The sequence below is a fragment of the Pleurodeles waltl genome, chromosome 2_1 (genome assembly GCF_031143425.1).
Source record: "Pleurodeles waltl isolate 20211129_DDA chromosome 2_1, aPleWal1.hap1.20221129, whole genome shotgun sequence".
Classification (NCBI taxonomy): domain Eukaryota; kingdom Metazoa; phylum Chordata; class Amphibia; order Caudata; family Salamandridae; genus Pleurodeles; species Pleurodeles waltl.
In genome coordinates this window covers 833,673,480-833,961,837 of record NC_090438.1, presented here as the reverse complement: position 1 = coordinate 833,961,837, position 288,358 = coordinate 833,673,480, and the positions used below count along the sequence as shown (strand labels likewise).

At 43.9% G+C, this 288,358-nt stretch overlaps 1 protein-coding gene across 1 annotated transcript; it reads right to left on the bottom strand.

Annotated features, from left to right (window-relative positions):
• Positions 1–144,030: 144,030 nt before the first annotated feature.
• Positions 144,031–278,561, bottom strand: MRS2 (magnesium transporter MRS2). The gene is made up of 11 exons (XM_069218775.1): positions 278,269–278,561; positions 257,116–257,189; positions 255,263–255,299; positions 252,079–252,191; positions 247,572–247,745; positions 245,504–245,634; positions 197,961–198,077; positions 186,809–186,961; positions 171,882–171,999; positions 152,603–152,716; positions 144,031–151,502 (listed from the first exon to the last, which is right to left on the bottom strand). Exons 1-11 carry the CDS (start codon positions 278,537–278,539, stop codon positions 151,392–151,394), a joined length of 1,413 nt encoding a protein of 470 aa, XP_069074876.1. The 5' UTR covers positions 278,540–278,561; the 3' UTR covers positions 144,031–151,391.
• Between the last annotated feature and the right edge of the window lie 9,797 nt (positions 278,562–288,358).

Below are 288,358 nucleotides of genomic sequence, written 5' to 3'. Positions count from 1 at the left end.
AGTTCTGGAATCTGAGAGGAGCCACAAATTTCCTTCCACTCAGCGTTCCCCCACGTCTCCCGATAAAAATGATACCTCACTTGTGTGGGTAGGCCTAGCGCCCGCGACAGGAAACGCCCCAAAGCGCAACGTGGACACAGCCACATTTTTGAAGGAAAACAGAGGTGTTTTTTGCAAAGTGCCTACCTGTAGATTTTGGCCTGTAGCTCAGCTGCCACCTAGAGAAACCTACCAAACCTGTGCATTTCTGAAAACTAGAGACCTAGGGGAATCCAAGATGGGGTGACTTGTGTGGTTCGGACCAGGTTCTGTTACCCAGAATCCTTCGCAAACCTCAGAATTTGGCTAAAAAAACACATGTTCCTCACATTTCTGTGGCAGAAAGTTCTGGAATCTGAGAGGAGCCACACATTTCCTTCCACCCAGCGTTCCCCCACGTCTCCCGATAAAAATGATACCTCACTTGTGTGGGTAGGCCTAGCGCCCGCGACAGGAAACGCCCCAAAGCGCAACGTGGACACAGCCAAATGTTTTAAGGAAAACAGAGGTGTTTTTTGCAAAGTGCCTACCTGTAGATTTTGGCCTGTAGCTCAGCCGCCACCTAAGGAAACCTACCAAACCTGTGCATTTCTGAAAACTAGAGACCTAGGGGAATCCAAGATGGGGTGACTTGTGTGGCTCGGACCAGGTTCTGTTACCCAGAATCCTTCGCAAACCTCAAAATTTGGCTAAAAAAACACATGTTCCTCACATTTCTGTGGCAGAAAGTTCTGGAATCTGAGAGGAGCCACAAATTTCCTTCCACCCAGCGTTCCCCCACGTCTCCCGATAAAAATGATACCTCACTTGTGTGGGTAGGCCTAGCGCCCGCGACAGGAAACGCCCCAAAGCGCAACGTGGACACAGCCAAATTTTTGAAGGAAAACAGAGGTGTTTTTTGCAAAGTGCCTACCTGTAGATTTTGGCCTGTAGCTCAGCTGCCACCTAGGGAAACCTACCAAACCTGTGCATTTCTGAAAACTAGAGACCTAGGGGAATCCAAGATGGGGTGACTTGTGTGGCTCGGACCAGGATCTGTTACCCAGAATCCTTTGCAAACCTCAAATTTTGGCTAAAAAAACACATGTTCCTCACATTTCTGTGGCAGAAAGTTCTGGAATCTGAGAGGAGCCACAAATTTCCTTCCACCCAGCGTTCCCCCACGTCTCCCGATAAAAATGATACCTCACTTGTGTGGGTAGGCCTAGCGCCCGCGACAGGAAACGCCCCAAAGCGCAACGTGGACACAGCCAAATTTTTGAAGGAAAACAGAGGTGTTTTTTGCAAAGTGCCTACCTGTAGATTTTGGCCTGTAGCTCAGCCGCCACCTAGGGAAACCTACCAAACCTGTGCATTTCTGAAAACTAGAGACCTAGGGGAATCCAAGATGGGGTGACTTGTGTGGCTCGGACCGGGTTCTGTTACCCAGAATCCTTTGCAAACCTCAAAATTTGGCTAAAAAAACACATGTTCCTCACATTTCTGTGGCAGAAAGTTCTGGAATCTGAGAGGAGCCACAAATTTCCTTCCACCCAGCGTTCCCCCACGTCTCCCGATAAAAATGATACCTCACTTGTGTGGGTAGGCCTAGCGCCCGCGACAGGAAACGCCCCAAAGCGCAACGTGGACACAGCCAAATTTTTGAAGGAAAACAGAGGTGTTTTTTGCAAAGTGCCTACCTGTAGATTTTGGCCTCTAGCTCAGCCTAGGGAAACCTACCAAACCTGTGCATTTCTGAAAACTAGAGACCTAGGGGAATCCAAGATGGGGTGACCTGTGTGGCTCGGACCAGGTTCTGTTACCCAGAATCCTTCGCAAACCTCAAAATTTGGCTAAAAAAACACATGTTCCTCACATTTCTGTGGCAGAAAGTTCTGGAATCTGAGAGGAACCACAAATTTCCTTCCACCCAGCGTTCCCCCACGTCTCCCGATAAAAATGATACCTCACTTGTGTGGGTAGGCCTAGCGCCCGCGACAGGAAACGCCCCAAAGCGCAACGTGGACACAGCCAAATTTTTGAAGGAAAACAGAGGTGTTTTTTGCAAAGTGCCTACCTGTAGATTTTGGCCTGTAGCTCAGCCGCCACCTAGGGAAACCTACCAAACCTGTGCATTTCTGAAAACTAGAGACCTAGGGGAATCCAAGATGGGGTGACTTGTGTGGCTCGGACCGGGTTCTGTTACCCAGAATCCTTTGCAAACCTCAAAATTTGGCTAAAAAAACACATGTTCCTCACATTTCTGTGGCAGAAAGTTCTGGAATCTGAGAGGAGCCACAAATGTCCTTCCACCCAGCGTTCCCCCACGTCTCCCGATAAAAATGATACCTCACTTGTGTGGGTAGGCCTAGCGCCCGCGACAGGAAACGCCCCAAAGCGCAACGTGGACACAGCCAAATTTTTGAAGGAAAACAGAGGTGTTTTTTGCAAAGTGCCTACCTGTAGATTTTGGCCTGTAGCTCAGCCGCCACCTAGGGAAACCTACCAAACCTGTGCATTTCTGAAAAATAGAGACCTAGGGGAATCCAAGATGGGGTGACCTGTGTGGCTCGGACCAGGTTCTGTTACCCAGAATCCTTTGCAAACCTAAAAATTTGGCTAAAAAAACACATGTTCCTCACATTTCTGTGACAGAAAGTTCTGGAATCTGAGAGGAGCCACTAATTTCCTTCCACCCAGCGTTCCCCCACGTCTCCCGATAAAAATGATACCTCACTTGTGTGGGTAGGCCTAGCGCCCGCGACAGGAAACGCCCCAAAGCGCAACGTGGACACAGCCAAATTTTTGAAGGAAAACAGAGGTGTTTTTTGCAAAGTGCCTACCTGTAGATTTTGGCCTGTAGCTCAGCCGCCACCTAGGGAAACCTACCAAACCTGTGCATTTCTGTAAACTAGAGACCTAGGGGAATCCAAGATAGGGTGACTTGTGTGGCTCGGACCAGGTTCTGTTACCCAGAATCCTTTGCAAACCTCAAAATTTGGCTAAAAAAACACATGTTCCTCACATTTCTGTGGCAGAAAGTTCTGGAATCTGAGAGGAGCCACAAATTTCCTTCCACTCAGCGTTCCCCCACGTCTCCCGATAAAAATGATACCTCACTTGTGTGGGTAGGCCTAGCGCCCGCGACAGGAAACGCCCCAAAGCGCAACGTGGACACAGCCACATTTTTGAAGGAAAACAGAGGTGTTTTTTGCAAAGTGCCTACCTGTAGATTTTGGCCTGTAGCTCAGCTGCCACCTAGAGAAACCTACCAAACCTGTGCATTTCTGAAAACTAGAGACCTAGGGGAATCCAAGATGGGGTGACTTGTGTGGTTCGGACCAGGTTCTGTTACCCAGAATCCTTCGCAAACCTCAGAATTTGGCTAAAAAAACACATGTTCCTCACATTTCTGTGGCAGAAAGTTCTGGAATCTGAGAGGAACCACAAATTTCCTTCCACCCAGCGTTCCCCCACGTCTCCCGATAAAAATGATACCTCACTTGTGTGGGTAGGCCTAGCGCCCGCGACAGGAAACGCCCCAAAGCGCAACCTGGACACAGCCAAATTTTTGAAGGAAAACAGAGGTCTTTTTTGCAAAGTGCCTACCTGTAGATTTTGTCCTGTAGCTCAGCCGCCACCTAGGGGATCCTACCAAACCTGTGCATTTCTGAAAACTAGAGACCTAGGGGAATCCAAGATGGGGTGACTTGTGTGGCTGGGACCAGGTTCTGTTACCCAGAATCCTTTGCAAACCTCAAAATTTGGCAAAAAAAACACATGTTCCTCACATTTCTGTGGCAGAAAGTTCTGGAATCTGAGAGGAGCCACAAATTTCCTTCCACCCAGCGTTCCCCCACGTCTCCCGATAAAAATGATACCTCACTTGTGTGGGTAGGCCTAGCGCCCGCGACAGGAAACGCCCCAAAGCGCAACGTGGACACAGCCAAATTTTTTAAGGAAAACAGAGGTGTTTTTTGCAAAGTGCCTACCTGTAGATTTTGGCCTGTAGCTCAGCCGCCACCTAAGGAAACCTACCAAACCTGTGCATTTCTGAAAACTAGAGACCTAGGGGAATCCAAGATGGGGTGACTTGTGTGGCTCGGACCAGGTTCTGTTACCCAGAATCCTTCGCAAACCTCAAAATTTGGCTAAAAAAACACATGTTCCTCACATTTCTGTGGCAGAAAGTTCTGGAATCTGAGAGGAGCCACAAATTTCCTTCCACCCAGCGTTCCCCCACGTCTCCCGATAAAAATGATACCTCACTTGTGTAGGTAGGCCTAGCGCCCGCGACAGGAAACGCCCCAAAGCGCAACGTGGACACAGCCAAATTTTTGAAGGAAAACAGAGGTGTTTTTTGCAAAGTGCCTACCTGTAGATTTTGGCCTGTAGCTCAGCTGCCACCTAGGGAAACCTACCAAACCTGTGCATTTCTGAAAACTAGAGACCTAGGGGAATCCAAGATGGGGTGACTTGTGTGGCTCGGACCAGGATCTGTTACCCAGAATCCTTTGCAAACCTCAAATTTTGGCTAAAAAAACACATGTTCCTCACATTTCTGTGGCAGAAAGTTCTGGAATCTGAGAGGAGCCACAAATTTCCTTCCACCCAGCGTTCCCCCACGTCTCCCGATAAAAATGATACCTCACTTGTGTGGGTAGGCCTAGCGCCCGCGACAGGAAACGCCCCAAAGCGCAACGTGGACACAGCCAAATTTTTGAAGGAAAACAGAGGTGTTTTTTGCAAAGTGCCTACCTGTAGATTTTGGCCTGTAGCTCAGCCGCCACCTAGGGAAACCTACCAAACCTGTGCATTTCTGAAAACTAGAGACCTAGGGGAATCCAAGATGGGGTGACTTGTGTGGCTCGGACCGGGTTCTGTTACCCAGAATCCTTTGCAAACCTCAAAATTTGGCTAAAAAAACACATGTTCCTCACATTTCTGTGGCAGAAAGTTCTGGAATCTGAGAGGAGCCACAAATTTCCTTCCACCCAGCGTTCCCCCACGTCTCCCGATAAAAATGATACCTCACTTGTGTGGGTAGGCCTAGCGCCCGCGACAGGAAACGCCCCAAAGCGCAACGTGGACACAGCCAAATTTTTGAAGGAAAACAGAGGTGTTTTTTGCAAAGTGCCTACCTGTAGATTTTGGCCTCTAGCTCAGCCGCCACCTAGGGAAACCTACCAAACCTGTGCATTTCTGAAAACTAGAGACCTAGGGGAATCCAAGATGGGGTGACCTGTGTGGCTCGGACCAGGTTCTGTTACCCAGAATCCTTCGCAAACCTCAAAATTTGGCTAAAAAAACACATGTTCCTCACATTTCTGTGGCAGAAAGTTCTGGAATCTGAGAGGAACCACAAATTTCCTTCCACCCAGCGTTCCCCCACGTCTCCCGATAAAAATGATACCTCACTTGTGTGGGTAGGCCTAGCGCCCGCGACAGGAAACGCCCCAAAGCGCAACGTGGACACAGCCAAATTTTTGAAGGAAAACAGAGGTGTTTTTTGCAAAGTGCCTACCTGTAGATTTTGGCCTGTAGCTCAGCCGCCACCTAGGGAAACCTACCAAACCTGTGCATTTCTGAAAACTAGAGACCTAGGGGAATCCAAGATGGGGTGACTTGTGTGGCTCGGACCGGGTTCTGTTACCCAGAATCCTTTGCAAACCTCAAAATTTGGCTAAAAAAACACATGTTCCTCACATTTCTGTGGCAGAAAGTTCTGGAATCTGAGAGGAGCCACAAATGTCCTTCCACCCAGCGTTCCCCCACGTCTCCCGATAAAAATGATACCTCACTTGTGTGGGTAGGCCTAGCGCCCGCGACAGGAAACGCCCCAAAGCGCAACGTGGACACAGCCAAATTTTTGAAGGAAAACAGAGGTGTTTTTTGCAAAGTGCCTACCTGTAGATTTTGGCCTGTAGCTCAGCCGCCACCTAGGGAAACCTACCAAACCTGTGCATTTCTGAAAACTAGAGACCTAGGGGAATCCAAGATGGGGTGACCTGTGTGGCTCGGACCAGGTTCTGTTACCCAGAATCCTTTGCAAACCTCAAAATTTGGCTAAAAAAACACATGTTCCTCACATTTCTGTGACAGAAAGTTCTGGAATCTGAGAGGAGCCACTAATTTCCTTCCACCCAGCGTTCCCCCACGTCTCCCGATAAAAATGATACCTCACTTGTGTGGGTAGGCCTAGCGCCCGCGACAGGAAACGCCCCAAAGCGCAACGTGGACACAGCCAAATTTTTGAAGGAAAACAGAGGTGTTTTTTGCAAAGTGCCTACCTGTAGATTTTGGCCTGTAGCTCAGCCGCCACCTAGGGAAACCTACCAAACCTGTGCATTTCTGTAAACTAGAGACCTAGGGGAATCCAAGATAGGGTGACTTGTGTGGCTCGGACCAGGTTCTGTTACCCAGAATCCTTTGCAAACCTCAAAATTTGGCTAAAAAAACACATGTTCCTCACATTTCTGTGGCAGAAAGTTCTGGAATCTGAGAGGAGCCACAAATTTCCTTCCACTCAGCGTTCCCCCACGTCTCCCGATAAAAATGATACCTCACTTGTGTGGGTAGGCCTAGCGCCCGCGACAGGAAACGCCCCAAAGCGCAACGTGGACACAGCCACATTTTTGAAGGAAAACAGCGGTGTTTTTTGCAAAGTGCCTACCTGTAGATTTTGGCCTGTAGCTCAGCTGCCACCTAGAGAAACCTACCAAACCTGTGCATTTCTGAAAACTAGAGACCTAGGGGAATCCAAGATGGGGTGACTTGTGTGGTTCGGACCAGGTTCTGTTACCCAGAATCCTTCGCAAACCTCAAAATTTGGCTAAAAAAACACATGTTCCTCACATTTCTGTGGCAGAAAGTTCTGGAATCTGAGAGGAACCACAAATTTCCTTCCACCCAGCGTTCCCCCACGTCTCCCGATAAAAATGATACCTCACTTGTGTGGGTAGGCCTAGCGCCCGCGACAGGAAACGCCCCAAAGCGCAACCTGGACACAGCCAAATTTTTGAAGGAAAACAGAGGTCTTTTTTGCAAAGTGCCTACCTGTAGATTTTGTCCTGTAGCTCAGCCGCCACCTAGGGGAACCTACCAAACCTGTGCATTTCTGAAAACTAGAGACCTAGGGGAATCCAAGATGGGGTGACTTGTGTGGCTGGGACCAGGTTCTGTTACCCAGAATCCTTTGCAAACCTCAAAATTTGGCAAAAAAAACACATGTTCCTCACATTTCTGTGGCAGAAAGTTCTGGAATCTGAGAGGAGCCACAAATTTCCTTCCACCCAGCGTTCCCCCACGTCTCCCGATAAAAATGATACCTCACTTGTGTGGGTAGGCCTAGCGCCCGCGACAGGAAACGCCCCAAAGCGCAACGTGGACACAGCCAAATTTTTTAAGGAAAACAGAGGTGTTTTTTGCAAAGTGCCTACCTGTAGATTTTGGCCTGTAGCTCAGCCGCCACCTAAGGAAACCTACCAAACCTGTGCATTTCTGAAAACTAGAGACCTAGGGGAATCCAAGATGGGGTGACTTGTGTGGCTCGGACCAGGTTCTGTTACCCAGAATCCTTCGCAAACCTCAAAATTTGGCTAAAAAAACACATGTTCCTCACATTTCTGTGGCAGAAAGTTCTGGAATCTGAGAGGAGCCACAAATTTCCTTCCACCCAGCGTTCCCCCACGTCTCCCGATAAAAATGATACCTCACTTGTGTGGGTAGGCCTAGCGCCCGCGACAGGAAACGCCCCAAAGCGCAACGTGGACACAGCCAAATTTTTGAAGGAAAACAGAGGTGTTTTTTGCAAAGTGCCTACCTGTAGATTTTGGCCTGTAGCTCAGCTGCCACCTAGGGAAACCTACCAAACCTGTGCATTTCTGAAAACTAGAGACCTAGGGGAATCCAAGATGGGGTGACTTGTGTGGCTCGGACCAGGATCTGTTACCCAGAATCCTTTGCAAACCTCAAATTTTGGCTAAAAAAACACATGTTCCTCACATTTCTGTGGCAGAAAGTTCTGGAATCTGAGAGGAGCCACAAATTTCCTTCCACCCAGCGTTCCCCCACGTCTCCCGATAAAAATGATACCTCACTTGTGTGGGTAGGCCTAGCGCCCGCGACAGGAAACGCCCCAAAGCGCAACGTGGACACAGCCAAATTTTTGATGGAAAACAGAGGTGTTTTTTGCAAAGTGCCTACCTGTAGATTTTGGCCTGTAGCTCAGCCGCCACCTAGGGAAACCTACCAAACCTGTGCATTTCTGAAAACTAGAGACCTAGGGGAATCCAAGATGGGGTGACTTGTGTGGCTCGGACCGGGTTCTGTTACCCAGAATCCTTTGCAAACCTCAAAATTTGGCTAAAAAAACACATGTTCCTCACATTTCTGTGGCAGAAAGTTCTGGAATCTGAGAGGAGCCACAAATTTCCTTCCACCCAGCGTTCCCCCACGTCTCCCGATAAAAATGATACCTCACTTGTGTGGGTAGGCCTAGCGCCCGCGACAGGAAACGCCCCAAAGCGCAACGTGGACACAGCCAAATTTTTGAAGGAAAACAGAGGTGTTTTTTGCAAAGTGCCTACCTGTAGATTTTGGCCTGTAGCTCAGCCGCCACCTAGGGAAACCTACCAAACCTGTGCATTTCTGAAAACTAGAGACCTAGGGGAATCCAAGATGGGGTGACCTGTGTGGCTCGGACCAGGTTCTGTTACCCAGAATCCTTTGCAAACCTAAAAATTTGGCTAAAAAAACACATGTTCCTCACATTTCTGTGACAGAAAGTTCTGGAATCTGAGAGGAGCCACTAATTTCCTTCCACCCAGCGTTCCCCCACGTCTCCCGATAAAAATGATACCTCACTTGTGTGGGTAGGCCTAGCGCCCGCGACAGGAAACGCCCCAAAGCGCAACGTGGACACAGCCAAATTTTTGAAGGAAAACAGAGGTGTTTTTTGCAAAGTGCCTACCTGTAGATTTTGGCCTGTAGCTCAGCCGCCACCTAGGGAAACCTACCAAACCTGTGCATTTCTGTAAACTAGAGACCTAGGGGAATCCAAGATAGGGTGACTTGTGTGGCTCGGACCAGGTTCTGTTACCCAGAATCCTTTGCAAACCTCAAAATTTGGCTAAAAAAACACATGTTCCTCACATTTCTGTGGCAGAAAGTTCTGGAATCTGAGAGGAGCCACAAATTTCCTTCCACTCAGCGTTCCCCCACGTCTCCCGATAAAAATGATACCTCACTTGTGTGGGTAGGCCTAGCGCCCGCGACAGGAAACGCCCCAAAGCGCAACGTGGACACAGCCACATTTTTGAAGGAAAACAGAGGTGTTTTTTGCAAAGTGCCTACCTGTAGATTTTGGCCTGTAGCTCAGCTGCCACCTAGAGAAACCTACCAAACCTGTGCATTTCTGAAAACTAGAGACCTAGGGGAATCCAAGATGGGGTGACTTGTGTGGTTCGGACCAGGTTCTGTTACCCAGAATCCTTCGCAAACCTCAAAATTTGGCTAAAAAAACACATGTTCCTCACATTTCTGTGGCAGAAAGTTCTGGAATCTGAGAGGAACCACAAATTTCCTTCCACCCAGCGTTCCCCCACGTCTCCCGATAAAAATGATACCTCACTTGTGTGGGTAGGCCTAGCGCCCGCGACAGGAAACGCCCCAAAGCGCAACCTGGACACAGCCAAATTTTTGAAGGAAAACAGAGGTCTTTTTTGCAAAGTGCCTACCTGTAGATTTTGTCCTGTAGCTCAGCCGCCACCTAGGGGAACCTACCAAACCTGTGCATTTCTGAAAACTAGAGACCTAGGGGAATCCAAGATGGGGTGACTTGTGTGGCTGGGACCAGGTTCTGTTACCCAGAATCCTTTGCAAACCTCAAAATTTGGCAAAAAAAACACATGTTCCTCACATTTCTGTGGCAGAAAGTTCTGGAATCTGAGAGGAGCCACAAATTTCCTTCCACCCAGCGTTCCCCCACGTCTCCCGATAAAAATGATACCTCACTTGTGTGGGTAGGCCTAGCGCCCGCGACAGGAAACGCCCCAAAGCGCAACGTGGACACAGCCAAATTTTTTAAGGAAAACAGAGGTGTTTTTTGCAAAGTGCCTACCTGTAGATTTTGGCCTGTAGCTCAGCCGCCACCTAGGGAAACCTACCAAACCTGTGCATTTCTGAAAACTAGAGACCTAGGGGAATCCAAGATGGGGAGACTTGTGTGGCTCGGACCAGGTTCTGTTACCCAGAATCCTTCGCAAACCTCAAAATTTGGCTAAAAAAACACATGTTCCTCACATTTCTGTGGCAGAAAGTTCTGGAATCTGAGAGGAGCCACAAATTTCCTTCCACCCAGCGTTCCCCCACGTCTCCCGATAAAAATGATACCTCACTTGTGTGGGTAGGCCTAGCGCCCGCGACAGGAAACGCCCCAAAGCGCAACGTGGACACAGCCAAATTTTTGAAGGAAAACAGAGGTGTTTTTTGCAAAGTGCCTACCTGTAGATTTTGGCCTGTAGCTCAGCTGCCACCTAGGGAAACCTACCAAACCTGTGCATTTCTGAAAACTAGAGACCTAGGGGAATCCAAGATGGGGTGACTTGTGTGGCTCGGACCAGGATCTGTTACCCAGAATCCTTTGCAATCCTCAAAATTTGGCTAAAAAAACACATGTTCCTCACATTTCTGTGGCAGAAAGTTCTGGAATCTGAGAGGAGCCACAAATTTCCTTCCACCCAGCGTTCCCCCACGTCTCCCGATAAAAATGATACCTCACTTGTGTGGGTAGGCCTAGCGCCCGCGACAGGAAACGCCCCAAAGCGCAACGTGGACACAGCCAAATTTTTGAAGGAATACAGAGGTGTTTTTTGCAAAGTGCCTACCTGTAGATTTTGGCCTGTAGCTCAGCCGCCACCTAGGGAAACCTACCAAACCTGTGCATTTCTGAAAACTAGAGACCTAGGGGAATCCAAGATGGGGTGACTTGTGTGGCTCGGACCAGGTTCTGTTACCCAGAATCCTTTGCAAACCTCAAAATTTGGCTAAAAAAACATATGTTCCTCACATTTCTGTGGCAGAAAGTTCTGGAATCTGAGAGGAGCCACAAATTTCCTTCCACCCAGCGTTCCCCCACGTCTCCCGATAAAAATGATACCTCACTTGTGTGGGTAGGCCTAGCGCCCGCGACAGGAAACGCCCCAGAGCGCATGGTGGACACAGCCAAATTTTTGAAGGAAAACAGAGGTGTTTTTTGCAAAGTGCCTACCTGTAGATTTTGGCCTGTAGCTCAGCCGCCACCTAGGGAAACCTACCAAACCTGTGCATTTCTGAAAACTAGAGACCTAGGGGAATCCAAGATGGGGTGACTTGTGTGGCTGGGACCAGGTTCTGTTACCCAGAATCCTTTGCAAACCTCAAAATTTGGCTAAAAAAATACATGTTCCTCACATTTCTGTGGCAGAAAGTTCTGGAATCTAAGAGGAGCCACAAATTTCCTTCCACCCAGCGTTCCCCCACGTCTCCCGATAAAAATGATACCTCACTTGTGTGGGTAGGCCTAGCGCCCGCGACAGGAAACGCCCCAAAGCGCAACGTGGACACAGCCAAATTTTTGAAGGAAAACAGAGGTGTTTTTTGCAAAGTGCCTACCGGTAGATTTTGGCCTGTAGCTCAGCCGCCACCTAGGGAAACCTACCAAACCTGTGCATTTCTGAAAACTAGAGACCTAGGGGAATCCAAGATGGGGTGACTTGTGTGGCTCGGACTAGGTTCTGTTACCCAGAATCCTTTGCAAACCTCAAAATTTGGCTAAAAAAACACATGTTCCTCACATTTCTGTGGCAGAAAGTTCTGGAATCTGAGAGGAGCCACAAATTTCCTTCCACCCAGCGTTCCCCCACGTCTCCCGATAAAAATGATACCTCACTTGTGTGGGTAGGCCTAGCGCCCGCGACAGGAAACGCCCCAAAGCGCAACGTGGACACAGCCAAATTTTTGAAGGAAAACAGAGGTGTTTTTTTGCAAAGTGCCTACCTGTAGATTTTGGCCTGTAGCTCAGCCGCCACCTAGGGAAACCTACCAAACCTGTGCATTTCTGAAAACTAGAGACCGAGGGGAATCCAAGATAGGGTGACTTGTGTGGCTCGGACCAGGTTCTGTTACCCAGAATCCTTTGCAAACCTCAAAATTTGGCTAAAAAAACACATGTTCCTCACATTTCTGTGGCAGAAAGTTCTGGAATCTGAGAGGAGCCACAAATTTCCTTCCACCCAGCGTTCCCCCACGTCTCCCGATAAAAATGATACCTCACTTGTGTGGGTAGGCCTAGCGCCCGCGACAGGAAACGCCCCAAAGCGCAACGTGGACACAGCCAAATTTTTGAAGGAAAACAGAGGTGTTTTTTTGCAAAGTGCCTACCTGTAGATTTTGACCTGTAGCTCAGCCGCCACCTAGGGAAACCTAGCAAACCAGCGCATTTTTGAAAACTAGAGACCTAGGGGAATCCAAGATAGGGTGACTTGTGTGGCTCGGACCAGGTTCTGTTACCCAGAATCCTTTGCAAACCTCAAAATTTGGCTAAAAAAACACATGTTCCTCACATTTCTGTGGCAGAAAGTTCTGGAATCTGAGAGGAGCCACAAATTTCCTTCCACCCAGCGTTCCCCCACGTCTCCCGATAAAAATGATACCTCACTTGTGTGGGTAGGCCTAGCGCCCGCGAAAGGAAACGCCCCAAAGCGCAACGTGGACACAGACAAATTTTTGAAGGAAAACAGAGGTGTTTTTTGCAAAGTGCCTACCGGTAGATTTTGGCCTGTAGCTCAGCCGCCACCTAGGGAAACCTACCAAACCTGTGCATTTCTGAAAACTAGAGACCTAGGGGAATCCAAGATGGGGTGACTTGTGTGGCTCGGACCAGGTTCTGTTACCCAGAATCCTTCGCAAACCTCAAAATTTGGCTAAAAAAACACATGTTCCTCACATTTCTGTGGCAGAAAGTTCTGGAATCTGAGAGGAGCCACAAATTTCCTTCCACCCAGCGTTCCCCACGTCTCCCGATAAAAATGATACCTCATTTGTGTGGGTAGGCCTAGCGCCCGCAACAGGAAACGCCCCAAAGCGCAATGTGGACACAGCCAAATTTTTGAAGGAAAACAGAGGTGTTTTTTGCAAAGTGCCTACCTGTAGATTTTGGCCTGTAGCTCAGCTGCCACCTAGGGAAACCTACCAAACCTGTGCATTTCTGAAAACTAGAGACCTAGGGGAATCCAAGATGGGGTGACTTGTGTGGCTCGGACCAGGATCTGTTACCCAGAATCCTTTGCAAACCTCAAAATTTGGCTAAAAAAACACATGTTCCTCACATTTCTGTGGCAGAAAGTTCTGGAATCTGAGAGGAGCCACAAATTTCCTTCCACCCAGCGTTCCTCCACGTCTCCCGATAAAAATGATACCTCACTTGTGTGGGTAGGCCTAGCGCCCGCGACAGGAAACGCCCCAAAGCGCAACGTGGACACAGCCAAATTTTTGAAGGAAAACAGAGGTGTTTTTTGCAAAGTGCCTACCTGTAGATTTTGGCCTGTAGCTCAGCCGCCACCTAGGGAAACCTACCAAACCTGTGCATTTCTGAAAACTAGAGACCTAGGGGAATCCAAGATGGGGTGACTTGTGTGGCTCGGACCAGGTTCTGTTACCCAGAATCCTTTGCAAACCTCAAAATTTGGCTAAAAAAACACATGTTTCTCACATTTCTGTGGCAGAAAGTTCTGGAATCTGAGAGGAGCCACAAATTTCCTTCCACCCAGCGTTCCCCCACGTCTCCCGATAAAAATGATACCTCACTTGTGTGGGTAGGCCTAGCGCCCGTAACAGGAAACGCCCCAAAGCGCAAGGTGGACACAGCCAAATTTTTTAAGGAAAACAGAGGTGTTTTTTGCAAAGTGCCTACCTGTAGATTTTGGCCTGTAGCTCAGCCGCCACCTAGGGAAACCTACCAAACCTTTGCATTTCTGAAAACTAGAGACCTAGGGGAATCCCAGATGGGGTGACTTGTGTGGCTGGGTCCAGGTTCTGTTACCCAGAATCCTTTGCAAACCTCAAAATTTGGCTAAAAAAACACATGTTCCTCACATTTCTGTGGCAGAAAGTTCTGGAATCTGAGAGGAGCCACAAATTTCCTTCCACCCAGCGTTCTCCCATGTCTCCCGATAAAAATGATACCTCACTTGTGTGGCTAGGCCTAGCGCCCGCGACAGGAAACGCCCCAAAGCGCAACGTGGACACAGCCAAATTTTTGAAGGAAAACAGAGGTGTTTTTTGCCAAGTGCCTACCTGTAGGTTTTGGCCTGTAGCTCAGCCGCCACCTAGGGAAACCTACCAAACCTGTGCATTTCTGAAAACTAGAGACCTAGGGGAATCCAAGATGGGGTGACTTGTGTGGCTCGGACCAGGTTCTGTTACCCAGAATCCTTCGCAAACCTCAAAATTTGGCTAAAAAAACACATGTTCCTCACATTTCTGTGGCAGAAAGTTCTGGAATCTGAGAGGAGCCACAAATTTCCTTCCACCCAGCGTTCCCCCGCGTCTCCCGATAAAAATGATACCTCACTTGTGTGAGTAGGCCTAGCGCCCGCGACAGGAATCACCCCAAAGCGCAACGTGGACACAGCCAAATTTTTGAAGGAAAACAGAGGTGTTTTTTGCAAAGTGCCTACCTGTAGATTTTGACCTGTAGCTCAGCCGCCATCTAGGGAAACCTACCAAATCTGTGCATTTCTGAAAACTAGAGACCGAGGGGAATCCAAGATGGGGTGACTTGTGTGGCTCGGACCAGGTTCTGTTACCCAGAATCCTTTGCAAACCTCAAAATTTGGCTAAAAAAACACATGTTCCTCACATTTCTGTGGCAGAAAGTTCTGGAATCTGAGAGGAGCCACAAATTTCCTTCCACCCAGCGTTCCCCCACGTCTCCCGATAAAAATGATACCTCACTTGTGTGGGTAGGCCTAGCGCCCGCGACAGGAAACGCCCCAAAGCGCAACGTGGACACAGCCAAATTTTTGAAGGAAAACAGAGGTGTTTTTTTGCAAAGTGCCTACCTGTAGATTTTGGCCTGTAGCTCAGCCGCCACCTAGGGAAACCTACCAAACCTGTGCATTTCTGAAAACTAGAGACCTAGGGGAATCCAAGATGGGGTGACTTGTGTGGCTCGGACCAGGTTCTGTTACCCAGAATCCTTCGCAAACCTCAAAATTTGGCTAAAAAAACACATGTTCCTCACATTTCTGTGGCAGAAAGTTCTGGAATCTGAGAGGAGCCACAAATTTCCTTCCACCCAGCGTTCCCCACGTCTCCCGATAAAAATGATACCTCATTTGTGTGGGTAGGCCTAGCGCCCGCAACAGGAAACGCCCCAAAGCGCAACGTGGACACAGCCAAATTTTTGAAGGAAAACAGAGGTGTTTTTTGCAAAGTGCCTACCTGTAGATTTTGGCCTGTAGCTCAGCTGCCACCTAGGGAAACCTACGAAACCTGTGCATTTCTGAAAACTAGAGACCTAGGGGAATCCAAGATGGGGAGACTTGTGTGGCTCGGACCAGGATCTGTTACCCAGAATCCTTTGCAAACCTCAAAATTTGGCTAAAAAAACACATGTTCCTCACATTTCTGTGGCAGAAAGTTCTGGAATCTGAGAGGAGCCACAAATTTCCTTCCACCCAGCGTTCCTCCACGTCTCCCGATAAAAATGATACCTCACTTGTGTGGGTAGGCCTAGCGCCCGCGACAGGAAACGCCCCAAAGCGCAACGTGGACACAGCCAAATTTTTGAAGGAAAACAGAGGTGTTTTTTGCAAAGTGCCTACCTGTAGATTTTGGCCTGTAGCTCAGCCGCCACCTAGGGAAACCTACCAAACCTGTGCATTTCTGAAAACTAGAGACCTAGGGGAATCCAAGATGGGGTGACTTGTGTGGCTCGGACCAGGTTCTGTTACCCAGAATCCTTTGCAAACCTCAAAATTTGGCTAAAAAAACACATGTTCCTCACATTTCTGTGGCAGAAAGTTCTGGAATCTGAGAGGAGCCACACATTTCCTTCCACCCAGCGTTCCCCCACGTCTCCCGATAAAAATGATACCTCACTTGTGTGGGTAGGCCTAGCGCCCGCGACAGGAAACGCCCCAAAGCGCAACGTGGACACAGCCAAATTTTTGAAGAAAAACAGAGGTGTTTTTTGCAAAGTGCCTACCTGTAGGTTTTGGCCTGTAGCTCAGCCGCCACCTAGGGAAACCTACCAAACCTGTGCATTTCTGAAAACTAGAGACCTAGGGGAATCCAAGATGGGGTGACTTGTGTGGCTCGGACTAGGTTCTGTTACCCAGAATCCTTCGCAAACCTCAAAATTTGGCTAAAAAAACACATGTTCCTCACATTTCTGTGGCAGAAAGTTCTGGAATCTGAGAGGAGCCACAAATTTCCTTCCACCCAGCGTTCCCCCACGTCTCCCGATAAAAATGATACCTCACTTGTGTGGGTAGGCCTAGCGCCCGCGAAAGGAAACGCCCCAAAGCGCAACGTGGACACAGACAAATTTTTGAAGGAAAACAGAGATGTGTTTTTTGCAAAGTGCCTACCGGTAGATTTTGGCCTGTAGCTCAGCCGCCACCTAGGGAAACCTACCAAACCTGTGCATTTCTGAAAACTAGAGACCTAGGGGAATCCAAGATGGGGTGACTTGTGTGGCTCGGACCAGGTTCTGTTACCCAGAATCCTTCGCAAACCTCAAAATTTGGCTAAAAAAACACATGTTCCTCACATTTCTGTGGCAGAAAGTTCTGGAATCTGAGAGGAGCCACAAATTTCCTTCCACCCAGCGTTCCCCACGTCTCCCGATAAAAATGATACCTCATTTGTGTGGGTAGGCCTAGCGCCCGCAACAGGAAACGCCCCAAAGCGCAATGTGGACACAGCCAAATTTTTGAAGGAAAACAGAGGTGTTTTTTGCAAAGTGCCTACCTGTAGATTTTGGCCTGTAGCTCAGCTGCCACCTAGGGAAACCTACCAAACCTGTGCATTTCTGAAAACTAGAGACCTAGGGGAATCCAAGATGGGGTGACTTGTGTGGCTCGGACCAGGATCTGTTACCCAGAATCCTTTGCAAACCTCAAAATTTGGCTAAAAAAACACATGTTCCTCACATTTCTGTGGCAGAAAGTTCTGGAATCTGAGAGGAGCCACAAATTTCCTTCCACCCAGCGTTCCTCCACGTCTCCCGATAAAAATGATACCTCACTTGTGTGGGTAGGCCTAGCGCCCGCGACAGGAAACGCCCCAAAGCGCAACGTGGACACAGCCAAATTTTTGAAGGAAAACAGAGGTGTTTTTTGCAAAGTGCCTACCTGTAGATTTTGGCCTGTAGCTCAGCCGCCACCTAGGGAAACCTACCAAACCTGTGCATTTCTGAAAACTAGAGACCTAGGGGAATCCAAGATGGGGTGACTTGTGTGGCTCGGACCAGGTTCTGTTACCCAGAATCCTTTGCAAACCTCAAAATTTGGCTAAAAAAACACATGTTCCTCACATTTCTGTGGCAGAAAGTTCTGGAATCTGAGAGGAGCCACAAATTTCCTTCCACCCAGCGTTCCCCCACGTCTCCCGATAAAAATGATACCTCACTTGTGTGGGTAGGCCTAGCGCCCGTAACAGGAAACGCCCCAAAGCGCAAGGTGGACACAGCCAAATTTTTGAAGGAAAACAGAGGTGTTTTTTGCAAAGTGCCTACCTGTAGATTTTGGCCTGTAGCTCAGCCGCCACCTAGGGAAACCTACCAAACCTGTGCATTTCTGAAAACTAGAGACCTAGGGGAATCCCAGATGGGGTGACTTGTGTGGCTGGGTCCAGGTTCTGTTACCCAGAATCCTTTGCAAACCTCAAAATTTGGCTAAAAAAACACATGTTCCTCACATTTCTGTGGCAGAAAGTTCTGGAATCTGAGAGGAGCCACAAATTTCCTTCCACCCAGCGTTCTCCCATGTCTCCCGATAAAAATGATACCTCACTTGTGTGGGTAGGCCTAGCGCCCGCGACAGGAAACGCCCCAAAGCGCAACGTGGACACAGCCAAATTTTTGAAGGAAAACAGAGGTGTTTTTTGCAAAGTGCCTACCTGTAGGTTTTGGCCTGTAGCTCAGCCGCCACCTAGGGAAACCTACCAAACCTGTGCATTTCTGAAAACTAGAGACCTAGGGGAATCCAAGATGGGGTGACTTGTGTGGCTCGGACCAGGTTCTGTTACCCAGAATCCTTCGCAAACCTCAAAATTTGGCTAAAAAAACACATGTTCCTCACATTTCTGTGGCAGAAAGTTCTGGAATCTGAGAGGAGCCACAAATTTCCTTCCACCCAGCGTTCCCCCGCGTCTCCCGATAAAAATGATACCTCACTTGTGTGGGTAGGCCTAGCGCCCGCAACAGGAATCACCCCAAAGCGCAACGTGGACACAGCCAAATTTTTGAAGGAAAACAGAGGTGTTTTTTGCAAAGTGCCTACCTGTAGATTTTGACCTGTAGCTCAGCCGCCATCTAGGGAAACCTACCAAATCTGTGCATTTCTGAAAACTAGAGACCGAGGGGAATCCAAGATGGGTTGACTTGTGTGGCTCGGACCAGGTTCTGTTACCCAGAATCCTTTGCAAACCTCAAAATTTGGCTAAAAAAACACATGTTCCTCACATTTCTGTGGCAGAAAGTTCTGGAATCTGAGAGGAGCCACAAATTTCCTTCCACCCAGCGTTCCCCCACGTCTCCCGATAAAAATGATACCTCACTTGTGTGGGTAGGCCTAGCGCCCGCGACAGGAAACGCCCCAAAGCGCAACGTGGACACAGCCAAATTTTTGAAGGAAAACAGAGGTGTTTTTTTGCAAAGTGCCTACCTGTAGATTTTGGCCTGTAGCTCAGCCGCCACCTAGGGAAACCTACCAAACCTGTGCATTTCTGAAAACTAGAGACCTAGGGGAATCCAAGATGGGGTGACTTGTGTGGCTCGGACCAGGTTCTGTTACCCAGAATCCTTCGCAAACCTCAAAATTTGGCTAAAAAAACACATGTTCCTCACATTTCTGTGGCAGAAAGTTCTGGAATCTGAGAGGAGCCACAAATTTCCTTCCACCCAGCGTTCCCCACGTCTCCCGATAAAAATGATACCTCATTTGTGTGGGTAGGCCTAGCGCCCGCAACAGGAAACGCCCCAAAGCGCAACGTGGACACAGCCAAATTTTTGAAGGAAAACAGAGGTGTTTTTTGCAAAGTGCCTACCTGTAGATTTTGGCCTGTAGCTCAGCTGCCACCTAGGGAAACCTACGAAACCTGTGCATTTCTGAAAACTAGAGACCTAGGGGAATCCAAGATGGGGTGACTTGTGTGGCTCGGACCAGGATCTGTTACCCAGAATCCTTTGCAAACCTCAAAATTTGGCTAAAAAAACACATGTTCCTCACATTTCTGTGGCAGAAAGTTCTGGAATCTGAGAGGAGCCACAAATTTCCTTCCACCCAGCGTTCCTCCACGTCTCCCGATAAAAATGATACCTCACTTGTGTGGGTAGGCCTAGCGCCCGCGACAGGAAACGCCCCAAAGCGCAACGTGGACACAGCCAAATTTTTGAAGGAAAACAGAGGTGTTTTTTGCAAAGTGCCTACCTGTAGATTTTGGCCTGTAGCTCAGCCGCCACCTAGGGAAACCTACCAAACCTGTGCATTTCTGAAAACTAGAGACCTAGGGGAATCCAAGATGGGGTGACTTGTGTGGCTCGGACCAGGTTCTGTTACCCAGAATCCTTTGCAAACCTCAAAATTTGGCTAAAAAAACACATGTTCCTCACATTTCTGTGGCAGAAAGTTCTGGAATCTGAGAGGAGCCACACATTTCCTTCCACCCAGCGTTCCCCCACGTCTCCCGATAAAAATGATACCTCACTTGTGTGGGTAGGCCTAGCGCCCGCGACAGGAAACGCCCCAAAGCGCAACGTGGACACAGCCAAATTTTTGAAGAAAAACAGAGGTGTTTTTTGCAAAGTGCCTACCTGTAGGTTTTGGCCTGTAGCTCAGCCGCCACCTAGGGAAACCTACCAAACCTGTGCATTTCTGAAAACTAGAGACCTAGGGGAATCCAAGATGGGGTGACTTGTGTGGCTCGGACTAGGTTCTGTTACCCAGAATCCTTCGCAAACCTCAAAATTTGGCTAAAAAAATACATGTTCCTCACATTTCTGTGGCAGAAAGTTCTGGAATCTGAGAGGAGCCACAAATTTCCTTCCACCCAGCGTTCCCCCACGTCTCCCGATAAAAATGATACCTCACTTGTGTGGGTAGGCCTAGCGCCCGCAACAGGAATCACCCCAAAGCGCAACGTGGACACAGCCAAATTTTTGAAGGAAAACAGAGGTGTTTTTTGCAAAGTGCCTACCTGTAGATTTTGACCTGTAGCTCAGCCGCCATCTAGGGAAACCTACCAAATCTGTGCATTTCTGAAAACTAGAGACCGAGGGGAATCCAAGATGGGGTGACTTGTGTGGCTCGGACCAGGTTCTGTTACCCGGAATCCTTTGCAAACCTCAAAATTTGGCTAAAAAAACACATGTTCCTCACATTTCTGTGGCAGAAAGTTCTGGAATCTGAGAGGAGCCACAAATTTCCTTCCACCCAGCGTTCCCCCACGTCTCCCGATAAAAATGATACCTCACTTGTGTGGGTAGGCCTAGCGCCTGCGACAGGAAACGCCCCAAAGCGCAACGTGGACACAGCCAAATTTTTGAAGGAAAACAGAGGTGTTTTTTTGCAAAGTGCCTACCGGTAGATTTTGGCCTGTAGCTCAGCCGCCACCTAGGGAAACCTACCAAACCTGTGCATTTCTGAAAACTAGAGACCTAGGGGAATCCAAGATGGGGTGACTTGTGTGGCTCGGACCAGGTTCTGTTACCCAGAATCCTTTGCAAACCTCAAAATTTGGCTAAAAAAACACATGTTCCTCACATTTCTGTGGCAGAAAGTTCTGGAATCTGAGAGGAGCCACAAATTTCCTTCCACCCAGCGTTCCCCCACGTCTCCCGATAAATATGATACCTCACTTGTGTGGGTAGGCCTAGCGCCCGCGACAGGAAACGCCCCAAAACGCAACGTGGACACAGCCAAATTTTTGAAGGAAAACAGAGGTGTTTTTTTGCAAAGTGCCTACCTGTAGATTTTGGCCTGTAGCTCAGCCGCCACCTAGGGAAACCTACCAAACCTGTGCATTTCTGAAAACTAGAGACCTAGGGGAATCCAAGATGGGGTGACTTGTGTGGCTCGGACCAGGTTCTGTTACCCAGAATCCTTCGCAAACCTCAAAATTTGGCTAAAAAAACACATGTTCCTCACATTTCTGTGGCAGAAAGTTCTGGAATCTGAGAGGAGCCACAAATTTCCTTCCACCCAGTGTTCCCCACGTCTCCCTATAAAAATGATACCTCATTTGTGTGGGTAGGCCTAGCGCCCGCAACAGGAAACGCCCCAAAGCGCAACGTGGACACAGCCAAATTTTTGAAGGAAAACAGAGGTGTTTTTTGCAAAGTGCCTACCTGTAGATTTTGGCCTGTAGCTCAGCTGCCACCTAGGGAAACCTACCAAACCTGTGCATTTCTGAAAACTAGAGACCTAGGGGAATCCAAGATGGGGTGACTTGTGTGGCTCGGACCAGGATCTGTTACCCAGAATCCTTTGCAAACCTCAAAATTTGGCTAAAAAAACACATGTTACTCACATTTCTGTGGCAGAAAGTTCTGGAATCTGAGAGGAGCCACAAATTTCCTTCCACCCAGCGTTCCTCCACGTCTCCCGATAAAAATGATACCTCATTTGTGTGGGTAGGCCTAGCGCCCGCAACAGGAAACGCCCCAAAGCGCAATGTGGCCACAGCCAAATTTTTGAAGGAAAACAGAGGTGTTTTTTGCAAAGTGCCTACCTGTAGATTTTGGCCTGTAGCTCAGCTGCCACCTAGGGAAACCTACCAAACCTGTGCATTTCTGAAAACTAGAGACCTAGGGGAATCCAAGATGGGGTGACTTGTGTGGCTCGGACCAGGATCTGTTACCCAGAATCCTTTGCAAACCTCAAAATTTGGCTAAAAAAACACATGTTCCTCACATTTCTGTGGCAGAAAGTTCTGGAATCTGAGAGGAGCCACAAATTTCCTTCCACCCAGCGTTCCTCCACGTCTCCCGATAAAAATGATACCTCACTTGTGTGGGTAGGCCTAGCGCCCGCGACAGGAAACGCCCCAAAGCGCAACGTGGACACAGCCAAATTTTTGAAGGAAAACAGAGGTGTTTTTTGCAAAGTGCCTACCTGTAGATTTTGGCCTGTAGCTCAGCCGCCACCTAGGGAAACCTACCAAACCTGTGCATTTCTGAAAACTAGAGACCTAGGGGAATCCAAGATGGGGTGACTTGTGTGGCTCGGACCAGGTTCTGTTACCCAGAATCCTTTGCAAACCTCAAAATTTGGCTAAAAAAACACATGTTCCTCACATTTCTGTGGCAGAAAGTTCTGGAATCTGAGAGGAGCCACAAATTTCCTTCCACCCAGCGTTCCCCCACGTCTCCCGATAAAAATGATACCTCACTTGTGTGGGTAGGCCTAGCGCCCGTAACAGGAAACGCCCCAAAGCGCAAGGTGGACACAGCCAAATTTTTGAAGGAAAACAGAGGTGTTTTTTGCAAAGTGCCTACCTGTAGATTTTGGCCTGTAGCTCAGCCGCCACCTAGGGAAACCTACCAAACCTGTGCATTTCTGAAAACTAGAGACCTAGGGGAATCCCAGATGGGGTGACTTGTGTGGCTGGGTCCAGGTTCTGTTACCCAGAATCCTTTGCAAACCTCAAAATTTGGCTAAAAAAACACATGTTCCTCACATTTCTGTGGCAGAAAGTTCTGGAATCTGAGAGGAGCCACAAATGTCCTTCCACCCAGCGTTCTCCCATGTCTCCCGATAAAAATGATACCTCACTTGTGTGGGTAGGCCTAGCGCCCGCGACAGGAAACGCCCCAAAGCGCAACGTGGACACAGCCAAATTTTTGAAGGAAAACAGAGGTGTTTTTTACAAAGTGCCCACCTGTAGGTTTTGGCCTGTAGCTCAGCTGCCACCTAGGGAAACCTACCAAACCTGTGCATTTCTGAAAACTAGAGACCTAGGGGAATCCAAGATGGGGTGACTTGTGTGGCTCGGACCAGGTTCTGTTACCCAGAATCCTTCGTAAACCTCAAAATTTGGCTAAAAAAACACATGTTCCTCACATTTCTGTGGCAGAAAGTTCTGGAATCTGAGAGGAGCCACAAATTTCCTTCCACCCAGCGTTCCCCCGCGTCTCCCGATAAAAATGATACCTCACTTGTGTGGGTAGGCCTAGCGCCCGCGACAGGAATCGCCCCAAAGCGCAACGTGGACACAGCCAAATTTTTGAAGGAAAACAGAGGTGTTTTTTGCAAAGTGCCTACCTGTAGATTTTGACCTGTAGCTCAGCCGCCATCTAGGGAAACCTACCAAATCTGTGCATTTCTGAAAACTAGAGACCGAGGGGAATCCAAGATGGGGTGACTTGTGTGGCTCGGACCAGGTTCTGTTACCCAGAATCCTTTGCAAACCTCAAAATTTGGCTAAAAAAACACATGTTCCTCACATTTCTGTGGCAGAAAGTTCTGGAATCTGAGAGGAGCCACAAATTTCCTTCCACCCAGCGTTCCCCCACGTCTCCCGATAAAAATGATACCTCACTTGTGTGGGTAGGCCTAGCGCCCGCGACAGGAAACGCCCCAAAGCGCAACGTGGACACAGCCAAATTTTTGAAGGAAAACAGAGGTGTTTTTTTGCAAAGTGCCTACCTGTAGATTTTGGCCTGTAGCTCAGCCGCCACCTAGGGAAACCTACCAAACCTGTGCATTTCTGAAAACTAGAGACCTAGGGGAATCCAAGATGGGGTGACTTGTGTGGCTCGGACCAGGTTCTGTTACCCAGAATCCTTCGCAAACCTCAAAATTTGGCTAAAAAAACACATGTTCCTCACATTTCTGTGGCAGAAAGTTCTGGAATCTGAGAGGAGCCACAAATTTCCTTCCACCCAGCGTTCCCCACGTCTCCCGATAAAAATGATACCTCATTTGTGTGGGTAGGCCTAGCGCCCGCAACAGGAAACGCCCCAAAGCGCAACGTGGACACAGCCAAATTTTTGAAGGAAAACAGAGGTGTTTTTTGCAAAGTGCCTACCTGTAGATTTTGGCCTGTAGCTCAGCTGCCACCTAGGGAAACCTACGAAACCTGTGCATTTCTGAAAACTAGAGACCTAGGGGAATCCAAGATGGGGTGACTTGTGTGGCTCGGACCAGGATCTGTTACCCAGAATCCTTTGCAAACCTCAAAATTTGGCTAAAAAAACACATGTTCCTCACATTTCTGTGGCAGAAAGTTCTGGAATCTGAGAGGAGCCACAAATTTCCTTCCACCCAGCGTTCCCCACGTCTCCCTATAAAAATGATACCTCATTTGTGTGGGTAGGCCTAGCGCCCGCAACAGGAAACGCCCCAAAGCGCAACGTGGACACAGCCAAATTTTTGAAGGAAAACAGAGGTGTTTTTTGCAAAGTGCCTACCTGTAGATTTTGGCCTGTAGCTCAGCTGCCACCTAGGGAAACCTACCAAACCTGTGCATTTCTGAAAACTAGAGACCTAGGGGAATCCAAGATGGGGTGACTTGTGTGGCTCGGACCAGGATCTGTTACCCAGAATCCTTTGCAAACCTCAAAATTTGGCTAAAAAAACACATGTTCCTCACATTTCTGTGGCAGAAAGTTCTGGAATCTGAGAGGAGCCACAAATTTCCTTCCACCCAGCGTTCCTCCACGTCTCCCGATAAAAATGATACCTCACTTGTGTGGGTAGGCCTAGCGCCCGCGACAGGAAACGCCCCAAAGCGCAACGTGGACACAGCCAAATTTTTGAAGGAAAACAGAGGTGTTTTTTGCAAAGTGCCTACCTGTAGATTTTGGCCTGTAGCTCAGCCGCCACCTAGGGAAACCTACCAAACCTGTGCATTTCTGAAAACTAGAGACCTAGGGGAATCCAAGATGGGGTGACTTGTGTGGCTCGGACCAGGTTCTGTTACCCAGAATCCTTTGCAAACCTCAAAATTTGGCTAAAAAAACACATGTTCCTCACATTTCTGTGGCAGAAAGTTCTGGAATCTGAGAGGAGCCACAAATTTCCTTCCACCCAGCGTTCCCCCACGTCTCCCGATAAAAATGATACCTCACTTGTGTGGGTAGGCCTAGCGCCCGTAACAGGAAACGCCCCAAAGCGCAAGGTGGACACAGCCAAATTTTTGAAGGAAAACAGAGGTGTTTTTTGCAAAGTGCCTACCTGTAGATTTTGGCCTGTAGCTCAGCCGCCACCTAGGGAAACCTACCAAACCTGTGCATTTCTGAAAACTAGAGACCTAGGGGAATCCAAGATGGGGTGACTTGTGTGGCTCGGACCAGGTTCTGTTACCCAGAATCCTTCGCAAACCTCAAAATTTGGCTAAAAAAACACATGTTCCTCACATTTCTGTGGCAGAAAGTTCTGGAATCTGAGAGGAGCCACAAATTTCCTTCCACCCAGCGTTCCCCCACGTCTCCCGATAAAAATGATACCTCACTTGTGTGGGTAGGCCTAGCGCCCGCGACAGGAATCGCCCCAAAGCGCAACGTGGACACAGACAAATTTTTGAAGGAAAACAGAGGTGTTTTTTGCAAAGTGCCTACCTGTAGATTTTGACCTGTAGCTCAGCCGCCATCTAGGGAATCCTACCAAATCTGTGCATTTCTGAAAACTAGAGACCGAGGGGAATCCAAGATGGGGTGACTTGTGTGGCTCGGACCAGGTTCTGTTACCCAGAATCCTTTGCAAACCTCAAAATTTGGCTAAAAAAACACATGTTCCTCACATTTCTGTGGCAGAAAGTTCTGGAATCTGAGAGGAGCCACAAATTTCCTTCCACCCAGCGTTCCCCCACGTCTCCCGATAAAAATGATACCTCACTTGTGTGGGTAGGCCTAGCGCCTGCGACAGGAAACGCCCCAAAGCGCAACGTGGACACAGCCAAATTTTTGAAGGAAAACAGAGGTGTTTTTTGCAAAGTGCCTACCTGTAGATTTGGCCTGTAGCTCAGCCGCCACCTAGGGAAACCTACCAAACCTGTGCATTTCTGAAAACTAGAGACCTAGGGGAATCCAAGATGGGGTGACTTGTGTGGCTCGGACCAGGTTCTGTTACCCAGAATCCTTTGCAAACCTCAAAATTTGGCTAAAAAAACACATGTTCCTCACATTTCTGTGGCAGAAAGTTCTGGAATCTGAGAGGAGCCACAAATTTCCTTCCACCCAGCATTCCCCCACGTCTCCCGATAAAAATGATACCTCACTTGTGTGGGTAGGCCTAGCGCTCGCGACAGGAAATGGCCCAAAACACAACATGTTTCATCACATTTTTTCATAGAAAACAGTGCCTACCTGTGGATTTTGGCCTCTAGCTCAGCCGGCACCTGGGGAAACCTAGCAAACCAGCGCATTTTTGAAAACTAGAGACCTAGGGGAATCCAAGATGGGGTGATTTGCGGGGCTCTGACCAGGTTCTGTTACCCAGAATCCTTTGCAAACATCAAAATTTGGCCAAAAAACACTTTTTCCTCTCATTTCGGTGACAGAAAGTTCTGGAATCTGGGAGGAGCCACAAATTTCCTTCCACCCAGCGTTCCCCTAAGTCTCTCCATAAAAATGGTACCTCACTTGTGTGGGTAGGCCTAGCGCCCACGAAAGGAAATGGCCCAAAACACAACGTGGACACAACATATTTTTTCACAGAAAACAGAGGTGTTTTTGCCTACCTGTGGATTTTGGCCTCTAGCTCAGCCGGCCCCAGGGGGGGGGGAAATGCCCTAAAATAAATTAGACCCCCCCCACCCCCACCAAACCCCCCCTGCCCAGGAGCGACCCTTGCCTACGGGGTTGCTCCCCCTGCGTGACATTGGCGCCAAAAAACAAATCCCCGGTGTCTAGTGGTTTCTGCCCCCTTGGGGCAGATTGACCTAAAATCGACCAATCTGCCCCCAAGGGGGGCAGAAATGGTCTAAATACAGTTTGCCCCCCCCCCAGGGGAGCGACCCTTGCCTGATGGGTCGCTTTCCATCTCTAAAACAACAAACATACAAAAAAAAAAAACACACACAAAAATGTTGCCCTGGCGCCTAGAGGTTTCTGCCCCCCCTGGTGGCAGATCAGCCTAATAATAGGCCGATCTGCCCCTAGGGGGGGCAGAAATGGCCTAAAATAAATTTGCATCCCCAACCCCCACCCCCCCACCAGGAGCGACCCTTGCCTACGGGATCGCTCCCCCTGCGTGACATTGGCGCCAAAAAACAAATCCCCAGTGCCTAGTGGTTTCTGCCCCCTTGGGGGCAGATTGACCTAAAATCGACCAATCTGCCCCCAAGGGGGGCAGAAATGCTCTAAATACAGTTTGACCCCCAGGGGAGCGACCCTTGTCTGATGGGTCTCTCCCCATCTCTGAAAAAACAAACAAACAAACAAAAAAAAACACACAAAAAAAATCTGCCCTGGCGCCTACAGGTTTCAGCCCCCAGGGGGGGCAGAAATGGCCTAAAATAAATTTGCCCCCCGAACCCCCACCCCCCCGGGAGCGACCCTTGCCTACGGGGTCGCTCCCCCTGCGTGACATTGGCGCCAAAAAACAAATCCCCGGTGCCTAGTGGTTTCTGCCCCCTTGGGGCAGATTGACCTAAAATCGACCAATCTGCCCCCAAGGGGGGCAGAAATGGTCTAAATACAGATTTCCCCCCAGGGGAGCGACCCTTGCCTGATGGGTCGCGCCCCATCTCTAAAAAAACAAACATACAAAAAAAAAAAACAAAAAAAAATTTGCCCTGGCGCCTAGAGGTTTCTGCCCCCCCTGGTGGCAGATCGGCCTAATAATAGGCCGATCTGCCCCCAGGGGGGGCAGAAATGGCCTAAAATAAATTTGCATCCCCAACCCCCACCCCCCCACCAGGAGCGACCCTCGCCTATGGGGTCGCTCCCCCTGCGTGACATTGGCGCCAAAAAAACAAATCACCGGTGCCTAGTGGTTTCTGCCCCCTTGGAGGCAGATTGACCTAAAATCGACCAATCTGCCCCCAAGGGGGGCAGAAATGGTCTAAATACAGGTTTGCCCCCCAGGGGAGCAACCCTTGCCTGATGGGTCGCTCCCCATCTCTAAAAAACAAACATACAAAAAAAAAAACACAAAAAAAAATTGCCCTGGCGCCTAGAGGTTTCTGCCCCCCCCTGGTGGCAGATCGGCCTAATAATAGGCCGATCTGCCCCCAAAGCGGGCAGAAATGGCCTAAATACATTTTGCCCCTCCAGGGGAGCGACCCTTGTCCAAGGGGTCGCTCCCCATCTGTAAAACAAAAAAACAAAAAAATCCCTGGTGCCTAGTGGTTTCTGCTGAATCAAAATAGGCTGATCTACCCCCCAGGGGGGCAGAAATGGCCTAAAATAACCCCCCCCCCCCCCCCAGGGAGCGACCCTTGCCTAAGGGGTCGCTCCCCTTGCGTGAAATTCACGCAAAAAAAAAAACTCCCTGGCGTCTAATGGTTTCTGCCCCCCTCATCAAAATAGGCCAATCTGCCCCCAAGGGGGGCAGAAATGGCCTAAATATAATTTGCCCCCTAGGGGAGCGACCCTTGCCTAAGGGGTTGCTCCCCACCTAAAAAAAAAGAAATGATCCCTGGTGCCTAGAGGTTTCTGCCCCCCCTGGGGGCAGATCGGCCTAATAATAGGCCGATCTGCCCCCAGGGGGGCAGAAAAGGCCTTCCCAAAAAAATGCCACCCCTGGGCACGACCCTTGCCCAAGGGGTCGCTCCCGTTGCGTAAAATTTGCGGGAAAAAAAAACTCCCTGGTGTCTAATGGTTTCTGCCCCCCTTGGGGGCAGATTGGCCTCATCAAAATAGGCCAATCTGCCCCCAAGGGGGGCAGAAATGGCCTAAATATATATTGCCCCCTAGGGGAGCGACCCTTGCCTAAGGGGTCGCTCCCCACCTAAAAAAAAAGAAAACATCACAAAAAAAAAAGAAAAAAAAAAAAAAGCTCCCTGGTGCCTAGAGGTTTCTGCCCCCCCTGGGGGCAGATCGGCCTAATAATAGGCCAATCTGCCCCCAGGGGGGGGCAGAAAAGGCCTTCCTAAAAAAATGCCCCCCCTGGGAGCCACCCTTGCCCAAGGGGTCGCTCCCTTTTGACAGTTTCATAAAAAATAAAAAAAATCCCTGGTGTCTAGTGGGGTTTCAAAAGCCGGATTGCAAGCAATCCGGCTTTTGAAACCCTGTGAGAGACTTCAAAGGGAAGGAAATACATTTCCTTCCCTTTGAAGCCTCTCGGGGCCTCCCCCATGGGATTGAAAGAGAAATGCAAAAGCATTTCTCTTTCAGCTTCCAGCGCAATGGGGGAGACCCTGTGACTAATCAGCGCGCGCTGACGTCACATGGGGGGTTCGGGGGGTCGGGGTGGGAGGGGAAGGGCTTCCCCTTCCATCCCTGACTTTGTGGGGGTGGGGGGAAGCACACAGAGGGAGCGAGAGCTCTCCCTCTAGGCTGTGTGCCGAGGACGTAGTGGTTACGTCCTCGGCACAGCAGCACTGTGCCGCAGGACGTAACCACTACGTCCGCGGCACAGAAGGGGTTAATAAGACAGAACTCTCTCTTTAATATCCTTCCCCCAATAAATTCTTAGCACAGCTCCATAGCAAACCCCTACAACCAGTAGGTCAGAAGTCCGCAGCACATTCTAGGAGGGGCATACTAGCTACAAAATGAACCGCAGCAGGTTTGGTTTAGTATACAGATTGAAAAGCATACCCAAGACTGTATTACCATTTTTTATTTTTACCAGAGCCTAGACCAACTTACTAATCCTTTCAAGACACTACCTTATTTTATTTACCAGGACATTGATAGCATCCAAACAAAATGTTTTTTAAGCCTGGAGCACACCTCCATTTTAATTTCCTTCTATTTTCAAAACTGCCTCATTCAGCCCCAGCCTTCTCCTGTATGCTACTGCTTCTCCACTTCAAAATATATAGAATGTGAATTGTGGGCCACAGCTATGTCTTTTGGGCCAAGGAGGCTGCTAGAAAGAGTGGTATTGGCAGAGACTTAGATTTGGCCAGTGTGGACATTAACTGGATTGGCCAGAAAGGGTTAAAGTGGCGTATATTGCTCCCTTTGGTTCAAAACATTGTGTATTCCCATCCCCCTACCGCAGGATTGTGCAAAGTGTTGGAAACGACCTAGGCACACTGACTGGAGTAGGACTGGAAACCCTTATGAAGTATACCTTTGCACAAATTATGTCACTTTTCCCTCACACTTTCTTGGTGTGCATTCCTCAGAGACCATAACATGGGCAGTATCTACAACAACAACCCGCGCATTGACATGGATGGCATCTAGAGAAGTGACAGTGTGCACTTCACAGACGAAGTGGTTTCTTTCCAAGCTGAAACTATGCATCTGGTCTTACATGTAGCTATCACGTACTCACAATGAACACAAAGGCTCCTCTCAAGGCCACCCGATTGCCCAAAAGTTTTGATAATTTTCTTCATTAAAATATATTTTTTTAAATGTTTGCGACATAGTCGCTACTACATACAAGAAAACCAGACATTCAATAGACACCGGCCCATTCAAAATTCATAACTATATATATATATATATATATATATATATATATATATATATATATATATATATTTATATGTACATGTATATATATATGAAATTTTCCACATCATGCTATGGAAATCACTTTCTAAATTTTTCTATAAACACATCTATGACTCTCTGAATGTGTCTGTGACTGTGTATATGAGAGTTAGAGTGGGTCAGTGAGTGAGTGCGTGAGTGTCTAAGTGGGTGTGTGAGTGGCTGCGTAAGAGTCTATGTGGGTCTGTGAGTGGGTGCATGAGTCTCTGAGAGGGTCTATGAGTGGGTGCGTGAGTCTCTGAGTGGGTATGTGAGAGGGTACCTGAGTCTCTGAGTGGGTCTGTGAGTAGGTGCATGACCATTTGAGTGGGTCTGTGAGTAGGTCTATGAGTTTCTGCGTGGGTCTGTGAGTGAGTGCATGAGTGTCCAAGTGGGTCCGTGAGTGGGTTCATGAGGATCTGAGTGTGTCTGTGAGTGAATGCATGAGGGTCTGAGTGGGTCTGTTAGTGGGTGTGTCTGTTTCTGAGTGAGTCTGTGAGTGGGTGCATCAGTGTCTGAGTGGATCCGTGAGTAGGTGTATGAGTCTCTGAGTGGGTCAGTGAGTGGGTGCACCAGTGTCTCAGTGGCTATATGAGTGGGTGTGTCAGTGTTTAAATAGGTCTGTGAGTGGGTGCATGAGGGTCTGAGTGGGTCTGTGAGTGGGTGTGTAAGGATCTGAGTGGATATAGGAGTGGGTGTGTGTTTCTCTGAATGGGTCTGTGAGTGGGTGCATGATGGTCTGAGTGGGTCTGTGAGTGGGTGCATGAGGGGCTGAGTGATTCAGTGGGTGAGTCAGTGTCTGAGGGGGGTTGTAAGTGGGTGTGTCAGTTTCTGAGTGGTTGCATGAGTCTCTGAGTGAGTCTGTGAGTGGGTGTGTCAGTGTCTCAGTGGTCCTGTCAGTGGATACATAAGGGTATGAGTGGATCTGTGAGCGGGTGTGTCAGTGTCCCAGTGGGTCTGTGAGTGGGTGTATAAGTGTCTGAGTGGGTCTGTGAGTGGGTGCATGAGCATCCAAGTGGGTCTGGGAGCATGAGGGTCTGAGTGGGTCTGTGAGAAGATGCATGAGGGTCTGAGTGGGTCTGTGAGTGGATGTGTCAGTGTCTGAGTGGGTCTGTAAGTGGGTGCGTGAGGGTCTGGGCGGGTCTCTGAGTGGCTGCGTAAGTGTCCGGGTGGGTGTGTGAGTGGATGCTTAAGTGTCTGAGTGGGTCTGTGAGTGGGTACATAACTGTCTGAGTTGGTCTGTGAGTGTGTGTATGAGGGTCTGAGTGGATTTGTGAGTGGGTGCATGAGGTTCTGAGTGAATCTGTGACTTGGTGCATGAGTGTCTGAGTAGGTGCATGAGTGTCTAGTGGGTCTGAAAGTGGATGTATGACTGAGTGGGTCTGTGAGCGGGTGCATGAGTGCCTGATTACTTCTATGAGTGAATGAGTTAGTGTATGAATTAATCTGTGAATGTTTTTTTCCAGCGGACAGGCCCTAAGGCCAACCATTTATAAGCACCCAACCTTGCACCGTGCATGGCTTTCGCCCGTGAGCAGCAGGGATTGCCCGCAAGGCCTGGCCTGCAGACACTCCCTGCGCCAACCCCCCTAACCACTCAACCCTATTCTTCACACGGCCCTTTGGCCATGCATGGCAGGAGTTAGCCGCAGCCTATCTCTCACACAGAATAGGTGTGAGAGGGTGTATCTGGCAGTGAAAGTGGCTGTGAGAGTTTCTGTGTGTGAGTGCATGCATCAGGGTCTTAGTGGGTGTGTCAATGTCTGCGTAGGTCTGTGAGTGGGTGCATGAGGGTGTCAGTGGGTCTGTGAAGGGGTGTGGCAGAGTCCGAGTGGGTCTGTGAGTGGTTGCGTGAGTGTCTGAGTGGGTCTGTGAGTGGGTTTGTGAGGGTCTGAATGGTGCTGTGAGTGGGTGCATGAGGGTCTCAGTGGTTTTGTGAGTGGGTGCCTGAGTGTCTGAGTGGGTCTGTGAGCGGGTGTGTAAGGGTCTGAGTATGTCTGTGAGTGGGAGAAAGAGATTGAAAGAGAGAGAGAGAGAAAGAGTGGGAGGGACAGAGATAGAGATTTTTGGACAAATTGAAATGAAAAATGCATTTGTTAATTAAAAAGTGTGATATCACCTTTAAGTATGAGCCTTAAACATTTGAAGTTTACAAAAAAGTAAAGAAGGGAAATGATCATGTACACGCCTGAAGTAAAACCCTCAACCTCCCTGAGGCCAATGTGTTTTTTTTTGTTAATCATTTGTTGCCCTTTATGGGTTATCTGGGATCGCGGGAGGAAACCTCAAGGCCACCTCTGTGGTCCCAGCTGGCTCCTGGCTCCTGTGTGAACTGACATTGCTCCAGCAACCAAGGAGCTGCTTTTAATAGCAGTTCCCTGTTTGCTGGAGCAATGTCTTCATCTGTCTTCCTTGCACGCATATCTGTGTGCAGGGAAGACAGATGAAAACTCTACATTCTGGCAGAGGGACCTGTTTGACAGGTCCGCTGTCAAAAAGTGGAGTTATGTTTGCTTTTGCTTGGTTGAAGCAGTCAGCTCTCACCAAGCAAAAGCAAACAGCTATGTTGATGGGATAGGCACCCCGTGACATAGCTGGAGCTGGCCCTGGGGGGGTGGCAGTCCTCAGGGCCATCAGTGGTTCCTCGAGGGGAGCCGTGTGCCCCCCTTCCTAGGAAGAATGCCCCCAGGTAGGTGGTGGACCCCAGGGCTACAGTGGTCCCAAAGGAATCACCTATTATTATTTTTATTATAGCCCGGGAGGTGATGGTCCCTGGGGCTGTGGCGGTGGGCCCAGATTAATGTTGATTATAGTCCCGGGGAGGTGGCATCCCCTGGGGATGTTGTGAAGGCTGACTTGCCTCCCCGACACAAATAAAACATTTAGGCCCAGAGAGGTGGTGGTCCTTGGGGCGCGGTGGGCCGCATAGTGCCCTGCACATATTTTCTGCATCGCCTGGGGAGGTTGGTATCCCCGTGACTATGGAAGGGGGCATAAATTCAAAAAGAAAAATCCTTTTTAGACCTGAGGGGTCACTCTGGGACCCACCACCTGAGCTAAGGGGTTTACATTTGTGGCTGCCAACATTTCCTTGTTGAAGTGTTGACAGCCAATCAGATGTCACCATGAGAACGGGAGAGGTTACAAATCCTTAGCGTCTCTATATATACAAATTTGGATTTTCGTTAATTTTTCAAAAACTACTGAATGGATTTACACTAAATAACAAAAAAGGCTTCTTTCTGGACCAAGAGCTACTTTTCTACCAAATGTGTTGTAATGTGTCATTATAGTGCCCTACGTTTATATTTTTTTTAAAAAGGAAATGAGTCCAGCTAGACTCGAACCCCCAAAGCTCAGTGTCAAGGTCGCTATAGGGATTGTGTTTTTTTAAGCCCATTATGGGCTATCTGGGACTGCGAGGGAGCTCTCAAGGGCTCCCCTGCGGTCCCTATTTATATATTTATGTATTTTCTTTTTTATAAAATATTTTTAATTTTAAGAAATGGCCTTTATGAGCTACCTGATACTGCAGGGGAAGCCTTAAAGCTTCCCTTGCAGTGCCATTGCTTCAGCAACTAGATAGCTGCTTTGACAGTTCTGTGCTTGCTAAAGCATTTGATCTCTCTCTCCTGCACACATGCAGGGGACAGAGATGAAACTTCTGATTTTAACAGCTGGCCTGCTTTAAAGCAAATTTAGGGCAATCCAAATTTGTATATCTTTCGCCATGGCAAATTTGTGAATAATTCACCAAATTTGTTATTTTTGTGTGCATTTTTCACAAATGCTTATGTGAAAGTTAACACTGTAATTGGCTGACCTCAACCTGAGTAGAAACTGCAGCTGCCATTTAATTTCACGGGATAAGGTCCCCAGGGGGTGATAATCCTTTAAAAAGTGGCATGAGGAGTCCGGATGCAGGCACTCTGACCTCAGGGCTGTGATATAGGTGTGTTGTTTTGGGGCAAATGATGGGTTTCAAATAATTTTGCGTTTCCCTGCATGGTGCGAATTTTTGCAGATTATTTGCAAAGTATAGGCAAATATGAAAAAAATTGAAAGAAACATCACAGTCTCATTCAGACAGTAACTCATTCACTCATACATGCACTTAGAGACTCATGCGCCCACTCAGACACTCATTCACCCACTCAGATCCACTCATAGACTCACACACCCACTTTCAGACCCACCCACAGATCCACTGACAGAGGTAGGCCCTGTGGCTAAACTGCGCTGTGTATGGCCAAAGGCCATGCATGGCGTGGGGCTGGGTGGTCGTAAGAGCTTGACTGCAAGGCATGGCAGCAGGCCAGGCCTTGGGATCAACCCCCGCCACGCATGGCCAAAAGGCACGAGTTATAGTTACTTGAAGAAACTCTAACTATAACTGCTGAATTTCAATAGTTTTGTACGAGTAAATTCAGAACCTAACTATAACGTCCCTGTAACCTTTGTTTTTTTCTGTGATATATGTATATCTACTGACTGTGGCCAGTAGGTAATGATAATTAGGACCTAGTTTCCATAGGAAAAGCATTTTTTTGTTTTGCCAATAACTTTGGCTCCATTTGACAAATCTTCACAACATTTTCAAATCTAGCGCTCCACTCACTTCAGTTACTTTCTTGAAAGTTTTGGGGTGATTCATCTATCAGGCAGAGAAAACAGGGGGTCTCAAAACCCATTTTCCCCATGCAATTTCCTATAGGGATTTTAGACACGACACCCCGAACCGCTTGACAGAATTACACAACATTTGATAGAAAGCTAGCTCTTGGTCCAGAAAGATCCCTTTTTGTGACTTGATGTAAACCTGTTCAGTAGTTTTTGAGTGAATGCAGAAAAAATTAAATTGAATATCTAGGGAAGTGGATCCTCTGCAGATCCTACAGATCTCATGCCAAGATCTGATTGGCTGCCAACACTTCAACCATGTAGTGTTGACAGACATTTTTTCCGACTCAGACTCAGCTGAGTCCCCCATAAACAAGTAAAAAAATAAGCAAAGGGGGCAAGGGTAGGAATACCATGGCCACCTACGCCTAGTGGTGGTAGGGTTCCCCAGGGACCTGACCTGGGCCAACAAGCATTTTAAAAATATTTTTGCAGGGAAACCACAGAGGATTCCCAGATCCCAGCAAAAACAAAAAGTAAATAAGCACGGTCCCTCGCATTTGTATAAACTTTGGCCCCCGGTGGGCCCGGTCCTGGGGTCAAAAAGTACTGTTTATATTGGAAGGGGGGTGCGTGCACCCCCACCATGGCGGATCTGAGCTCCGGGGAGTGCCACCTCCCCAGGGCATGACAAATACATTTGAGGGGGAGGGGGCTGCAAGGCCCTCCTCCCAGGGCTGTTTATGGCCCTGGGGACCACCACCACCCTCAGGCTTCGCCTATATATAAGAGGGGGCCACACTGCCACCACCTCCCCAGGGCCAATATTATTTTTTGAAACGGTGACAGCAGATATGTGCCCCCCTTTCTGGGCCATTTACAGTCCCGGGCTTGGCCATAATTACAATCAGGAGAGGGACCTCACGTTCATCTCCTGGGCCATATTTGGACCCAGGAACTGCCACCTCCCTGGAGAAAGCCCTGTAAATAGAGAGGAAAGCCCCCCCTCCTCCTGGAGCCATTAATGGCCCTAAGGCCACAACCCCTCAGGGCCGGCTCCCTATGTCCCAAGTGGCCCACCCACGGGACACTGTTGTTTGCTGTAGTTTGGCAGAAACTTTGACCGCTCCCACCAAGCAAGGACAAACAGTAAGTCTGCTCCCAGAGTGTGGGAGCAGGAAAATTGCTCTCATTCACTGGCAGTGGACTTTAAATTAGGAAAACAGATAAAACAATTATCATGCAGGGAGCAGCATTTCTTGCATCTCCCTGCATGCGGCAACAATGCGGGCTTGCGCTTGAGGCGGGGAGCTGGTTGGGACCACAGACGCTTTGAGGCCCGCCGCAGTCTCAAAAAGTTAACAAATGGCCAGTTCCCAGGGGATGGCATAACCAGGGTCAAAATTAGTCCGGGGAAAGGGACTACATGGCCCCTCCCCTTCAACTAAATGGCCAAGTCTCAAGGAGTTGGGTCCCTGGGGTCAAAATTGGTCTGGGGAGGGGGGGGGGCACATGGCCCCCTTCCCCTTCTACTAATTCATCAGGGGTTAGGGTCCTTGGTCTAAAATCAGCCCAGGGAGGGGGGCGCTAGGCCCTTCCCCTTTTAGTAATTGGGTGGCCCGGGAGGATGGGGTCTCTGGGGCCATAATAGGCCAATGGAAGGGGGCTCTCTGCCCCTCTCCCGTGATGCCTAAATATGGGGGTGACTCTATGGTTGACCCTCCAGCAAGCACAGGTGAAGGCTGGGGGTGCCTGCAGGGGGTTGGCCACAGGCCAGGCCCTGCAGCCTACTCCCTCAACGCATGGCTAAAGACTGTGCTTTGCATTGTGTTGGGTGTCTATAGGGGGTTGACCGCAGGCCCTGCGGCCAACTCCTGTCACGCAAGGCCAAAAGCTATGCGTGGCGCAGGATTGGGTGTCTATGGTGAGGGTTGGCCAAAGGCTGTGCGTGGTGGGGGTTGGATTAACGTAAGGTAATTAAATATTACATATCATTAAAAAACAGAAATTCACTGAAAAAAACAAAGGTTACAGGGGCATTATAGTTAGGAAAAAGAATTTAAAAAACCTTAAAAGTTATAGTTACCTTAGGGCTCGAGTTATCGTTTCTTGAGATAAGTGTAACTGTAACTTTTGATGTTATATGGTTTTTTGCGTGTAAAATTTGAACCTAACTATAACATCCATGGAACTTTTGTAATTTTCAGTGATTTGTTAAGGTTTTTTAAATTCTATTTCCTAACTATAATGTCTCTGTAACCCTTGATTTTTCCAGTGAAAATATATACATATATATATATATATATATATATTACCTATTGGTGGTCGACAGAAGCTAGTTATAATTAGGTCCGCTTTTCCATAGACAGGGCTAGAGCTTGGTCTACAGAATGTGCTTTTTGTGAATTGGTGTAAATCAGTTCAGCAGTTATTGAGAAATTAGGGGCAAAAATAATTGCATATTTTGACAGTTGGGCTCACAAGAGTCCTGTGGGCCTATAGCGAGAGAGCGCAAATTAAAAGATGGAGCCTTGTGATTAGTTGAGAGGGATGTTTTTGCTGTGATCCTTCATGCTCTTGTGGCTGCGAGAGGCTCATGTGAGTCTTGCAAGTCTGGCTATTGGAATGTTAGAAATTAAATGGTGGCCATGACTGTTCACAGTGAAAAATTGGAGGTGTTGTGGAAATAAAGTAAGAAAGCTATATCTGGGGTCAGCAGAAAGGCATGCTCTCCCCTTTGATTGAGAGAGGACGAGTCTAAGGAATAACTACTGTGATAAAAATAAATGTATATAATTTTTAACTAATTTTTATGATCTCACAGGACTCTCGCAGGATTATGAATAGTATAAAGAGGTAGAAGAGTTTTGAATACACTCCAATAATAGGAATGTATATTGTGGTCATTGTTTTATACAGGAAGTGTGTAACAGATAAGTATTGTGATAAGGAGATGGTTGATTCATATTTTCCAAAAAGTTTTGATCTTTGCAAAACTCTTGTGGGATCGTGAACAGTAGAAAGAAAGAAATACTACTGGAGATGTTGTTTGTCAGGGTGTACTTTTTACACTCATCGGTTTTGTAAGAGTTGTGATTAGGGTATAGTCTCTTCCCACACCCTACAATGTACATCTAGTATCAGAGAGAGGGCTGTTAGCAGGGAGGACAGTTCCTGGACAGAGCATAATATGCACACCTGTCATCCAAGAGAGAGGTCTCAATGCATAGGCCAGTCTCTCCCTACCATTCATACTCTGCATCCCCATCACCTGAGTCAGAGTTGTGACAGAAGAGGGTAGTCCGTATGCATGCCCTTTAATGCAAAGCCATCATCTGGACAGAGGTCTGACAGAAGAGGTATTCCATGTATGCACCCTACTAACCACACTCATCTTCTGAGACAGGGTCTCACTGGAGAGGCCAGTCTTAGTCCATTTAGCCTACTATGCACACCCATCATCTGAGAGAGAGGTCTGGAAAGAGAGGGTAGACCATGTACACATCTTACTATACACAGCCATCCATCTCAGAGTGAGGCTGAATAAAAAGGCCAGTCCATGTATACACCCTAATACATACACCAATCATTTGAGAGAGAGGACTTAGTGGAGAGGCAGTCTCTCTCCATATACCCTACTATGCAAACTAGTCATCTGAGAGAGAGGCCTGAAAGGCGAGGCCAGTCCATGTACACACCTTACTATACATTCCTGTTATCTGAGAAAAAGGTGTGGAAAGAGAGGGCAGTCCATGCAGACATCCTGCTATGCACACCTTTCATGTACGAGAGAGGTCTGGGGGAAGAGGCCAGTCTCTCTTCACACCATACTACACACACCCATCATCTAAGTCTCACTGGAGAGGCCAGCCCCTCCATACTCACTTCTACATACATGTGCCATCAGAGACAGGTCTACGTGGAGAGGCCAGTCTCCCCTCACACACTACTACTCACAACTGTTATGTAAGAAATAGGTCTCAGTGGAGAAGATACTCCACCCTACATACTACTATGACCCTACAATTTTATTACGATTCCGCAAGAGTAGCTCACAAGCTTCAAAGTAGCAAAGTTTGCTGAATGGACATGTGTGCCTCGCAAGAGACTTGCAAGACCAGAGGGGAAATTACTGGGCCTGCCATGAGTTGTTTTACAATCCTGCAAGAGTCTCACAAGATCATATGGGGGCAAGTAAAAAAAAGAGCCAAGAGCAATAGGTTCCATACTTATTGCATGGTTGAAGAAATGCTGTGAGGTGACTGGGTGCAGAACCAGGGATAGCTGAGATTGGTCTTGGTGATTTATAGGAGAAGGAAGCCTGTTGGAGTTGTGCTCAACAGAAGTGACTGAATTTGGAACTGAGACAGACCGTTCTCCACTCTCCATAAGAAACTGCTCTAAGTTCAGGTATTTTGAAATATACTTTATGAACTTTGTTGAAAAGTGTGAATAAGTACACTACTGTTGGAAAGTTTATTCTATACAAGGTTCAGTGATTGAAATGCTGTTTGTAGAGGTTCATGTTTATTAATATAGATTTGAGAGGTAGACTTTTAGAATGTGGAGAGATATCACCAAGTTTTGGATGTTGTATCAACAAATGAAATGTTCAGTTTGTATGTAGATGTAATTAAAAAAGGCAGTGTTTCTGAAATTATAAAACAAAACATCTGCAATCTGTTAACATAAGGCCTAAGGCTTTTAGGAACCTTACTCTCCACATATTTTACCAATATGATGTGTGTGAGTGAAGATAATGCCATTTCTAGAATAAAGCAATATGCTCACTGTTAGAAAAGGTGTGTAAATCGAAATGTGCTACTTTATAAATTGTCATGGAACCATGTTATAAATAAATTGTGGATAGGAAATGCAGTGTTTCAGGGCATGTATTTTTTAACAGAAAATAACATGAAGCTAGTTGTGTAGTACCTATCAATATGTGATTGTGGGTGAACAATGTAGAAATCATCAGAGAATGTAGTATCATTGTTATCAACTACTGATCAGTATGTAACTATATATTTTTCATTATTTTGTCTTGTTTTAGTGAGAAAATGGAAAACAGAAGCTCTGGAAAACAGAAGTGCCATGTTCAGAATATATGGAGCAGTAAAACAACAATTGTTTACTTTGAAAGAGATGGAACAGTAACTGGTTGGAAAGTCAGGAAAAAATGTAATTGCATAACTATTGTTGTTCTTACTGCCTACTGTGACATTTATACTATTGGAGAATCTCGTTCTGTCTAGCTCTACTCTACTTGTTTTTGATGACAAAATGATCTGCTTACTTAAGAAGCAAAAAGTGCTTTATTTATTTGAGGAGGGTTGTTAGCTGCTTGAGCATTGAGTACCTGGGCAGGCACAGTGTCACCAAGTTGATGCCCATGAGGAGTTTAAAAGCTCTGTAGCATGGGTTAACTCAGCCCGGGCAAGGTGTTGAGGGTGCATAGCCCTCAAATGTCACCATATCCCAGTGTTAAGCATGTATTGGTTGTTCTTACTGCCATTGCTGAAATCCTTTTTGAATCTTTTACAGATCAGCAAAGATAAATAATAATTTGTGACGTTTGTTGGTTTTAGTGTGGTTGTAGTTTATTAATGTTGTTATAATTTATGTTGTTGAACCTTTTTTTCAAATATAATGGTTGAAGTTACTACTGACTTCTTACCTTAATGATTTGAAAATGAATACAGTCTTCTAATGTACACTTAAAAAAGGCAGTTCTTTCTTCAAGAATGGTAACTGTTCTCCTGTATATATATATATATATATATATATATATATATATATATATATATATTATATATATATATATATATATATATATGTTTCAGGTATTATAGAGAGGTTACAGCTTCTTCCTACTGTAGAATAAAGATTTTTATACAAGAGGCAAGTTTTGGTACAGAGGTGAATGCATTCTCAAAGTATACTATGCACTAGTGTCTGACGGTGGGGAAAGAGGTTCTTTTGCACATCTTATTATATATGCTTCTAACTCTGGAGAGAAGTTTCAGCACAGAGCGCTGTCTTTGTGTACCCTTTACCGCACATGCCTGTCCCCATAAGGAGATTCTGAAAGAGAGGTGAATGTGTCCTTACATTTAAATGTGCACATCAGGTGTGCAAGGCACAATTTTCAACAGAGAAGATACTCCATTTTGCACACTAATTACATTCATTATCATGAAGATAAGTATGAGCAGAGACTGCAGTTGCTACACACAGCGTATTTTGCACTTGTTACTCTGGAGAGATGTCTCAGTTGTGAGGGTAGTGTGTTTTCATATCATAGTCATATCAGGTGTCATGCAAAATATACTTATGAGCATAAAGGTAATTTCAACTCCATACTTGTACTTCTTTCATAATGATCAGAGGTGTGACCACAAAGGTAAACCATTTTTCACACCCTAACTTGTACAAGCATTATCCAACAGACACATTACAGGAGAGAGGCAGAGTTTTCATGCAAGAGACTTGCCTCAGGAAACAGGGCAATTCTCCCCACAGCCTACTATGCATACCTATCACCATGAGAAGAGGTACAAGTAGAGAGATACATTCCCTTTAAACCCTACTAGAGACACCTCTTATCCAGGTAAGATGTGTTAGCAGAGAGATGACTTCTTTCCAAGACAGCACTACATATTGCTGTTGCTCTAAGGAGAGGTATGGGGACAAATGCCACTGGTTCACTACACCATACTGTATATCTAATTTGTCCTGTAGATCGGTGTGCAGAAGTCAAAGATTTCCTGCATACTACTATATATATGTTTCAGGTTTGGGAGAGCTGTGAGTGGACAGGGAAACCCATTCCTACTCACTATTGAATATGGTTACTTTCCTGTGGAGAGATGTCAGTGGGAAGCCTAGTACTTGTTATACTTAGTATGGAACAGCGAGGTCTTACATGTGAAGTGAGTACCATTCCCCTCTCTTCTAAGAATACTATTGAGCCTGGGGAAGGCGTGAATAGAGAGGCAGTATCTCTTTACACTCTACTCTACACACCAGTTGTCGTCATGCAAGGTCTTAGTGGAGAGGCCATTCTTTCCACATAGGCTAGTAGTGGGGATTATAAGGGAGAACTTTGGTAATGAAGGCAAATGTAAAATGTTCCTCTGAAGGGTTTTTACGATCTCACAAGAGCCTCACAGGATCGCACAAACAAAACATGGTGGGGTAACGAAAATCTGGTGCATATATATTATGCCTATTACAACAGGATATGTTCAGTAAAAATGCAAATTCCATTATAAAAGTACACACCTGCGAGATGCTTGTGAACACAAACCAGCAAACACTGCTCTCTCACAGTGGACCTGACTCTCAACACAGGTTCACAAGAATCACCCATGCAGTGAATTGGAGCATCATAAGCCTTCCTTCGGATGTCTTTCCTCTCCAAGTTGTCTCATCGGTGTCTTGTGAGAGGCCCGCAAGATCATGAAAAACAGAGAACGTTTCCTAATATTTCAACTGAAACTATACAGCAACTGTTTTTGTACTTTAAACAACAATGCCCTGGTCTTACTTTCTTCAAAACAACAAAAATACACTGTTATAAACTGATATCCACATGTACAAGCTTGTGAGTGGATCGTGATAGCTGGACAGGAAGTACAGCCTGCAGTTGCAAATCGGAACAACGCAGGCATTTACCACGCCTGTCTTAACAGTGCTGTCCAAACCATGAATGCGCTTCTACAATGCATTCCTTTACCACACAAGTCATTACAAAGACTTGCCTTGGGAAAAGGGCTGGACTTTGGAATAGTATAATTTACTATTCCAACTCCAGTCTGTGCCACAGTAGGGAAAGTGTTGGACCTAAAGTCCAACATCAGTCCAAAAATGCTTTCCCTAAGGCAAGTCGCTGTAATTACTTGCGTGGTTAAGGAATGCGTTGTAAAGATGCATTCATGGTTCGGGCTGCGTTGTGAATGTACAGCGTGGTTCAAGCCGCGTTAAGGCTGTTTCCCACAGCCCCCTTGTAGTCCATGCAGGGGATTGTGTGTTCGGCCCCTAAAAATAATCAATCCAATATATATACATACTATACTGACTTTATTTTTAAAGATTAGTATTCAGTAATAACTGACAAGACGAAGAAGAACTCTGTACAACTACTTAGAACAAAAAGTTTAATTCTACAATGTTGCAAGTCTCCCACGAGCCACCTGCAAGAGCAATCATGGTTTTTTTAAATGGATGTACATAGCGAAAATACGTAGTTTACAGTATAGGATGTCTTTTTGAGATATCAATATCATGTTTATGTAAAGATAGGTACAAAGGCTATGAAAAGTATGCTGGGAATATTTCTAACTATGTTAGTTACAATAACATAGAAGTTGAAAATTCTCAGTACAAACATTGTTGTAGTAGTTAGTTTCTAAGTATTTATAAATATATTTAATTTTTTTTTTAAATATAGAAATTAACTGAAGCAACCAAAGGTTAAAGTAACATTATAGTTAGGTGTAATCAAAATATCTATTTTCATTTAAACAAACATTAGAAATTCACTAAAAAAAAACAAAGGTTAAAGTAAAGTTATAGTTAGGTGAGTATCACAATGACAACATTAATGTTTGGAACTAAAAGAAAACACAGAAATTTACAAGCTATAGTTAGCAGCACAAACTATAACTTGCACCCCACAGTGTGCTGCATATGACCTCACATGAGGCATCACTCATGACATGTTTTATGACATCATTTATGACATCACTGATGACATCTCATATGACATTGATGACATCACTTGTGAAATCACTCGTGACATCATCCAAGCCTCGTCTACCCTGCATATTGCTGTATAAATTGCTATGGCTTTACACATACTATAGTTCATATTCAAAATAAACCGTCATGGAGTACGGTGTCCAATCTGTATTCAACTCTTCAGAGAAAGCCAAAATAGTGATTCCAAAACAAATGCCTTTTGACGGACAGCTTTTATCTGTATCAAACCTCTGACACACTCTGACCTTACATTAAGAAATAAAGTTGATATCAGTAGTGAACTGAGTACTGTAAACAGTGTTTTTCTCCATGGAGAGTGTTCTCTCTATACCACACGGTTTGCAAACAGTGAAACTCTCATAAGAAAAATAGACCACAGACTATTGAAAGTAATCTACTACGAATAGTGTACAACAGTTGTCAAAAAACACTATTTGCTAAGAATAACCAAGATATGAAATTGCTTAAAATCATACTACCTGCAGCCTTTATACTCTGGGAACAACTTTACAGATGTCCCTTCTTCTGAAGCAAAACAAGCACACTACATCGGTTAGTAGCTGGTGCACACACTCTTCCATGTTAACTATAAATTGTCATGGTGACATGATTCTCTCTAATAACTCAAGGCTGCTTACAACAGTTAGTATGTACTACGTAGACTCTTTCCCCTATTGTGAACTTTTTTTGCAGAAACCAAAGCTTGTGTGGAGCATAATCAGTACAAGTCAACTGTCACTTGCACATGTAGTTACTCTTAAATATAAACATTTATAATGTGTTTACTACCTCTACATAGCTATGGTGCATTAGAAGCACATGCATTTTGTAAACATTTACACCCATTTGTTTAACCCAGGCTGAACAAAATTAAGTAGACAAGTAATATGGTATTTACCCACCACTATGTAAACTATAAAACAAACTTGCACACTCATTGGATGGTGTCATCAGTGATGTCATCAATTATTTCAATTGAGATGTTGTCAGTGATGTTATAAATTATGTCATAGAACATGCCATGAGTGAGGTAATATGTGAGGTCATAAGCCCCATGAGGGGGTGCAAGGCATAGATAGCACTGCTAACTATAATTGGTGACTTTCTGTGTGTTTTTTTAGTTCAAAATGTTCACAATGTCAATGGGAAATTCACCTAACTATAATGTTACTGTAACCTTTGTTTTTTTCGGTGAATATATATATATATATATATATATATATATATATATATATATATATATATATATATAGAAAGAGAGAGAGAGAGAGAGAGAGAGAGAGAGAGAGAGACTATGGGGGTCATTCTGACCCTGGCGGTCGGCGGTGAAGCGGCGGTAAGACCGCCAACAGGCTGGCGGTCTCTTTTCATGTATTCTGACCATGGCGGTTACCGCCATGGTCAGCCGCCGCTTCACCGTTCCGACTGCCACGGCGGTAACGACCGCCGGGCTGGAGACCTGGGTCTCCAGCCCGGCGGTCGTCACATACCGCCGGCGGTATTCCAACCCGCCTGACCCCGGCTTACCACCATGGATTTCATGCGGTTGGGGACCGCCATGCAATCCATGGCGGTAAGTACTATCAGTGCCAGGGAATCCCTTCCCTGGCACTGATAGGGGTCTCCCCCACCCCCAACCCCCACCCTGACTCCCTCCCCTACCCCCCCACCACCCCTGCCACCCCCAAAAGGTTGCAGGACCCCCGTCCCCCACCCCGATCCCCAACATATACACACACATACACACATACAGGCACACATTCATGCACATACACCCCCCCGCATTCATGCACGCATTCATGCACATACACACACACCCCCGCATTCATGCACATACACACACCCCCCAGCATTCATGCACGCATTCATGCACATACACACACACCCCCGCATTCATGCACGCATTCACACGCCCCCTCAATATACACACACGCACACCCCCATGCACGCACACAACTCACAACACCCCCCCACCCCCCTTCCCTAGCGGACGATCACCTTACCTGTTCCTGGTGATCCTCCGGGAGGGAACGGGCAGCTCCGCCGACACCGCCACGCCAACAGAACACCGCCACAGCGAATCACAGGTCGTGATTCGCTGGGCGGTGTTCTGTTGGCGTGGCGGTGGTGGTGGAGCTACCTCCACTTCCCCGCCTGCCGCCAGTATGGCTGTTGGCGGCACTTCGTCCGGAAACGGGCGGAGCGCTGCCAACAGTCAGAATGGCCCATGCGGAAGACCGCCAGCACTGGCGGTCTTCCGTACGGCGGTCCCTCTGCGGTCTATTGAAAAGACCGCCGAGGTCGGAATGACCCCCTATATATATTTTTAAATATATATATATATATATATATATATATATATATATATACATATATATATGTATATACCCAAACATACGCACATACTTACCTTAAATACACTTGCATTGTAAAGGAATGCGTGGTAAAGGTATATGCATGGTAAAGGCATTGTATTGTTAAGGCAATGCATGGTAAATGATGTGCGGTACAGATATTGTACGGTGATACCTGTGTTGTAAAGGCTGTTTCCATGATCTGATGGATGTCAATCTTGGAACTGCATTACGTTCACTAAAAGGTAATAGCAAATTTTGGAAAACATTACCAATTTCCATTTTGTATAGCAGTGTAAAAATGATAATGCTGCCCAGATTGCTTTACTATTTTATGAATATACCTGTAAGGATCAGAGAGCTAGGGCTACTGGCCACGAACTTTCTTACATATGGTAAGGTTAAAGATGTAGTGCAGGAGCTTGGGGTTTCAGAGTGGAGGAACCATGAAGCTCTTCAACTCTTCTTCACCATAGCTAAAGCAAATAGAGGCATATCTTGAATTTACATATCATTCATTTGCATGACTAAGATCGACATGCATCAGGTGAGGGCTAAATGAGAAAGTTACAACTCTAGAAAATTAACAGAGAGAGAAAGTAGGAGGCCACACTGGAATACACTCATATATCCAATTTAACTACCTTCATGCTACGTACTTGACACCAAGGCACCTGAATTGTCTGCTAGGTGTAGACAATTTAGAATGTCTGAGATGTGGTGGTGGTGCTGATTTTATGCAAATGGTATGGAGTTCTGAGGTTAAATAAAATTTCTGGGACTGGATAGTGGGTGTACTAAATGGAGTTCTTCACAGGGATCTCTGTTGTATATTTGAGACGTGTCTTCTATGACACTTCTCTAAACTCAAGGTGAAAAGAGCCTGCAATAGGTTCCTTGACATTGCCTTTAGAAAAACTGTGTTGCCATGCACTGGAATGCAGATAGAACATTAGCATTATATCTTTGATCAAATTCAAAAGATGTTAGTAGTTGGGAGAAAAGTAAGTATTTAGGCCGATTTTAATGGGGAATTGGCATATGGCCGCACAGTAAGTCTTCGTGCTGTGCTCAGTGGCCCAACGAAACATGAGGGCCCGCCCCCCCCGCCCCCCCACACAGTACATGGAGGATCCCCCTCCAGACTCACTCAGGAGTTCTCAGCCAAGAGGACGTGCTGAGGGGACCCCCTGGAGCTCAGGCCCCCCACACCGTGGGGACTGTAGGGGCCTTTGTTATGTCACTGGCCGTACCCCAATGTGAAAGGGCAGGAATGCACTGTATTTATAAAATACAGTGCATTCCTGTCCCTTTCCCCTGTGCTGGTGCACAATTGGTGCCTAGCACCAATACAGGTGCACTTGCACCATGGCACAAGGGTGCCTGCGGTGCATGCAGGATTGTTTTTGTACAGCAAGGAACAAAAAAAACAATACACACAAAACAATCCCAAGAGGCGTTTTCCACTTTCTATGTGTGGAATGAGAAAAAAATGAGGAGAAATAGAAATATTTCTCCTCGTTACGCCTGCTCTGGAGAGAACCTACTACAACTCCCCTGGAATGCCTCCCTGGTGCATAGTAATGCAACGCAGCCACTTGTGCTGCTTTGTCTTACTGCATATCTATGAGGCCACACAAAGTGGCTTTGCGTGGCCTCATAGATATGGATGGGAGGCTTGTGCTGCCGGAGTGTCAAATAAAGTGACCCTCGGAAGCCAGCCCAAGCCTCTCATAAATATGCCACTAGGTGTTGAGGAAGGACTCATATATATGTGTCAGAAACATCCCGTTACAGATAGATGGAGAGAGTTCCTGATCTATTTTGAGCACCCCATGAGGACACGGATAATGCAAAGTACCAATGAATGCAATGGCACAAACGAGCTGCATATAACACACTTGGGGTAATCAAGCCATACTGATTGGAGAAGCACACTACGGAGAATGTGCGGGAACGTGCGAGAGGGGAGGGAAGCATTAGCCAGGGATCAACATTTGTTATTGTTACTGGTCTAGGGTTTTTTGTACTAGGCTAATTTAATATGTTATGACCAACTGGCCAGTCCCACTAACTTGTTTTTATAAACGACGACAATGTAGTAGGGTGTACTTGGCCACACTTAACACAATGACCAGAGCTTAAACTTGGTATGTTTTACTGTGAAACTACAGTGATTCTCAGAGTATATAATTGTATGTATGCTGCAAGTAAATGAAAGCCTTAAATAAAAATGGTTTTACAAAAGAATCATTATTTTTGACATACTCCTTTGTTCTGGTTCTCAATTGCAAAGCCCTTTTATCAAGAAAGGCAGCAGCTAACCTTAACGAAACTGCCTGCTTTCAGAGTACCATAAAAATAGCATCTTATACAAATGTGAATGTGTTAGTTGTGAATTACACCCAAAATGTCAAGCGTCTGATTTACAGTAGAAATATCAGACAGGAGCACTCCAAGGTAGTTATTGGCCAGGGGTGGAGTAGGACGCTTGAGTTGACTTCTGGTCATTTGAATCGACCCCTGGTGACTCACTGTCTGGTGTGCCCTCCCCTGAATAATATTGCTTAATGATTGCTCCCCACCAGCCAAGGGAGCTCTCACAATTTCAGTGCTCTAATATTTGATGGGCTTAATCATGCCAGATCTTTTGTGCAAATATAGTTCTTGGACAACACCCAAATGGCCAGACACAGTTTCATAACACTAAATTAGACTTGGACGTTATCCATTGCTCATGAGATTGTTTTATCAAGCCAGGCAATAACTCCAAAGAATGAAGGAGTGTGGAGCTACATATGTTGCAGGCACACACCTGTAACAAACGATTAATTAGGCTGGAGCTGGCATTAAACAATGTAATGTGATTTCATTTTTTTGTTTATGTGACTACAATTGTATCCAAACAAACTTGTGTTTAGCAACACTACATTACACTACAAATCAACCATTTTCTTCTAAAACGTCAACATTATCTGTTTTCCCCACCATTGGTTCCACGGGCCCACATTTCAATCTAGTTCTCTGCTTCTAAATCCCTCTTTCATTCAAAGATATTATAAGCCACACTGCACACAGTCTCATACAGATATTGCAGCGTCAGCCTCTCATTTAATGCAAAAACTTTATGGCATCTATTTACAACCGAATTTCTATAACCTCTATCTCACATTTTAGGCGTGGCATTAGGAAGGACTTTTGATTTTAAAATAATTATACATATAACATGAGGCTTTCAGTCTGCCCTCTCTATCCATTGGTCATTTGTTGTGTCATTCACATTCTTCTTCTGCCTCTCACAGCACACAGCACCGGGCAATGGTTCAGTCTACTTTGGCCATTGGTTAACTTTACTGTGAGAGAGGGCACACTGCTCTTTCACCAGGAGCACATCCCAACACAAAGTAATTTCCTTTGGTACCAGAGACTACTATGGCAACGTGTCCTTTTTAAAACCAAAACAAAATTATGCTTTTGCCAATTTATTTTTAAATTCATGAGTACCGAGCAGCCCCCTAACAATAAAGTGTTTCAAAAATCCTGACAAAACAAGAATTAACCAAGCCCAGAGGCTGGAAAGAAGCGCCAGACCAATTGGCTTTGCCAATGTATGCTGTAACTTCTTTCTAAGCATACTTTTACCTACAAGCCCATAAATGACCTGTATAGGTTTTAAACAATGTACCCCTTCTAAACTATGCACGTTTGATATCCTTACGTTCATTTAGTGCTTCCCAGTCCGTTGGCTTTAATGTAAATTTATTTTCTGTGTGACTAAGACATGCTTTGTAATTCAGTAGATGTAACACTTGAAAAACTAGTTTTTAATGTCCTCTAAAGAAAGGCCAGTGTGGCTTTGAAAGTTAGTCTGCGGTTACACTGTTTTTTTTTTTCAATTAGACCATAACAAGATATCAAAACTTGAAGGCCCATAGTTAATAGTTATACTTTTTTAGAGCCGCATTTGCGCCGCATTTTGACGCAAAAACGGCTCAAACTTTTGTATTTTGTAAGTTTGCGCCGTTTTTGCGTCAAAATGCGGCGCAAATGCGGCTCTAAAAAAGTATAAATATGGGCCGAAGTGTTTATATTTTTTGACGACATTAACACACCATTCAAAGTTTCTTTACATGACTTTTCGAATTTGCGAGATATAATGAAATCTTTCAATTCTGAAATAAAATGAGCCTATTATTAATGAGCATGTGGGTTTTAAAACCCGCAACAAAGTATATTCTATTATTCCTTTAAAGGACTGTTAACACCTTTACAAACAATTCTAAAATATAGACATGTACTTAAATGCACACGTTTATTTAAGGAAATCCAGTCAATGTGCTAAAAGACACCTTCATTTAATCATGAGACAACACATTCCCTGATTTGGGACATTTCACAAATTACAAAAATGTTTACTTTACTAATAATATTTTTCTTGTGTCTAGTTTGCTGCAGGGAAAGATATGCCTGCTTCATTTAAGCAACAGAAGAAACTAAAGCTGTTTCCAGCATTAAAATGTATAATACTCAGCATTTGGGGACGTGATAACAGTTATCTCCGAGAACGAAAATATGGTGCCTGGGAGAGCACTGTTTAGGACTGTAGCTTCGAATGTACTGCAAAAAGGTTTCAAAAGTAAAGTCTTTAAACAATATGCGGTATATGGTTTTATTAATGCAATATTCCCTTGCTGCTTCGTGTGGGGTAATTGTTAATGTGGTTGACATGTCTTTACTTGTTTGAGGAACGTGAATAATGCAAGATTTTCTTAATGCCAACTGGGTGCAAAATAATATTGTTACTTTGTAGACTTCTCTTGAGAAAAAGAATATTTTCAAATTAGGAATATTATCATGATGGGCTGTAGACTACCGTGGAATTCCAGCAGTGTCCGTGGGAAAAGCAAAATGGCAAATATTCAAATTCACATTAAAATTGAGCACATTTCTTGAACTAGAGGTGATGTCTGCAATCCCAATGTAGAGTATTACAGTCATTTATCTCCGATTTGTTCAATTCGGTTCACTAGTGAGATCGTTGGAAAAAATGTATAAAATCATGAACTTATTGTATTGTATTTTAAATTATGCAGTGCTTCTTATCCCAGTGCGAGGCGCTAAAACGCATGATCAGACAGGGAGCATGCTACAGTGAATGGAAGGGCGTTATGCTTGCAAATGAGAGCTATGTGGAAAACACTTTGATGTAGTGACCAGATTCGAGCTCTTATGCTCTATTGGGCTACAGCACTTAAACATCTGATGGATAAGACATGGGGGAATGATAGAGCACATGCAATGAACATTAGATGGCTCCTAAGAGTTACTCTGTAGGTCCCATATGGAGATGTTGGTGATTACTGGGCCTTCAACCCACATTCTGTGCTGGATATAAGTGAAGATGGCCCCTTTGTATGATGTGGGTCCAGGGAGAAGAGAGTACAGAGATGGTTTGTGTTACAGTCATCCTTAAGGAAGCTGTAGTGGTGCTGAAGCAAATTATATTGCTTGAGACTGTCCAGCCATGGAGGGCGAGATGGTGGACACACATGTCAGAGACCCTGATTACGAGTCCTCAGTTTTAGGTACGATATTTATCGTAACTGATAATTAGCCATACTGTACGGTACATTATTTATCAGGTGTGATAAACAGCACCTATTATGATGTTGTCCCTTACAATGAGGCATAATATACAGTTATATATGTCCTGATATTTTCCCAAGCTTTTCTCCTTTCAAATTCCTGCAGCTTTGATCTAAGGAATTTCCAAACTTCACATCCCAGCGATGTGGAAGAAGGCAGATATAAGATTCACTCAGGAGACAATCATGTGAAAGCAAGCAAATAAGGACCTATTTATAGTGCTCACACACAGCAGTGTATGGTGTGAGTGTCACATTGCTCTATAATTCAAAGTGAGTACACAACACGTGAAAACGTCAATGTTGTTTTAAGGCTTTTCTCTTTTGTATAGATTTATGGTTGCTGAACATCACTATGTCCCATTTGAAAATTTGTGTTATATATGTCAGTAACTGGTGAAAAAATGCTAGTGGGAGTGTGTCTGAGTTAGAAATGGGATTCTGAGTTGGCTGAGGTATCCAGCCGGGCCAGGCAAAACTCTAGCAAGGGTAAGCTAAGTAAACACTAAAAGATAACCTGTGCTTACCCTCTGGTAGCTTGGCATAGAACAGTCAGCCTTATCCAAAGAGGCAATTTGTAAGGTATTTGTGCAACACACACGCACAATAACAAATACACCACAAAAAGACTACACACAGGTTAATAGAAATAGATTATAAGCTTATAAACAAAACTAGACCGAAAAGACAAAAATCCAATTTATTGAAGTTGAAATATTGAATTTTAAAGGAATAAATACAGTAAAGCGCTCAGAAGCAAGTAAAGCTAAAAAAGTTACTTAGGTCATGCTGGACCAGGGCAAAGTCAAAGTTCAGACTGATCTCAATGGAGCACTGGCTGGCTACAGGATACACGCAGGCCCCAGTGAACAAAGTACCTTTCCTGCAACAGCGAGATGCATGGTGAGATGCGTTGATTGGGTCCTTGCAGAGATGGCCATGCGTTGATCTGTCCCTTGTAGTGATGCCGATGCATCGGATCCAAAGACAAGTGCTGGAGCTGTGATGTGCTGGTTCTGAAGAGCAAAGCTCCAGGTTTCCCCACACAGTCAAGGGATGCGTCGATCTCGGTAGACTGCTGGGACGGTTAAGCGCAGTTCCAATGTATCAGGTTCTCAAGGCAGTGGCCCACGCTGGTGAGTGAATACACTCTGCTCTGCCTGCAGGCTCAGCATATTCGTTCATATTGCCCATTCTTGTTCCAGCTCTGCCCTCAATTTTTCATCCAGCTCTCCGGTCTCTCCAGCTCCACAGCCTCCTCAGGAGCTGCGGGTTAGCATCCGGCAAAAGGGAGACTCTGCTGGTCCCAGTGTTGATGCCAGTGCACCAGCGTACTTGCGCCCTCCGTCCTCAATCACCCCTCAGCCTCAGCAGTCCTCGGTAGACCTCAGCAGTCCTTAGTCCCAGCAAGCAGCTGTAAGAAGTAGCAACAGCAGTAGTCAGCAAAGCCATCAGGCCCAAAATAAGACTGCCAAGCAACAAAACGGGATTTGGATTTAGACATTGTTAAAATGCTCCCAGTTACAAGCTCATGCCCCTCCCTTGCGCCCCTCCACAACCCATCCACACCAGGACATTAATTGTGAGGAGAGGTGGTGCAGACAAGCAGATGTTTAGACCAACAACTCTACTAAACTTTCTAACGGAGGTGTAGGCAAGCAGTCATCCAGGCAAGCAGCTGCAGTAAACTCTCCAGTGTTGATTTAAGCTCCTAACTGCGTGCTTCTGCCTCTCCATTGTACAAATAGTAAATAAACAGGACGTGTGGTGGCGCAGATAAGTATCAGGGTAAATATACAGGCCTGGATAGAACCACCCAGAAAGGCTACCCAACAGAACAATGCCAAAACGAAAGCAAGCAGAAACAGACTGGGAGATAGTTAGCACTGAAATCCAAACATGGGGGGCACGCTCTCCTTCAGCCCAGAATGCATTTGCGGCCACCGACCAGAAGGAGATATGTCGGATATATGGCCTTTCGCTGCCTCTGGAGTCTCCCCTAGCATCAAACCCAATAAGGCAGTTCCTACGAAAAAACAAGGAACTGGCAATAGAGAGTGCACAAGAAGGGCCCCATGAGGTGGGGGCTCAGAAAGATGATGTCTGTTTAGGAGCTCTCTTAATGATACTATGGTCTCCGCAACTGACATGAAAACCAAAGGGGATCTCAGAGTGCAAAGATCTTTCTCCTGTCCTAACCTAACTGAAAGCGATCTTTTACCAGACATAACCAGCGAGCCAATTATACAATTGCACATGCCAACTTCAGCTTACACCAATGATGACAGCACAACTGCAGATAACACCAGCATGCATCCCATTCCATCCTCTCTTATCAGTCCCTAATCAGGCTGAAACCAAGAACAGGTCAGATGGTGATTGCTGCTCAACTCATTCGAGAACTGGAGTGGTCCCCAGAGCAGGTGCCTTCGCCACCCCCATACAGCACACACAGCAAACTAATGGCCCAAATGGCCCCACACTAGAGGTAACACCTATTCTTACCAACTCGAGAAGGGCGAGCTTTACAGATCAGGAACTGGGGATTTTGTCAGAAAGTTTTCTTAACAATATAGAAGCACAGATCAACGAAACACTCAGCCACACCCCGTTAGTGGAAACTGAAGGAAAAGGGGCCGGTTCAGTACCTAGGAGGTCATCTACATCTGTCCCATAGGAGGTGGCAGCAATCAGGGCCTTGCAGGATACCACAGTAAGGGCTCTCCTTTGGCAGTCAAATAAAATGGAGCTGCAGCTGAACCTGATACATTCACTGGCCACCCACCTAGTCAAACTTGGGTCTAAATTAAACCTTTTGGGGGTCCACTTTAAAGTATCTGAGAAGGCCAAACAGAACCCATGTTCTCCAATTATTGAAAAGATAAGCTCCTTACCAGAGATGTTGGGAGTTTTAGTTGGAGCAGTCAAGACATCTACAAAGAGATCTGAGACTCTGGCGGTGACAGATACCTCTCCCTCCTAGTGGCCTACAGCCCTATCCTTATAGGTACAGGTTACGTAACAGATAGTCTGCCCCATACTTCCCTTGAGGCCCATAGCTCAATTGTATCAAGTGCCAATCACTCAGCAGATGCGCGATCACAGGCAATCTGGCCCAGGCAAGTACATCCCCAAGGTACATGGGGCAATAGTAGCCTGCCTTTCATAATATTGAGAGAATGGAACGCTGTCCCCACGGAGAGAGGGCATCAATCACCCTCTTGAGAGTCGCCAGAAATAGATGGCGCAAAGGCAGAACCTGGCAACATGCCATCTAAGGCTTCTCAGGCTCCAATAAAACCCAATGAAGAAGGGATAAAAGAGGCTAAAAAAGCAGTCCTAGAAGCAGCGACTTTTAAGCAGAACCACAACAAAGCATACAATGATGAATTCTCTGGAAGAACAGGAAGGCACTGATCTAGTCAAGCCTTTTCTAATCTTCCTGCCTCTGCCATTGCTAAAAACCCAGCCCAAGATGGTAATGCAGTACCAACTTCAGTCTCCCTAACGGGGACAACAGCACGTCAAGCAGCAGGTCAAGTTCCCCAATCCACCACAGTCAGCACGTGAAGCAACAACTACATTGGGGTGCTTTAGAACTCCAAGAGTATTTCTGTACAAAGGAGCACAATTTGACTGGAATTTCGTGGAAATGAAACTGCAGATATCAGCAGCTGCCTCTCTAAGTGGCAGGTGCACAACTGAGCATACAAGTCCACGCAGCGTAAGAACAGCACAGCCTACTGAAACACAAAAGCAGCATCTGCCAGTAATAGGGAGTTGCCTAATATACCAACAATGAGGTTAGAATATAGAGGCCCCACTTGGTCGGATGCCCCAACACAGGTTGGCCCACTAACCAGAGGCTCCCCCACCACTCAGATGATGGCCCAGCAGACTTTCAGGCAGTTACCAAGGGAAGTAGTGAGGCAGGCCTACCCCAAACTATTTTCCATCCCACAATATACACATAAAGGCCCAGTGGCTACCCTAAATAGAGGGAACCTACTCTGGTTTTTTAGCCATGCCCCAACATTAAGGCACATAACCTTAGAGGATTTAGAGTGGGTAAGGTTTGAGCCGCCTCTCCTAAATTCAACTGGGGAGGTTACTAAATGAATCTGGAAGAGAGGAGGATAGAGAAAGGCAGTATGTGCAGAAAGAGAGGCCTTTGTGGAGTGGGGTCTCGACCTGCACATACCTCCACCAGCAAAATACCCACATATCCTTTTAACCTCATGCCCTAGGGAAACCCCCATGGGTGTGTTAAAGGGTACAAGTGGGGGCACTCGTGGTTGGGCTTCAAATCTAGAAGGCTCATAGGCACTAACCATTGTTTGCACGCACAACCAGAGAGAGGTGCGTTCAGCCAAGCAAAAAGCCACACACATCTGGTGGGGAGCCGGTACTTGACATTCCAGATGATCTGAGGTACAGGTCCTAGCCTCAGGGGAGGTCACGTCCTCCAGCCCCTGATGTCAATTAAATAATTATCAATACTCTTGTACAACGTGGCAGGTCTCAGGAGTATCAGAATGTGTGGGGAAACCCGGACCTACATAGACATAAACAACGTTCTCTACTTCCAGGAAACCTGGGAGCTTGCACCCTCTTTGTTGCCAGGTTTCTACAAGACTTTTTTGCCAGCAACAAGTCCAAGCATCTTTGGTTGTCCGTCCGGTCGTCTATCCATTTTTATCAAGCACTTCGCTTACTTGGTGGCCTCCAATCTTTCTATTGATAGCAGAGTGGCCCAAGCAAGCTCCATCAGATGCTTGAAACTTAATCATAAAAACGTGGATCTGATACTGGTTAACTGCTACATAAACGCTGCAAAAAATTAAAGTTGGCTACTATCTAGGGCTTGCTGGATATATTAGAATTGCTAATCCTTGACCATCCCGGCTATGAAATCATAATGCTGGGTGATTTCAATGTCAGTGGCTTAGGTGGACCACTGGACATTGTCTCCCAGGACAGAGACAAATTGGTATCCGCTCAACAGGAGACGCTGGTAGATGAGAATGATCCCTCATTCCACCCCACCTTCGAAGGAGGCTCAACCATTGGTTGGTGTTTCTTACAGAGCACTTGGCCTGGCGGTTGGTGCACTTTGAAATCACAGAGAGGCCGGAAAGTGATCACATTCCTTTGACGTGTGTCATAGATCTTCATGTACAGCTCTCTGTAAAGAGCACTTATGTGTGCTCTTCTATAAGCATTTAGAAAGAACATTTAGACAGAAGAATAAAATGGGGGTCAGAATACTCAGCATGCTTAGCAACTTGGCTAAACAAGCACACTCTCACAATAAACTTGAGGCAGCAGGACTTGATCATTAACTGCTGGGAGAAGACTGTTGAGGGCCTTTTATTACACCTAAAAGGGGAAACTCTCCACCTTCATTCAATTAAACCTGGGGTAGACAGCAGAACAACACCACAACATGATATGTCCATCATCAAAGCAAGAATGGCACTTTGTTGTGCATAGCAAGCACATAAACAAAAACCCACAATCAAGACCGCGACTGAGATCAAACATAAAAGACATATTCTCAAGAAAATAAACTGGGAGCACAAGGTGGCAAAAGACCAAAAAGAATGGGAAATCCTATTTCAATTGCTGAAGGATCCTAACCATGCACGTTTCTGGGAGCATGTGAAAAAACTCAAGAGCCCCAACGAATCAAAGGAGAACGGTGTCTCAGAGGTTGCCTGGATTAGCCATGTTACAAATTTATACATGGCCAATCTGGCACTCTCAGCAACAACCAGGCAGTGGAGTAGACTGACACTAATCCCACGTAACCCTACAAAGTGCCCTTTGGGAAAGCAAAAGAAGGGACAAAGATCAGAGCATCCACTGGACCTGAATTGCCATTTATATCTGACAAACCGGTACACACAGGTTCTGAACATATTACCCCCACGATAGTCGAAAAAATTATTAAACACAAAAGGAAACGGTCTGCCTGTGTCACTCTTCAAATGTATTCCGGCAGCCTGGGCAAGGATGTTGAATCTGTTTTACATCTGTGCGTTCCAAATGGCTACAGTGCCAGACTTGTCGTAAAGCTCAATCCTCTGCCCAATTTATAAAAAGGGGGATTGCTCAGTCCCCTCAAATTATCATTTCATAGGTGCTGAGGCTAAAATGTATGTCCGGATTTTGCTGGAGTAACTGGAGGCATGTGCTCATGATCAACAGATTCTTCCGTTCTTTCAGTTGGGCCACATAGCCGGTGAATCCACTGTAGACAGCATCCTAGCACTAATATTTTTGAGACATCAAGCTGCCAAACACAACTGCCTCCTGCTATTTTGTTCTTTTGTGGACCATAGTATGACAGGGTTGACAAAGCAGTTCTATAGAGGAAGGTGGATACATGGGGAATTCCCGCAAAGCTTCTAAGTGCCATAATTTCACTGTACTCAGACACATCGATCCGAGTGACAACAGGTCCCTGCTCGACCACCCGGTGAATTGAAACTAATAGGGGCTTAAAGCAGGGGTGTGTCCTGGCCCCTTTACTGTTTAACCTTCACACAGCTGACTTAGGGAAAAGTCTGGAGACCAGTGGTCTGGCCTCACCAAGGATTGGTTCCACTAAGCTTCAAATAATTCAATACACCAACGACATTGTGATCATGGACCACACAAGAGTTGGCTTACAGTGGGTGATAAACGCTCGGAACGCATTTAACACCACCAATCAGCCTCAAGTAAACCAAGAGAAAACAAAAGTCCTTATATTTGAAAGGTGTGAAAATAAAAATACCTTCACCTGGGGACTTAGTAGCAAAAATATTAGCACAGCCTGGAAGTACAACTACCTCAGCGTGTGGTTAAATGAAATAGCATGGCAGTGGTGCAGGCAATTGCAATCAAAAACAAGGGTGCTGCAATCGCATATGGGATTGCACAACTGAACAGACAACTAAGAAGTGCATCGGCAGCCCCTTTAGTAAGGGTAATGAAGGTGACTTTCCTTCCCGCCATGTAATACGGCCTCTTTTCATACCCTGGAACCCTAGACACAACTTTGGAACAAGCCCATTGCAGGACATACAAGAAAATCCTACAGCAACCAAGCTGCGTCCGACACTTCAGGTTAAGGCAGGAGTTGGGCCTGGTAACTCATTCTTTAGACTACCAAGCGGCTATGCTGAAGTACCTTATCCCCCACCCCTTTTTCCACCCTATCTTGAGTCCTTTTTAACCCCCTTACGAGCATTAGCCTCCTCACGTTCACATGATGTTGTTCCCCACAGGATACACCTCCTCACCCATTTCCCCCTTCCTTAAACCCCACGGGCCCAACTCCTTCTCCATACCTCCCCCTAACCACCTCTCCCCCTCTGCACTGAAAACCTTTAAACGCAAACTTACCAGGCAACATCCGGAGCTACTTCTTGTGGACACTTACTTCAATGCCCATAAAGGCCCTAAAAAGACAGATCTTATCTTCTTCACTAAACGCCCGGCTAAATGGAACACCCTCCTCACTACTCACCTCCACCCCTCCAATACTACTAATATCCCTCACGGTTGCAAACTCTCTATCTCCAGTTCCCCGGCTTTCCAGGGAAACGTCATCATCTCCATCTTCAGAAATGGAACCATCATGATTCAAGCTAACGACTCCAACCTCCGTGCCTTCGAATCCTTATTCCCCTCCCTTAAGTCAGCACTCCCTCTCCCCCTACCCACCCTCAGCCCATTGACACCCACCCCCATTTTCCCCCCCAACACCACCCCCTGCCCCCCCCCAGTTCCCAGTGTCGACAACCCCATCCTGTCTGACCCACTCATCCCCATTTTCCCGTCTCACCCTAACCATGCCCCTTACTTCCTCAACCCCAAAACTCCCTATCACAACTCCTGCTCTGTCTCCTCATCCCAAACTTCCTTGATTTTCCCCCATAACACCTCTCCTTTCCCCGAACCCCCCTTCGACTCCCCTTCCTCCTTCGCCCCTCCCACCCCCCTTCTCCCCCGCCCCTCCCCTAGACCTAACTTGTTGAACTGTAGAGATACTCTTATCAAGCCTGCCCCACCATCACCTCTAAACCTTACCCTGATTCTAACCCCTCTCACCCCACAACAGCCTCCTTTAACCTTCTGCCCAGTGATCCTATATCCCATCTGAATCAGTCACCCCAGCCCCTACCTAAGAGGAACTTTATCTCCCACTCCTTCACCCCTAAATCCTCTCCCTCCACAAATATCAATGAACGGCTCTCCAACCTTGAATCACAACTAGAACTCATCATTCAAGGCATCAACAAGATAGTGAGAAGCCTCTACTCACTGATACTCCCAGTGCCGACCCAGACACTCACGCCTCTGTCGGTCAACAACTCCTCACAGAGTATCCACTGGCCCTCTAGACCCTTTCTTCGCAACACCTCGAGACCAAGAAGAACAATCCCTCCTTTATCTCACAAGGAAGCCACCAAACTCGCTCTCTCCTATAATCCGTCCCTTCCTACCCCGACCCCCCCCCTTCTAACATACAAGTCATCACTGGCCTCAGGAGACAACATATACAGCCTCCCTCTCCCAGACCCCCTGCCCACCTCGTTAATATCCCCCCATTCCCTTCCAAGCCTGAACCTAAGATCCATCCTCGCACCAACTGCATGCTCATAAACTGCATATCAGCAGTCAAACACGCTACGGATCTTGCTGACGCTATCCTCAACCATAACACTGACATTGCCTTCATCACAGAGACCTGGCTAACCAAACTCTCGCAACCGATCATGGACACCCTTGTCCCTCCTGGCTACTCTATCTACAACAAAGAGAGAAAGAACCGACCTGGGGGAGGTATTGCCATCATCCACAAAAATACCATAGAAATAGATTTCAAAGAAGCTCTCATTTTCAATTCCTGTGAACACTTGAACGCCTCCATTAGGACCAGCGACAACTCTAAGGTGACCTTCCACCTTCTCTACCACCCAACCTTTTGCGGACCACCTAGCTGACCTATTAACGCACTGCTCCCTCCCTGACCCCAACTTCATTATCTTGGGCGATCTCAACCTTCGCTGGAATGATGCGAACAATGCACTCATCCAAACCCTAAATTACCTTCTTCACTGCAACAACCTTTCCCAACACTGCAAGGGCCAAACCCACATCTAAGGCGCTACACTAGATGCGATTATAGCGCATAAAGATTCCCTCAAGGTCGACGATATCCTTCCTGTCGACTGGTCAGATCATCGCATCATCCTTTTCCATCTCAACTATATCCCCCAACTCACTCCTCATCCCCAAAAATCTTTTAGTTGGAAAATAAATGTCAGCCAAATCCCCGTATCTACCCTAGAAGAACAATTCACCTCCCTTCTTCCCCCCCTTCGACAATCCTCTCCACGACGGATTTAACCACACACTACAACTCAACTATAACTACCATACTTGATCAGCTTGCCCCTCTAAAACTGAAAAGGCTGCGAAACATCCCATCTAGAGCTTGGTTCAACAATTACCTCAATTCAGAGAGAAGACAACTCAGAGCCACTGAAAGACTTTGGAGATCCGACCCCTCCTCTACCCACTTGGATCAGCCCAGAAGTGCACGGAGAAGTTACAAAAACCACATATATAATGAAAAAAGATCCTTCTTCCAGAATACCCTTGACAGAGCCATAAACCGCCCGAAAGAGCTCTTTAACATCATTAAACAACAAACTACCAAACCTGCTCCCAACCCCTTACCCACTACCACGGTCACCTCTGTTAACTTTGCCAATTTCTTCAACAATAAAGTCACTGAGATTGAACTTTCCTTAGCACTGGACTCCCCCCCAACATTGTGCCACGCCTCCCTTCCATTATCAATTTTATCCCTGCTCCATACCTCTCTGACAACCCGTCCCCCTTAACTGAAATCACTCTCCCCATCCAGACGCAGCTGCCGGCCCCCGCTAGCTGGAGTTCTTTCCAACCCCTCCTGGTATCGGACATCTCCAAACTCATGTCCTCCTCCAAAACCTCCTCCCACCTAGCTGACCCCCTCCCTTCCTCCTTGGCAAAAAAACTCCACCAGTCCCTCTCCCCTACATGGACTATGATCATCAATAGCTCCCTCCAGACGGGCGTATTCCCAGACTGCCTAAAACTAGGCCAAATCACGCCAATTTTAAAGAAACCAGGGGCAGACCCGAACAACCTCCACAACTACAGACCTGTCTCCAACCTTCCCTTCCTAGCCAAAGTTCTTGAAAAATGTGCTCTCCAACAATTAACCCAACATATCGATTCCAACAACCTCCTCAACCCTCTTCAATCTGGCTTCCAGAAAGTCTGCAGCACTGAGTCAGCCATCCTTAACATTGTGGATGACCTCCACATCTCTCTTGACTCTGATAGACCCTGCCTACTGATTCTCCTTGATCTTACAGCGGACTTTGACACTGTCGACCACAAACTCCTTCTCGACTCCCTCCAAAAGAGAGTAGGCATTGAAGGTATGTCCTCTGCTGGTTTTTCTCCTTCTTACAAAACCGAACGCAACAAGTAAAACTTCTCAACTCGACGTCACGCACCTCCCTAATTACCAGAGGGGTCCCCCAGGGTTCTGTCCTCTCTCCAACTCTCTTCAACATCTACATGGACCCTGTTACCACTATCCTCACTCGAGCCAATATCCCCTTCCACCTCTATGCTGATGACACGCAACTCTATATTGAACTATCCACCTTAGACGACATCCACCGTCTGAACAATACCCTTAAAGAAGCCCTATGTTGGCTCTCACATAACCATCTCAAACTCAATCACGACAAGACGGAAATACTCCTCCTCTCGAAATCTAACCAGCTTTCTCAGCTGCAAGAATGGCTAAAATCTATTGACGCACTCAAATGCACTCTCTCCCCGTCTACCACAGTCACAAGCAAAAAACTCGGTCATGCTCCTTCTCAAACAACGCTCCGAGAATATGGAACTCCTTACCCATTCACGTCAGATCTAACCCTTCCCATATGAGCTTCAAGAAGCTACTGAAAGAATTCCTCCTAAAACAACCCTCACATCAATAAGGGTCTCTCACTCACTACCCCTCCATCCTCGAATCACCACCCTTCTATTCATGAGAACCCCTATGTATCTTCATTCTGCAATGTGACTCTTGACTCATATGTGTTTCTTCTGTTTATTTTCTATTCTGTTGTAAAGTGCTCTGTTACCCTCTCGGTCTTGCTAGCGCTATAGAAAACTCTTAAAATAAAATAAATAAAATAAAAAATACCACATTAGGGTCAGGATGGCATATGCACTATCCTTAAAATGGCACTTAAAATGTATCTTTGAAAGCCCAGGTTACCCTTGGCATTCAAAAGTAAATAAGGTATTGAAGTAATTTGAGATGGAAGACTCTCCCCACCTGGTAGGAAGTGTCCCATATACTACCTGGCAAAAAATGATTAACAGACAACTGAAGGTAATTTCAAGAGATCGAGACTCACTGACCCTTAATAATTCGCCAGTGGCATAGGCATTAAACACCTCCTACCTGGTTGGGGCTTCACAGCCATATTTACTGGAGGCCATAAATGCAGAATCCATCGGCAGATTTTCTACATGCGCCTGCTAGCTCTGCCAATTAAAGACTTTAACCCATTTGGGCTTCTCAGAGAGATAAAAGAGTTTGTAGGATTTGTTCCTCTCGTAACGAATCATTGCTTCATCTTTTTTGCTGCTACCTCACCCTGGATCATCATAGGAGACAGTTAATTAAACAAGTAGCCTTGGGGGTGAGAACATGCCTGGAAGTTTCCAACATCTGCTTTTCACACTCAGCCGTAAGGGATCTGGCAAGATGTGCAAAATTAGACAATATACTCAGGCAGCTCCTCTCTATGAGCACATTGATGGACAGTACAGAGGGTCTCTGTTCGACAAATCAGACGCAGTGGTAGTATTGCCTGAGTGGTAGCAGGGGCCTTTTGGAAAGCACTGAATTGTTCAAATAAAGTAAAACTCAAATCTATGTGATTCTATTTTTTTAAATTATTGCCCTAAAGACCTATCTGTCCCTCAACTTATTAAGACTTCCTCAGATGATGGCAAACACCTTCTAATATATTGATTGCCCATAAACTTTCTTAATTGCACATGTTTTTAGAAAGAAGTTTTCAGCTTTACATAATTGTCTTAACTGTTGATTTTACTAATTGTAATGGTTTTAATTACCTAAACAATAAAGCTTACATCAACAACTACCCTTTGAAGTGTATGTGTGATCCCTTTCCTCCCATCCCCCCCAGGAAAGGCCAACAGAATGCAGATGTACGTAGATGGGTACTAAGCCACACCTAGCCTTTCTATGTTGGTAGCTGTCTGGAGGGAATCCACAAAGTGTAACTGTCACTCAACCCAGATATATGTTGGAGACAGGCTGTAAGGCACACAGAGAAATGCCCACTTTCTAAAAATTGCATTACTAAATGGGTAATGTCAAATCCAAATTTATCAGTAAAGACGATTTGTCGTTACCAATCCAGATATGAAACATGAAAAAGCTACTCCTCTCTGATCAGAAATTACAGATTAAAAGTATATTAAGGAATTCTCTCTGATAGCCTATGAGAGGAGTAGGCCTCACAGTAGTGAAAAACTAAATAGGCTGTTTGTCACTACCAGGGCAAGTAAAACAAAAGAATACTTATCGTACTGTTTACTTATATAGCACCCTGCCCTTCAGGTTACTTAGGGCCTGTTTAAGGGGTGATATATTTAATAAAAGGGGAGTTTAAGTCTTGGCAAATACTTTTAAATGCCACGTCGAAGTGGCAGTGAACTGCACACACAGGCCCTGCACTGGCAGGCCTTAGACAAGTTTGAAAGGCTACTTATGTGGGTGGCACAATCAGTGCTGCAGGACCACTATTAACATTTGAAGTAGAGGCCCTGGGTATATGGTATACCACTTTACAAGAGTCTTAGTAGTAAATCAATTATACCAATCAGGTACACACCAAAGTCAGCATGTTTAGGGGAGAAGAACATGCACTTTAGCACTAGTTGGCAGTGGTAAAGTGCTCAGAGTCCTAAGTTACCAAAGACACAGCAAAAACAGGAGGTAAAACGCAAACAGTTTGGGGGAAGACCACCCTAAAGATGCCAGGTCTAACAGGCCTCTTCGAGTCAGTGCTTCTATTTCACTTTTTAAGTTGGAGAATGTAGTTCATTCAAGTCCCTAGTGTTCCAAGCTAAGCATGTTCATGGGGGAGATCTCTATGAGAGGAGCCTGTACCTTTCATCGAAGGCCCTGATCACTAGTTATGCAGAACAAAAATAACTTCCATTGCCTTATTTCACAATGAATAAGTACAAGTTTATCACGTCCGATTTTTCTGCGGGAAATCTGCATGTGAAAAAATCACCATCTTTAATTATGAAAAGCAATTCCTTGTGAGTAATTACTGCACAAAATCTAATCCTGCCTAGAGCAGGTGGTAATTGTGATAAATTTAGAAGAAAAATATTTCACCGACTTATGATATCAAATCGTTCAAAAATCATTTATTTCTTAAAAACCATTCAAACTTGTACAATGCCATCATTAAAGAAATATTTTCTCACCCACAAAAAGCAATAAACATAATACGAGCGATCCAAATGTAAATAGACCTGATTAAAAAAATACTGATTATGCTGTTCAAAAATATTTTCATTTGTATTTTTGTCACTTAGCATAAAAGGTATTATTTCTTATTCTACACTTATATTAATACTAATAATGTAAAATTATACAAAAGCCTCAGTCCAGGTCCCATTTCCCTGAAACTAACATTACCTTTTCCTAATTCCACTAATGGATGTAATACCCTATTCTGCAACCCGATTAAAGAAGCTAATAAAACAGCAAATACAATGCAAAGAAAAAAATTTATAATCAAAATGTTATTTTTGTGAAAAAATATAATTATAAAATAGGGTGCACTTCTTTGGTAGGCGAGGGTGCTGGGTCATGGACATAAACTGTACAGGCAGACCACTGTTGAAACCTGATGGCATAAACATGTTGTGATACGTGAGAAGGTGAAGCGGTAGAAGGGAGTAGTGAATGACTGGAGCTACTAGTTGCTGGTGGTTGTACTTGTGTGCTGGACATTTGACGTGTCTTTCCAACGTGTAGGGCACAGGTAAGTGCTTCAAGAGAGTCTACCGTTCTAGTAAACTTCCTCATTGCATTGGTTGTGTGTCATAATTCCTTTCAGTTTGCTCTCTCTTCAGCTAAATCAACCATGCACTGCATTTGGATGTGATGACGCATGGCTGAGCAATATTCTCTTTGTTGGGCTGTAATTAGATTTTGCAGCTGATCTGAGACACCTACAATGGTCTCTGTTGATCCCATTGAATTTGTAAGTAACTGCGCATGTCCAGCTTCATGGCATAGATTTTGGGCCTCGTTAGCTCTAATGTTTGTTCACTGGGTTGCTTCTGCTACCCTCGCTTGTTTGTGATACTGTGGTTGGTGGTACTGTGTCATTCTCTCTAAGAAGATTAGTATGAGAAATGTTAACACTGTACATCAGCCATTGTTATATTCCATTATTCCTCCTCTTGAAGTTCTTCTATTGCTATTTCTGCAGAAGATTGTGGGTGGGGAGCTGAAACCACTAGCAATGACAGGGCCATATTAACCTTGGTTGTATGTCCACTTTCTGGGTGGGCCTGTTGGGAAATGGAAGCTTGGTGACAACAGCGGAAGTGGTGAGAATAGACATTGTGGGTGCAGTGGCAGAGCTGTCAGTAAGAACCACAGTAGTTGTAACTGGTAACTCAGAAGTGACAGGGTTATTTCTAACGACCTGCTAGCTGATTTTCCAGCAAGTAGTGGTGCACAGCTTGTGAGAGGCTCCTCTGTGTCCTCGTGTGCTGTGCCACTTGACATTTTAAGACTTTTTTTTTAATGAGGGATTACATTTAAATATAAGTATCAAAAGATGTACATTGGTTTCACTAAGGTGTGTAGTGAATATCTAAAATCCGTTTACGTTTAAGTCAATAATGATTAGGTAACAAAAATGTATGACGTTTGATCCACGGTCATAGGACGAATTACAAGTTGGACAGTAATGGCGGTGTGGTACATTAAAAGCCGGTAGGGATTGATAAAACCTTTCTAGTACCGTTATTTAATGATGTTAACCTTATGGAATGCTAAATAATAGTGACAACAAAGGCTTACAGTCAGAAATCCAGACGGTGGCCCCTTTTTAGTTTGAAATATTGCCAGCTTTGGAGCCTGCTCTGAGCAGGTGGGAAATATGAGCATAGGGACTGCTGCAGGAGCTGGGGACAGAGGATTTTTAGGGATGGTTGTGATGTGCAGGAAAACAGAAGCCTTGCGAGGGGGAGGAGGGAGAGGTAGGGGAGGGGAATATGTTTAAAGTCTATTATTCATTACCTTATGGCCATCACATTATAGGTCTGACAAAACCATGTGTAACTATACCATGTTTCTCGTCTCCAACAGCTTTTGCACTACTTCGGTTCCTTCAATACCTATAATGTTGATGATGCTCCAGATTTGCTCTACCCAGGTGCTAAGTTGTATCTAAACATCCTTGTCACTGTTTAGAGATCAAAGGGCATATTTATAAGTCCCTAGCGCCACCTTGCGTCACATTAGTGTCATTTTTTTACGCTAATGTGGCCCAATGAGGCCAAAATCCTAGCGCTATATTTACAAAGTGGCGCAATGCTTGCATTGCGCCACTTTGTAACTCTTTGTGCTACATTATGCCTGCGACAGGCATAATGTATGCAAAGGGGGCATTCCCCCATTAGGGTGGTGAAACAATGGAGAAAGGAAATCTAAGAGATTTCCCTGCGTCATTTTGTGTTGCACTTTTAACGCCTGCTTAGTTAGAGCAGGCGTTAAAAGTGGGCTTACAATATTAATAATGGGCCTTTATGTACTCTGCAGGAGTAGCGCCAATAATTTGGCGCTACTCCTGCAGAGTACATCAATAGCGTCATGAAAAATGACGCTATTACCCCTTACCCTGCGCCATGGTGCACCGTATTTCAAATACGGCGCACACATGGTGGCGGTAGGGGGGTGCTAAGGTGTGCAGGGACAGTGGCGCTGCACTTAATGCAGCGCCACTTTCCATAAATCTGCCTCTAAATCTCTCACTCGATGTTTAGGGGCTTGAACCCTCTTTTTACAGCCCTCCACTTTCCAGGTGTGAGAAGAAACTGCATTACATTTGTTGGTAATCCGATGCCAAATTTCGCATGTCACCTTGGCTCCGGTTATTTGCAGTGAATACCCAATCAGTCTGGCCTCTTCCTTCACTACTTTTAGCACATGAGGTTCTGTTTGACCGAATTTTTCTTTTTTCAATGTCTCAGTGACCTAGATGAATAGATACATTCTCTTCAGTGGAAGGTTCCTAGTTTGTGAGAATTCATTTGGATTGTGAACACAAAACTGGCAGCCAAAAAGGAGCAGCTTAAAGACATGTTGCACATAAAAATGTGTCCCTCAAGGGAAGCACACAAAAGGTTCTGCTCTAGTGCAAACTCAGCAAAGGAGGTAACTAATGATACATAATTGGTGTTTTAAGTCATTTCCTGTCAAGAGGCATTTTCTGCGCATGTGCGGTTTTTCCGATGGAAATATTAACTTGTATTATCACACAGAAAAATCACGTGTAAACATTACATGAGGAATTTACCAATGGTAAACCCGATACTGCGGTCTGAGAAAAAAACTCGTAATGAACGGATCCTCGGTCGGCTTTACCGATACCTAACGGTATCTCCTGGTGCGGAATTACCTCACCTGGTTTCTGTGCAACTCTTATTCAAGGCCTAAGACTCTCAGAAAGGGGGGTGCCATATGTTTGCTGACGAAAAATAAGAAGGTTGTTCTAATTTGTGTAGCATCTGTTGTAGTATGCAAAATCTAATGTAGTGGATGGGATAACATCATACATATATAAATCTGTTATGTTAAGGAGAAGTTGTCCTGTCCTAATGTACACTCCTTACAGGGGCACACTGAAAACATCTATCGTTTGACCACACACACAGGACAAGATTTGTCTCTAAACTGTGATGTATGCAAATATACTTTATTCTGACAGCCATAGTAAAAAACAAAACAGTCCAATTCCATGGTCTCAATAAGGTCAGTATTTTGAATTCGCTCCCAAAGTAAGACCGTTTCCTATTGCAGCGCATGCGTGATTGCTCAGTCCACTAATGCCTCCCCTCCAAGAATGCATCTTTGGCCTCGTGGTTGCAGATTCGAATCTTGATGGATGCACTTAGCCTTACAACCTTCCGAGGTCGATTAATAAACACCTTTAAGTTGAATAAAACCAACCTTATGTTATTCAGTGCCAAGAAATCCCCAGGGTAAAGGTGGGCTTTACAAATACAAAATAACAAAAATCACAAAAGGTTAGGTGGCTGTGGAGTACTTTTAAACATCAGTGTTGTTAGTACATATCACCGGTTCACTTGTAACAAATAATTTTGTATGGAAAGGGGTGGCAGAAAGAAAGACCACTCTTTTGGAAGAGAAAGCCTCACTCGCTTAATGTGACATGCTTCATCATAGGCATCTCTCCCCACCCTGGTAGGGCAATACCACCAGGGTGGACTCAGCCTCCTAGTGAACCCAATGGAGGGAGTTCTTAGATAGGGTATTTTCTTGGTTGAGACAGTGGGATCCAGATTAAATTAAAAGTACCAAGAGGTGACCGGGTTTTCACCATTAATGATAGTAACCTCTGGTGCATCTAAAAACAACTATATGATGGGATAAGAGCACAATGGCTCAGACCATCACCCTTATGACAACTTGTTTCTGCCCTACATTAATCACTTCTGCGTGCCTGCTGCGGGGTGAGGGAAGAGTATACGTATCTCTGCCTGATGTACCTCTTGATGACTGTGTGACTACACAGGACATGAAACATTGTCCCTCCCCGGACTCGATGGTGGGTAGCTCCTTTGTGAGTTAACTAAAAGAGAGACCAGGTAGGAATCACTCTGGTCTTTCTAGTGCATGGCTTGTGTTAGGTGTAAGGCCAGGCCCATAGGGATTCACGGTCCTGATGAATGCCCTCGACCTGTACAGGTGATTAATTTAGGTCAGAAACATGGCATAAGGATGATGGTCTGAGCCATTGTTCTCATAACTTATTGTATAGTTGTTTTTAGATGCACCAGAAGTTACCATCATTAAAGGTGAAAACCTGATCACCACTAAGTACTTTTAATTTAATTGTATCTGGATGCCACTGTCTTGTCCAGGAACATACTGTTGTGTAGCCATTTTAGTTATAGCTTCTTATTTTAACATACTAGGCCTGTCGCTGTGCACTTTAACCTAGATATATTTTATTCAGCTTTGCTTCATTATTGTTACAGTAGCCACTTTTACGGTCTTGTTTTATTTTCTCTCTATCTGACTGTTTTTGCCCAGGCCAACACTCTGTTCTCAAACAAGACATTCTAGCCCACTCTGTGCTTCTTCCAAGGCTGCAGTAAAATATGTTGCCGGTGAACGTGGTATAAGTTTAGTCTCTGACATTCATAGAAAATACACATCCTTATGTAGAGACATTTTCTCAGAACATCAGCTGTTTTATTATAAAACACTGCCCTGTCTCTTACACGTTAGAGGGAGATTCCAGCTAAAGAACCACAACTGTATGCTGATTGCCAAATGCTTCTCTACAGCTGTTTTGCAGACTTCAGACCTTTGCTCATGTATGGGGGATGTTGTCTTCCCAGGGGAACCTGAAGGGCAGAATTAGAGCTTAACACGCTGTGCTCTATCATAGTCTAGGTAGGAATTATTTTGTTTACTCTAGTGACAATATGGTAGCATTATTTTTATGTTTCACTTTTCTTGTCACAATTTTAACCTTGTCATGCTTATTGCAGTCCACGCTTTGCTATCTAAGATGCACTCGCTTTATTAAAGCATTATTGAAATATATACTGCCTCTGTTTGTCATTGTGTATGTGAGACTAATGTAACTGAGAGAAACAGATAAGACCTGAGTGACCACGTCTTCCCTGAGAAACCAGTTATGTCATGCGCTCTGCTGCCCAATCACCCCTGCCCTTGGGTAGAGATGAGGTGCTGCTAGTTAGCCGGAGCAGAACCCGGATCGGAGAGACAGGTGTCAGCTGTAGTGGGTCAGACTCAGTCTCCCACACCGCAGGTGATTCTGCCACTCAAAATCTAGTAGTCTCATTAGAATAATGAGATCCTATGCGAACATTGTCCCTCCCCAGACTCGATGGTGGTTAGCTCCTTTGTGAGTTAACTAAAAGAGAGACGAGGGAGGAATCACTCCGGTCTTTCTAGTGCATGGCTTGTGTTAGGTGTTAGGCCAGGCCCATAGAGATTCACGGTCCTGATGAATGCCCTTACCCTGTACAGGTGATTAATTTAGGTCAGAAACATGACATAAGGATGATGGTCTGAGCCATTGTTCTCATGACCCATTGTATAGTTGTTTTTAGATGCACCAGAAGTTACCATCGTTAAAGGTGAAAACCTGATCACCACTAGGTACTTTTAATTTAATTTTATCTGGATGCCACCGTCTTGTCCAGGAACATACCTTATATAAAAACTCCCTCCATCGGGTCCACTATGTTGGAAAATATTGATGAACTATGTCACATTACATGTGTGAGGCTTCCTCTTCCAAAAGATTGGTTTTTCTTCCGCCAACCCTTTCCATCCCAGAATCTTGGTAACATGTGAACCAGTAATAGCACTAACAGTGATGTATAAAGGTGCTCCAGTGCCACCTTACCTTTTGTGTATTTGGGTTTATTACCTTAGGAGTATGTGTGGTGACATTAATCCTTCTCTCTATTCTAGTGATTTGAGTGCTTTACAAATATACACAGCATGTTTCACTGTAATTCATTTGGCACAGAGAATGCTACTACAGCCTTAGAAATAAATTACAACTAGCTGAAGTTTGATTTATATAATTAATTATTGATTTGTTCAGATGGACTTAATGTTTGCCTGCTATACTAGGTATGCCCTCCTAGCGTATACCTGACACCTGACCTTAGACCACAAGGGGGACTTTTAGCCAATTCTGTTTTTAAAGCAACATCGCAAACTATGATTTACTTGAAGTCTCATACTTATGATCAGCGGCAGCTGGCATGTAGGCAGAGTGGGAGAGGGGGGAAATGTGATTGTGCGAGCGTGCATGCATGAGAGGTGAGTGGTGTGTGTAAAATAGAAAGAAAAAAACACTTACCTTGCTTGCTGCATGACGTCTGACGTCCTCCTCGTTCCGGTCTCCTCTCAGGCTCCAGCAAATTCCCTGATGCAATCCTGGTGCTGCTTTCATACTGGCAACCAGAGTGAAAGAAGCGTCAGGCTGGACGGAGCGGCCTCTCTCAGCGCTCTTAAAAGCAAATTCCCTGAAGTAATCCAGGAGCTGCTTTCATGCTAGCAGCCAGCGTGAAAGAACTGTCAGGATTGGAGGGAGCAGCCTCTCTCAGTGCTCTTAAGAGCACTGGAGGCCTATGGGTTAGAGAAATTTAGGGGCATATTTATACTCTGTTTGCGCTGGATTTGCGTCGGTTTTTTTTACGCAAATCCGACGCAAAGCTAACTCCATATTTATACTTTGGCGTTAGACCCGTCTAGCGCCAAAGATCTTGGAGTTTGCGTCATTTTTTAGCGTGGACACCTACCTTGCGTTAATGATATGCAAGGTAGGCGTTCCCTTCTAAAAAATGACTCTAAGGCATGTGTGCCTTATTTAAACTCCCGTGCAAAAATGACGCACGGGAGTGGGCGGGCCTTAAAAAATGACGTCCAGCCGCTTTTGCGTCATTTTTTAACGCCTGGTCAGGGCAGGCGTTAAGGGACCTGTGGGCTCGGAAGGAGCCCAGAGGTGCCCTCCCATGCCCCCAGGGACACCCCCTGCCACCCTTGCCCACGCCAGGAGGACGCCCAAGGATGGAGGGACCCATCCCAGGGAACTTAAGGTAAGTTCAGGTAAGTATTTTTTGTGGGGTTTTTTTGTGGCATAGGGGGGCCTGATTTGTGCCCCCCTACATTCCACTATGCCCAATGACCATGCCCAGGGGACATAAGTCCCCCTGGGCATGGCCATTGGGCAAGGGGGCATGACTCCTGTCTGTGCTAAAACAGGAGTCATTTCAATGGGGGTTGGGAGTCAAACAAAATGGCGCTAATCGGGTTGAGGCCAATATTTTGCCTCAGACCTGACTTGCCCCATTTTTTGACGCCCAAGCTCCATTTTTCCCTACGCCGGCTCTGCCTGGTGTGGGTCATTTTTTTTTACGCACACCAGTCAGCTGCCCCGGCTAACGTCATTCAATAAATAAGGCGCCCGCATGGCGCTTTGAAATGGCGTTAGCCGGCGTTAAAATTTTTGACGCACAACTGCGTTGGCGCAGTTGTGCGTTAAAAAGTATAAATATGGCCCTTAAAGTGCACATGTCTGGCTGGCGGTCACAAGACAGCCGGCCAAAAAGACATGCGCACTTTAAACTGTGCTCAGCTCACTGCTGCCCCTCGGCAGCAGTCCCCCCACCCCGTCCTGAAACTATGTTCAGGAGAGGAGGATGGAAAATAAATTGGTAATAAATTAACTTTATTACCATTTCATTTTTCATCCCTGGTGAGGATTTTAGGCAGAGGGGAGGTGCTCTTCTGTCCTAAAGGAAGAACCGCTGCTGCTTACGATGGATAAGGATTAAACTGTAGGTCCCAGCAATCTTATTACTGCTGGCTGGGAAAACAGGACTTTCTGAACGACACCCATATAACACAGGTCCTAAAGACCGGTATTGGAAAAAAGGCTTGCCATAATAGTACAAACAGAATTATAGTCTAGGTCAGTGGTTCCCAGCCTTCAGTAATATAAACAGATTAGGTCCCCAGCATTCAGTAATGGCTCAGTGGGGGGTCTCCGGATTACAGTAATGATTCAGCGAGGGTTCCCGAGTTCCAGTAATGATAAAGTGGAGGTTCTCAGAAGTCAAAACGTTGGGAACCCACTGCTTTAGGCTACAAATGTAAAGCACAGTAGCAGCTATCAGGTTCTGTGTGCGGCAGGCACCAGAAATTTCAGCTGAATAGGACGAGAATGATACGAGGCAATTAGATTTCGGTTCTTAACCTAGTGTTGTGTAAACGAAAAACAAAATCAATTGCATAATTTGCGAGCAGATTACGAAACTGTAGTTTGTGGAATAGTGGGAATTCGAAACCGTTGGTCCATTTCACAGCGGTTTTTGTTATTAATGCGCCACCTACTGGCCGTATTACAATCTGCATAGAACTGGTGCCGTTAACTATTTCTCCGAAAGTGTTAAAATGCTGCCAATCCTCTCAAGTGTGAATGCCCACTGAGATGTCCATATTCATGTGTTTACTATCACATTGTACCACTTGTAATGACTTTCACGCGTCGTTTTACAATGTAGACTACCTTCCCACTCACCTGCATGCTGGAGCAGCTACATCAATAGCCCGGATGGATGGTGCATGCAAAGTTCAATTGAACGCCCCTTTATTGTTGGAAGAGGGCTCCACTTTGTTCCACGTCTGCTTAACCGCTACATAAAGGCATTGTTCATGATTTTGTCTGTCCAGAAGAATGGCAAGCAAGATATGGTGGAAAGAAAAGGCCGCTAGCTTGTCTAAATGGGGGCCAAACTTTGAGAGAGTGATGGCTTGTTTTACCGCGGCCATGCCACTATTTAAAATGATCTGGGATTCTGGGACATATTCTCAAAAGCAGTATCACATATAATCTAGTGTTTTTCCTGGTACATTTGGAGTACGTTTCTGACTATAATTTCCAGAGCTGGCAGGAGTTTTAAGGGCCAGCTCCTGGGTGCCAGCCACCATCACAAAAAATCAGTACTAAGGGCCTGTTTTGCAATTTGGCAGCCTGGTACTCCCTCACAAACATGAGGTATATCCTGCCACCTGATTACAAGTGCATTATATCCTAGTTAAACTAAGCGGGTCCATCACACATAATTCCTCAATTCGTATTGTCTCTTATAATAAAGAGGCATGCGATTAGCCATCTGGTTTAGATACAATTATTTTGTATTCCAGTACCAGTTTCCCTTATTATTCCAAATACTTCCGTTTGGAAAATGCTTTTTTATACCAACTGCCACGTGTCTACACGTATTTCATGCTTTTAACTCTTGTTTCATCAGCGTACCCACACAGTGGTGTAAGGTAAAATAATGCCCCCCCCGCCATGCAGAATGCGATGAGGGACTCTGGCATCTCCCACATCGCACAGATATTCATGGGTCTGCACTACAGGGCCCGCTCAGGAAAGCAGCGTGGCTTACCGAAGCGTTTAACTATTTCTTTTCTCATGCCAATGCGTGAATCGTGCAAGGCATGCAATGACATGGATTAGAGGATGAGGGTGCGCCCTCCAAAACAAGGAACCCGGGGACCCCCCCCCCCCCACGCCCCCCCGCACCGTGGGAGGCTCTGTTACACCCCTGTACCCACAATAACATAACGTTGTCCTTCATTAATATTGGTTTAAGCCATTTTTCATTAACTCTCACCATGGAAATGGATGTCGTCCTGCTATTGACAGAAATAAACCTCTAACAATTTTTAGTGTGATAATGGCCTAGAAAATGCCCCCGAATAACCACAAAGTCAGAAAATTGCCCGTGTGAACAATATTTCCTGGGTGCTCCTGTCCTGAAGTGTCCACTCCTGACGTGGGAGCAGATTTACTCCCTCATCGTATTTAATCATGCCGGTGAAATATTACCTGTGAGTACATAGATTTACAATTGGAAATATGCATTTTGTTTTCACAAAAAGTGGACTTGCACAAGCAAATCAAGGCATTTGTGCTTGTAATTAAATTTACACGATGTAAATGGTTTTTTAATTGGACCCAATCATTCTTGCTGGCACAAAAATGAACTGCCCGCCTCAAAAAAGAAGTAGAGCGAAATATAACACAAGTACAGTGCTAAACAGAAACAAATCAGCCCCTTTTATTTGGATAACTGCTTAGTGTTACGTGAAGCTTTCACCAAACCAATGAATGTCAGGATAACAGTGTGGTAACTTTAATCAGAATGACAGCAATACTGTGTTTTGAATACCACAAATTTGCTGTTACAAGCATTGTAATTAACTACCCTATGTGACAGATGTAGAGTCATGTGTTTTAATCCTTTAAATAAGGATCAACCCACGTGCATGCTTTTCAATGGGTAGGCATTATCAACAGGACCAGAGAAGCAGCTAGCTGCACTTCGTAAAGGTATAAGAATGAGAAATTACCACTGGGACCAGAGAAGCAGCTGCAGCACTGTCTAGAGGACTTAGAATGAGGAATTACCAAAGGGACCAGAAAAGGAGCTACAGCATTGTCTACAGAGGTAAGAATGAGGAATTACCACTGGGACCAGAGAAGCAGCTAGGAGTACTGCCTAGAGGACTTTAAATGAGGGGTTACTGACATGACCAGAGAAGCAGCTTGCAGCATTGCCTGGAGGACTTAGAATGAGGAATTACCAATGGGACCAGAGAAGCAGCTACCAACACTTTCTAGAGGACTACGAATGGGGAATTACCACTAGGACCAGGGAAGTGACTGCAGCACTGTGTAGAGGACTTTTGAAAATGGGGTCTCTAGCTTGCACCCATGTCCAAGTAGGAACCACAATCCTAGTCAGGGTAAGATACACACAATCCAAATTATCCTGTGCCCACCCTCTGGAAGCTTGGCACTGAGCAGTCAGACTTAACTTAGAAGGCAATGTGTAAAGTAGTTGTGTAATAAATCATGCAATAGCACAGTAAAACACCACAAAAATACACCACACAGGTTTAGAAAAATATAAGATCTGTTTAAATTATGGTTGAAACATTCAAGGTTTGGAAATCACAAGTTGAAGTATAACTTTTGCAATGTTAACAAGAGCCTTAAGTCTTTAAAAATCAACAATTGTCTCTTTGGTGCACAAAGTACCTGGTTTGCATCAAAATTACACACACAGAGTCTTTAGACGAGGAGATGCGTGGAAAAAGGAAGGTGTATGTAAGATTTCCTGACACAGCATAGAGGATGTGTTGTTTCTTCCCACGTTGCAAGGGCTTTGCATCAATTTCCGGCACACAGTCTTGGATCCCCACTGCGATGCGGGGTCTTTTGACACCCAGGGACGAGGTGTGGAAAATCGTAGGTGTGAGGGACAAAGTCACAGGCGCTGCGTGGATCCGATGGGCAATGTGTCACAGTTTCTGTTGCACGGCAGGCTGTGCGTCGATTCTTCACTCAGGAAGTCGGGCTGTGTCATTCCGGTTCGGCTATGTGTCGATCCAGTATGGCGGTGCAATGAAGTTCAGGTTACAATGCAGGCGCTGCGTTGATTTCCACTCGGGAAGCTGGGCTGCGTCATTGTGGTTCAGCTATACAACAATTTTCTCGTTGCTGGGCAGGCTGTGCATCGTTTCGGGCAGGCTGTGCGTCAATGTTTGCCGCAGAAGGAGTTTCCTTGAAGGGAGGAAGTCTTTTTGGCCCTGAGACTTCAGGAACAGGAAGCAAGCCATTGGGGAGCACTTCTCAGCAGAGTCAGAGGCCAGCAAGGCAGCAGGGCAACAGCAATGCAGCAGTCCTTCACAGAAGAGCAATCCAGGTGAGTCCTTTGGGCAGCCAGGCAGCTCCTCTTGACAGGTTGCAGGAAATGGTCCAAAGGTGTCTGATTTGGTGGGGTCAGGGACTCAGGTTATATACCCAAAAATGCGTCTTAAGTGGGTGAGACTTTAAAGAGCACAAGGTCCCCTTTCAGTACAGGTCTTTTTGCCAGGATCCCAGTAGGGGGTTTGGCAGTCCATTGTGTGGGGGCAGGCTACTAGCCGTTGATATGTAAGTGTCAGGCCCCTCCACCCTTCTAGACCAGGAATACCCATTCAGTATGCGGATGAGTGCAGGTGTGACTGAGTATCCTGTGTTTGTAGTTGTCTGGGTGAAATGCACAAGGGAGCTGTCAACCAGTCCAACCCAGATGTGGAGTGGAGAAAGGCTGTAAGGCACAAATGGATTTTAAGTTCAGAGAAATGCTCCCTTTCTAAAAGTGGCATTTCTAAAATAGTAATATAAAATCCAACCTTACCAATAAGCAGGATTTTCTATTACCATTCTGGCCATAATAAACCTGACCTGTTTACTCCTTTCTGATCGGAATCTGCCACTCAAACAGTATATGAGGGTAGCCCTAATGTTAGCTTGTAAAAGGAGCAGGCATCACAGTGGAGGAAAAGAAATGTAGGAGTTTTCCAGTACCAGGACACATATAAAACACACAGGTACATGTCCTGCCTTTTACCTACACAGCACCCTGCCCACTGGGTTACTGAGGGCATACCTTAGGGGTGACTTATATGTAGAAAAAGGGGAGTTTACGACTTGGAGAGTACCTTTAAATGCCAAGTCGAAGTGGCAGTGAAACTGCACAAACAGGCCTTGCAATGTCAGGCCTGAGACATGGTTAAGGAGCTACGTATGTGGGTGGCACAACCAGTGCTGCAGGCCCACTAGTAGTATTCAATCTACATACCCTGGGTACATGTAGTGCACTTTACTAGGGACTTATAAGTAGATCAAATATGCCAGTTGGGTATGAACCAATGTTACCATGTTTGAGGGAGAGAGCATCTGCACTTTAGCACTGATTCGCAGTGGTAAAGTGTGCAGAGTCCTAAAGCCAGCAAAAACAGTGTCACAAAAGTGGAGGGAGGCAGCCAAAATGTTGGGGGATGACCAACCTAAGGCTGTCAGGTCTAACAAGGACTTAGAATGATGAAATACCACTGGGATCAGAGAAGCAGCTGAAGCACTATTCAGAGGAATTAGAATGAAGGGGAATTACCACTGGGACCAGAGACGCAGCTGCATTACTGTTTGCAAGACTAAGAGTAAGAAATTATCACTGGGACTAGAGAACCAGCTAGCAGAACTGTCTTGAGGACTTAGAATGAGGAATTATTACTGGGACAAGAGAAGCAGCTAGCAGCACTGCCTAGAGGACTTAGAAGTAGGAATTACAGACGGGACCAGAGAAAAAGCTGCATCATTGTCCACAGGACTGAGAGTGAGGAGTTTCCACTTGGACCAGAGAAGCAGCTGCAGCACTGTTTAGAGGACTTAGAATGAGTAATTGACACTGGGACAAGAGAAGCAGCTAACAGCACTGTCTAGAGGACTTAGAATGAGGATTTACCTACAGGACCAGAGAAGCAGTTTACAGCATTGTCTACAGGACTAAGAATGAGGAATTAGCAGTGGGACCAGAGAAGCAGCTAACAGCACTGTCTAGAGGACTTAAAATGAGGAATTACTACTGGGGCCAGATAAGCAGTTAGAAGCACTGCCTATGGGATAAATAATGAGGATTTACCACTGGGACCAGAGAAGCAGCTGCAGCACTGTCTAGAGGACATAGAATGAGGAATTACCACTGACACCTGGGAAGAAGCTGTGGCATTGTCTACAGGACTAAGAATGAGGAATTACCACTGGCACAAGAGAAGCAGTTAGCAGCACTGTCTAGAAGACTTAGAATGAGGAATTACCACTGGGACCAGAGAATCAGCTTGCAGCATTGTCTAGAAGACTTAGATTGAGGAATTATTAACAGCACAACAAAAGTAGCTAGCAGCACTTTCTAGAGGACTAAGAATGAGGAATTACCACTGGGCCCAGAGAAGCAGCTGCAGCACTGTCTAGAGGACTTAGAATCAGGAATTACCATTGGAACCAGAGAAGCAGCTGCAGCATTCTCTACAGGAGTAATAATGAGGAATTACCACTGGGACCACAGAAGCCGCTAGCAGCACTGTCTAGAGGAGTCAGAATAAGGAATTACCTCGGGGAGCAGAGAAGCAGCTAGCAGCACTTCCTGGAGGACTTAGAATGGGGATTTAGAGACTGTACCAGAGAAGCAGCTTGCAGCATTGTATAGAGGATTTTGAATGCCGGAGGCTGGAAAACACGCACACAGCGCCAATTATTTCTGAAACACCAGTGGAGGGAAAAGTAATTTGGAAAACATCAAGAGTGAGGAGGGGCCATCAAACGCTGTAACAGGAGGAAGCGGAAATGCGTGTGAATATAGTGTAATGGCCAACAAAAATGTTCTCCTAGTGAAATCCCCTGCACCAATAAAAAGGAAGCATTTAAGCCAAGCACAACAAAGAACGAATGGCAATAGTGGGCATGGTTAGAGCCCATAGACTTGCAGACAGGGCACGAGCGCTGCTTAGGCTCGACCTAAAAAAGGGCACAAGCTGCACTGTAAATGGCTGCTTCTGTTCTTTTTTCAGATCTAACATCAGGTGATAAGGAGGAAGCTGGAGGATTGAGCACGTATTCTGGGTTCATGTTCCAAACCAGAGGCCGCTCCTTTGGTATTACGTCCATTTCCGGAGACATTACCTAGAGTGCTGTGTTTACATTTTGGAACCACGTATATTGCAAAGCCGCAAAGGACACCAGTGGCAACCCTAGTGGGATTTACCTGGATTGATCTGTGCAGTCCAGGAGAAGCGTCTCCAGAGGTTATATTTATGAATATCTAAAGCATTGGTGTGATGAAAAACCACCTTAAGGCCAATTCACAATGGCTTGCAAGAGTATGTAAATGTACTCCTGTAGTTCTCTTTTTTGTATTCTTACATGTAATTTTTTAATTTACCGAAAACCTCTAAAAGTGGAATAAAATGGAAAGAAGGAATATTCAAATACACTAGCAGAAATTGAAAAGACTGTTTCCTCATTGCACTTTTACTAATGAGGAGATGGAAGATTTGGGGCTTACTGACAAAGACAATTAACATTATGTAAAAAGGTACTCCTGTAGCAGCACTTACTGTAATCATAAATACTTTTATGAATGGGCACATGTGAGATTAGAAATGAGCATGTTATAAATTGTGGTATATTTTGCAGTAAATTCATGAATCATAATATCATGATAACATGGGGTCTGCCAAGGACATGAAATATGGGAACTCTAATTGCTATCCATTCTTACATTGAAAGTGCAATTGGGCTTAACAGGGTGGATGCTGAAACATATTGTTCTCTTTTTTATAAGCTAATTATTCTTGGTACTCACAGGAAAATGGACAAACTTTTGCCCATATTTATGGGCTTTGTGGCGCAGGGCAGCAAGTCACTTTGCTGCACTGCCGTGCATCATAGGGAAAGGGCAGGAATATGTAGTATTTATCCAATACAGGCCATTCCTGTCTTTTACCCCTGCACTGGCACTCTTTTGGCAGCCTAGCGCTGAAAGCGGTAAGGGGAGGAGGGCCTCGCAGCCCCTCTCCCCTGTTTGTGTCTGGCTAAGCCCAGGGGTTGGCATTCCCTCGGGCCGAAAGCTTAAAAGGGTTTTGTGTTGATATTTATTGATTGATTGGTTGATTGATATATATATATATGTATATATATATTGAATTATGCCACATTCGGTGGGGGAAGTTTTTACTTTGCCTGCGTAGGCAGGCAAAAACAAAAAAGTTTGCACTTTATGAAAATACACAGTGTTCCCACTTTGCTGATTTGTGGGCCAAAATTAAACTTGCTCCCTGGACCTGCACCCACTTTAGCAGCCATTCCTGTCTAAACATCTGAGGTCACCTGCCGGTGGGAAATCATCATTCGGACTATTTACTGCTCCAGAACATCTCAAAAAATTGTCACTGTGGTGATTACAATTAATTATATTTTTGGGTTGCTGTCCAAGTGCCAAGAAACCACTGGGAGAATGGTGAATTGATAAGTACTATATAAATCGAACCACATGTCAGTTTTCTAACATTCATATATAAGTAATTGCACAAATTTTGCACATTCCATGCAGCCATGTGCTACCTGTCTGGAAAATAGACCTGCACCTCTGCAGGGGCAGTGAGGGCTACACAAATGACTATACTAAACCCTACCGTGCTCATTACTCATGCAGGTTGACACTAGTATTTGGAGTAGTCACCAATGTTCAGGAGGCAGAAACAGTACTTTGAATGCTGCAGCTAGCTACAAATGCAAGGAGGGAGACCTGCAAGGAAAAACCTATTTCCATTTATTCATTTGCATTGTCAAAGTACCGGTCTTGCAGCTGCTGTCACTTAAAGCGATAGTGGTTGCAAAGGCAAACAAAGTAGCACAATACAAAAATGGTGGGGCCACGGCTGTCATTTATGCAATGGAAACTGTCCCTCATGTGCAGCTTCCAATCTGAGGAAATAGTTACTAACTGACAAGGCCAGACTTGGTCAGGGAACCATTATAATATTTTTATTGCTGTCCCTATTTTATGTTTCAATAATCTATAATGCTCTATCTCCCTTTTTGGAATGTATGCATTTTTGGTTGTACACTGTGGAGGAATGGAAATATCCATATCATTTTCAAACTGCAAGATTATGCACAGTCTAGGTTTCAAAGGGCCATATTTATGGCCTGTTTTACGTTGCTCTTGCACCACGCAAGAGAGACACATGCCTTAAGTGAGATTTATGAAGCTACCAATAGTCACCTTGCTTGGCCCTGCATGGCTTCATCAATCTTGAGTAATGTAATGCAAATTGCAAATTATACTGCCCCAGGGAGGTGTTTCCATGGGTGTTGCATGGGCTTTCCCATACAACATCAATGGATTTTGTTGTATTTCCAGATTTACAAGAACTTGTAAACTTTGGAATGCGCCAACAAGATACGCCTCCCCAGGAGAGGCGTAACAAGGAGAAATATGTTTATCTGTCCTTGTTTTTTCCTATTTCTCTGGCCCTGGGACGGGGGTCTTCATGCCCCCGACCCGAACCATGTTAACTGCCTTTGAGTCAGTTGGCAATAGGGCCTGGCCAGAGGCCAGCCCTGTGGCCAACAATCCGCTGTGCACGGCGTGGGTTGGCTGCATGCAAGGGGTTGGCCGCAGCCGACCCCCACAGTGCACTCCTGAAGGCCGTGCAGAGCATTGGGTTGGCTGCATGTGGGGGATTGGCCGCAGGGCCGTGCGCGGCAGAGGTTGGATTAATGTCTGGAAATTAAATATTACTTTACATTAAAAAAGAATAGAAATTCACTGAAAAAAACAAAGGTTACAGTGCCATAATAGTTAGGAAATAACTTTCAAAAACCTTAGAAATTCATTTAAAAGACCAAGGTTACAGGGACATTATAGTTAAATCACATTTTACTCACAGAAAACCATACAAATTCAGCAGCTATAGTTGGAGTTATCTCAAGTAACTATAACTCGCACTCTGAGGTAACCATAACTCGTGCCTTCACCATGCACTGTTAATTCCTCACATATGACATCACTAATGGCATCTTCTATGACATCATTGATAATATTAGTGCATCAATTGCTGTAAAATTATTAATGAGCAAGTTGTGCATGGCGGGGGCGTGAGTCATAGTTACCTTGGGGCACGAGTTATAGTTACTTGATATAACCCTAACATGATTGCTGAATTTGTATGGTTTTATGTGTGTAAAATGTGAACCCAACTATAATGTCTCTGTAACCTTCAGTTTTTTTGGTGAAAATATATATATGTACGTATGTGTATATGGACTCAAGGATGTTTTAGATTAAAAGCTGTAATTTAGGAGGCCTCTCGACCTCTGCCATATTAAAGTCAAGAGACTTACAACAACAAACACACAAGGCAGTGAGTGCACTGCAGCCTTCTCTTGCCATTGAACTGTGAATACCGTAACCAAGGAGATACAGTGCGAGAAAAGGTTACCATAAATTGGTTGTCCTACATGTTGTTTTGCAAACTAATGTGCTCTTGTGGATCAGATTATGATAAGAGCACAGCAACTAAAGTAAATAGCATGCTTCAGAAAAAACAAAACAGAATTTGTATGCCTTTGACCGCCAACGGTCTACAAATGGCTCTTCACTAAGAGGCACTCTGTGGACGTGGCCTTATACTGTTAACGTACAGGCTTTTATTGTATGTCTCTTACAGATCTGGTGTCTCTTTGTGATAATCCTGACTCACTGAGAAGGTGTCTCCATTTGACAATGGGTTTCTATGTGTGTTATGTCTGCATCAATCCGCCTCCGCGTCCATTTTTGATTGCTTCTCATCTCGCATGCAATTACTAAGCAAAATAGGTTGATTTCCTTCTCAATGTTGCTAGTGCAGGTGGGTGCCCAGGTGCGCGAGAGCTCAGGTGTATGTCCGAATGCGGGAACTGTGGATCTTTCTCTCCTTCTCTGCATTGGGGAGAAGTGGTGGTCCTATGCCCTTGCAGGATACCTGCTGGTAGCTTCAGTATAAACTCCTTAAGAAAGAAGCGAGAAAGAGAGAGACATTTCCTGCATCCTGCCCTACCACTGCAGCTAAGGAACATTTAGTAGGTGATTGACCAACAGGGAGGGATGATGTGGAGGAACTCGGTGGAGCAATGTTGGTTGCTCCCCACTGCTTTCTGTTTCAGTTCTGGCCTGCTACACAGGGAGCCTTTCCTCCCATCCATGAATATATAACTAACTCTCCTACATATTTCCATAATTGGGTGTGGGTGTGTTTGGAAGGGATGGGGAGTTCCTCCTGCTTCTCTCACAGGGAATCCATGGTCTCGACATACCATGGCATCTCTAGAGTTTGTACAGTCCTTTCCCAGCTATTCACTGCCACTTAGGTAGCACATTCTAGTTTGTCTGCTGGAGGCTGACTCCATCTGCTTTGGGTTTTTAATATTAAGATTATAGAAGGCGTGGCTGGAGGTCAGATGTTTTCACATCAAAATGATTAATTTCACCAGCACGTTTGATCACCAGAGCTCTGCTGCTGCATAAATATGCCTGTATCTCACAAAGACAGTGAGTTTTTAAGTCATTTTGGAGACTTCAGGTGAAGGCCTGAGGTAATTATTTATCTGTGTCACTTGCTTTCCACTTCATAAGCCTCTACCCAAACATAAACTTTCACAGAGATGTTTCTATTTGACTTTTAACTACTTGCCCTTGATGTCATTCTACAAATGTAATTTCCTCTGCAATGGGGATATTTATTACCTTCTGACAGCCAGCTGAACTTTTGACCTCTCTCTTCAAACAAATTTAGCTGAGGTTTTCAACTTTCAGCATTCACTGGCAGATCTTGTTATCAAGGAGCTCTTTCAAATTGCTCTTCTTAACATGGTAAATGCTTTCCTTTGATGGAGGGGATTTTTTTCTCTTCAGAAGGTTCCCTTAAAACTAGTCAACAATTGTTTGACTCTGTTCAGTAACATGCTTCCCTCTTGTGGTATTCTGCCATGCCTGCTCTGAGAGAATAATTTAGGATTTCTATTTATTTATTTATTTATAATGATATTTTGCTCTGTTGTTGGATACTTCTATAATTTCATCATCACCTCACATTGCTGGCTTCCTATTACCAAATTGCTGCTGGCTTTTATGGGGAGAACACACAATTCTCAGATCAGTAGCCAGTCATCCTCTTCCTCCAAGTCTAATAATCCTCTTCAAGTGATGCGACACATATAATTAAATCTTCTCTACATCAGCTTTAACAATGGATAGGACAACATTGGGATTATAGGTGTTCATCTGGGCTACTTATTATCAAAACTCTAAATCATCTACTACAGATTTTTGTCAGTGAGGAGGAGCTGAAATTTTGATTTGCAAGGCGTGTCATCTAATGTGACATGTTTATTGTCGGAGCATTATCTTACTCTTTCTTCTTCGTTTCTCCTCCTGATTTTTCTACTGGATCTGTTTTCATTCCTTTCTGTTTTAAAAACCTTTTTTTTTATTAATTCACTGCTCAAATTTAAAAATGTTCCCCGAGTGTTTAGGTAAGAGTGTAATAACTAAAGAAGGAAAGCATAATTAAATTAATATATAAGTAAATATATAGTTCTGTCACTTGTTAATTCCCTAGGTTTTTTAAAACTTTATATGCGTCCATCTAGTTTCATCTAGGCTATCTAGCCTATGCACTTTCTTCCTGGTCTATCTGTGATTTGTGTGCATGAAAACTATATGTGTCTTTTATCCCTCCTTTTATGTTTGAAGAGACTCTAATCAACAACTCTTAACTGCCAAGCTGCAGTATAACTTCGACAGTCACATGCATGTTTCTCTGTTACAACATTTCCTTGTGCCAGCTTATCCCTCTCTCCCACAGAACACTATGCAATGACCTAGTTGTTAGGTGAAAATAAACACAACACTATAAAATGGCCATTTAAAAAAAAAACTAAGATTTCTGCTATGCATCTGTGTCAAAACCGGTCAGAATGATCTTTAAACATGTTCCAAAATATATTTATAAAAGCAAATGTGTGACTTTATTTGTCTCACTCATAAGCAATGGTACAGTGTACTAGACTACATATTATATGAAAGTTTCTTGCATTCCATTTTATAATTCCCAAGGAGATGAGTTGTTTGTCCTCATGGAGCAGACATAGGCCCTTGTCTTCCGACAGGGTGAGAAGATATGCACCTGGTTGAAGGCTACTTCTTTTCATGATAGGCCTACCTAGGTTTTGGTCCTGGTCCATCACTGGCACACAGTAGAACCAATTGTACGAATATGTTTTTGGCCCGGAATCCCAGGTTAGCAGCCAGGTTTCTTGCAGGAAATTAGATGTGAGACTTAGAAAGCAGGAAGGCACTTCCTATGCTATTTCGTCTCCAGTTTATCAAAGAAATTAAAGAATGGTGACCTGGATTGGGGTTTTAATTTCTTTAGGTGAATTGGAAGACTTTAAATCCTACTGAAGCAAGTTAGCAGACTCTGAGCCACATGAATGGACCTTCTTTCTGGTGAAAGCCCATTTATGATAAGAGTTTCATTCTTGCAGAGCCTCTCCTGCGTTAACGATTACTTCTCGAGCAGGAATGTATGTTCCCTTAGCCAGCCATAAACTTTTGATAATCCAGCCTGTAGTTTTTTGAACTTATTCTTCAAAGGTGTTTGTCAAAGTACCTCAAAACAATGGAGCCTGAACAACGTTCTGCATCTCCGGGCTTCTTTGCTGATGTCACCTGGGATTCACTCCCTCTTGGGTGACTGAGCTTTATGATTTATCAACAAGGCAAAACATCCATTGCGCAAAAGATTAGACACACTCATCTCCTGATCTGTCTGTTAAGTCTGATCCTGGCTATTCACATAACAACCTAAAGAAGTATTTTCAAATAAAAATTACTTTTTATAGTGGCCCAACTTTATAAACAGTAAATTTATTTTTGTCTTGATTATTCCTATTTTTGCCCGAATGCTTACTACTCATAGATATCATGCACCTTACAAAGGCAATGATTGATTGACTGATTTGTAATTGCTTTCTAATTAATACATGTTTATGATGTTTACATCTGGTTTTGTTTGGTCCGTATGTTGTTCTTATTTTATCTAGTTGGTGTTATACCCATCTTTTTCTTGAATCCCCAAACATTTTTGCAGAGTTAAGCCATCAGTTTGCCCATGACAGCAAATGGAGTGTTAAGGGATTGCTCAGAGAGCCACTAGCTACCTTCCATATGTGAAATATGGAACCAGAGCTTTGTTAATGCTTTGCTAGAGTGTATCTAGCCCCTAGATGTGTGTCCACCTATATCCTTCCAGTGATTTCTTAAAACCTGTCAGCAGCTTCTCTCCTCTTGGCAGATGTGAGCCCGCATCCCACTTCACCAAAATCTTTGGAGTCATATGTATTCCAGAGACATAAATAGTAACATCTGTCCCAATTACGAGTTAAGCAGAGCAGAATTCCTATGATGAATTCCACTTTGCTCAATCATTAGTGGACCGTTGTGCCCACATCCACATTTACAAGGGGTGGGAAAATCAGACCTCATTTTACCAGTCAGAAAACTTGTCTTGGGAAAGGGCTAGAGTGCACCCTGGACCTGTTCTCTGGCCCTGTCTCACCATCAGACAAGGCACGGGGTGAGCATGTAATGCCCCCCACTGTGAGCTACAATTCTCTCCTTCACTCCCCCGCCCTCATCATCTAGCACTCCGCCCCTCACTTCATACTTTCCCCCAACACATTTACCACCTGTTCAAATCTTGTCGCAAGTGTGTGTAATACGCCCCAAGGGAAAAGACCACCAGGTAAATGCAGGTGGAACCAGACATTCCCCATTCTATTAGGTTTACTCCAAACAACCATTGGTTGCGGGTGTGGAGTTTGCACCCCACAAGTACCCTTCACCCCATAATCGAAACCTTAGTGATGAAAGAAAACTGAAATCACACATGTTCTAACTCTGGAGTATCTTGCTCCAGCCAACAAACTCACTGAAACAACTAAGTATGTCGTTATCTAAGGGGTTTGATGCTCTACAGGTTCCTCATTCATTAAATAATTCATGCATTTCAAATAAATATAATAAATACAACCACTCATTTTCTTGCATATGAACTACTGAGGCAAAAAGGTAGTTGGTGGGTGGGTACGAGGTAGTAAATAGGTAGTAGGAAGATGGTCTGGATTGGACCACCATTCATTTTACTAGAAAGGTACAGATCCTGTAGATTGCACTGGTGCCTGCAAATTTTCATCCGGTCACAGGCAATTTTGCTCTGTTCCTGAGTAACACTTGCAAAAATAACCTGCACAAATATTAACATTTTGGAACAAGCGCTTAGTGGAGGCTGAACGCATGCGTCTAATTTAAGTTCAAGACTGTTGCAAACAAGGCCAACACTGATGCACTTTACAAACTTGGAGGACTATTTACGAGCCGGTTTGTGTCGCTCTTGCTCCACAGACAGAGGTGAAAGAGCGACACAAGCTTTACATTTGAATTATGAAGCAACGCAAGGCCACTTTGCATGGCCCTGGGTGGCTCCACAAATTTGGGGTAACACAACCCAGCATGAATCGCTCTATTGCCTTACTCTGCCTCCGCACGCAACTCCCATGGTTTTTGACACATTTTCAGTTTTCCAGACTGCTAGACTTGGGAATGTGCCAAAAAGATACACCTTCTCAGGTGAGACGTGACGAGAAGTATCTTTATTTCTCCATGTTACTTCCTGTTTCTGTGTGTGCTGCATTTTGCAGTATATGTAGAAAGAGGAATATGCCTCTCATGGTTTTTTTGTGCAGTAAGGTGTCCATTCCTGCTAAAACAATTCTATGTCAGGACCGGAGGCTCCGATTATGCTGTCTCTTCCTTTACTGACCTTTCACAGCAGCCAATAGTACAACAGTAAACAAAAAAACTTAATATCCCATGAAACCCATGGGCACATATCACATGTACCAATCACATAACGTGACCTGAGAGTATAACAGTCCTGACCCACAACGTCACATCCTCTTTCTTTGCTGCTTCGCAGCAGATAAGTGACTTACTATCTTTTCTCCCATGTATTGTGATGTTTTAACTCAATTGTTTGCTATTTTCATTTAAAAAATCAGCGTCGCTTTGTTTGTTATATTGAATTTGTTATTTTAATGTGCCGGATATTTTGTGTAGAAATTGTGGAGTGGGAGCAGGAGCGCTAACGCGCGCAGTGCGTAGTCTGTCTTCTGTTTTTATAACAGACTTTGTTCACGCGCGCGCTTTTTACGAGCCGATCTCTTCCCCAAGGGTTTCACTGGAGATCGGCTCATTGATTCTGTCGCGTGTGGCCAATTGTGGGTTGAACTGGAGGACAGACTCCAAAAGCGTATCCCTGACGCCCAGATTATTCCCTGGGTTGTAAAATTTGAATAAGGCTCTGCCTAGAGTGTTTACCAGGCAGCTCCTTCCACCCATTATTGAGGGCCTTTTGTCTGTCCTCAGCCTGAGTGCCTGTAAGGGTTTTTTCACTCCCCCTTTATTATTTTGATTCAAATATTCAATACACTGTATTGTACAATGGCTCAATGGAGCGACCAAGATGCAGGGTATTACCCTGATGATATAGACAACCAATTGGAAGTTAATTTGGTGGAGGCACTTGACTCTAGAGGGCAACAGTCTGTGAATGATGCCTTGGTGAGAGCGCTGGGTCCATTTTCGGGACAATTATTGGAATATGCCCACTCTTAAGGCTGGATGTCAGATAAGACACCTATTGTCCCTGAAGGAAGTAATCCGCAAGTAACCTCAAAATCCAAGTCTAAAACTAAGAATTTAGTAAACGAGGGCCCTTCTGAGGATGTACATGCTGAGGTGTTCGAAAAACTACGCAAGAAGCGTATTGAGGAGCATAATTATAGCAATTTGAATCATTCTTCCGCTTCAGGTGACTCCTCTGATCAGGATTCGGATGACCTGACTTCTCCAGGCCCCAGTAAAAAGATGAAAAAGAATTCTCACTTCTCACTTACTTGACTTTGATCCCTCAGAGATAGTTCACCCCAGATCCTCCAATTGGCTCCCTTCTGCAGAAGTTGCGCAATATGTACATGCTAATCTGAGAAAGAGTTATGATAAGGAAGTGCGCACTAGCCTTAAGGCGGAATGTCCTAGACATGATTTAGAGAACAATGTAGCTGATACACCAGAGATTGATCTAACTATGGTTACCTTCCTGATTTTTTTTTCTAAAGATCCTAAAAAAGGTTTAGATAGATCCTGGCGTTCTTGTCAGGATAAACTTCTAGACACGTCGGGTCCCCTGACAAACATTTTGGATTTGGCAGCAGTTTCTAAAGAATCAGGCATTCCTGTTGATACTGACGTTTTATTGGGTTGAGCCCAACGCGCTTTATGCCAACTAGGCAACACTAACTGTGCTATTTCAGCTCAAAATTCATTCTCATGCGCATGGACCCTAAACTTGTAGATTTAGCCTCATCGGAAGCGGGTCCATCTGCAGAGGGTCTTCTATTTGGTTCATCCTTTATTAAGGAGTTAGCTAAATTTTGTTCTACCTTTTCCACCCTTGATAAAGCACAATTGTCCCTCAAAAAAGTCTTTAGACGAGGCCTTTTTGTCAGGGCCGGACATTATAGCGGACGAATGCCCGGCCGAGGTTCCTTTTCAAGTCCCCAAAACTATTACCCTAGAGGAAGGGGTAACTGGACAGGTGATCAATCCGATGCCACTTTCTACCCCTCTCGTCCCAGAGGTGGTAGACCTAGATTTCGCAGAGGACATCGTAGAGGTCAACAATGTGCGATTCAGGACGCCTCCTACGCTGGTAAGACTTATTCACCCTGCTCAGGTTACTCTTGGGGGAAGAGTGGGCTTGTGTGTGGAGAATTGGAGAAAGATTTCCAGAGATCCGTGGATCCTTCAGACGGTTCTCAGGCTTTCATCTGGAGTTTTTCAGCACTCCTTACCGATTGAATCCTCCTCTTCAAATTTTTTTTTCCCTCGAAAGTCATAGGTTCATAGATGCAGAAGTGCAAATGTTATTAGACAAAGGCGCTGTAGTTTTTTCTACCCGTCACCCAGCCGGGTTTTGCAGTCCCATTTTTGTAGTAGACAAAAAAGGAGGAGGTCATCGGCTGGTTTTGAACTTAAAAGACTTCAATTCTTGGATTGTGTACAGACACTTCAAGATGGAAGGGATCCATATGCTAAGAGATATCTTGATAGAGAGAGACTGGATTGTAAGATTAGATCTAAAAGATGCTTACCTCTCGATCCCAATATTTCCCCTTCACAGGAGATTCCTCCAATTCCAATGGAAAGGTAAATTTTTGGAATTCACGGCTCTCCCATTCGGCCTATCCTCAGCACCATGGTGCTTCACGAAGTTGTTGAGACCTGTAGTGGAAAATCTGAGAACCAAAGGGGTTCGCTTAATCATTTATCTGGACAACATCTTAGTGATGGCCCAAGACCCATTGACTTTACAGCTCCATTTGAACTGGACAATCAGTCTGTTGCAGGATTTATGCACCGAAGTCATTGTTGAATCCAACTCAAGTGATAGAGTTTTTGGGTTTCAAGATCGACTCGCTTCAGGCTCAATTGATTCTTCCCACCTTGAAGATTCGCAATATAAAGAGGGAATTAAGGTCAGCACTATCCAGTCCGACTATTTCTTTAAGGAACATTGCGCGATTGGTGGGCCTTTTGGCATCTTCCATTCAGGCAATCTTCCCGGCTCCCCTTCACTATCGAGCTCTGCAGAGGTTGAAAATCAAATATCTGAGACAAGGATTGAGTTAATCAGCACTGATTCCGTTATCCACGGAGGTCAGAGAGGAGATCCAATGGTGGCTTCACCATATGGAGGCGTGGAACGGCAGGGCCATCCTCGGAGCCCATCCAGAGGTAGGGATAGAATCAGATGCTAGCCAGTGGGGATGGGGAGCCCGTTGCGGATCTGTGGTGTCTGGAGGCCGTTGGTCCGCGACGGAACAATCTCTCCACATCAATTGCCTAGAACTCCTAGCAGGATCTTTTGCGATAAAGAGTTTATCTCCTCTCAAGACAGACTGCTGCATCCTTCTCAGGATGGACAATATCTCAGCAGTGAGGTATGTCAACAAGTTAGGTGGAACAAAATCCAGAGTCCTAGCGGAGATAGCCAAGGAGTTTTGGCATTATTGCTTGAACCACAGGTTAGTTATTGTCGCAGAATACTTACCAGGAGCCCAGAACGAGGTGGCGGACTGGTACTCCAGATACCTGATGGATGTCAGCGATTGGAGACTGGATCCGATTATCTTTCAACAGATAATGCAGGAGTGGGGACCTTGCGAGGTAGATCTTTTTGCGTCTCAACTCAATTGCCAGATTCCGAGGTTTTTCAGTTAGAGGCCAGACCCTCTGGCCTCAGCGACAGATGCTTTTCTGCAGAATTGGTCCCCTTTTCGGGGATATGCGTTTCCTCCATTTCTTTTGATTCCCAGGGTTCTGTCCCAGATTTGGAGACAGAAATCAGATCTAGTATTGATAACCCCAGTTTGGAGGTCTCAACCCTGGTTCCCAATGGCACTCCAGTTAGCCTGTGCTCCCCCATTGCTCATTCCTCCTCGTCAGGATCTATTGTTGAGTCCGGAGGGCCATCAACATCCTCTGATTTTGTCGGGGAATCTTTTGTTGATGGCATGGCTGGTTTCAGGACAAATTGGGAAATCCCACGAATTTATCAAGCAGGCCTGGGCTTCTAGTACCCACAAAGATATGACTCTGCATGGCGCAGATGGTCTAGTTGGTGTAATGGAAGGAGTATCAATCCCTTGGAGTCAAGTATTGATTTGATTCTTAATTTTTTAGCAGAATTAGCTTCATCAGGCTTGGCCTATAGGACTGTTAATAATTTTAGAGCAGCTATTTCAGCTGGTCACAAACCTATTGATGGCAAACCTGTGGGCGAGCACCCGCTTATCTGTAAGTTATTGAGAGGGATTCGATTTTCTAATCCTCGTCAGGCCAAATATAAGATGTTATGGGACGTGAATATTGTGTTCAAATTCATAGATTCCTGGCCTAGCAATACATTTTTATCACGCAAACAACTTTCAGCGAAGTTGATGATGTTGCTGTGTTTAATTTCCTGCAAGCGAGTTTCGAATGTCAAGGCTTTGGACTTGTCTGGTAGAGTATACTCTCCTGAGGGTGTTACATTTTCTATTACCAGAAGAACCAAGACTAATTGCAGGACAGTAACTTACTCTAGCTATCCGGATAATTCAAAATTATGTGTGGCACAATGTTTACAGTATTATGAATTGGCAACTGAAGAGTTCAGACAGAACATGAATGGTCAATTGTTAATTTCCTTACAGAAATCCTTTAAACCAGTTGCATCAGCCACTCTCTCTAGGTGGATTAAATGGTTAATGACAGAAGCGGGTATTAATACCGATCTTGTTGGAGCCCATTCTGTTAGAGGGGCTATGGCCTCAAAAGTTTTTGCCTTAGGCTCCAGTTTACAAGACATTATGAAGACGGCTGATTGGTCTTCGGAATGTACTTTTCGTAAATTTTATTTTAAACCTGTTGTTGATGTTGCATCCATTGTTATTAATCAGCTTTGAACTAGCATAATCGGAGCTTCCGGTCCTGACATAGAATAAAAACATTTCTAGCTTACGCGTCAAGAATTTTCAATTCTATTAAGGACACGGAGGCGAGGATTATCCCACCCATTATTGTTATTGTAAGTGATATTCAAATGAGTATATTAAATAATTGTTTTAGACCCTCCCTTGTTTATAGCTGGAGATATATTTTAAAGCTTTTCTTGTTGAAAGATTTGTTAGTAGGAGGTATTATTATTTATTTTATTTCTCCTAGGATCTGATCAGAAGAATTCTTGATTATTTATCTTGATATCGGTGGGGAAAACGACAGTGATACTTCATCGTTTCGTAGGATATTTGGTTTGGCCAGTTGCCTAAGTGAAGGGATTCTTCAGAATCTGGAAGGTTGGAGAAAATTTCGGATCCATCACGTACAGAAGAAGTTCAAGAATGTGGTTTATTTGTTATCTGTTGGACAAAGAAAGACGATGTGACGTTGTGGGTCAGGACTGTTATACTCTCAGGTCACGTTATGTGATTGGTACATGTGATACGTGCCCCTGGGTTTCATGGGATATGAAGTTTTTTTATTTACTGTTGTACTATTGGCTGCTGTGAAAGGTCAGTAAAGGAAGAGACAACATAATCCTCGCCTCCGTGTCCTTAACAGAATTGAAAATTCTTTACGCGTAAGCTAGAATTTTTTTTATCCTGCATGCAATGCAGGCACCCTTACACCATGGTGCAAGGGTGCCTGTGTTGGTGTTAGTCTGGCAAAAGGAAGCCAGTGCAGGCGAAAACGCAGGAATGCACCCTATTGCCTTAAATAGGGCACATGCCTGCCCTTTCCCAGGCACGCAGCGCAGCGCAACAGGGGGAGTTGCTGCGCAGCGTCTCATTCTCAAAAATAGGCCCTGTGATTTGTTGCTCTATGGCCTTTATGTTAGGAATGTTAAAACTGAAGTCTGAAACCACAAAATGCAAAAATAAAAACTAACAGTTGTGCGTGCTGGGCATAGACGCTATTGACGCCGTTTCAAAATGTACGCACTAGCTTGGAAGCTGACGTCGTGTAAAAATGGCAGGTGACGTAAAACAGACACTGTTTCATCAGTGCACGTGTAACCAGCCTTTGTTTAAGGGTAAGTCTACAACATTCGATGTTGTTGTTGCACTGTTACTAAGGCGTTCGTGGGGAAACCCGAACCATAACCCGGGGGCACCAAAAAGCAACGAACAGCAAACCTTTGAAATCAGGTGACTCATACACTGGGCATCCTGCAAGAGAACTAGGACGCTGCAGCTAAAAAGGGAAATCTGCTTCAAGGAGCAACTAAACAATAAAGGATCGGGCGTAACTGGGTGGGGTGGCTTTTCAAAGAATTGTGTCAATCAGATGTTACTGGGCACATGTCTGGGCAAAAACTGGGGATTAGTAAGGGGTTGGTTATGTAACTGTACAATACCAGGAAGAGCAACCAAGACCAGCAAAATGATCACAGTGGAAAACCTGAATGTTAGGCGCATTTAAAACATGCTAGAGCAGATTATGTCTGTAGATGGCAACACTCGGACGATTCACAGAAGTATTTTTGTATATGGCCAGCAGTACTACAGGAATACTCTCATACATACTCTTACATACCTTTGTGAATCGGTCTCGAAACATCAGACTGCTATTGTGCAAAGAGGGCTTAGCCCTTTCTGTTTGTACTATTTGTATATGAATAGTCCTTCAATATTCCCATTTTACTCTCATTTAAATGTTTAGGGCAGATTCACAAAGGAATTTAAGAGTATATAAAATAGTATTACATGAGGACTAATTAACATACTGCAAAATACCTGTTTAAATAGATCGCTCAGTATTTTTGGCCTTGAGTTGATATTCTGTTCCACTGATTGTACTCTGGCTGCGTGATATGACCAGTTAAGTTATAGCACTATGACTAATTAATCAGGAAAAATGTACTGTAATGCCACAAAAGTATCATATGGCAAAACCACTCTTGTGTTGCTTGTGCTCTGGTTCAGAGAGACCCTGGTTCTTCAGTTCAGGTTGGAGTGTTCTTATTGAAGCAGCATCAAAACTTATTTGCATATGGCTGTGTCTAATATAATGTGGCATGCTGGAAAAAACACAATGGACTAGGTTGTGGCCCTATTAATTACCAGTGGCTGAGATTAAGTCAAGCTTCCCACCCATCACCTTTTTGTTTACTTCAATGCTACACCTTAAATGCACCAGGTATGTCCAGATGTGGGTCAATTTCTACGTATGCTTGCCACTGGAACCAAGCTGCACCCTAGTAAAATGCCCCAACTAGAGTGAAACTGGTGATGAGTTGCTTGTGTTCCACTTCGGAGAGGACCTGCCTAGGCAGTTTGGGCTGGTCCGTTCCTATTAGAGTAGGATCAAGGCTAAATTCCATATGGCTGGGTGTAATCTGAGGTGGCATGGTGGACAAAAAAAAAATGGACTTGGAGGTGGCCCTGAGTAATTACCAGTGGCAGAGATTAATTCAAGCTTCCCACTCACCACTTTTTTGTTTACTTAAGTGCGACACCCCCAGTGTGACAGGTATGCCCAGAAGTGGGTCCCATGCTCACAGTGCCAGTGGAATCAAGCTGCACCCTACTGAAGAGCACCAACTAGGGTGAAACCGGTCTTTGGTTGCTTGTGTTCCAGTTCAGAGAGGACCAGGCTTGACAGTTTGGGTTGGATTGTTCCTACTGGAGAAGGACCCAAGCTGATTTGCTTATGGCTGGGTCTAAGCTAAGTTGGAAACGCAGCAAAAAAGTTGGGTTGGGATGCAGCCCTTATTAATTATCATTGGATGAGGTTAAATCAAGCATACCACCTATCACTTTCTGTTTACTTCAGTGTGACACCCTGCGTGCAATGGGTTTACTGAGACGTGGGTCCTGTGCTCACACTGCTTGCCACTAGAACCAAACTGCACCCTACTGAAGAGCCCTAACTAGAGTGAAGCTGCTCATGGGTTGTTTGTGCTCAGTTTCAGAAAGGAACTGGCCTGATAGTTCGGGCTGGCTTGTTCCTATCTCAGTGGGATAAAGACTGAGGGGCATATTTATACTCTGTTTGCGCCGGAATTGCGTCGTTTTTTTTTACGCAATTCCGACGCAAAACTAACTCCATATTTATACTTTGGCGTTAGACGCGTCTAGCGCCAAAGTCCATGGAGTTTGCGTAATTTTTTTGCGTGGACACCTACTTTGCGTTAATGATATGCAAGGTAGGCGTTCCCATCTAAAAAATTGACTCCGAGGCATGTGCGCCGTATTTACACTCCCGGGCAAAATTCACGCCCGGGAGTGGGCGGGTCAAAAAAAATGACGTCCAGCTGCTTTTGCGCCGTTTTTTAGCGCCTGGTCAGGGCAGGCGTTAAGGGACCTGTGGGCTCGGAAGGAGCCCAGAGGTGCCCTCCCATGCCCCCAGGGACCCCCCCTGTCACCCTTGCCCATCCCAGGAGGACGCCCAAGGCTGGAGGGACCCATCCCAGGGACATTAAGGTAAGTATTTTTTTTTTTTTTTTTTTGTGGCATAGGGGGGCCTGATTTGTGCCCCCCTACATGCCACTATGCCCAATGACCATGCCCAGGGGACAAAAGTCCCCTGGGCATGGCCATTGGGCAAGGGGGCATGACTCCTGTCTTTGCTAAGACAGGAGTCATTTCAATGGGGGTTGGGAGTCGAAAAAAATGGCGCAAATCGGGTTGAGGCGAAAAATTTGCCTCAGCCTGACTTGCCCCATTTTTTGGCGCCCAAGCTCCATATTCCCCTACGCCGGCGCTGCCTGGTGTACGTAATTTTTTTTCACGCACACCAGGCAGCGCCGGCGGCTAACGCCGGCTAACGTCATTGAATAAATACGGCGCCCGCATGGTGCTTCAGAATGGCGTTAGCCGGCGCTAATTTTTTTGACGCAAAACTGCGTTAGCGCAGTTTTGCGTCAAAAAGTATAAATATGGCCCTGATTTCTATAGTGCAGGATCTAATCTGCGGTGGCGTGGTGGAGAAAAAAACAATTGACTGGGACGCTGCCTAAGTAATTACCACTTGATGATATTAATTCAATCATGTCATCAATAACTTTTTTGTGTACTTCAGTGCAACACCCGTAGCGCGACAGGTATGCCCAGATATGGGTCCTGTGCTCACTATGCCATGGGTGTGCTACACAAGACTGAAGGGCTCCAACTAAGGTGAAACTAGTCTTGGGTTCCTTTTGTTTCAGTTTAGAGAGTACCTGGCTTACAGTTTGAGATGGACTGTTACTATTGGAGCAGAACCAATTCCGATTTTTATATGGATGGGGCAAATCCTAGGGTGAAAATATATCTGTCAATGTTGCAAAAAAAAGGTTGATTTTGAATATCCTGAATAGATGTACATTTTGAAAGCTTTTTGTATTTTTTCATATATCGAACAACTGTGCAGAGGAGCAATAAGAAAGCTCTGACAGCATAAAGATAACAGATCAGTGTAAATATTTTATGAAAGACAACAAGTGCCATGTGCTAAATAAACACCATCCCCACAAAACCTCCCTGCTAGGGTGCAGGGAAAAGATAAGACATCAACCTGTTTAAAACGTTCTGTTTCACTATATCACAATATGACTTTGTAAACCAGCAAAGGTGCATATTTTGTACCATATGCTGCCCCCAGAACATCTCATATATGGTTGCTTTCATGAGGGAGGTACTTCAGAGAGGTATCCATTCCTTATGATAGAAAAAGTGCAGCTCTTTTAGTGCATCAGTTTTTATGCTGCGTGAAAAGAGAGTGAACCCAGATATGCAACTCCATCTTCCCATCTCCTTTTGTGTGTTTGATGTACTGCCTTAAGTGGCAGGGATATGCCCATATGTGTGTACTTGTTTACTGTGTCATTGGAACCAAGCTACACCTGACTGAAGAGCCCTAATCAGGGCAAAACCAGTCTTGGGTTGCTTACGTTCTAATTCAGGGAGGACCTGGCCTAGCAGCTCAGGTTGGGCTGCTCCTATTGGAGCAGGGTCAAGACTGATTTGTATATGGCTGGGTTCAAACCGAGGTGACATGGTGGGTGAAAGAATTATGGGTTGGAATGCTTCCTTGCATGAGAACTAGTGGTTCGACGTATTGCAATCATTCCTCCCATCTCCTTTTGTGTGTTTGAAAGGAATGGCGGCACACACTGCAGATGTCCATTACATTACCTGAGCCATGCCAGAGCGAGTTCAAATAAGAAAGTCGGACACCTTGAGCAGTAACAACTTCCACAACCAACTAATTTTTCAACCAGAAGAATATACAGCAATTAAGGAAACCTCTGGCACACCCGACTCACTTAAAAAAGGTGATACAGGCCCCGATGAAGGTCTTCCTCCTTAGAGCTCCAGAAGCCCAAGGCTTTCAGACTCCCCTCCAATCACAAATGCTGCTATCTACAGCATGACAGCCGCACCGTGATTAGTCTGAGCGCCCTGCTTGGCGCTCAGGCAGGGAGAAGGGCCCTGTACACTTTTTCCTCCCAGCTGTTAAATACAGCCAGGTGGAGAAATGCAAAGTGCCCATGACTGTTTGGCTGGCCCAATTTGGCTGGCCAAAGCATCATGCACGCTTATGTGCACATAGCCCTCCTCCATCCCAGCTCCGCCCCGCCCTAACTCTGCTGCAGAGGAAAACATAAAATGATAATAACACTATGTTATTATCATTTGATTTTTCCCTTTCGTCCACTGCATAAAGCAGTAGGGCAATGTCCCTCCGCCTTTTCAGAGGAGTTGCCACTGCTGTGAGATCGAAACTATTTTGGCACTGCAGTGGAATGCTCTGGAGCCGAAAGAAAACACATAGCGCATATAAGGAAACTGAAAACTCCCAAGCAGAGGGACACACTGTAATGGACTATGTTTTGTAAAGTGCCTTAGTGTTGGGAATAAGACTCACTGCACTTGAATCCTGTTCTCCCTTCTTCCTATGTTTTGTTTAAAAAAATGTGGAATCACTTGTTAAATGCGTTCACTAGTTTATTGTCTTGTACATGTTAATGTTATATGCTAAAACCTTTTCTTGTGGTAGCAAAAAACCTGGCCTACATAAGTTTGAAAACGTTTGTGATTAAATTAGTGAAATGTGACATGATGAAAGAAATCTCCATGTTTCTAAATACATTTAATAATAATCCACGGTCAATGAGGGTTCTTTTATTGCATGGCTCTTGTACCTGACCCTGTTTTTTTATGACACGCTCGAAGGTTCTGCCCTGTTTGTCATGCTGTATGTCTTGTTATTTCTGATGGATGCTCCTCTTTTCTTGCTTTACTATAGCAAATAGCATGAATTCCACCTCGTGGCCTCATCTGGCAGCTCACTCGGGAGATATGTGACAATGTGAAGAGGCGTTACTGCCAACCTAGTACAGTTAACATCCCTCCCCAGTCCAGGATATAAAACCAGAACATACTTGATAGTAAATAAGCCATCTCAACAGGGCCTGAAAAATGATCCTTGACATATCTGCAGGGACTAAAATGTCAGCGTGCAGAAGGCCTGTCTAGATGCCTGCTGCACAGGACAAGCAATGCATGCTGGGAGTCACAACCAGGGACTGACACAGCACGTGTAATGGATCTGTCACTGCGGTGGGTGTGCAGTAAAACAGCAGCTGTTTCTAGCTTGGTTACAGTAACAAATCATAGCGCTAAAGATTGTACAATGGTCACAGTGGAAACAACACAAACGTTCTAACAAACCATTTTTCTTAAGCTTCCCACTTTTCAGTTGTTTTATTTTTAATCAATGTGATATGCGGACATACACCAGAAATAAGCAGGGAACCTGTTCGCAGTAAAATTGAAAGATGTCATATACTGAGATGTTTATATAAAACCTCATGTACTGAGATGTTTAATCGCAAACAACTACACCTCTGAATAGACTAAATTCTTCATACTTCTTGTCCTCAGTATTGTTTTTAGTAAGAGAGTAAGGCCCATATTTTTGAAAAATTACGCACAACTGCGCTAACGCAGTTGTGCGTCATTTTTATTAACGCTGCATAACGCCATTCTTTAAAGCCATCCGTGCTCCATATTTATGTAATGACGCATGATGGCATTAAGGAATGGCTAGCGTAAAAAAAGACGCTAGCGGGGGGTGGTGTTAGAGGGAATGGTACTAGTGGTTCAGAAATGACGTTAAACTGGTAGTGGGAAAAATCAGTCTAGCGCCATTTACCGGGTGCACAAGCAGCCAAAAAATGACTCCTGTCAAAGTTTAGACCGGAGTCATGCCCACCACCCCAATGCCCACCAAAGGGGACCAGTGTCACCTGGGGAAGCCCAAAATAACCAGTGGCAGGCAGGGGGCCCCATGTAAGAGGCCCCCAATAGCACACCACACACATACACAAACACTTACCTGCAACTTACCTGGGAGGGGCTCCCACCTCCTGTAGTGTCCCTGTGGTGTGGGTGGTGGTGTTGCTGGGGTTGGAGGTGGGCATCTTTGAGCCCATTCCATGGTGTTTCACTATGGAAATGGCCTTAAATGCACTCTAACGCCTGGTCTGACTGAGGCATTAAATAATGGCGGTAAGCATGCTTGGTGCCATTATTTAGGTCCGCCTCACACCTACGTGTCGTTTCTGCACCGGGAGTTAAATAAGGAGCTCGGGGGCTAGCGTCATGTTTAGGACGGGAACGCCTACCTTGCATCTCATTGACGCAAGGTGGGTTCGCGCATCCTAAACCTGACCCGAACTCCAATATTTTGACGCTAGACAGGTCTAGCATCAGAATATAAATATGGAGTTGGGTTAGCGTCGCTTTAGCACCAAAATAAAGGGTGCTAAGATGATGCTAAGCTTCCATAAATATGGGCTTAAATATGTTAGTGGGGTAAGAGGTGTAAAAAACATGTGAAGGGGAAGGCTTGGCTAGTGTCTTATAAACTGAATAAGTGCTTTAGGTTAGCTCCCATATTTTCCTTGCCAGATAATTCCTATAGAGGAAGACAAAAGGGCCCACTGAAGTATTGTTTGCTCCACCTTTTACTAACATTGACCTATCTCATGACTTACCTTCGGGTAGGTGATTAGGGATATAAGGCATCGGTATTTCTGAAAACAATGCAGATAAGCAAATAAAGAGCTGAAGGATCTAAACCAGGGGTTTCTAAAAATGGAGAAAATGTTAAAATAAGAATCTTTCAAATTAAAATTAAATGGAGAAAAAAAGGGATACAAATGAAGAAAATTAATTCTATAGATTTCAATGAGGCCAATAGTTATAATGGAATCCAAAAGGACTCATTGCAAGTCTATAGAAAACATTACATTTGGGAAAAGCTCCTTTCTGTCATTGCTGGCCTTTTTAGTGGGATAAAGATGAACAGACTATGGCCCATATTTATGAAAAATGGCGCATCAGGTATGATGCACCACTTTTTCTGCACCCCCACCCTACCGGCACCCAACAACACCATATTTGTGCCGTATTTATAATAGGGTGCACCATGGCGGTTGTAAGTACAATAGTGTCAAAATTGTTGATTCTATTGTAGTGCTTTACTACACTAACCTCAAAAATGTTGACGCCAGTGTAGCAAAGTGTAATGAGGCCCATAGTTTTCTATGTGTGCATGATTTTAATGCCTGCTCTGAGCAGGCGTTAGAAACAATGCCAAAAATGACACAGTGAAATCTTTTAAATTTCACGGTATCATTTATACGGGCCTCCTAGTGCTGGGACGCCCCCCTTGCACATATAATGCCTGGCGCAGGCATAACTTGGTGCACAGGTTTACAAAGTGCTGCAATGCAGGCATTGCGCCACTTTGTGAATAGGGTGCAGCAGAAAAGACATTTTAGCACTGCCTTAGTGTAAAAAAAAATGACGCTATGGTGGTGCTAAGGTGGCGCTAGGGGCTCTTAAATATGCCACTATGTGTGGACTTGGCTAGCTTGGCATTCAGAAGAAAGGAAAGCGCAATAGTGAAATGAACGTTAACACATAACTGTTTTTCAGGAGCTCAAAACCTTCCAGTGGTATTCTGGTAAAAATTCTGCAGAGCTGGAATCCACAAATGGAATTGTGAAACCTGGATTCAGCAAACACAGGCAAAAAGACTAGATGGTCCAACACGTAATACTACATGGGAATTATTGCTTTTCTACCACGTTGACAGCACAAAAGAGTTGTACTGAAGTTTGGATTGGTACAGGGCTGCAAGATTCCAGCTTCCCTATTACAATAGCTTCAGCTACTGGTTCTCCTAACTCCTTTTCTCCTCCTGTCCCGCAGACCTATCAGACATAGCACTTTTGATCTGAGGCACAAAGAGATCCAAACAGCTAATTCATCAACAGCAGGCAAGATCCCAACTGGGGCCTGATTTATGAAAAGTTAGTGCTGCCTTAGCATCATTTTTGACGCAAAAGCGGAGCAAACTTACAAAATATAATTATAAAACATAAATCAGGCCCTTGGAGCCTCATAATGCAAAATAATTTTGGTGTTGCACTACATGAACATGTGATGCAAAAATGTTTTGCATGCAAAAGTTGACAAGTGCTACTATGTGTACCCTGCAAGCACCTGTGCATATGTATAGTTCGTGGACTGGACTACTGCCTCTCCCAGCCCTGCTGGGCAGGTACATTACAGATAAAACTCTTACCAAGGGAGAACAACGCCTCAGCTTTTTTTCCAGGTAGTCAGGTATTTATCTTGAAAATCTAATACATGATTCGCTGATAAATCTGAGCAGTTTGCTAGTGGTCCCTCCTAAGCTGATAGTTGCAGCTTTCAAGCCTTTCTGCTATTCATCTCTGCACCTCTCTGAGCTGACCAATTGCTCATTAGTGTGACATTCCGAAAACCCAGTTGAGATGGTTTGAATTTGTTCTGGCTCTCATACCGACTCTAATTATTTAGTAGTTCATTCCCTCAGTAATAGTCAATACACTCTGGGCCTTCTGCGCCAGAAGACCGTACCGCGGTCAAAAGACCGCGGCGGTCATTCTGGGTTTCCCACTGGGCTGGCGGGCGACCGCCGAAAGTCCGCCCGCCAGCCCAGCGGGAAACACCCTTCCCACGAGGAAGCCGGCTCAGAATGGAGCCGGCGGAGTGGGAAGGTGCGACGGGTGCAGTTGCACCCGTCGCAAATTTCAGTGTCTGCAAAGTAGACACTGAAATTCTTTGTGGGGCCCTCTTACGGGGGCCCCACGACACCCCATACCGCCATCCTGTTCCTGGCGGGAGAACCGCCAGGAACAGGATGGCGGTATGGGGTGTCAGAATCCCCATGGCGGCGCAGCAAGCTGCGCCGCCATGGCGGATTCCCATGGGCAGCGGAAAGTCGGCGGTAAACCGCCGGCTTCCCGCCTCTGGCCGCGGCTGTACCGCCGCGGTCAGAATGCCCGGCGGAGCACCGCCAGCCTGTTGGCGGTGCTACCGCCAACCTTCGCCATGGCGGTATTTACCGCCAGGGTCAGAATGACCCCCACTGTCTCTTGGTTGATCAGATCAAAACGGTAGATTAATCTGGGATTTAAAGGAAGGGGTGGGATCGCTCAGTGGTTTATAGCCAAAGTACAGAATAATCTGTCATTCTTAAAATGTATATAATCTGTGTACACTTTTAAAAGACTACAAGTCCTAGTCACCACTAAGAGGGCGCACCTCTTTTACTAGCATGAATGTACATGGGAAGAAAGTGTACTCATTAAAGACAAACACACAAAGAATGAGGTAGAAGAAATGTCAGGCCTCTTACCTCAATGGAGGTCAATATCAGGGTACAGTTCAGCTAAATACCTTGGGCGGTGGGGTACACGTGCAGATAGAGCTCCTCTTAGGTGGGTGCATCGTTTTTAGCAGAGATATTTGGAATGGTAGACACATAGGGCCTTATTTACAAGGCCCTGACAGCACACTTTTCATCATATTTTGGATGTTCCTGTGGTGAAGCGTGCCAGCCCATATTTACAAGTCCACTCAATGCCCCCTTGAGTGGCTTTTCATCACTTTGTAAATATGGACCCCTTTCATGCATAACACGGCATGAAAGGGGCATTCCTTGGGTGTTGCCTGGGGTGTTACATGCAACACCCATGACACCCAAAGGAATCTGACCGTTCCCAGAATTACAAATCTGCATCAGAGTGGCGTAAGAATGATGCAACAGGGAGAAATGTTTTTATTTCTCCCCATTTTTAACTCTTTCTATGTGTGTTGTGTTCTGCAGCACACATAAAAAGGGGAAAACACCTCTTGTGATTGTTTTTGTGCAGGAAGGTCTCCCTTCCTGCACAAAAACAATCATCCCTGCCATGCAGGCATCCTTGCACCATGGTGCAAGGTTGACTGGGTTGGCGCTAGGGAGAAATTTGTGAACCAGCGCGCTTGCTGCGCCACCCTGTGCCATGGGCCTCATAAACAAGGCTCATAATTGTTTTGATCTTGATATTTGTAGACAGGAAGTTATCTTTGACTTTCCTCTTTTGTATAAGATTAATAATGAGTTGTTCTTTTTAATTTTGTAATTAATCATCACTAGATATCTACATAATTCTTAACACACAGAAAAATCTTCAACTTAATGGACTTTGTATTCTCTGTCTACCAGACAAACTAAGAAGACACTGTCTAGAAAACTGTTAATGCCAGGTTCCAAAACAGTTTTGACTGGCGCTGTTAAGGTAGTGCTTTCTCTAACCACCTTATCCCATTGTATTATGAAAACAGAATTCTGGAGTTCAAAATATGTGACAAGAACGTTTATTCATATTTGCTGTGGGGCATTTTGTTGTGCTAGTAATAAGGTCTTTTGTTTTTTATGCCGCTTTCTTTTTGTGCTTTAAAATTGCTATGTAGTTTTCGTTTGCTGGACCGCAGTTTAAGAGCCAGATAACGAGTCTGGCAGTCTCAAGACTGCCAGTGGCAGTGGGACTGCTGTGGCTGTGGTGATCCAACCGCCACATTACAAGACTGGCGGTTGGACTGCTAAAAGACCGCTATCTCTCCCAGGACCTCTAATCAGCCAAGGCAGTGCTAGAGTCAGCACTGCCCTGCTGATTACAACCATGCTCTCCGCCAGCCTTTTTATGGTGGTTCAACCGCCATGAAAAGGCTGGTCGAGAACCAGTGCTGGGGGGCCACAGGAGGGCCCCTGCACTGCCCATGGCAGTGCAGGGGTCCCTCTCCCCAGCACTGTCAGAATGCACACTGCCTACTCAGCAGACAGTGTGCATTCCGAGGGTGCTAGGGAGGCCCCCTGTGGGAAGGCATTGGACTCGGCTGAGCTGAGTCCAGCGCTGGTGCATGTTTTCCACTGGGCTGATAGGCGAAAAATGTGGTTTCCGCCGGTCAGCCCAGTGGAAAACCCCTAACAGGGCAGGTGGGGAGACTGCCAGCTACAGGGGGGTCTCCTCACCAAGAGTGTGGCGGTCAGGTTTTACGACCGCCAAACTCACAATCAGGCTCTATGTATTGCATTATGTTTTGACTGTTTAGCTGTGATGTGCCATGTTGTGTTTTAATAGCAATATTATGTTGCTTTGTGTATGGTAATATATTATGTTTAGCTGTTTACTTTAGATCAGTCAAGAAACGTTGCTATATTTCCAGCCAAAAGCAGAACTTGCCTTGAAAGTTCATGTGACAAGCAACAATTCACAACTTTCTTAGATGTCAAAAAACACTGCTACAGTTCTTCAACCACTTAAGACACCATTCAGCCCAAAACTGTGGTCACCGTTAGACCTCACCTTATGTGAAACAGACCCTATGGTTCAGAATGTCAAAGAAGAAGCCCTAATCCATAGGATATTGGCGAGTGTGTCGGTACCATAAATGATACCAATAAATATAACATTAGATAAGGAAGTAACTATACCTTTAAATGTTTTTAGGTCTGCCAGAAATACATGTAGCTATCCCACAAAGCTACTGTCACCTATGCAGCAAAGGTTTTTTTTCTTTATAATTTTAGGCCATTTAAATTATTGATCAGCCATTGGTGTATTGTAACTGTAATTCTCAAAATATGAAATTTTTCATTGCACAATTATCATACAGAAGGTTGCTATTAAGTAGTACAGCCATGAGATACATTTATATAGGATGAGAGTGTCCCTTTTCACTGTATTTTGCAGTTGTTTTATGTGTTTTGTGGTAGAGTTGAGAAAACATTGTCTGCAATCCACCTTTTTTTGGACTGAACAATACAGATAAAGGTGCTGTATAAATCTGGGATTTGTTTCTTTATGAAATTACCACAGAAGACATAAAGCTCATTTTAAAGTAACTATATGCGGATTTAAATCTAGGACACCTATAATTATCCTTATATACTTTCACAATATTTGGTACTCAATATTTGGGCTATGATATCTTTGCATAATATTGTGCCCACGATATTAAGGTAGAATACCCTTCAGAATGCAACCCCCACCCTTTATGGTGCTGTTACTTTTTATTTGTGTACAATGAAAAATTGCCCAACATAATTCACTAAAATGTATCCCATTTATGTGACTTCAAGCTTACCTACCAAAATTTACTGTAACCGGACAGGTAAAAGCAGCATATGCATCCTCACACTTACAGAACATGAACAGCATGTGCAGCAGTGGAGCCACTGTCTGTGTTTGTGAAATACACTTCAGGTACTGCTACCAAAGGATGAGACAAGGACCCATAAATGCCATTTTTGTGTTGTCTTTGTAACATCCCTGATGAGAGTTCCATGGGAGTTTTGCCACACTTTAGAATGCATCTTTGTTCTGCAGCCCTTTCCCTCACCCCGCTGAGCCTACCAGGTAGATTTCCTATGCACACTAATTGATACGCAATTTAGGAAATAATCTAGGCTATTGAATTTCTTTTCTGTGATTTGTCTCAGCTCTCTTTAAAACAAGTAATTGGGGAATAATATGAACCGAGAATTGGAAAGTATTGAATGGTCTAGCTTTGGCTGCCAGCTTTTTGGCTTTTGCAAATACGTATTCTGTTTTGCTTTTGTAAAACATTATTGGGAGAGAGTTATCGTGCCAATATGAAGAAAAAAATCATTTGCTATAAGTAAAAATATTTTTGGTCTCAAAATGTATACATTGCCATAGTAGTTCCTGTCTCTGAAGAGAACTACTTTGCATGTGGATATGCTCCTTTTAAAAGAACAGAATGGTGGCATCCACAGTGAGGAAAATGTTGCAACACCAGCAATGTAAGAAAGCTCAGCTGGACTTGAGAAAGTGGCAGAAATGTCATCCCAGAGCAGTGCAGCAAGGCCCTTCCAATGTATAAACAAGGACACACAAACCAGTGATATGTGGGTAAGGGTCCCAGAAGGGAAACAGCCTTTACCATGCAGACTTTACCACGGAATTCCTTTCCCATGCAAACTTTAACATGCATATGTCTTTACAAAGTATGCCTTTACCACACATAGGTCTTTACCATGCATGCCTCTACCACACATGCCTTCACCAAGCAAGCCTGTCCTATGCATAACAGTAGGCATAGGTAAGTATGATTTTTTTGAGTAAATTATAAGAGGCATGTTTAATTTATTAAATTTAGTACTACTTTTTAAGTGATTTTATAAATAGTATAACATTGAAATTATTTAAACAGGTAAGCATATGTTTTTGAAATACGCAATAAAAAAATTTGGGAGTTAGATGTAGGGGATATGGGGGAGTGGGTGGGGAAATGTATTAATACTCAGGTATTAATCATATCAAATATTTAAATGTAATTATAGTTAAATTAAAATGTAATGTATATGCACAATATGCACTAACGCCCTTTAGGGGTGGAATGTAAAGGATATAGGGGCAGTGGGTGGGGGAGTGTACTAATACTGAAGTACTAATTAAGTAGATGTGTATTGAACATTATAATTAAATTAATATTAATGTTAAATAATGCTATTGTGCATATTAATTAAAAATATACCCAAAATATTTTAGGGAAGGGATGTAAAGGATTTAGGGGTAATTGGTCAGGAAGTGCATCATTACTTAGGCATAATGTAAAACAACTGAGTATTAATTATTGGATGTAATGGAATATTAAGAAAATAAAATGTTAAAAACACAACAATATTTGAATATTCAAAATACTTTTATTAACAGTAATTTAAAAAAGAAAAAAGATTTTTATAATTGGTTAAAAAAAAGTATGTACACATCAGGCCGGTTCATATTTTTTTAATAACTTTAAAAAAAAAAGAATTATCACATTTTAAACGCTTCTTTTTAAACCTAGAGTAATAAAAACATTAATTTAAAAAAAAATTCCCCTTGTGTTTTTTAAAGTGTTCTATTTTTAAAAAATAATACAGTGAGGTAGAAGAAAGAAGATAGTATCTTTGGATTGAATTTCTCTTTTTTATTTTTTGGAATAGTTGTTTTTTTCATTTTATACTTTTTCTGGATCTTGGGCCATTACTTTGAGACATTTTTAGGAAAGTGAATCAGGTATCGTACAAACTGAATTGTCGTTTATATATTTTTTTCAGGTTTTGGACAGTAATTACATCTAAACAACTGTTGGATTACCTGAGAATCGTTGAGAGTGGTTTTGTGAGAAATCATCAAGAGTTGAAGAAAGAAAACAATTCCAGGTTGGAGATAAAAATATTAATTCATAAAAATAATTTAAAAAATGTCAATTTACTTTAAGATGTTTGTCAAAAAGTAGAGTAATGCATTTTAATGTTTAAAGCAATTAGTAGTGTAAAATGTGCACAATATTTTCAAGGTAGTCTGAAACTCTCAAAATAGCAAACTGTTGGAAATTGGCCAATAGCCTTTCCGACATTTTCTTAGAATCTCGAGGATTCAGACTACTTGTTAATTATTGTGTCTGTCTCATTTCCTTTAAACATTGTTTCATTTTTTGAAATTTCCAGAAAATAATGCAGCTTGAGGTGATGTTTACAGAAAGAACTGTCAAAAGAGGTATGCCAACCGTCAACAGCATTGTTTGTCTTTGCAACTCCCTGCAAGCAGGTCGAGTAGCAGTTCCACCATTCAGTTAGAAAGCATGGTTTCCTCTTGTGACCCACCCTGCTCAGAAGGCCATTCTATGTATCTTCAAAATAATTTAAAAGTTGTGCCTGTTTTTTTTCCTTTTTTGTGAACTAATCAAATTGTATATTTTATATGTAAGACTTCTACACAAGTAGGAGGTACAAAACACAAAGCTGTGAGTTTGCTAAGTTCAAATTGTAGTTTATTGTTTGGCATGCAGTCCTCCGCCAATTATGCTTTTTTTAAACTTTTTTTCCAACATGCCTGGGAAAAATGAAAAACAAAATCCTTGAATTGGGATGTTTGGATACATTTTAACAATACTGTTTATCATTTGTAACTTAAAGTAATTTATTTTCCCAGGACTTTGGTTTATAATTTTAGATTTTATAACTGATAAAAAGCAGTATATTTTGATGATTGTTTGCAAAAGAGTAAACCATGAATATGTGGGATGGTAGTGTTATTTATGTTATCACGTATAGTGTAAATTTGGGCAAAAGGATGAGGGGTTGATTTAAAGGTGTCACCCATCATCCAAAGTTCACTATCTTCAAGGGTTACAGTGTTATGTAGGGTAGCAAATATTAATACACACTTTTGAGGGTGTTTGTTATTATACAGAAGGAAAGATTCACTGTTAATATATTCTCAATAGTAAGCCAAAGAGTTCATTGGAGGTCGCACCATACAAATTTATTGTGCTGGACATTTTCTTTCACTTCCACCCCGAGTGGTTATGCTCAGTAGTCTTAGTAGTCTCCTCAACAATATCACCAGCAGTTCTGTCTTTTAAACGGGTTGGGAAGCAGTACACACACCTCCAATGACTTGTTTAGTCAGTAAATCTCTCCTTTCTTTTGAGGTCAGAGTTGTTTGGTTGGTCTAGTTTGTTCGGGTCTTGCTTTTTGAAAGTTGGGGTGTTTAGCTTTGAAACTGAAAAAAATGTGAAAGTTTACTAAAAGGTTGCACATATTGTTTGTTTTTTATTTCTATTCTGTTGAGATATTCTAAATGTAATGTTTTATGCACCTGTTTTTTCAAAGTGTAAAATGATAAATATTGTAGAAAATAAATTATTGTTTGTTAATTCTCTGTTAGTGTTTAAAAGCAGGGTTATTTCATTGTTGCCCTAGATTTGTATTAATAGTTACCTTTCAGATGAGAGTTTGGAGGCTTTAAATCAATGTTAATGTTTTTAACATGCCGTAATCCATTAAAAAACCTAGAGCAGTGGTCTTCAAACTTTTTAATGCCGCGCCCCCCCAGTTGAAAAAAAAAATCATTGGGCCCCCTTCAGAATTTTTCACAATTATTTTAGAAAGATGGCAATGTTTAAACAGGTCTAGACCTATTTAAACATTGCAGTTAAGTACTGTTACCTTTTTAATATTTCTTTTGGCCAGAGTTTGGCGCCCCCCCTGGGATCACTTGAGGCCCCCCAAGGGGGGCCCGCCCCCCAGTTTGAAGACCTCTGACCTAGAGGAATAAAATTACAAATTTATAGTGATTTTAATTTTTATTTTCATGATCTATTTTTTATAGAATGGATATAAGTGTTTTAAAGTTTATTATTTTTTAAACTTGTCTATGTGCTCTAGCATTGTCCTACACCTTCCCCAAGTTGGCCGTCACTGGTGTTAGAATAATAATTCTGCCTCCCCATCTCAGTATCCAGCACCTTCCCTGTGTTGGCCATGACTGAAGTTAGAACAGTAAAACAGTAAATTCCCCTCTTTGGTGTCCAGCACCATTTCCGAGGTGGTTCTGAATTGTGTCTGATTGTTTTCCATTTGAAAGAAATAAAAATAGTTAAAGATACATTTTTATTTAACTTACTTTTTAGAATTTTTTATGTGAAAAGAATTAACTGCAAGTCAGCATGAGACATACAAATTTCTTTTCAGATGTGGGGCATTTAATTGTAGGTAGCTAATACTTCAAGAGTCTATTTCATTGCATACATACACTCTCTGAATCTGACCCTCCTCCCATCAGCAGTGCATGTGGTCACCTCACAGGGCAGTGTACCACTGAACAGAAAACGTAGGACAGCCTTTTTTATATGTTTCTATTTAAAATAAAGTAACTGCTGTAATCTTTGTTTTGAATTGAAAAATATAGGACTAAACATTTATTTTGAAATAATGTTTTTTTTCATTGTTTTTGATCTTCTTCAGTGTGTGGGTGTCCTCCATCTTGGTTGTGGAAGAGAAGAATAGGGTTATTATTTTCTTTAGTTATGTCACACAAGCCTGTGAAAATTGTTTCATTGTATTGCACTTTATGTTTTTTTTTACGTTGCCATTAACTTGCATTGCACTGCAAAATGCAATTTAAAGAGTTTGCTTTTTAATGTGTTGTTTTATGCAATTCAGGTACAATGTAGTGGTTTTATACTCTTGAAATTATTATAAATCAGTATTTTGTTTGTGTATTTTATGTGTTTAATTATTGTAGTGCTTTACAATTTTTTGCATAATTTAAATAACTGATTGTTTGGGGAGCCGCGGTGGGGCCGCAATTACATCCCCCAGTATCCAAAGCAGCAGGAGCTCAATCGCTGTGGTAAACGTGCCAGAAGGCACATAAAGCACAGAAGGCGACCCGCAGCTCACTGACTGTTTGAGGAGCCAGGGGGTTGCAACTACATCCCATGGTATCCCAAGCGGCAGGAGACACCATGCTGCCCTAAACGCACCAGGAGGCACATAAAGCACAAATGGTGACCCGCTGTGCCCTGTGACTATTTGAACGGAGCCACAACTACATCCCCCAGTGTACAAAGCTGCAGGAGCTGCAACGCTGTCGTAAGCACACCAGGAGGTGCATAAAGCACAGAGGGCAACCCGCTGCGCACTGTGAATGTTTCAGGAGCCCAGAGGGTGCAACTACATCCCCCAGTATCCAAAGTGGTAGGAGCCACCATGGGCCCTAAATGCACCAGGAGGCATATAAAGCACAGAGGGTGACCCGCTGTGCACTGTGACTGTTTGAGGAGCTGGGGGCTGCAACTACACTCCCAAGTATCCAAAGCGGCAGGAACCACCATGCTGCCCTAATCCGGCTAGGAGGCACAAAAAGCACATAGGGCAACCCGCTGCGCTTGACGCAAAACCCAGGCCAAAGGCAGGCCCATCTGCGTCCATCCGCAGCCGGACAAGGCTGGGCCACCTCTTTGTCATCTGCCATTTGGCAGTGCCTGTAAAAGTTACCTGTTAAAGAACTACTGGGTAAGTTATTCCAAAATTGACAAATGGAAGGCTACGGGAATGTTGCACAACCCCATAAACCAACAGGCATCAATACAATGCAAGAAAGGGCTAATGGTGTTGTGTCTACTGAGTTAGCTCTAACAGAGTAGAGATTATCACTGGGTCGTGGCATCAGTTTTGAGGAAACTAGTCAGAGGCCCGATACACTTGTATCCCTGAGTGGCTGCTCAGTAACAAACACTGCAGGGGGGGGGTGGACAAGGACTTTTTTGAGGGTACAACTCAGGGTTGGACTCCCCCAATATTGAGCCCATACAAGATGCTTATTGCAGCCTAATGGACTCTGGAAATGTGGTAAGATCTAACCCCTTCTCTGAACTAAGCGCACAAAGGAAAAAAATATATAAACCTAGACGTGTCAGACATGCACTAAATTGAAACAGCTATTGAGTGGACAGAGGGAGTAGTGTCCAGCATTGGCGAATGAGGGGGTCACACATGTGGAAGAAATATGTGCCAAATTTTCAGATATATTTGAAGATATCTTGGGTAAGCATTTCAAATTGCTGTTGAATCGTTTGACCATTAAAGAAAGCCACTTGGCAACTCTGACTGTCTCCCATGGCCTGCCAAGCAACACACTAGGGCATACATATCCTCTTGTGGAACCTATTCCTGACTAGGGCCATACAGTGCATATATTGGGGCAGATAATTCAGGAGCAACCAACAGACAGTAGCTGTAACACTGTGAAAGAATCTGTAACCAATGCTAAAGCAAGGAATGCTGCTTCCTACAGACCAAATTTTGAAGTACTGATCAGCCACAGTAACTTGCAGAACAATACAGCTCGTAATAAAGTCCTCCATTGGCTCAGTAGGCATAAAAACTTCAGCACAAAATCTTAATGACACGTCAAGTAAGCTGTGTGGGCCCTCTGCGGAAAGATATTGATGGAGACTGTTTGTCCCCAGGCACCGTGGCAAAACTATTAGGTGCAAACACTGTGAGAGGGTGGGAGGGTTCTACTATTGTTTTATTACCATTGCAGTACTTTTACAGACCCCCCTCGGTGACTCAAGGTGTACCCTGCAACAACAGGTTTGCAGTGCCAGCTAACTGCAACAACATTGATTGACTTGATGTGCCTAGCGCATCAATGGATATTTGTGAATCAGAATGTCTCAGGGTTAAAAGTGGTTCTCAAAGTACACCACAGCGGCCCACCACCCATGCTGAACTCACTTTTGTGCAGGAAAAAGTGTAACAATAGTGGATCCCTCAGTAATGGGAAATCAAGTGACTGACGGCCCTACCACAGATAAGCCTCACTTTCTTCAAATAATGAGTTGGGATGTTGTAGGATATTTAGAAAGATGTGCCTTCCAGATTGGTTTAAGTTTATAAAACCTTATGATCTCCTATTTTTTTCAGGAAACCTGGAACGTTAATCCTGTAATGTCATAAGATTTTGAGTGCTTTTGTGTTTCAGCTATTCCGTTCGCTCAGGTCACGCATCCAGTGGCCTATCGATATGGGTTAGTCTGTTAATTGGCTGTCAGGCAGAGGCAGTGACCATTGATTGAAGTGATTGTCAGGTTGTCCTGATTAACTTTACAACAATGATTTTATTAATGTACCCAATCGATGCCTCATGGGTTTGTCTGATTGTATCTCCACAATTGCGGCGAGGAGGACGCTTAAAGGTCAACAAACTAACTTATGCCTTGATGGAGATTTTACTGCAAAACTGCACAATGCCTGTATGGGGAATGAACTTAACAGAAACATAGGCATTGACACTAGGGTAAAGAAGCTGAAACTCATGCTTGCTACTTATGATCTAACTAATGCACTCGATAGTGTCGGTACCAATGTCCTGGGGCTGCCCACCTTTAGGGGAAGAAATTGTAATTCAACAATTGACTACATAGTTGTATCCCATAATTTATTTAACATGCTGCATTATGGAATGGTTATTAGTATAGATTTCCGGAACCACAATCCTTTAGAAATAGCTAATGATGTCCCATTTACATAAGTTTTCAATCCCTTGTAGGACTTGATAATTTATCTCCAAAAACGTATAAACTTAGGTTCCGTTAAAAATTAACTAATCCAAAAAACTCTTTAAGCAGTATAATGTCTGAGAATATTGAAATAGTTATGGGCTGCCTGAAAGAGGAGACAGATGGTAGGAAGGAAATGGTTGATCCTTTTGTAGTTTTTCTGGTCTAGAATTCACCAGTCCCTCTCTAAACCCACTAGATCTATGCAACCAATTCAGCGCTGGTTTGTCCAGAAATGCACCCAGTCAAATCGTCTTTTACATAAGGCCTTCAGTGAAACACAAAGAGACCATGCCATTGTAGCTGCAAGGCGGAAGCAATATAAAATAGTAATAGCTAGGAGGCGTGATTAAATTATTTCCAACCATAGGGATTATATGTTACAGTGAGAGTGTTCAAAGGGGGAGTACATCTTTTTGGACCAGACCACCAGGCCCCCGCCCCCTATCCTGTGATACCATCGCCGACACTATCAGTTCCCACGCCCTCGCCTCCCCGGACTACCTGCTCCTCGGCGACCTAAATTTCCACCTGGAGAACGCCAGCGATTGCAGCTCCACTGCCCTGCTGGACAACCTCGCGAACCGCGGCCTCAAGCAACTGGTCACCTCGCCCACCCACTTAGCTGGACACACGCTTGACACCATATTCTCCTCCAGCAGCCACATCACCTTCACCCACACCACCGAACTCCATTGGACTGACCACCACTGCGTTCACTTCTCCTTCCTGAAGTCCACCACCCACCACCAACAACATCCAATCCCTCACCGAAAGTGGAAGAAGATCTCCAAGGAACAGCTGATCTCCATTCTCGCCAAATCTACACCCCCCAAAACCAACGACCCCAAACACCGCCCCCCTCAACCTCAAACGATGGCTCGACGACTGCGCAAACACCCTGGCTCCACTCAAAATAATCAACAAGAAAGCTTCCTGGTTCACCGCAGAACTCCAGGCCTCCAAACGAGAATGCCAGAAAACTGAGAAAGCCTGGCGCCAAGAACAATCAATGAGCAACTACACCGCCCTCAAATCAGCCATGCGCAATCACCAACAGCTCATCCGGACCACCAAAAGATCCTTCTACAAAGAGCGGCTAGACAGCAACGCACAAAACAGCAAGGAACTACTCAACATCATCAAGGAACTCACTAAAACCAAATCCAGCGCCATCGACCTCTCCCCACTCACAAGACCTCTGCAACTCCCTCTCCAGCTACTTCCACTGCAAGATCGCAGACATAAATGAAAGCTTTGCAACGCCGTCCCCCACCACCACCACTGACCCGGTCAACACCACCACACCCTACCACACCAACGTACTGAGCACCTGGACCCCACCAACGATGAAGAAACCACCAAAACCATGAGCACCATCCACTCAGGCTCTCCAACAGACCCCTGCCCCCACCATGTCTTCAACAAGGCCAGCCAAATCATCACTTCCACAGATCTGGTCCATCATCAACAGCTCCTTCGAGACCGCCACTTTCCTGGATATCTGAAAATACTCTGAAGTCAACGCCTTGCTCAAAAAACCCAAAGCCAACCCCGAAGGCCTCACAAACTACCAACCTATCTCTCTACTCCCCTTCCCCGCGAAGGTCATAAAGAAGATAGTCAACAACCAACTTTCCCGCTTCCTGGAGGACAACAACATACTTGACGTCTCCCAGTCTGGACTCCGCAAAAACCAAAGCACCGAGACCGCCCTCATTGCCTGCACCAACGACATCAGGACCAGGCTTGACGAGGGTGAAACCGTTGCCCTCATCCTTCACGAACTCTCCGCAGCCTTTGACACCGTATGCCACCAAACTCTTCGCACACGCCTCTTCAATGCCAGAATTTGCCACAAAGCCCTGGACTGGCTCACCTCCTTCCTCTCTGAAAGAACCCAAGGAGTTTGCTTCCCCCCCCCATTCCAGTCTAAAGCCACCAAGACCATATGCGGAGTCCCCCAGGGATCCTCACTCAGCCCCACCCTCTTCAATATCTACATGGCTCCGCTTGCCAGCATCATCCAACCCCATGGCCCCACCATTATTTCTTATGCCGACGACACCCAGCTCATCCTCTCCCTCACGAGGAACCCCTCAACCACCAAGAACAACCTCCACACCGGACTTCTCACCATCGCTAACTGAATGACAGCAAGCCACCTCAAGTTGAACTCGGGAAAAACCGAGATCATCATCTTTGGACCCAACAAGTCTACATGGAACGACTCATGGCGGCCGGCCACCCTGGGCCCACCCCCAACACCCACCACCCACACACGCAACCTCTGCTTCATACTAGACTCTTATCTCTCCATGACCCAGCAAGTCAACGCCATATCATCCTCTTGCTTCAACACCCTCCGTATCATCCGCAAGACCTTCAGGTGGATTCCCTTAGAAACCAGAAGAACGGTCACCCACGCCCTCGTCAGCAGCAGACTAGACTATGGAAACACCCTCTACGTGGGAACTGCATCCAAGCTCCAGAGAAAACTCCAGCGCATCCAGAACGCCTCAGCACGTCTCATCCTCAACCTCCCTCGCCACGAACACATCTCCGCCCACCTCAGAACCCTACACAGGCTACCCATCAACAAAAAGATCATCTGCAAAATACTAATCCACACTCACCCAGCCCTCCACGACACCGGACTACCTTAACGACCGACTCAACTTCCACATCCCGACACGCCAGCTCTGCTCCGCCGACCTCGCCCTCGCAACAGTCCCTCACATCCAACGCATCAAGTCCGACGGCAGATCCTTCTCCCACCTCGCAGCCAAAACCTGGAACTCCCCCCCCACCAACCTACGCAAGACCCGGGACCTCCTGTCCTTCAGAAAACGCCTCAAGACATGGCTCTTCGAGCAGTAGCACACCCCCCCTAAACCCCCTGCTCCTCCCCAGTGCCTTTAGACCCTACCGGGTGAGTAGCGCACTCAACAAATTTATTGATTGATTGATTGATTGGAGAGCTGTGTCATGTATACGCTCTTTATATAAAACTTATAACGCCATAGGTTGTAACTCCCTGAGTCATCTTGCATGGAGCCATTAGCACCAGATCCTTATTTTGTCATACAGATGTCAGTACAGGAGATAATCATTGCTATACAGCAGAGTAATGGAGGTAAAGTACCAGGGCCGGCTGGTCCCCATTGACTTAATCAAATGTGAAGAAGACCGCTAGGCACCTCTGCTGTCTAATGTTTTTATTACCTTAAGTCATCATATTATACCGGCCTCCTGGAGGAGCTTAGTGATTATTCCCATTATTAAAATGGACGATCGCTCTAAACCTCAGTGTTATTGCCCAATTTCATTAATAGACATTCCAGCAAAGATCTTGGGCAGCGTAGTCTATAATAGGATCCTAGATTGGGCTCAAGAGAATAAAATCTTAGATACTTGCCAGTATGGGTTCTGTTCTGGGTCTGCAACCTAAACCTAAACGTACTCATCGGCAAGTACACAGTGGCAAAGCAGTCACCCATTTACTTAGCCTTCACAGACCTGTCAATGGACTTTGACTGTGTTAATCGCTCTAGATTATGGAAAGTACTTCTTGAGCTGGGGTTGGATCACAGTATAGTGCACTTATTGAGATCACTGCACACAAACACTTATTCCAGGGTCAGGTGCAGTCAGAATGGTGAAGTATCAAATTGGTATTTATTTTGTATATCAATAATCCTGCCCATGGGTTAATAGCAAGTACCAGTGATATGCCCAAAATAAAAGGTGTCTCACTACCAGTCCTGCTATATGCAGGCAATGCTCATTGCTTGTGCTCCTAAAGCATTGTGCCAGTTAGTGGATTTGTTTGTAAAGTTTATTAATAATCTTGAATTAACTACAAACTATTATATATCCTGTATTATGTCCTGAGGCCCCAAGGGCATTAAATTAGCAAGTGTTGAGGTAGGTAGTCATCATCTAACTAGTACTGACAGTTTCTCTGAGTCTTTCTTGACTACGAGATTTTATGTTTCGATAGCTCAATAAAACAGTAAATAAAACAGTAACGACAGTTTCTCCCATCTGGGTGTGACCTTTAGCTCTTCGGAATTGTGGGCCCCACATGTAGCATCCTGCAGAATTAAACTGGCTGGAGCAATGGGATCCCTTCTCAGTCTCCCCTGTTCATCAGGTGGAAGGGCACTAATTCCAGTGTTGCAGATTTATGCTGTACAGTGTCTTCCAGTAGCAACATATGGGGCAGAAATCTGGGTTATAAAGGAATATGAAACCCTACAGAAGGAAGAAAATAGTTTCCTCAGAAAAATCTTGGGGGTCCCTCTCTCAACGCCACACTATGTCTGTCACAAGGAACTTGGGGCCTGATTTATGAAGTTAGCTCCGCCTTTAAGCCATTTTTTTTACACAAAAGCAGTGTAAACTAACAAAATATAGCTATATTTTGTAAGTTTGAGCCGCTTATGCATCAAAATATTACATAAAGGCTGCGTTAACTTTTGATAATTCAGGCCCCAAGTGTCAGCTATATAAGTAATTATATATGGTTTAAACCATTGTTACTGTGACTTTCTATTTGGAAAAAAGAAAAGACTGCTTTAACCAGGGACATAATTGCTGACTGTCATGTGATAGGGGCCTTTTGATCCCCTTGAGGGCTTACATTAAAAAGAAAACTTTGATGAGATTGACTTGCAATGTCTTTTTAATGCTAAGGCACATTGCATGGCATTTTCCATGAGGCAGGTACAGGACTCACTGTTGGCCCATTTGAAAGAGGGGAGGGAAACTGTTGAATGATTAAAACAAACAGTCGCGAGTTACATGCCTCTGGGCCCTGAAATATCACCCACTAGTCATTTATGGAATACACAGGGTAATTGGATTCGTGCACTGTTGTTTAGGTTTAGAGCAGGACGAATAAATACTTGCTCTGCCTTCCCTTTGGTTACCAGCAAAATCTATAAAGCAAAGCTTGTCCGTGTAATCATTTTTTTGTATCCCAGTTTATGATACACTTTTTATTTTTCTGTGATTAGTACAAGATTTACACCAGACAGTAGTTGAGCCCCTTTCTGAAGCCCAGGAATTTAAGACATTTTAATGAGGCCTACTACTATCTGCAAAAACTCCCATAAGAAGAGACTTGTCTTTGTGTGAGCTTGTTCTTGCGCTCAGCTGTGCGTTCACGAGGCTTAATGCATTCTGAGTAATATGAACTGATTTTTATACATCAGTTTTTTTAATGGTCTTTTTAATATCTTGTTCAGGGTCCTGGTTTTATACATATATATGTATTGTGATCGTTTGACAATTGTATGTAGTTGTACTGTAATGGATGCTTATTTGTATCAGGGGATTGTAAATGTATACATGTTAAGATATTAATCTTTTACTTTGTGCTTGATTGTATACACTTTTATGGCACATGTATGAGCCGAACAAAGTTTTTATTGATTGATTGATTGAAATTACTTAGTTATAACATAAAATTGCGTGCTAAAGGCATGCTTGGTAAAAATAGTTTTAATGTTATCAAATGTATGGTAAATGCTTGGATGGTAAAGACATATATGTCGTAAAGGCATCCATAGTAAACACTGTATGATAAAGGCATGCGTGGTAAAGGCGTGTGTTGTAATGTCATACAACCCAGCAGAAAGGCAACTATTTTATTAACTCAAATAGGTCACTAGCATGTAACCAAAAATGCTACAGTTAACTAGGGAACACATATTCAGTTCTATTTAGTTTCACACATGTGGGACACTACGGTGGCATTAGCTGAGTGTTTACTTAGCACAAAGACTTGAAATGGAAGCTATCTTAGCAAGTGTCAGGAGGCCCATTAAGAACGTGTTCATTGCTGTGGGCAAAGTACTAAACACTCTTTCACATTTCACCTTTAACAGCCACAACATCCTTGCAGCTGGGGCACCTTTGTGCTTTCCACCGTGATGGGACAATAGCCCATTTAAATTGTATAGCCCCATGACAAAAGGAAGCAGTTCACACACATTTTCCTTTCTTTACAGGAACCAAAGGGCAATGCACAGCCAGAGAAGCATGGAAAGCAAGTCCCTGCTCTGTGTTTTCGCAATATTTATTTACCACGAAGTGACCTCCTTCCATATGGCAGTTATTTCTCAATAACACCGAGGAGGACACATTGACAGGCATATTATGATTCACAATGTAAAAACAAGAATACACTCAGTTATGATTACACGGGCTTTAAATATAAATTTATAAAAGTACTGTAGATACAAGCATTTAATGTACACATTAATTAGGTACCAGTTTATCGGAGCAACAGAGACATTTATGCAGTTTCATGTAGTTCAGATTTGGCCCAAGGGCATCAAATGATGCTAAACCAAGGCTGGTATCCGAAGCTGGTTCCCGAGTTTCAAGGGCGGGCACTATAGCTGCTAGGCCGCACCCCCTGTCCTGTGTACAGTATTCACACATGTTAAAAATTGTATAGTTTTCACAGGAAGCTTTGCGAGAGAATAAAATACAACATTAATTTATTAGGGACACAGTTCTAACAGGATACAGTCATTTTGTCTCAGTTTGATGTCAACTTTCAAGATCTAGATGTGAACTTGCATATCAGCAAGCATTCTCAATTCTTGACTGTTCTAATATGGTCATCCTATTTAGGCATCAGAATAATTCATAAGAGAATGGGACTAAGTTACACATTATTTTGGATCACAGGGAGATGGGGTGATTTTCCCCTAATCACAGGATTTTAACCCTTGGCTAGAATTCGTGCCTGGTTCTAAACGTCAAAGATCAGTCATTGTAGTTGCTAGGCCGCATCTCCTCCCTTGTAGACAACATAAAAAATGCTAAAGTGGTACTGTTTTAACAGGAAACTGTGCAAGGGAGCTAAATACATTATTAATTTAGCAGCAATACATCTCTAACTGGATAGCGTATCTTTGTCCCAGGTTGATGTTGGCATTCAGGAAGTAAATGTGAGCTATCACATTGGCATACTTCCTTATTTCTTCAGTGTTTCAAGATAACTGTATTTAAGCTCAGTCAGTGATCTTTGAATGGTTTACCAATATTTTATCATTAGTATACCATCCAAAGGTAACCAAAGGTAGCAGACAGGTTCTGAAACAACCCATCGGCCCCATCTTGGAATGGGAAAAAAATAAAGTAATAGTGAGACGATCAAGAGATGGCTTTCAATGAAAGCGTTAGCTGTTAGTATTAAAATTAACTATTAGCCAGACCTTCTCATTATAAGATCTGAGCATGAACAAAGAAATAAAATACTGCATCCTCTCTAACATAATACATCATAGAGATGTTGGGGTTGACTACATGCAACAGGTTGGCTGATGGTCCAATCTACATTATGGAAAAAAGAGCAGAAACCAACTGAAAAAATAAAGATTAAAGTGATGTTATGGTTGGGCTGGATTCTAAGACCTTGGCTTGCATTAAAAAATTGTACTCAGCAGATACTGACTGGTGCAATTAACTAATGGCTAAGTAGGATGATGACAGTGCTGCATTAGACCTTTGTCTCTGTGCAGCTGTGTTGGTGAGATACATTTACTGTAATGAAATATCACCAGCATTTTCTCTTTACATTACAACATATATATTACACTCTAGTTACCCAGAATGTTCAGGCATACTGCTGCTCGACAAATAAGTTAGAAGGATCAGATCAGGTTCATAGGTTTGTATAATGCCCTTGTTTAGAGAACACTTGGCCTGAAGTGATACGTTTTTAGGGAACAGATAGAATCAATTCTTACAGTTAGCTGTACAAGCTGTAAAGTGTATTGTCAATGTGGAATTGTTTGCTGGTGTAAACTGTTTTCAACATTTAGTGATGTAGGCCACTATGTGGTGGAAAATGTTTTATCCAGATAAGGAAATATACAACTTTGCCTTATGTTAGGTTGTTTCTAAGGGTGTCCGAAGGGTAACAAAGCTCGAGTTGATAATAGCCATTACAAAAATTAAAGAAAGCTAGAATATGGGAAATATTCAGTTTATTTTGTCACTTCAGCTAGGATGAGGTGTAGAGAAAACACTCAGAATGTGTGGGGTTCTGGTTACTTCTTTCAGATGCATGCATGAGATACATACAATGCACGTAGATTCCACTGGATAATTTAGTGCCTAGTTTATCTTCAACTTAAACATATTCCTTCTTGGCCTGATCATTGAACTAGCTTCTGATATGAGAGGAAGGACTAAGCCACACCAGAGCTGACACCAACACTCTACTTCATCAATCATTTGAGTTGAATCGGCAAGGCCACCATGTCATATGAAGTGAACAGGAAGATAAAATACTGGTTGATTTGCATTGTTAATGCTAGTTTAATGCTTATGAATTCCTGGTGATATTTGTGAGCACAGACAATATTGGTCCTGAGGGGCTTGCACCCAGTTCCTAGTTATCTGTTTTAAAATAAGTTGTTGGCTGACACGTTTTTGCTGCTGCTTTCTGAATTCTCAAATCAGGATTTTGCATGAGGAAGTCAGTTTTGTGTTTAGCCAGATTGGGCAAGAATTTGGAAATCAGTGAAGAGCTTATTTAGCAGTGCAGTGACATTCACCTATTTTAGCCAGTACAGACGTGAGCCCTGCAGAAGAGATGCATTTATTAGATATTGCTGCTTCTGTGAGTGTGAGAAGTGCTTAAGCCTGAGCCTCAAGAGTACCACATAAACACTGAGGGCCAGATTAATGCTAGCCTTGAGCCGTTCCAACGCCACATTTAAGTCATTTTTTGTACCCCAATGTGGTGTTGGAATGGTAAAAACGCTTCACCATATTTCCAAAGTGGCACAATGCTTGCATTGCACCACTTTGTAACCCGTGCGCCACATTATGCCTGCACCAGGCATAATGTATGCAAGGGGGGCGTTCTGGTGCTTAGGGGGCTGTAAAAATGGCGTAAAGGAATCAATGAGATTCCTTTGCACCATTTTTATCGGCATTTTTTAACGCCTGCTAACTGCAGGCGTTAAAAAGAGGCTCCCATTAATTACAATGTGCCTCTGGGTGCTTTGCAGGATTAGCGTAATCATTTTTTACGCTAATCCTGCAAAGTGCCGGACTAGCGTAAAAAATTATGAAGGTAGTCACTGTAACTACCGCCATGGTGTGCCGTTTTTTAAATACGGCGCTACCATGGTGGCGTTAGGGAGGCACTAAGGGGCGCAGGAAAAGTGGTGCTGCACTAGGTGCAGTGCCGCTTTTCATAAATCTGCCCCTGAATGTGACATTTCTTGAGACCAGTGTAACACAGCAGATCCTGTCTCCTAGTGACCACGTTAACTGATAACAAATTTGCTTGTCTCTCAAGTGTGACAATTATTCTGCTGAGTAAGTTTAGCAAATCCTCTAATAAGGGATATACAAGCTATACGCTGGTAAAAGGCTTTACGTGCACAACCATTAAGAGAGTAGACTGAAAAGGTCCTGGAAAAAAAGATAGAAAAATGCATCAGCCATTTTGTAAAGTGGGTGAAATCATGGGTACAGTATAAAAAAAATGTGCAATAGATATTTTATTCATATGAATATGAAGTTACTAATATTTTCGTTAGTAGGCATATATTTGAACATCTATTGCCAATATGTGCCTTGATAATTTAGGGCCAGATGTACAAAGCCATTTAATGGTCTCAAAGTCGGCAATTCTCAAAGTAGGCAATTTACTGAATCACAGGTTTATGACCACCAAATAGTTTGTACAAATTTATTGAGCCCATTTTGCGATTTGTTTACTGGTTACAGAATCATAAAATGGTTTAGAAATGCATTATGAATCACAATTTGAAGGGAGGGAGGAGTTTAGGGAATTTATTCAAAATTCTGATTCGCAATGTTTTGCCGTTGCAATTTTGGTCACTGCACTATTCTACAATCGACAGATTACTGATTACATCCTGTACCACTTGGTGCACGCCTTTACAGTTTGTTGTATGTAAGCTTATAGTTCGCAGAATTCCGTGTAATGTGTAGTCAGCCTTGCAAGCTATCATGCAAACTAATTTTCTGCCTCATATAATGCACTGTGCTCTAAATACAGCTGTCTTATCCTGCTATCTGGACTTGTCATATTTCAATGGATTGATGTAAAGTGGTATAAGTGAAAGTAGCACAGTGCTACTTGCAGCCTAACCCCATGTGTTCATGGAACATGACAACCCTGCAGGGGTGCCAGTTCTGACCAGACTAAATTGCAAGAAACCACCTTAAACAGGCCTCATCTGACCACCCTTCTCATGCTTACAGCTGACAGTGCACTGCATGTGTTATCTTTGGTTGGATCTTCACACCCTTGTGTTACATTCATGCAGAGCTTATTATAGAGCACTTTTGGTAGAGCAGACATTTGGCATACTAAAGTTAGGGATGACATGCTTGAACAAATCAGTTGGTGTTCCAGGAACCTACAGCAAGTTATATATATATATATGTTCGATGGCATATACCAGGGACCCGGTGTGGGACCAGCATATAGAGGTTGAACATGAAGAGTGGGATGAGGATAACAATTCACCCGAGAAACACATTTAGGATTAGGACAGCAGCACAAGCCGAGGAACAGGCAGGAAAAATGAAGCTGCACAAAATCAGCATTCAGAATGGAACATGACATAATTAACACAAATATGTGCATGCAGTAATAAAGGTTTGAAGGATACCTCAGGGAGTGTACAGACAAAATATTGTTTTAAAAATATTGAGCTGCTGAAATATTGAGTTTTAAAGATCGTGACACCGAAATATCGTGAGCAAAAATATTGTTGTCAAAAATATTAAAGTTTTTTTATGTGTTTAAATAATATTTTAATTGTCTATGTTTCATATTGTTTGTATAACTGTTAATGTCTTTAAATATAATATGTAATTTTAGGTTATTAATAATTTTAATGTAGTTGTAACATAGTAATTTATAGTGTTGTTGTGGGTTGTGAGGTTTGTAGGGGTACAGGATGGGAAGTTAATTAAGTATAATTAATTCATATTTTTTAAATTAATATTTATTTGATTATTAAGTATGTAAATTGTGCAAATAATATTCACGTTACATTTTAGGCATGAGTTATTTGGGGTATAGGGTTGGAAGTTAATTAAGTGATTGATTATAAATTATGTATTTATAATTAACTGTTAATTATGTAAATTTTGTAATTATTATAATTTTTTAATTTAGATATATGTTTAATGTGCTACAATAGTGTGAGAATTTAATGAAATAATTAAATACATTTTTTTCTTATATTAGTTGTTAAAAAAATGATAATTTTAATTGTTTTTTAATGTATATATATGTATATATATCTATAAATATGTGTATATATATATATGTGTGTATGTACATATATAAATATATATATATATGTGTGCACACAAGTTATGTTAATAGTTTTATAATTGATTAAATTAATACTTGTATTAAAATAAGTTAAGTGTTTGAAGTGAAGTACTTTTCCTCCTGTTGGCACAGACTGGAGTGGGAATAGTAAATTTAACCCCTCCTGAGTCCAATGCCTTTCCTATTGTTGCACCGAATGAAGTGTGAATAGTAAATTTTACTCCTCCTGAGTACAATGCCTTCCCTACTGTTGCACAGACTGGAGTGGGAATAGTAAATGTTACTCCTGAGTGGGAACAGTAAATTTTACCCCTCCAGAGTCCAACACTTCCCTTATTGTTGCATAGACTGGAGTGGGAATAGTAAATTTTACCCCTCCTGAGTTCAATGCTTTCTCTACTGTTGCACCAACTGCAGTGGGAATAGTAAATTTTACCCCACTTAAGTCCAACGCTTTCCCTACTGTTGTACAGAATGGAGTGGAAATAGTACATTTTACCCCTCCTGAGTCAAACACTTTCCCTACTGTTGCACCGACTGGAGTGGGAATAGCAAATTTTACCCTTCCTGAGTCCAGCGCTTTCCCCATTGCCAAGTGCATTGGCAGTGCAGGGCACCCCCTGTAGCACCCTGCACCTGTTTTCCGCCTGCCTTTTCATGGCGGTGAAAAGGCTGGCGGATGATCAGGTCGTAATCAGCTAGGTAGCGCTGTATGCAGTGCCACCCTGGCTGATTGTGACCTGGTCATCTGCCGTCAACCTGTCGGGATCTGCGATCCCGGCAGAGACAGCGGTACCCTGGCGATCTGACCTCCGGTGCCATAATGTGGCAGCCAGACTGCATCAGCAGCAGTGGTCCTGACCGCTATCCTTGAGTCTGGTGGTCTATTGACCGCCAGACTCGTAATCAGGCCCATAATGTGTACCTTGGTTGGTTTACTTGAAAGTGCAGTTTCCTGGCAGGGAGTTAGCAGTCGGACTGATAGGTTGGCTGGTTGCAGGTTGTGATGGTGGAACTGGCAGTCTGATGGTGTAGTCCCCAGGCAGCACGTTGGGTCAGATGACATTATTGATCAACCGATGAATTCAGGGCATAGGGCATTCCCCTGCCACTATTTCACGCATGGTCCTATGTGTGTGTGTGTGTTGCAATCTGGTGCATGCAAAGGCATGGGGAAAAGTCTGCTTTCAGCTAGTTTCTTTGTACGATATTATTAGCTACCTGGTGCAAAAGCAGAAGATAGCTGCTTTTTTGGTCACCTGCATTGGGTAGTTGGCATTAGGAGCTGATTCTCGGTAAAACACGTATGGCCTGATTACGACTTTGGCAGTCAGACCACCAGACCGCCAAATCAGCAGTCCGAAAAAGACCACCAGGTTGACAGTCTCCCACCCGCCGTATTACAATGTTACCGCTGGACAAGTAGCGTGTGCTTGACGCCGGTGGTCAGCAACACAAGGTATAATTTTACGTTTGTGTTAGTGCAGGTGTGTACATTTTGAACAAAAGGTACACATATGCATGATACGAGTAAAAAGAAGTTGTGCATGTACCATTTCATTGCTGGTGACTTGGCCATATATGTCCAGTCAAGTCAATGGCAGGAAAATGCAAAATTTATTTAACTGTATTTTTTCTTTTTTTCTCCAGGGGTGCAGATGCTGCTGTGAAGGGGGGTAGGGCTGAACGAAGGGGCCCACATTGGAGACTGAAGGGAAAAGCAGGAAATGGGAGAGCTAGCATCCCATTTCCTTTGATTCTGCCATCTCACAGCAGGTGGTCTCTCCCGCCACGGTCAGCTCAGCAGAAATGTGCACGGCGGTACCCTTGCCTATACAGCCCTGTGACGGGTGCATTACCCATCCCCCATCAAGGTGGTCAGCGGATGGTTGGTGGTGTATGCGGGACTCTGGTGGTCTCTAGTTCAGAACACCACTAACATCGTAATATGGTGGTTGGACCACGCCGCCATGGCACTCCCCGGACCACCAAACTCGTAATCAGGCACTTAATCAATAAAAAAAATAATCTTTGGGGCTGAATCTTTGCAGAATTTGTTAACCAGTTCTGTGACAAACAATTTCTATCCTTTACCTCAATTTTCAGCATGTAAATAAGGATTAGTTTATCACGCAGTTAGGAAAGGATTAGATTGTGTAAGAGGGCTTCTGTACGTTTCTAGCAAAATAACAAAACCATGATTTATGTGATGTAAAATGAGAAAACTGTACTTTATGGAACTACCATGTAGCCGGGCAGGGCCTAGGATTTTTTTACATTTTCCTAAAATGTGTAACACAATCCTGCATCAGGCTTAGTTGAAAGTGACCAGCTGAGCCAGAAACCAGACATTTTTGGCTGGGCTTCCAACTACTACAGCAGCTGTGAATTCAGCAAACAGCTCTATTTTATGACTGGCAAAGTTTAGGGAGCAGATGTGAAAATCATCACATTGAGAGTACACAAACACAAAACATGAACTGGAAATCAATCTGCAAGAAAGCTTTGATAGAAAATGTGTTGGAATGCCTTACGGCATAACAAGCTTTGATTTTTTTATGTATAGAAACCCTGTGATGAATTTGTCATTTTAATTTGGCAAACACCGTTGAATTGAAAATTAAACCTTCGGAGTGATGTCCTACTTAGGTAATGTTTGTCTGCTTTTTCTATCATTATAGGGTGTATAGACCTCATTTTTTCTTACCTTCAAACATGATTACTAGCATGTACATACTTTTTTTGTATTGTTTGGTCTCGTCTGGGAGAGCCCATGCGCGGTCACTTATGAGATCTTTTGTTTACAACAAAAAAAAAACACTACAAAGGGGATAGAGCCTTCCCATTGGTTGGCCTAATCATTGGTCAGCTCATGCCAATTTCACTTTATTCTTCATGTTTGTTCCCTTGATGAAGACTGGTCCAAGTACCGATTAATTGCTGTATTAGTGTCATTCCACTGATTGCATTGGATTTATGAACTTTTTTTCTTATGGCTTGCCCCATCTTCGTTGCTTCCTTCCTTGTTGTTACTTGGCCGTTGCTTGCATGGACCCACTCCCATCATTGTTTGCCAATCACCCCTCCCTCCCTCCCATAGGCAAACAGATAAGAGCCTCATGTTATTGGGAGCTGACTACTTTCAGCAGCTTCACAAAAAGGCTCTCTCAGAGCCCCACAGGGCTGCCAGCTGTGTCTCGGCGCAAAACAAACACACCTTCTGGAGGGTGTCGCTAATGATCTTAATAGGGAGGGGATGTGGTGTTACAGCCAGAGCTGCTGATTTTGAAACTGGGAACCATGCCCCGCATCAATTCAACGTAAGATGCTGTGATTCTGTGAAAATCACTTAGGGCCTAATTCTGACTTTGGCACTCTGGGGACCACCATGGCAGTGGTCTGACCACCTTATTACGATGTTGGCGGTTTGATAAACTAGAGACCACGTGCCGACACCGCCAGCCATCTGCCAACCGTCTTGAGGGCAGCTGGGGAAAAGCAGTCTGCCACAGGGCGGTATAAACAAGGGTACCACCTTACACATTATGATGTGCTGTTCTGATTGGCAGACGGTGGCGGAAGAGACAGCCTGCTTCGAGATGGCAGAATTGAAGGAAATGGGGTGCGAGCTCCATCATTTCCTTCTTTTCCCTTCACTCCCCTTTGTTCAGGCCTCTGCCTTTACAGCAGCAACTTCACTTCTGGGGGGTGGGGGGGGGGGGGCTAATAATACAGGTATGAAAATGTATAAGTTTTTGCCATTGCCTGGACTGGTCATATATGGTCCAGTCTCCTGCAATGAACTGGTACATGCACAAAGGGGCATATTTATACTCTGTTTGCGCCGGAATTGCGTTGTTTTTTTTTGACGCAATTCCGACGCAAAACTAACTCCATATTTATACTTTGGCGTTAGACGCGTCTAGCGCCAAAGTCCATGGAGTTTGCGTCATTTTTTAGCGTGGACACCTACTTTGCGTTAATGATATGCAAGGTAGGCGTGCCCGTCTAAAAAATTGACTCCGAGGCATGTGCGCCGTATTTACACTCCCGGGCAAAATTCACGCCCGGGAGTGGGCGGGTCAAAAAAAATGACGTCCAGCCGCTTTTGCGCCGTTTTTTAGCGCCTGGTCAGGGCAGGCGTTAAGGGACCTGTGGGCTCGGAAGGAGCCCAGAGGTGCCCTCCCATGCCCCTAGGGACACCCCCTGTCACCCTTGCCCACCCCAGGAGGACGCCCAAGGCTGGAGGGACCCATCCCAGGGATATTAAGGTAAGTTCAGGTAAGTATTTTTATTTTTATTTTTTTGTGGCATAGGGGGGCCTGATTTGTGCCCCCCTACATGCCACTATGCCCAATGACCATGCCCAGGGGACAGAAGTCCCCTGGGCATGGCCATTGGGCAAGGGGGCATGACTCCTGTCTTTGCTAAGACAGGAGTCATTTCAATGGGGGTTGGGAGTCGAAAAAAATGGCGCAAATCGGGTTGAGGTGAAAAATTTGCCTCAGCCTGACTTGCCCCATTTTTTGGCGCCCAAGCTCCATATTCCCCTACGCCAGCGCTGCCTGGTGTACGTCATTTTTTTTCACGCACACCAGGCAGCGCCTGCGGCTAACGCCGGCTAACGTCATTGAATAAATACGGCGCCCACATGGCGCTTCAGAATGGCGTTAGCCGGCGCTAATTTTTTTGACGCAAAACTGCATTAGCGCATTTTTGCGTCAAAAAGTATAAATATGGCCCAAAGTATTTTTACACATCATATATTTGTGTACCTTTTGGTCAAAATGTACATACCTGCATTGAAACAAATGTAAAAATATACCTTATATCGATGACCGCGTCCCACACCATCAAGTACACCGCCGCTGGTTCAGTGGTCACATTGTAAGACGGCAGGTGAGAGACTGTCAACTCAGCAGTCTTTTTGGGACCATCGCCTTGGCAGTTCGACCACCAAAGTTGTAATCAGGCCCTTAATCTCCCTGTGGCAAAAACAACATGAAAGTAACCTTGTGTAATGTAATTGGTGCTCATGTACAGGACTCCAATACCTTCAGGTCGAGTTTGTGCTATATAAAACTGAAAATAAACCCAAAACTCTTATTTCAAATTTTGCTGTCACTGTTTCTCTCATTTCCTTTTTGATAAACTAAAATTTTAACAACTGGGCATTATTAGTGGAAGCTTTTAAAAAGGTAAGGAATCTTTTGAAGTGTCTCTCTCCTAACACAGCCAAGTTGGAACTCTCTTATCCAGGTATATGGAGAACCTTGTTGAGTTAAACCAAAGAAAGAGGTGAACCGATCGGTTCAGAGGAATTGTGAAAAAGATAAATCCTGACAGCTTTTAAGACACAGCCAGATGTAGTGCTGCCCACTCTGAAAGTCATCCAGGTTGTTAACCACTCGTCAGCATGCCCCAAATTTCTCATCCAGCTGGGTTAAACATTGCGGTGCTCCACACATTATGTTAACACATATGCTTGACCTTCTCTGAGATCCTGAAGTCTAGTTTCTGTCTTTTGCAATGGGTGGTATTGGTTAAAGAAGTATAAACTGAAGATTTAATATTTTACCTACATCATCAGAAAACTAAAGTTCGAACAGCTTACAAACGTGCATAATTTAAGTGTGACCATGGAGAAAAATCACATAAATAGGAGTCGAGTAGTCGCACACAAATGTGGTCGCTTTTAAATTCAGAAGGGTGGAGAAAAATATTTACAAAATCTTACCTCACCCTAGCAGTTCAGTGTGCTTATATTTGCAGGCTGTTTTCTGGGGCCTGTACGTGGTACGGACTTTTGAACATTACATTAGTACAGTTCCTAAACAGTCGAAGTTGCAAATACATTGGTGCTGGAAAGAAGTTCAGATTGGAGGCACTGGAGAGCGACACCACCTCACTAAAGTCAGGGGAGTTATGAGCGAATGTATTGGCACCATGCAAGCTGGTGTAGAAACACCCAGACTCTTTGCGGAGGAGGGTGGTGATGCTCCTGTGGCCCTTCATTGACATTTTTGAAAAATGTAACATATTATGCCTTTGAAAGCGCATTTTACCCAAGACATGTGAAAAAAGTGGTTTGGTAGCCTCCTTTATAGGAAGCACAGTCTCATGTGAGTGGCGACTTGCTGTTGTGAAATTAGCACGCAATCACTGACAACCAATCCAGTCTTACCAAGTTAATATTCAGATTTTAATTACGGTTTACAATTTAGAGAACAGAATGGCTAACTCCTTCAAGTATTAACATAAAAGTGAGTAAGTTATCATGAGAGGCAAGATCACGGCGAGCCCGTCTAAAAACAAGGATACTTAAGAAATATAGTTCTTATACTAACAAGCATGGTTAATAACTCTATTAATCAGAATACGCAGTCTTTCAACAATAAACGTTTGACATAGACAGATTCACATGAAGGTCACTCCTGACAGGACCCCAAACTCAAATGCGGGACTCCCAATGATAACATCTAGAATCACTCACCCATATTTATATGTTTGATAGTGCTTAGAATCTTCCCGATGTTTGCTCTTGGCAGTTCACAAATTGTATGTTCGATTTATACAATGTTAAACTTAATGTTGCCTTGAGGTTTGCTTTTATATTTAAACAACTTAGAATTCTTTTGTGACGCTGAATTTTGAATTTTATGGAAGAACAAAGCTGTGCAGTAACAAGTGGTGCAATTCACCTACTCCCGCAGGGGACAGACCTTCATTCTATAAAAATATGACAAATACAAAGAAAGTGGAAAGGAGCAAGAGAGTTCTGAATTACAATAATTGTAGCTTATCTACTTTTTTTTTTTTAAGATCCAGGTGCCAACAGCACCCTTTGTTTATACTGTAACGGAACCAATTGATGTAGCAAATCATAGGGGAATCCTTACTTAGATTTTTGTGATGTGTCTCCCTCAACAGTTCAGAGACTGCAGACCACTTTTGAGGCCCACTAGGCATTTTCTGCCAGACACTTGCTTTTTTAAGGAGCTAATGAAAAGGGCTTGTGGCTAGAGTAGTAAATCATTGACTAAAGACATGGTGCCACTAGGGAGGGTGGCAGTTAGCTTGTGAAACTCAATTAAAAGTCACAATTCCTCACTTCAGTCTGCTCTCTGTTCCTCCAATACCCGAGCCAAAGAAAGACAATATAATTCTAAAATTAATGCTGTACAGTTTGGTGATATCACAGGAAAGTGACAGTGCTATGGTTGTAAAAAAAATATACTCAATAATGACAGCAGATTGAGGATATTGAGTAGCAGTGGGTTACTATAAAAGTCCTAGACATAAATTCACCTATTTGTTTACCCACGATAAATGCATTAAGGATGACTTCTGGCCACATATCAAGTGCGTTTCTCTTTTTTTTCTAAGAGGTACACTGACGTAAACAATGCTTGTGAGTCAAGACAAACATTTTAAAGACATTCATATCTGCCTCTGGGATCCAGTACACTGTTAAGTAATTTCCACAATGGCTGAAATTGTACACTACTTTGTTCGGTAAACAACCCAGAAACAAATTTTGTGTGCGTAGAAAAATTCCAACTCCTAAAATGACTCGGCTGGCCGAGGGCTCACTATTAATAGGACTCAGGGAACTAGGAAGGGCAATTGTACTAAGTCCACTAGAATTTCTATTTTGAGCTCACAACATTGGGCTGTGTATCTAAGGAACGGGTGGTGGAATTTTTGCTTCTGCAATAATAATAAAATATGTTATTTTAAGTCACACAGCATTGCATACATTATTGCGTCTAAGACGGATATAAAAATGTTTCAATGTGTATTTCCGGCATATATGGTCCAACTCAAACTAATGGAGAGTTCTGGAAATATACGGCTTCCAGGCTGATGCATTGTACAAATGTTATTCTCTCTGAGAGGTGAAATCCAAACCTACTATACATAGGAATTACAAAGTCAAAGGTTTCTAACATTAGGCAGAAAGCATTTAAGAAAGCTCTCTCTCGCGATGGTCCTATGGATTCTTGCAGATTGCACATACCCGATATTGAGGAATGTGCATTTTATTATGAGTGTAAAACCTCACTGTAAAAGACTATTCTCATCAGAAACAATTTAGACCAGAGGTAGTTAAATACTGAATTAGGAGTCGTTCTGATTTCAGATTATGGACTGGGATTTTTATGTTTGCTATGTAGAAATGTAGGTTCTGGAAGATGGAGGGTTAACATTTCATAAGTAAAAGTGTATTCAGCTGTTGTAAATTTTGAGGTAAATATTGAACAATTAAAGGCATACCGTGCTAAGCTTCTAAACATTAAATTTTAATTTAACTGAGAGCACGTATGGTTTTGTGCCCAAGACAAACCGTAGACATTAGAAGGGTCAAAATATTTCTGGTAAAATATCGGCTGATTATCCCCCCCAAAAAAAAAGACTTTTGCAAATTGATGACAATGATAAGATTTGTCTTTTGGATTCTGGATTTTTAAAGCTTTTTACAAATTTCTGCATTCTCATGAAAAAAAAAACATTTGTTTGATTTAAATAATTATTTCCCCATCAATTTAAAAGTACTAATAAAGTCCTGAAGAATTAAACATTTTTGTAGCCAAGGATATTTTAAGAAGGGTGAGACATCAGCTTTTGCTGTGCTTCTCATATTTTAGATGATTGCTCTGAAAAACCTACATTGTAAAATATTTGCTTAATTATTGGTGTTACAGTAAGATTTCTGAAACCTACTATCTAGTGTTGTTAGTGGTCAGTTAATTTAAGATACCTAGGATACTTCATAATATTATGCTTATGTGTTGTATGAGTAAATTGTCAAGTTGCTGTCTGCTCTTTGAGTACTGAAAGCTTCTGTTTGGATTTTATGACTTAGGGCCTGATTACAAGTTTGGCAGCCGGACAAGCTGAGCACCAAACTCACGGGGATGATGCCACGTCATACCGGTGGCATCCCCCTCAAGCGTATTACAATGTTCCAGTGGAACATTGTATTACGCGTTCCCGCCAGACTGACAGGCGGGAATAGTGCTAGGATATTGGTCTCGGCTCCTTTAAAACCAAGGCCAATATCATAGCACAATCAGAACCAACACAGGCAGTGCGCATTCTGATGGTGCTGGGCAGAGGGCCCCCCAGCACTGGCTTTCCACCAGCCTTTCCATGGCAGGGTGACCGCCATGAAAAGGCTGGCAGAAAGTTGAGTTATAATCAGCCAGGCGGTCCTAAGTTGAGCACCGCCGTGGCTGGGCACAACTCAGACCTCAGTCAGCCCATTGGGAAGCGTGTTCCTGGTGGGGACAGCGGTCTCCTGGTGACCCACCACCAAGGTTGTAATGTGACAATCCCACCGCCTAGAGTGCGACGGTCCTCCAACCATCACACTCATAGTCAGGCCCTAAATCTTTAGAGGCATAGGGCTGGTCTTAAACTATTTAAAATGATTTATTGCATTGCTCTTGAAGAGCCCCAAATTTTGTTAATTATTCTTATTTCTCTAAATAAATCAGAGTCGTCCTCTGTTATGCGTCTTGTCCTTGGAACACTTTCTCAGAAAGCTATGGCAAAATACGTCCATTACAGGTTTGAGAAATGCTGAAAAAAATAACATTTTCATTTATGCCGGGGTTTTTGCTTCATGCTTTAACTCCAGCTTGTACAGTGCCAGAATATGTCTAATGAAATTCATATGTTTTCAAATGTTTCAGGATAAGAACTGAATACTGATAAGTTTGAAGTGTTACCTGTAAAAAGGTTTTGTCATAAATGCTTTTTTTTTTTTTTTTACTCTCATGGACAACTAAGGAACAGATCTCGAAACACATATCTGATTTACAAAATCTATTAAGGCCACATTGCATTTAAATCTGGATGCCGTAAAACAAACACTAGAGCGTCTAATAGATAGAAAATATACTTCATTCGTATCCTGGTTGGGCAGACTAAAACAATTGTTAGAAAGTTAAAATGCATGATCTATATTTCTGAACTAGGAAAGTGGAAGAATTCACTGAGGTCTGATTTGGTTACAACCAAAAGTAGGGTTAATTTTCTGTTTGAGACTGGTCTGGGGTGGCTATGGTCCCTTTTAGAGGCCTCCTCGTCTAGTGGATAGGGACAGACTGTTCGAATGAGGGGCAGTGTCAGTACTGACTTGAAAAAGGTGGGAGTTTATCTAGAGAGGCATGGTGGGTCAAAAGCAATGGCCTCAATGTGGCCTGAACAGCTCCCAGCAGCTAAGATCAATTCAAGCTTTCCCTTCATCACCTTGTTGTTGCTTTTGTTTGAGAGAGGCATGATTATGATTGTCAGATTATAACTCATGACACAAACTCATCGGTTGATCATAGATACATATGGCTAAATATATATAAATTGAACACATCCCTTTTAATTTTTATTCAGAAGCCAAGCTTTACAATGCCCAGTGGTAAGAATACATATAATTTGCGTCAATGTATTTACTTAAGGACAAAGGACCTTTCTGAAAGACAACAATTTATGTATTACAAAATGTGGTGCAACAATAGTGTCAAGTTTAATAACGAGGCAATTCATTAGATAAATGGAGGTTTAACAGCTTACCAAATGATCAGTGATGGGGCCATTCTTCCTTTTGTTCAACTGAAGCTTAAGACCAGTCTTCCAGGGGCCAGATTTATGTCCATTTAATTTTGCGAGCCTCTAATTGCGACTTTTTGCGTGTTGCAGTTAGAGGCTCGCAAAATGATATGAACAAATGTGCCTAAGACACATATAGCGATTCCCAATAAGGTCACAAAGACCTACCCCATCAATATTCATGAGGTAGATCGGAATTTTCGACCCCATTGGGAATGGCCGCACTCACAGGATGGTGGCCAGCTGAGGACGGCGGACCACCATGTCTGTGACTGCCTTTAAATAAAGCAATTTTTTTTTGTTTGTTTTTTTAAAATACAGCTTTTTTTCCTTAGAGGAAAATGGGATGCATTTCAAACAAAAAAAATGAAACGTTTTCTTTTCATTTTCTCAGAATAGGCAGTGGGACTACTACCTTCTCTGAAAATATATTTACCCTTCCATTCACAAAGGGGAAGGAGTCATCAGGGACCTCTTCTAAGTTTGCGAATGGGTCACCACCAACTTGAAGTTAGTGGTAACTGCAAATGTTTTGCGACTGCATTCTCTGTCAGAAAACATTCTTACATGCCAGTGTGATTCGGTATTCGGAAGGGACACCCTTAACACGCCCCTTCTTAATATTGAATCGCAAAAGTAAAAAGCAATTCAGTAAACAAGTTACTAAGTCGCATTTTGCTTTGGTACACAGAAAAAAACATTTTTCCAGTCGCAAATGGCCCAATGCTTCGTACATGTGGCCCCAAATTCTTTAGAAGGTCAGTGTAATAAACATTTTGCAGTAATTGATTCAGTTTTTGATACTGAGGGGAATTTGGAAATATGGGATGATAATGCTAACAGTTTTTACACAATGGAAGGTAGTACCACCTAGCTTTCAAATAAGTAGAGCAAGTTTGTAAGTGGAATTGTTCTGGGAAGAAAGCTTAAAATTATTTGGTCAAACGTCTGTCCGCATTAAGAGGCATTAGCCAGGCACTTTTATATGTAACAGATTTAATTTTACACCAACTGCTTTAAAATTAATACACTGAATATTAGTAACTTCTGGTCTTGCTCAATGCAGACAGGACCTTTGGTAGATGTTGCACTATATTTCTGAACATAAGTTCTGGATTAAGGATTGGTCCAAAATTAATAAGAACCTTAATATTACAATTACTAAATCAATGTTCCAATACATTCTTAGGTATTTTGGATGGATGGTGGTGTTCACAAATCAAACCAAGCCTGTGTATTTATTGTTAGCTGCAGTTTTGTAACTTATCATTTCCAACTGGAAAATTTGACTGATTTAGCCATTGCCTGATGAAAATGAATCCATGACCGATACAGACAGGCTACAGCAAATCTATCTTGTTTACAGTTAACCATTAACCGACACATCATTATTACTGTCACATTTCACATTCGATTTCCCAGCTTTATATTACACTAGATTTCAGAAGGTGATATATGTGTAAGGAGAAAGAAGTTAGTTAACCTCCTTAAGAGGTTTGTTCTATGTGGGCTTCCGTTCTCACTAATTGTTACTTTCAGACCTTCCAAGATTTTGCAATTAAATAAATAAATAAGACACGAAATAAGCAGTTTTGTAAAAGGGCTGCACATTTTACAAAAGTGCCTGTAAAATTTAAAGGAATGCGGATTACAAGTACAATTACAGGTTTAGGGCTCGCTTCGTGCCCTATGTGCAGCAGGGGCCTGGAGGGGCATTTACTTTTTTTTTTTATATATTTTTTTAATGTTTTCGGCCCGCCGCACATGGAACACACAGCGGGCCCAGGGTGATATTTAAAAAATATATATAGTGAGGGCCCGCCGCGTGCCCAGTCTGTGGCAGGACCACGGGCGCATTCAATTTTTTTAATGTTCTGGGCCCGCTACACGAGGGACACAAAGGGGGATGGGGGGGGGAAGGGGGATGCAACTTTGGCATTTAAAAAAATATATATATATGTTGAGGGCCCACCGCGTGCCCCATATTGCTGGGCCCACAGGGGCATTTAAATTTTTAAATTATTTTTAGCCCACCGCAAACGAGGCACGCGGCGGGCCCAGGGTGGTATTTGTTTTAAATGTTTTGGGCCCACGGAGTGCCCCGTGTGCAGCAGGCCTAGGTGGGCATTTAATGATTTTTTGTTTTGGGCCCTCTGCAAACAGGGCTTGGGGCGGGCCCAGGGGGGCATTCCTTTTTTAAAAATGTTTTGGGCCCGCTGCGTGCCTCGTGTGCGGCGGACCCAGGGTGGCATTCATTTTTTTGCCATGTTTGGGTCCGCTGCACATGGGGCACACAGCAGGCCAAAGGGGCGTTAATTTAGTTTAAATGTTTGTTTTGGGCCCACCCTACATGGGGCATGCGGCGGGCCCAGAATGCAATTTAAAAAAAAATTAAATCTAGGGCCCGTCCCCCATGGGACATGCGGAAGGCCCATGGGTAATTATTTTATGCAGAATAGCAAAATAAAGTGCTGCAAAAATGTCACAAAATGTCCTAATTTGTTCAGCTAAATTTCCAAATATGTGCTGCAGAATTTGCTATTTCATGCTGCAATAGCCTGGAGGGGTTTGGTTTTCATATCCACATTGCCTTGAATGTGCTTACATCTTCATCATATGCAGTCTTTATCACCAAGTTGCTATTTTGTTGATTTTATGAACATTTCTTTGATTCAATTTCCTCCCACTGCCCTCTTTTTATTGTATTTAGAACTTAATACTTTTACGTATTTGGCTTCTAAAATTATGGCTAATGATTGTTGCTCTATTTTAATTTTAAATATTTTCACTGTGACCTAGGGTTTCATTAAGAGTTTGGAGGTCGGCCCAGCTGACCACCAAACTCGTGAGGATGATGCCACCCGCATGGCAATGGCATCCCCCCAAGCATATTACAATGATACAGAGGGGCGGACTAGCGGGAACATTGTATTATGCCGTTCCCGGTAGGCTGACCGGCGGGAACAGTGCTACAGAATTAGCCAATACCGTAGCACACAAGCACCATCGGAAGGCGCACTGTCTGCAAACAGTGCGCTTTCCGATGGTACTGGGCAGGTGGGGCCCTGCACTGTTCATGCCATAGGCATGGAAAGTGCAGGGACCCCACTGTGGCCCCTGGCACTGGCTTTCTGCCAGCCTGAAAGGCTGGTGGAAAGCGGAGTTGAAATTAGCACAGCGGAGCTGAGTTCAGGGCTGCCGTGGTACAATTCAGACCGCTGTCAGCCCATCTGGAACAATGTTCCTGGCGGTGACATCGGTCCCCTGGCGGGTCCGCCCACCAGGTTTGTAATGTGGCGGTTGGGCCGTTGGGAGTGCAGCAGTCCAACCGTCACCACAAATGTGGCTGTTCTCAGACTGCCACACTCATAATGAGGCCCTAATTGTTGCATGTCAGCTTGATATAAATAAATCAGTCAATAATATTTTCTAAAAGTACTTAATTGTAACCCATTGCATCAAACTGCGTTTCATGAAGCTTTTTAAACATAAAAATATTAAAGCCGTGCTACATAACCTTTTGAATAAATGCGAGTACTCCCAGTGATTGCCAATGATGAAAAAGGAATCTCTCTAACTGTACAGGTGTGTCTGGTTTCCTCGACCTTATCTGGTCTGCTGCAGCACTAATGGAATCTGGTTTGTGGTACCCAACCTGGCATGCTAGTGGAGAGGTTTGAGCTCCATGCTACTTTTCCAGGCTGACAACTGCTTAAGGGAGTAACTTGTTCATTCATTTCATCCGATCTTTCATATTTAATTTTAGAATAGGAACCAATGTTATGGCTATCTGAAGCTTCTCCTTAAAGTCACAAAGCAATCATTGGTCTTCTAAAGATGTCACTGGCAGGCGGGTTAGCCTTCTGTTCAGGCAAGAATGGAAGTAGGTTGTGTTTTCTGACCTTCTTACGAGACCTCCTTATCCCAACATCCTTTAGTCGCTTGATGAATGCCTTTTTCCTAGTGCCCAAAAAATATCCATTTGGCAACTTGCTATTACCTTCCTTCTGTCCCATATCATGAGGCATAGGTAAATATGTTGTAATGGTGGTGAAGACTGTGGCGCTGCTGTGGCGACAGTGAAGGTGTTTATAATGGAACCACAAAATTTAGCTATGGCTGTAGGTAATATCTGAAATGGAAAACATCTATCACCTGCAAAAGGGCTTAGTACACCTAGCCCTACATCTTTTTTTCCTTGCAAGGTTCATATTCCGCTTTAAAGATCTGTCAGAAGGATGGCATCACTTAACATATTCAAAGCTTACAACGATTTCACATTCTATCTGAGGTATTCTTGTAAATTTCTAGGATGTTTACCTAGCCTTATATAAGTCTATTAACATCCAGATCGGATGCGCAACTGAGGCAATAATCTTCAGCCAAGAAAGATGAATAAATTATTCCTGAAATGGCCAGTGCCCTTGGAGGTTAGTCAGTGCATTTTCATATTCCCTTAAGATCATGGCTTGTTTTGAATATTGAGACTTTGTAAAAGCAGGTCTATTCTGGAACAAATATCCTGCATTCAACTTATGTAGCAGCCTACAGAGCAATGCGAGTGGAAGATGGGAGACTCTATTCCAGCTGAGAGGCTGTTCTTGCATACTCTGTTGTAGGAAAATAAGTTCCCTTGCAACAATAAAATGGTATAACCATCATTGGGTATATAATTCTATTTTTGGTCTTCTAAAGGAGAGTTGCATTTAATGTTTGTAGATCCACACTATCTAGTTTCTTCTGGTGGTGTTTTAATTAAAAATGGTGTCTTTCACTCTCCCGGCTCACTTAAAATCTATTTAGAAATTCCTGGAGTCCTACTTAAGGTATTCAAAAATATGTGCCAATACATTTATAGTTTCCAACAGGATGCCTCTTGAGCAGGTGAACTGGGTGTCCCGTAATGCTCGGCTGAAACGTACCCAATTCAATTATCTCCTCCACACATACCTTATGCCCCACCCACTACACAAGATGATCCCAGGAATGGCTGTGACATGCCCTCGCTGTGGCCTCCATGATGCGACCTTCCTTCATATGGTGTGGGATTGCCCACTGCTAGCACGGGTGTAGGTGCAGGTTATGGAACACATATCAGCATTAATAGAGGTAACCTTACTGTCACATCACCTGTTTTGCTTGCTCGGGGTCACTAAGCGCTTGAAACATACCAAATCTCCCCTGAAATTTGCTGATCTGGCAATAGCCCTCATCAAGCACCTGATAGCCAGGTCCTGGAAAGCAGTGCAGCTGCCAGCGATTGGCTGCTGTCTCATACTTCGGCACACAGGCAGAAAGGGGGGGGGGGGGGAGGGGGGCTGGGATATTGCCACATTGTGGGACACGTGCTCAAGTTACAGAACAAATACGTTGCCTCTAACTGATCCCTGACTACTACTGGGACCCTTGGTGTGTCTGGCTGCTGCAGCCAACAGGGGATCTGCAAATTCACTGGCTTGCGATCCCGCCTTAAGTGGGACCTTCCAGCTCACACCTCCAACGGACAGGCAACCCGCTGGATGATACAGAGGAGACACACTAACCCTAAACCCACTGGGGTACACACTCATAGATTAACCCTCCCCCCCACATGCACAGACTGTTCACCTCCATTTGCAGGACACCATGAGACCCCCCCCAGACTCCTGGGTTGTTATAGACATGCTTATTTTTGATTTACTGCAGATGATCACTGCACTAGCATGGCTTTATGATGTTTTGGTTTTCCTTTTTGAAGACTATAATGACCTGCAACCCACAGCTCACACGGAGGCTTCCACTAGTTGAAGGAGACCTGGTTTGCATATGCTTGTTACGATTCCCCATGTAGCCCTACACATCAGTTACAGTACTGTGAACTAATATTGATTACTGATTTGTATATTGCTGTAATGGTTGTTATGTACATTTGTGTTTCGATCACTGATGTAACAATGTGTAAATACCAATAAAGAAATATTTTTGATAAAAAAAAAGTTTCCAATAGGATCCTCTTCTTTTGTCAGGTATGAAGGAAACCACTTTTAGCTTTTTATATAAAAAAATAATAATAATCTTGAAGGCCAGTAGAGTTATTAGCCGTCTAGGGAATTTAGCGCTTGAAGATTTGTGGAACCATATTCACTTTTTTTGGAGCTAAAGACACTGAAGATAAGCCTAAATGTAGGGATATTATACATTTTCCTTCTTGTGTTTTGTTAAGCCAACATTCTGCTCTAAAATAACCCAAGCCCTGACTATATTTGTGTTAGACCAGTTCTTCATGAATTATGCATGTCATGAAAAACTGAGCAACCCTTGTGACAAGTAATGCCTTTGTTAGTGGAAGCACAAGAACCAGGTACTAATGAAAGCTCAATGAAATGCCAATAACTTCTCCCTTCAGCTTCGACTTTCAGCAGGTAGGAAGGTCAGACAATCAAAAACATTTCTTGGAGGGTGAGGTAAATTAGGATGCTTAGTTCAACTAATGCACAGATCACTTACAATAAATTTAATGTCCAAGCAGTGTTTCTCTTCTGAGAAAAACAAATACATTTTTCATTTATTTTAAGAAAGTATACTTAACTAGGAAGCCTTATAGCATAAGGAAAAATGTTACTTAAAGAGTAATCATCTGTTTGTGGCAAGTGGTGCTGTAGATACACATGCTCTGCATACTTCAGCCATCTAGTGTTGGGTTCAGAAGGTTATAAGTTGTTTTTATTTAAAAAAAAAAAAAGTATTTCGAGTCACGAGGTGTAGTGACTCCTCCTCTTGCTGGTAATGCACATGGTCCTAGACTCCATCTTCAGATTGTTTTGCCGCAGGCAGTTGTGAATGTAGTGTACTGTAAATATGTGCAATATATGCTGACCATGCATGTTAAACTTATATTAGATTACTGCAATGACCACAGGTCTCCGGGGAGGCAAGTGGGGGCATGTGAATCTACAGCACTAGATGCCCCAAAGAGATGCTTACTGGGTAAGTAACATGTTCTGTTTGATGGCATGTGTGGCTGTAGATACACATGCTCTGCATAGATTATAAAGTAGTGCCTCCCCATAAGCAGTGGCGAACGTGTGGGTGTTCCAGTGTTTTGAAAAAAAAAGTATGTAGTACCTCCTGACCTAAATTAGCTTGTTGGCATGCTAAAACATCCACACAGTAGTGTTTGGTGAATGTGTGAGGTGTTGACCATGTATCTGGTTTGCAGAAGTCACCTCTGGGTATGTTACCTAGAAAAGCCATAGATGCATCTTTTTTTATGTGTTGAGTGGGCTCTAAGGGCAATAGGTAGTGGTCTCTTAGCTTTTGCATTACAGGTTTGTATACATTTTACAATCCATCGCGCTACACTTGATTTAGTAACAGGGTTGCTTTGTAAGGTGGAGAGAAAGCAACAAATAGTTGTTTTGCCTTTCTAAATATTTTAGTTCTATCAATATAGAACATGAATGCTCTCTTCACGTCTAAGGTGTGAAGGGCTCTTTCAGCAACAGATTCAGGTTGTGAAAGAAAACTGGCAATTGAATAGCCTGATTGGGATGAAATTGAGTCATTACTTTTGGTAAAATTTTGAATATTTATTTGGAAAAATGGTTCCTGTAATGTTAATGCCTGGAACTCACTTACACATCTCAGTGAAGTGATTGCAACTAGAAAAGCCACTTTCCAAGAAATAAATTGTAAAGGACACAAATACAATGGTTCAAAAGGTGGTCCCAAAAGCCTAGTGAGTATCACGTTAAGATTCCAGGAAGGCAATGAAGGCGAGCTTGGTGGTATCACCCTTTTAAGCCCTTCCATGAAAGCTTTTATGACAGGGATTCTGAAAAGAGAAGACCTTTGTGTGTTCGAGAAATGCAGTGATAGCTGCTAGATGCAACCTTACAGAAGTATATAGCAAGTTTGCTGTTTGCAAATGTAGAAGATACAAAATAATATTTTGCACGGACACCTACAAAGGGTCTTACTTTTTAGAGATGCAAAAGTGAGCAAAGTGTTTCCCCTTTGCCGCATAGCATGCTCTTAAGGTTGTTCTGCGTGCTTCTTTAAGGATGTTCATACATTCTTGAGGTAGAATCAGATATTGGAATTCTATGACTTCAGAGGTCAAACTGCAAGATTCAACTCCTTGTAGTATGGGTGCCTGACTTGCCCCTGGTTCTGAGTGAGAAGGTCCAGGCGGAGGGGAATCTACTTGCGAGGTACTACTGATATATCCTGTAGAGTGGTGAACCATGGTTGTCTTGCCCATGTGGGTGCCATTAAAATCAGTGTGGGCAAAGTATGTCCAAGTTCTCGAACGACATACGGAAGGAGAGGGAAAGGTGGAAAAGAATAGGCAAATATTCCTGACCAGTTCATCCATAGAGCATTGCCCTGGGAATGAGGGTGTGGGAACCTGTAGGTGAAGTTTGGACATTTTGCGGTTTCCTTTGTTGCAAATAGGTCTACATCTGGAAACCCCCATCTTTGAAAGTAAGTCATCAGGACTCTGGCGTGGAGTTCCCACGCACGGACTTGTTGTCGCATCCTGCTGAGGAGGTCAGCAAAGTTGTTGTGTGAACCCGGAATGTGTTTCTCTAGCAGGTGGATCTTGCGCTGAAAAGCCCAATGCCAAATTATCTGTGGAAAGAGAGACAGCTGCAACAAGTGTGCCCCGCCCCATTTTTGTAGGCAGAACATGGTTGTCATCTTGTCTGTATGAATAAGAACTACTCTGTTGACCAGATGCATCACAAAAGCTTTGAGTGCTAGATGAACAGCTAGCAATTCTAGACAGTTGATCTGCATAATTATGTGTGTCTGATCTAAAAGACCCTGTATTGTGAGGTCTTGGAAATGAGCACTCCATCCCATTTGGGAAGCATTCGTTGTGAGAATGGCTTGTGGAACAGGGTCCAGGAATGGCTGCCCTTTCGAAAGGTTGGTTTTGTTCCACCATTGCAGAGAGCAAAAAGTGCAGTTGTCTACCAACACTAGATGATCCAAGTGAACCTGTGCCTGAGACCATTGGCGTAATAGACGTTCCTGCAATGTGTGCATATGAAGGTGTGCATGTGGCACTATTGTAATGCAAGAGGCCATCATTCCCAGAAGTTTCATTATTAGCTTCACTGGAACCCATATATTTAGGCAAAAGTGAAGGCTGTGTACTTGAAAATTCTGAACTCTTTGTGGATTTGGATAAGCTATGCTAAGTTGAGTATTGATTACAACAGACCCAAGAAAGGGCTGTATCTGAAGTGGGGAAATTGGTTGTGAACCCTAACCAGTAAAGCAATTCTATTATGACTTGAATATGATTGAGACACTGATTGTGAGAGCTGGCTTCGATAAGCCAGTCATCAAGGTAAGGGTAGACTTGGATCTTTTGTCTGCAGAGCTGGGCTGCTACCACCGCAAGAAACTTTGTGAACACTCTTGGTACTGTGGTGATCCCCAAATGGCAGCACTTAAAATTTGTTGGTGCTGGCCTTGTATGACAAATCTGGGAAATTTGCAATGAGCTGGGTGAATAGGAATATGAAAGAAGGAGTCCGTTAGATCTAGTGTTGATAGGAAATAGCCTCTCTAAAGCAGGGGTAACACATTTGAAGAGTGGCCATGCGCACATGTTCTGATATTATGTAAATATTTAAGGGTCTGTGATCCAGAATGGGTTCTAGGGGGCCTTCTTTCGTGGGACAAGAAAATAAAGGGAATCTACTCCTGTTCCTTGATGCTGAATAGGAACTGGCTCTATTGCTCCTTTCGCAAGCAGTGATTGAATCTCCTGTTTGAGGAGGGTGATGTAATCTTATGAGATAATGTGAGTGTGAGGTAGAATATTTGGAGGTGTGGAACTGAGCTTCAAACAATAACCATGTTGGCTAATATCAAACACCCATTGATCTGTTGTGACGTGCTGCCAGTTTTGATAAAAGAACTGAAGGTGTTCTCCTACAGGTGTCTGGTGCTGGGAGGCAGTGGTAGATGCTCGAGGGGAAGTTGTTTTGCCTCTAGCATTGTTTCCTCTATAGGAGCCTCTAAAGAAACATCTGTGTGAGGATGTATGTGTCTGACCTCTAGTGTATGTGGAGGATGACTCAGCTGAGGAAGGTTTAGAAGCTGTTTTGTACTGCGGCCTACGTAAACTCCCTCGTGAACTGGGAAGTTGAAGCGCACCCATAGATTTTGCCACCTCATTATCCTTTTTCATTTTCTCCAGGGCCTGATCTCCTTGTTGCCCGAATAGGTGGGGTTTGTCAAAAAGGACATTTAAAATTGTTTGCTGCACTTCTTGTTTAAAACCAGAGATATGTAGCCATGCATGCGTAGCAGAACAACACAGTGTTGATACCTCTGGCTGCGGTATCTAATGCAAAGCGTACGGAGATATTCAATATGAGCTGCCCCTCATTAACAATTTCTTGCCCCCCCCCTCTTTCAATGTCCCTCTGGGAGGTATTGAAGCAATTGCTTCATTTCATCCCAGTGGGCCCTATTGTACCTTGCTTGGAGTCCCTGTGCATTAGCAATTCTCCAGTGGTTTGATGCTTGAGCAGCCACGCACTTGCCTGATGCCTCAAGGAGTTTAGACTCCTTGTCAGGAGGAGGTGCGGCTTGTGAGCTGTCTCTTATCCTAGCATTGGTTACTACTATAGAATCTGCTGCAATCGGACTCCTAATATACACAGGGTCTAATGGGGCGGGTTGTATTTCTTCTTCATCCTCGGAGTAAAAACATAAGCCCTAGCTAGATCTTGGAAAATGTTGGCTTCATTACTAAGCATTCCCTTAAGCATTGGGAGATACGGAGTATTCTTATGAGATGATGTAAGTGTCTCAAAAAGGAAATCTTCCTCTATAGGGTCATTATGCAGGGGGTATCTGATGGTACGCTGCAACACTCCCCAGTAGTTCCTGAAAATAAGTGGTTTCATCAGGTGGTGAAGGCCTAGCAGGGTATGCCTCAACATCTATATTTATATATGTTTCAGCATCATATTGACACCAGGGATCTGTGTCTGTGTGTAACTGCTCTAAGTCATCTCTAGTTCCCTGTGTAATGTGTGGGAAATGAGGTGATCCTTGAGGTGAAAAATCCAAGGGATCAATATGCAATTGTTGCAGAGACTGAGAACGTGGTGGAGGCTTCGTGGTTGGTGGCTGATGGTTCATAGCCTCCTCAAATGAAAGCTGTCTTTTAGAAGGGGTAGAAATAGCAGCTTTTAGCAACACCCTTCCTGTTTTAGGCTGGATATGCAGCTCAGATCGCTTGCCTGGGAGCTGCTGCTTCATTTTATGGAGGATGGGCTCCGGTAGCAAAGATCCAAGCTATCTTTGGACTCAAGTATTTTCGGTTCCGAAGCAGATAATTTCAGTGCCGAAGTCGTTGGCGCTGAGGCCAGCGGTCTTTTCACTGCCGAAAGTGCCAGAGCCTAATGGGAGGTGGAAGGTTTCTGTGCTGAGAGGGATGGTGTTCGGCTCAGCGTGAAGCAACAGTTTTTTGGTTTTGGTGCTGAGCCCGATGGCGGGCATCTGAAAAGGTCTTCCAATGTGCCATGGCTGGAATGCAGTGGTGGCTCAAGAGTTTTAGCTTCCATGGTGGTTTGTTTTTTTGGTCGGAGAAGGGTGTGGTTTACTCACGATCTGTCGACCCGGGGCAACTTCTTGAATCCCCAGTGTGACTTCGGTTTTGGAATCTGAATCTTGTATGGAGAATGTCGTCTCCTCTGCACCTGAGGCCTCCTGGATTTTCTGACTCTGCAACGTGTCTGGCATGGAACACCGAAAATTTTGGGCGTCTGTGTTATCCCCTGCCTCTGCACCTCTCTTCGACAAGCTCTTCTGTCGCATAGAGTCTTTTTTGACCTAAAGGATTGGCAGGCCTCACAATCCTCAACTCAGTGCTCTGGCAACAAACAGGTTTCAGACCTGGTTTTGGTCAGTCCGAGGAAATTTGGAAAGGCACTTTGGACAGAAACAGAAGGGCATCAATTCCATCAGTCTTTCATTCTCCCAAGATGCGAGTGAAGAAAATTGCTGCCCAAAGGGCCTAAGTTGAAGATTCGAATCCCACGAAAATGTCTTTTAAGTCCTGGATCAAAATGGATTAAAAAAATAATGCAATCAGAAACAATACAGACAGGGTTAAATAAGGTTTCTTTGAAGGGAAGAGACGTATTAGGGTCTCGAACCAGAACGTTGAAGAAACACGACCGGACCAGATAGCGGAAGAAAACAATCTGAAGATGGAGTCCAGGACTATGCGCATTACCAGCACGAGCAGGAGTCACTACACTTTGTGACTCAAAATACTTTTTCAAACAGAAACCACTTCTAACTTTCCGGGCCCAACACTTGATGGCAGAAATATGCAGAGCATGTGTATCTACAGCCACACATGCCACTACACATTGCATTTTTGTGTCCTGTAGGGAGTCTGTAATTAAGTCTGTATTTTACACTTATGTGCAATGGAATTTATGATACATCAGCAGAAAGGGATGCAGCCTAGAGGGTACATCCAGAGTGCAGTGTTAGCTCAAATGTAATATAGCCAACAACATCTTGTCATATTTCCTGTGCAGTACAGAAGCTGCGATTGCTGTTCAGAATTCAAACATATGGAACAGCAGCGATGAGGTCTGAAGCCAGGCATGTTGTTGCTGGCAGAGAGTCCAAGAGTTACTGCAACATCAGGCTCAGGTAGATGGACATTCTTGTCTGCAGTCAAAGTAGATCAGATGCTCTCAGGTGAACAACACGCGCAGCAGCACAGAGACCTAGCATGAAGAACAGAAAAGTTGCAGTGACAAGAAGGGCCAACAGTTGCAGCAGTGACACACATGCCCTCACATCAAGGGTCATGGTTCCAAAATCTGCCTAAAAGTTATTCAGGCTGTTATGTGTAATGCCAGAATCATTGCTCATATGTGTAAAGACGACAGACCATGTCATCATAACCTATTGTTAAACTACAATGACATCTGACAATTATTTTTTGAAAATAAAAAAAAGAGAAAAAAAGTAAAGTTTAATACAATATTAACATCGTAATCCATTCTAAAATTACATTGTATATTTATTATCATTCTATGAAGCCTTATAAAGGACAAGGTAACAAATGCATTACAAATAATCAAGCCCATTGCTTTGTAGAAACCTCTACCAGGCAACCACATTTTAAAGATACACATACAACCAAAGAGGTATCTGAAAATAAACCTGAATAGGTCCCTATTTACAATTATATGTAACAGGTTCTCATAGTCTAAAAAGACTAAACAAAAGTAGCAGCGTTTTAGTAAATAAACATGTTAGAAGTGTCAATATGATTTGTTTTACGGGTACTAAAGCTTGAAAAGTAACATTCCAGGGTTGGCAGCATTTCTCTTTTAAACGGGGAAAATAGAATTGTTTGAAAAATACAAAATCGAAACTTTAAGAGGGACAACAGTTTTTTAACAAAATTATGAAACGAATTTCTGATATTCCACAAAGGAGCTCACAAAAAAATAGGAATAAAAATCAGTTGGTGAAAGACTCTTGCTTCTCACAGCCGGACATCGGATTTAAATGGTGGCTGTACGGTAAACAAATTAGTGAATAGGAAGAACATATGTACACATTATATTTTTTAAAAGCCGTAATTTAGGGCAACATCTTGCGGTTGACAAGGGAATCGCATACGACTGCAACAGCGAGACCCAAGAAAGCCATTATGTTTAAAATGACATATGAACTTCATTGGTGTCAACATAATAATATTGGTCAAATAAATAAACCTGAAATAATGAGTCAAAAATAACAGAATTATAAGCAGAACTTGTGAGTGATCTTTTCAGTATAAAAGTGAACCTATCGGTTTGTCAGACTACTTTTGTTGGATACAGAGATATCCGTTTTAACTCCATTCCTCATTTCTGGCCTCCTGCTTCCTGGGTTATTTCTCTTCAGCAAGGATGGGACCTAAAGAAACGAGAGAACGGCAGAGACACTGTAAACAGACTGCACAACGTAATCCACCTTGAAAATATACACTCTGTACAATGCTCTGCAGGATACTTCCTTTACTCCTAAATAAAGCGTGCAATTAACAAAATCAAACCACCTCAAAAGTAATGCCAATAATATCACGAGTTTTAAACAGTTGAAGCATTTGGCAAATCATTTGTTTCAATGCCACAGGTAATATTCCATTAATCGAGGCAAGCACCTTCAAATCAGAAATGTAATATTAGCCTAAGGGCAAGACGGTATGAAGACAAATGGGTCTTACTAGAGAGAGCGGATCTAAAGTTTTTGATGTACAAGGAATGACTGATCGTTGATGAGAGATAGTCAGTATTCAACTACTAAACAACAAGTGAGGTCTCTGGCATAGCTTGGCGCAGCAAGCCTCTGACCTTTAGTAAAATATTACAGAAGAACCACAGATCTTAAGCTTACAACATTGTCAACTTCAAACTAAGTCCTTGTGAAGAGCCTAAGCAACTCTCCAAGCAAGCACCTAAATTCATGGAGATGGACTTCATTAAGGTCTTGACGTCACGTTGTTTTTGCAGCTTCTGGAGTTATACTTAATAAATCTAGAGGGAGACACTTATAAACGTATTATATGTAGCTGGAATCTCGCTAACATATATGCTGAGGTAACAGCAATCTGCATTTCCAGGCAGCCTGAAACCTTAGCATGAAAAGAGCTAGATAGGAACTGAAGTGGATAAGGTCCAGCTCGGTCATGTGTGTTAAAGGCATGATAACACTGTCCTAGACCATTTGAAACCTAAACATCAGTCCAACTAAATTTGAAATACAGATATGAATGTAGATAATCTGCAAAGGCACGACTTGTCTGTTTAATAAGGAAGAACATTACACAAATACATGTGGAAATATGTAATCCTAGCTACATTAAAAAAGTCACTATAAAGTAACTGCCTATTGTAAATTTAACCTGTAGTAACATGTAATCTAAGAATGGTTGTGCGATATCTGATGCCAGCTTAGAATATTTTGAGGCAGTGTGCAAGTACATAGAATGGAAGTACTCAGCCTTCTTAACATACCGGTGGAGGCAACGAAGGCTCCAGATGACGTCCAAGGAATGAAAGTAAACGTCTCCAGATAAGTCCACTTCCCAAGAACATAATTCCTGTCACAAGCCAAAACACTTGCGGATCCTAAAACAAAAACGAAAATTCTACGATCAAGCTATTTTACACCAAAACTCCTACAAAATAAACATTTGTCTACTTATGCATCTGTTTAAACAGTATCCATAATGATTTCGAGACAAGCATATATTTCAAGTGAGACATGCATTTTTTGGTGCTGTAAAATTTATATTGCATTTATTTATAAAGCTCACACATGGCCGAAGGCATCTTCGTGCTAGAGTGAGTCAGGAATGCTCACTTCTCAAACTCCAGCAAAAAAGGAAGCTTTCAGCACCTTGTTAAGTCCCGAACCACTGTCATAACATTTAATAAAGATGGTAAGAACATTCCATAACGACAAGAACAAATACTGAAAAAGCTCATGTATCAGTCTCTCTTTATAGCCAGCAAGAAGCAGACGATGTTTTCAACCAATTAGAAATTACTTTCCTTGTACCTACAATGAAAGCGGACTGTTCAGTTTAAGGCCTGAATTCCTTATCACGTCCGCAGGACAGACTTCCAAGTGACAAGAGATCGATTAAGGTGCCCCACGGTTCCTTTTTACTTCAAACAGTTTGACCTCTTCAAAAAGTGTGCACTCTTCTAAACCCAGAGTGCTAATAGAAAGTACAGAAACTGACTGAGTCAAGATCACCCAGTCCAGCCAGAGTGTAATAATTTGGGGGCATATGCATCTGTATAAAACTGAAATCCAATTGCAAAAATCATAACAAGCAGCTAGCTGAACAAATACAATGAAATCCAAGTGCGACACCCTGTTCCTCAAGTAACAGTAGCTCTACAAAGTAATTTCAGGGAAGGAAAGGCACCGTTAGGGAGTTTGTGGTAATCCCCCTACACAGGAAAAAGTTGTAAAGTAGTCCTCTCAAATTTTATCTCAAGACCGGAGGCTCTATTATGCATTCTTTTCTTACTTTATTTTAAATAGCAGCTTTCAAGAACTACAGCTCCCAGATGGACTAGCAACAGGCTAGCCAATGGGAGTTAAAAGGAGTCAAACCTAGGACCAATAAGGGAACACCATGAACCATAGAGTCCACCCTTGACTGCAAGCAGCCCTCTTTTTTTGCTGCTCGCAGTCAAGATAAGTACTTTTTCATGGTCTCTCCGTTTCTGTGTTAATGAATAGATTTGTACATTGCTTTAATGTTTTAATCTTTATTGTTTAAAGTTAATAGTTTAATACTGCTCTGTTTTACAGTATTTCGTGTTTTTCTTGACCCCCCCGCCTCCCTCCATTTCAGGCCACTTCGAGCGTGCTTACTGTTTTGTAACCGACATGCGTTTCGAATTCTGGCTGCCGAGTTATTTCTTGTCAGTGCGCTTCCCTTCATTCTGCGTCTGACTTCGGGAGGTCCATTCTTCTTCACCCAACACTCCAATCTCCCGGCCTGTCAACGCGTGTCCATTTATTCACGTCTGACCCGGTGGGAGGTCCGCTCTCTTCACAGGCGACACCCCTCATTGCCGGCTCCTTGTCAACTGCTCGGCACGTGGTTTCCACTGCGGTCCGAGCACAAAATTGGAGGGCCCGGCTCACTGCTGCTCCACTTCTTGCTTCTGCTCCGCCCTCGGGGAGTGTTTTTTCATCGGAGACTCTACTTTTCAGTTCTTTAACCCTTACCATCCCAGGATTTTGTTAAAAAGTTCACAGCTTTGTTCTCTGTGGGTTATAGCACTCTGTTACACGCTTATTGATTTTAAAAGTGCTTTTATTTCTTCAGTGGATTCTGACAATTCCCCAGTCATGCCGGATATTAACGAGGATGAGGACGTTTTCAAACAGGATTTAAATATATTCATCCAATCCTCAGTGAAACATGCCTTACAGGCTTCCATGGAGAAAATGTCTAAACACACAGAAAACACAGTAAAGTCCATGGTGTCCAATTCTCTGGCCCATTCTGCGGGGGAAGGCAGAAAACATAAGCAGGCTTCGGTCAAACCTGCTAAAGGTGCTCAATTGGACAGTGAGGTTGCCTCACACCAGACTGAGGACTCGATTCCTCCCAGGCCTTCTGTGAAGGAGGGGAATATTGCAAAGAATTTTTCTTCTTTGAAGTTAAAACGCAAAGTTAAATCAAAACATATTGATGCGTCAAAAAAAGAATGTTGTTTCAAAAATTTTGGACACTGATGATGAGGATATGGACGATTTGTCCTGATCTGACAATCCTGATGACATTTTTCCTCCATCCTCGCCTCCCTCTAAAAGCCCTAAACGTTCTCAGAGTAATTCTTTGCCCAACATGGTTGATTCAGAGGGCGTTTCTATGTTTGACCCCGCTCTGATACAACATCCTAACTCTACAGAATGGCTTCCCTCTGACCACGTAGGACAGTGGTTCCCAACCTTGTGACCCCCACTTTATCATTAATCGAACCCAGGGACCCCCACTGAATCATCATTGGAATCCAGGGACCCCCACTGAGTCATTACTGGAAGCATGGGACCTAATTTGTCATTATTTGTTAATATTTTTTAAATTTTCTAAGCAGTCGCAGACCCCCTGAGAATGCTTCGTGGACCCCCAGGGGTCCCCGGACCACAGGTTGGGAACCACTGACGTAGGAGATTACATTTCATCCTCACTGCGTTTCCCTCTGGATAAACAAACACAGGCGAAATTGAAATCAGAATGCCCTAGGCCCTCCTTGGAATCCAACATAACCGCCACTCCTACTATCGATCAGTCCCTCATTACCTTTTTTACAAAATTTGGCAAGGACCCTCGCAAGGGGGTCGACAAAGCCTGGACGACTTGCCAGGACAAACTCCTGGACGTGGTGGGTCCCCTGGCTCGCATTTTTGATTTAGCGGAAGCAGCTAGACTGGAGGATACTCCAATTGATCCGTCGGATCTCTCTCTTTGGACCCAAAGAGCTTTCTGCCTTTTAGGTAACGCCAATTCAGCGATTATCCACGAGAGACGTAAGGGTCTTCTGCTAAAAATGGATCCCAAACTGGCTAACATGGCCACTTTGGATCTCTGTATCCAGGCAGACGGCAAGCTATTTGGTGACACTTTTATCAAAGATCTCAGCCGCTATGTATCCACCTTTTCATCTTTAGATAAGGCCCAACAATCCATAAAAAAGGTTTTTAATCAGCGTGTTTTTGCACGGGCCGGTAGAGGCAGGAGCCGCTTTACCGGCCGTGCATTCCGAAACCAGGGCGCAAGAGGCTCCTTCAATTCCTACAATTATTACGCACAGGAGTTTAAGCCACAGTTCTATCCGCAACGATCAAGAGGCTTCCGTAACCGTGGACAACGCTACGTCAAACCAGCCAATACACAAGGTAAGCCTAATTTCTGGCCTTCCCGTAGGCGTCAGGTTACGTTATTTCCTTCCAAAATGGAAGTTAATTTCATCAGACCCGTGGGTTTTAAGCACAGTGCAAGGTTATTACATCGAACTGTTCTCCCCTCCTTCTCAGTCCCATCTTCCCCCTCCTCCAAGATTCTCTCTTGCAATGTCCTCTCTCATTTCTTCAGAGATTCAATTGCTCTTGGACAAAAACGCGATCCAGCCTTGCCTTCCCAATTCCTCCGGTTTCATCAGTTCCCTTTTTCTCGTTCACAAGAAGAACAAAAAACTCAGACCGGTTATCAATCTCAAATCTTTCAATCAATACGTGGTGTACCGGCACTTCACGATGGAAACTATTCTCCATCTCAGGGATATTCTTCTTCAATACGACTGGATGGTCAGATTAGATCTCCAGGACGCTTACATCACCATCCCTATTCATCCTGCTCACAGGAAATTCTTGCAGTTCCAATGGAGGTCAAAAACGTATCAGTTTTCCTCTCTTCCTTTTAGCCTTTCTTCAGCACCTTGGTGTTTCACAAAATAGTTGAAACCCGTTGTTGCGTATCTCAGGTCCCTAGGTATCAGACTTATAATTTATCTCGACGACATTCTTATTATGCATCAGAATGCATCTACCCTTCTCTCTCACCTCCAAACGACTTCTCTCTTCACCGACCTAGGTTTCCTTAAAAACCAAGAAAAATCGATGGTCGTACCTTCCCAACAAATAGAATTTCTTGGGTTCCAAACAGACTCTGTCTCAGCCACCCTTCTCCTTCCTCCTGCCAAGGTTTCCGCAATCAGAAGAGAACTTTCTCTCACGCTTCAAAAAGACCAAATCTCTCTCAGGTCTTTAGCAAGGGTCGTAGGTCTTCTCTCCTCTTCAATTCAGGCCATTTTTCCAGGCCCGCTCCATTACCGCACTCTACAATGACTGAAAATCCTTCATCTTCGCAGAGGTTTGCCTTTTTCCGACCTCGTGTCGCTAAACGACGAATCTCGGATGGAAATTCAGTGGTGGATATCCCATTTAGAGGCCTGGAACGGCAGGTCCATCTTCCCATCTGTGCCCGATCTTGTGTTAGAATCAGATGCAAGTCTCACGGGCTGGGGCGCCCGTTGTGGTTCGATCTCGACTGTCGGTATATGGTCCATAGGGGAGTCAAAATTGCATATAAACTGTTTAGAGCTTCTTGCAGGCTCCTTTGCAATCAAAAGTTTTACAAAAAAGGGCCCGCTGCTCCATTCTTCTCCGCATGGACAACATATCCGCTGTACGATACATTAACCATCTGGGGGGCACCAGATCCAGACCCCTTGCTCTTCTAGCCAAGAGCCTTTGGGAATTTTGTCTGTCCCACAAATTTTCCTTTCTGGCCGAATACCTCCCAGGCGCTTTGAATTCCACAGCAGATTGGCATTCCCCGTCATCTCAAGGATACAAGCGATTGGAAGCTGCATCCGTCAGTTTTCCAACAGCTCGTGGACAAATGGGGTCCCTTTCACATCGATCTCTTTGCGTCACGGCTCAATTCGCAACTTCCACTTTTCTTCAGCTGGCGCCCTGATCCCTTGGCCACCGCTACGGACGCTTTCCTCCAAGATTGGTCTCAATCTCTCAATTACGCCTTCCCTCCTTTCATCTTAATCAACAGGGTGCTCACCCAGGTCAGACGTCAAAAGGCATTTCTGGTCCTTGTAGTGCCCTTCTGGCAATCTCAGGTCTGGTTTCCTCCCCTCCTCGAACTAACTATGGACTTCCCCATTCTCCTTCCAGTGTTCCCCTCTCTCCTCCTAGACCCATTCGGATCGCCCCACAATCTAGTCCTCAACGATTCATTAACCCTTTCAGCTTGGAAGATCTCCGGTTGCCCCAACATATTTTCCCTATTTCTGCAGAGGCTTCAGAACTCATTTGCAATGCCTAGGCTCCAGGCACAAGACGAGCCTACAGATCAGCATGGGCTTTTTGGTCAGGCTGGTGTGTGGGAAAGTGTGCCGATCCCTTTTCAGCGGATCTAGATCTAATTATTAATTTTTTTGCCACGCAAGCTAGTGCAGGTAAGTCTTATCGTCTTATTGAACCATAAACCTCTATAGATGTGCCATTTCTATGCACCACTGTTATTTCGACGGTAGACCAGTTGGAGAACATCCTTTAATCTGTCGACTCTTAAAGGGAGTCAAATTGTCCAAACCTCCGTCCTCCAAGTATTCTCATACTTGGGATGTTTCTTTAGTGTTGAATTTGTTCTTTAATTGGTCGGACAATTCAGTCCTTTCTCCAAAAATGCTTTCTGCCAAACTCACTATGTTGTTGTGCGTGATTTCCATAAAACGAGTTTCCGATGTTAAGTCTCTGGACGGGTCTTCCCGCCAGTTTATGTCTACAGGTGTGCTATTTCATGTTTCCAAACGTAATAAAACCAATCTTCATTCTGTTTTCTATCCTTTTTTCCCTGACAAGCCAAGACTCTGTGTGGGTCTTTGTTTAAAGGAGTATGAAAAAGGAACCTATAACCTAAGAATGTCCTCGTCCAATCAATTGTTAATCTCCTTCCGTAAGCCCCATAAACCAGTTTCTTCAGCCACCTTGGCCCGTTGGGTTAAATGGGCTATGTCCCTAGCGGGTATTGATGTTTCCACTTTCGGGGCCCATTCCACTAGGGGAGCCATGGCTTCTAAGGCCTTCTCACTGGGTTCCAGTTTGGAGGACATTATCAGGTCGGCCGATTGGTCTAACAATACTGTTTTTAGGACTTTTTACTGTAAACCTGTTAGAACTGCAACTTCCTTGGTTATTGACATGCTTTAAACTTGCCTAATACAGCCTCCGGTCTTGACATAAAATGTAGATTTTCCTAGTAATGACGGAAAGTCTTAATTTTATTAAAGACACGGAGGCGAATATTATCCCACCGCTGTTTTCTACTAACATGTATTTTTTCTTTCCCTCCCAGCGACTCCTGCATTACCTCAGTCATTGGGATAATTCAAGTTACTCCAATTCTACTCTTGTCAGAACAGGACTTCAGGATTCATCTATCCGGGATCGTCATGACCCCCATATTACTCTGTCATTTTCTGGGATGGTTGCCCGCGTTCAGGACTTCTTCTCCGTATTTCTCGCCTTGGCAATTTTAGGACTTATTTACCCTTTGTTTCATGACTCTTTAATCTGCTCGCTCAAGAAAAGAGGGCTGCTTGCAGTCAAGGGTGGACTCTATGGTTCATGGTGTTCCCTTATTGGTCCTACGTTTGACTCCTTTTAACTCCCATTGGCTAGCCTGTTGCTAGTCCATCTGGGAGTTGTAGTTCTTGACTGCTGCTATTTAAAATAAAGTAAGAAAAGAATGCATAATATTCGCCTCTGTGTCTTTAATATAATTAAGACTTTCCGTCATAAATTACTAGGAAAATCTACATTTTGCTTATTTGAGGTATCAGACTAGTATGCTATAATCCACAGTACTAAAGGCAAGGAAGAGATGCAAAAGGATCAAAATTGCAACGGTCCATGTCCAACAGCAGACTGTGTTACATCACTTAAGACTGCTGCCAGCACTGATTCAGTCTGCTGATATAGATGAAAAGCTTCACTGGACTCATTATGGTCACTGAACTATCTTGTAAAACTGTTGTGCATATTGGGCTTCAGTGGTTAGAGAAGAAACAGGCCTAAATTATGCTTGATCAAATGTGCTATATGTTGTACTGCAAAACATCACATCAAACGTGCTGTGGAAGTGCCTGAAGAATAGCGCTTCAGATTTCCACTTTTTTCCACTTGGTTAGGCTTAACATTAAATCCTGCACCCTTTTTGAGAACCAGTTACTTAATGCATTTCCAACTTGAGGTTTTCAATTTTCAAGAGACCTTTCCCAACATTTCTAATCTTTTTGCAATCATAAGTCTAATTCTTTCTCCCTAATCTACAGCACATCTCCAATCTCACCACATCCTATCCAATGTTTAAGGCCCCTTAAACACACTGCACCTTAAGTGACATAATAGACATAGTGAACTCCCCTTTCCTTGAGCACATCATCCTTCAGAACCACATTCATTAACTGTTCCTAGTACCCATTTCAAATGCCCTCTTGCCCCACACCTCCATACGGCCAGGTCATATTTTCTCCTCCCAGGTCACATTCAATTCTACTGTCCTTGCAGGTAAATGTCCTAACTCCACTCAACCATTTTAAGGACCCATGTTTGAAAACCTGAACCACAACTTTGGGCTACTGACCAAATCCCCACTCTCTCATCCAACCATAATGCCTGAAGCCCACTTGGCTTCCCACCTTGTGCCCTGCTCCATTTCCACTCATTCCACTATCTTCCTTCATTCTCTGAAGCACAGTCAACTCCATCCTTTTCAAAGCCATGTGGCTGATCATCTGACATACTGTGCCAAGTCATCTGACTCCCCCTCAACACCTTGACTACTCTCGTTATCAATCTCGTTAATGCACAACAATTTGAACTCTCAGTGCCTCTTATAACAATGGACAATGTCTGACCTTTTACCAACATTTCCACCGAAAGTCTGATTTCAAGCCCACTCCAGCTTCAGTAAGCAGCTCTAAATCAAAATCTCATCCTGAATCCCCTTCCCCAAAGCACAAGCAAGGTCCCCAAATGTCAGCTTATTACAGAGGTGCGCTGGAGAAACTGTGGAACAAGGGACCATTATTCTTGGGCTCTGACGTTTCCCATGAGCCTCCTTGAGGAGCTGACCCAGTCCACGTTTTTTCTTTTCATTCTGGTACTTATAATCCAGAACTGCAGCTCATGGACCCAGAAACACAGAGAGCTCTGCTATTCCACAGGAGGGCTTCTAGCTGGAGAAAGTGTGTTCATTACCATGATAAAAATGGTGTCAAATTAAAGTGCAGCGCTGAGCCATAACTCGATCACTGCAAGTCTACTCTCTATCCGCCTAGTTGGTATACACTAAAGTGTGATCCCTTTTCAGACAAGTGGTACAAGTCTAAGCACTTATTAACCTTTTAAAGCGTACCTGAACAAGCCCTCTTGATCATCCGTTATTAGAAGGTGCACTGGTATTTAAACCCCTCCCCCCTCTCTCCTCTCAAACTCTTGTGAAAGCTCCACGTTTCACCTTAATTCAGATGTTTAACACAAGTTCTGTGGAGCAAAGGACCATTGACAGATAATTCAGAGCTCACGTATCTCCCATATCCATTCATGAGTACAGCAAACAGGATGGAAAGATAAAACCTGGACTGGGGTAAGCCTATCATGAGTTTGTAATGGGATAAATGCAAATACCATCAATGCTACATAGGATTAACTACTCACACATGGACAAGTGTAGCTAGATTTCTGTCACTGTGCCCCTCACAACAGATAGTATTTGAAAGTCCCACTTGAAACAGTGACGTAAATGAAAAGTACCTAGGAATGGTGTTTGAAAAAGTCTGTGCTTCTGCTAGAAGGGCACCCAGAAGGTTATTGCTGTAACAACTTCCATGTTCATGTGCTAGCCTATGGTCTTGGCTGCCTTTATATGTAAATGGCCGCTTCATTATCTTATAGAGAATCAAAGGAGCAAATTGTATCCAATAGACGTTTCACCGTGCAAACTCAGCAATGTAGGCACTCAACAGGAAAGTGAAGTTATTTCATTCACGTCCGTTCAGTTCTTGAAGTACTCCACTTAAATGACTTTCCTCTAGTAACTCCAAAATTGCGGCACAAATTGGTGCAACTATGCTAAAAATTAACCAGCACGTGCTTATAAATTCTTTTCCCAGTTTTAGTTTACTTAAGAACATTCCTTGGCTAGGTTTGCTTTTAATGGCTTTAATTTTATTCGGGTATTATTATCCACTTCCTTTCCCGGATCGGGCACTACTACTGACTAAGCTGTAGCTACTAGATGACACTTGAACTGATGAAGTTCTGTTGATCTCCATTTTAGAAATATGAAATCAAAATGTGCTGAGAATATGAAGTACAGAGTTGTCCTGAAGCATGGTTTGAGTGTGCAACAAACTTTCATAGATCACTTGCTTCTTAATACAGCTGGAAATGTGACGCTGGTTATTTATTTTTGTATCCCCAGTTAAGCTTACAATGACCTACCTAGGAAATACACAAATATTAAGACAAAAAGATGGGATACACAAATGCAAAATTTAATATTGAAGGATATATGCTTAGATCACACACTGGCGACAAAGTATTTACTAATCAAGGAAGGACTATCTCTGCAATTTTATTAGCCAACGCTCTGTAATATTTGCACTTTAAGCGGATTTTGTAATTAATGGCTAAATTTGTTAGGTCATGTTTCTCCAAAGCATGGAAAAATGGTAAGTATTTTAATCTGGGTGCAGGAACAGAAGCAGAGATTCAGTAAGAATATACTTTTCCACTGTGTTTAAGCCACTGACGCAGTGCCCTGTGACTTTAGAGTAATGTCTTCCCCTTAATATCACCCAGGTGCAAAACCAATACATCTGGGCTATTTTAGGTGCAGGTGTGATAATGTCTCACAGCGACATCCTCTGGGCTATCTTATTAGCTACTGCTGCATAGACAAACTGCAGTAGTTCTGCCAACAAAACAGGACTAAGCAACCGGTATGTTTGTTGGGCTGTGTACTGATTGCCCTAACATATCCATACGTCAACATTCTATGACAATAAAATGTTTAGATTTTTCAGGTTTGAAAATTGCTAATTAGCATAATAAAATTGCAGGGAGTTTTATCACAACTTCTGACCAGATATTGACAACAGAAAATGACATCGCAGGACACAGGACATGGAGACCTGGAATGTCCATGTCTTAATTCTGTAGACTTGCAAACATTTTGAGAACCCCCCCAATATGATCAGTAGCCTATGGTCCCAAAGTGGGATTATGATTGACTATAAACTCCCGCGCCACCACCTGCCCCGTGCTCCCTGCCCCGAGGAATTGTTTTGGAAAGAACAGTGCCAAAACTATATTTTCATCAGAATTTTAAAAAAATATATCCATGGAAAATCCATATGATAAACCAACAGTCCTCAGCCAATTCAATAATACGGAGCAATGTTACCAGTAGCAGCAAATCATCTAATAAGATTGCATCCACTAAACGAAACAATTGATGCACTCCACATATTTTTGACACAGTAAAATCATTTGCACGTATAAAAGAAATGCTAATGGAAGTTCTCGTTCACGTGAAATAACTGAAGTTGTAAATCCTGTGCTAGAAAATACTTCTAGTCACCTTTTTCTGTGCAGCAACTGCCCATCAGTGCCAAAAAATAAATCACAACAGAAGTGATCAGGTTATATGCCTCCAATATGTATCGAAGGTATTTGTCCAATATCGCAGTGCTGCCATTAATATTAGAGTACTGTGGTAAACGATGCTCAATGCACTGGCCACACATGCTTTTGGCTACACCTATACACAAAAATAGAACTGTGCAATATCGAGCAGACTTGCATTTTGCGGTAACCCAAGGGAGTTTCAGTTGTGTATTGATAAATAAATAAAATGTAATAAAGTGTGAGCGCGTCACGCGTCACACACACACACACACACACACACACACACACACACACACACACACACACACACACACACACACACACACACACACACACACACACACACACACACACACACACACACACACACACACACACACACACACACACACACACACACACACGGGCACTGCCAGGCATACAAAAGGGCAATTCCAGAATTGTCGTACACCAACTGGCTCTTAAAGGCACACGTACTTTATAACAGAAGTGCAGACGTGTGACCTAAGTAGCAGATGCACAATATATAATGTTGGGATTACATATGGCACATCTGTAAGGGGACGAATCTCCTCACGATGTGCTACACTGCTTGTTAACGGGCTTACGAGATGCACTTAAAATAAGCAGTTCAAAAATGGTGCGCATATTTACCTAATGATCTGTAACTAGTGTGGACGCTAAACTACAAGTGTAGTCTAAAACGGGAGACTGCCGCGGGAGGGACTGTACAACTTTTTACTGCACTGTAAATACATTTATAAAGAAACTGTTTACCCCGGAATTCAAAGTTAGTGGAGAGTCTGGTGGTTACTGTCTCACGGAAGCCATTTCATGTATTTACACCAGTTTCTTGGTGGTAGATTACTTTAGTCGAAGTTAGGTGTGACTTTAATGGGGAATATGTGCGCTCATTCAAAGGGATGGAGAGACAAATACATAGGGGAGCGGAGATTAGGTATTGTAGGTTGCAGGGACTTGGCTTCACAAAAGGACACATTGTTATCAATGAAATGAGGTAGGGGAAATTTGCAGAGATACAAAAACAGAGATACAAAAATAGAGATAAAGGCAGAAAAGCATGGGTCTAAATAGGCTGTTCTCTCAAAGAGGAGGAATGCAGAAATAGGAGATTAAGGATAGAGCCATTTGAAATAAATAAATATAGAGTACCCTTGAAAGTTAAGTCAAGGTCACTTTTTCATGCAGAATTTAGGGCTTTATTGGGAGGGGGTTTTGAGATGGTATGCAATCTGAAAGATCAATAGGGTCCTGCAAAACAGAACCCAGTCAGTACTACCTCGATCTGTAGTTGACTAATATGAAAAAATCATCGCTTAAATTAAGTCCCGCTCTATAGATATACTACCACACACAGGCAACGAAAATAAGTGAGGGAAGCAAACCAGGTGTGGAGTAGATGCCAATTCATCATGTGACAGAAACCCAAAGTATTGGCATGCCAAGGGCACTTGGCTCCAGTTTCTTCTCTATAACTAGCCATCAGAACTGCAGGCCCTTCCCCTAGTTGGGAAACACTGACGATAATTCACTTGCACAATAGCTCCAAATATATGGATTAAACCAGTGACCAAAGGCCAAAACCACCAGTGTCTTACCATGCAGGCCATGGTGGAGCCCTGTTTAACAACACCCACAGGGTGAGCCACGCGCACCGAATAGCTTTTTGTCCTCAGCTTGCGGAAAAGACAATCCAGCAGCACCTTATCAACCTGAAGATGGCAAGTGCCTTTTACCCGACAATGAGACTGTGTTGACCCTAATCTTCTCCAATAATAAATTCCATATTTCAAAAGCCAACCGTGTACATTTGGCAAAGTAGAGAATCTGACTCTCTAAAAAAGGGAGCAATTTTCCATATTTTCACATGCTCACGTGGGGTGAGTTCAACCACTACAGGATGGCATCACTGAACTGGTGGAAGACACAGGTACAAAGATACAACGCATAACTTCAAAATGTATTCCTGCTTTTTTCTAAATAAATACAAACTTCTTTAGTCTCCAATCTTCTACCACACTCATCAATGTCAAACTTTATTTTCATGCTATTACTAAGATGACCACCCACAACTTAGCTTGGATGCTAATATATTATATTAACCGCAGTACTGATCTCTACAGCATCCATGTTTCAAGTCCCTGTCTCTCAGATGAACCAAAGATGCACTGTAAAACTATTAGTCTACGGGTGTGAACCAGCATCTAAAAAATTACCTAGAAATTGTGATGTTCTTAACCTGAAAATAGTAACCCCCCTAAGTTTTTCTTTTATTTATGAATGCATTTTATTGGGACATCTTATTGATGAAATATGAAAGACACAGGCAAAACAGGCAACCAGCAATACATATATATCCTTGTGCCTTCTAATGGAAGCACTTCCTAGAAGGTGGAATGATGCACCAAATATAAAAATGGCATATGATGAGAACAAAATACTCTTCTGGGCGGAGTCAAAGTCCATTTGTACATTTTGAAGAACTAATCACATCAGGTCTTTGCAGACAGATGCAAAAATGCATGGGACTAATTCACAAATCTTCCAAGAGCCCTCAATGTGCCTAGAGTACACTTACCCAGAAGTCTGAGCTAAGGAAGAGGTGTGGGCTGGATGTACCGGAAACGCTCAAGTCTCTATCAGCCCTGTTAATGGTGTATCCAGGCAATGCCATCACTAACCTGAAGTGTTGATGTCATTATACTGATAATATCTGATATTTACCGTTCAAACTGCTTCAAAGATTGGAGAATTATCAATTGTAATAAAATGTGTATGTATTAAAATTGTGATAACCAAGTTATGTCCCCCTAACCAACTGGGGGAACATTAGGCTTGGAAGCCTACATGAAGCTGTCTGAATGTTTATGCCAACATAAACGTGGCAGTGGTGCCAAAATGGAGACCACCATCCTCCTGGACCTCTCCGCGGCCTTCAACACCGTTTGTCACCTCACCCTCCGAACACGCCTTCACATGCCGGGATCCGCGGCAGGGCCCTCGACTAGATCTCCTCATTCCTCTCCGGCAGAACCCAGAGAGTCCGCCTTCCGCCTTACTTGTCCGAATCCTCCAAGACCATCTGTGGCGTCCCCCAGGGATCCTCCCTCAGCCCAAAACTTTTCAACGCTTACATGGCACGTCTCGCCAACATCGCACGATCCCACCACATCAACATAGTATCCTACGCAGACGACACCCAGCTGATCACCTCCCTCACAAAACACCCTACAACCGCAAGAAACAACATCCACAATGGATTTCACGCCATCGCCAACTGGATGGAATCAAGTCACTTCAAGTTAAACACAGACAAAACAGAGATCCTCATCTTCGGCTGCAACCCCCCCTGCTTGGAACGACTCCTGGTAGCCTACCTCCCTAGGAACCGCACCCACACCCAACACTCAAGTACGAAACCTGGGAATCATCTTGGACTCAGCAGGTCAACGCAGTCTCCTCTTCCTGCTACAACACCCTTTGCATGCTATCAAAATATTCATGTGGATTCCCGTTGAAACCAGAAAGACAGTCACCCATGCCCTGGTCAGCAGCCGACTGGACTACGGCAACGTACTCTATGCAGGAACCACGGCCAAACTACAAACGAAAATGCAACGTATCCAAAACGCCTCCGCCAGACTCATCCTCGACATCCCACACCACGACCACATCTTTGCCCACCTCAGAGACCTACACTGGCAACCCGTATCAAAGAGGATTACCTTCAAACTACTCACCCACACACACAAAGCCCTCCACAACACAGGCCCGGCCTACCTCATCGACACTCACCTTCCACACTCCCATCCGCCAGCTCCGCTCCCCCAGCCTCGCCCTCGCCTCCGTCCCCCGCGCCACCGCCGGAAGATCCTTCTCTCACCTCGCCGTCAAGACCTGGAACGCCCTACCACTCCACCTACGCCAGAAACAGGACCTCCTGACCTTCAGGAAACGCCTCAAAACATGGCTATTCAAACAGTGGCTCCACACCCCAGCACCTTGAGACCCTGACGGGTGAGTAGAGTGCTTTAGAAATTACGTGATTGATTGATTAAAATAAGCCAACGTAGAGTTGAAAGGCAAGCTTAGCTTTATATAACAATGTTGATATATACATGAATATTGTGTGAAGAAGCCTTGACTGCATACATGCCCGGTCTGACACCTGTCTGGTTCTTTTCCCTCCAGTTCATAATTACCTAACCCAGCAGACTCAGCTTGTCTATTTCTTGTGAGTCAAACATTGATCTGCATGTCTCAATCAGTAATGGCGCCAAAATATATATTAAAAAAGGCATAAATCCGACAGGTACTTAGAGATGACTATGTGCAGTGGAAGGTGAACTTTAGCTGCAAAGGACAAAGGACTAGAAAATGTTGGCAAGCAGCATCATAGTACTGATCCCTCTTGTCAAGTGCTATGTGCTCTTACGCAACTTACAACTATTGTAGCAAATGCACCCCTGAATCCAGCTACACCATGGTGGATCACTAACCATGTGGTGTAGGAAAGTGCCCCTTTTTCACATGGTCACCACCACTTTTTACCAGGTGTTCGATGCAATTTTGAATGAAAGTACACTAGGTTCCTGCTAACCGGGAACCCAGTGCCAGATATCTTTACCCAAAACTGTGCAATTGTTCCCCAATTGGCAATAACTTTGGTCCCCCTAAAAGTCCCTACTAAAAGGTACCCCTGGTACCCAGGGCATGGGTACCAAAGAGGGTCCCCAAGGTCTGCAGCATGTATTGTGCCACCCTCGGGGACTCCTCACCATGGACATGCAGACTGCCATTGCAGACTGCGTGCCTTCGTGCAGCTAAAAGTGAAAACACGACAGAAGCACAGCTGTGTGCCATGCCCGATACACTGCATGCAATATATGTAACTCACCCCTACAGCAAGCCTTACAATCCTAAGGCAGGGTGCATTACATTGCATGTGAGGACATATCTGCATGAGCAGATATGCCCCTGCTATGTCTTTGTTGATTCTTAGGCACAGTTAGTGAACAAGGAAGCAATTTTAAGTACATGTGCTGGACACTGGTCAGTAGGAGTTCCCCAGCTACAGGACGGGATGTTTGGTATAAAACATCTCGTATTAATAAACCCTCACTGATGTCACTAATGGATTTATTAATACATGCACCCAGAGGGCACCTTAGAGGTGCCCCCTGAAAACTTAACTACCAGTGTGGGGACTGAATAGTTTTAGCCAGCCTGCCACCACCAGGCACGAGACTCACCTCCAAGTGAGAGAGCCTTTGCTTAACAACAAAAGCCTTCTCTGGGAGAGGTGTTTACATGCCCCACCCAACAGGATGATCTGTGATTCTGCATTCCATACCAGGGGGCTAAAGCCCACCACCCTTGGTATGCAGATCTGGCTTCACTCACACGAGAGATGCCGATCCCCCTGACCCAGGGACCATTTGGCACCTGGACAGGTGGGACATTTATTATTGAGGGAGGTGTGTCCACCCCCTCAGGTGAGTCCCATCCCTACGTTCCACTGCCTGATGCGGACATAACATTTGGATATCTGCCATCTTGATGTTGGCAAATTCAGGAACTCTGGGACAGGGTTATGCCCACTTCCCACAGGAAGGTGAAGTGACCCCCAGGGGTAAGTAGCCCATTGGCTAACACCCTACACTATCCAAAACACCAACAAAAATGCAGTATATAGGGAAACCCCTGGCACCAGGAAATCAGATTCCTGTTGAACTGCAGAAGGACACTGAAGAGCTGCAAAAGCTAAGGAAGAAGCACCAGACCTGGACCCAGCCCTGCTAGCCTGCCTGCTGCTCTTGCCAAATTGCACCAAGGGTGTTTCATTCTGGAGCTGTTGTGCCTCCAAAGCCAGGTGGGGGCTGTCTGCCTTCTAAAAAGACCCAGGAGCTGCTTCTCTGCATCTGCAGGCACCCCAAGGGAAACTGCAAGGACTCTGGACCATCAAAGACACAAAACCTGGCAGCACCACTGCACCTGTGCCGCACAGCCTGAGTTGAAGTGGACCAACGGTGCCAGCATGGTCTCTCAGCCCTTCAGAGACAAAGCTTACCTTGGGATTGCCCACTGTGGACCCTCCGATGTCACCTGAATCCTCTGCACGCAGGGCCCTTCAATCGCAAGTGCTCCGGTGGCGAAAACCTTATGCCTCAGGACATCTCTGCTCCAGTCATCCGTGGCTTGCGGAGAAGAGGACTGAAGGTGTCCCTCCATCCTCCGACGTCTCAAGATTGGAACCTACTTACTTATTGGTTCCCTCTGCCTGGATATGCAGTCTCACCTGCAGCATCTTTTCAACCGGACCGATCCCCATTGACTAACATAGGGCAACCGATGCTGCACTACATCTCTGCACTCAGCTGCCCCAGTGCCGCCCGTTGTGAGCTGTCTGTGTGGTTCTGATCCTTGCTCAACCCTTACCTTAAGCCCAGGAGATTGGTCCCCTAAGATGCTGTACTATACGTGAATGCAGTATTTGTTTTTCCCTCCATAGGATAACATTGCAGCTTCCAAAATTTGCACTTTTGACTTTTTAAAAATTTAAAGATTTTTCTTGCATCTTGCAAAACGTACTTACCTGATCGTATTGATTTTGGCGCCTAAATATATATAAAGATACTTGTTATTTTTGTAGATTGGTGTGGATCTCCTTTTTGAGTCGCATGTCTCATTTATTGACTATTTGCTGATGTGAAAGACTCTTCTCTGTTACGCCTAAGGCTGCTCAACCACACTACCACCTAAAAGAGCACCTTGTGATTGCTAGAGCAAGCCTCTGTCCACTAGTACCACTGGACTCTTTGCACGATACACCTCATTTTGATACATCATATAAGGAGCCACATTCCTTCATGTGGAAGCAGGCAGCCCCCAACATTCGAACATGCCAGAGCTAGGCTTATATCTGCTGCCTTAAACCTTGTGGCAATTGTTCACAATAAGATTCTTTAAGGCACCACATAAGTAGATCTCGTTCTGTCTTTCATAGAGGTACTTTGGCTGCACCAGTAACAATAAAGGTATAATTTTGGAGCATCCCTGACCAGGTGCAATTTTTCCAATACACCCACTTCACATTCAGCACAGGTATAAAAAAAAATGTCTGATACTATCTTAGGGGTTCTTAGCTGCGTACACTTGCCAGCTAGTAATGAGATGGCTAAACTGAAGAGGAAATTCCCTCACACAGTCACTCTACTAAGGCAGACTACTACTCCTTAACAGTTTAATACCAATAGTCAAACAGTTAAGAACAGAACTGTGGAAACAGCTGAGTCAAGCTGGATGTTTATTTACATTTAATGCATGTGCAGTATCTTGAACTACAAACTATCAACTGCATGAAACGTACACAATGTGCAGCAGAAAAATAACTGCTCAAAGCCAGTATCAATTTAATAATCAATTACGAAAAATTAAACTCACTGCCCATTCCCTACAATGCACACTGTTTCAATTTACTAGCCCAGAGAAGTGGCCTGTGTTCAAGCAAACCTTTACTGAGGAGCAACAGCAGAGGTTTGTAAATGCAAAGGACTTCTGCCAGGCCAATGACAACAGAAAATCATAACTTAAACAATACATCACAATCCAGTATCGCCAATGATGCGGACAGATCTGGGGTGTCGCTGTTCCCACTCACTGATGATGGCACAGCTTGCATGTAAAAGGGGTGTTTCTCTAGAGCAACTAAGAAACCTAAAAGGCTGCACCATTCATAAGCCCCTACTGGCTCCAGGCAAGCAAACATGAACCAAACAGGCCCCATGTATGAGTGTCAGCTTACTCGAGCATCAAGGTGGGTCAGGCCCCCTTATATCTTTCAGTAGAAAAGCACAGCTATTCACCAAAGTAAACACTTTGAAGAAAAGATGTAGGATTCCACTGTGAAATCTGCAGTCACTATGCATGGCTGAAAACTCACAGTCGACCCCCACTTTGGCCATTTGCACGCACTACACGAATACCAAATGTACTCATTGTGTCACTGCTTCTGTCTGATGCCACTTCGTCTGTGGCTAATCTTTTACAAGCCTGTGCTGAAGGCACCTCAAACCATCTTATTCTGCACTACTGAAAAACTCAAATAAAAGTTAAACGCTAAAGAATTAACAGGAAAACAAGTTCTTTAAAAAAGCTTTTCTGTTGTGGGTTTGTAAAAGTGGGCATTTATACTCTACATTTAAGGAACAAAGAGAGAATACCCATGGTGAAGAACTAGGATTACAAGTATTTAGCTTTTCCTTTGCCCTAGTAGTTGTCTTTACCTTCTTACTACTCAAGGAAGACAACAAAAGGCTTCTAATCTTTACTTTCAAATGTACTTCTGCACCCATCTAGAAGACATTCATAGACATGAAAGAAAAAAAAAGTTTGCTTATACAGCTTTTGTATGTTAAAATTACTTTTGAGCTCTGATCTCAAAATGTCTCAATTTTGTGTGAATAGATCAGCCTTCACAGAAGAGCAAACTTGTCTCTCAACTTAATAGCAAAAGCAACCAGAACTCACCTCTTCAAACGAGGACTCCAAATTCATGCCAAAAGCTACACCTATTAATCCGAACAGGGATAGAGAGAACGTGCCCATGGTCAACTGTAAATTCAACCTCATCATCACATTGCGATGGCTGTAACAAAAGAGAACAAATGTCCGGTTTGCAGTCATAATACATTAGAATGAAACCAAAATCAATTGTTGCTAGAGAACTGAAGATTCAAACATCAGGTAAGAATGTTATGTAATAACGATATTTAAGCTGGTTGCAAAAGATCACAATCTTGTAAAAACAAAAAAACAAAACAAAAAAAGTGAAATTATTTTGTAGTGCGCTACACACACACTTTTAGAAGGTCTTTGGAAATCTATATATGCGCACACTTTTTTAAATGTCTTCTATTATTGCACTGTGGCTATTCAATTACTGGAAAATGTGTACAGCACATCCTTACTCTGTCGCATTAAATCAAATTTTGCCAAACTACTCCGAAACAAAAACAAAACAAAAAAAAAACAAAAAAACAGTTGCTGGTTTATTGCGTGTAAATTCAACAAGGTTACAGTTTATTTCCTTCTTTACATGCAGTTCATGTCCTCTGACCAACTATAACCCATTAAGCAATACTGACACCTTAGTTTGGAAAGTGCTTTTAAAAAAAAAAAAGAAAAAAGAAGAAAACACATTGTATGCAGCTGGTAATAGCATGAAGATTTGCTCAGTGCTCTTGGCACTTACGTTTACGCTAGCACACACTTGTTTTATCTGAAACCAAAATGTACAGAGTCCAATACAAATGCTCCGATGAAGGATGAATGCTGGTTATAGGAGAAAGGCTTGATTTACTGTTACTAATCTGAGAGCTTTTACCTAGGTTTACCCCCTGTCTCTCCAAATAGAAACAGAGTGCAGTTTGGAGGCTCAACCTCGGTTCCTAGACATTTACTTACGTAAATATACCAGTTTTCACCTTGTAAAATGCAGCACAGCTTTAAAACAATATTCAAACAACTGACTATCCACCACATTTGGCCCTTTTGATCAGCAATCAATGAGCCGATGGAATTTAAGTTCTATCTGGAATCCACCAAACACTGTATGCAGTGTGCATTTCTTAACTAACCCATTGGTGTAGTGAATGCTATTTAAAAGATGTCACACAGCAGAGGGAGCTGCTGAGCAACATGGCTTAAGTAAATAAAAATAAAAATACATTGTTAAGGGCGCGGGCGGCACTGACTGAGTCACAGTGCTTTTTTTGTTTACTTTAAGACGTACTGCACAGCAGCCCACTCTGTTGTCAATGTTTTTTTAAAGTTACTGCACAACGCCAATAGGTCCCATGAAGGCACAACCTACTGGCTTTGCCAATGCCTGTTTTATACGTTAAGTTTTATATTTGAGTGTTATTTTTTTCAGATTTTGTGCAGTGCAAACTTGACCTGAAGGTACTGAAACGTTTTACATGAGAATAAGTTACATTACACAAGGTCAATTTCATTATACCGGGAGATTAAGGCCCTCATTACAAGTGTAGCGGTCTCAAGACCGTGACACTCGAGGTGGCAGTTGGACCGCTCTTTTATGACTGTGACAGAGCCGCCACGGCCCAACGGGCGACACTGATGCCCTGGGGATTACGAGTCCCCATCTGCCAGCCTTTCCATGGCAGTGTAACCCAATTATGGGATGCACCCGCCGCACCGCAGCCGGCTTGACTATGAGCCGGCTGCAATGTTATGGCCTTGATTCCCACTGGGCCGGCGGGCGGAAACCGTTTCTGCCCGCCGGCCCAGCCGAAAACTCAAAATAGGTCAGTCTGTGTTTAGCCTGCAATGGCGGTCTAGTGGCGTTATGAGATTGGCGGGCAGCGGAGATAATGAGGCCCTAAGTGTTTTGGCCAGAATCACAGGATGTTGACCCAGCACAGACCCGAACCTGGTTACCCAGTTCCAAAGTCGGCAACTCAGGCTGTAACGCCACATCCTTTCCTGTATGATGCACTGTAATTTGTATATATAAAAATTAAGTTAAAGGAAGTTGTAAAGCTGTGCAGTAAAATTAGCAGTGTAAAGGCCATGCTTTCTTTAGTACTGACAAACAATAGCATGTATTTACAACAGCTCATAATCTGTGTTGATAAGGGTTGCTGAAGTGGCCTCTGGAACAGGCTACAGGCAAACAAGCTTCTGGCCCACTTATTAGCCAAAGTTTTAAAATCAAACACTAAAGGGCAAATAGATGAGATCGGACCATTCCATGTTCACAGTTCAAATGACCCTTCAAAAGCAACAGGAGGAAATCACAGTTTGGAAGGGAGAAAACATACAAGTCCTCCCTGAGGATAGCAATTGGGAAGAACTGGTGCTCACGGGAATGCAAGAAGTAAAGAATCTGTCTGTGGTGGTGCACGGTGTTCAACATCTCCATTTTTCAAATCTAAGTGTCGCCAAGGCACACAGAAAAAAGAATTGTATTGCAAAACACCAAAGGCGACAGGGAAGTCTAGGCTGTTTTTGTCTTGGTATTTAAACAGACACATTTTTCATCCATGCAGTAAAAATAAATAAATAAATAAAAGCAAGTGCATTTGGCGTTTTTATAAGGGAGCGTGGTGGGAGTGTCGTTTTATTTTACTTCATTGGCTAATTGAAACGGAAATACGAGATTCTAGGAAGGTCACCCTCGCATTTTATGTCTTTGTATCGGTATGGACATAGCTTTGAATTCAGTTGTGGGAGCTGCGATCTTGCATTTCTTCAATTTCAATTTGACTTTGCAGAGGAGCATTTTTAAATAAATATACAAATGTATGTTATAAATTGGGTTGTTGGCTGACTGAGGTGCAAGTCCTGGTCAAGCAGCAACCACAATCCTAGCAAGGTAATGCACAAGCAAACCCTAAATTAACCTGTGCTCACCCTCTGGTAGCTTGGCACAGAGTAGTCAGGCTTACCATAGTATTTGTGCAACACTTCAAATAGTAACACAATGAAAAACACCACACAAAAAGATTCCATGCCGGGTTATAAAGTAGATCTGAATTTAATGAATAAAACAAGACCAGAACAACAAAAATCCAGTACGTAAAACAGAAGATATTAAATTACAAAGTTTAAAGTAAAAAGAGAGCTAAGAAGCAAAAAGGACTAGTGGGGATATCTGGTCATGCAGGACCGGGACAAAGTCAAAAGTTAAGGCAGACTGTGATGGAGTGCAGACCCAGTTAGGCCCGATGAACCAAAGTACCTTGAATCCAGGTTGCGGAGCACTGCGTGAATCGGCATCGAAGATGCATCGAGATGCAGCGAGACTTCAGTGTGAGGTCCTGTTGTGTCGACATCAAGGATCTCATCGATGGGGTTGTGGTATGAAGGTCGGTGTAGAGATGCTTTGTGCCGTTGAGACAATGCGCCAGTATCGATGAGCGTTGAAGTTGCAATGCAGAGTTCTGGCATAGTCTTTGAGGCGGTTATCAACGGAGATGTGAGGAGCTCATACAGGGAAAAGGGTAGCGAAGGGGCAGTTCTGAAAGCGATGCATCTGACTCAGATGCAGGTTGCTGCTGCACTGTTCACCTGTTGCTATGAGTCCAATCCACACAACTGAGGCGATCCATCCGTTCTGTCATAAGATGCACTGCTCAGTCGAGGAGATAGCGGTTCTGCTCAGGGATGCGTCAGTTCTGCTGAGAAAGCAACTTAAGCATACTTCCAAGGGTCCAGGACTGAAGTGGCACCACGTGGCAGGGTAGATTCACAGAAGGCATTGTCCAGGTGCAGAAGCAGGGTGGTTGGAAGTCCTTTATGTCCCTGAGACTTCAGCTCAAGAGGTCAACCAGCTAGCCCTTGGACTCACTCTGGGTTCAAGAGATGCAGGTCTAGTCCTTCTCACTCAGGCAGGGGAATAGCAGGCAGAAGACCCCCTGTGGTGAAACTGTAGCCAGGTCAGAACTTCTGTGCACTTCAAAAGCATATCTTTAAAGCACCCCCCCACCTCTTCAAAGGCCCAACTGGGTATAAGAACTGGATCTCTGACACCACCCCTTCAGTACACTTCTGGATCTGTGCTGCTGAAGAACTGCCCCTCTGCTGGACAGCTGCTTTGCTGGACTCCTACACTGCTGTGCCTGCCCTGCCGCCTGCTGCTCTCCCTCCCTGGGAGTGAGAAAGATTGGACCTGTATCTCTTCATTCCCATAACCAAGTGAATCCAAGGACTTGCTGGCTTCCCTCCTTTCTTAAGAATCAGGGCCATCAAACACTTCCTTCAATCCTGCTTCGGCTGCTGGACTCTGCCATCTGTGAGTTCTGCCCTGCCAAGAGGTGCCAAACCAGTCCTTTGCCTTGAAAGGGGACTTTGCAGCTGCTGTTCTACAAAAATCCATGCCACTGCATCTGTCAGAACCGCCACATCCTCCCTCAACGTATCGCTGCTGCTGAGAAAGAAGTCTTTGCATCGCCGAATGCACAGCTCAGAATCAACGCATCACCATCAGCATCGGTGCATTGCTTTACCATACCTTGGCTGCGCGGCTTGAAAACGATGCATCACCGTCACTGCAAAGGGTTTGACGCTGCACCTCAAAGACATAGCACCAATAACTGCATGGCTCGACAACAAATGCTTATACGAATGAGTCGATCGAAACCGACGCATAGCCTTTGCATCGCCTCCTCTGCTCCCCCATCAGTTCTTAGTCATTGATGCAAGCCTCCATCCAAGGTAATGTTGTAGAGGAACATGGTTGGTCCCTGAAGCCAGCCAGCGCTCCATCGCGGTCGGCTTGATTTACCCTGGTCTAGCACGACCAGATACACCGGTTGATCCTTTAAGGTCTTAAGCACTACGCTTGTAGATATTCTTTAAAAATTCATATCTCAACTTCTACTTATTGAATTTTTGTCATTTTGCTCTTGTTTGATTCATTAAATTAAGATTTTTTGTTCTAACCTGGTGATTATTTCTGTGTGGTGTTTTCATTGTTTTACTGTATTAAGTGTTACAAAAATACTTTACACATTGCCTCTCAAGTTAAGCCTGACTGCTCTGTGCCAAGCTGCCAGAGGGTGAGCACAGGTTAATTTTGGGTGTGTATTTAACTTACCCTGACTAAGATTGGTGTCCATACTTGGACAGGGTGTGTACCTCTGCCAACTAGAGACCCATTTTTTTTTTTTTTTTAACAGACACCAAACTTAAAATGTTTATCTCTTCCGGATTATGAATTACACCAATAAGATGTAATAAGGTAGTCCCAATGTTGTCCCATGGGAGAGATAGGCCTTACAGTAGTGAAAAACAACTTTGAGAGTTTTACATTAAAGACTGCATCCTCCTATCTGTGCTGCCGTCAGAGAAAAGCACCACAAACTATCTAATTATCTACGTCACTTTAAGGGGCGCACACAGGCCACTGTAATGCTATTAAAGTTCAAGCTCTGGCAGCTGGATAAAAAAGGAAAATGTCACTTACCCAGTGAACATCTGTTCGTGGCATTAGTCGCTGCAGATTCACATGCTGTGCACAGTCCGCCGTCTGGTGTTGGGCTCGGAGTGTTACAAGTTGTTTTTCTTCGAAGAAGTCTTTTCGAGTCACGAGACCGAGGGACTCCTTCCACTTCGGTTCCATTGCGCATGGGCGTCGACTCCATCTTAGATTGTTTTCCCCGCAGAGGGTGAGGTAGGAGTTGTGTATGCTAGTAATAGTGCCCATGCAATGGAATGAGTACGTATGTACAAAATGAAGGTTTGAAGTAATATATTTACAAATGTACAAATGTTCAAGATCTACTTCTAACTGGCTACAGGCTCCCGGGGAGGCGGGTGGGCGCATGTGAATCTGCAGCGACTAATGCCACGAACAGATGTACAGTGGGTAAGTGACATTTTCCGTTCGGTGGCATGTGTAGCTGCAGATACACATGCTGTGCATAGACTAGTAAGCAGTTATCTCCCCAAAAGCTGTGGTTCAGCCTGTAGGAGTTGAAGTAGTTTGAAATAAAGTTTTTAGTACAGCTTGACCTACTGTGGCTTGTTGTGCAGATAACACATCTACACAGTAGTGCTTAGTAAATGTATGAGGCGTAGACCATGTTGCTGCCTTACATATTTCGTTCATTGGAACATTTCCTAGAAAGGCCATGGTAGCACCTTTCTTTCTGGTTGAGTGTGCCTTTGGTGTAATAGGCAGTTCTCTCTTTGCTTTAAGATAGCAGGTTTGAATGCACCTAACTATCCATCTAGCAATGCCTTGTTTTGAAATTGGATTTCCTGTATGAGGTTTTTGAAAGGCAATGAATAGTTGTTTTGTCTTCCTAATTAGTTTTGTTCTGTCAATGTAGTACATTAGAGCTCTTTTGATGTCTAATGTATGCAGTGCTCTTTCAGCTACCGAATCTGGCTGTGGGAAGAACACTGGTAATTCTACTGTTTGATTTAAGTGGAACGGTGAGATAACCTTTGGTAAGAATTTTGGATTTGTCCTTAGAACTACCTTATTCTTGTGTATTTGAATAAATGGTTCTTGTATGGTAAATGCCTGAATCTCACTCACTCGTCTTAGAGATGTGATGGCAATGAGAAATGAAACTTTCCACGTTAAGTATTGCATTTCACAAGAATACATGGGCTCGAAAGGTGGACCCATGAGTCTTGTTAAGACAATGTTGAGGTTCCATGAAGGAACAGGTGGTGTCCTTGGTGGTATAATTCTCTTTAGGCCTTCCATAAAGGCTTTAATGACTGGTATTCTAAATAGGGAAGTTGAATGAGTAATCTGCAGGTAAGCAGATATTGCGGTGAGATGTATCTTTATGGAAGAGAAAGCTAGATTTGATTTTTGCAAATGTAGCAAATATCCTACTATATCTTTTGGAGATGCGTGCAATGGTTGAATTTGATTAATATGGCAGTAACAAACAAATCTTTTCCATTTATTTGCATAGCAGTGTCTAGTGGAAGGTTTTCTAGCTTGTTTTATGACCTCCATACATTCCTGTGTGAGGTCTAAGTGTCCGAATTCTAGGATTTCAGGAGCCAAATTGCTAGATTCAGCGATGCTGGGTTTGGATGCCTGATCTGTTGTTTGTGTTGTGTTAACAGATCTGGTCTGTTGGGTAGCTTCACATGAGGTACTACTGACAGGTCTAGTAGTGTTGTATACCAAGGTTGTCTTGCCCATGTTGGTGCTATTAGTATGAGTTTGAGTTTGTTTTGACTCAATCTGTTTACTAGATATGGAAGGAGAGGGGGAAAAGCGTACGCAAATATCCCTGACCAATTCATCCATAGAGCATTGCCTTGGGATTGATGGTGTGGGTACCTGGATGCGAAGTTTTGGCATTTTGAGTTTGCTTTTGTTGCAAATAGATCTATTTGAGGTGTTCCCCAAATGTGAAAGTAAGTGTTCAGTATTTGGGGGTGAATTTCCCATTCGTGGGTTTGTTGGTGATCCCGAGAGAGATTGTCTGCTAGCTGGTTTTGGATCCCTGGAATAAATTGTGCTATTAGGCGAATGTGGTTGTGAATTGCCCAATGCCATATTTTTTGTGTTAGGAGACACAACTGTGTCGAGTGTGTCCCCCCCTGTTTGTTTAAATAATACATTGTGGTCATGTTGTCTGTTTTGACAAGAATGTATTTGTGGGTTATCATGGGTTGAAATGCTTTTAACGCTAGAAATACTGCTAACAGTTCTAAGTGATTTATGTGAAACTTCCTTTGATGTATGTCCCATTGTCCTTGGATGCTGTGTTGATTGAGGTGTGCTCCCCACCCTGTCATGGAAGCATCCGTGACGTATTGTGGCACTGGGTCTTGGAAAGGCCGCCCTTTGTTTAAATTTGTACTGTTCCACCATAGAAGCGAGATGTATGTTTGGCGGTCTATCAACACCAGATCTAGAAGTTGACCCTGTGCATGTGACCATTGTGATGCTAGGCATTGTTGTAGGGGCTGCATGCGCAATGGGCTATGCATGAGGACATCATGCCTAGGAGTTTTAATACCATTTTTGCTTGTATCTTTTGTGTTGGATACATGGCCTGTATTACCTTGTGAAATGTTTGAACCCTTTGTGGACTTGGCGTGGCTATCCCTTCCGTTGTGTTGATTGTCGCTCCTAAGTATTGCTGTGTTTGACACGGCAAAAGGTGTGACTTTGCATAGTTGATGGAGAAGCCCAGCTTGTGAAGGGTCTGTATGACATACTTTGTGTGACGTGAACACCTAGTTAGCGTGTTGGTCTTGATTAACCAGTCGTCTAGGTAAGGGAACACGTGTATTTGCTGCCTTCTGATATGTGCAGCTACTACTGCCAGGCATTTTGTAAAGACTCTTGGCGCAGTTGTTATTCCGAATGGCAACACTTTGAATTGGTAATGTATTCCTTTGAATACGAACCTTAGGTATTTCCTGTGGGAAGGATGTATCGGTATATGGAAATACGCATCTTTTAGGTCTAATGTTGTCATGTAGTCTTGCTGTTTGAGCAGTAGGATTACGTCTTGTAATGTGACCATGTGAAAGTGGTCTGATTTGATGTAGGTATTTAATGTTCTGAGATCTAGTATTGGTCTCAGAGTTTTGCCCTTCTTTGGTATTAGAAAGTACAGTGAGTAAACTCCTGTGTTTTCCTGTAGACTTGGTACTAGTTCTATTGCGTCCTTTTGTAGTAATGCTTGAACTTCTAGTCCTAGAAGATCTATATGCTGTTTTGACATATTGTGTGTTTTCGGTGGGACGTTTGGAGGGAATTTGAGAAATTCTATGCAATAGCCATGTTGGATAATTGCTAAGACCCAAGTGTCTGTTATTTCTTCCCAAGATTTGTAGAATTGGCTTAGTCTTCCACCAACAGGTATTGTGTGAAGGGGTTGTGTGACTTGTGAGTCACTGTTTATTTTGAGGGGTTTTGGGACTTTGAAATTTCCCCCGATTTCTTGGGAATTGGCCTCCTCTATATTGTCCCCGAAAACCTCCCCTTTGATATTGACCCTGGTAGGTAGGTGGTCTTGTCTGTGAAGTGTTGGTTTCTGTGGGTTGACCCCGAAACCCTCCCCTAAAAGGTGTTTTCCGAAATGTGCCTCTGCTCTGCGGGGAGTAGAGTGCGCCCATGGCTTTGGCTGTATCGGTGTCCTTTTTTAGTTTTTCAATGGCAGTGTCTACCTCCGGCCCAAACAATTGCTGTTCATTAAACGGCATATTGAGCACAGCCTGTTGGATTTCGGGTTTGAACCCAGAAGTGCGCAGCAATGCGTGCCTCCGTATTGTGACTGCAGTGTTTATTGTCCTTGCAGCTGTATCGGCTGCATCCATGGAAGACCGTATCTGATTGTTCGAGATACTTTGTCCCTCTTCCACCACTTGTTGCGCTCTTTTTTGGAACTCTTTGGGTAGGTGTTCGATGAAATGTTGCATTTCATCCCAATGAGCCCTGTCGTATCTCGCCAAGAGTGCTTGCGAGTTGGCGATACGCCACTGATTTGCTGCTTGTGCTGCAACTCTTTTTCCTGCTGCATCAAATTTGCGGCTCTCCTTGTCTGGAGGTGGTGCGTCGCCTGATGTATGAGAGTTGGCTCTCTTACGAGCTGCCCCGACAACTACTGAGTCCGGTGTTAGTTGTGTTGTAATAAATATTGGGTCTGTGGGTGGTGCCTTATATTTTTTCTCCACCCTTGGAGTTATGGCTCGGCCTTTAACTGGCTCCTGAAATATTTGTTTTGAGTGCCTTAGCATTCCTGGGAGCATGGGAAGGCTCTGATACTGGCTATGGGTGGAGGACAGGGTGTTAAAGAGAAAGTCATCCTCAATAGGTTCCGAATGTAGTGAGACATTGTGGAATTCGGCTGCCCTTGCTACCACCTGTGCATATGATGTACTGTTCTCGGGTGGTGACGGTTTAGTTGGATACGAGTCTGGGCTATTGTCAGACACTGGAGCGTCGTAGAGGTCCCATGCATCGGGATCATCCTGGCTCATTGTGGTATGAGCTGGTGAGTGCGTTAGTGGTGGAGTTTGCGCCGGTGATGCATGTGTTGATTGTGGTGGAGAAGGTGGTGGTGTTACTTTCTTTACCACCTTTGCTTGTGGTTGCTTGTCCCCTTGTTGGAAGGCAAGTTTCCTTTTCATCTTGATTGGGGGAAGAGTGGTTATCTTCCCTGTGTCTTCCTGGATGTGAAGCCTCCTTTGAGTGTAGTCAGTTTGAAGCTCTTCCCCAAATCTATGCAATTGGGTGTTTAGTCCTTATTCCTCTGTATAGGAACTAATTTAAGGTTCCGAGGCTTTTTTCGGTACCGAAACCGTTTCGGTAGTCTTTTTAGGCTCCGAAGAAGTTTTCTTTGGTTTCGGCGCTGTGTCTTGGTGCCGAATCTCTTCGGTGCCGGTGTCTCTGTGCCGAAGTTTCTCGGAGCCGCTGTCTCGGCTCCGAGGTTGCTGTGTGGCGGTATCACGACCGGAGTCGGATGACTTCGACACCAGCATGCCCTTTTTCAGTGCCTTGGCTCGGTCACCAAGTTTTTGGGTTAAGCCATGGCCTGTTGGCAGTGTTGTCCCCTGGGCTTTTGTGGACTTTTCGTGAGTCCTAATTTTCGACGTCTTACTCACGGTTGCTATGTCTTCGGCGTCGGATTCCCCCGAATCCGACTCGTGGATGGAGAACACTTCTTCTTCGTCCTCGAACCGTTGTTGTCCTGTCGGCGTGGACGCCATTTGCAATCTCCTGGCTCTTCGGTCTCTGAGCGTCTTCCTCGACCGAAACGCTCAACAGGCTTCACACGTATCCTCCTTGTGCTCGGGGGACAGGCACAAGTTACAGACCAGATGCTGATCCGTATACAGATATTTATTATGGCATTTAGGACAGAAGCGGAACGGGGTCCGTTCCATCAGTCTTGAAGTCGCACCCGGTCGGGCCGACCAGGCCCCGACGGGGGATCGAAATTACCCCGAAGGGCCACCGGAGCTCTTCAAGATTCGGTGTCGATTTGTTCTAACTAACCCGATACCGAACGCAACAATACCGACGATTTTTTCCGAGATTCTAACTAACTTTCCGACCTGAAACACGGAGCGAAAGGAACACGTCCGAACCCGATGGCGGAAAAAAAACAATCTAAGATGGAGTCGACGCCCATGCGCAATGGAACCGAAGTGGGAGGAGTCCCTCGGTCTCATGACTCGAAAAGACTTCTTCGAAGAAAAACAACTTGTAACACTCCGAGCCCAACACCAGACGGCGGACTGTGCACAGCATGTGTATCTGCAGCTACACATGCCACCGAACATATACATATATATATATATATATATATATATATATATATATATATATATATATATATATATATATCATAGCTGTGTGTAGCTCACGCACTTTTCTGTGGAAGCACACAACTTCTGCCCAATCCACACATGTACTCCTAGCTCCAAACATATGGTCGGAGCGAAGCCCCTCTTCCTGGTAGTTCCCACGTAACTATCGACAGCTGTGCAGTCAAGCAATACCATAAAAAGATGCAAAGCAACAGCCAATAGGCAACGGCATCTCTTGCACTCTCTTTCTCCTTCCATCGACAAGAACTGACTCACTGAAGAAGCTGCTAAGCACATGCTGAGGAAAGAACTGTGCTAGAGCTTTATCCAGTACATGGGCTTGTAATTTAATTTAACTGAGATTTGTGAAGCAAAACTGCTACATAAAGAGCCTTTAAGTGCTAGGAATCCCAAGGAACTATACCAGAAGGCAACTCCTCAGAAGAACTAAGAAACTAAAAAAGTTCTGTTTTGCGATCTTTTAAAAAAAACTTAACAGATATAAAGTTCATCGGTTTGAACCTTCAAACAATGTTGTATGTGGTACAATAGTTGGGGGCGACTAAGGAGAAATCTCCATAAGACTGCAAACACACCACAAATCTGAAATTAGAAAATACAATGTTTGCCTCTAGCAACTCAAAAATGGAGCAAGTAGGTTGTAAGCCCGACCAGTCTTCACTGAGCTCCTGCTGTTGGGACATTCCAGTCTGCACTGCAAGGACTCGAACAGTGCAAGGAATACAACGTGGATGATTGTGGTACTAAAACCATGTAACATAAGCAGGCATAGAGGTAAAGAAGTCCAGCAGGGAAGAGAAGAATAAATATGTTGCATTGTCCTACATGTTGCATTCTCATTCTTCTAGTCCTATCTAGATTGGACTATTGTAATGGATATATGCTGGTATGAGGCATGGACCATTAAGTAAGCTTCAAATGTTGTAAAATACGGTCTGTCGCTTAGTTAAAAATATTTCTAAACACCAATCTGTAAAAAATACATTGACGGTGCTTCATTAGCTGCCGGTAAGGAAAATAATTGCTTTTAAAGCATTATGCTTGGCACATAAAGCCTCGTATGGATCTGGGCCAGAGCTCCTCGGAAAGAATTTCAGATGGTATCTGCCACACAGAGCTCTTCGCTCAGCATCATCCCAATCAGCGATTGTTCCCAGATTCAAGAAAGCGACTGGGAAGGTCAGAGTTTTGTGCACTTTACAAGTGCTCCCTGGAACCAGATACCACGTGCTCAAACTACAAGATAATTTTCTTTGTTTTTGTACCTGGCTGTTTACGACAGCTATGTCATAAGGTCAATTTGTAGTTTTTCTACTGTCTGGCAGGATACTTAAAGATAGGTTCCTACTATGTCAGCAGCAAGAAGCCTTGGGGCAATCGAGGGCTATATAAGTAAACAAATAAAATCACTACACATCTGGCCCATCTTGGAACTAATTTACCACTAACAGTGAGCAAGTGTGATCTAGGCAACCATGACAGACATCTAAGAGCGCCTCGGGCTAGATGCACAGTACAAAAGAAAGTGTGTTACTTACACAGCAGTGGCAATCTCATTTACACTGATGGAGAATATATATAACACATTCAACATTAGACCATTTGTCGGTCACAGGACTGATCAATTCAACATTCGCTCTTTATGCATCTTGCCTTTCTGATTTGCTGGGGGAAAGAAGAGGTATGTATGGACACGAGGGATTAATGCTGAGATTGGTACTAAGAGCAGCTTGAGATTTCTTCTAGGAGTGCTGATCTACAGAATAGTCTATTTTTAAATAGGATACCACTGACTTACGTAGCCTGGGATTTTTTTCTGGGGATTATGAAAGCATCAGGAGCCTATACTTAGCATCCTGACATTACTGCGGTAGTATAAGACAATACCGAAGAGATTCAAGTGAAGCCCAAATGTCTTTGTGGGTGCCTTAGATAACCCTCATCAACTTCAAGGCAGACTCAGCCTTGTTTTTTCTTGGAGGTATTTGATTTGTCATTGGCACAATGTGAGATTACTCTGAAATGAACGAGTCATTTACTAATACAGGATACAATTCTGTGTCATCTACATTATTAACACCCCGGAGAAGCAACATAACCCACTTGGGCACCCACAACTTAGTAATGACCAAAAGTGAAGAAACTAACAGCACAATAACTGTACCCACTTAGCATATATTAGCCACAAAAATGTCCATCAGTTGCTATTGTAGAACATGTTCTTTTCCTGGAATCTGTAACCTGGCTAGGACTCACTCTATCACACTGAATTCAGGGACAGAACACTCTCCAACATATGCAAAATGAAATGTCTGAAAAAGGGGATGCACGTTCTATGTTAATTAGTGTATATGTCAACATTGAAACTTAGTGGTATGGGTCAACCTAATTAAGTTATGGAGTTAAAAACAAAAAATAAATAAAAACAAAAGTAAAACACCCGTTTTTTTCCCCATTGCTGTTGCTCGTTTGAATCATTCAGGTTTCTAAAATACAGAGAAAATACAACAGCTTCCATTCTTGAAAAAAAGACATTTAAATTACTGTAAACTATGTCCAAGGCATCATTATACGCTCAGAAGGTGGAATTGGAAACTGTGAAGAATACAAACCGGATGTAACAATGTTAGATTTGGGGCATGATTTGACGGTTGGACTGAACAGACTGGCAAAGCCGGCGGGAGGATGCTGCCATCATACCGGCGGCCTCCCCCCAGCTGTATTAGGATGTTTCCACAAGGGTGACCGGTGGAAATATCGTATTACGATGTTTAAGCCAGTCAGACAGTGCCACTGCATTGGCGTGGCTCCCTTAAGGGAACCAGGGCCAAGGCTATTGCACAATAGCACCCTCAGAATGCACACTGTCTGTGAGTACTGCCAGGGTGGCCCCTGCACTGTCCATGTTCTAGGCATGGACAGGGCAGGGGCACCCCTGTGGCCTCCAGCACCGGCTTTCTGCCAGCCTTTTCTAGGCAGGGATCCTGCCATGAAAGGGCTGGCGGAAAGAGGACTTGTGTTCAGCAGGACGGCGTTGAACTCAGCCTTGCTTTGGCTGACCACGACTCATACCGCCACCAGCCCGTTGGGATCTATAACCCTGGCGGTGGTGGAGGTCTAACCGCCAGGGTCGTAATCTGGCGGTCGGACTGCCAGGAGTACGGTGGTCCTCCGGCCGCCAAACTTGTAATAGGGCCCTAAGTATCTCAGTACACCACGTGGTGGTGTAGATTCCAGTGAAACAACGCTTTACCCTAGAACGCTACAAATGTATCCTTTAAAGAAGATTCTTTTTTACAATACTTTAGAGATGATCTGTTTTGGATGGTTCCACTGTGAAGAATCCAGACATTTTCTGCTAGAAACCAATGTATATGAAATTCACAACAAGTAACACAATAGTAAAGAATCTTCTGAGCAGTAGCCACAATGTGTTAAATGTTAACACATTTCTGTACAATGTTCAGATAAAAAACTTAAACACGCACAGTTCACTTTAAACCTCAAACAGAAATTCTCATTTCTATTCTGCCTTTCAGAAAGGAAAATAAAAATCGAGTTTTATATAGATTCGAGGTGGGTTTGCAGTTACGTGACAAAAAGCTAACCTGTCCAGATTGATGAAGATGACACTTTCTGAATCATCGATCAACACTCTCAGTTCCCGAGCAGAATTGGCAAGATCTTCGGCTTGTCTGTAATAATTCTCCAACAGCAGTTCCATTTCCTCTGCATGGTCGATGCCAGAAATGTTCTCCTCGCTATAATCAAAAAATTCATAGCAACAATTTTCAATGTTTCACTTAAAAAATGAATAACACATTAGCTAGACAGGATTTGTCTCTTTCACATGATTTCACACGTTACAGAAGTACAACTGATGGAAACTTCAAATTACATTTTGCTCCCCCCCACCATAACGTTTGCACCCCTTGACAGACTGCATGAAACGAGGGGCAAATAGCCTTCAGAATTTGGACTTACACAGTGATAAATATGGAGTCGACTGGTAATCAAATTATTACAAAGGTCCCAAAATAGGAACTTTTCCAAATAAAAGGGGACTGCTGAAGCAATGCAAAGGCCATTTAACTGAAATCCACTCAATATTTCGTGTCATATGGTGATTTTTCTTTGGCAAACTTTCATCCAGCTTTCTGGAGAATAATTAAGGAAAACAAACATCCAGCAGAAATCCATTAGTGCTGTATATGTCACAAAATCTTTGTAAACATGTAATTGGTCGTAAAGTCTATAAAGTGGACAAACATTTATTTAATAAAATGTCATCACTGCATGTGCAAAACATGGTTGCAATCACAACAATCAAAAGCACGTGGAAAATATGCATATGAGAAAACCGTGCCCTGACGGGACTGTTAAAACTTCTAACCCATAAACATGTAGGCTATATATTTTTTGGGTGCAAAAACAGATCTACTGTAATGTTCTTTAAAAATGAAGAAAGCACAAGAACATCCTTGGCTTCCACAAAGCTAATGTCCTGACAGTTCCAAGTGTCACATTAACTAAAAACAAGAATACTCGAATATTTGCAAGCATCAAATAAAACACATCAACAACGTCAGCAGGGGTGAAGCTTATCTCTTTATCCTAAGTGCCACACTTACCACAAAAGAACTACAGCTCATTATACTGGTTTAAAAAACACATACTCAAAAGGTTTGTCTGACAAATTCAGCTGAAAGAGACTATGGAAATCCTATAGGTAAAACATCACAAGAGTGTGTTGTCAGCTCGTAACACATACACAACTCAATACGATGTTTGCAACACCATTTACATTTAAGAAAACATTGCTTTATGATGTTCGGAAGCATCAACCTGACCCTTTTAAAAATTAAAAAGAAACTCACAGCAAGCAGCATGCAAGGTGTGTGTGCAATAGCAAAAGTCCTTGAAAAAACGAGTTAAAAAGTGAGTTAAGGTTGACAGGCGCATCAATCGCAGCTGAGGCACAAACACTAACAAGCATTTGCAATGCAATGGGTCTCACATTTGCTTGAGTTAGAGCTACTGGCGTTGTAAATTCATAACGGGGCTTTTCTTGCCACATAAATTGTTCAACCCTGCCTCACAAGTTGGTGTTTCCATACAACTTAATCACTTCCATTTACCTTCTTCCTCTGCCTGCACCCAAAAAGGAGAATGTTGCAATTTAGCATTCTAATTTAAATCTGCCATGCTAATTCCAATAGAATACCACTTTCACCACCCCACATCAGAGTGGCTGGCTGGCTAACACAATTACCAAAAAAGAGATACAAGACAGGTATGGAGGAGTAACGAGAGAAATAAACTAGAAGAGTCACCCAAACATATCAGGAGTGCTCAAGCAGAGTCCTAGTATAATAAGGATGTTTAATTGGCCTGAGTTATTTGGCCTGAGTTATGGTCATAGCTGCAATAAGGAAAGAGTAATAAAACATATACAATTATCGTATTATAAACCCAACAAAAAACTATCAGAAATAAACTTTTGGCATTAGACTGTAATGCTTGGAACAGCCTCTAAAGGACACCACAGTGAAAAAAGCATTTTTAATAAACATGGTCATGTAACTATATAGTTAGCCCATAGAGGGCATAACCACATGAAAAGAAAATGGCAGAAACTTTTGAATGCCACTTTATATTTGCTTACTGTAACCTCAAATTGAAGGGGGAAGTAGCAGGAGATGCAGAAGAAAAGGTCTAGTGGGAACTTAAAAAAGGGACAGAATGGCGGGGACGAGGTAGGCCTGTGGATGGAGCAATCGTCTTCAGAATGCTAATATCTCCCTGGGCACAGCAGTAGTGCATTGTGGGTAGAGAGCCATGAGGTGTCTGGTTAGCAGGGAGAGAGGTGGAGAGATAATATGGGGTATAGAGAACAGCTGAAGAAAGGAGGTATTAGTCAGAGGGTGATGCAAGTTGACTGAGGGTTAGAAATCATATTACACGGTTTACAAGATACTATGGCAGACCAACGAGCCATTGAGAGACATACAAATTCCCTCCACAGTATCCACAATCCGATTTGCCACCCTCAGAAGTTTGCACATTCCGTGCCAGCTTTGCCTGGCAGGTACAATACACTAGAGCACGTAACTAAGACTCAGAAAAACAGTGTAGCCTGGCCACCCAAAACCAAGGAGGTGACCACAGATTATTAGTGGTAGTCCTAGCCTGTGGAATGATTTGTCCACTACCGCTCACAATGCAATTCAGTTCAAGACCAGCGACACCCCTGGTCCATGAACCAAGCCAGAGACGTTTTAAGGCATGGGCAAAATAGGCTCTTGTCCAGGGACTCATCCTTTCAATGGGCTCCCCAGTACAGCCAGGTCTATTCTGCAGTCTTGCCCTGCTGACCTTGAATAACTCAAACAGATTGTTTTAAAAACTGTTTTCTTGTCATTTATTTTTAATGTGGGTGATGTGTGAGAGTCTAGTACAGATTTTTTTCAAAACAGGACCTCACATATGAGAAATGGGAGGGTGTCACAGAGGTTATTTGCAGTAACATCAGTGAGCTCCTACTGTGTTAGAATACTGAAAACAATTCATTATCCCTGATTATTAGATGTAAACAAATTTACAATTTTGACGAGTGTGCCTGTGCACTGTCAGTGACCTGGACAAAGAGGGCATGAAAGAACTGAAACTGGGAACAGCTTTGAATTTATGATCCAATCTCAACGTTTCGCCGAGGGCCCCTAAAATCCTTAAGATGTCCCTGAATCAAGCTGCACCCCCTATTACTCCACCCTTCCATCATAACATAATGTGCATTTGTAAAGCACACATTCACCCGTAGGCCTCCTGGTGAAGAATAACAGATGTTCATTGTTACCCAACTCAATGGTACTCATTTTATCGACCTCAGAACTTGGATGAAAGGCTGAGTGGACTCACCAGGATTTGAACCTGTGACCATGTGGTCAAACACAGGTCCCTACAGTGGATGCATTAGTCCACTAAGCCACCAGACCCGTATATGAATGCAATCTACATCTTGCCTGTATTTTGCATATAACACACAGGTATGAACATGCCTCACCTGATTGTTGCATGATATGCTTCATAATCCCCTTCATGGATACTGTACTGTCAAGTAAACAACAACTGCCCAACCACACTACCAGATATACAAGGTTCTGACCGCTGTAACCCTGTCATACCTGACTATCACCAGGCAATCAAAACTAACCAGTCTGGCATAAATCACGTACAACTAGGCAAAATTAGCACTTACAAGTAACGAAAAACGGCTGTGTGTTCATTACAAGCAACAAACTAGTTGGTGATATTGGAGTTGTGAACTCCTAACTGGACTTTTCTTGCCACGGAAATTGAAAATGAAAAGTAAAATGGTTTCACATAAAGTGAGCCGACGGCCGCCATCAGCATGAGCGCAAAGGAGACATACAAAAGGAAAAAGAAGTTCACTCGCAGCTAAACGTATCAGCAAAAGTGCTATTAGCCATGGAACAGGGGCGATGGCCAAGGTGGTATCCAAACCACCGCAAGGAGGGACAAACGTAAAGCATTTGCCAATGATAACACAGGATTTTTGAAGGGCAAGGGTGTGAGGTGGGCGTGGTTAAAAGCCCAAATAGGTAGCTACATGTCGGGATAAGCAGCGTCGACCTAAAAAGGATAGTGGTCTAGCAGTAGCTAGTGATATAGGAACTGATCACTTGCATAGAAATGGCTAGCTGTTGAACCTGGTAAATTTACTAATAATCTTGGATTCCCCCACTTAAACTTACCGTGCGACCTTGTGCACAAGACATTTGTGCCCTTTACTGTCATTTTCCAAAATTTAAAATGCTCGCAAACGCGCTGAACATTAGCATTACAGCACTTTTACAATATGCCATTTCATGGCCTACGCGGATCACAACAGCCAGCATAAATTGTCGCGTGGGCTCTCATTATTCTAAATGAGACTACTGGATTTCTAGGTAGCAGGATCTATAACAGTGTGGGGGACTGAGTCTGACCCACGTGTAAAGAACTCCGTCACCCTAAATCCGTTTTTTGCTCCGGCTAACTAGCAGTGCCTCATTTCTCCCATGTGGAAGGAATGATTCGGCAGCCGAGCGCATGACATCTTTGGAACTTCTCAGGGAAGTCGTGGTTACTCAGATCCAAACCAACTCTCTTATTTCCAATATGATCTCATATACAAATGACAAAGACAGTACAAGTTTTATATAATGTTTTAATAAAACGACTGTATTTTAGATATTAAGGCGTGAGCCGCAATAACCAGAACGATACAACACAGTAGGATTGTAATAGTTACCAGGAGAGTAAAACATAAAAACAAAGCTATCATATTGTCAAACAGTTTCTACTCTCCCTCTGCTTGTTTTATCTAGAGCACAGCATGTTAAGCTTCTAGCTTGCCTATTAGAATCACTGTGGAGACATCAGCCCTCATATCTGAGCAAAGACCTGTGATCTTGGTTCAGCATCTGCAACGAGGCAGTCAGCGTCAAGTTGTGGTTCCCTGGTCGGAATCTCCCTCTTGCGTGTATTGGGACAAGGAAGTGATTTTATAACTAACATGTCATCGTGATCACAAAATGTCCCTACGCAGGAATGCCAAGTCTAAACTCTTACCACGTCTATTGGCAATGTACCAGACTGTATCCTTGACTGAAGCACAGAGTAAATATGTTATGGAGAACTCCAGTGCTGAAGTAGGCAAAATAGTGTGATATGAATAAAAAACAACACCGTAGAACTGGCTATTTGAAAAATAACAGTACGAAGCCTAATAAAAAGCATGTAGAGCAAAGTACACAGAGGCTCTAAGCTGTCAGCAAATGAATAAAATATATTCAGGGCAAAGTGCACAAAGGCCTAAAGCCTGAAGCTAAAGCGCAATGAATACGTAAAACTAACCACACTAAAAATTAGGAGTACGAATCTAATGAGTTGTGGACACACCCTCAGATTTGTGCGGCGAATTTTGAGACGTCTCTTGTTCAAACTGTAGCTAATGTTATTTCGGCATACAGCTCTGTGCGCTGAAAACTGTGGCCCTGCTGGGTAAGAAGTGAACTCTGTGGGGAAAGGGAGGGGTGTGGGTGTCATCATGGCTCCGTAGTGGGAGTCCGCACTGGTGGGAACACTTCAATGGCATTGCTTTACAACCTTGGCCAGACTTCCCTGAATTTACTTTATGTATTTTTGTCGATGTATACAGTGCTCTTTAGACTTGAAGGGTAACAGAATGCTTTATGTAAGGATTTACACAAGAGAGAGCAGAGACATAAATAGAAGATTTAAAGCACGCAGTGACAGTGAGAGCTCGCTTCGCAGATAGAAACCTGTCCTTGTGCCCCCCATTCGCAGGTTTTGGGCAACTGCTTTTAATACACTTGTGTCTATCTTTTATTTCGAAAAAATGAAAAGAGAGGCGTTACAGTATAACACTCAACATCCTATACTTCCAGTGCATTCAGGTGTATGTTACACAAATGCTCTTTCACACAACTCCTATGAACTCCCGCACAGGACAATGTTGTTAACTGGAAAACTCCCATTTACCGTAATGCTGAAATACTCAGCCTCATTTGCAGCATCCTCTGCGTCACGCTTGCTCTGGTTCCTTTTTTTCCTAATTCCTTCCAGTGTGATTCTGTCTAAAAGCGTGGGACAGTGCCAAAAGCTGTTATGCAGACGCAGCACAATGCATCAAAGTGGCCCGGCTCGGTCTTGGGCTGCTCCATGCAGACTGATGCTACAGTACTGACGCAAGAGCATCGTGGGCAGCAGAGGCGCGTCCCCGGGTGTGAGATGGGAAGGGCTGAAGAACTCTGTCCGTCAGGCATTGTCTGTGCGACGTGGCAAAGAACAGCCTTTGTGTCCTGGAACCGTGTGCCTGTTCCGAGTAACTGATGCAACGTCTGCACAGATTGTGCAGCGTCTTAATCTAGACCACTATCCACTCTAGAAACAGCACACAGTGCGACAACTCTGAAAACCAAAGTAAACAAGTAATGGTGAGAAACACGAGCCTGCATGTCATGACGTTAATGCTGTCATAACGTATGACGTGCGGCCCCTATCTTAAAATGGGATAAATATACATTTAAAAAATCGCAATGGTAGCGATTTTCGAGGAAGCGCGATGTAGTGCGATGGCCAACAGAAATATTCAGGAATGTTCACTTAGTTCGACGCCAGGGGGAGGGAACTCAGCACACAAAGGAGGGACACTTCACAAAATGCACCAATAAAAATGAAGCATTTAAGATCAGCACAACAAAGAATGAATAGCAAGAGTGGGCATGGTTAAAAGCCCACAGAGAGATTACAACAGGGATCTAGAGCGTTACGCGCTCGACCCTAAAAATGAAAGAAATTCACAAGTTAAAATACTACATTAACTGCACCTCCCACCCCACCATATTAAATTAACCTTAACTTCTTCCCCATTACAAATTTTTTCCCAAAGTCAAATATACTGTCACACATACAACTGCAGATTACATAACATACAATATCTAAAATTATATCTAGATTAATTACAAATGCATTTAATCCACATAGTATAGATTAGCAAACCGTTGTACAATGTGCATGACAGGTAGGTATATATGCATGCATGTTTGTGGTATTTGTGTAGTATGAACCTGGACAAGACAGCAGAGCACTGTAAATGGTTGTAGGTCATTAAATGCAACAAAACCTTATGATAATAACAGTAAACAGATCAAATCATATACTCAATATTAGACACTGTCACATAGTACTAATACCTCCACCCAAATGCTACTGCTTAGTCAGGTGTAATTTGACACTTACTGTGATGGAGTGTGTGTCGGATACACCAACCAAGTTCGTCCTGGTTAAAGATTTTATCTTCTGATTACAGGCTTCATAGTATTTAAAGTCATAATCCACCACATTAGAAAACTTATAGCAGGGGGAGTATAGAGAAGGGGGGGGGGCATTTAAGGAACTTACAGGGTATCAGAGACACACAGTAGGGTCCAGCAGGGCAGTTGCAGGAAAAGCCTCTTGTAGCTTTCTCTATCCCTGTAGTTTAAACAGGTGGTCATTCTTATACACTTGGAATCCAACTCTTGTGGGTACAAGAAGGAGAGCAGATCCAATCTTTAGGCCTCTTCTGGGGTCTCAGAAAGCAGGTTCTGTCCACTTCTTCCACAGTCCAGCAGTGTTCTGAGGAGGATACTGTGGGTGCCACATGTACGCCTGTGGAAAGTGGCGACTGCTGGCCCCTCCCCTAACCAACAGGGTAAAAGTTCCTAGGGGTAACAGAAAACAATTTCATAGTCCCTATCTCTGCCACTAGATCCAAGATGGCAAAATCTTTATTCCTCTGCACAAAACCTTTGTGCACGCCCCAGAGGTGTGGTCAGGGAAATGAGCCATCCATTCTCTATGGTCACCCTAAGCCACTGCTTGCACTAGGACTGGTGCCTGCCTGACTGGGGGAACAAAGAAGGACCCTGACCCGGTATTAGCGAACATTTGCCTGTGACAAGGTAGACCTCCAAAGTTAATTAAGTTACTGAGCACAGTTCAAATGGTCCTCTTGGCAGAGAAACAGAAACATCTCCCCACACCCAAGGCCTTTGACCTGCTCCGGGAGCTGTTTTCACACCTAATCAGGGGGTATTCAACTGCCAGGTAATAGTTGTAATTAATGCAACTGAGCCTCCAGAGACTTTAGGCAGAGAAAAGGTAACTTTCTAAAAGTAGCTTTTCATTAACAGTTATTACAAATTTGAACTTACCATTAAAAGGAGTCTTTGAATGATACTTCTAGTTGTTTCCTTGCAAGAATTAACATTATTGAATGTAATAATGTAACAGAGTGTGTTCCAACAAACATGCAAGCCTTGTAACACTGCAAATAGCTTCTGGGCCTTCCTCCCTGTATGGACATGTTTAGCATTAAACTTTCATATATCCTACTTCTAAATACCATGCATCCTGACTTGAGGGCAGTATGGCCTACACAGCGGTGACTTGTTAGTGTTTAAAAGTAAGGTTTAAGGCTGTAAAAAGGGGTTTATTTGACAAGCCGAATGTTCAGTTAAAAACTGCAGCCGCCAGTCTACAATGGCAGCCCTTAAGTCACGTTTGCATTGTCAATGTAATCAGTAGCATAATGGGTGCTGCAGTGCACTAGTAACATTTAACTTACAGGCTCTGGGTACAACTGTGTACCACATAATAGGGAATTATAGGTAGGTTAACTATGCCAAATGGGAGTATTACAGTTTAATCATTTTGAAAGGGAGAACACAGACACTCTGCCTCTGTTTAGCAAGGGCAGCACGCACAGAGTTCTAAAACCAGTAAAAAAAAAAAAGGGCAAAAATTTGGGCGTACCCCACGCAACAGCCTTATTTCCTACACCTTGAGATTTGGAGTGATTTCTTTTTCATGTCTCTGATGCCTCCTACTGAAGGCCCCGCACTGTAACTGATGGGAGGACACTTTCTGCCCTTCAACATACAGTTGGCATATGTGAGAATAATTATTGAATTGATTGATGTATCCTTTGCATTGGTAGGGCTTTAAACTTCATAACAACTCACTGGATTACTATCATATTGTAGGCAGCAGATGAATCCACATAACGCAATTCAATGTTGGAGGTTTGTGACCAATAATCCAACCAGAGTTACTGTGGTACAGTTCATTTTGAACCTTCCCTGAAAAGTCTTCAATTGGCATAAAAACAGCAAGGTCCAAAGGACTCTCTGGGCAAAGTCTACACCCTATGTTTTGTCCCATTTAACTTTACATATGGTTTAAAAAATGGCCTCCCACCACAAACATCCGTAAATAACATTCAGCCTCCTACTGATTTAATTTGACTCATGTTTGGTTTCTAGACACTGTAGTAAACATCATTTATTTCTGAATAGAAGTTAAATATTTCATAAATTATTCTTGCTTAAGCCATGTTATTTTGTAAAGCAGGTACACATCTTGTCTCAAGAGAAGACTGGTGTGTTGCTTATTACAAACGTGTGAATCACAGGCTCTTTTAAATAAAGAAAAGCCATATTTTCTTTTAAGTGTGGAGAGAAGAACCTGGTTTAGGAGAGAGGCTGGTTTGGAATAAAGAAATTCTACCATTCATTTTTCTGAAGGCAAACAAAAAAGATCATATTCTGCCTACTCTACTGCCATATTGTGGTTACCCATCACAGTTTCACCACTATCTGATTCCAAAAAGCATTCATCATGTGTTCATGGAAAGTCACATATGAGGAGCACTATTCTTAGTGACTGAGCCCAGCCCTTAAATCATAATAAATGACTGTTTAATGTTTGTATGATAGCCTGCCATGTTGCTTGAATAATGCACAATAAAAGAAACAAAATATTTGTCGGTGTCAGCAAATAATGCCAATGAAAAGCTATCACTTCTTATGTTTAATCACATAACCTTCTGAAGACTGCTAGAGCTGCTGATTTTGGGAACCAAGTTTGAGTCCTGGCCTTCGCTCAACATTCTGTGATTTTAGGGGAAATCACTTATCCCCCTGCAAAATATATACACACACACACACAATATATATATACACACACACACACACACACACACACACACACACACACACACACACACACACACACACACACACACAGTACAGGACAGAGGGGAACAATCATTTATTGAGGTATGAAAGATGAAATGGGGTACATCACCAAACACTATGTAGAGGTAAGCATCATGGAGTCAAACTAATATCTTAAGTATAATAAGATATGAGCGGGGGGAGAGGTACTCTGCGAGCAGAGTATAGTAACAACAGTTGGAATACCCCAGAGTAGTCTCGAAGAGTAGAACTGAAATGAGGAAGAGGTAAGAGGATAGCCAGGAGAGAGAGACATTTGACCTTGTGTAATGTAATCTGGTGCGTATGTAAAGAACGTTATGCCCTTTGGCCAAGTTCACACTAAACTGTTAAATAAAGCTTAAAAAACTTGAAATCAGCATAACTATTAATAGATCCAGAACAAAATAAACAAATTCCCTTGCTTGTAACAAATGAAAATACTTTATATTAATAAAACCTTTGACATCCCTCCATCCCCCCCCAAAAAAAGGAAAGTGAAGTTACAGGAAAAAATAAACACTGAAACTGGCCAGTTATAATCAACTACAAAAGCAAATTCTCCGCTTCGGACATGAAAACATACCTCAGCCACCGCATGCACTTCTAATGGACTTACATATGTAACAGAAGGCTTTACATCTATGAAATGACATTACGGATGATAAGGCTATGGTTACATTTTTTTATTGTACATGTTATTATTGAATGGTGTTTGGCTACTAATTTATTTTATTTACTAGTGTAACTATCGAGGTCATGAGCACCGATTCTTGCAGGCAAGCTATGGTTTACATGTTGGCGCACTATGATGTAACTAGTGAACCACAACAGGCCAATTTCTAGTGTGTTTTTGTTGTTTTATTTTGTTCTTTGTTCATGTGCACCTGGTGTTTGGCTGCAACAATGGCATGCAAACCATCCCCAGCTTCACACAGCTTTAGGGCATGCACAGCCCCTGGCCTCGAGGGCTGGCACATCACCCAGTGCCCAGAAGATCAACAATAATCCAAAAAGATCATGCTCTAGAAAAAAACAAAGTCCAAAACAAGACAAGATGCACAGGATATGGTTAGAGGAAACATTGCAAGCAAACATTAACTGGTACTGACCAACACCTCTTTACAGTACTTACAATACTTGTGGATCAGACCATTTCGTAAGACAGAGTTCTTCGATTAACTCATCATCATCCAGGATTTCCAGGATTGCTTCTTTGAAAACTTTAACATCCGTTTCCAGCTCTGACAGACTTGAAAATAAATTTATTATTATTTTTTTTTTTTAAACAGGCAATTTTTTTTTAGATTTGGTAGTCTCCAAAACAGTGTGATTCCTCACTTAGGCACAACAATTAAAATGTTATTTAAAGTTAACTATCAGGACTTATTTCACAAAACAATGTTGGTGGGTGTAACCTATGAGAAACAGTGTACATATTGCCTACTGTAACAATGTTTCATTTGACTGTCTTATAGCATGATATACATTTATTTTAATACAACTTAAAGCAAAACTCAGTAGCCAAAACATCTAATATAAACAAGTAGCATTTAAGTACATTCTGAGAAGGTAATCGTGCCAATATCACCCCTTGATTTACTACAGAAGAAATAATATTTACCTGTGGAAATAGCAAAATGCTGAATTAAGATGATGTTGTTTTGAACAGCAATTGTCATGCATGTTGTGCAGATTTTAGCACGCTAATGCAGCGGCTCCTGTTTTTCGTTGGTGTCCAAGTTTTTTTTTTTTTTTAAATCAAAAAAATCACAAGCAGTCCCCAATCTGTTCTAAAGATGTTTAAAATATGTTATCCTTGGCATGTTGCATTACTACAGTTTATAGAACAGGACCCTTAATGTCCGCAGAGAAATGTACAAGGCTGAACAAAAATGTAAAACAATTTGCTATTTTTAATCATGCTGCTGTGAGATGCTTATGTCCTCCACAGCAAAAACAGGTACACTGTCCCCATATTAATGAGAAAATGAATGTGTTGTGTACAAAATGAGACATGTTGAACTTGACGCAGACTGCAATGTAATCCCCGAAAAACCACACAAATCATATACAATGGACCAGATTTATCAAACTTTCTCGCAGCGAAACAGCAACCCACCCTGCTGTGCTGCGGGAAAGGGCAGAAATGTGACATATCTCTCAAGATATGGTGCATTCCTGTCATCAGCCTGCACTTGGGCACAATTAGCCTAGTGCCAACGCAGGCACCCTTGCACTATGGAGAAAGGGTGCCTGCGTTACAGGCAGGAGTGTTTTTGTGCAAGAAGTGATATCTTCCTGCACAAAAACAATCCTGAGATGCATTTTCTCATCCTATATGTATTGCAGAATGGAGCACACATAGACCGAGATAAAAACAAGGATAAATAAACATTTCTCCTGGTTACGTCTCTCCTGCGGGGCGCAGGATTTTGGTGCATTCCCAGGTCTACCACTAATGGCAAGTCTGGGAATACCCCAAAATGCATGGGTGGATGCGCGGGAATACCGATGTTCAACCCATGTAACGCCTCCCTAGGACAGAGTAATGGAAGGCAGTAAATTGCGCTGCCTTGCTTTACTTTAGATTTATCAAGCCACTCAGGGCCAAGCAAACTAGCCTCACATGGCTTAATAAATCTGACTTTAGTGCTGCACTGCCCTTGTGACCTCTTGCATGGCGCAAGGGTAACCCTACACTATGAGAAATATGCCCTAATGTGTTTATAACAGGGCTTTCTTTTAACAAATCGGTGAGCTCTGCGTGCTGTACTCTTTCTTTGCTTCAGCTGAACCAATGGACTAACACTAATGAACAATGATTTGTAAAAGGAAAACTCAAGAGTGAATAAATGGTATTAAGTGTACATGGAGCAATTTATCCAAAAAGTCTAATATGTTAGTACTAGATGTAATACTACATATATAAAAATAGCAAAGAGGCCAAATATGACAATGGTAATGCAGTGTATATCAATGCCTTTGATTTATCAGTCAAAGAAGGTAAATTGGACAAACACTGGGACTGAAGTACTCAATCACCCTGTAAAGCAATTCCTCGAATGAGAAGCCAACATCTGAATGAGCTTTGGCAACCCACTTGGCAACAGCAAATTCCATTAAGTTGAATACCTCCATCCCTTCGACTTATGTGTCCCTGTATTGGTTTTGCCTGTGAATGTGTATAAATATTGTCTGTGTGTGATTGAGTGCGCATGTGTGTGAGACTGAGTGCGCGTGTGTGTGAGACTGAGTGCGTGTGTGTGTGAGACTGAGTGCGTGTGTGTGTGAGACTGAGTGCGTGTGTGTGTGAGACTGAGTGCGTGTGTGTGTGAGAATGAGTGCGTGTGTGTGTGAGACTGAGTGCGTGTGTGTGTGTGTGTGTTGACCTTTAAGATGATGGTATCTAGGCAAGGCTGCCTGGAGGTCTGCTGATCTCTATACATGCATGTCTGGCTTTCATTTTCCTTGTATGCAAGGGTGCCTGTATATCTGTTGTTCTGTAGAGATAGGTGGCTGTTTGTAGGAGCGCATGAATGTCTACAGATGTTTTTTTTTTTGTTTATAGAGTTAGGCCTGTTCTGTCAATATTCTGCTCATCCATCTCATGTCTTTATGTGTAGTCTGTATACAATTATAACTTTTGGTTAGTGGTGCATGAGCACCTTTATGATTCTTGGTCTATGTGCAGGGGCATTTTGAACTGTAGGTTTTTAAGGTTGTGTGTGTATGTACAGCCGCTTGTTGTTCTGGGGTTCCGGTAAGTATGTGTGCTTGTATGTATAATAATGTGTGTTTCTGTATGCAAGAATTATGCAAAAATTAAAAGTACTAGTGTTGTTGAATAGGATTTCATTACTAACCTCTTGATGACTCACACACTGGTATAAGGACTAATAAGATGTACAAGCTGCATTCTCAACTACTTTCTTTCAAAATAAAGTGGCCAAGCAGAAGAAATACGTCGGACAGGCTAGCTAAGGAGGCTTTGCTTGTAATGACTGAGCTTCGAAGCCAAAGTAATATCCTTAAAGCAGATTCTAGCAATTTGGTCCCTTCTCAACCGTGGGGTAGGTGGCTACAACTAAGATATTAGTACTGCCTGGTAAGACACACAAATTATGATTAAGAAGAGCTCGGTAGGCAGGAGCAGGCAGAGTTTGAAGGTAGTGCCATGGTGGGTAATGGTGTTAGACAAAGGGCAAAGAGGAGACATTGGTTTTTTCTGGCATAATTTGTTGCTGAGGTTCAGTCCCCCTCTGTTATTCATCTCCTGCCACCCATGGCATAGCAGGGGTGTAGTCCGCCAGGGTGGTGGCATAAGACTGGAGAGCCTGAGCATAGCAAAAGTGATCCAAGGCAGGGAATGTCTTCACAATAGTAGTGCAGTTTATCCTGTTTGTGTACAAAACATAACGTCTTTAAAGGATTTCTTAGCCTTTGGATCATTCTGAAGGATATACGATCTCAAGACTTAGACTAACCTGGATAGGGGAGAAAAGCAGACAGCTTTGCAGGTAGATCCTTTTGGCATCTGCAAGGTGGGCATAATGGAACTGTGATGTCCCCAGTAAAACAAGCATTTGCAAAGTATTAGGTCTCGCATTTGGGAAAGTTAGCGGTATTGGCGTTAAAAAATGGCATTGCTTTTTAAAAAAAATTGTTTTATGTAGTGGAGTGCTAAAATTTGCATAGCGCTATTGGCATTCATATGACCTTGCGGTGCTGGAGAACCAGAAAATGGGAAATCGGTTATGAGGGAGGTGAGACAAGAGTAATATGCTGGTGTGAAATACACAAAAGACTACATACAGAGCGAGGGTCGTGAAATGTGAACATGCATGTTTACTACTGGCCAACTCTATGAGAAATGCCAAATCGGGGAAAGCATGGGGGCTGAGATATTGTTTACATGAGAACTCCCTCCTCTAAAGATAAAGCGAAACAGATGCCGGGGAAGGTTCTTGAGTCTGAGGCAGACACTGGTCAGAAACAGCGAGGCTGTGTGAGTTATAGCCACGTCAGAGAAGCCCAACCCGCCTGCAGGAGTCAATGGTCAGCCTGTCACCAAAGATTGGAACGCAAACCAGCTAGGGCTGGGAGGAACCAGAGTGGAAATTAAATCGCTACTAGACTGCAGCAGTCCTTGTGCGCAGCTAGTAATACAGGCGTGGCACATACACACTTTGCAGCTACTGGGAACACACACACCCACACTCAGCAGTCAAGCAGTGTACACGGTGTCTACTTTACAGATGGAGTATACACGCTGTTAAGATAACCAGAAAGTACTAGCACTATCAAAGTAAGCATGCACGCAAACAACTTGCTAGCAGCACAGCCAGAACAAACGCTTCTATCCCAGCGTCTTCACGTACATGCAGCTACAGTACAGCTGGACTAAGCCGTGTAGTAGTAGCAGCAATGTATCCGTGGTGCACGCACGGCAGGCGCTACAGCCAGGGCGCAAACCCTCGCTGCTAACACCTCAGCCAAACAACAAATACATCCGTTCCTAAAACCTGAGTAGGCATGTTCACTCACACTACTAGTACTGCAGCCAAGGTGAATGTGCACCAATAGGACGCTGGCATTAGTACTGCGGTTAGCGTGAGCGCAGTACTACAGAACGCCACAACACAGTATTGCACACAGATTATATACACAGACACACACGCTCTTAGAACAGTAGCCATAGTGAACACATACTGCAGGTACAACCAACCCCTCCTCCACTGCAGCTACGGTCACTACTATCAGCACATCAGCCTTCCTGTTGACAGCCAAAGGCAGTGAAGACAGAGTGAACGCAACAACAGCTGCAGGCTGTTACAATTACAGTGCACCCGGGCTCCATATCACATTTGTCTGCGGCGCCCACACTGTCCATTCCAAAGCATGGAACCCTGCGTGTCCGCTGCTCACTGGCAACACGGGTTGCTGGCGAATGGGAGACCCTGCTTGTCACCGCAGGCTCCAGGACGTAACCCTCTGGTATTTTAAAGATCGCACCCTTAGCTCGGTCATACACCCTTCTCACCTCCCGAGATGGCAGCATAGGTGGTGGAAAGCGTGAGGCGGCAGCAGCCCGGCACATATATAGGGTGACCACCTGGCATTGAGGCAAATTCTGGACAGGACTGTTAAAAATTCAGGACAAAGGGTCAAAATTCAGGACAAAAATTCAGGACAAACGGTCAAAATTCAGGACAAAAATTCAAGAACAAACGTCAGTTTTACAGACACGCGCAAGAGAGGCCATGCCTCAACATGTTGTCAGTGCATTTATTTACTCTTTTTTTAACATAGCACTATTTATTCACTGTGGACCTTTTGTGATTGCCTCCTGGTATGCTACATTCAGGTGTCACATTACATCCTTGTTCAGTAGTAAATTAATGCCCTTCAGTACTGCGGCAAGGCCATCACCCCTACCCAAATCTACCCGATCTTTCCTGAAGAGAAAGTAACAGCAAAAATTTGATTATGTTTCTGTTAACATTTTAAAACCCCTGGCAAACAGTTTGGGACACATTAAGGTAATTAACCTTATGCCAGTTTAAACAAATTGAACAAAAACATCTGGCTTACCCCAACCGCCCATGGACTTTCAACCTATTTTTTTTTTAAAGAGGCAGGGCAGATGGTGTGGGCGACACTGTTCAAATTCGTGCTAATATCTGCATTTACCATGATGCCTTGGGGTCACAAATGCTGGAATGGAAGACAGGGTGCTCCCCATTTTGACTGTTGTAATTAAGGCTCCCGTGAGCCTCTGAGCTGACGAGCTCGGGTGAAGCACCTGTGCGCCTTCTTGAGTGGTACTTAAACCTGTGAATACTTTCAAGGCGGCATTTCAAGCAACCCCGCCAGCTACACGTTGCTCTTCGCTGACGACGGCCAAATAGCCAGAAACACGTGTCCGAAGATACGGCACTCGCCGCACCAACTTATGGTGAAAAACTTTTAAAACTCTGTTCAAATTCGTGCTAATATCTGCATTTACCATGATGCCTTGGGGTCACAAATGCTGGAATGGAAGACAGGGTGCTCCCCATTTTGACTGTTGTAATTAAGGCTCCCGTGAGCCTCTGAGCTGACGAGCTCGGGTGAAGCACCTGTGCGCCTTCTTGAGTGGTACTTAAACCTGTGAATACTTTCAAGGCGGCATTTCAAGCAACCCCGCCAGCTACACGTTGCTCTTCGCTGACGACGGCCAAATAGCCAGAAACACGTGTCCGAAGATACGGCACTCGCCGCACCAACTTATGGTGAAAAACTTTTAAAACTCTGTTCAAATTCGTGCTAATATCTGCATTTACCATGATGCCTTGGGGTCACAAATGCTGGAATGGAAGACAGGGTGCTCCCCATTTTGACTGTTGTAATGTCAGGATGTGATGTACCTATAACTTGCCTGTAGTCTCACTGCACTAGAGTGTATAAATGGAACTCTACATTTATCTCAGAAATTGGAGCCCGGACTACCAATCAAAGATAATCAAAGAGGAGGATGAAACTGAGATCAAATGGGAGATCCACGGCAAGTAATTCAAAGGCTTGTTGCTAAGAACTGGATAAATAAAGAAGAGAAGAACAAGGTGGGACAATTCCTACAATCAGACAAGATGGGTCCACCAAGACTATTTGAAGGTATTGGCCACCTGGGGAGTTGTCTCTGCACACAGGAGCGAAACAGAAGGGGCACTGTCAAGTGGTTGAACAAGCAACACCCATCAACCTTGGCAAACTCTTCTGGTGCAATGGTCCGCTGTTAGTGCTTTTGAAGGGTGAGCAGGGGCCAGACCCCTTGCAAGGTTGTGCAAGGCAATTGCCCGCTTTGTCCATGTCTTTATATGGTATTGAAATTGAGCAAAAGCCAAACTAGAGATCTGGGTTATCCCGAAGGGTCAAGTACACATAGAATCTTCAAAATATTTGGGATGTAAATTGCACGAACAAAATTTAGAAATTTTAAAATGTAATTAGTGTTTCTTTAACATTTGGCACTGTTTTTGCCTTCATATACAATTAGATCTCAGATTGAACTGGAAACCAGTTACCTTTTGATACCTAGTGATTAATATCTACCATTCTTACACTGATTTCCAGGATGAAAATCTCTGCAGAGCGAACGGTCCCTCCAAGCCAGGTTTGCTTTTTGGTCTTCTCTTCTGCTTTCTGTAAAGGCCACGTGGCACTAGTGAAGATGGTGTGCTACCCCAATGCTAGTATTATTTCACAAACCTTCTCCTGCTCGTCCTTCATTCCTTCTTCAGATAGGCCACACGTCTGATTTGGTCACTGCGGCGCCATCGGGAGCTCTTTCCACTCTAAAGCTAACTGCGGGTGGATTAGGTCTTCTGGACTTAGGATGCTATTATTCAGCTGCACAGGTCCAATGGGTGGCTCACTGGCTTTCTGCTCACCTCCCTGCATGAGATGGGGTTTACCAGTAAAGACTTTTAAGGAAGGCTTAATGCACTGCTCATTGTTTCCTACTGACCATTCTACGGATCACCATCCGAGGTTATCATGCACAGCTTTCTCTTGGCTTGCCAGAACCTGTAAACTGACACGAAGAAACCCTATGCTCCTGCACTACCTTTGCTAAGCCTTCCCACTTACACAGGATGGCTGTGCTCGGAGCAACTCCATCAGTGGCCTGTTGCAGGTGTCTTAAAATTGGGGACTGAACAGTGAGCTACTAAATTTCCAAACCCTTGTGGCAGACTACCATGTTCACGCCGGTCAACTCCTTACTTACAACCACCTTAAATAATCATGAAATGCCCTATTTCATGTCTGCCACCTAGCACTAACCCTACAAGAGGTGTGCCAGAAGCTCTGTACCATAGGAAATGGTGGCAAACTGATAGAATGGGTGTACAGACCTATCCTGCAACATGGAAACCACTCCAGGTCTTCTCGCCATACTACCTGGGTGATTGATGTAGCCAAACCTCTGCAAGATATGGACTAAAATACTGGACTTTACCCACAAAGTACCGCACAGCTGTCACTTTAAGTAAATTCATAGTGCTTCCTCATGAATGCATTCTGCCCGTTGCTTGCCATTGACTTTGCGGTTTGTAACTCACAATTTGTTGCTTTCAATTTGCTGGCTTTATTTGTTTTAGGCTTGAATTCGGCCCTTCCCTTGCCAAAACCTTATTTACAGTATCCTGCTGAGTGCCTTTCTGTAAACAGGCCTGTAAATCTTGTTCTTATCTTATCATATTTGCTGTACATTCAAAGAACAAAGTCAAATGTCAGGCTCTGTCTTCGGTGGGAACTTAGTGTTTACTTTCCTTTCTCTGACTTCAAAGTGAGAGGGTTTATGCGACAATCTTGCTAGATACTGGGGTTAGGAAAGTTTTTTCTATCACATGACAACATTTAAATAAACTTCAGAATATATCAGAATTAGAAGTACAAATCAAGCACATTTTTGTTAATTCTGAACTGTGCTGGAAACAAATACCTTTACATGATTAAAACAAATCATTGCATTAGGTGATGCAATTTCCACACATCATCATCTGTGCATAGTATAGTTTGATTTGAAAAACTGTATATCTGTGCAAATGTAATGGTCATTTCAATCAAAAATGTGTTGTCTGTAATGGAGGTGTGTTAGCATATCATCCATACTGCACTCCACTCTGCACCACTACACGCCACTGCACCCTAGTCTGTATCACTCTACTCCACTCTATGCCACTGCACCCTTCTCCATTCGGAACCACTCCACATTATGCCACTGCACTCTATGCTACTTCACACTATGCCTCTCTACTCTACTCTGTACTACTCTACTCTATGCCACTGCACTTTATGCCTCTCTACACCACTGCGCTCTGCTCGTCTGCACGCCATACCACTCCAGTCTAGGCAACACCAATCTAATCCGCACAACTCCACTCTCTGCCACTCTGCAACACTACACTGTACGCCACTGCACTCTAAGCTAATACACTCTATGCTAATGCACTTTACTCTGTAACACTCAACTCTATGCCCCTGCACTCTACATCAATACACTGTACATCACTCTAATCTACTCTGCACCCCTGCACTCTATGCCACGGCACTCTACACTACTTTACACCATCACACTCTATGCCACTTTATGCAACTCCACTATAACCTGCACCTCTCCATTCTAAGCCACCTCACTCTACTGTGAAATAATCTACTTTATGCCACTGCACTCTGTGCCACTGCATTCTATTCCACTGCACTCTCCACTCTATGCAACTGCACTCTACTCTGAAACAATCTATTCTACGCCACTGTACTCTATACCACTCTGACCACTGCACTCTAGTTCAATGCACTCTACACCACTGCACGCTGACACTCTGCAACACTGCACTGGCCGCCACTATATTCTACACCACTCTGCTCTGTACTACTGCATTCTGCACCAATATACTCTATTCTACTGCATTCTATGCCACTCTACTCTGCCCAATGCCACTATATGCAACTGCACTCTACACCAGTGCACTCTAAACAACTGCACTGTGCCCTTTACTCTGCACCACTGTACTCTATGCCACTGTTATCTGTACCACTCTACTCCACTACACTGACACTCTACTTTGCAACTCTGCACTCTGCACTCTACACCACTCTACGCCACTGCACTCTAGGCACTATACTCTACTCTACACCACTCTACAATACTCCACTCCGCACCACTCTACACCACTGTACTCTGTGCCACGAGTCTACTCTGCACTCTATGACACTGCACCACTCTGCATTATTGCACTCTGCTACTCTATTGTATGCCACTCTACTCCACTGCACTCTATGTAACTCTACCCCATGCCACTCTATGCCACTGCACTCTGCGCCAATGCACTCTAAACAACTGCACTGTACGCCATTGCCCTCTACTCTGTACCACTGTACTCTACGCCACTGCTCTCTGTGCCACTCTACATCACTGCACTGACACTCTACTCTGCAGCGTTGCACTCTCCACCACTGTACTATACACCGATGTACTATGTACTACTGCATTCTATGCCACTGCACTCTATGCCACTCTACTCTGCATCACTCCACAGCACTTTGCTCTACTCTGCACCACTCTACACTACGCCACTGCACTCCCTGCAACGTGAGTCTACTCTGCAATCTATGCCACTGCACCACTCTACACTAGTGCTCTCTCTGCCACTCTAATGTATGCAACTCTACTCCACTGCACTCTATGCCATTCTACTCTGTCCCACGCCACTCCATGCCACTGCACTCTAAACCACTGCACTCTGTGCTAACACACTCTAAACAACTGCACTGTACCCCGCTGCACTGTACTTTGCACCACTGGGCTTTACGCCACTGCTCCTATGCTACTCTACTCCACACCACTATGCCACTAAATTTAAGCCATGCTGAACAGCAGCTACTCTGGTGTATAACATGGCTAATGGCTAAAACACATTAACAAAGCCAATAACTCTTTTGTAGATGAGACCTATTGCTTTGCCAATGTTTGTTAGTACTATGAGGTGCTGAAGTACCTGAAAGCACTGTGAAAAATACAATTACATCATAATAAAGGCTGCTACAAAAAGCGCAAATACATTTTGGTTAAATAAAAAAAAAGTGCTTCTGAAATACAGATTTGAATAATATACAGTTTATACCTAATACTAAAAAAAATTAAAACACTCCATTAAAACCACACACTCCACAGCTCACCTTGGAACCCCATTACAACACCTCTCTAAAAGTAATGTCTTTGCCATCAGAAAACTTCAAGTGACTCCTTTTAGTAAAGTCAATGCGGGTTTTCAAGCCCTTTTGTATTTGCAGATTTACCAGTTGTGCACATTTGCATGTCTTTAGGGAAGGAGACCCCCTGGCAAGAAGGTCTGATTCTTATCTGTCTGCCTCTCCCTCAGAGCACTGGAGACTCCCTGCCTTTGAAACCTGCTGGGGAAACTCATCTGCCCATAATTTCTCCCTGCCGTCCCTTGTCCTTTAGGTGACAGGCTGAAATTACGGACAAATGCCGTCCGTTAAAGGTTTCATCACGGACAACGGACGGCAGGGCGAAATTACGGACAGTCCGTGAAATTTACGGACGGGTGGTCACCCTAAACATATAAAGAAGAAAAGGACAAGGCTGCTCGCAGAGCCACGCGCTTGCCCTTTACAGTGTTGCCCCACTGACCCCTGCCCGGCCCATACACGGACACAGCATTCTTCTGCTCCCCCATTTTTAAGGAAGCAATGATGTGGGAGGGGTGTTGGAAATGAGCAGGCACAAACAGGAAACTGAGGGGCGGGTAGGAGTGCTGCCTTGCTAGCCGATTGAAAACGCCATGGCCACCATGAGCATAAGCGAGGAGAGAACTAAAAGGAAAAGTCCTCTCACAGCAAAACATAGCGAATTGTGCAGTAATCCAGGCAATAGGGGCAGTGTGCAAGGCGGTAAAAAAAAAAAAACGCCCCAAGGCAGGACAAACACAAGGCATTTATCAATATCATCAGCCAATTTTTTGAGGGCCAACCTGCAAACGAATGAAAGTGATGGGCGTGATATGGGCATGGTTAAAAGCCCACAATACTTACAACACGTCGAAAAGCAGCGCTTGCACGCTGCTATGCTCAACCTAAAAAAAGGACACAGGCATTGATTACGAGTGGATTCTTAATTCCAATGGGACTGGTAATCCTCATAGTTAGGAGATCTGCAGAACAGCTTGGAATGCTTTCATGCAGAGATTTCCGCTGCTGAAAACTGGTGAAATCTCAGTGGGACAGCAAGGAGGAAAATGAGGAATTACTGGGGTAATCAGACCCAGAATTACTCATGTCCCAGGTGAGTCTTCATTCCTTAGTGGACCCTTGGGGTATAATTTATAAAGAGCTGAATTTACTGTTATTCCAGTATTGGGAAATTTCAGATTATTTACTGGGCCACTCACGAGAGCCATAGTTTAAAGAACTGCGGAGAGTGCTTAAAGAGACAGACTTTAGTCTGCATAATTTCCACTTCATATCTAACACATTCATAAGAGATGCAGTTAGGGCAACCAAATTTATTCTGAAGATGATGGAACAAAATCAGTCTTTACCAACACCAAAACTAATACTACAGATGTTATGCAAATTTGAAATCAGAATCAAAGCATAAAGGTATTTGTTGCTTTTGCTTACCTTGCAAATTCAAAAGAATACATAATTTTAACATTTGAGGCCAGTATCGCGGACCATAAAAGACTCCACTCCAGATTCTTCTAGTCGTAAAGCACAAGCGCTCACTGCACCTTAACGTCCATCTCTCAAAATGAGACGTGAAGGACAAACACAATGAGTGGGAATCTGTATGTGAATTACTTTCATTTTCTGTTTTTAGCAACAGTACAAAAGAACAAGTTACTTACCTTTAGTAACATTTTTCTGGTGGATGTAGTATCTAACTGCGGATTCCTCACCTTCTGAATGTCCGCAATATTCCAGCATTCCACAGCAACTTTTCTCCACAGCTCTCCCATATCAACGAGGTTGTCACAATGACTCCGCGTGATGTCCATGGAGCCATAAAAGGCCCTAGTCGACGTGCTGACGTCAGTCTCCACCCATTTTTTTGTGCCCTTGATGTGAACGAGTGCAATAACATTCTAAAGTTTACATCAAAGATATGTGTGTGTGTTTGCGTGTATATATATATATATATATATATATATATGTTCGATGGCATGTGTAGCTGCAGATACACATGCTGTGCACATCCCGCTATCTGGTGTTGGGCTCGGAGTGTTACAAGTTGTTTTTGTTTGAAGAAGTCTTTTCGAGTCACAAGACCGAGGGACTCCTCCTTTCTCGGCTCCATTGCGCATGGGCGTCGACTCCATCTTAGATTGTTTTTTTTCCGCCATCGGGTTCGGACGTATTCCTTTTCGCTCCGTGTTTCGGGTCGGAAAGTTAGTTAGAATCTCGGAAAAATCGTCTGTATTGTTTGCGTTCGGTATCGGGTTAGTTACAACAGATCGACACCGACTTTTGAAGAGCTCCGGTGGCCCTTTGGGGTTTTTTCGAACCCCCGTCGGGGCCTGGTCGGCCCGGCCACGTTTCTCTTCAAGGCTGATGGAACGGACTCCATTCCGCTTCTGCCCAAAATGCCATAACAAGTATCCATATACAGATCAGCATCTGGTCTGTAACTTGTGTTTGTCGCCGGAACACAAGGAAGATACTTGTGAAGCCTGTCGAGCATTTCGGTCCAGGTAGACACTAAGAGACCGAAGAGCAAGGAGACTGCAAATGGCGTCGGCGCCGACAGGACAAGAGCGTTTCGAGGAGGAGGAAGAAACTTTCTCCATCCAGGAATCGGACTCCGATGAGATTGATCCCGAAGAAACGCCAAAAACCGTGAGTAAGACGTCGAAACACAAAACTCACGAAAAAACCACTAAAGCCCAGGGGACGCCACCGCCAACAGGCCATGGCTTAACCCGAAAAATAGGTGACCGATCATCGGCACCGAAAAAGGGCACGCTGGTGGCGAAGTCATCCGACTCCGGTCGAGATACCGCCACACAGCAATCTCGGGCCCGAGATAGTGGCTCCGAGCAGGTTTGGCACCGAGATAGCGGCACCAAAATGGGTCGGCACCGAGAGACCACGACGCCGAAAGTAAAGAAGGTTTCGTCGGAACTGAAAAAAGCAGCCGAAAAGGTTTCGATACCGAAACATCCGGCCGCGGAACCGAAAACAAGTTCCTACACTGAGGAACAAGGACTGTCCACACAAATGAAGACACACAGATTTGGACAGGAATTGGAAACAATAGAGCCAGACTATAAACAAAGAAGGCTCCATATCCAAAAAGAAACCGGGAAGATCAGTACTCTCCCTCCGATTAAAATGAAACGCAAACTTGCCTTCCAAGAAAAAGACAAGCAGCCACAGGCAAAGGTGGCTAAACAAGTAACCCCGCCACCATCTCCACAATGCTCTCCGCAACCATCACCGGTAGCCACTCCTCCAATGATGCAATCCCCAACTCATACAGGAATGAGTCAAGATGACCCTGACGCATGGGACCTTTATGACGCACCAGTGTCAGATAATAGTCCTGAATGTTATCCAGCTAGACCGTCGCCACCAGAGGATAGTACAGCCTACGCACAGGTGGTGTCGAGAGCAGCGGCATTTCATAATGTCAGCCTACATGCTGAGCCCACTGAAGACGACTTTCTTTTTAACACACTGTCGTCCACACACAGCCAGTATCAAAGTCTTCCTATGCTACCCGGAATGCTAAAACACTCCAAACAAGTGTTTAAAGAGCCTGTAAAAGGAAGGGCCATTACTCCAAGAGTAGAGAAAAAATACAAACCGCCACCAACAGACCCCGTGTACATCACACAACAGCTAACACCGGACTCAGTTGTAGTAGGGGCAGCGCGTAAGAGAGCGAACTCACATACTTCAGGAGATGCACCACCTCCAGATAAAGAAAGTCGAAAATTCGACGCAGCAGGCAAGAGGGTGGCGGCACAGGCAGCAAACCAGTGGCGTATTGCCAATTCACAGGCTTTGTTGGCCAGATACGATAAGGCCCATTGGGACGAAATGCAACACTTTATAGAACATTTACCCAAGGAGTTCCAAAAGAGAGCGCAGCAAGTAGTAGAAGAAGGACAGAGTATCTCCAACAATCAGATACGGTCAGCAATGGATGCTGCAGACACAGCTGCTAGAACTGTCAACACAGCAGTAACAATAAGGAGACATGCATGGCTGCGTACATCAGGATTTAAACCAGAAATACAGCAAGCTGTGCTGAATATGCCATTCAACGGACAGCAGTTGTTTGGGCCGGAGGTGGACACTGCGATCGAAAAACTTAAAAAAGACACGGACACGGCCAAAGCCATGGGCGCACTCTACTCCCCACGGAGCAGAGGCACATTTCCAAAAACACAGTTTAGAGGGGGGTTTTGAGGACAAAGCACAGAACCCACAACCTCACAAACAAGACCCACTTACCAGAGCCAGTATCAGAGGGGAAGTTTTCGGGGACAATATAGAGGAGGACAATTCCAAAAGAATAGAGGGAAGTTCCAAAGTCCCAAAACTCCTCAAAACAAGCAGTGACTTCCAAGTCACAAATCCCCAACACATAACATCGGTGGGGGGGGAGACTAACCAAGTTTTACAAACATTGGGAGGAAATAACAACAGGCACTTGGGTCCTAGCAATTATCCAGCATGGTTATTGCATAGAATTTCTCAAATTCCCTCCAAACGTCCCACCGAAAACACACAATATGTCAAAACAACATATAGATCTTCTAGGACTAGAAGTTCAGGCATTGCTACAAAAAGAAGCAATAGAATTAGTACCAAACCAACAAAAAAGGACAGGAGTTTACTCTCTGTACTTTCTCATACCCAAAAAAGACAAGAGTCTGAGACCTATACTAGATCTCAGAACATTAAATACATACATCAAATCAGATCACTTTCACATGGTGACATTACAGGACGTAATCTCACTGCTCAAACAACAAGACTACATGACAACACTAGACCTAAAGGATGCATATTTCTATATACCGATACATCCTTCACACAAAAGAGTACCTAAGGTTTGTATTCTAAGGGGTACATTACCAGTTCAAGGTGTTGCCATTCGGAATAACAACTGCGCCAAGAGTTTTTACAAAATGCCTGGCAGTAGTAGCTGCACATATCAGAAGGCAGCAAATACATGTGTTCCCGTACCTAGACGATTGGTTAATCAAAACCAACACGCTAAAACGGTGTTCACAACACACGAAGTACGTCATAGAAATCCTCCACAATTTAGGTTTCTCAATCAACTACACAAAGTCACACCTTCTGCCGTGTCAAACACAGCAATACTTCGGGGCGACAATCAACACATCAAAAGGGATTGCCACTCCAAGCCCACAAAGGGTTCAAGCATTTCAGAATGTAATAAAAACCATGTATCCAAAACAAAAGATACAAGTCAAAATGGTGATGAAACTACTAGGCATGATGTCCTCATGCATAGCCATTGTCCCGAACGCAAGGTTGCACATGCGGCCCTTACAACAGTGCCTAGCATCACAATGGTCACAAGCACAGGGTCAACTTCTAGATCTGGTGTTGATAGACCGCCAAACATACACCTCGCTTCAATGGTGGAACAGTATAGTTTAAACCAAGGGCGGCCTTTCCAAGACCCAGTGCCACAATATGTAATAACAACAGATGCCTCCATGATAGGGTGGGGAGCACACCTCAATCAACACAGCATCCAAGGACAATGGGACACTCATCAGAAACAGTTTCACATAAATCACTTAGAACTATTGGCACTATTTCTAGCGCTAAAAGCATTTCAACCCATAATAAGCCACAAACACGTTCTTGTCAAAACAGACAACATGACAACAATGTATTACCTAAACAAACAGGGAGGGACACACTCAACACAGTTGTGTCTCCTGGCACAAAAAATATGGCATTGGGCGATTCACAACCACATTCGCCTAATAGCACAATTTATTCCAGGAATTCAGAACCAGTTAGCAGACAATCTCTCTCGGGATCACCAACAGATCCACGAATGGGAGATTCACCCCCAAATACTAAACAAATACTTCCAGAATTGGGGAACACCACAAATAGATCTATTTGCAACAAAGGAAAATGCAAAATGACAAAACTTCGCATCCAGGTACCCACAAGATCAGTCTCAGGGCAATGCGTTATGGATGAGCTGGTCAGGGATATTTGCTTACGTTTTTCCCCTCTCCCACTCCTTTCATATCTGGTAAACAAATTGAGTCAAAACAAACTCAGACTCATACTGATAGCGCCAACGTGGGCAAGACAACCTTGGTATACAACACTACTAGACCTCTCTGTAGTGCCTCATGTCAAACTACCAAACAGACCAGATCTGTTAACACAACACAAACAACAGATCAGACATCCAAATCCAGCATCACTGAATCTAGCAATTTGGCTCCTGTAGTCCTAGAATTCGGACACTTAGACCTTACACAGGAATGTATGGAGGTCATAAAACAAGCTAGAAAACCTACCACTAGACATTGCTATGCAAATAAGTGTAAAAGATTTGTTTATTACTACCATAATAATCAAATTCAACCCTTACACGCATCTGCCAAAGACATCGTAGGATACTTACTACATTTGCAAAAGTCAAAGCTAGCTTTCTCTTCCATAAAGATACATCTTACCGCAATTTCAGCTTACCTGCAAATTACGCACTCAACTTCACTATTTAGGATACCAGTCATAAAAGCGTTTATGGAAGGACTAAAGAGAATTATACCACCAAGAACACCACCAGTTCCTTCATGGAACCTCAACATTGTCTTAACACGACTCATGGGTCCACCTTTTGAGCCCATGCACTCTTGTGAAATGCAATACTTAACGAAAATTGCATTTTTAATTGCCATCACATCTCTAAGAAGAGTGAGTGAAATTCAAGCATTTACCATACAAGAACCATTTATTCAAATACACAAGCATAAAGTAGTTCTACGGACAAATCCAAAACTTTTACCAAAAGTTATATCACCGTTCGCCTTGAATCAAACAGTAGAATTACCAGTGTTCTTCCCACAGCCAGACTCTGTAGCTGAAAGAGCACTACATACATTAGACATCAAAAGAGCGTTAATGTACTACATTGACAGAACAAAACTAATTCGAAAAACAAAACAATTATTTATTGCTTTCCAAAAACCTCATACAGGTAATCCAATTTTTAAACAAGGCATTGCTAGATGGATAGTTAAGTGTATTCAAACCTGCTATCTTAAAGCAAAGAGAGAACTGCCTATTACACGAAGGCACACTCAACCAGAAAGAAAGGTGCTACCATGGCCTTTCTAGGCAACATTCCAATGACCGAAATATGTAAGGCAGCTACATGGTCTACGCCTCATACATTTACCAAACACTACTGTGTAGATGTGTTAACGGCACAACAAGCCACAGTAGGTCAAGCAGTACTACGAACATCGTTTCAAACAACTTCAACTCCTACAGGCTGAACCACCGCTTTTGGGGAGATAACTGCTTACTAGTCTATGCACAGCATGTGTATCTGCAGCTACACATGCCATCAAACGGAAAATGTCACTTACCCAGTGTACATCTGTTCGTGGCATTAGTCGCTGCAGATTCACATGCGCCCACCCGCCTCCCCAGGAGCCTGTAGTCGTTAAGAAGTTGATCTTGAACATTTGTAAATTTGAAAATTTGAAAATATATTACTTTAAACTACATCATGTACATTACTCCATTGCATGGGCACTATTACTAGCATACACATCTCCTACCTCACCCTCTGCGGGGGAAAACCTAAGATGGAGTCGACGCCCATGCGCAATGGAGCCGAAAAGGGAGGAGTCTCTCGGTCTCGTGACTCGAAAATACTTCTTTGAACAAAAACAACTTGTAACACTCCGAGCCCAACACCAGATGGCGGGATGTGCACAGCATGTGAATCTGCAGCGACTAATGCCACGTACAGATGAACACTGGGTAAGTGACATTTTCCATATATAGATAGAGAGAGAGAGAGAGAGAGAGAGAGAGAGAGAGAGAGAATGTCACCTAGTGTACATATTCTGTTTGTGGCATCTAGTGCTTCAGATTAACATGCTGTGCATAGTCCTCCATCTAGTGTTGGGCTCGGAGTGTTACAAGTTGTTTTTCTTCTAAGAAGCTTTTTCGAGTCACGAGATAGAGTGGTGACTCCTCTCGGTGATAATGCACATGGGCTTCAAGTCCTTTGTTAGATTGTTTTCCCACAGGAGGGTGAAGTAAGGAATGAAGAGTTGTATATGTACACACACACATTATTATTATATATATATATAAGTAAAGAGTTCATGCAATGTATATACATATTTACATAAGAGTACCACAACGGCCACAGGCTTCCGGGGAGGAAGGAGGGCGCATGTGAATCTGCAGCTCTACATGCCCAAACAGATGTACACTAGGTAAGTGCCATTTTCCATTCAATGGCATGTGTAGCTGCAGATACACATGCTGTGCATAGACTGAAAAGCAGTCCCTTCCTAGAATAAGCGGTGACTAGCCTGTAGGAGTTGGAGTAGTTTGAAATTGTGTTTTAAGCACTGCTTGCCCAACATTTGCTTGTTGGCGAGACAACACGTCCACACAATAGTGTTTTGTACATGTGTGTGGTGTAGACCATGTGGCTGGTTTGCATATGTCTGCCACTGGTATATTTCCTAAGAATGCCATTGAAGCTCCTTTCTTCCTAGTAGAATGTGCTTTAGGAGTTACTAACAGTTGTATTTTAGCTTTATAAAAACAAGTTTGAATACACTTTACTATCCACCTGGCTAATCTTTGTTTGGAAATGGGATTACCTTTGTGAGGCTGTTGAAAAGCCACAAAAAGTTGTTTAGATTTTCTAAAATCTTTTGTTCTGTCTATATAATACATAAGAGCTCTTTTGAGATCAAGAGTGTGGAGGGCACTTTTAGCAACTGAATCTGGCTGTGGAAAGAAGACTGGCAATTCCACTGACTTGATTGATGTGAAATGGTGAGACCACTTTGGGTAGGAATTTTGGATTTGTCCTAAGTACTATTTTGGGTTTGTGAATTTGGAAGAAGGGCTCTTCTAAAGTGGATGCTTAAATTTCACTTACTTTCTTTAAGGAAGTAATTGCTACTAGGAAAGCAACTTCCCATGAGAGAAATTGAAGTGAGCAAGAATGCACAGGTTCAAATGGTGGGCCCATAAGCCTTGTGAGCACAATGTTAAGATTCCAAGCTGAAGCTGGTGGAACTTTAGATGGAATAACTCTTTTAGGGCCTTCCATAAAAGCTTTTATGACAGGAATTCTAAACCAAGAGATATGCTGTCTGTTTTGGAGGTAGGCTGCTATTGCTGTTAAATTAATTTTAATAGGTGAATATGCAAGATTTGCTTTTTGTAAGTAAAGCAAATAGCATACAATATCCTGTGCGGATGTCTTAAGTGGATTAATGTTTTTGGGTCAACAGTAATACACAAAATGTTTCCATTTAGCTGCCTAGTTGTACGTTTACGTGCTTCCCTTAGAATGTCCATATGTTCTGATGGAAGCTGTAGATATACAAACTATGACCACAGGAGCCAAATCGCCAGGTTGAACATACTTGGATTGGGATGTCTGATTTGACCTTTGTTTTGAGTCAAGAGGTCTGGTCTGTTTGGGAGCTTGTGATGTGGTACTAAAAATAGATCCAATAGTGTTGTGTACCAGTGTTAATGTGCCCACATGGGAGCTATGAGTATAATAGCGAGGGAAGTGTGACGATCTTGACCATCTTGACCAGAAATGGAATTAGAGGGAGAGGGGGAAAAGGGTAAGCAAATATCCCCGACCAAGTAATCCATAGAGCATTACCCTTGGATGGAGGGTGTGTGTACCCGGATGCAAAGTTTGGGCATTTTGCTTTTTCGCTTGTGGCAAAGAGGTCTATGTCTGGGGTTCCCCATATTTGGAAGTATTGTTGAATCAGGTATTGGTGAATCTCCCATTCGTGGTTTTGTTGCTGCATCCTGCTTAAGAGGTCTGATAGTTGGTTGCGTATCCCTCGGATATACTCTGCTAGAAGTTGAATGTGATTGTGAATAGCCCATTTCCAAATTGTTTGTGCTAGAAGGGACAATTGAGATGCAGATAATATATTATGGCCATGTTGTCTGTCGTTATTAACACTGTTTTGTGTGTGATCTGTGGTTGGAAACCTTTGAGTGCTAGGAACACTGCTAGCAATTCCAAATGGTTTACTTTATAAGTTTGTTGAATTGAGTCCCATTCCCCTTATACGGTGAGGTTGTTGAGATGGTCTCCCCAACCTATCCTTGATGCATCGGTTGTAATTATGGTCTGTGGCACAGGGTTCTGAAATGGCCGCCCTTTTAATAAGTTGATGTGATTCCACCATTGCAGGGAGTGGCACGTTTGGCAGTCCAACAACACTGGATAGTGAAGTTGTCCCCGCGCTTCAGACCATTTTTGCAAGAGACACTGTTGTTGTTCAGAATTGCTCCTAGATACAGTTGTATTTGTGCTGGTTGCAGATGAGATTTTTGGTAATTGATTGTGAATCCTAGGTTGTGTAGGATGTCCACTGTGTACTGTGTGTGCTGTTGACAGGTTTGAATGGTGCTGGCTTTTATGAGCCGGTCTCCAAATAGGCAAAGACATGTATATGTTGCCTTCTGAGGTATGCTGCAACCACTGCAAGGCAGTTGGTGAATACCCTTGGTGCTGTTACTCCAAAGGGTAGTACTTTGAACTGATAGTGCTTGCCTGCTATAACAAATAGTAGAAATTTGTGATGTGCTGCATGTATAGGAATGTGGAAGTAAGCATCTTTTAAATCTAATGCTGTCATATAGGAGGTCATTATGACCCTGGCGGTACCTACCGCAATATTATATCATTGGCAATGTACCACTTCGACCGCCATGGCGGTGACGGCCGCCAGGCTGGAGATATCTATCTACAGCCCGGCGGTCGTCAGTGTTCCACTCGCGGGATTATGACCCCGCCTACTGCCATGGTTTTTATTGCTTCCTTACCACCACGAAAACCAGGGTGGTAGATGCTATAAGTGACAGGGAATTCCTTCCCAGTTACTGATAGGGATCTCCCCTCCCTCTCCAGTTACCTCTCCCCTGCCTCTCCAATGACCCTCCACCCCCCACATTCACACCCACCACACACACACACACACACATTCCCACAAACATCCACGCATGCATACTTCCGCTCACACACACCCGCACACACTTTCAAACATGCATGCACACACGCATTCACAAAACAGAACATACACGCACTCACACCTTCATACATGCACACTTGCATCAAACACACAAACACACCCGCATACACACACATACACACAACCCCCTCCCGTCGGAGCACCCAATTACCTGTGTGCAGGGGGTCCTCTGCCTGGAGACGGGACGGGGCGCTGCTGCCACCTGCAGGGTCTACCAGCAGAACACCACCAGGCCGTATTATTGGTCATAATACAGCTGGCGGCGGTCTACTGGTGTGGAGCTGCTTCTGGCAGCAGCGCCACCTTACCGCCATCTGCCGGCATGGCCACAGCCGGATTTCCACCATCCTTCTGGCGGAAATCCAACTGTGGTCATAATATGGCAGACGGCTGGTAGCTGCGGCAACAGTCCTTTGGAGGCCGTATCCACGGCGCTAGGCGGTTTTTACTGCCAATGTTGTAATGAGGGCCATAGTCTTGTTTCTGTAGCAGGGGAATGATATCCTGTAGAGTGAACAAGAGAAAATGCTCTGACAGAATGTACTGATTGAGGGGTCTCTCCAAGACTGGTCTGAGAGTACCATCCTTCTTTGGTACGAGGAAGTACAGGCAATATACTCTTGACCCTCGTTGGGATATAGGTACCATCTCCATAGCACCTTTGAGTAGAAGTGATTGTACCTCTTGTTTTAATAAATGTAGATGTTCCAGAGAAAGTTTGTGTGAGCGAGGGGGAATGTTTGGTGGAGTAGAGAAGAGCTCTAGGCAATAACCATGCTGGATAATTGATAGCACCCATTGATCTGTTTAATTGTTGTGCATTTGTTGGTAGAAAGTTTCTAGTCTTCCTCCCACAGGAGATGTATGCTCTCTGGGGATGTGTAAAAAGTCACTGTTTGTTTGGAGGTAGAGGAACCTCTTGGGGTGGCTGATTTACCTCTACCTCTCAAGTTATTTCCTCCGTAAGAGCCTCTGTTGTAAAAGTGTGGCCCTTGTTTCTGTTGGGATGTGGACGGCTATGAGGTTGATGGTTTAAATCCACCTCTAAACTGAGGACTACGAACAGTTCCCCACGTAGGGGTAGTGTAAAGGGCACCCATAGCTTTAGCTGTACCAGAGTCTTTTTTCAGCTTTTCTATTGTGGTATCTACTTCTGGGCCAAATAAGTGCTGCTTATCAAAAGGCATATTTAACACTGTTGAATTTCTGGTTCGAACTAAGAAGTTCTAAACCATGCGTGCCTTCTAATAATCACACTGGCACTGATACCCCTTGCTGCTGTGTCGGCTGCATCTATTGCAGATCTAATTTGATTATTAGAGATAGCCTGTTCCTCTGTTATTATCTGCTGTGCCCTTTTCTGGTGTTCAGGTGGAAGGTACTGTAAGTACCCCCCCCCCCCCATCTCATCCCAGTAAGCTCTGTCATATCTTGCTAACAGTGCTTGAGAATTTGCAATCCTCCTATGATTAGCAGCTTGAGTTGCTACCCGTTTCCCAGCTGCGTCAAATTTAAGACTCTCCTTGTCTGGCGGAGGAGCACTGCTGCACTGACGGCTATAGAGTCAGGTGGCAATTGGGCTCTAATAAAAAGTGGATCTGAAGGTGCATGTTTATACTTTTTGTCTACCACTGGTGTGATGATTCTAGACTTCACTGGCTCGTTGAAAATGTTTAAGCATGCCTGGGAGCATAGGTAGACACTGATACTCTTTGTAAGTAGATGTTATTGTATTAAATAAGAAGTCATCCTCAATGGGATCTGTATGCAACTGCACGTTGGGATATGCAGCTGCCCTAGCTATCACCTGATTGTATGCAGTGGTGTCTTCAGGTGGAGATGGCCTAGAAGGGTATAAATCAGGATCATTAAAAGGTATGGGATCTGAATCATATAAGTCGCATGGATCTATAGCCGTATGAGTATTATCTAAATCATCCCCATGTGTTGAGATAGGGGATTGTGGAGGAAATTGTGGAGGCAAAAGTGGTGGTGTAGTATCTGGTAGTGGAGAGCAAGAAGTAAAGGAGAATGTGGTGGTAAAGGCTGTTGTAGTGCCTTTGGTTTCTCCCTTTGCTTAAATATTTTAGCAGGTGGAGGCCCAACTTCTACAGTCTCTTGGAAAGTCAATTTTCTCTTTATTGTAAGAGGAGGAGATGCAATAATTCTTCCTGTGTCCTTGTGTATATGGATTTTGCGCTGTTTAGCATACATTACTTCCAGTATAGGCCTTATTTCAGAAGCCTCCTCAGTAGTTGAAGCATATTTCCCACCCACAGGTTTCAGCTCTGAAAGTTTGGAAACCTAATGTTTTAGTGGAGCCGAAAATGTCAGCTCTGAAAAATCAATGCCATTTTTCTCAGCTCCGAAGTGGTTGTCTCTGATTTTCGTCTCGACCCTGAAACAGGTATGGCATGCTGTTTGGTCAGAGCCAAATGCACTTTGGTCTTCAGTTTTGGTTCCCAACTTGAAGGTTGGTCATCCGACTGTGTTTTTGACCGTGGCCAGAAAGCAGTGGGGGACCCAAGACCGGTGCTGATATCTTTTTAGTTGCTTTTTGTGGAAGGGAAGGGGCTGATGTACTCATGTACTGCACTGCTGAGATGGTATGGCTGTGGCCATCATAATCGGAGTCCACAATGAAAACTGCAGCCTGATGAGCCATCTCTTCTTGAGCTTGTTCTTCTCTGAAGATGTTGGGAATTTGTTCAGACGACTTGGACACCACCTCCAATCCACATGCTCTTCGATCCCTAAGAGTTTTCTTTGAATGGAAGGATCGACAAGCTTCACAGCTTTCTTCTCTGTGATCCAGTGAAAGACAGAGATTGCACCCCAGGTGCTGGTTGATGTATGGAAACTTGGCGTGACACCAAAGGAAAAAGCGATACCGAGTCCGTTCCATCAGCCTGACATCATTCGGCAACCACGAGTCGAAGTAGGCCCAAGAAGGGCGTGGTCACCCGAAAAGGGCGTTTAATCGACCCAGACGATTACAACTGGATTGAATGTAAGTTAGAAAACAGGATCGAGAACTATACAGATGTTTTTCTAGAAGAGAGAAGTACAGATAGTAAACTCAGATATACCGGAGCGAGAGGAAACACGTCCAAACCAGATGGCTGAAAGAAAACAATCCAACAAAGGACACGATGTCCTATCATACATAAAATACAAATATATCTCTTTTTGGTATATGTAGACAAGCAATAGGGAGGCGTTGCGTCAGTGAAGAATCCACAGGTAGACACTGTATCCACCAGAAGAAGCATTACAGAAAGTAACTAACTTGTTCTTCTGATGGATACATCAACCTGCAGATTGCTCACCTTTCGGATAGGGTACCCAAGCACTCTCACACTCTGAGGTGGGTGCCAGTCTGCCTATACCAAAAAATCTTTGCAACACAGAATGGGCAAAGTGACAGTCCCTCCTCACTTCAGAGTCTAGACAATTGTGCTTCACGAAAGTATGGAGGGAGGCCCAAGTTACTGCTTTACATATTTCAACTACAGGGAACACCTCTATTTAAAGCAGAAGTAGAAGACATAGCTCTAGTGGAATGAGCTCTAATACTATCTGGAGGTTCCTTACAGGCCATGGCATAGCAGATCTTGATGCAAAGGATAAGCCATCATGATAATGTTCTCTTATGCACTGCTTGCCCTTTCATCTTGCCCATATAGCCAACAAACAGCTGATCATCCTGCCAGACGTCATGAGTTCTGTTTCTATAGAAGCTAAAATCCCTTTTTGGGTCCAAGCGATGAAGCCTTTCCTCCTCTTTAGGTGGATGGGGAGGAAGATACAAAGTAGGAAGGGTGATAGACTGGCTCAAGCGGAGAGAGAAACCACCTTTGGCAGGAAAGTAACTCTGGTTCTTAACTATAACTTATCAGTGTAGAAAGACATGAAGGGAGGTGTAACACCAAAGGCCTGCAACTCACTAACCTGTCTAGCTGAAGTTATAGCCACTAGAAAAAAAGTCTTAAAACTTAAAAGTAAGTAGACTTAAAGGACAACAATTTAAAGGTTCAAATGGAGATCCAGTAAGTTAGTACCAAATTAAGATCCCACTGCAGCATACAGGGAGTGCAGAATTATTAGGCAAATTAGTATTTTGACCACATCATCCTCTTTATGCATGTTGTCTTACTCCAAGCTGTATAGGCTCGAAAGCCTACTACCAATTAAGCATATTAGGTGATGTGCATCTCTGTAATGAGAAGGGGTGTGGTCTAATGACATCAACACCCTATATCAGGTGTGCATAATTATTAGGCAACTTCCTTTCCTTTGGCAAAATGGGTCAAAAGAAGGACTTGACAGGCTCAGAAAAGTCAAAAATAGTGAGATCTTGCAGAGGGATGCAGCACTCTTAAAATTGCAAAGCTTCTGAAGCGTGATCATCGAACAATCAAGCGTTTCATTCAAAATAGTCAACAGGGTCGCGAGAAGCGTGTGGAAAAACCAAGGCGCAAAATAACTGCCCATGAACTGAGAAAAGTCAAGCGTGCAGCTGCCACGATGCCACTTGCCACCAGTTTGGCCATATTTCAGAGCTGCAACATCACTGGAGTGCCCAAAAGCACAAGGTGTGCAATACTCAGAGACATGGCCAAGGTAAGAAAGGCTGAAAGACGACCACCACTGAACAAGACACACAAGCTGAAACGTCAAGACTGGGCCAAGAAATATCTCAAGACTGATTTTTCTAAGGTTTTATGGACTGATGAAATGAGAGTGAGTCTTGATGGGCCAGATGGATGGGCCCGTGGCTGGATTGGTAAAGGGCAGAGAGCTCCAGTCCGACTCAGACGCCAGCAAGGTGGAGGTGGAGTACTGGTTTGGGCTGGTATCATCAAAGATGAGCCTGTGGGGCCTTTTCGGGTTGAGGATGGAGTCAAGCTCAACTCCCAGTCCTACTGCCAGTTCCTGGAAGACACCTTCTTCAAGCAGTGGTACAGGAAGAAGTCTGCATCCTTCAAGAAAAACATTTTCATGCAGGACAATGCTCCATCACATGCGTCCAAGTACTCCACAGCGTGGCTGGCAAGAAAGGGTATAAAAGAAGGAAATCTAATGACATGGCCTCCTTGTTCACCTGATCTGAACCCCATTGAGAACCTGTGGTCCATCATCAAATGTGAGATTTACAAGGAGGGAAAACAGTACACCTCTCTGAACAGTGTCTGGGAGGCTGTGGTTGCTGCTGCACGCAATGTTGATGGTGAACAGATCAAAACACTGACAGAATCCATGGATGGCAGGCTTTTGAGTGTCCTTGCAAAGAAAGGTGGCTATATTGGTCACTGATTTGTTTTTGTTTTGTTTTTGAATGTCAGAAATGTATATTTGTGAATGTTGAGATGTTATATTGGTTTCACTGGTAATAATAAATAATTGAAATGGGTATATATTTGTTTTTTGTTAAGTTGCCTAATAGTTATGCACAGTAATAGTCACCTGCACACACAGATATCCCCCTAACATAGCTAAAACTAAAAACAAACTAAAAACGACTTCCAAAAATATTCAGCTTTGATATTAATGAGTTTTTTGGGTTCATTGAGAACATGGTTGTTGTTCAATAATAAAATTAATCCTCAAAAATACAACTTGCCTAATAATTCTGCACTCCCTGTAATGAACGGAGTGAGAGGGTAGCTGTTAGGAAGTACCCTAATAAATCTTAAAACTATTGGTGACTTAAACAGAGAAGGTTGATTGGGTAAACAATGGAATGTTGAAAGTGTAGACAAATAACCCTCGACTGTTGCCACTGCACAACCTTGCTGAGCCAAGGAAAAAGCAAACCATAAAGTATCAGACAACTGGGCCTATAAGGGGTCTAAAGAATTTTCCACATACCACTTGACAAACTTGGACCATCTTCCAGAATCAACTGACTTGGTAGAGTTTCTTAGGGCTGAGAAAATAACATCCACCACATTGAGGGGGGGGGGGGGCATAGTGAAAAAGAACTCAGGTTGCCCTGTTCGATCTCCAGGGCATGTAGGTGCAGGCTCTGGAGATGGGGATGTAGAACCTATCCCTACAACAGCCAGAGGAGGTCTGCCCTGTGAGAGAGTTGGAGTGGAGGGCACAGTGAGAGGTGAAGGTCTTTGCACCACACCCTTTATGGCCAATCCAGGGCTATTAATATGACATGGGCCTGGTCTCGGCAAATCTTCCTCAGGCCCCGAAGAATCAAGGGAAGGGGTGGGACGATGAGTAAAACAGCTGGGAACCCCAGTGCAATTGAAATGCGTATCCCAATGCTCCTTGTATCGGATACTGGAGGCTGCAGAATGTCAGACAGTGCCTGTTCTCGCGAGTGGCACAATGATCTGAGGGGTCCCTCACAGCCAGAAAATGTGAAGTACAATCTCCGGGTGGGTATGCTACTCGTGATCGGTTGAAGAATGCCGACTGAAATTCTCCGCAGTCACATTTAGAACTCCGGCCAAGTGACTTGCCATGATGCAACTGGAGCTTCTCTGCAGAGAAGATACAGTCCTGATCCTCCCTCTTAGTTTATGTACCACAATACAGTAGTGTTTAAGACCTGCACCGACTGACCGCAAATGGAAGCCAGGTGTATCTCCCACAATTCCAATAGCTTAATATGAAACAATCATTCTTCTGGAGACCAAAGTCCTTTGCTCTCCAGATGAGATCCCCAGCCTAGAGTTGAGGCATCAGTTATCACTATGGCCACCGGAGGTGGAGAGCAAAACACCTTCTCTCGAGACAAATTGCCAGCTACATCCCACCACTGAAGATCAGCTGAAGTGTCTCTCAAGATCCTCACCGACTCTGAGATTCCCGCTGTGTTGAAACCACTGCCTTTGGAGGCACCACTGGAAGGCCCTCGTGCTAGCATGCATGGGAGACCAACAGAATGCAGGAGGCTATCAGACCTAACAGGCGCAAGACCTTCAGGACTGGAGTCATAGCTCCATTCTGACACGTAGCCTGAATGTCTAGAATCCTCTGAGGAGGAGGGCAGGCTTGATTCACTGTGGTGTCCAGTACTGCCCCCTATGAACAGGGAGGGCTGAGAGGGCTCTAGGTGGGACTTCGGCCTATTGATAGAAAAGCCCAGGTTGAACAACAAATGAGATGTCAACTACAAGTGATGCAACACCAACTCTGGAGACTTGGCTTTGATCAGCCAATCGTCCAGAAAAGGGTCTGAGATGTGCTCGGACCACTGCCATCAACTTCATGAAGGCTAGAGGTGAAGAAGTAAGACCAAATGGAAGGACCACAAAGTGGTAATGTTGAGACCCCACCATGAAGCGGAGATACTTTCTGTGCAAATGCAGAACAGGGAATTGAAAATGTACATCCAGCGAAAAGATCAAGACCATCCAGTCTTCCTTCTCCAGCGCAACAAGCACCTGCACTTGGGTCAGCATTTTCAGCTTTTCCTTCTTGAGGAACCAGGTTGGAATCCTGAGTCTTAAATTGTTTTTTGGGAATCAGGAGGTACTGGGAATAGTATCCCTGACCCCGTACCAGCTATGGAATCAACTCTAATGCACCCTTTGGAGCAGGGATAGAACCTCCTGCTGAAGGAGCAGAATATGGTCTTCAGCACAAACAACTTGCTGGGGGAAAGGGTGCAGGAAATTCATAGAAGGGTAGGGCGTACCCTTTTTCTACACTGTTTAAAACCCACTGATCCAATGTCATGGATCTCTATTGTGGTAGAAACTGGGACACTTGTCCTTCCACCAGCAAAGAATGCTCCAAGATTACAAAACCAGGGATTATTTTCTGTGACGTTGGCTGGGGAGGAAGAGGATGAGAAGGAGGAGGAAGGCTGATGGGTGGCTCCTCATTTTTTCCCCTCAGCCCCACCTTCTTTAACTCCTATAGAGAGGGTTAGATGTCTGCTTACTGGTATTGCTGCCTTCCACAAAAGGAGAAGCCCCTGCCACACCCACAGAACTTCCAAAACTGCCTGTAATCCCTCGGCTGCGATTTAAGGCGCAAAGATCATACAGTAGGGTTGCTCTTCTTGAATCTCTCCAAGGTAGGATAGGCTTTGGTGTCAGAGTCTCAACCGCATGTCGCACCATCAGAAGCGGATCCAAGCTACTTTTCCTGTAGAGGCCCAGCACATTCGGTGACAATCCAGACCCTTTCAGCTATGCGTGCCTCCTGGTAGCGACTGAACTGCCCATCGCTCTTTCAATCAAGTCAGCAGTATCCATGCCCTCCCAGGGCCCTCTGTCCCACGCAATGGTCAATAAACAGGATAGTATACAGAGTATGTTTTTGAGTACTAGAAACCGGGCCCAGAGCATAGATAAATCGCTGCCATGCATCATCAGAGATTCAATGTTAGGCCAAGTGACAGCAATTCCCCTGACAGCATCATCCTCTGATCCTTATATTCCATGCAGTAATCACTGTCTGCCACTTCACGGCTTGCTTGCAAATGAAATTACCCACCCCAGCGCATCCTTGACAATCCCACAGGGGAAGGGAGAAAACAATCAGCTACTCTGCAAAAGCTAGAGAACCCCGTGGATGAGGACTTGAAACCATTTTCTGATTGTAGCAGGGGACTTCAATGTCACTTTTGAACCCCTTGATAGAAGTGATGTGGGTGATCGTTTGGAGGACGACGACCTTTGGCACATACCCAGGTTAGAGCTACCCCCGGGAAAAAGTGGTCCCAAGTTGCTTTCCAGTTGAAAGCCATGTCGCTTTGGTTAGGGGTAAGGGCCGTTAATGGAAGAACTAAGTCTGAAAAGCAGAGTGCCTTTACCTTTAATAGTCCACACGGGAAGAGCCGCATCGACTACATCCTGACTGACAAAGGTCAGTTAACATACCCAATTAATTTTAACAGGGGTGTCCATCAAGGGTGCGTACTGGCACCAACCTTCTTCTCATTATACCTAAATAATGCTGTTCCATTTCTTTTGTCCGATACTGCCGATGCAACTGTGCTTGGGTAGGACAGAATAGCAACACTTATTTGCTGATGACACCCTACTGGTGTCAAAAGCCCCGTGAGGGCCTTCAGATACTATTAAATCGTTTAGAAGATTTTTGTTCGTCAAGAGGTATTGAGATCAATACAGCAAAAAAAAAAAAAGAAGATCCCCATAAATCCTATAAAGGAAGGCCTACCGTGGGCGGGACCAAGGCCGAACAAGTCAGCCCTTTCAAATAGATGGGTATCAAGTTGCCAAACAGAATTTCGTGCAAATCACATGTAGACACGATGTTATTAAAGCACAGAGAAGTGGCTGGAATACTTTTGAGGGAACACCACCTATCATCTAACAAACCCGTAGCTGCTGTACTACAGATTTATGACATGAAAGCTGTAGGATCTGCTCTATATAGGGCTGAATTATGGGGGTTTGAAAACTTAAGCGAGCTTACTAGCACTGAACACAAGTTTGAGGAAGGTTGTGTCTTTGCCATTAAGTACTTCACGTTACCCCCTAAAATTGGATATTGGCCACAAATCACTAGTCCACAAAGCCAAGTTAAGAAGTTGTTATTTTGGAGAATTATGGCAACGCCTGAATTGTCTTCTTATGCAAATGCGCTTAGAGAGGTTTATTCCTTGGACAAGTCCAATACGATTGCTTGGATAAGCAAAGTGAAGAACCTCTGTTACTGGTCTACACGAGGTGTTGGATTGCCCTATATCAGGGCCCATACCCCACCAAAGATACAGGGAAGTAGCACTATTAGGGGCGGGAGGCATTAACTAAGTCTGTTTCTCTCCCCAAAGGTCGCCTCATAAGTGAGTTTTGAATGTTAAACCCATTAGGTCTCTGGAGCCTTATTCAGGCTGCATTACAGTGCTGAATGATAGAAAGCTGTATATGGACCTTAGGTTTGGTTCTCTCCAACTTAACTCACTGATGAGTAGCTGGCATAAGAGTTCTATATCCATTACATTGTGCCCCAGTTGTAATGCTGGGATTGAAGCAGCACATGTATTTTATGCCTGCCCAACAGGTGCACTCCCTCCGGACAATTGCTGAGTCCAATTTGCAGATGGCTGGGTACTCATGATCATGCAATAGCTTTGAGAATTTTATGATCAAATTCCAATTCACTCATTGCTATTGCAATACCAAGTTTTTCGGGGGAATGTGGTGTATCAGGAGGAAGTTCTTGAAAGCTATGCCATGTTAAGCATTTTTATCATTGTCTTGAATTTTTATTATTGTATATTTTTTATGAACAAAGTGCTTATTTTAATGGCTGCTGTATATGTATTGGATACATAACTATGGGGTTCAAAACGCCGGAGTTGTGTGAGGGACTTTTTATTATTTTTCATGTTGTGATTTTATCCTGTATATTTGATTCAATTATCTATTCTGTTGTGTGGAAAACTTTTATGGCATTTGATGCTGAAATAAAGTTATTTGATGGTAATAGCTATACATAGCATTAAAAAAGTTTGAAGGTTCAAACCCTGGAGCCGGGTAAGTCAGATACCGCTGCTGCTGTTTGGGAGGTGGAGATGGAGGAGGAACAGGAGGAAGGACTAGATCTACCTCCAACTCTGTATCAGGACATCCAGGAGAAGTTGGTAAAAGCCCTGGACTGTAGGGTGACACCAGAAAGACTACTGCACCCTGTGACTTCGGATGAGGAGGCAACGACGTCAGAGACTCATCCCTCAAAGAAGATGTTGGGAACCATGACACCGCTTCTGCTTAGGTTTCCTCGTTAATGGCTTCAAGGAGTGGGGTTACAAAGACTATGAGCAAAGACAAGACTTTCAATGTTCTCTTTCCTCCTTTGCCTTGGCATTGATGAGTTTTGCTTCGCTCTCCTTCAGCGCTTTGGGGTTCATCTTTTGACATGATGAACAGGCATAGACATTGTGGTCCAAACTGAGACACCAAAGACAGTCTTCATGAGGATCCGTGATTGACATTTGACTCTTACAGTCCCTGTATGGTTTAAAAACCAGACTTTCTAGGTGGAAACATTTTTCCACTGCAATAACGTTGCAATATCTGGAAAAAATGTGTCAATAGACTCCTAAATCTATGTAGAGCCTACAAACGTATGTGAAGGCTCGGAAAAGAGGGACCCGACATCAGCTCAGCGATGAGGGCCTTTTATAGTTTCATTGACATCAAGCTGATCTGCATGCGGAGCCATGGACATTGCGATACCCTTGTTGATGTGGGAAAACCGTGCAGAAAAGTTTCCATGGAATACTGCCGCTTTGGGAATTTTAAAAAAGTAGGCAGATGTTCCGTCGGAAAGTCTGGACCTAGCATAAGCCTCTCTGGCATGACCCCTGGTACACTTCTTGGTTCAGCACCCAACCATGCTCTTCGAAAAGCAAGTTTGCTAACCTGATCGCTCTTGATGTTGTGAACGCCATGAATCTGGTGATTAAAGCCAGTGGCACATCCTCTGGGTTACCTCTGAAAACATCCTAGATTTAGCCCCTTCCAATTTGCACAATATTGCCAGGAGTGCAGCTCCTGAGAGTTTTTCAACATGTTGCCAGGAGGTAATATAATGCTATTACTAGCTGCTGGCAGGGAACGGTTTACAAATGTTTTTTAAAGGACAGCTTGTGCAGGTTGTCTGGGGCTCTCCTTTTTCCCATAAGAACAGTTTTGTCCTTTGCTGTGGTCTGGAGGTTGCATACCTGCCATCTTTTGTGTAGGAAGACACACTGTCTCCTTTAACGAAAAAAAAAAAAAAAAAAAAAAAAATTATTAGCCGGGACTGATTTAGTTTAAAAAGAAAATTGATCTCAGGTCTGCCACTACAATGGGTGCAAGACGCCACATTTTTTAAAGGCAGGCCTCCAAAGCAGTCTCGGCCCCATTGAAGGTGCTTCAAAAGGGACAAATGCATGGATAGCATTTTGCTTCAGTTATTGGTTGTGGAATGCTAATGGGTTTCAAGTTCCTGGACCCAAAGAATTGCTTGATTATCCCCCATCTGTCTCCACATAAGTTTGGCATGCAAAGTAGACTCTTGTAGGGGGGCAGGGAGAGTGTGCAGAATCAGTTGCCTGCCCGTTTTGGTGTGGTCAACTAGAGTCCAACTAGACTTGGACTAGTCAGGTGGGAGTAATAATTGGATTTGGTGCAAGTACATTCGGGGTCTAGCAAATGCTGTGTGGCCACACATTCTTTCACATGCTGGGCAATGCAGTGCCACTGATCATGCAGTTGACCCTCAATTAGTACTGATAAGGACTGCTGACTGACCACACACTCTGAAATCCTCCTCACCTAGGTGTGATCATTTCTGGACACTAAGAAGTCCAAGGTATCTTTCAGTATGGCCCGGTCTTGGAGATCAACAGAATATGGTTCCTTTGCATCCTACAATGATAGTAAGCACAAAAACAAAACAAAAAAAAACAACAAAAAAAAACACTCATGGATATACCCGATTGAGCATCCAATGCACTATGCAAAACCTACCATAGAAGGCAAGGGGAGACAGATTCTTTGAAAATGTACATCCCACTTCTAAGAAGTGGAAACAGTGAAGGGACAAATAGAATCACCAAGAAAGATAAAGCACCAGAGCAGCACACCCTTGCATTATGCCTGATAGGTTGGCAAAAAAATTGCATGTGCTGCATGGTGAGACAAGTGCAGCTGCAGGCACAAGGACATCTAAAAAATTAATTAAAAGCGGTAGAGTTTTACTTTTCAGGAAGGTCATTGGGTCCTGCCTTTGATGTGAGCAACTCAATACTATTTGGGAGGGGGAAAAGTAAGATGACAATCAATGTGCATCCTAAGTAGAATATACACCTGCAATGCTTGTTTCTAAAAATTACCTTAAATACTGTATAACTTAGACCGTAGCCCAGATCACAAAGTATATTATGTATGCTTCTGACTTGAGTGCCATAATCAGCCTGCTATTCCAATATAAATAGAAAAAAAAACACTTATGACATCTTGTTGACAACTATCACTCTAATGTCCTTGGAAAAGGCATGTGTAAAAATAAACCGCACTAAACAGGAAAGTATGGTCAATACAGCCTATGCCATAAAACAATGTTCCATCACTTTGCAGCAATACCATGATTTGAAAGTATGCGCCTTGCAAATCTACAGTACACAACTAAAACATTTCTTTGTAGACCACAGGAAACTTGGCGCAGAAACAAACATCCATCTGACAAAGGCTGCAATGTGTGCTTCAGACCTATCACGTAAATTCCCATGATATTTTTTTTTTGTACTTTTTTTTTTTTTATGTTTATTTTTCCATTTATTGATATAAACACTAAACATACAAATCAGTGAGGTAATTAAATACACATTAAAGTCACAATATCAAGTAAGGAGCACCAGAGTCGTATACCCATCAGACTTATAAAATGAAAAAGAAGGTAGGCTATCACCATTAACAGCAGCGTTAACAAAACCGCATCAGTAAGACCTCCCGATGTGTAAAACACGAGGAATGGAAGAGACATCCATGTAGGGAGAACAGGGAGCAATAAAAAGAAGCAGGAAAGGAAGAGAGAAAGTAAAAATATGTAACAGAAAGGGAGGGGAGTAATAAGGACATTGAAGCCGTCAGATCACCAATACAGATGCAAACAGTGATTCGATAACATGGTAGAGGAGTGTGACTAAAGCATAGTTAATAGGGAGTGCTGGGCAACGGTATGTTGTACGATGCACAGGTCGCCAAAAAGGAGCACAGGGGGGCCCCTATATCTCTCGACCAGGAGCCCTCAGGCATAAGGTCCCAGTATATCATTAGTTGTTCCCGACAGTACGAAGCACCATGCGACCATTCAGAGCAACAGGGGGTTCGACGCCTCCCTCAGCACATCGCAACCCTATGCTTAGCCAGCAGCAGCACCAGTCCCACCCATCTCCTGTGCGTGGCAGGTAACCCCTCAACATATCCCAAAAGAGCAAGTCTGGGGGTATTTGTCAGCTGGATCTCAGTCATCTCCTCAATCGCCCGCAGCACCTCCGTCAAATATTCACGCAGCGCAGAGCAGCTCCATGCTAGATGGATAAAGTCTGCATCAGGGGCCATACATCTCTCGCAACGTGCCTTGGCCCGGAGACCCATATCCTTCAAACTGCGGGTCGTGTAATACAAACTATGTCAAAAATTGAAGTGGATAAGGCGCATTATGTAGTTGGGGGGCAGCTCCCTCATATGCACGCAGCATGTTCGCCACTCTTCATCAGGAATGGTTTCACCCATGCCCACCTCCCAGTGGGCTTTGGCTTTAACCTCTGTCTCAGCCACATCGTTCTGCATGCAAACATATAACCGCGTAATAAGCCTGCGCGAAGATTGCGTTTGTTACAGAACCTCCAGCGCTCTACACGCTGTGAGTAGTGCAGGAAAGCAGGGGTAACGCGCACGTAGCTTAGCACGAATTCTAAGAAAGAATAGTCGGTGCAGCGCAGTGTCATGTATATCTCCTCAGAGTCCACACTTGGTGATGAACCTCTCAAGTAACCAGGACCCCAAGGTAGTCAAGCCAGACTCACAGATAAACTCACAGACCCGGGCATCCTCAGACAGCTGCATGTCGCCCACATCCAGCACCGGTATCGAAGGGGCAAAAGTCTCCCTCATGTCAGCGCGCCACAACAGCGCAGTCCAGGCTCTCGCCGTGCATGCCACTAAACCCCTCGCGGGCTGCGTCTGGTCGGGCCAACCAGCACACGCGGTAGTCGGTCAGGCCACACAGTATCACCTTCAGGTGACAAGTGAGGTAAATATCGGATAAGGTGTAGCCAAAAAATTGCAAAATGTGCCTGTGCACAGTAATAATATAGTGCTAGATCCAGGGCCGCCAGTCCACCCGTTCGAACGGAAGTGTCAATTTTTACCATAATATTCTGGGCCGCCGACCAGCCCAGGCCAGAGTCACAAGTGCAGATCTAAGCTGCTTCAGAAAAGTCATAGTAAGGACAAGAGGTAGATTAATAAAGAGATACAAGAACTTGGGCAGTATAACCATCTTCGCTTCCGCAATGCAACCAGTCAGTGAAAGCGGCGATGAACGCCACACCTCAACCTTGTCTTCCAGCCACATAATAGCTTTGCCATAATTAGTTGACCAAAGCGTTTTAACGTCCCTACTAAGCCAGATACCCAGAAATTGCACCGGTCCATCAGCCCAGCAGAGGGGGTAACAAGAGGGAAACTGCACCGTAGCCTCGGATAGGGGCAACACCACTGACTTGGACCAGTTGACGGTGGGCCCAGAAATCTGCCCAAAGCCAACTATCTTATTCAACAGAACATGAACATCAAGGTGCAGCTGCGGGTCGCAAACATAGAAGGCAACATTGTCCACATACATGGATATTAATATTGGGCACTGCCGGAATGCCAACCCCCCATTATTATGATGCTGTCACAGGCGACCCGCACGCGGCTCCATCGCAACGGCAAAAAGTGGCGGAGAGAGTGAGCATCCCTGGCGATCTGGAAGGGGGCAGTAATAGTACAATTGACTCTCAGCCGGGCGGACGGCTACGAGTACAGCAGGCGGATCAGCTGAATAAACCTAGAGCTCAACCCAACCCGAGCCAGCAAAGCAAACATATATGCCACGCCAGTCAAGGGTCTTAGTGGCATCCCGGAACACCGCCGCTGCATGATCATCAAGATCAATCATGATAGATATCGCAAAATAAGTTTGTAGGTTATATACGGTGGAGCGTCCCGGCACAAAACCAGATTGATCCGGCAGCACCAGAGAAGAGAGCAGGGGCTGCACTTGGGCCACAGTGAGCTTCGCCAGGATCTTATTGTCCATATTGATTAACAAAAGGGGCCTTTAAGAATCGCAACAGCACGGATCTGTCCCGGGCTTTAAAATGGTCACAATGAGAGCCTCCCACAGAGAGGACGGAAGGACCCCGGTCTCAAGAGCCTCCGCATAGACCTCCAAGAGGTGCAGTGCTAATATGTCAGCATATACCTTATAAAAAGATGACGTCAGACCATCCAGCACAGGCGCCTTATCCCCGGTAAACTGCGTATTACCTGGACCACATCGTCCACCGGAAAGGGAGCGTCTAGATATAGCCTGTTTGCATTCTCAAACCACAAAAGGCTAATATCTGCAAAATATTCAGCGGCGGCCACTGAGTTCAGTCCCGAGGGTTCAGCATACAGGTCTGCATAAAAGTCAGTGAGGACTCGCTTGATCTCCTCAGTGCCAGTATGGCGTGCAACGTTCGAATCAGTCAGCTCCACAATATAATTACTTGCCCACGGCTTACAGAGCATTGTGGCCAGTGTGCGGCCAGCCCTATCACCCTCACCATATCTCCTTGCCGTAGCGTTCTTCCCTAAAAAGCAAACTTCTCGAAGGGCAGCCTCCTCAAACTGTCTCATCTTTCCTCTCAGGGCAGCCAGAAGGTCCTCCGACCAGTTAGAGGCCAAGCGCTTTTCAAGATCTGAAATCTGGGCCTCTAGCTCTGCGAAATCCCACTTTAGCACCTTCAGCACACCGTGCTGGTTAGAGAGGCAGACCCCCCCCAGATCACCACCTTGAAAGTCTCCCAGACAGGGCCAGCAGTAGTCACCGACTCCTGAGTCTCTGCAAAGTAGTGGATGATGGCGTCACGGATCTCCTCCCTGAATACCTGATCCTTAAATGCACCACGAGGAAGCCTCCACATAAAGGCACGACTTGGGCCTTGAGGAACAACCAATTTCAACATGACCGGCGAATGAACCGACTGAGTACAGGCCTTATGCTCAATCGACTGCATCCAGAGCTCAACATCCCTGGTGCCGAGCCATCTGTCTATACGTGACCAACTACCATGCACATAATTGACACTGGTACCTTCCCTGTCAGTTCCATGCTTTGCCCTCCATAGGTCCACCAAAGCACCCTCAGGAATCACAAGAGTCAGAGCCCTGGCAGCCGCTACATGCTGTGGTCTGCCACAAAATACAGTACCACATTAAAGTTGGACCCCCAACAGCAGGGACCCGGGACCAAGCGAGTCAATCAACCGCCCCACTTCCCCCCAAAAATTAAAGATCATCAGTATTTGGGCTGTAACCCGACACCAATCTGCGTGGTCTATCAAGCAGTGTGCCACGCAACATGACCTAGGGTCCACAAGTACCTTCTCAGTGCGCCACTAAAGCCCCTTCCGAATCAGAATTGCCACGTCATGTGCATATCGCGAATACATCACAGTGTGCCATTCACCAATCCAACCAGCTTTCAGCCGGTGTTTTGTGACTTCCACCAGGTGAGTCTCCTGCAACATGCAATATCAACCGCATGTCGCTGCATATAAACAGATATAAATCGCATTGTTCAGCCCGCAAACATTCCAAGTGAGGCAGCGCACAGGCGTCATACTGTTTTACACCATCCCATCTCCTTATCTAAACATACATCTCCAACACAAGAGAGGCGTCATCGGGATTCAAGGAAAGGAACAGGTGTGAAAGAAGAGAGAGACATGAGGAGTGAACCAAACACAGAACATTACCAACCCCAACCACGCTGACCCCCCAAATGAGTCAGTACTATAATCCCACCCATCCCCCAAATCCATTTACCACAGCAGAATAGTGAACATTTTGAATGGACTCATCCAATGGGGCATCAGCAAGGCCATCCGAGAACCATCCCAGATGGGATGGAAAGGCAGGGGGAACCATCAATGTAGGAAAATAGCAGAACAGCCCGCATCATCATGGAAACCAACTACAAATTTGCAGGCTACGTGGGACCGGGCAAGGTCACATGGGGCCCAAACGGAACAAAGTATTTAGTCATTGTCACTTAAAGATTCTCCCTCTCTGCCAGCAGCCTGCGGGCTCCCCGACCACGCTTTCTTAAGGACAGATTTAGCGGCCAGCTTCAGGTCCGTAAAGAAGTTCATCTTGCCCCTATGTTGTACTCGCAGCTTAGCGGGTAAATGAGGGAGTATTTAGCATCTGTCTGGGTCAGGGTGCGTATGACCGGCAAGAAGGCCTTACGGGCAAGCCTGCACCCCAGGAGTGTAGTCTGGAAAGATGCTCAGTTTAGTGTTATTATACACCACAGGTCTGCGCTCCCTGGCTAGACAAAGATTAGTGTCCCTGTCTCTATTGTTCAGTAATCGTAGAATTATAGGGTGCGCCTGGGCCCCCAGCGGAGGTTGCAGCCCCAGAGATATGTGGGCCCTCTCCACCACCAACACCTGGGAGAGCTCGCCAGGGAATAGCGCAGAAAGCATGGTTTCGACATAGTCCTCCATGCGCCCGATGGCCGTCGACTCCGGGAGGCCCAGAATGCGGATGTTATTATGGCAGGACAGGGCCTCAAGATCCTCGTTTTTATTCCGAGTCACTTCCAGCACACGCTCCATACGCAGCAACTGTTCTCAGTCTCCACGGTGACCATTCTTCAAGTCCGAGGTGCGAGATTCCAGCTGCTCAAAGCAGGCATTGTGACCATCCACCTGTTCCTTTAAACGATCCATTTTCTCCATTAGATTGTCAAGCTTGGCGTCAATGCTAGCCAGGCTATGCTGGAGGTCTAAAAACATAGCCTTCACAGAGGATGAAGATGTCGCCTCCTCAGGCGGCAGGTCATCCGCCGACCGGCTTGCCGGCCAATCCGCTTTTCTTTTTCCCACCCTCAAAGGTTAGCTTAGGGTGCTTCTGGTCAGCTTTCCCCATCCTCTTCGCAGCTGACCAGGCAGTTGTCCAAACGGGCACCACCGCACCTCACCAGTAGAAGTCAGATTAGTAGTGTGGTCACCCGAAGACAGGAGCCCCAAGTGGGAGCTTACGCCGTCCGTCACTGCACAGCCGGTCTCAGAAGTCAACTGCAGCAGCCCAAAACAGCCGCACCTCTGTCCACAGGGCCACGTGGCTCGAGTGTCGCGACCGAACAGGCCCCGCAGGTTGTCTATAGTGGAGTACCAGAGAGAATTAAAAAGGAGGGGGGACGGAGCCACACCCCCAGATGCCGCAGAGGGGCCCCCACAGTCACAGGGCACCAGCAGCACCCCCAGTACTCCAAACCACAAGTGGAGAGCAACAAATACCCCCAGCCTCCAGAGCTGGTATGATCCAGCACCCCCGCAGGAGCTTGCGGCCTGATCTAGCCGCCGACCGGGCCCCACGGGAGCAGGATAATGAAGCGTCGGTCCAGCAGGTCCCTCAGGCCTTCAACCACAGGGGCGAGACAAGCAAAATTGTAAGGGGCCGCCCCCGCAGCACTCACACTCGAGGCCCCAGTCAGTGAGGCCAGCAGGCCTAGCAGAGGCCAGCGCTCACCTCGTGCCCGCCCAGGCCCTTGCAACGAGTCCGGGCAGGCAGGCGCCACCCCCAGCGCCCAATCAGCACTTAAAATCAACCGGAAGCCTCCCAGAGTCCTCCAGCATAGCCCCAGGGGATGCTAAGGAGACAGGTGGCTGCAATGAAGGAGAATCGCGGCGTTATTGGTCCCGGACGGGCAGAGCCTCGCGATGTGGTGGCCATCTAGCGGGGTGGCCAGGCCACACCCCTTTTGGTACTCTGTTGATCGCCTCCTTTGGTATCACCAACTGCACCAGTAGCTACTATTTACAATATATAGCCCAAGTCTGTTTCTTGTTATACTTCGCCATGCTGGAAGAAGGGTTGATGTGCTTCATCCCATTAGAACCTTCAGTAAGGAGGCAAAGTGATGACGTAATTGTTTGGTGGTTGTCGGGCGTTTCCTGGGAGCTTTCTTCCTCAGATCAGGAGTGTCCGTTTCTACCTTTGCTGGCAGAAGGCAAACATCTGCTTTTGTTACTGTCTCTGTGATGAGGTGCTTGTAACAGCTTGTGGATGAAAACTCTGCCATATGAACTGATTTTAACTCTGTTTTGTTTTCTTCATAAAACCAAATTAAATTCCCTTTAATTTATGGATCTCCTTTTTACACTGGTAAGGCATACCTTTAGAGAGAGAGAGAGCCTGCATTTTCTGATGAGAGTCTACCATGAGCTGGGCATAGACAGCTATTATGAATGGCTCAAACCCACTACAGGCAGTCAACATGCACCAATATACCAGCAGTCTTTGGCAGATTACCTGATCTGCAGTGATCACCCAGTCTTTCAGGATCTCTGAAACGTCTACCCTGCAAACTCTCAAGAAAGAGAAAAAAAAAACACCTTTTCCCAGAATGATCCTTTGAGTCCATGATGTTAGCAGACTAGAAGGGATGCTGCTGCTGTTTAGCATTCATCTACATTCTTTGTTGAGAAAAGATGATAATCCCGAAGACTAGCAGCAGAATCCACTGCAACCGGCTGAAACAGCCTGAAAACCACAAATGATCATGCATCAACTTTCAATCAAGTTTACAAACTTAAATTTCTTGACCTGCCTTTTTTTGTAGACCGTACGCAGAAGATTATAATAATTGACATCACAGTCGGTTCTCTGATGTAGGGAATTTGATGCATTTGATACCTTGCTTGTGGTTGATGCAGGGGTTAAAAGAAAATACAGTTTGAATTTTCAGGATAAAAGTGTTGATATTTACATTCCTCAATGATGTATTGGTGTGCTTATTGAAAGTGACTAGAGAGTCTCAACAGGAAGGAAACCAGCATTTAAGGTAAATGAGTGCCAACTGCAGTTAGTGTGTTTTATTATGTTATGTGTATAGAACAAAACTCATATGGAGGGTATCCTGGTGCTGAAGCCGGAGCTGTATGAGGGGAAATATCACTAGCAATGCGGTCAATGCAACGCTATGCATTGACCACGCTGCCTTTACCACGCATATGCGTGGCAACAGCAGAGAGAGCAGTCCCAGCAGGGCAGGAAGGACTAGCAACCAGAGAAGAGAGAGGTAAGTGGGGGTGGTTTGGGGGATGGAGGAGGCCGTTTGGGGTAGTTTTTAAGGACAGGGTGGGGAAGGTTTTAGGGTTCAAGGTCGGGGTAGTTTTGAGGACAGGGTAGCTTTTAGGGTTTAGGGAGGGTTGTGGGGGTCGGGTTAGTTTTTAGGACAGCATGGAGTAGGTTTTAGGACAGGGCAGCTTTTAAGGTTTAGGGCGGGGTTGTTTTTATGACAGGGTGAGGTAGGTTTTTTAGGGTTTAGGGCGAAGGCGGGGGGTCGGGTCGTTTTTAGGATTGGGCAGGGTAGGTTTTAGGGTACATGGTGGGGGGGGTCAGGGTATTTTTTTTTTTTTAGGACAGAGTAGGTTAGTTTTTCAGACAGGGTAAGGTTTAGGGCTGGGGTCGGGTAGTTTGTAGGGTGGGGTCGGGGTAGTTTTTAGGACAGGGCATGCTAGGGTTTAGGGTGTGGGATCATGGTAGTTATTAGGACAGGGTGCGGTAGGTTTTTAGGACATAGTAGATTTTTGGATTTAGGGTAGGGGCGTGGGTCAGGGTAGTTTTTAGGACAGGGTAGGGTAGCTTTTAGGGTTTAGGGCAGGGGAACGTAGTTTTAGGGCAGGGTAGGTTTTAGGGTTTCGGGTGGGGTAGTTTTGTAGTTTTTAGGGTGTGGGATCGGGTAGTTTTAAGGACAGGGCTGGATAGGTTTTAGGGCAGGGTAGCTTTTAGGGCGAGCGTGGGGGGGGGGGTCAGGGTAGTTCTTAGGAGAGGGCAGGTTTTAGGGTTCAGGGTGGGTGGCAGGGAGTCAGGGTAGTTTTTAGACACGGCATAGTAGGGTTTTGGGTGGGGGATCATGGTAGTTATTAGGACAGGGTGGGGTAGGTTTTTAGGACGTGGTAGGGTTTAGGGTAGGGGCTGAGTAGTTTTAGGACAGGGCAGGGAAGGTTTTAGGGTTTAAGGTGGGGGGGTCAGGTAGTTTTAAGGGCTGGGTAGGTTTTAGGACAGGGTAGTTTTTAGGACAGGGTGGGTTAGTTTAGGACAGAGTACGTTTTAGGGTTTAGGGCGGGTGTTGGGGACGTTTTTAGGATAGGGTAGCTTTTACGGGTTAGGGTGGGGGTGGGAGGTGGGGTCGTTTTTAAGGCAGGGTAGCTTTTAGGGTTTATGGCAGGGGATCGGGTAGTTTTTGGGACAGGGTGGGGTAGTTTTAGTACAGGGTAGGTTGTAGGGTGGGGTAGTTTTTAGGACAGGGTGGGGTACGTTTTAGGACAGGGCTGGGTAGCTTTAGGGTTTAGGGCGGGGAGAGGTAGTTTTAGTGTTTAGGGTGGAGCTGGGGGTCAGGGTAGTTTTTAGGACAGGGCAGAGTAGGTTATAGGGTTTAGGGCGGGCGGGTTCGGGTAGTTTTTAGGATAGGACGGGGTAGGTTTTAGGACAGGCCAGGGCGAGGGGGTTAGGGCTCAGGGCAGGGGGTGGAAGGGGCCATTTTAAGGGCTTGGGTGGGTGGAGTATGTTGTCAGGTGTAGGGTGGGGGGCTGGGGAGAATTTGCCATGCATGTTCCTTTACCAAATATGCTTTTATGACGAATTTTGTTGTAAATGCAGGCATGGTAAAGGCATCCTTGTATGAGCTGAGCTTGAACAAGGTGAAGAAACAGGTCTTATTTTGACACATGTGTGACATCTCATCCATATGAATGTGATGGGATGTCAACATTGGTAAAGCTATTTAGGTGTGAAGTAAGGCATCTCACTGCATGGACTTTCTTCCACAGGCTGAGGGACCGCTAACATGCTGGATCACCCACTGCTATGTGTGTTAGCAGTAACGGAGGTATCTCTACTGTGACACTTGAGTGGCTGTGAAAGAATGCTCTCGAATATGCAAAGACTGCCATCTGCAAACACTGCAAATAGCCACTAGTGCTCCGACAACGGTAATTCAATAAGGTGTGCAGAGATTGACAGACTATTGGCAGTAATGCTAGGGCTGCAGGTGAAGCCCCTGAAGTCTTTAGAAACATGGATGTCAGAAGGTGTACTGCATTAAATAGGACACTGGCAAGCCTATATACAGAATCTCTCTCAATTCCAACAGAGCAAAAATTAAAGCAATGGTGTCACATCTCAGGAAACCCACATAGAAGCAGAGTGGCTCCTTCTAAATGACAAACGGAGGAGTCTTCTCTGGATATTTTGCTAGGTGAGGACCCAGTTATCTGTATATCATTCTTAATAGGGAGGATCATCTGTCCTTCAAACTCATATTTGCCATTTTCTCACGTCACATTTCTCAATACTGTTAGAATGTGTAAGGCGTACTATACAAACTAAGTTTGTTTTTTTCTGAAATGTGTTTCCATCCAAAATTGGGCATCTACCACAGATAGCAATAAGTGGTGGAAAGCCACGAGGGAAATAATAAACTTGGGCAAAGGAAAAGCAAAATAACCATACTACTTTGTGAAAAAAATATCAAATTACATTAATAATCTAACACATTGAGAAAACAAAGTTCACCTCAAATGGCTTTTACTAGTGAAACTTTTTTGTCTAAAATGACTTGGTAAATTTTTTTTGGGGGGGGAAAAGATGATTACAATAAAACAGAATATGCCGGTCTACCTATCAATATAAAAGAGAGACCTTCTATGCAAATTACACTTCCAGCAATAATTAATCAATACAGCATAAATTATGATTCCTAAATTCATAATCAATCACCTCACATACTATCTTGTGCCAAATCCACAAAATCAATAATATGAAGCACACCTAACCCTCCCCGTTTCCCACCTACTCGACACCATGCCTTAAAGTGACAGTGCTTCACACCCTTGCATTCACCCAAGAGAGACCCTTGTCCTGAACACCTCCCTTTCCCTACTGCTAATAAGGCTGCTGTATATACTTTCTTCCCTCCTACTAATAAAGTGCCTATGCATACCCTCCAACACTTTACAAGCCCAGTCTCTCCAGTACCTTTAATATGTGAAGCATTTATTTATCCTAGCATGAAACCAAGTTTCTTTTGGCTACATTTCCTCATTTTAGTAGTCCATTCCTCGAAACTAGGGATGATTGGGGACTTCAAATAGGTTGTAATTATTAAAGACCTAGCAATAAACACTGCGATAAAAACGAAATTCCCAATCTGATAATCTCTTCGACAGTGATAATCAAACAAAGCAGGGCGGGCTACTTTCGGCGAAGGAAAAACATTCTCTTGGGCACGGTGCATTCCTTCCCAGAAAAACGTAATGGAATCACAGGACTAAAACATGTATAACCAACCCCCCTCAAATTTACTCTTCAGGCACTCCCCGGGTGCTGAAAAAAACATTTCATTCTGAATCACTGGCGTTAAGTATAGCGTCAGTTAAACAAAGCCATGCACTGAAAACTTGCACCCCGAAAACAAATATAGCTCAATCCGTAACACCGCTCCCAAAGTCGATCATCTAAATGGATTCCTGCGTGCTGCTTCCATTTATTTCTCATTTCTTCTACAAATTTCAAACTGAACACCTTGTCCCAGAAACTAGGGGGAAGATGGACTCTGCCCTCTCTAAACAGATCCTTTACAGTCCAGGAGAGTATATGTATCCATGCATCAAAGGAAGGAAAGCATGGGGCACTGGAGCATTAGGATTCCTTTCATTAGGATATCCTTTCCTTAGGGAAATAATTCTTCACAGACAGGGTAACATCTACATGCACAATTTCCTGCATTGTTTTTCTTTTTATAAGGCTTGAACCAGGAGAGCGGGGTGGTCGACGTCGGTAATTAAAGTAGCTTTTAGTCGTATGCATCTGATAGCATCCCAATATTTCAATTTGTTTCATTTAACAACGGACAAAAAGCATTGCTGCAAAGTTTCTATACAAGATTTTTTTCAAATACAGTTTTTACATAATTTAACAGGTTCAGAGATGTTGCACAACGATGAATGCGTACCTATGAGTATCAAAGAAGTAGCTTGACAAAGAACAATAGCGTTGGCTTAATTGCTAAAACATTGAAGTAGTGGAAAAATCACTGACTATTTCGCATACATTTTAAAAGGTTGACCAGAATTATGAGGTAAGGTGGTTCCGAGAAGGTGACCCCGGTCACATCCATTCTGCTGGACATTGTAATTGTTCTGTGGGGGTGCTCTTCAGGTTCAGGAGGATGAAGGGGTACCTTCCAAACCAGACAATGAATGGGTGACAAACATGGCACTGAATATACTAATGGCTACTGCAATGTGTAAATTAATTGCCTTGTTATATTTTTACATTGGTGGATGTTTACAAACATGATTATAATATATTGTTTATGATGCATATAATTTGCATAAACTCCAACACTTTATAGTATTAGATAGGGTGCAGTGGGAATATAAAAAGAGGCTTTTATTTATCAGACTGTGCTTTCTTTTTTTACTGTGAGAAGTATCTTTGAATGAAACTGTTACTTTCAACAGGTTTACATCCACAAATTGCATGCAAAAATTCTCAACCTGATATAACCGTTAAAATCCTGCATAAAAAAATGACCTTCCATCACTTATGTTTTTTTTAAATCGACCTCTGCTTCTTTCTACCTTCCGTCACCATCATCTGTTTACAAGCTACTCTAAAAATCTCATGCCTATCGGCCTTAACGCTCTTTGAAAAACATAACACTATTAATTCCAGCTAGTAATTGTGCCTCATGTAGCCCCCTCTAATAATCACATCTATGTCAACAATTACCAAAATGAAACTGGATTGAATGCATGGAATGAGCATACAAACCTCACCCCAAAACTAACCCCAATAACCAATTACTAACTGGGCTCTGTGTAGAATTCAACTCACTGTAAAGCGCTTTGACGCCTCATCAGGGGTCGTAAACGCTATACAAATACAATTTATTATTATTATATAATTAACATGTCAATTAATGTGCAACAACCTATCACATGTAGAACATAAATTAAGCAAATCCATTTACAAAAAAATATTGTTTCCTAGTTTTGTATGCTTACCTCTTGCCATTTTGTAGTAATATGTGTAGTTTGCTCCTATCCACTGACAAAAGCTTGGGATCAACAAGAGCTTCCAACGTCTCAAGGATGTAGGGCTGCAGAAAATGCAATCTCGCCTGAAGTGCGCTGATCTAGACAACAACATTACCCTTAATAAGGATTAAAACAGTAATTTTAGAAAACACTGGTTTTGAATCCTCTCTCACAATCGAAAACTAGATCAAACAACTTATATGTCAGTGAAATGGAAATTGCAATTCAATATCTAGCCCTCTAAATGTATATTTTCTTAAGGACCGAGAAAGGTTTGAAAAGTCTCAAACATTGCCAAGCTAGACCTTTGCATCTCCACCTTCTAAAGGACATCCGAATCCACTACACCCTATTAATAGGTTGTGTGAGGGGAGGAGGAAGTTCCTTGAGAACATAAGGAATTTAAACATTTGTCTCCTGGAGTCCCACATGTAAGTGGATGGATATTTCGGAGTTGGACAGAATAAATAAGCGTGTGGCATTTTGAATGAAATTCAGGTTTCTTTTAAGAGGTTTGGATGATGAACAGTAGGAGCACTATTACCTGCATTAACCTGCTACAAAATACACATTTTGTACTTAAGAGAAAGAGGTGAGTGAGGTTTCTTCAATAAGTGACAGGTGTGTTTCCCAGCATTCTTCAATGAGATTGGCTCTTTAGTACAAACTGGGTTTGGGTACTGTATACGTATAATATTTATTTATTAATCGCAGCACTAATGGCATTTCTATTAGAAATGCTGTACATAACACTGTCAAAAATTACACAGATTACACTTTTAAATTGGTACATGTGTGTTGTGTAGCGTTGGACAAATACAAAATATTCCAAACATTTTTCAAAATATACATATGTGCTGTAGTATTGTGGGTATGAAGGAGTGGATATTGTTAGCTGTTCTTGTGATGTGTGTTGTTCCACAAAGACCATCTTAAAAGAATTCACCACTGAGAGTGAACACAAACCCACTGTGAGGGGAGATCCAGTACTACAGAGATTTGGTGGATCTTATATGTTGCATAAAGATGTTTCAGTGTCAACTGAAGGTTTCAGTAAGAAATTGTAGCTTGCCACCTGAACTGTACTGTATTAGGAGTGCTGAAAGGTAATTTGAGGCAGTGTCTTTTATGTCTCTGAAGACCAAAATTAAAAGTCTGTAGATAGCTCTCTTTTTACTTATATTCAGAAGGCTTCATAATGTGCTGTGGGTGTTGATTTGGGAAGCTTAAAATGTGTTGTGGTGGTAAAATGTAGAAATCAGTAAAGTGCTATGATGGAACAAAAGAGTATGCTACTAAGTTGGGACAACAGCCCAAATTGCGGATGACTAATGAGGAAGTACGTGTCTTCGCAGTGTGTAAAGAAACACTGGAATGGGTTTAATGCATGTTTAAAAGATGGAAACTTGTGGCTAAGGCTATATTGGTTATGAATTTTTACATGTCCATTTTGGAATCAAAGTGTACACCAAGTTTTCTGGCAGGGGATGTTGAAGTCCGTTTGCTTGATGCAAAGGTAATAATGGGAAAAGAGGCACTGTGCACCATTTGCAAGAAGTTCAGCTGATCACATGCAAGTATGCATGTGTTTCTGTACTAAAACGTATAATCAACATATAAACTATAAAAAAAAAATACAAGCTCAAAAATAAAACCGAGATCATACTAAAAAGTAGAAATATAAATCAAAGTTGCTTTGCTTTAAAAGAAAAATCACTTCTAAAACAAGCAATGAAGATTAGTTGACCATAATTATAATCAACCCATAATCAAGTTTGAAACAATATACAGATTGATACCATGATGAACAAAAGATCTGTTACTCTGGATCAGTGATTTACAATTTTGTTTAATGCTAACCCTATTTTTTTTTTTGGGGTGGGGGATGGGGTACCAAATGTGGCATCAATAACATTATAATGCTAACATTCTGATTTGAACGTGTTGGTGATGGTGTTTGGAATTAACCCTTTACTTGCTTCTATAGTGCTGCTAGACTTTCTCCGTTTGATATGTGCTCAGAAGTAAAACTCACCCTGTGTTGGAGAATAGCCTCAATGGCTCGAAATTCAAAAGGCAAGGAATACGTCACGAGTTGACCTTCACCTGCGAGCTGCAAAGCCAGTTCCTGAAAAAGCCACTGTTCCAAGTTAAGGTTCCGGTAATCCAGTATAAGAAGGTACTCTGGTGTTATAACAGCTTTCAAAGACTGAAACATAAACATAGTTGTATAACCTGGGGTAAAATATGGTGCCAAAAAAGAAAAACGAAGCATCTTCCATGCATGAAGTCTGGGTTCTACAACTATAATTCTTATCAACCAATGTGCTGAATTGGCAAGAGAGTGAAATGAAAGATTCTCAATGATGCCAAGGGATTACTCAGTATAATAGAATCCTCCTATGCAAGAAAATAAAATGATCGAAAAGGTGAAACACCTTTAATTGGCACTAGGAAGAGCGCATCAGTAAAAGCAGGAAGGTATTAGAAGAAATAAGAGAACCAAAGAGACAGAATAAATAAGATGAGGGGGAGACAACTCATTAGGATTGGTTATTCAATGGCAAACACATATTGCTTCAGCTTTCTAACTTAAAACATTCAATGAACAAAGCTTGAGTATGGACTCCACTAGTGAGCTAAGAACACTCTTTCTAGAATTCTTTTGCAGTGAACATTCCACAGTTGCATCTTTGAAAAACATTTTTAAAGAGGATCAGTAAAACTAAGCTAGTGTTTTAACTATCTGACAAATCCATTTCTACACATATCTTCAGTGAGAGGGACTGGTATTTAATCCAAACACTTAAAAAACACACTATTACATGTAGATCCTTGGCAAGCTGTAAGAGGAAAGAGGCGTTTGCATATCAGATGCCCCAACCAATGGGAAATGCTCTCAACCCCCTTGTGGAAAAGAAATATATATATATTTTTAAATGAAGGATCTCTGCTCCAACTTTCAACACGCATAAGGATTTTCTCTGAATCCTGTTCATCAAGAGGCCAATGACATAGAACTCACTCTAGAATTCACAACCTAGGAAAATAGTAAACTTAATTAATGTGTTGCCTTGATTAGTGTCTGCATGTCAATGCTAACCTCAAACTGAGCTACATGGAAACTCAATTCATTATTGTCAAAAGCACCAAATAAGCAGAGAACCAGAAATGTCTCTAGGACATGAGACTCCATGTTCAAAGAATTCAGGATGACCATCAAGTACTGGCATCCTCCCTTCTGAAAGACGGAAACACCTTACTTTACTAGCATGCCTGTATACCCTCTGGCATCGACAAAAAGTGTCTTGCATGCTACTGCCCAACTGTAAGAACCAAAGAGCTACAGCACCACCTGATGAACCTACTGCAGAATGTACAAGGCAGTAATGTATTAAAAACTTTCAAAATCATAGTAACAAACTGCCAAAAACAAATTACCATCTTGGAAAACAAACACAACAAGAGGCTGCTGTATTACACTTGCAAACAAGAAGTGTAAAACAGAACAGACCAAAGTACGAGCTCATTCACGCTATGCAGTGTATTTGGAACAACAATACTAAACAAATCAAACTTACTTCTTCATTCATGTAGTTCTAAAACTCTTAAAACACATTTTCTTGAACATGCATTTATTTTTTACAACAATAAAGGCCCTTTCCTTTCCATTTACCAAGCCCCAAACCCCACCAACAACAATAATCCCAAATATTGCATTCAGGGCCCGATTCCTAAAGCTACGTTTGCATGTGTAGATGTACTCTTATTCTTAAGTGTAAATCTCCAATTTCTTCCCATTTACCTTTTCCATGCAGAGATTTACACCTAGATTTAAGAGAATCCATCCCAACCAATAAGGTGGTGGAGACACCTCCAACTGAATTTATGAGTGTAAAGGCTACTACTTGTTACTTTCTACCTGTTTGTGGACACCTCCACCACCAGGGTGGAGATCTCCCTAGGTAAAATATAGGAACATTTAATAAAGCGGATTTAAATATATATATATATATATATATATATTTATAATGTTATATAAAAAAAAACTATTTTAAAACAATATTAACCTAGGAATACTTAAAGAAAAAGCTACACCACAAGCTACCTCCTAAAGTGTATTTTGGAATAAATTGTAAATTTGACTAATATATTAATTGTTAAAGTATTAATTTAACAACATCTTACAATTAAAATGAACCACCCACATTATCAGTTTCATTTATTTTGTAACAAATTTGGTTATAAGTTACATTTTTAATTTCGAAACTTTTTAAACAAAGCTTAAAGCTTTATATGTGTGTATATATTTATATAACTACAGTTGGTGTTAACTCAATTTATTTTATATTATTACCTAAAAGGATGCTCTCATTAGAACCTGCCTCTATTGTTTTATTGTTTTAGATGGGCGTGGGTTAAACTACCCGTGGATGGCCATTTGTGAAGCTGGACCTACTCCAAGGCTGGGCTGAAGTATATTTAGGCCTGTTTTGCCACTATTCGGGCTATAGTAGAATTAGAAGTGCATTTTGTTAACTGCAATTGTCCTACTCTTCTGTTGTGTGCTTTGTACTAGAATGTCCCTTTCTAAACCCCCTCATAAATTTCCCTGCACCATGCCCATTTTGGAGTGATTATTTCCCACAATTCCACATTATCTGTCCCACATTTACTATTAAACCCTACACTCTATTGTGAGGAGAGCTTTGTACAGAAGACAGGAGAGATGAGGTGGCGACTACTGGCTGCAAATTTGTGAATTACATTTTGTAGTAGGTGCAGTAGTACTACTGAAATAGTATGCTGTGTACTACAAAATGCCACGTGTGACTCAGGCTCACAATTGCAAATCACTTTGAAAAGCGGACTTTATGTACAGTGCTCACCTGTTTCTGTGCTACATGTGTACAAATACACAACTGGAATGGTCAGGCAGGACATGCTTTAAGGTCTGCCAATAAACTAAGGCACAGGCTTCAAAAACATTCATATATTTTGGTCCTAAACGTATGGACAACTTGAGAGGAGGAAGTACTATAAAGATACCCATTCTGCAAACTCTGGATGTCTCTGTGGCTTGTCACTGACCTTAGTATGCCTACTTCAAGACTTTGAACTGGTGTTCAGACTACATTGTAATACTGAAACAGCCACGCTCCAAAGGGTTAACAACATTCTCTTACTCAAAAAAAAAAAAAAAAACATACACAACCCCTACCTCCTGCTTGACCTCTTTTCAGCTTTCAACCTTAATCGATTATCCGGTACTGATCCCCTCCCTGAAAACCTGCATGGGCTTCTCTGGTACAATCATACAATAGTTCACATCCTACCGCGCCAAACAACAGCAACTCATTCACATAGGAACTACTAGATTACGGACTCTCCCCATCACCTGTGAAGGGACCCACAGCTCCAACCTGTCACCTATCATTTCCAAATCTCCTCAACCAATGATACAAAATGACCCAAAGCCTGACTTGAACACATCTACACCTAGATGTCAGCAACTTACCTTATGCTAAAGCCCACAAAGACTGGATTCCTCCTGCTTTCTAAGACTGGCAAATACTCTGCGATTTGGTCACGGCTCTCCAACTTAAAACTAATGGATTTCACACCCTAACTGAGAGAACAGGTGAAATCTCTGAGAATCACTTGATTCAAACCTCTCATGAAAAGACCACACTGCCAATATGACCAAACAGTCTAGTTCCGATGCTCTGTCCTAAAAAAAGTGAAATATGTTCTCCCATGAGAAGACTTAAAAATGACAGAACAAGCCCTAGTCATCTCCCACCTAAACAGAGGCAACACCCTGCTCTACGGCATTCAACAGACCATCCTTGCCCCCTGAATAGAATCCTTCACATGGCAGCACATCTCATGAGGGGCTGAAGAAATCCACCCATATCACCCTGATCCAAAAAGGATCTACACTTTCTCCCACTGCAAGCCTGTATTATCTCCAGGATGAGCTGCTTCACTTACCAAGACCCCCGCACCAAGATCCCATTTACCCATCTAACAATTTAACATTATCAGAATGTCAACTCCAGAGGAGGTGCTCCGACATCACCAGTTTAGAGACTAAACACTCAAAGGAAGGAGAAAACAAGCCATCTCTCCCCATGCACCCAGAATCAGGAACAATAATGCCTCCAACATCAGAACAGCACCAACCATCTTACAATTCAGGAATTAACTGAAAACTCACCAGTTCAGGGACCACTACTTCAGACAGACTGACTTCTCACGACTTCTAGAAGCTGTACCTCTTCTCTCTGCGCCCTCCCTCCCATGTATCTCCAATGGTGCTTGCTCCCTATATAGACCTCCTTTGCTAGCCAGTTAGCTTCACACTTTAGAAATACCAAAACACACAAACAAACTAAACAGAGCTCAGGATGAATACAGACTTGAAGTGATAATTGTTCTGTCAAAGTATCAGAGAAAACAAATACATAAAATAGAAAACAAAGGCTACAAACCATACATGATTTGTATAACAGTGACCTGTCCCAGGGGTAAGTGATTACCTCTAGCCGCATGATAATCCGGTTGTTTCTAGAGTTAATGCTCATTAAATGCTGAAATCGTAAATCACGGGCTTGTAGTCCTAATTCCTGATATAGCTCAGTTTTCTTTCGTTCTAGCAAGAAAAAAAATATGCAAAATTGAATTAGAGACATATGTTTAGTAGCAAGGAGAAATTTAGACATAATCAAATACTTGAAAGCACACATTTCAAAGACATACACCTGTCCTTTTGTAGACTCTGCTCCAACACAAGACTGAAAGAAACCATTAAATGACCAGAGAGGCAGAAAAGAATGGCATTGATGACATTTGAAGGAAAGCATTCAGGGGTAGAACAGAGGAGATAGCATGACTTCAGTGAAAAAGTAAAATCTAGTATTTATTGGGAACACTATTGTGTGCATTGAAACTTGCCAGGTACATGCAGGTAATGACGAAGCATAAAAAGCGAGAACAAAAAAAACTAACATAAGAATAATATTCTGAAAACAAATTAAGCAAGCAACATATGCCCAGGTGAAAACATTTAAGAAGCACCCCCAAATATATACTTTATTTTTGATAGAGGGTTGGTATAGTGGAAAATGGAAAAAATGAAAAACCCACAAATCAAGCAGTGTTCAAGAGAGCCCAAGACATCCCAGATTGAAAAGCAGAGGAAATAACTATGTGAGCAGAGAATGTGTTCAATTGTATTTGTAGCAGTTACATTTCCCAACAAAGGTTACATATTTAAAGATAGAATATGAGGTAAAAAAATGTTTTCACTCCACAACTGATCCTAATTGCCCTCATCTATGGATGGAACTGAAAATGTATTGCGTAGTTAAAGTGTCGCCATATTTTTTAACACATTGCACTTTAGAAGATGTATTGGAACATAAACGGCAAAACAATCTTAGTAAATTGCTTTGTTATAATATTGGAACTTTTTAAGTATTTTGAAACAAATTTAATAAAATAATTCCAAGGCTTGCAGATTTTAATTCTAAAATATTTAGATACATTACCGGAGGAGAAAATACAAAGTTGAGAAGTATGAAAAAGGTGTAGGAAGAGAAAACGAGCTGTAAAAACCTAAACAGTGAAAAGATGAAAAAAAGAATAGATGGCATCAAATCAGTGCCTAATTTGTGCTTGTTGTTTCTGGTGCGGAGCACTGGCAATTATTTTTGACGGCTGGTGCTTTTTTGTCTGCCTCAAGCATTTACTGCGCACAAAAGACACATATGGGGAAGAGAAAAACGAAAATGAGTCAGAAAGGGAGAAAGCAGAAAGCTGCAAGAGTGAGCTGGAGGGGCAGGGAGTTGCTTTAAATGGATTAACGAGGCATGAGATGGATTCAGGATTACGCTGCCTCAATATTCCGTGTTTGCACATTTAATTGCAGCAGCCACGTGTTTATAAGAAGGGCTTTGGGCATCACACATTTTCCTTTACAAATCAAGCACTGCATCAAATTCAATGTTTACAGTTATTAGCAACAAAATAATTCCACACTACTAACCCCTTTAGTGCAGGAGTCGGCCACTGGCCGAAACCCGCACTACCTCCCTGGTGCGGGTCACGACCAGTGGCCGACACCGGGGAGGGAGTTTGAAAATCCTCGGGTGCAAGATTTTCTTTTTTTTTTTTTTTTCCAGCCCTGGGAGACACAGAAGAGCTTTCGTGTCTCCCCCGCCCCTTTGTGACGTCAGCGCGCCGCGAGGCGCACTGACGTCACATTGTTGTTTTCCCCATCGGAGCAGGAAGAGGCCTTGAGAAAAGTATATTTTTAGTAGATTTAACCACACATTTGTGCTAAGAGTCTTTGGTAGAACTACAGTGGAACAAAAAAAAGATCAACTTTAATGCTTCTATATGTATTTTCTTGAGACCAGCCGTGAGGTGGGGGTCCAAGTTAAATTAAAAGGGCTAGTGCATCAACTATGAAAAAAGGAAATTAATAATTACTACTATAAATGTGGTAACTGACTTTAGGTCAGAGTTCAGAATTGTGCCAGAGACTAACATTTAAAAAAAACTTACCAAACTTTGCATTTGTTACTGTGATTTTAGGTATCCACTCGTTTTCTTTTCAGGTAGGCATTTTATCACCCATTATTCTTATCTTAGTTGCATCAACTAGTTATCATTTCAGTCATTATCAGTGCAGTAATAGACTATATAGTTTCATCAGAGGAACATTGGTTGTGTTAAGTCTTATTTTGGAACTGTGCTGTGATCTTCATTTCTTAACTCGTGAACTTTTTCCTACATAGTGATGTAGTTGCAGTATGTATAGTAAATTACATCTAATGAACTCACAAATAGTATGGGATGTCCTGGTCCGTGCAATGGCCTTAAAACAAATAATTTAGAATTTGTTATGAATTCACAAGCTGAATAGTATCCACACTTGTAATACCCACAAACTGGAGGTAAAGCACCAGTCTTAAGTGCCACCTGCAGATCGCTCTATGCAGTTCATGCCACTAACTCTACTTTAGATATTAGGAGTAGCACAGAAGGAGAGACTTATCAAATGATGGTGTCTTAATCAATATTTTACTGAAGTTGAAATAGAGTTAACGTTGATTAATATGATAACAGTGGCTTCACCATGAGCCGTCATGTCCCTGATCCTTTATATCATGTCATCGCTAGATCCCATCACTTTTACTGCTTTAAAATGATATGCGTTTGGCAGAATTGTTAATAATGTTAATACATGTGTGAAAGGGTATCAGATGGTTATGAATATCTTTTTGAGTAACAGTAAATGGTAACTGGGCGTCAGTGTGTTGGCATATAATGGTACATTGGCATATTAGCAGGTGCCAACTGACACACACCCCTTACAGGCACAAGGTTGCAGACTGTAAAGGAATAGATGAGCTGGTACAGTTTGGAAACTGGGCACAGGGCTGGGTGCTGGCTGCCACTTGCAAATAATTGTATTTCTGGTTGTAAAATGAACCCCACAACACAGAGGATTTTTTTTTTTTTAAGCAAACTTGTCTCCATCTGCAGGCTTCTCCAACTTATAGCAGCTATAAAGATACTGCATGGGAACACAGAAGTGTTACCTTCGTACTCCACATTCTACAAAAATGTCAGGCACATTATTCAAGAGCATGAACATGATTTTCCTGCAAAAAAAATAGAAGTGCACGTCGACAACTTAATCATAACACTACTTACCAAACGATGTCAGAGTACCTTCCTTGTCGAATTTCAACTAAATAAAAAAAATAAAAAAAATCTTTACTTTTTACGAAAGCACAATTTTAATTAATAAACTGGTTGTGCACTAATTTAAGGATTTTAATGCTGATAGTTTATTTTCCCCCACAGCTAAAAGTCCTTTAGAAAACGTTTTTTGTGTACACAATAACACCTCAGAACTCTACCAAGACAAATGCTCATTGTTTCCAACAATTTATGAAAAACGTTTGTTTTGCAAATCTCCATGTAACATTGTACAGTTAGGTGTTTTCTAAGCTTCCTAGAACCAGCATATATGACCACTTGCAAGAGGTGGCTAAACCCAATGTTTTGGTGGTCATACACATATCCTGAACTGTTAAAAAACACAGGGACAGGGAAAATACAGAAATCTGCAAAGTATGTTTCTTTAACAGATGATATTACAATATACTCCCACTTGATATGCAGAAATATGCTTGCATTGGATATAAAAAAAAATACCAGAAAAATAATGCCTATGTTACAAAATATTTCTTAGCAGTACATCCCATTTTTTCAAATTCCTGTTGAACAGCATTGTTAATCTGTACTACGTGCCCTAACCACTTCATCGACATACAGCTTCTTCAAAATGTCACGTTTCTACAATGCCAAAGTGAAGTGCACAGTAAATGTAAAGTTAGATAGGTTGTGTGAAAGAGAAGACCAAAACTGCTGCCTGGCTTGTTTTGTCACAATTTAGGACCCCAACGGGTTGGCAGCGGTCAAAGTTGTGGTCAGCCACGGCAGTGCAGAGTTCCACACTGCTGTTCTGATCACGACTTTGCTTTCCACCAGTCTTTTCATGTCTAGGTCCTCCCCATGAAAAGGCAAGCGGAAAGCCAGTGCTGGTGGCCATGGGGTTGGGGAGGGGAACCGGCCAGCACCCTCAGAATGCACACTGTCTACTCAGACAGTGCGCATTCCGAGGGTGGTGTGTGCGACAGCACTGGCCTCGGCTCCCTGAGGGGAGCGAGGCCAATGCCGCTGCCTCTGCATTATTTCCACCAGGCTGACCAGCAGAAACATAATACGACGTTTTCGCCAGTCAGCCCGGTGGAAACATCGTAAATCAGTGGAGGTGAAGCCGTCAGCCTGACTGACCTCTCACCCCCGCCTTATTGGAGTTGTGGCGGTTCAACCACCCAACTCATAATGAGGCCTTTAGTGTCTCAATGTCAGAAGGTGCGGGTTGAAATACTCAACTGCTTGTAGTCCTACAAAACCATACATTTCTGGAAGAAATACATTTAGAAACCCAAAGAAGGTGCCTGAAGTTTGTTTTAAACATTATTTACACTGATATTCGAGGAGCAATTGCATAAAAATAAAAAAAATCAGATTGGCATGTATTTACTTTATTCGTGTTTTAATACATACACAAAAAACATATAAACAAGAAACCACATTTTGACAATTAAGGTACGTTATACTGCACCAACCAATTACTTCTTGTTAGTACACATAGATGTTGCCCACCTCCATGTGTCAGCTGCCCAAGACCCCGAATTCCGGCTGAAAAACTGTTATGCTTTACCGTCATTTTTAAAGTGGTGGTAACCAATTCGCAAATGGGAATGGGTACCCTTAATACCGATAAATAATATGAATAATTTTTACTTTTTATGTACTTTGCCCATACTTGATTGGGGTTCATTCAGAACCAAAAGGAAATTACAGAGTAGTGTTTTTAAACATCAGAAATCTTCTGATTGCAGCAACCTTTTAAGTTCTTTCGAAAAAGTAATTGATTAAACACACAGCTCTTCATTTTTTCAATTGTTGGGGTTGAGGAGGTGTGTACTCACCACAGCAAACACTGGGGCTACGCTCGATAATGTTGCTTGGGAAGCATCTGTGGTCAAGTGTCGACACAATTTCCCTGTAGAAAGAAATTCAAAACCAGTTGCCAGAAGCTTTTCTTAAATGAACGCCTTTATTGCCACAAAGCTCTCTTTAAAATAGGCGTAAATGTCTTTATACTTTTTCGTAATGACACTTCAAATTAGTTTTTTTCTTCCTTTAGTTGAAACCTCTATCAATACTTTCTCACCATGAAGTTCTGGCGAGTGTCTGCACCGCTGCATAATGCTCCTCAGTGAATTAACTCAAGCAGTTTAAAAATAATATTTTAAAGAACAAAAATACAGTAAAACTAACTATATTTGGGTATGACGAGGGTGCCACTAATTTACCATTTGGAAATTTAACATACATCATAAAGACCACTTTTTGGGTGCAAAAAAAATGCTAACGAGACTCTGAAAGAATCAGAAAAAAAAATACGAAAACTGGATACTTAAGCGAGATACCCGAATATGGGAGAATCTTATATTATAGTTCCAATCGAATAACAATTGATAAATGAAACAGAGTTCAGTTAGGCTAGTATACGATCTCTTATTTGTGTTTAATGAGTATGAGGCATAGTTTGTCTGAGTGGACCCACGCTGGATGAGTTTAGGTCTTTATTGAATACGAGAATGCACAATGTGTATTCTGACTCTTTTCACCCACCCAAGCAGCATACTTGCGGTGATGTGTAGCAGGTATCTGCATTTTTCCTGATGTCATTTAATATAAGCATCCAGGCCTTGGGAAAAAATTAGCTGGTAATTTTGATTTAAATGATCTAAGCAAATGACCAACACAACTCCTGATGAGCTTCAACCATCAGGCCTGAGGCAATATCAGAAGTCTAGGACAGTGTCTCACAGCCATACATTATTGTGTGGCAAGGAACAACTACTTTAAGCTATAAAGAGATAAGACAGATATTTTAAAAACCGGAAGAGAGCAATACAATAGGGCTGCAAGGCTGCTTCACAATGTGCTGGAAAAAACTTCCCACGCTGTTGCCCAAAGTAAAAAATCTGAGTGTTTGGTTCTGTCAATATCTGGACATTGGCATCCAAATGAGGAATGTTTGGTCCCCCTGCTTCGAACAATCAGAAAGATCCTGCCAATCGTTTCCATGAGAAGGACACCACAATCAGTGGGGCACTGACCAGCTCGCCCTCTACATTACAGCAATGCAGTTTACCTTGGGATTCTAGAAGCCTATTTAGAGAGGATAGCTTGGCCAGTATTTTCCACAAATATGACCATGTGTCTACAGCAGTGGTTCCCAGCCTGTTGTACAGGGACCCCTGGGGGTCCGCAAAGTCTCCTCATGGGCTCTGCGACTACGCAGAAAATTAAATAATATTTACAGATTATGTCCCCAGCTTTCAGTAATGACTCAGTGGGGGGGGTCCCTGGATGCCAAGAAGGATTCAGTGGGGGTCCCCAGGTTCCAGTAATGATAAAGTTGGGGTTAACGGAAGTCAAAAGGTTGGGAACCACTGGTCTACAGCTCCAGCTTACCCTACCCTTCCTTGGCTATGGTAGAATCTGCATATATAATTTATTGTCCTGTGCTTCACGCAGAGTGCATAATATAGAACTGGCCTGGCCTTCACTTCTGATATTTTAACTTCCTATGCTACCATAATACTTCTGAGGGCTGACAAGTTTTACTGACTGAAGGTGCCCTGCTTATTACATACTGTCTGTGATGGGCAAGGTTTCAAGGTTCCTGGTTTCAAGGTTCCTGGTCCTTTCATGTGACATGCCCTTCCTCTCGATTTCAACTATATCTCAGATTACAGATGTTTAGGAAGGAGCTGTATGAATATCTCTTCTGTTAGAATTATATCTCACTTGCTGCGACTACTGTTTGCTGTAGGTCTTTGTATTTGCGATGCCATGGCACCATGATACATTTTTTTGTTAGTCACATTCTATGAATACATAAATTAAATAAATACATAAATAAATGTTTGCTTTTGGTGACAATTTTAAAAGAGAAGGTTAAAAACTTCCACAAACATTACGTACAAGAACAGTATATTGTGCAACCAACTTGCTGTTTATATTAACTGTATGTACTTGTGTTTATTGAGTATATTAACACGTATGCAGGGACTATAAACTATTTTTTTCCAAATAAAACGTAAGTAAGAATGTACCAATTGTCTCTAAAATAACATCATCCGATTTAGTCTTCCAAAAGAGTTTTTTTTTTTGTATTGAAATAAGGGTAATGTTATACACCCAGATTTTTAGCTTCTTCAAAGAGCCCCTAGTGTTGGCTTGCACACAGTCTTGACATTTTATTGATTTTAAGGTCATGCCACCTTAGACATCCTTGAATTCACAGCTACTGACCCATTCAGTCAAATAAGGGCTTGCATTTATGAAAAAGTACACATTTTGATCAGACAAAACAAATTCAAAATGCGCACGGCACCACGGCCTAGCACTATGGCTATTATTAGTCTAGATGTATTCTTCAACACAAATATTAAAGTAAAAGAAGCTACATGCGTCCACTCATGCATCTTTGATCGTATAGCACTCCACTTCTCAGCCTTCAGTCCCGAAATCAAGAGTAACCCTCGCAACAACTGGTTTAATAAGTAATGCACGCAGGCCAGAAGGCAGTTCGTGATGGCTGTTAGATCAAAAAAACTCAGGGCAAATAAAAGACACAAGGAAAGTGTATAAATAAGTACAACAAAAAGCAAAGCGGTACTAGGATTAGAAAAGATGGCGTGATTTTCTTAAATCGAGTACTGACAAAGATCTCTGTGGTCCCTGGTAGCATGGGGGTGGAGGGTAGATCACAAGCAAACCACATTCCACCACTTGCCTGGTATAACACTCTAAGGCACTATATTCTGATGATTCCTAATCCCCAACTGCGCTGCCTTAATGTATGATGCTCCCCAGGATGATCTGGTATTAGGGTTATGCAACATTAAAATTGTCCTAGATGCCATTTCACATAGTAAAGTACCTGGACCTGATGGGCTAGCAGGAGATATTTATATTGGTGATAAGACAACCTGGTCCAAATACATTCTAGCGCTGATCAATGCAGTTACAAGGGATGCACCTATTCAGAGCTGTGGTTGTACCAGTTTAGAAAAAAAGGGAGACAGAAACCTGCCTATAAACTATAGACCTATACGTCCAATAGAGACCATTCAAAAGGTTTTTTACCGGGTGGTATTGGAAAAAATACACAAGTGGCTCGAAGATAACACTCTCCACATTGCAAGATGGATCAGGAAAAAACCTGCACCACAGATCAGGTTTTAAATTTCCTGACATTGTACTGGAAGCCTCTTTTAATCGGCAAGGGGCCTTTGTCGATTTGAAATCTGCCTTCAATTTAGTACCCCGGCAGAAGCTGTGGTAGGTGTTGGGAAACATAAAACAAATATTCTTTTCATTCTTGTTAGACTCCATGAGGATAATTATGTCAGAGTAAGGTGGGGTGACCAGGAACAGTTTCCAGATCCCATCCCCATCTGTAAAGGCGTTTGTCAGGGTAGTGTTCTGGCTCACACCTTGTTCTTGCTATGTCTGAATGAGGCAGTTCACCTTCTGTCGGTGCGTCCTAATGACACTCCATCCCTGGCCAGAATGAAAATACCTACTTTTTGCTTAAGACACTTTATTAGTGTCCCAAGCATGAGTGGACTACAGTGTCTACTAAACCGATATGAAGAATTTTGTTCTTTGAGCGGCTTGGTAATAAACACTGCTAAAAACAAGTACATGACCATCAAACAACATAAATCATTAAAAGGGAGGATGGTTTTGGGAGGAACTGAGCTCGAGAAAGTAGACGCCTTTGAATATCTAGGAATCAGACTGTCCTCAAAAATGTCATGGAAAACGCACAAGGAAAAAGTTTCCCAAAAACCTAAACAAATTGGGGCCCCATACTAAAAGAACATTGTGCATCATTCAGTAAGCCCATTGCTCCAGCTTTGTGGCTCCATGATGCTAAGGCAGTGGGTTCTGCCATTTATGGTACAGAGCTCTGGGGTTTTCACAACTTAATGGACATGGCCAGAAATGAAAAAGAGTTCCTGAGAAATCTAGTTGTGCTCCCAGCTAGCTCCCAAGCATGCCCACTTAAACTTGATATGTGAAGAAGATTGATCTTAGCAAGCAAAAATTAGACCGGTTTTGTTTTGGAGGCAGTTGAGAGCTACACACAACTAGCACTGTATACTGACGTTCTGCAAGAGAGATACCGGTGCTGGATAGATTCCACAAAATAGAGTGGCTTAATAAATCAACAAATTGCAAAGACTGACAACGTCTAGTTCTACTTCACTTTATGCATTACCCATCCTGTGTATGGCCACTACATGGACTGGACATTGCTCTCAGGTAGGTTTCGGTGAGGATCACAAACTGCAATACCAATCAGCTTCAGACCTTCAGCGCATCAGCTAATCAAAACAATTGCAGGGCCATGTACATTAACACATGATCCATTCAGGGCCGCCAGCATGAGCAAAGGTGGCAACCACATGGTGACTAACCATGTGATCATGGTACAGGAAAGACTGCCAGAGTTAGCCTAAGCAGAGTAGCTGAAGTGCAAGACTACAGGAATCTAAGTGGAAGGGCATGGGTAAAGTGCAGGCACAGATGAGAGCTGCAGTCAGAGTGGGAGCGGAGGCAAAATAGTGCTTCTCTGAGATGGAGAAGCAATTCATATGCTGCAATGGGTAGACGTCTGTATCTGAGTTTTTTGTCCGTTTGTTTACATCCTTCAATGGCAGTGATCTCTGGCAGATGAGACCACGAATGGGAGCATATGGCCTTTTGGACATGCATGGTGTTTTATCTAGCATACTATTGGTCACACCTTGCAAATGACAGCTCTGGGATATTTGTGGTGCTTTGACATATTTGGACATGCAAGATCTTGTGAGGCATGCCACCGTGATGGCCTTTTCTACTATACTGCTCACATTCTTAGAATTATGTTCACCTGCACTGACACAGTGGTGGACATTCTACAGCGTTACAGCACTTGCTGCACCCATTTACAGTGAAAGACTTTTTGAAATATTATTCGAATTCATCCTAATGACTGCATTTATCATGATGCTTTGGGGCTATTCGAGCTAAAATGTAAGACAGGGTGCTCCCTTTTTGGATTGTGTATTTAACGGCTCCCGTGAGCCTTTGAGCTGACAAGCTCTGCTGTAGCACCTGTGCGCCTACTGAGTGGTACAAAAACCTGAGAATACGTTTAGGTGGCATTTCAAGCAACCCCGTCTGACACACTTTGCTCTCTGCTGATGACAGCCGAAAGCCAGAAACACGTGTCCGGGGATACGGCATTTGCCGCACTAACTTATGGTGACAAACTTTCTACAACGTTACAGCACTTGCTGCACCCATTTATGGTGAAAGACTTTTTGAAATATTATTCGAATTCATCCTAATGACTGCATTTATCATGATGCTTTGGGGCTATTCGAGCTAAAATGTAAGACAGGGTGCTCCCTTTTTGGATTGGACATTCTAGGCACACTGTGAGCAATTTTGGTCTAACTGTGGCTACTCCACCGTAGTAATAGTAAAACCTAGTATAATGGTGGACATACTTGACATATTGTGAGAACGGGAGTATAGAATTTAATAAAATATCTACATGTCCATGGGACAGGTTGCTTCATAAATCTACTTGTCCTGTAAAAAAAAAATCTACTTGTCCCTCTGATGCCAGGTAGTGTGGTGACAAATTACGGCAGCAATCTCATACTAGAGCTCTGATAATAGCCTCTCCGATTATGCCACGGCTCGTACTACAGTAGGGCTTGAATACTAGCAATTTCATTATTTTGTCACCTTTCCGCAGATCTACGTCCTGGGGCCAGGGTGCAGTGAACAATACTTCCAAGGCTGGGATGCCTTTTTTAATCTGTGAAAAACCTATTAACTTGCATATTGTAAGGGTTTTCACCAGCTCTTTTCTAATCAATTTCTATATTGAGAAAGGTTGGAAATTTACTCCTGACAAGTGTCAGAAGTAAAACTTCTTTCAGAATTGGGAAAAAAGTGGTTAATTGGAAAATTAAATTGTAAACGTTCAACAGATATTTGCATGAGCAAATCTACACCTGCATATTTGCTTGTGCCAAAATTCAGTTCACAAATATTTCCTAGGACTACGATTTCCTGGTCTACTTCTGTAAATTCATGAACTACACAACTCTGCACTAATGCAAAGACATACAATGGATACACTTTTGTGATCTTCTTTAATAATTGGGCCTCTAGGTGGCCACGGGCGTCAAGATGGCGGTCGCACTCTAAGAGTGCTCCGGACCCCTCCGTCATCCGCCTGATACCGACCGCCGTTCCTGCACCCCGCCGACCCTTCTCACCTGGGCCCCATCTGCGTGAGGGCCCGCTGCAGCGGTGGGGGAGAGACGCCCTTGTTTGGGCCATGACGGAGTCAGCTGCAGAGGTTGGCTAGGTGAGGCCAGCGCCGGCGACCTGCTTGGGGCCGGCTGGAAAGGACGGGATCCCCACGGAGCAGCGGTAACTGCTGGGGCGCTGCGCAACAGTAAGCGGCAGCGCCCTGCGGTGGTAGGGGCGCCCCAGACCCCGTTGATGGACCATGCCGCATTCCGCGGCGGCCCCAGTAAAAAGACCCTCCCCCCGGCGTCCCCGGCCTGAGGCGACGGTCCATCCTGCCGACTGGAGGCACGGCGGAGACAGTGCGGGTACCGGTGGCTGGTGGCAGGCACACAGGAGATCGCCGTCCCGGGCAGAGGTGGAGCCAGGTGCACGGAACATCGCCGGAGTGGTACGGCAGAGCCGTGCGAGGCTCAGGGGTCAGTGGCTGCCCCTCCTGAGAGCACAGGACCCCCGCTGTGACGAGGGCGGCCCAGGAATTCCTTGTGGGGCCTGATCCTGGTGTGCGTGGACTCCCGAGGACGGTGTGGCCCAAAACTGTCTGCCCTGCCCCTGGAGGAAGACTGGGGGGTTACGAATAGCCAAACAGGGAGCAAACACCCCCGGTGCGAGACACGTGGAACGGCTGGTGGAGCGAAGGAGAAGCCCCCAGGTGGGGTGAGAATGGACCTATAGGGGTAAGCGGTGGCGGTGAAGAGACCCACTGAGACAGCAGCAGCAAGCATCGAGACCCGTGGCGGGGAGCAGACAACCCAGAGGTGCCCTGATCTAGCCACAGATTAGCAGCAGGTGTGGGGAAAGATAGGGCCAGCAAGCAGCCTCCCGCGTCGCAGCAACATATCAACCAGTTCACCAGGCAGTCTGCATCGCAAACAGTAGACGTACCTGTGTCAGAGACCACCGCAGCGGAAGGGGTCACCACGATCCTACAAGCCATCACGTCCTCACAGCTGGCGATCGAGACCAAGGTTGGTGAGGTGCGGGAAGATGTGGGCCTGCTGCGACAAGACCTGCGAACAGCAGTGGGATGCATCACGGAGATAGAAGGCCGAGTCTCCCAGGCAGAAGACGACCTTGCGGATCTCAAGGCTAAAGTCGCTCGGCTACAGACTCGCACCAGGGAAATCCACCATAGAGCAGAGGATGCAGAAAACCGCAACAGACGTAACAACCTACGTTTCGTGGGATTTCCAGAGGGCGCAGAGGAAAATAACGCAATAGATTTTCTGGAGGGCTGGATAAAGTCATGGGTCCCTGCTCAGAAACTCTCCCTTTGATTTGCGATCGAACGAGCACACAGGGCCCTGTTGTCCCAGCCCCCCCCCCCCCCCGGCGGACCTCGGCAGCCGATGATTGCTCACCTCCTTAACTTCAAAGGCCGAGACGGAATCCTGAGGGAGGCCTGATCCCAACCGGACCTCCGCTGGGACAATAACAGGATCCTTATTTTTCCAGACTACACTCGCGAAGTGCAAGCTAGACGCCGCTCATACGAAGGAGTGAAGCAGAAACTTAGAGCGCTGCAACTGACTTATATGCTCCTCTTCCCAGCACGCCTTAAGGTTCTCATGGACGGGAAGGCTTTCTTTTTTGACTCGCCAGAGACCGCATGGGACTGGCTAACGGCAGAGAATCGAGTGAGACCAGGAGAGGGCCACCCGGTGTCGGACCCCGGTGGCCCCCTGGGACCACGGGGAGGGCACAGACGTACCCGTTCCTGCCAGAGGAGGCAGAGCGGGTCGGGCGGCACTCCCGAGGCAGAGAGACAACTGAGCCTGGGTCCCCCTGGGGATAATAATACGCCAAGCGACCCTGACCAGGAAAACCTAGACGGGACTCCTGAGAATGAGCGTCTTAGCCAGTCCCCCCTGCTCCCTTGAACTTGGCCTGCGGTTGCGTGGTGGTGCGGGGGGACCGGGCTGGAGACATGTTCTCGGGTGTGGGGTGCGGAGCGGCAAGGAGCCAGATTGCAGAACTCCGACTTAAAGGAGGGGTCCACCACTCCAAATTTGCAGTTGACACGTTGTGGGCGCAGTTTAGGGCGACAGATGCTTCTGGGCTAGAAGTATGGGGTGAGGGGTTGTTGGGGGGGGTCATGGGGGAACAGTTGACTACAGTTGTTTACTATGGGGTTTATGTTGTGTTTTCTTGCCTTTGTTAAGTTGGTCGTGGAGGAACACCCAGACAGGCACACTTCACTCAGTACTATCTTCACCATGCACAAACTAGCGCAGGCTAATCGAGTCCTCTCCTGGAATATCAATGGGCTCCTTGATAAAATTAAAAAATCAGCAGTGTTCTCCTTTGTCCGTCGTTTTACCCCATCCATAATCTTGCTACAGGAGACCCACCTCCTGGGTATCAAATGCCCCATGCTCATGAGAGGGGGCTATGACAAAGTCTATGATGCAGGGTTCACTAGGGGTTCGAGAGGCACAGCTGTTGCATCGCTCCCTGCCCATGGTGGTGACGGCCAACCAGTCTGATGCACAGGGCCGATACGTGGTGGTCACTGGACTTCTTGGGGGCAACCCATCAATATACTCAGTATCTATGCCCCTCAGGCGCGCAGGGGCGGCTCCCCGCACAAATTTGAAACGTGGTGACTGGACTCCCCCCGGGCCTAACCATAATAGGGGGAGACTTTAATTCTGTTCTTCACCCCGAAATAGATACTGCTGGACCCACATCCTCGAAGCAAAAACAACAAGTGATGGACGGAATGCTGAACATTGTCAAACATTCACCCCCAGTACAGTGATCTGGGCCTAAATCCATCGGTTTTTTTGCTGCCCATGCCATTCCAGTTTGGACCCAGCCATATGCAAATCAGTCTTGACCCTGTTCCCCATGGGAACAGTCCAGCCCGAACTGCTAGGCCAGGTCTTCCCTGGACTGGAAACAAGCATCCTGGGACCGGTTTCGGGGTTTCACCCCTCATCAGCCAGGCTAGCTTGAATCCAGTGGCATAGGAAGCACGGGACCCACGTCTGGGCATACCCTTCCCACTTAGGGCGACAAAGCAAAAACAACAAGTGATGGACGGAATGCTGAACATTGTCAAACATTCACCCCCAGTACAGTGATCTGGGCCTAAATCCATCGTTTTTTTGCTGCCCATGCCATTCCAGTTTGGACCCAGCCATATGCAAATCAGTCTTGACCCTGTTCCCCATGGGAACAGTCCAGCCCGAACTGCTAGGCCAGGTCTTCAATGGACTGGAAACAAGCATCCTGGGACCGGTTTCGGGGTTTCACCCCTCATCAGCCAGGCTAGCTTGAATCCAGTGGCATGGGAAGCACGGGACCCACGTCTGGGCATACCCTTCCCACTTAGGGTGACAAAGCAAAAACAACAAGTGATGGACGGAATGCTGAACATTGTCAAACATTCACCCCCAGTACAGTGATCTGGGCCTAAATCCATCGTTTTTTTGCTGCCCATGCCATTCCAGTTTGGACCCAGCCATATGCAAATCAGTCTTGACCCTGTTCCCCATGGGAACAGTCCAGCCCGAACTGCTAGGCCAGGTCTTCCCTGGACTGGAAACAAGCATCCTGGGACCGGTTTCGGGGTTTCACCCCTCATCAGCCAGGCTAGCTTGAATCCAGTGGCATGGGAAGCACGGGACCCACGGGCCGGGCCTTTGGGGCGACTGTGCTGTGTAAATGCGTTGACAGCTTAGGTCTCTGTGACGCGTGGCGGACTTGGCACCCCCATCGACGGCAGTACACTCACACCTCCGCAGCACACCACACCCACGCCAGAATAGATCTCTTCCTCCTGCCGGCCCTCGATGTTCCCCGAGTTTCAGGAGTAGAGATCCTTCCTCGGGGGTTTCAGATTACGCGCCAATACTCCTTCGTTTCAACGAAGTAGAAGCGGCCAGACGCCCGATGTGGCGGCTCAATGTCTGGTACTTGCAGGACGCCGACTACACCCAAGCTCTCCGGGAACATATTTCAGACTACTTTGCCTTTAATCTTGGATCCGTATCCTCCCCAGGTATGATCTGGGGGGCCTGCAAGGCCACACTCAGGGGACACGCTAAACATCTCTGAGTGTGAGAACGTGCTTGCCTTCAGAAACTATCAGCCCTGGAGGCCAGAGCTGTGCGCTTAGAGAGCCAGCTTAACGACACCATATCTCTATCGGAAACGCAGCAATTTACCCCTAGTGAGGGAAGATATTCGACACACTACCATGGAGGCAGCTAAACACCTGTGGCGTGCGTCAGTAGCCCGCGGGACAAAAACGGCAAGCTTCTCTATTGGCTCGCCACTCGACCAATGGCGAACACAATTGTGCCGAAGGTCGTCGATGATTCCGGCGCCATCTCCCGGACCCCATACGAGATAGCGCAGAGCTTTGCCACTTACTACAGGAAGATCTATGAGGAGCGGCCCAGGCCCCGGGTTGAGAGAGATGCCCCCTTGCTGCAAGAGGTGTCCTTTCCAGTGATTTTGGCAAAGGAAAGGCAAGACCTTGACGGGGCTCTGGACCTGCAGGAGGTCGAGGAAGCCGTTTCGGGGCTGGCTGCCGGGAGGACGCCGGGCCCCGACGGTTTCCCAGCAGAGCTCGACCAAAAGTTTTGTGATATCCTTACCCCCAACCTGCTTACCATGTTCGAAGAGGCCGAAAGAAAGGGGTGTCTCCCCCCTGATTTGGATCTGGCAACTATAGTGGTGATCCCGAAGACCAGCCCCCCCTCGCAGTGCTGTGCGGCTTACCACCCTATCTCGCTGCTTAATACCGAACTGAAAATTCTATTTATCATCCTCGCTACTAGGATGAAAAAGACTCATTGATCCATCCGGATCAATGCGGCTTCAAGCCGACTAGGAGTACCAGACACTGTATAAGGTGATTACATGTGGCCCTGGCCAACCGGAACCTGCTGGCGCTTCTCCTCCTGGACTTCGAATAAGAAGGCCTTTGATACAGTGGACTGGACCTACCTTCAGCAAGTGATATTAAAAGTCGGACTCGGGCCATGATTTCAAGCACTAGTACGACTCCTACACTCCAATCCAACGGCCCGGGTGCAAGTGAACGGGGTGATGTCCGACCCGTTCCCTATTCGTCAGGGCACACGTCAGGGATGTCCCCTATCCCCGCTCCTGTTCACCTTGGCGATGGAGCTGCTGGCGAAGCTCATCAGAGCAGACCGGGCATTCGTCGGAATGGCCTGCTTAGTGGCCAAGAGGGACATTGCTGCAGGCTGGAAATCAGAGACAGCTCCAGCTGTGGGAAGGTGGCGCAGGGGAGTGGACTGGTGCGCTCAACAAGAAAAGCTTTTGTATGAAGCGAGGGGCTGTCCCCCTAAACAATAAGGTGTGGGGGAAATGGATGTGGACCAGGGGAGGTGACGATACCGATATGCGGTAATGTAGACTTGTCAAACGCGCTGTCTTGATTCCTTACAAGTGCATTTCGACCAAGAGACTTTGCTATGTTATGTGCAATTGTCTGACATGATGCCTGGTTTATGCGACTCCTCTGCAACCTGTTGGGCTTTATGTTGTTGCTATATGGAGGAGCCAAAATGGCGGCCGGGAAGGACGCCTAATATGTGAGCTCCGTCCCGGGCTCGCTGTAAATGTTGTTGCTATATAACCTCAATAAAAAAAATTATTAAAAAATAAATAAAAAATTGGGCCCCTAATTAGGTCTGGTGTTAACCAAGACCTTTTGTTTATTAAAACTATGTCTCTGTCTATCGGCTGGCTTCACTGTGACTGATCCTACTTACAGAACCTGCTCCTACTCAGAATTTGGATACACTCACACGTGACAAGTTCCATGCTCTATAAATTCTGATCATTGTGATGTAACATGAATATGCTCTTTCACAAGAAGCATACCGACACACAAGTAGTTTTGTTCAGTGCCAGGAACTACTTTGGCAATGTGTGCTAATTTGCCTATCGTTAATATTTGTTACAATGGTGAGGGCCCAGCAGCTCCCACAACAAAGTTTTACAAAAGCCATGTCAAAACAGACATGCATTGACAAAACCAAAAGACTGACCACCAATGGACTTTCTGGCTTTGCAATGCTTGTTTATATTCGTGTTTTCCATAATCTTGTTGAAACTAGTTACAGTGACTTTCCATTATGAATTTTTTGGAATGCATAAACACATGTTACTAAATGAAGTTTCAAAGAAATGGTACCCAAATTTCACAGTAGTTTAGCAAAATGCCCCCGTTGCATTTTTAGGGGACATTTAATTTTGAAAGCAAAAAAATCAATCTTGCAATCAAGCTTCTGCAAAAAAATGCATTTAGTCAGAGTGTTCTGGGAGCATTATAGGTTGCCTCATATTTTAAACTTTGCAAATGTGTACACTTTTTTTTTTTTTTTACTGGAACCACTGACAGCAGTGCAGTCCGCACTTACAACATTAATTTAGAGAGGTCAGCTCAATAATAAAGGCTTTGCATTAACGAACCTTAAATATAATTTCAAACAGCATTAAAATATGGGCATGTTATCTCAACTGCAGACAATTGCTTTCCCTGCTCTTTAATGTGGTACTGTAAACTGAAAGTCAAAGGGTATGTGCTTCAAAATAAACTTTAAATCTTGTTGTCCTTGACCCCAAACAATATGTCCTGGGTGTCTGGCTACAGGAATTCCACATCACTGTGAGAACCACATTATTCTACCGGAGAGGGCTTTTGACTATTCTAGCTATTCTATGGCCTGAGGGCACTGAAGAATTAACCACCTGACATTAAGAAAATCATGTAAACATCTCCACTGTTGTTCATTCTGTACATCTGGCTGGGGACAGGTAAGCAGGTGGCAAACTCCAAGAGATGTTTCAGTCTGTAGTTTGATATAGATATAGATGCGCTGAGAATTGTAAGCAGATGTTTGGGAATCCAGTGTGCTTTCAAAAGAAGAAAACTAGCATTTTGAGGAAAACTGCCCACTTTGGACTAGGCTCTTCCTAGATTCTCCATAATAAGAACTGATTTTATTACCTGGCACAGAGGCTCTTAATATGCTATATTTTCTTGCATCTATTCCAATAGCAGCCAAGAAAAAACTACAACTCCCAGCATTCCCAGCTGAAGAATTACAAAAAGCTGTTATAAAGCGAGACCGACCAATCATCATAAAGTACTACGATAAATGACTGGACTAGGAGCAACAAGTCCTCTTTTCTTGCTGCTCGCTGTCAAGATAAGTACCATATTTTTCTCGTCTATCGGTATAGTTATATAAAGTGTTTTATGATATAAATATTTGTTTTTGGGCTGTTAAGGTTTATTTTTTTGTTAGCGTTTCGCTTACCGATTAGGCTCATTATTTCCTCTTCTTGAACGTGACGTTCTCAGAATAACGCTGTTGGTTGACAGTGCGTGCTCCGCTAGCCCTCATTCTTTGATAACGGTGCCTGCGAATCAGCGGATGCAGCGACAGCGTTATCTGAGTGAGGAGAACAGTGTCTCCTCTTCTATACCACCTTCCTTGCAGTATTTGGCTTCAATACCGTTCAGAGTCGGAACGGGTTCCTTCTCTGTCTGTTCCGGTTGATAGACACGCCCTCTTTTTTTTTTTTCCAAGTCAGGATCGCCTCCTCCTTTTTGTGTTTCTTTGGAAGCTAACCCTTTCCACAAAGGATTAGTTTCCTCTCAGATTTGCTGTTAACCATTTGGTGCCCTCATCCTTAATTTATTCATTTGTTAATAATGTATTACAATGGAATTTTGTCTGAGGAAGAAGACCAATTATTTAAAGATAATTTGGATTCTTTTATTAAGGATTCTGCCCAGAAAGCCATTTCAAATTCTATGACTGATTTTTCCAAATCATTTGAGGCTTCTGTTAAAAAATTTAGCCCATAGATTCCTCTGCTACTGGTTCCAAAAAGGCCAAAAAACAGATGGCAGATAATTCATGTTCGAATAATGACACTCCTTCTCTACTTGCTTTCTGAACCTGGCACTTCCAGTAACCCAAAGTTTCCTTCTCACATAACTCAATTGGGAGATACGGATGATATGGGTGATTCTGACGTGGATAAGGATGATCCGGACAGAATGATCTGGACAGGGCCTGTGGAGAAGAGGTGAAAAACTTCTGCTATTGAATTGGGAGAGTCTTCACAGCCTTCAAAGTCTAATAGCAATGTGGCTGAAGCTATTTTGGATTTTTCAGGTCAACCGATGTTTGATCCTGCGTTTATACGTCACCTGAACTCCACTGAGTGGTCTCCTTGTGAGCTTGTTGACACTTAGGTTTCAAATAAATTAAGGCAACCTCTGGAAAAATGATCACTCAATGGATTACGATCTGAGTGTCCTAGACCGACTGTGTCTAACAATATCACTGCCACTCTGTCAATTGATCCTAGTATGATTATGTTCTTTACTAAATTTGTCAAAGTCCCCAAAAAAGGGGTAGATAGAGCCTGGACCAATTACCAAGACAGATTGTTGGATCTTTCTGGTCCTCTCACAAGAATTTTAGATTTAACCAAAGAGGCTAGGATTGAGGACACCAAAGTCGACCCTATCATTTTGTCCACTTGGGCTCAGAGAGCGAACTGCATTTTAGGTAATGCTAATGCGGCTATGGCGCAAGAAAGATGCAAAAGCTTACTTCTGAAGATCGACCCTAAGTTAAGCAATTTAGCTTCAAAAGAGATGGGTCATGAAGCTAACGGTTTACTTTTTGGAGACTCCTTTATAAAAGAACTTAGCAAGTATGTGGCCACTTTTACGTTCATTGACAAAGCTCAGACTTCTTTACAAAAAACTTTCAACAATCGGGTTTTGGCAGGGCCCGCTTTGTCGGCCGATTTGTCCCAAGAGGTGAGGTCAATCAGACCAGAGTCTCCTTCGGATCCCAGCAAGACTTTAAACCACAGTTTTATCCACAGAGGAATAGACCTTTCAAACATCGTGGATACAGAGCCAGAGGATTCCAAAATTCAGGTAAGAGATCCGTGTTCTGGCCCGTTGTTAGTAGGGGGCCAGACAAGCTTATTTCTACCAATTAGGCAAAAGATAACATCAGATCCGTGGGTTTTGCAAACTGCAACTGGTTATTGTATAGTTCTCTATGAGACTTCAGTGCAAGAGTTTCTACCAAAACCCCTCTTCTTTTCCAAAGAACAAGAAATTCTTCACAAACAGGAGATCCAATCCCTCCTTCACAAACAAGCAATACAAACATGTTCTCCTCATCCTCTAGGTTTTGTAAGTACCTTGTTATTAATTCGAAAGAAAAACAAAAAAATTCATCCAGTGATAAATCTAAAGTCATTCAACAATTATGTAGTGTATCATCATTTCAAGATGGAAACTATTCTACATCTCAGGGATTCGTTTTTGTAGAAAAAGATTGGATGGTTCGTCTAGATCTTCAAGACGCAGATCTTTCAATGCCGATCCATCATTCTTTCAGGACATTTCTTCAGTTTCAATGGAAAGACACGTTTTATCGATCCAAAAGCTTTCCCTTTGGTCTGTCTTCAGCTCCTTGGTGCTTTACCAAGGTTCTGAAACCAGTCATAACTCTCATGAGAGCTCAAGAGATCAGATTATTAGCTTATCTGGACGACTTTCTGATTTTACATCAAGACAAGTCGATCCTGATAGAACAACTTTCACGTTTCGTGTCCCTCCTGCAGAGTTTGGGAATTATCGTCAACAAAGAAAAATCGGATCTCAACCCTTCTCGTCAGGTAAGAGTTTCTGGTGTTCATAATAGATTCAGACAATTCAATTCTCCAGCTTCCGGAAGACAAGATTTTTTCATATTAAGAAAGAAATTGTCAAAATTTGAACCAATCAAAGCTAACACTCAGAATACTAGCGCACATATTAGGACTTCTAGCTTCTTCCATCCAGGCTATTTTTCCAGGTCGTCTTCATTCCCGAGCATTTCAATGATTAAAAATCCAACATCTTTGGAAAGGTCGCAGTTACGGAGACCTTTTCACATTAGATCAAGACTCTCACGTCGAGCTCCTGTGATGGCTAGATCATCTGGAAGCATGGAACGGGAGAACAATTTCCTCTACAGCACCAGAACTTGCATAAGAATCCGAAGCAATTCAGACTGGTTGGGACGCAAGACGTGGTCAGTTCTCGACTTGAGGCGTATGTCAAAAGAGGAGTTGTTAATGCACATAAACTGTTTAGAGATTCTTGCAGGTTCCTTTGGGATCCAAATTTTTGCCAAAGACGAGGTAAGTTGTTCCATACTTCTTCGAATGGACAACCCATCAGCAGTTCGATATATAAATCATTTGGGAGGCACAAAATCCAAACCTTAGGCCGAACTAGCCAATAGTCTTTGGGAATTTTGTCTTCAGAATCAGATATCTCTTCAAGCAGAATATATTCCAGGAAACATGAATACGATAGCAGACTGGTGCTCCAGGTATCTTTGAGACTCCAGCAAGTGGTATCTTCATCCTTCAATTTTTTTTTTTAAACTTTTCTTCCAGATTCAGTCCCTTCTCAGTGGACCTTTTCACTTTATGCTTGAATACCCAAATTCCTTTTTCTTTTTTTTAAACAGTTGGAGACGAGATCCGAAAGCTTTAGCTACTGATGCCTTTCTTCAAGACTGATCCAGCCAGATAAATTATGCCTTTCCTCCCTTCATTATGACATCCCAAGTTTTGGCTCAGATCAGACGTCAATCTGCAAAGGTGTTATTGATCACCCCATTCTGTCAGGGTCAACCTTGGTTCCCGTCAGCTCTGGAGTTATCAATAGATTATCCAGTACTTCTACCTCAATTTCCTTCCCTACTTTGAGATCCCAATGGTGTTCCTCACAATCTAATCATCAACCAATCCCTATGACTAGTGGCTTGGATGGTTTCATTGTCTTCCTGGAGAATCCCAGGAATTTTGCAATAAGCCGCAAGCTTCATACAACAGGCCTGGGCTCCTGGAACATCTAAAGCATACAAATCAGCCTGGAAAGTGTGGGATAATTGGTTTTTGGACAGGGGTGCCTTTTCAGTGGATGTAATCCTGATTGCCACTTTCCTAGCTTCTTTGGCTTCAATTTCCTAGCTTCTCTGGCTTCACAAGGCAGAGCTTAAGGAACAGTTAATACATACAGATCAGCAATTTCAGCTGAACATGCTAGAGTCAATCGCAAACCTGTTGGTGAACACCCATTAATATGTTGTCTATTGACGTGAGTAAGATTACCAAACCTCCTTTACCAAAGTATAGTTCTATGTGGGATGTTAATGTAATTTTACAATTTTTTTTCTAAACCAACCAGTTAATTCTACTTTATCGTTAACATTTCTTTCTGCAAAATTAACTGTACTTTTATGTTTTAGTTCCGTTAAAACATATTTCAGATGTTGAAGTAATAGATGTCTCCTCGGTACAATACACTGTTTCAGGTGTTTTCTTTCAGGTTCACAGAAGGAAAAAAAAAAATTTGATTAGCGGTATTCTATCATTATTTGCCAGAACGTTCAAAATTATGTGTTGGAAGTTGTTTGAGAGAGTATATTTCAAGGACAAAAGATTTGAGAAAGTCATCAGAACCACATCTCTTTTAAAAACCTACATAACCCCTTCTCTTCAACTACTCTGGCCCGTTGGGTTAAATGGATTATGAATTTGGCAGGCATTGATATTACTATTTTTGGGGCCCATTCTACTTGAGGTGCTATGGCATCCAAAGCCTTTTGGGCTGGATTGAGCTTACCTGACATTCTCAAATTGGCTGATTGGTCAAATGTTTCAACTTCTATAACTTTTTATTGTAAACCTGTGTCTCGTGTTGCTGATTCTATAGTTACTATGCTTTGAACTAGCATAATAAGAGCCTCCATGCCTTGCAATAAAATTGAGATTTTCTTAGCTTTCAGTGAAGAAAGTCTTGATTTTATTAAAGTCACGGAGGTGCGTATTATCCCTCCACATCTGTTAATCCTCCCTTTCGTTTGTTTAAAGGTACAGCTGTTGCGTCTAACCAGACGCCTTAGAAAGGAGCTTCAACCTTGCCTTCCTCAATATGCTGGTCCTGTTTCTTCTGCTTCCAATGTCACGTATATGAAGATGCACAAGGATGGGGTCATTTCCCCAAACTTCAGTTTTAAGACTTTAAAAGTTATTAGTTATTTTAAAAGCTTTTTTACTGCTCTTTTGGCTTATTCTATTGTTATCTTCATTTTTCCTTTGTTCAGAGTTTATTAACTGCTCAAGCAAGAAAAGAGGACTTGTTGCTCCCAGTCGAGTCATTTATAGTAGTACTTTATGATGATTGGTCGTTCTCTCTTCATAACAACTTTTTTGTAGTTCTCCAGCTGGGAATGCTGGGAGTTGTAGTTTTTTTTCTTGGCTGTTGGAATAAATGTAAGAAATGATAGAATAATACTCACCCTGTGTCTTTAATAAAATCAAGACTTTCTTTCACTGAAAGCTAAGAAAATCTCCATTATTGCTCTAATTAGTATAAGGGTATCTCTAAACACTACTAACTGTAAAAACTACCAGAATTGACAGTCACTTTCACTTCCCTAAAACAATCTTTTATAATAGACCCAATCCAGAATGTGATGTGTGTGTTGAAACCAGCCAGAAAGCGTGTTGGATAGTAAATTTGTTCAGTCAGATGCCATTTAACTGCAGAGTTATACAAAGCCTGTGCTTAGTGCCTTTATTGTCAATAACCAACATTCAGTGATCTGGAGGGTTTATAACTTCTCAATTAAGCCGATGGTAAATAGCCTTAATTATACTTATCATACTGTCATAAACAAGACAACCAGAATATCAATACGGGGTTGCCGGAAATTCAGCAATAGATGAACCAAAACTGCTTACCTTTAAACAACACAAAAACCAAATACCTGCACTTCACAGCTCCACAAAAAATTACTACAGTGAAAAATATGTAACAAAAATATTTCTATTAGGTACTTTGCAATCCCAATCAGAAAAATTAAAAACTCTGGGGGTAATAAGTAATGCCAATTTACTTATGAGTAATTATCTAGGCGCATTTCTCAAAATATCAAGAATACGTCCTTTTACTGCACAAAGGCATATTGCTATGTCAGAGAGGACACGACATGGTCTTTACTAATTTCTATTATGAAGAAAACTCACAAAATGTAACTATTTAAATATACAACAGATAAAGCACCATGGCACGAAACATACATATCGCTCATTCGGATCACCACTTTCTACCTGTTAATGCCATAAATAGGTGAATATCACTAACAAATATTCATAAAACTGTTCTATTCACAATTCAGATTGTAACCAATGATCACAAGACAAAAAGTCAGTCTGAAATGTAAAACGCATACGGGTAAGTGGAGGCTATACACTTCCATGCACGGAAACTTCAGTTAAGCACCGAATCATCTTCCCTCAGACACAAGAGAGTGCCATAATGAAACGTTTTGGCCCGTGTCCAATAGGAATCCACATTTCTTTGCTAACTTTACCAGACGACATTACTCTGCACTATTGAACTGCTGAAGCTTTAAGGCTTGGCTTCATTTGTATATGCAAGACAAGACAACCCCCTCCCCCACGCCACTCGTTACTTTTAGCAGTCTTATTTAGCAAGATCTTTGACACCAATCAAATTGCAAACTGAATGGAGTTACTGCCTTGTCTTACTGTAATCTTAAGTGTCTATATCAGATCAAGCCTTTTCTTTCAAAGTATGAACTGGAAAATGTTGCAGGGGCTGTTGTGGGTGTGAAACCCCACTAGTGCAGCATTGAATAGCGCAGTCTTTCTCAAAACCAACGTCACCGATTGAAGGGGGGGGCAAAATCAAACATAGGGAAGGATAGCTAGCACACAACTAAATACAAGGGACACCAGCTAAAAAAAAATATTGGAAAATGTACTATTTTATAGTGACGTCTATATTTATGCAACATATATAATTATGCCACCGAGGTATATATTTGCTGTAATTCTTGTGAATTAACCTAGCATAGCACTACTGGCAAACACTAACAAAATATAGCCTTTCTCTTGCTGAAACAGTATATTCACTTAAAAAGCATAACCTTGTTTAACACCCCAGCAAACGATTAACTATAAAAAGTATTAGGTCTGTACGTTTAAGTCTATGTTGTGGCATATTAGTAACATTATATATTACACACTGCAACATAGGTATAAAATATGGGTAAAAGATTTTCAGTTCGTAACAGAAAGAGGCTTTTAACAGCTCACCTCTACGAGGCAAGTAGAGGGGACTTTATAGAGAATTACGATACTCCAAGGGCAGCGATTAGCAATAATTTAATGATCCCCGATTTTGCCTATAAGTATTCTATAACTTTTCCCCCATAATTACTATCGAGAGACTTTTTAAACTTATTTCCTGTTGCTTTTAGCTTTACTTTTCTTATAAAGTCAGCCCCACAGGAGTGTTAATTCAAAGACGATAAGATGAGCTAAAGAAAGAGAAGCTAATCAATGCTCTTCGTCGCTGGGGGATCAACCACACATTCATAATACAACGCGTGCTGTACTTGTATTATCGCTTCCTGTGCGCTAGGGGCTGTAGATCCAGATATGCACGATACGTCTCTACAACGCACCCAGGTGCACAGTGTCAGAGCTTCAGAATACTTTAAAGAGTTTCCCCTATTAGTGAGTGCCAGTGGCTATCTATAAGGACACGACAGTAATGTTGAACACACCCAAGTAGCATTTGCGACTCCTCGTCTCCGTGCGCAGTGTTGCCGAGCCAACGTGTCCAGTTGTCAGGTGCCTGCAGCATCGTAGACAAGAGCCCCAGCGAAGTAGGGGTGCCCGTCGGCTGAACTGGAGCCAGCAACTTCGCCCCAGTAATCGCCCAAGCTCCATAAATCCCGCTCCCGGTTTAAGACTACCACAGATGTAAAAGAGGCAGAAACTGTACGAAGGGTGGCAAACCGTAGATAAAGTAGTCGCTTGATTAAATGGAGACATAGAAGAAGGACATTAGTGCCCAGAGTTCATCCGCTGCGACTTCCACAAACGTAAAGGCGGCGGCCATCTTGATGAAGTAGCGATTTGCATTTCTTGTTGGGCTCTAACATTAAAACTGAAACTTGTTTATTGTGTTTTTTTTTTTTTGTGCGAGGTCAAATGTAAACGGAAACTTGTTTTAATACCTGAACTTAACATCCACTAGTTTTCTGTTATATGAAAGATGAACCTAAAAAATAAGTGGGATTTTATTGACGTTTTGTTTACAGCACAGCCCGTGCTTTTAGGTCGGGCCAAGTCATTTATTTTATGTGGAAATGAAAATCCACATCTGAAGCTCAATTTCTTCTTTTTTTGGAGACATCACCTTGTGTCCTTGCACCTTGTGGTTTTTGCTTTCTATTCATGGTCGTAACTGACATGGCCACCTCCAGCCTTATGTGTCAGCAAGTTTTCGATCTGCACGTTTCTCAGCTCTGGCATCCACATGTAATTCGCTCCAGACTAAGGGCCTAATTTAGAGTTTGGCAGAGGGGTGACTCTGTCATAAATATCCCGTCCGCCAAAATATAAATTCTATTTTATCCTATTTATATTTTGGCGGAAGCGTCGCGCTCGTTGAGGGACATGGTAGGGAAGTAGCAGGAAAAGAAACGCCCTTTTAATCTTACCGGGCAGCCCCCCCGCACTCCTGCAGTGACAGAGAGTTTGAGTCGTCACGAGCGAAACGCCCGTTCAAATTGACAGCCCACAAGAAAAAACCACTGACACGCGGTGTCCGCGGGGGTTGGAAGGGTTTAAAGTGAGCAGGGACTTGCTTTAAACCCAACGCGTTATTCCGAAGCGTCCGAGCGCAAACGCGACTCAAAACTCTAAGGAAAAAACGCTCGGGAGCCCCTGAGCGCGCGAAAGAGCGCCTATGGCGGACCCGACCTAGATTATTTTTTCGATCGCGCTCAGGCTAAAAAGCCTACCGCGCGTTGATGTTGCCAAGCAACAAAGACACCAACATACACGCGTGCGATGGTAACAAACAATGTTATGCCAATACTAAATCGTTTTAACACAAAACAGTTCTCAGCTCAACAACTCAGAGACAGAGAAGGGGCACTTATCTGACAGAGAGCAGTGAAGAAAGAGGAAGAATGTCACGGCATGAGGATATTTATACATTCGGTCGGACGGCAGAGTGATTGGACATTGGTTGCCATGGGAGCGGGTCTCATGGGCTTTGTAGTTTTTTCTTGTTAAACTTTGAACCTGCTGTCAATAAAAGTGAAGAAAGATTCTGCATAATCCTCGCCTCCAGTCCTGACATAGAATTCATGGAAGTTACAATGTTTGATGAGCGTATAAAGTCTCTCAACAAATTTGTTGATTGTTTCAGCAGCTCTTTGTCTTTCTTGATTGAAAATATATCTTTCATAATCACAAAGGGCGTTGGATTGAATTTGAGATTTAACGTTTCCTTGATTTGACGGTATGATACTTCATCAGCATGTGGTATTTTCCTTATTACTTCTTTTACCCCTTCACCAGCAAGAATCGTGAGGTATTTCACAATCTTTTTGTTGCCTGTTTTGTCCAGTGCAGTGGTTTCCAACCTTTTGACTTTCGTGGACCCCCACTTTATCATTACTGGAACCTTGGGCCCCCCACTAAATTATTATTGGAATCTGGGAGACCTCCCTCCTCTCCTCCTCTCCCCCCCCACACACTCAGGTGCTCATTCTGAGTTTGGCGGTAACCGAACCGCCACACCAATGGCAGTCTTGTGACCGCAGGCAAGGTGGCGGTGCCGACCACCAAAAAACAAGTAAGGGGGTGAATCCAACGCATTACAGGCAACCCACCACCAGCCCCGTCACCGCCGACGAGCAGCAACTGCCTGTGGAAGACAACTTCAGGCAGGAGGCAGCCAATGTCCCACACTCCATATCAGAGGAACCACTCCGCCAGGATATCCGGTGGGGCCTTACCGCCATAAAAAAACCTGGCAGAAACAGAAAGTATAAATGGAAACACCCACCTCCAGGCATAGAGATGCCGCCACGGCCACCATGGCACATGAACTACTAGTCTTCCCAGCGTTGTATCTCGCCATATACCTTCAGGACCACCGACGATGATGAAGACGACCACCGTAAGTAAACCTAGCACAGAGGGGAGGGAAATGGCAGTGATACACTCCCACACAGCCCTCACATACCCCATACACACAATGGAGGTCACACACACACAACATACGTCAATGCCAAAAATCCAATACACACACAAAGCCATGCAGATACGTGCCAAACATACAGCACAACGCACAACAACACCACCAACACATCCCATAACCACACAACGATAACTACCCCACAAACTCCTCAACGATGGCTTAGACGGGCACATTGTGCAACACCACACATACACACCCTCCATGAACTCCATGTAGCAATGACACACAATCAATAGCTGTGAACACACATCCAAACAATCATACAGGTGACACAACAAGTACAACCAACTATCAAGGAAATACACACATCCAGCACTAGACACACGGACACACACAACACCCGATACAAACACACAAGCAAGCAGACACACACATCACAACATCCCCATGGCCCAAACCATCTACCAAGCGTATGCAACAACACAGACACAATCCACACACAGACCCCACACACCTTTGCACAAAGATGTCGCATCACCATGTAGAAGGAAACCAGGACAAGCATCTTATCTTGCCAATCACAGTAATGTGGGCAGTTGTATTCAAACAATAAACTATATACAAAAAGTGAAAATAGCAAGTCCAAATGTCCAATTCAGCAGGACACATTGTCCATCAATATTGGTCCAACTTGACTCCTGATTGAAGCTAGGCCTCAACTTCATAGGTGCAGCAATGGGACATGCAGGCACCTCAGGGGCGTGGGGTGGTGGGGAAGGCTTGGCTGTGGAAGTGGCAAGTTTTGGCTTGGGCTTGGGAGTGGTGACCTTGGCACTGGGGGGGGGGGTAGATTTTTTGCTGGGTGGAGGAGCACACCAGAGGTGGGGCCCAAGGAATGGGATGTGGGCAAGCCTGAGAGGGGCAGAAGGACACTCTGTTTACGGGAAAGACGGGGTGGGAGAGGAGTAGGGAAGAGGTCAAGGACGCAAGGAAAACTCTCTTAGGTACACGGCGGCAGTCACATGATTGAGTGTGAAGAGTGGAGGTAGAGGGAGTGCTCGTCTGATGTGTATGTGTGCTGTATGTGGATGCTGGTGTGTGCAGTGTCTGGATGTGTGTGGTGGCTGAATGTTGGGTGGGTGAGTGGGTACGTATGCATTTCTTGGGAGGGGAGGCAGAGATGCAGGGAGAGGGAATGGGTGATGTGTGAGTGAATGTTGAGGTGGTGTGTGCAAGTGAGGTGGATGTGCTGCAGGTGGCAAAGACGGTAGTTGTGGTGAGTGCAGATGTGGTGTGTGGGGTGTGTGACTGTGAGTCTGCTGTTGTGATGATTGAGGGGCTGACAGGAATGACAGCAGGACCAGTGTGTGATGATGCTGTGCTGGCAGGTATGAGTGGAGATGTGCCTGTACGGGTGGAGGTGGTGGGAGAAGTGTCTGTTGTGTCCACAGATGTGTGTTGTGTGTGTGCATGCCTGTGTGAAAGTTTGTGATGCCCATGTCTGTCTTTGCGCACCTTGTCTGTTGTACTGGGTGTATGCAAGTGTGTTGGTGTGCCATGGGTGGGTGTAGGGAGAGGGCTTGTGGATTGGGAACAGGTAGCTGGAGGGGGGACGGAAGATGAAGGGGCACTGGCTGCTGGCAACGAGGAGGCCAGATCCTGAAACGATCTCTGAAGGCCAGACAAGGTACAGTGAATGCCTTCCAGGAAATCATTGGTCTGCTGCATCTGGGATGCCAGTCCCTGGATGGCATTCATGATTGTTGTCTTCCCCACAGAGATGAACCTCAGGAGGGCAATAGCCTCTTCAATGAGGGCAGCAGGGCTGACTGGGGCAGGGGCAGAGGTGCCTGCGGCGAAGGAGACGCCCACCCTCCTTGGTGAGTGGCACGGGCAACTGGGTGGGGTGCTACAGGGAGGGTGGTGCTGGAAAGGGGGGTGGCGGTCAATGATGGTGTTGGTGTGGTACCAGAAGGGTCCGCCACTGTCAGGGAGCCGCCATCGGAGGAGGAATTTGAGTCAGATGTTGTGTTAGCTCCAGTCTCCCCCGTGTTGCTTCTCTCGCCCTCTGTCCCACTGGTCCCCTCGGCTTCACTGCTGGCCACCTCCTGGGTCCCGTGGGCTACAACATCCACACTCGCTGGTGCCCTTTCTCCCTTGCTAGATGATGCCAATGCACACATAGGCAGAGCAGAAGGGAGAAAAGGAGGGTCACAGAAGCAGAAAGGGAGGAAAATATTAGAACCCACACATCTACTTCACATACAAACAATGCAGATAACAGACCAATTAGCAGCGTTTCCCAAAAAGAGTCATGCAAGCTAAGTCCAACCCATACCAACCCTGCAGACCAAACTCCTGCTTGAAGACAACTACATGCCCATCATATACCCAATCACATGTCATCCACTACAGGATGATACTAATCTAAGCAGGGAGGGACTCTGGACACTAACTAACTGATAGGAATGTGAGGAGTACATGTGGTACAGAGGATCCATTGATGTAGGAGGTAATGCAACTGCAACCTTCACATAACATGTCTGTCATTACCCATATACAGTGCCATCATGTCCACTTCAAACTACTAGAGTACATGCAGAGATGGAGGATGCAGCCATTGACATGATAGCAGACTTGAGAGACCCATACCTACAGCTGAACATGTGTCACTGTACCACCACTGCTCATCCTACATGGCTCAACATAGCGACCATCACACACTCCTACTTGATGGGTGTGGCAACCAAGACTGTACATTCCCTAAGTCACATCTGACTACGTTCATTCCAATTCCAAGGAGGGTGATAGTGTACAACCATGCAGTAGTGACCTGACAGTCAACATTTACCCCCTTGTGGCTGCTGTGCTGCCTTCAAGCGCCCATGCAAATCAGGGTACGCCACCGCCACTATGCCGGCCATTAAGTGGGTCAGGGTCCGACATGCAACACCCCCACGTTGGGAGGCCGTCCCCCGCTGGGCCTCTGTGTTCTTCCGGACCCAACGACGCAGGTCCTTCCACCACTTCCTGCAATGGGTGCTCTGCCGGCAGTGGACCACGGGGTCCACACTTCCTTGGCAATGGCTCACCACAACCCTTTCTTCTGCTGGGCACTGACCTGATTGGGAAACAATGAGAAAAGGGGATACAAGATGTAAATGATACCAATCCAGCAGTGAGCTTAGGCGACACACAACAAACACTGCTCATGCATACTGGCACTATCCCACACTTATCATGTGCATGCTAAACACCTGATCAGTCATGACATGTCGATGCGCACACACATACATCGTCAAACAACACCCAACTTGTGGGACCAAGGACGTTGTACTGACCTGTTGTCCTGGAGCTCCGTCCACCCGCCTATACCGGGGTAGGACCCCTTCCACCAGTTTTTCCAGCTCCTCTGTTGAGAAGGATGGGGCCTCTTCCCGTGCAGTGCATGCGATCATTGCTTCAACAGACAGGACACAGCAGCACACTAAGCGGAGGTCTGACTCGCCCAAATGGCAGGAGTCAAGTGAGCTGTCCCACACAAAATGGCGGTTATGACCACAGCGGTCATGACCGTCACAGCCGGGGTGATCGTCATTGGTCCCAGTCTACCATTGACATCAATTAACCAATGAGGAGTTGCACGGCGGTTCTGACCGCACTCCGCCATGATGACTTCCGCCGGCAGAACGAGGTGACTTCCAGCAGTACAATGCATTACGGACACGCAGATGCCATTTTAGTTTGTGACATTACTGTCCTGAGTTTACACAGCGTAACTACCTGCCTTTTCTCACAAATACATACTTGAGGTCTGACATGGTGAATATAGACACATGTAGTACATGTCTAGTGACATTTACAGACTTGTCACAACAATTGTCAGCATATTTGATCAGTATGGTAAAACACAGGGAATGTGTAGGTGTACATGTCCTGTATACGTCCAGTCACACAGGAATAATGTGTCTGGGTAGGTATGGAGGGTAGAGTAATGTATTCTCACACATTACAGGTAACTTGTATGACTATTACATAATGAATGTCGTGTGTCATACTGTATAGCCTACATTGTGACAGATATCCTGATTGGTGTTTGTATCCCCGCACAGATTTGACCACAATGGAGTGATAAGGAATGCACCAATTTACCAGCCACTCATAGATCTTGAAACCATGGAAGAGCGCCACATCATCCTGACCTATCGACTGAATATTTGTGCATCAGGGAACTGGTCGCCCAGTTGAAGGCAGACCTCCTGCCAGGTTTGAGGAATCCCCATGCCATCCCTCCAATAGTCCAGGTGTTGTCAGTCCTGCATTTCCTGGCAAGTGGCTCATTTCAGAGCACAGTGTGACTGGCTGCAGGCTTTTTGCAGCCCAAGTTCCGTAAGGTGTTGCAGGATGTGCTGGATGCCCTACTCAAGCATGTGCACAGGTACATTAGGTTCCCACTACCTCCTGATTTTCCCACTGTGAAAGCAGCCTTCTGCAACATCTCAAATGTCCCACATGTAATTGGGGCCATTGATGGGACTAACATTGCCCTGGTACCTCAGAGGATCAATGAACAGGTCTACAGGAACAGGAAGAGTACATATTCACTCAATGTACAAGTGGTGTGTCTGGCAGATCAGTACATTACAAATGTGAACGCTAAATTCCCATGATCAGTACATGATTCCAACATCCTGAGGAACAGGTGTCCCTGCAATGATGTCACTGCTACAGGGAGAGAGGGCCTGGCTCATAGGTATGTGTACTGCTCTCCATGTCAGACGTCTATACCCCTCATGACACAGTCAGCACTCCGCCTAGCAATGTTACCCATGGGCATGTTTCCTTTTCCACACAGGTGACTCCGGATACCCCAACCTGCCCTGGCTCCTGACACCTGTGAGACATCCAACTACATTAGGGGAGAACAGGTACAATGAGGCACGTGGCCGGATGAGGCTTGTGATTGAACGTACTTTCGGTCTCTGGAAAGCCAGATTTTGTGATCTCCATGTGTCTGGTGGTGCACTACAGTACAATCTAGGGAAAGTCTGCAAGATCATTGTTGCATTGTGCATGCTCCATAATCTGGCCCTCAGAATGCACATCCCACTGTTGGAGGAGGGGGACATTAATGCTGGAGCTGTGTCTGAGGCCAGTGACTCTGATGCTGAGGGGGAGGCTGACGAGGATGCGGCACATGACAACAGGACTGACATGATTCGTCACTACTTTCTTTGATGTACAGGTATGTCTGCATTACATATCATCTGTGCATGGGAGATGTATTGTTGAAGGCAATCTGTAGCCAGTATTTGCATGCATCAATGTATGTGTGGAGACTGGAGCCTTAGACATTGGGTAACAACCTTGAAGGGTAGGTGACTCACCATGAGCGGTAGTGGAAATGCACAGCTGCTAAGTTCATTTGTGGAATGCTGGTGCCATTGCGGTACAGCCTTCAAGTTGTTGTAAAGGTTTAGGGTCCTCAGGCTGCGTATTTAGGGATATGTCAGGGCGACTTATCAGTCTTGTCCTGCTGCGTAGGGATATCATGCTTTGACATCTGCTGGGTGTCAGGTACCGGTTCATGACTACTTGGGGAGTAGTGTAATTGAGGATGTTACCTATGTATCATCTTTCCTGTCCACACATGTGTGAATGCCAATGCAGTCCCTTACTTATGGTGTAACATAGCTACTAGGACACTCATCCTGTGTTTGTGTTCAACTGCTATTGATGTATGACTGTGGATTACATTCCTTACCACCTTGTACCTCATTCCATTTATTTATCCCTCTTCAGGTGACATCTCTGTTTGCAGTCTGCTTGCTGATTTGCCTGTTGGCATAGTTGACAGTGGATGTTGGATGTACTTACACACCTAGCACTGTTCATTGTGTTTTTCTGCGTCTGATTGTTGCTGCCTTTAGCATATCTTAGTATCTGCTGGTCGCTTCCTTTAGCATTATTGTTCTGTAAATCTTATAACTTTGTGTTGCATTTTAGCGCAGTACCTCTTTAATGGCATCAACAGCAGGTTCCTGGCCAATGATACACAACTGTCTCTTTAGGGCCTTTGTTTTCTTCAAAAGCTTATTAATGGCTGGAGTGGTGCTTTCACTCCACATATGCCAAACATTGATCTTCACTTCAACTGAGGCATGCGTAGCACTGTGGGTGAGACTAGCCTTATATTTCTTTTGATAATGTATCTATAAAGTGACGTGTAGGGTAACCATCAATTACCCCTGGAGGTCTACATGGATATTTGGACTCAGTTAAGAGTGAGATTATTACAACAAAGAAATCAATCATTAGACATCACTTTTCAACACTGAAGTCGGTAACTTATATGTACCACGACCTATGTGGTCATGAATCACCACACCAATTTAGTAAAATGAAACAATTTATTGCCCTTTAGATTACAATTCTAAGTTCATCAAAAACATACCAAGCTCCAAGATCAGATACAGAATAACCAACAAATTAATAAGCATCTGCAAAATTAGACACATTTAGTTTAACACAGATGAATAACAAGCAATTAATTTAGTAATCAATTTAGAAGTGACATCCTAACTAACCTCAATTAGACAAGCATGTTCGGACATACAAGCAAAAGTAGAAAAATAGACAAAAACATTAATTTAGAAAAATATCTAGCTATGGTGCTAATCAAAATAGCAGTTGGGTTTCTAATGGAAAGGAACATTAGAAAACCCCTTAAAAGACAAATGCGCATTTTATACCTCTCCTTTATGGATTGGAACAGCAAGCAGCAAAGTAATCATCAGCAGAGCATCTTCTGATCTTCTTCCATGATAGGGAAATAGTTAAGTAATATTTGGCCTTAATGCATCTGAACTATCTATGGCAATAAGCTAAAAACACATTACATAAGAAAGCATAACTGAACACTACCAGTAACAGGAAAGAACTCTAAAAGGCTGCTTTAAATCACCAAATTCTGTTAAATTAGACTCCTAGAAAGCAACTAGACATAATTCTATTGGTCAGTCTATGGGGTGGTTTAGATTAGAACCAATCATAGGCCCTCATTACGACCCTGGCAGTTGGTGATAAAGTGGCAATAATACCGCCAACAGGCTGGCAGTAACTACTGCCAAATTATGACCATGGCGGTGATATCTCTGAAAGACAGCGAATGTACCACAGCGACTGCCAGGGTGGAAACAGCGAATGTACCACAACGACTGCCAGGGCGGAAACAACAGTCACCACAGCAGTAGCCGCCTACAGCTAGGAGGAAGACAAAGTTCCGCCCACTATATTATGACATGCCAAACATCCACCTTTTCTGGAGCAGTACCATGACATCCAAAGCCTGGCAGAAACAGAGCTCAGAAGGGAAAGGACTCACCATTTGAGATATAGGGAACAACCACACCGCCATGGAACCAGAACAGCATGTCTTCCCGATGATCTTCTACGTTCTGCCCCACCACGAACATCCACGCCGGCGAAGACGATGACGGTGACTAAGGCCACCTAGCACACAAGGGAGGGAGGAGGAAAAAGATAGTGACACACACACGCACAACACACACCCCATACACACACACACCATACACACAACCATATGCATTATAAAAGCAATTTTACCCCGTCACTCTGCTGAATAATGCAAGGAC

Coding starts and splice junctions, on each gene's coding strand:
- MRS2 (XM_069218775.1), bottom strand. CDS start 278,539: ATGTCTCCATTTAATCAAGCGACTACTTTATCTACGGTTTGCCACCCT. Junction 186,962..197,960: donor TGGTCTGATCCACAAGTATT/GTAAGTACTGTA, acceptor TTTTGATTATAG/CGAGGAGAACATTTCTGGCA. Junction 172,000..186,808: donor ATCTTCATCAATCTGGACAG/GTTAGCTTTTTG, acceptor CTTTTGTTACAG/CCATCGCAATGTGATGATGA.